Here is a 243,793-nt window from a genome sequence, read left to right as displayed (position 1 = left end):
ACGCTGGGCCGATTTCGAAAGTTCGGGTGCGGACCAAAACATGGCAGCAGAGTCCAGACCCTGAGCTCATGGACGCGTCAGGGCCCGGGTCCTAGTGCGAGGAACAACTGATGTTTGGACAATGTAAACACTGGGCCAGATGGATTGATAAGGCAGGGTATCTGGAGCAGAGGCAAGGGTCAGGCTGGTTCTGCTCGCTGCCCTTACACATTCACTCTGCCCTTTGCTGAACTGAGGCTGAGGCCGTGGGCCTGCCCCGGGCTTTGTGTCTGAGGACTCACTTTCATTCTAAATGCTATTTGTTTCCACAATTTGTGTTTTCTCTCTCTCTCTCTGCACATTGGGTGTTTGTCTTTTTTTTCAATGCGTTCTTTTGGGTTTCTTGTTTTGTGGCTACCTATAAGAATACAAATCTCAAGGTTGTATATGGTATACATTGATAATAAATGCACTTTTAACTTTGTGTGCTCTGCTGAGAATTTGAAGCCTGTACTTTGTCAGATTTACTGGTTTATTTCCTACCACAGTAGGAAGTGAAATTCTTTCATCTGCATCACGTTTGGTGTTATTCGGCTCCTCGCATTGGGACACACGTTGTACATAAACCACACACACTGAGGTGCAAAGGAACTTGGGAATCCTTGTTCAGGATTCCCTAAAGGTTAATTTGCAGGTTGAGTCGGTGATGAGGAAGGCAAATACAATATTAGCATTAATTTCAAGACGACTAGAATATAAAAGCAAGGATGTAATATTGAGGCTTTATGAGGCATTGGTGAGGCCTCACTTGGAGTATTGTGAGCAGTTTTGGGCCCCTTATGTGCTGACATTGCAGAGGGTCCAGAGGAGTTCATAAAAATAATTCTGGGATTGAAAAGCTCATCATATGAGGAGTGTCTGAATGCTCTGGGCCTGCACTCACTGGAATTCAGAAGAGTGAGGGGTGATCTCATTGAAACCTATCGAATGTTGAAAGGCCTCGATAGAATGGATGTGGAGAGAATGTTTCATATGGTGGGAGAGTCTAAGACCAGTGGATCCAGCCTCAGAACAGAATCACAAGAGATACTGCAGGTGCTGGAAATCTAGAGCAAAACACACTATATGCTGGAGAAGCACTGTTGACAATCAGCCAGAATGATCAGCTGTCTAAAAAATACACTTTATCAAGTTTTGGTGTCAATAATATTCCAATCAATGTCACACAGGAGAATCATCGCTGTTCTCCATGGTGTGTCCATATGATACATCCACCACTACCAAATGCTGAGCGCCAGTAACTGGTGATTAGATCCCCAAAAGCCTGGGCAACCTCCACAACAGCTGGGTCAGCCATCTGTCCATCCTGCCTTCAGACTTGATGGGCGATCTCTTGTATCCTGTTGAGTATCTCCTCAGATTCCAGTTGTTCAATTGAGAGCAGTGACAATCCTAACTGATCCTCCTAGGGTGCAAACAGGGGGAGAATAACGATTCAGCAAGTTGCAGTGATTGTCATTGAGTTAGACCATTTTACCTCTGCGGCCCCATTGCCCATGGGTAAATTGGTGGCTCTCTGTATCTTTCCAGACGGGAGAATGAGATAGGATTAAAGAAGCAGGAAGTGAGAGAGTGGAAGTGTGAGACAATGAGAAAGCAGAGAAGATAAGGAAAAATAAGGTGGTGAAATGATAATAAAGAAGCAACCAATGCAGAAGAGAATTTTGAAAGCCAGAAAGGGAATGACAGAGAGGTAGAGTGAGTGAATGTGAGTGTGAGAGAGAGAGAGAGAGTGAGAAAGAGTGAATGAGAGAGGAGATGAGGGGGAGAAAGAGCAAAAGCAAGGGTGAGTGAGAGAGAATGCGTGAGAGAAAGAAAGAGCATGAAAGATACAGACAGACAGAAACAGAATGGCAGAGCTGTAGTGCGAGATGGTGCACGTGGAAAGGTGCTGAGAGGTGGTGATGGTGAGAGCACTATTGCTGACAGACTGAGAGGCTGCCAGAGGGAAACGGGGCAAGGGCGATCAACAGTCAAGATACAAAGTCAGCTGGAGTATGAGTGACAGTGAGAACATGGGAGACCCCACAGTGAGAGCACAAGAGAAAGTCATTGGGTGATGGTGTGAAAGAGCGAGATGGCACAAAAACGCCAGTGAAATTGGACTTTAGAAGAATATGGGTGACATTATTGATCCTGAGGAGGTACAACAGAGTAGATACTGAGATGTTTCCACTAATAGGAGCCCCAAAGTGAGGTTACAAGATGAGGAGATGGTCATTTATAATGAAGGTGATTAGAAAATGCTGTTTGAAGAGGGAAACGAGTCTCTGAAATTGCTATCCCATAGGCTGGTGGTACCAGATCATTGGTACTTAAGGTGGACATAGATAACTTTTTGAAAGGTTAGAGTCAGAATGATGGGGAACTGGTACAAAGTTCAGGGTTGAGAGTGAGTGAGTAAGAATGTACAAGAGAAGGTGAACCATTTCGGGAACATGGTGGGGAGAAGTGGGGAGGGAGAGGGAGAGATATAATGGTACCAGAGTAAGTGAGACATTCAGGAACATCGAGAGGAGAAGGAAGTTAATGCTGACCTGTCGGAAAGGCTGTGCCATCTGCCGCAGGAAATGCTTGGCTATCTGCACAGACTCATCCACCGTCAGATTCAGGTTACTGTCAGTGATGTGTTCCTGGATCCAGCGAGGTAACTTCCCCCTTTTATCAGCCCGAGCGTAACGCTATCAGGAGAGAACAATTACTGAAAGGTTACTCAGTGCAGCCAGGATCCCCGTCCCACCAGCCATCCTCAGTGTGTAGCCCGAGTCTGTTGCATACACAAGTATCATCTGGTCCACACCTCTCTGTCCACCAGGACAGTCTCCACTACGTGCTGGGATTATGGGAACCTGGGCGGAACATGGGTTTGGTTTCATGAAGTATGCTAAGGGGGCTCACTGCCAATCCTATTTCCAACACTCAAATCACCTCATCACATGAACTAAACTTTTCCTAAAGTTATTCTCAGCATTCATCATCTTGTAACTGAATAACTACCTGCTTATTGCTGGTATTTACTCAGCCTGGGTTGGGAGCCCTTCATCTTTATGTCCTCAGCCAAGGAGTCAAGAGACAGCTGTACAGACCATTACACCAATCTATCTGTCTGCACTAGGCTTGTGACCTTCACTGGCTTGCCTAGTTAATTATCTGTCTGAATGCCTCTTTAACTTTGTGAGTGTTTCTGCTTCCACCACCTCCTCTGGCCGCAAGTTCCTGGGGATTTATCAACATCTAGATGTTCCATTACACTTTTGTAATCCTGCCCTGCTCCAGTTTACCCACACACTCTCTCTAAACTCACTATCCTTCACTTCTCTCTGCTTTGTGAATATGTATGAGGATTTTCCCTTCAATTCCTGGCTCCACATATACACCAAACCTTGGAATCTTTCCCTGGCTACCGTCTTGCTCCTTATATATGTAGAAGGTCCTGGGATTCTCCTTAATCTTCATAGTTAAAATTTCCCATACTAATTTCTTAAAATTCCTCCCACGTTAGTTTCCTCAACAACAGCTATCCCTTAATCCCATTAGTTCATCAGATGATTCAACACAGAAACAGTGATGCCTGCCACTGATAATCCTATTTGTCCATATTAGACACAGATCCCTCTATACTATTCCAATCCAAGTACCTGTCCACATTCCTCTCGGCCTCCCTCGTAAATGCCTACCGTGATGCACACCAATGATAATCCTGTTTGTCCATATTAGACACACATCCTCCCACAAAATTCCTATTCGAGTACTTGTTTATGTGCTTTGTGTTTCTTTTTTGTTCTGATTGTACTTTATTGTATCCATCATCAGAGATCCCCATCATCCAGACCATAGCCTCTTCTCGCTGCTGCCATTGGGTAGAAGGTACAAGAGCCTCAGGACTCGCAACACCAGGTTCAGGAATCATCAGGCTCTTCAACACAGGGGATAACTACACTCACTTGCCCATCCATTGAAATATTCCTACAACCAATGATCTCAAATTAAGGACTCTTTATCTCTTTCTCTCATGTTCTTGTTATTTATTGCTATTTATTTATATTTGCATTTGCACAGTTTGTTGTCTTCTGCACTCTGGTTGATCGCTCATTGATCCTGTTATAGTCACTACTATATAGATTTACTGTGTATGCCCACGGGAAAATGAATCTCAGGGTTGTAAATGGTGATATATATGCGCTTTGAAAATAAAATTTACTTTGAACTTTTCTTGTAAGAACTGTATGATTTATGTTTGTTTGTAATTGCTGCATCCTCCAAGAGGACCACCTCGTCACAAACGAGAAAATCTGCAGATGCTGGAAATCCAAGCAACACACATAAAATGCTGGAGGAATTCAGCAGGCCAGGCAGCATCTAGGGGAAAAAGTACAGTCGACATTTTGGGCCAAACTATTTCACCACCTCGTCGTTGGGTTTGGAGGCTTGCGTGCCTCAACGACCCAGACAGCTATGCTGGTAGGAGTCAGGACTTTGTACTTTGACGCTTGGTTGGGTCATCCATGCCAAACAGGTCAAAGGGTAGAGGCCAGACTAAGAGTGGTCCACTGGTCCTCTAGGTTCAGGGGTTCAGCTCAGGGCTGACAAACTTGATTGGTCAATCAGAAATGTTACGGAAACAGCAATGAAGAATTCTTCTACATCTAAGTGCAACAACATCCCCGAGTCTCCATCTGGGACTTGCATGGCCGACAGCAGTGAAACTGAGAGGAAGCTACCTACACAATGAAGGAAGCCCTGAACAGTGCCAGAGATGGAGGTCTATGAGAACGGCTGAGAGGACCATCTGGGACATTTATCAGGAGCACCACATACGCAGGGCTCTTATAATTATCAAGGCATCCTCTTTGGCTTTCTACAATCAGGCAGGAGACTCCGATGCATAAAGACAAGAGCAGTAGGGATGGCAAACAGCTTCTTCCCACAGGTCATCCGGCTGCTGAACTCCCTCCTGCATCGCATTCAAAGTGTCACCGGAAAATTTGTACTGTACCCTAAAAGAGTTAATTTATGCACTCTATTTATCTATGCGCAATTCATTTGTAGATTTAATTCTTCCTGGAACATCGTCTCACTTGGTGGTATACGTGTATATAGTTAAATAACGATAAGCTTGACTTGACTTGATAAACCAGGTTTACCGCTCTGTCTTCATCCATTTTCTTCCTGATGAAATCTTCACTAACCTTTGCCACCCAAGGTCCTCTAATCTTGCTGTCTTTGGTTGTTACCCTTATTGGAACATGCTGGTCCTGATCTCTAACTCCAAGTACTCCCTCTTGTCAGCTGTTGTTTTACTTAAAAGCATCATTTCCCTATCTACTTTTGCCCTGTCCGTTAAGAAATCAGCCTTTCCCCATTTCAAGATATTATGGACCAACCCGATCCCTTTCCATAAATACCTTGAAGGTTACAGGATTGTTTTATTTTAATTAATAATCTGATTGATTGATTGATTGAGATGCAGCACAGAATAGACCCAACCGGCCCTTCGAGCTGCACTGCCCAGCAACCTCCGATTTAATGCTAGCCTAATCAAGGGACGATTTACAATGACCAATTACTGGTAGGACTTTCGACTGTGGGAGGAAACCAGAGCACCCGGAGGAAACCCACGCAGTCACGGGGAGAATTTACAAACTCCTTACAGGCAGCGGCAGGAATTGAACCCGGGTCGTCTGTACTGTAAAGTGTTGTGTTAACCACTGCACTAAAACGCCACCCCAATTGTGCTCACTGTTTCCAACATATTCATACTTACAGCACCTTTCGCAGTTTCTCCCTCCTCTTTCAGAACGTTCTGCACTCGGAGGGGGCTCAAGGGAGAAGACTGATTGATTGCTGACCCAGTCCTCAGAATGACAGCAGCAACAGATAAATGGGATGCCTCCATGTTGGAGCAATACCGTAGCTACACAGATATTGATTACCATTCTTTCCATGTCATCTGGCTACAACCTAGCTTAAAGACATAATGCCAGCATCCCTGCTACATGGTTTGTGATGTCTTCTCAAAGGATGAGCAGTAATTGCTGGGCTTGTCAGCAAAGTTTCCATCCCACTCACATGAAGGGATGGTAGTTAGCACAATAGTTTACAGCAGCACCTCCAGGAGGACCACAACCTTGCCATGGTTTGGAGGCTTGCGTGCCTCAGTGACCTGGAGAGCTATGTTGACTGGAGTGAGTGCCTTGGGTTTTGGCTCTTCATAGGGCTATCCATGCCCAACAGGTCAAAGGGTTGAGGCCAGACTAAGAGTGGTCCACCAGTCCCCCAGGTTCGAGGATTCAACTCGGGGCTAACAACCCTGACTAGTTAAAAAAACAATTGTTATGGAAACAGCAAGTGCTCCGGTTTCTTCCCACTGTCCAAAAATTTACTGGTTGGTAGGTTAATTGTTAGGTAAGGATTAAATCGAAGGATTTCTATGTGGCATGGCTTGAAGGGGTGGGGGTGGTGGAGGGAGGGATGGATAGATAGATAGATAGATAACCCAGCTGTGATCTCGCCACATACATCACAGAAATTAATCCCTTGGAGCTGAATGGACACTTCTGTGTGTAACACACACTTTGTGTACAAGTTGATCCTCTCTCACTGACTCAGACAAATTCTTTATTGACAGATGTTACAAATTACCTTGTCTGCAAAAATCATTAATCCATAATCAGTTTTCCCTCGAATGGCTCGTCCCACGCACTGAGCTGCATGTCTCATAGCATCAAAGGTCAGGAAATCGTTCTCGCGAATTTGGAACTGGTCCCGTGCATATTCCAACCGAGCCTGTACAAAGGAAACACAACTTTCAGAGAGAGGAAGATAGAGGAGAAATTTTTGATCTGGCTTTGAAGAAAAAGATATCCTCCCACATTGGCAATAATTATCTCTACAATTGGCTTCTCTCCGAGACATTCTCTGCAGAAGCTCTTCCCTCATTGTAACCTTCTTTAGATCAACACTCTAAGACTAAAAGATATAGGAGCAAATTAGGCCATTCGACCCATCGGGTCTGCTCTGCCATTTCATCATGGCTGATCCATTTTCTTCTCAGCCCCAATATCCTGTCTTCTCCCCATAATCTTTGACACCCTGATTAATCAAGAACCTATCAACCTCCACTTTAGATATGCCCAATGACTTGGTCTCCACATCCGCCTGTGGCAATGAATTCCACAGATTCACCACTCTTTGCTACCTCTGTAACATCCAATGCTCCAGTGATGCAAAGAAGGGTCAGATACAGTAGTTTGGGCTGAGGTAATAGCTGGACTTTACTCTGTATCTAACCTAGTTGTTTCTATTCTGAGCCTGAGTCCATAGACCTCTTGCTTAATGGTATTGGTCCATGGCATATAAAAGGTTGGGAAGCCCTGGTCCTGAGCATGTTTGATGACACCGTGTGAAGAGCTTTTGCCTATATCTAATCCCCCCAAGAGGGGCACAACCTGGTTTGGAGGCTTGCATGCCTCCATGACCAGGAGTCACGGTCACCTACACCAAATAAGATTAAAGGTTTGAGGCCAGACTAAGAGTGGTCCACCGGTCCTCCAAGTTGAGAGATTCAGCTCAGGGCTAACAACCCTGATTAGTCAAACAATATTGTTATGGAAACGGTAATGAAGAAACCTTCTACGTCTGAGTACGATGGTATTCCTGAGTCCCCACCCGGGACTTTCATGACTGACGGTAGTGAAGACAGAGATGAAGCTACTGCCGTGATGTAAGAAGCTCTGAGTACCACCAGAGACGGAGGACCTTCAATGCTGCCCTATACCCGAACTGTTTAAGGTGACAAATTTTGCTCCTCACCTAATCATGCTAAGTTGCTGTTTGAAAAGAAAAATTGCCAATGCTGAACCGATAAATAAAGCCAGCAAAGTCTGCAGATCAGCAGGTCATTTGGCATGTGTGGAGAGAGAAATGGTGTTAATGTTGCCCTTAACCTGGACCGAAAAGCGAGAAGACAAGTGAGTCATAGAACCATAGAAAAGTACAACCCAGAACAGGCCCTTTGGCCCATTTGGTCCATGCCAAAACCATTTAAACTGCCTAGTCCACTCGACCTGCCCCGGGACCATAACCCTCCATATCCCTACCATCCATATACCTATCCAAACTTCCATTAAACGTTGAAATTGAGCTCACATACACCACTTGTGCTGGCAACTCATTCCCCACTTTCACAACCCTCTGAGTGAAGAAGTTTCCCTCATGTTCCCCTTAAACTTTTTACCTTTCACCCTTAACCTATTAACTCTAGTTGTAGTCCCACCCAACCTCAGTGGAAAAAGCCTGCTTGCATTTACGCTATCTAAACACAAGATAATTTTGTATACCTCTATCAAATCTCCCTTCAATCTTCTACATTCCAAGGAATAAAGTCTTAATCTATTCTATCTTTCCCTATAACTCAGGCCCTCCAGATCTGATGTGGTTTGAATTGTAAAAAAAGAAAGACCACAAGATAGAGGAACAGAATTAGGCCATTTGGTTCATCGAGTCTGCTCCGCTATTTCATCACAGCTGATCCTGCCTTCTCCCTGTATCACCTCATGCCCTGATTAATCAAGAATCTATCAACCTCTGCCTTAAATATACCCAATGACTTGTTCTCCACAACCTCCTGTAGTAATGAATTCCACAGATTCACCATTCTGTGACTGAGCAAATTCCACCTCATCTCCGTTCTAAATGGAATTTCCTCTGGAAGTAATTTGTTGAAACTATTAGGCTGAATATTCATGCCTCTATTCTGAGGTTGTGTCCTCTGAAAGGGTGGAGAGAGAAAAAGACTGCGTTAGGATGGCAATCGGGGTTGTTCCAGTGACACACGTGCAGCTGAAGGTTGCAAGTGCTTGTTACATCATAGCTGATCCCTCTGGAGGAGTGCACATCGAGGGAGATGAACTGGGTATTAGCGAAGCAGAACACAAAGAGGCTGAAAATCTGAAATTAATGAGAATTCTGGGGATACTCAGCAGGTCAAGCATCGTTGGTGGAGAGAAAAGTACCGTTACTTCCAGGTGGCTGACATTGTCTCAGAACTGGCTGGTTCACATACGTACTGGAATTGTTTAAATTCAGCATTGGGTCACAAGGGCCTGGGTGGAAGAGCTTTTTTAAGGCAGAGGTTGATACATTCTTCATTAGTCAGGGCATGAAGGGATACAGGAAAAAGGCAGGAGATTGGGGTTGAGAGGAAAATGGATCAGCCATGATGAAATGGTGAAGCAGACTCAATGGGCCAGATGGCCTAATTCCGCTCCTATATTATTGATAGAGGTATACAAAATTATAAGGGGTAAATGCAAGCAGGCTTTTTCCACTGAGGTTGAGTGGGACTACGACTGGAGGTCACTGGTTCAGGGTGAATGGTGAAAAGTTTAAGGGGAACATGAGGGTAAACTTATTCACTCAGGGGGCTCTGAGATTGTGAAAAGAGATTCCAGTGCAAGTGGTGCATGTGAGCTTCATTCCAATGTTTAAGAGAAGTCTGGATAGGTACATGGATGGTAGGGATATGGAGGGCCATGGTCTGGCTGCAGGGTGATGAGAATAGGCAGTTGAAGTGGTTCGACGCAGACTAGATGGGCTGAAGGGCCTGTTTCTGTGCTGTACATTTCTATGACTCTATTTTGGGACAGCAAAGGCAGAGAGCAAGAATTGGTGCAGAGTTAAAGTGACAGGCAGTTGGAAATCCAGGGTCACTCTTGCAGACTGGACACAAATGCTCTGCAGTCACCCCAATCTGTGTCTGGTTCCTCCATTGCTCAGGACATGATAAACTGAGCAAACACACTAACTAGAAGTACAATTAATTAGTGTAGTGCTTCATCTGAAAAATGCACTTGTGTTACTGAATGACGGGAAGAAGAGATAGAAGGTAATAAGCAAGGATGTAAAACTGAGGCTTTATAAGGCACTAGTGAGGCCTCACTTGGGAGTATTGTGAGCAGTTTTAGGCCCCTTATCTAAGAAAGGATGTGCTTACGTTGAAGAGTGTTCAAAGAAGGCTCACAAAAATAATCCTGGGATTGAAAGGCTTATCATATGAAGATCATTTAATGGGTCTGAGCCATCAGAAGAATGACGGGTGATCTCATCGAAACCTATCGAATGTTGAAAGCCTCGATAGAATGGATGTGGAGAAGATGTTTCCCGTGGTGGGGAAGTCTAAGACCAGAGGGGACAGCCTCAGAATAGCAGAATAGAGGGATGTCCATTTACAATGGAGGAGCAAAGGAATTTCTATAGCCAAAGTGGTGAATTGGTGGAATTCGTTGCCACAGGCGGATGTGGTGGCCCAGTCACTGGGTATATTTAAGGCAGAGGTAGGTAGATTCTTGATTAGTCAGGACATGAAGGGATACAGGGGGAGAACACAGGAGATTGGGGCTGAGAGGGAAATGGATCAGCCATGATGAAATAGCAGAGCAAACCCAATGAGCCAAATGGGCTAATTCTGCTCCTGTATATTATGGTTTTATGTTGTGTCTCCCGCTGCTGAATTGAAAAGTGCTGTGAGAATGGGCATGAGAAACTGAACCCAGAAATCACTGAACAGAGTGCTGGAAATCTTAAACACAATCCACTCCCCACCACCCACACACAGACATTACGTACTGAACAGACGTACATCCATGGAAAATCACCTACAGAACAAAACATTAAAATTGTTGCCATGGCATCATTATGAGTCAGCAGAATACTTTTACTTATTGAAGTTCAAGTTGAAGTGTAATTGTCAGTCAACCAAACACATGTATACAGCGGAAAGAACAGTGTTCCTCCGGGGCCAGGGTCCAGGACACAGTTACGCACAGACCTGAGCGTGGCCTCCCTGTGGCAGATGAGGAGAACACGGACCAACACACCAGTTCACTTTGAGCTGCCGGTGTCACAGCAAATGGAATGGGTGCAACCTGGGTTAGGTATGGAGTAATATCTCCATCCTACACCCTGAGGACAAACAAGTACCTTCTATGTCTCCAGTTCAACATTTAACCATTTGCAACGAGATTTTCCCATCAGGTATCTCGCCTCCTCCCCACCCCACTTGGCAATGCAAAGCAACTGATTCCTCCCTGGTTTGCTCCTTCATGCCCAGTGCTCACTCTTCCTCTAATCACAGTTTTCAATGTGATTTTACATGGACGTATGTTCAATACAGAATCCTAACCACATCACGAACCTAGCCAACAGCATGAGGAGTGGAGTACTCACCTTCAGAATCCTGCTCTGAGTGTAGACGTAGGGAACACCAAACATAATGACAGCTCTCCCATAGTGATGGACTGTCGGTAAACATACAGAATAAACATCAATAACGGTAAGTTCAGTGCAAACTCAAACATTTTTCCATGAGCATGCTTACAGCTCACCCTCCTCCTTCATCCCATACTCTCCCCCTTCCATCGCCTAATGGCTTCCATCCCCTCTGCCTAAACACCACCTTCTCCACATTCCTCAACAATGTCACCTGCTAGGTCAACCCTACGCTCTTCTCTGGAATCTATCTTTTCCCACCCTAGCCCAAAACCGGTCTCATCTCCCCCACCCCTATCTGGAACTTAACTCCTTTAGACATCTGCAATGGGGTTATAAATCATAGAGTCTGGTTAAATGGGTGGGGTGTGATATTGTGAAATCAGGGCTTGTGAGCATATTTCATGTTCCCAAGATTTATCCTGCCGGTGAGGTGAGCAATATCCAATTAAATCCAACAGTCATAAAGTGGAGGGGTGGAGATTTGTCTCTACCAAAGGAGGTGTAAGGTGCTCCTTCCCTGCTTAGCCCCCGATTAGAGTTACATGAAGCCATGGGAGCAGGTCGTATGAGCAACTGGTGCAAATGACAGGTTCTGGTTATGCGATCACTGTCGCCAGACAATCTCTGAAGAGTACTGATAACTAGTAGGGTTTTGCGTCTTGTAAAAACACTCCCCAGAAGAAGGCAACGGCAAACCACTTCTGTAGAAAAAATTGCCAAGACCAATCATGGTCATGGAACGACCACGATCACCGATGCCATACAAGACGGCACATAATGATGATGATGGTGACTCATAAAACAGTAAAGGTTTTTTTCTGGCACTGACCAAAATCTATTCCCTCGGAGACTTTCCCTCTTGCGACAGACAGCAGAATAGCCCCTCGCCCATTCTCACATGCCTGAAATAAGAACACAAAAATTTCTGAGCAACAGCTACGGACTGCAGAATGAAAAGGCACCAGGAACATACACAAGCAATGTTTTCACCTGTCAATCACTACTTTGGCAGAAGTTGCAAAATCATTGGTAAGGTACAGGCACATTATGATCCAGCTTGCAATTTGCAGGAATAGAGGAAGCCTTTTCAGGTTGGCTGCTGGTGACCAGCGGTGTTCCAAAGGGGTCTGAGTTGAGACTGCTTCTTTTTATCTTTATATGTCAATGATTTGGATGATGGTGTTGATGGCTTTGTGGCCAAGCTTGTGGATGTAATAAAGACAGGTGGAGGGGCAGGTAGTTTAGAGGAAGTAGAGAAGCTACAGCAGGACTTAGACAAATTAGGAGAATGGGCAAAGAAGTGGCAGATAGAATACAGTGTCGGAAAGCGTATGGTCATGCACTTTGGTAACAGAGATAAAGACATTGACTATTTTGTAAATAGAGAGAAAATTCCAAACTCTGAGGTTTAAAGGGACTTGGGAGTCCTCGTGCAAGATTCCCTAAAGGTTAATTAGCAGGTTGAGTCAGTGGTAAGGAAGGCAAATACAATGTTACATTTACAAATTTACAAACACATTTCGAAAGGACTAGAATATAAAAGCAAGGATGTAACGTTGACGCTTTATAAAGCACTGGTGAGGCCTCACTTGGGAGTATTATGAGTAGTTTTGGGCCCCTTACCAAAGAAAGGATGCACTGACATTGGAGAGGGTTCAGAGGAGGTTTACAAAAATGATTCCAGGATTGAAAGGTTTATCATATGAGGAGCATTTAATGGCTCTGGGCCTGTACTCACTGGAATTCAGAAGAGTGAAGGGGGATCTCATTGAAACCTATTGAATGTTGAAAGGTCTCGACAGAGTGGATGCGGAGAGGATGTTTCCTATGGATTGGGGTCTAAGACCAGTGGACAGAACCTCAGAATAGAGGGATGTCCATTCAGAACAGAGATAAGGAGGAATTCCTTTAGCCAGAGAGTAGCCAAGTGAATCTGTGGAATTTATTACCACAGGCAGCTGTGGAGGCCAAGTCATTGGGTATAATTAAGGCAGAAGAACTGGCCCTTCGGATCACAGTGTTCTGCTGATCCAATAAAATTAGTAATCAAATGGCTAACTGCTAATCTCTTCTGCTTAAACATTGTCCATATCCTTCCATTTTCCTCAAATTCATGGACCTAGCTAAACATCCCCTAAAAGTCCCTAATGTATCTACCTCTACCACCACTCTAGGCAGTGCATTTAAGGCACCCACCATTCTCTGTGTAAAAAAAAACCTTCCCTCTCATATCTTCTTTGACATTACTCCCTCTCATCTTAGGTGCATGCCCTCCGGTATTAGATATTTTAATCCAGGGAAAAAGATACTGTCTGTTTATCTCTGACCCTCATAATCTTTATAAACCTCTATCCCAGATCTCTCAGCATCCGCCTCTCCAGGGAAAACAACCCAAGTTGATCCAACCTCTCATTTTAGCGCATGCCCTCTAAACCAGACAGCATCCTGGTAAACCTCTTCTGCACCCTCTCCAAAGCCTCAACATCCTTCCTGTAATGGGCCAACCAGAACTGTAGGCAACACTCCAGATGCAGATTATAAAACTAGGGTTTTTATAAAGCTGCAACATAACCTCCAGACTTTTGAACTGAATGTCACAACAAATAAAGGTGAGCATAGCATATGCCTTTTTAACCACCTTATCAACCTGTGTAGCAATGGCAGGGAGCTATGAACTTCGATCTCAAGATCCCTTTGCTCATCAACATTGAAAAGGGTCGTCTTTACAGTGTAGATATTTATCTTAACTAGGTGCAACACCTCACATTTGACTGGGTTAAACTCCATCTGCCATACTTCTGCCCATATCTGTAACTGATCTATAACCCGCTGTATTCTTTGCCAGTCTTCTACACTATCCACAACAACACCATCCTTGGTATCACCCATAAACTTACTAACCCACTCATCTACAATTTCATCCAGGTCATTTATATACATCATCAACAGCAAAGGTCTCGGTACAGATCCCTGCAGGACACCACTAATCACAGACCACCACCTAGAATAAGTCCCTTTGACCACCACTCTCTGTCTTCTATGGGCAAGCCAGTTCTGAATCCAAATGGCCAATTCACCATGGATCGCATGCATTTCAATCTTCTGGATTAGCCTCCCATGAGGGACCTTGTCAAAAACCTTACTAAAGACACGTTTCTCCATTGACAAACAGAATTCTGGACCATTTATTCTGAGACAAATTTCAAATTTCACCATTTAATTTAAATTTAAAATAATCTTGATTGTTATTATGTTTTTTTTAATAAATTTTAATTATGGAAGTGATCTGTATAACAGTATTCAAGACAAACTTTTCACTGTATCCTGGTAGACGTGCCAATAGACCAATACCAGTAGCAATACATTTGGAGCACCATGTGGAGTAACAGATGCCTTGTTGAAGGAAGGTGGAGGCTTCAGAGAGGTGATTAGACTTTACAGTCAGCATGTCATTGTGGAAGATGGAGGCTTCGGAGAGGTGATTAGACTTTTACAGTCAGCACGTCATTGTGGACTGAAGGGCCTGTTTCTGTCCTGCACGGTTCTATGTTCAGTGTCAGTGACACTGAGAGAACCCTGCACTCTCCATCAGATAGAACCTAGGCAGCGCTGCGCTGTCGGGGAAGTGTTTAGGGCAAGACTTTGGGAAGGGATGTCTTTCTGCTGAGACTTGGTCTGGGAATAAAAACAACGATGTAATCCAAGAAAGAACTGAGGTTATTTGTCAAGATCAGTTCAGCTCCCAACCACAGGTCAACAGACAGATGAGCCAGCCATTTACCATTGCTGTTTGTGGCAGGGCTTCTCATTCACAGCTCAGAGTGTCCCACCTCCCTTCCAATCCCTCCAGCTCCATCTCACTTACCTCCTGGTATTTCTCCAGAGCTACGCTGGTCTCAGCAGCGTCCTGCGTTTCGATGAAAATAAGTTTATTTCGTTGAATGTTTTCTAGAATGCCCTATTGAGAAAAGGAGAGAAATGTGGGCATTACAGCCGGAATGTGGAAAGATTGGAAAGATTTAGCTTTGAGGCATTTTGATTAGCTGAGAAAACAGGGATGTGCACTTAGCCCGCTGCCCTACTTCCGCTACACCCATGATGACAGCTCAAATGCCATCTATAAATTTGTTCATGACACAACTGTGTGTTGGCAGAATTTCAGTTGGTGATGAGAAGGCATATGGGAGCGAGATATATCAGCTAGTTGAGTGACTTGGATAGATGGGAAGAATGGGCAGAGAAGTGGCAAATGAAATACAATGTTGGAAAGTGTATGGTTATGCACCTTGGCAGAAGAAATAAACGGGCAGACTATTATTTAAATGGGGAAAGAATTCAAAGTTCTGAGATGCAACAGGACTTGGGAGTCCTCATGCAGGATACTCTTAAAGTTAACCTCCAGGTTGAGTCGGTGGTGAAGAAGGCAAATGCAATGTTGGCATTCATCTCTAGAGGAATAGAGTATAGGAGCAGGGATGTGATGTTGAGGCTCTATAAGGCGCTGGTGAGACCTCACTTGCAGTACTGTGGGCAGTTTTGGGCCCCTTATTTAAGAAAGGATGTGCTGACGTTGGAGAGGGTACAGAGAAGATTCACTAGAATGATTCCAGGAATGAGAGGGTTAACATATGAGGAACATTTGTCCGCTCTTGGACTGTATTCCTTGGAGTTTAGAAGAATGAGGGCGGCCCTCATAGAAACATTTTGAATGTTGAAAGGCATGGACAGAGTGGATGTGGCAAACTTGTTTCCCGTGATGGGGGAGTCTAGTACGAGAGGGCATGACTTAAAGATTGAAGGACGCCCATTCAGAACAGAAATGCGAAGAACTTTTTTTAGTCAGAGGGTGGAGAATCTATGGAATTTGTTGCCACGGGCAGCAGTGGAGGCCAAGTCATTGGGTGTATTTAAGGCAGAGATTGATAGGTATCTGAGTAGCCAGGATATCAAATGTTATGGTGAGAAGGCGGGGGAGTGGGACTAAATGGGAGAATGGATCAGCTCATGATAAAATGGTGGAGCAGACTCGATGGGCCGAGTGGCAGACTTCTGCTCCTTTGTCTTATGGTCTTATGAGCGGGGTGAACAGAAGCAAGTTAGTACAGATATCCGTCTGACAGCCTTACTCACAAACGATGTCAGCACAGGTCTGGTTGAGATCCATGTGGTACATCGGTGAGGCTGGGTAGTTCATGCATGGCACATTTAAGGTGATGGTTAAGAATACAAAGGCAGAGAAGGAACAGGAATCCACCCAGCAGATCAACAGGATCAGGCAAGGAGACCACCTTGCTTACCATTCGTATACATAGAACATGGAACAGTACAACACAGGAACACGCCCTTTGGCCCACAATATTGTGTCAAGTCAGCTAAAAGGTAAATTTAAAAAGCCAAAAACTAATCCTTCCTGCCTACACAATGCCCATATCCCTCCATCTTCCTCATATTCATCTGTCTATCTAAAAGTCTCTTAAAAGCCTCTAATGTGTTGCCTGTCGCACCATACCAGGCATCCACCACTCTCTGACTAAAAAAAACTTACTCCTCACATCCCTTTTGAACCTACCCCCTCTCACCTTCAATGCATGCCCTCTGGTATTAGACACTTCTACCTTGGGAAACAGATATTCCCTATGCCTCTCGTAACCTTATAAACCTCTATCAGATTTCCCCTCAGTCTCTGCCGCTCCAGAGCAAACAACCCAAGTTTATCCAGACGCTCATGATAGCAACGTCTCTAAACCAGGCAGCATCCTGGTAAAACTCTTCTGCACAGGCAAGAACATTGGTTGATGGGGGAGTGTAGCCAGAACCAGACACCATAATTGACAGCCACACAAGAAGGCAAGAACAAATGTCAGAGAGCAGTATTGATGGGTTTTCGATACCGTAAGCATTTCTGTGGCAGTAGATATTACCCCAAGATAGAATGTTTCTATTGGTACTTCAGGATCAAGGATATCAATGAAGAACATCATGAAAAGAGAGGTTGAAGAAATAGGAATTGTACCAAAAACAGAGATGGAGCAAGAGATTTTACGTATTTATTTATTTATTGAGATACTGTGCCGAATATGTCTTTCTGGCCATTTGAACCGCGCCACCTAGCAATTTTCCAATTTAATCTGAGCCTAATCACAGAACAATTTACAATGACCAATTAACCTACTAACCAGTATGTCTTTGGACTATGGGAGCAGAGACAGTGATGGAGGGAGAGATGGGATCCTGCAAGCAGCCTTATGAAGATGAAAGGTTGAAGATCAGGAATCACTGAACTACACCTTGTGCTGAACATTAATCAAGTGCAGAAATAGGATGACAGAACAGATGAATGCAGGACAGACAGCTTTAGATTTATGAGACTTTGGGGAGGTGGGTCCATAAGAGATGGATGGGTTACACCTAAAAAGGACTTTTAGTTTTAAGATACTCTTGGACAAAGATAGAACTGGTCTACTCGTCTTTCATTTGGGCAAGTTAACTGTGATGACATTTGACAGGATCTTGCGAAGATTGATTGGGAGAGGTAGGTCTGCAAGTGGGAGGCTTTCCACTCACGCACCGCCCTCTGAGTGAGGAAGTTCCCTTCAGGTTCCCCTTAAATATTTTACCTTTCACCCTAAACCTATGACCTCTAGTTTCAGACGCAACCAACCTGAGGGTAAAAATACTCCATACATTCACTCTATCCATACCTTTCATAATTTTGTACATCTGTATATGATCCCCTAGGCTTCAATGAATGAGGTCCTAACCTGTAACTCCGACCCTCAAGTCTCGGCAACAGTGCATTTTCTCTGCACCGTTTTAATCGTTTTGATATATTTCCTGTAGGTAAGTGATCAGATCTGCACACAATACTCTTGATTTGACCTCAAACAACATCCTCAACACAACATCCCATCTCCTGTACTCAGTGCCCTGACTTGTGAAGGCCGATTTGCCAACAGCTCTCTTTACAACCCTATCTACCATAATTCAAGGAATTATGGACCTGTATTGCCAGGTTTCTTTGTTCTTCTGCACACCTCAGCCCTACCATTCACCGCGCACACCTTACCCTGGTTTGTCCTCCTAAAGTGCAACGCCTCACACTTGTCTGCATTATACTCCATCTGCAATGTTTCAGCCCATTTCTTCAGCTGGCTCAGATCACTTTGCAAGCTCTGAGAGCCTCCCTCACTGTCCAGTACACCCCAAATCTTGGTCTCATCCACAAATTTGCTGATCCACATTATCATCTAAATCATTAATACCAATGATAAACAGCAATGAACTCAGCACTGAACCTTGTGGCACACTGCTTGTCACAGGCATCCAGTCAGAGAGAAAGCCAACACTCTGGCCAGCACTAAATCCAACTCACTATTCATCCTGAATACCAAGTGACTTAACCTTCTCGACTAGTGCCACCCTCAGGGGAGTGAGTGTTTAATAGACAGTAATAATTATATTTTAATTTGAATTTGTCCACTGTCTTGTGAATATTTGATGTTTTATTTTGTGCAAATAAACGTATGTAGCTTTGTAAAAAAAAACGGTGAAGTAGACCCTTCATACAATATAGGCGAAATGTGTGTCAGGTGAGCGTGCGGGGAGGAGAGCATTGAGGGTATGGGTTACCTCAAATTGGAAAATTCAATGTTCATACCGTTAGGTTCCTCCAACTTTGTCATGGGGTTTGGAGGCTTATGTGATTCAATGACTTGGAGAGCAATGTTGGCTGGAGTCAGGGCTTTTTGCTTGGCTCTTTGTAGGGGTACCCATGCCAAGGAGGTTAAAGGGTAGAGTGGTCCTCCTGTTCTGGGGTTCAGCTCAGGGCTATCATCCCTGATTGAAACAAAATCGTTACGGAAACATCAATGAAGAATCCTTCGACATCCAAGTGTGATGGTATTCCTGAATCTCCAGCCGAAACTTGCATGACTGACAGTAGTGAAAACTAAGATGCTGACACGATGAAGGAAGCCCTGAACACTGCCAGAGATGGAGGACATTCGTGCTGCCCTAAACTCCAGCAGTGAAACGGGCAGTAGGTGCTACCACTGGGTTATAAGGCATCCAAGCAAAATAAGGGATGTTCTTCTTTCACTCTGCTCTTACGATGGAGAAGACAATGAACAGACAGGTCAGTGTGAGATTGGGAAGGAGAATCAAAATTACATATACCCAGAAGCTTGAGATGGAAAGAGCACAGATATTCTGCAAAATGGTCTCCTGGTCTATGCTTCCACCAATGTGGAGGTGGCCGGAGCAGATTTGAAAAGGTTGTTTCTTTTGACTGGGGAACCTGGAACTAGGAGGTCAATCTCAAAGGGCAAACAAATATGAGACATTTCTTAACTCAGAGGGTGTTGAATCTGTATAATTCTCTACCATGTATTGCTGAGGAGATTCAGTTATTGACTGCACTGAAGACCCAGCACATCTTCAAGGAGCAATGCCTCAAAAAGGTGGCATCCACCATTAAGGACCCCCATCACCCAGGTCATGCCCTCTTCTCATTGTTACCATCAGGAAAGAGGTACAGAAGCCTGAAGGCACACACTCGATGATTCAGGGACAGCTTCTTCCCCTCTATTATCAGATTTCTGAATGGACACTGAACCCATGAACACTACCTCATTACTTTGCCTCCACAGTTGCCCGTAGCAAAGAATTCCACAGATTTACTACTCTGGCAAAAGAAATTCCTCTTCACCTCCATTCTAAAAGGACATCCCTCTATTCTGAGGCTGTGTCCTCTGGTCTTAAACTCTCCCACCACAGGAAACATCCTCTCCATTCACCATTCGGTAGGTTTCTATGAGGTCACCCCTCATTCTTCTGAATTACAGTGAATACAGACCCAGAGCCAAACACTCTTCAGATGACAAGCCATTCAAACGTGATATAATTTTCATGAATCTCATTTGAACCCTTTCCAGTTTCAGCATATCCTTTCTAAGACAATGAACCTAAAACTGCTCACAATTCTCCAAGTGAGGCCTCACTAGTGCTTCATAAAGTTTCAACATTGTATCCTTGCTTTTTATATTCTAGTCCTCTTGAAATGAATGCGAACATTGCATTTGGCTTCCTCACCACCGACCGAACCTGAAAATTAATCTTTAGAAAATCCAGCACAAGGACTCCCAAGTCCCACTGCACCCCAGTCTTTTGTATTTTCTCTCCACTTAGAAAACAGTCCAACCTTTCATGTCTTCTACTAATATGCATAACCATACACTTCATTACACTGTATTCCATCCACCAATTCTTTGTACATTCTCCTTATCTGTCTGTCCCTCCGCAGCCTCTCTACTTAATCAAAACTACCAGCCCATCTACCTACCTTCATATCATCTACAACCTTTGTAACAAAACCATCAATTCCATTATCCAAATCATTGACACAGAACGTAAAAAGCATTGATCCCAACACAGTCCCCTGTGGAACACCACCAATCACCGGCAGCCAACCAAAAAAGGCTCCCTTTATTCCCACTCTTTGCCTCCTGCGGATCACCACTGCTTTACCCATGCTGGAATCTTTCCTGTAATACTATGGGCATTTAACATGTTAAGCAGCCTCATGCGTGGCACCTTGTCAAAGGCCTTCTGAAAATCCACGTAGATTACATCAACTGATTCTTCTTTATCTGACCTGCTTGTTATTTCTTCAACGAATTCCAACAGATTTGTCAGGCAAGAACTTCCTTTGAAGAAACCATGCTGACCACGGCCTATGTTATCATGTGCCTCTAAGTACCCTGAAACATCATCCTTAATAATCGATTCCGACCTCTTCCCAACCACTGAGGTCAGACTATCTAGTCTATAGTTTCCTTTCTTTTGCCTCTCTCCCTTCTTGAAGAGTGGAGTGACATTTGCAATTTTCTAGTCTTCCGGAACCACTCCAGAATCTAGTAGCTCTTAAAGGATCATTACTAATGCCTCCACAATCTCTTCATCCGCCTCTTTCAGAACTCTGGGATGTACAACTACTAGTCCAGGTGATTCATATATCTCTAGACCTTCCAGTTTCCCAAAAACCTTCTTTCATGCTAACTTCATACACTTCATGATCCCTGACACCTGGAACTTGCACCATACTGTTAGCCTCTTCCACAGTGAAGACTGATGCAAAATACCTGTTCAGTTCATTCGCTATTTCATTCTCCCCTATTACTACTCTGCAGCATCATTTTCCAGTGGTCCAATATCCACTCTCACCTCTTTTGCACTTCATGTATCTGAAGAAACTTTTGGTGTCCTCTTTAATATTACTGGCTACCCTACTTTTGTATCCCATCTTTACCTTCTTAATGCCTTTTTAGTTGTCTTCTGTTGGTTTTTTAAAGTTTCCCAATTCTCTAACTTCCCACTATTTTGTTCTTTATTATATGCCCTCTCTTTGGCTTTTATGTTGGCTTTGACTTCTCTTGTTAGTCACGGTTGTGTCATTTTTCTTTTAAAATACTTCTTCCTCTTTGGGATGTATATATCCTGTTCCTCTGAATTGCTTCCAGAAATTCCAGCTATAGTTGCTCTGCCGTTAGTGTTCTTTTCCAATCACTTCTGGCTAAATCCTCTCTCATGTCTCTGTAATTCTCTTTACTCCACTGTAATACTGATACATCTGACCTTAGTTTCTCCTTCTCAAATTTCAGGGTGAATCCGAACATAGTCTGATCACTTTTCCCTCAGGATTCTTTTACCTGAAGCTCTCTCATCAATTCTGGTTCATTGCACAACACCCAATCCAGAGTAGCTGATCCCCTAGTTGATTCAACCATGAGCTGCTCTAAAAAGCCATCTCATAGGCACTCTTGAAATTCCCCCTCCTGGAAACCAGCACCAACCTGATTTTCCCAATCTACGTGCATATTGAAATCCCCTATGACTACTGTAAAATTGCCCTTTTGACATGCATTTTCTATCTCCTGTTTTAACTTATAGACCACATCCTTACTTCTGTTTGGGGGTCTGTATACAACTCCCAATAGGGTCTTTTTCCCTTGCAGTTCCACAATGATTCAACACCTTCTGACCCTATGTCACCTCTTTCTAATGATTTAAGTTCATTTTTTACTAACAGAGTAATGCCACCCCCTCTGCCTTCCTGTCTGTCCATTTGCTACAATGTGTATCCTTGAACATTAAGCTCCAAGGTATAATCTTCTTTCAGCCATGATTCAGTGATGTCTACATCATCATCATACATGCCAATCTGTAACAGTGCTATAAGTTCATCTACCTTTTTCCAAATACTACATGCATTCAAACATCACAACTTCAGTTCTGTATTCACCCTTCTCGATTTTGTCCGTCTTTTACGTTACAACTCATCCTGTTGACTGCAATTTTGCTCCATCAACAGTCTTTCCTCACTACACATTGCCTCTGTTTATAAACCAGTGACCTCATCTTCAGCATTATCATCCCCCTTCCCTACCATACTTTTTGCATTGAAATGTATGCAGCTCAGGACACTAATCGCACCATGCTCAAACTTTTGATTCCTAACTTTGTCTGAGGTCTTACCAGAATCTGCCTCCACAACCTCCCCACTATCTGTTCTGGCAATCCGGTTCCCAACTCCCTGCAACTCCATCTTTTGTCCTAAACACACACCATTTGTCCTGATCACTTGTTGATGGTAGGAGCATGCACTCTAACTCTCTTGTGCTCCTAAACAAAGCTCATCATTGCAATGCAACACACACAAATACTAGAGGAACTCGGTGGGTCAGGCGGCATCTATGGAAATGAATAAACAATCAACATTTCAGGTCCTGACCCTTCTTCAGGACTGAGAAGGAAGGGAGGAGACACCAGAACAAAAAGGTGGAATAGGGAAGGAGGATAGCTAGAAGGTGAAACCAAGTGCAGGGAGAGGTAAAGGGCTGGAGAGGAAGGAGCCTGATAGGAGAAAGGGAAGGAGGAGGGGACCCATGGCAAGGTGATAGACAGCTGAGAAGTGTAAGAGGCCAGAGTGGAGAATAAAAAAAGTGGGGAAAGGAAGGGAAAATTTTATTTTTTACTCTAAGGAGAAAGGAAAAGAAAAAGAGAAGATTGAATAGATTAGGACTTTATCCCTTGGAATGTAGATTGAGCAGTATACAAAATTATGAGGGGTATAGACAGGGTAAATGCAAGCAGGCTTTTTCCACTGAGGTTGGGTGGGACTACAACCAGAGGTCATGGGTTAAGGGTGAAAGGTGAAAAGTTAACGGGAACATGAGGGGAAACGTCTTCACTCAGAGGGTGGTGAAAGTGTGGAATGAGCTGCCAACACAAGTGGTGCTTGCGATCTCGATTTCAATGTTTAAGAGAGGTTTGGATAGGTACATGGATGGTAGTGGTACGGAGGGCTTTGATCCCGGTGCAGGTCGATGGGAGTAGGTAGTTTAAATGGTTTGGCATGGACTAGATGGGCTGAAGGGCCTGTTTCTGTGCTGTACTTTTCTCTGACTTCATGACTCCATCGACCAGTTGAGTAAATTCAGCTAATTCAGGGAATATGATAGATATTTGCCTGAACAAACACAGCACTCTAAAGCGGTATTAATGTCTTCCTCATCAGTGATTTTAGATGGATGAAAGAAAAGTGGAGGGCTAAGTAGGAGGGAGGGGTTAGAATGATCTGAAGAGTATCTTAAAAGGTCGGCACAACACTGTGGTCCGAAAGGCTTATGTGGTGTTGTACAGTTCCTTATTCTATGATGTGGCCTGCCTTCCCAGCCCAACATCCAACTGTCTTGCAAGTTGAGTGAGACCGAGGTGAAAGAGCAACCCTTTACCTGCTCATACCAGGAAGCCACAATGTTCTCCATGTAATGATAACTGGTGAAGAATGCCACAATTCCATCTGGGACAATAGCTGACATCTCCAGCAGGAGGTTACCATAGTTACGGATCACAGCTAGAGTCAGGAAAGAAAAACAATGACAGCTTTAAACAGCTAGACTGAGGGTACACTGAACAGCATGGTGCAGCAACTGGTTAACTAGCTCTGGGCCAAAATAAAGTCTAGAAGTTGAATAGCTTTACATGGAAGTGTCATAAAATAATAGAAGTTTAGAAGTTAAAGGTCTTCTGTCCTTTGGGCAATTCAGTTATGCTTTTCTCTGCGATTATGCACATTCAGCTTTTATTTTAATGAGTAGCTTCAGACCTGGTTTAGGTCACTTCCTGTGCAGGTAGGAATTAGAAAGTAGGAAAGCACATTGGCTGGCAGGAGGCCAGAAGTTAATGTTAGGAGCTAAAGAAATTACTTTCTGAAGCCATCCTGTTGTCTTCCCAGCAGAAGCATTGCTTGTAAGTAGATGCCATATTATTTAGAAGTTAGTCTAAATGTATCAACAAGATTTTGTTGAAATAGAATGTTATTTTTGAGTTTATTAGGCATTAACCTAAATGCTAATGGTTTATACATAGTATTTACTTGTCAGAATACTATAATATTTCCCTGCAGGAAACTTAATGAAGTTCTTACTTACCTGTGTATATTTCCTTGTGTGAATGGAACAACATGGTAATTGCTCTGTATTTGTTGTTTTTCAGTTTCTCTCCTTATTCACTATGTCAGGCCACTGAGTCTGCAATAAACCCCAGGAGCTCAGAGGCTACACCCTGACTCCCGTCATTTTTTAAATGGAGTTTGGCTGACTGTCTAGTTGATGTTACAACACCTCAGCGAGGGCAGTAGAGAAGGCAGAAATGGGGACCATTCAGCCCATTTAACACAGTGGCATCCAGTCAAAGCACATTTCCCAACATTTTGTAACCTTGTGAAACTGTGAAATGAGTTTCGATTACAATACTGAAAGTGTGCAGTGTGGCTCAAAGAAGTTAAATAGCTTTTCACTATTCTAATCACAACAGGAGAAAGGTCAAACAAACAGTAACGTCAGAGAACAAGAAGGCGATGGAATTAAAAAGTCAGCTAAATGCAAAGCAAATTGTAAACACAAGCAAGTCTGTGGATGCTGGAAATCCAGAGCAACGCACACAAAATGCTGGAGGAAGGAATTTAAACAGCTACTGAAGCCAGTAGCAATCCCTTGCCTCATTGGGGAGTTAATAGGAAATTGGCAAAAAGCTGACGCCGAGTGAGCTAAGTTAGAAGACGAAAACAAAAGAGTCCAAAAGGAGTTAGAAGATGAAACAGAATGCTCCAAAAGGAGTTAGGAATCTTCAAGGGAAATGTTACAGATTTACAGGGACAAAGAAGTATGGATTTGGTGCATATGAATCAATTTCAGCTGAAATGCGAGAAATTGGTTAGAGAATAAAGTAAATGGGAAGAAGCAGCTAATTTAGCCAAGAACCAGGCAGAGGAATTAAAGAATTTCTTTAAAAACAGCTATAAATGTGATACAGAAATCAGTTTCTGTAAAAAGAAGTAATACTAGTGATCATACAAAGTGTTTAAAGCAGATACAACAGCTGCAGGACTAACTTGCTGCACAGAGAGGAATAATATGTACTTTTGGATCTGAAAGAGGGAAGGAGAGTGAATATGCAGATACAGATTGGAACGATTTAGCAGATGATGCAACTAGATATGGTTGTGATAATGACAAAGCGCTTTTTCCTGAGGATCCTCTGCCCGCATACAATGCTAAAGAATCGTTGGTGCCAGCGGTAACCCAGTTACTATTAGACAGGGAGGAGCTGGGGCAGGAAATCAAAACCAGAATATTACATACACTACTCCGTTTGGAGAACAGCAGCTGAGAGATATTGCTGAAGATTTTGGGATTTGTGGGTTTGGAGATGATCCTCGGGAACTGTTTCAAGCAACTAGTCATCAGAGAATAATGCATGGCCCAGATGACGCCAAGGAAAGGAAATTGATTATAATGTGTTTACATCCAAATATACACTTGGCTTTGCCAGATATACAGTAACAAGGTGGGGGAACAAATGAGGAATTAAAGACAGCAATACTGTCTGTTATGGGTATTAACAGAGGGGACCCGGTAGAGGCGCTAGCCAAACGTTACTAGAGCAGAGGTGAACCTCCCACTGTGTTTGCATCCTGTTTATGGACAGTGTTCCAAGGAGTATATGGAATAGCATTAGATTGAGACCATTTAGGACCAGAGCCCTCAAATAGATGGTTAAGGACACTGGTGTCTCACCCTACCGACGAATCTAAAAAGATATTAGAAATGTTTGATCCCCTGAATCTACACATACTGAGGCATCGATACTGAGGAAAATGAGTAGAGCATGGGAAAAGGAGACACAAGGGCCAAATAAACCCGCTAATGGAAAAGTGCTGCCTGTTGGAGGCAAGGTAACTGCCTGGAGTACTGAGGGGAGGGGGACCCACCCCAAATGTCACCCCACTACACTATCAAGTGACCAGGAAAACCAGAGGAAATGATACAGTGTAAAGAACAGGGAGACTTGGAGTTGGAGTATTTAAATGCTATATCTGTGGTCAAAAGGGACACATCAAGAGAGAATATCCAAACCTGAGAAGTGGGAGAGTAGGGCAAGGAGGTTTGACCTTGGAGGGGCCAGATAAAACAAGTCCTCAAGACAATGTGGTGGAGATATCGCCATCTAGGGGATTGTACTCTGAGCTTCGATGATGTCAGGCATCACCAACATGTGTGTGTGACTGGGAGAAATTCAGAGTTCAGCAGAGGAGGACAAAGGGCTTAATTAGGAAGGGGAAAAAAGATTATGAGAGAAAACTGGCAGGGAACATAAAAACTGACTGTAAAGCTTTTATAGATATGTAAAAAGGAAAAGACTGGTAAAGACAAATGTAGGTCTCCTACAGACAGAAACAGGTGAATTGATTATGGGGAGCAAGGACATGGCAGACCAATTGAATAATTACTTTGGTTCTGTCTTCACTAAGGAGGACATAAATAATCTTCCAGAAATAGTATGGGACAGAGGGTCCAGTGAGATGGAGGAACTGAGGGAAATACATGTTAGTAGAGAAGTGGTGTTAGGTAAATTGAAGGGATTAAAGGCAGATAAATCCCCAGGGCCAGATGGTTTGCATCCCAGAGTGCTTAAGGAAGTAGCCCAAGAAATAGTGGATGCACTAGTGATAATTTTTCAAAACTCTTTAGATTCTGGACTAGTTCCTGAGGATTGGAGGGTGGCTAATGTAACCCCACTTTTTAAAAAAGGAGGGAGAGAGAAACCGGGGAATTATAGACTGGTTAGCCTAACATCGGTGGTGGGGAAAATGCTAGTTAGCAAAGATGTGATAACAGCACATATGGAAAGCGGTGAAATCATCGGACAAAGTCAGCATGGATTCGTGAAAGGAAAATCATGTCTGACGAATCTCACAGAATTTTTTGAGGATGTAACTAGTAGAGTGGATAGGGGAGAACCAGTGGATGTGGTATATTTGGATTTTCAAAAGGCTTTTGTCAAGGTCCCACACAGGAGATTAGTGTGCAAACTTAAAGCACACGGTATTGGGGATAAGGTATTGATGTGGATAGAGAATTGGTTGGCAGACAGGAAGCAAAGAGTGGGAATAAATGGGACCTTTTCAGAATGGCAGGCAGTGACTAGTGGGGTACCGCAAGGCTCAGTGCTGGGACCCCAGTTGTTTACAATTTATATTAATGACTTGGATGAGGGAATTAAATGCAGCATCTCAAAGTTTGCGGATGACACGAAGCTGGGCGGTAGTGTTAGCTGTGAGGAGGATGCTAAGAGGATGCAGGGTGACTTGGATAGGTTAGGTGAGTGGGCAAATTCATGGCAGATGCAATTTAATGTGGATAAATGTGAAGTTATCCACTTTGGTGGCAAAAACAGGAAAACAGATTATTATCTGAATGGTGGCCGATTAGGAAAAGGGGAGGTGCAACGAGACCTGGGTGTCATTATACACCAGTCATTGAAAGTGGGCATGCAGGTACAGCAGGCGGTGAAAAAGGCGAATGGTATGCTGGCATTTATAGCAAGAGGATTCGAGTACGGGAGCAGGGAGGTACACATGCAGTTGTACAAGGCCTTGGTGAGACCACACCTGGAGTATTGTGTGCAGTTTTGGTCTCCTAATCTGAGGAAAGACATCCTTGCCACAGAGGGAGTACAAAGAAGGTTCACCAGATTGATTCCTGGGATGGCAGGACTTTCATATGATGAAAGACTGGATGAGCTAGGCTTATACTCGTTGGAATTTAGAAGATTGAGGGGGGATCTGATTGAAACGTATAAAATCCTAAAGGGATTGGACAGGCTAGATGCAGGAAGATTGTTCCCGATGTTGGGGAAGTCCAGAACGAGGGGTCACAGTTTGAGGATAAAGGGGAAGCCTTTTAGGACCGAGATTAGGAAAAACTTCTTCAGACAGAGAGTGGTGAATCTGTGGAATTCTCTGCCACAGGAAACAGTTGAGGCCAGTTCACTGTCTATATTTAAGAGGGAGTTAGATATGGCCCTTGTGGCTAAACGGATCAGGGAGTATGGAGGGAAGGCTGGTACAGGGTTCTGAGTTGGATGATCAACCATGATCATACTGAATGGCGGTGCAGGCTTGAAGGGCCAAATGGCCTACTCCTGCACCTATTTTCTATGTTTCTAAAGACCTCTAGTAACTCATCACTACTGATGTAACTAACACAAATTGGGAAATACAAGGTAAAATTATCTTAAGTGGATTGACAGGATATTCACAAGTGGGACACATGAGTGCATCCTTGGAAGCTAGAATAGGAGACATGGCATTAGAACATTCTATAGTGCAAGTTGAATTACCCTGGAAGCAGGAACATATACTGGGGAGTGATTACATGGCCAAAGTGGGGCTTTGTTTTGACCAAGTTAACTGTATGATTTGGCGAATGCCAACTGGTGTGAATGACATATGCCATAGACAGATTCCAGTAGGTGAATATCAGGATAGAATATGCACAATGGGTGAAGTGTGGATAAAACTGGAGGAGATGAGCGATGATCACACAGTACAGCAAATCATTGCACAGAACTCAGGGGTATTTGCATGGTACAAGCATGACTGCAAGAAGATGGTTGGCAGTGTATGCATAAGAGGTCCAGACCCCAAACAACAGAAGCAATATGGGTTTCCAAAATAGAAAAGTCAAGGGCTATGGGTAAGCCTAGGTAATTTCTAGCATAGCATTGTGGGCCGAAGAACCTGTATTGTGCTGCAGGTTTTTCTCAGCAGGTCAGGCAGCATCTATGGAAATGAATAGACAGTCAAATGTTTTGGGCCGAGATCTTTCTTCAGGAATGAGAAAGAACAGGGAAGACGCTAGAATAAAAAGGGGGGGGGGGGGAGGAGAAGGAGGCTCATTCCAACATGTCGGTCCATGGACTCCCCTGTGCCAAGATGAGGCCACCCACACCTTTTATTCCGTCTGGGTAGCCTCCAACCTGATGGCATGAATATCAATTTCTCCTTCTAGCAAACAAATCCCACCCCTCCCCACTTCCTCTATTTCACACTCTGCCCTTTTCACCTCTTGTCACCTGACTATTATTTGTCCCTGGGCCCCCTCCTTCTTTCCCTCCCCCCAATTTTTCATTCTGGCATCTTCCTCCCTTCCTTCTCAGTCCTGAAGAAGGGTCTTGGCCTGAAACGTTGGCTATGGACTCATTTCCATTGATGTTGCATGACCTGCTGAGTTCCTCCTCACCATTTTGTGTATGTTGTTTCCAATACAAATCAAACAATCCATCGTTTTGTCTTCCAACACAGTTTAACGGTCCTGAAATTGACCAAGGCTGAAGACGGGAAGAAGTATGCAAAGAATGAGCCTCTCTTGGGACAGGTTATTCTCTGTCCAGCTGTTCCGCGGGAATGGTGTGGACAACTACTCACAGATGTATGCACAAACAAACACAATGGCAGTCACTAATTCTTCAGGCAGTAGTTTCACAGATGTAAACACTAACAATAACGCTATACTTTTTGACTGACAGATAAAGAACTACTCACCAATCTCTTCCCTGGTTTCAAATTTTGAGCTTATTGTCACCTGATCATTGCCTCGACCTACAATCTGGAAAAGTAACACAAAGAAACGCTCAGAGATCTTTACACTGGGAGGGAGAGCACACACTGAACAAACAGAGAAGGAGTCTGGAGGCCAGAGCTAGTCTATTTATCATGATGCGCAACTTGCAGAGGTTCGGCTAGACATCTAAATTTTGAAAAACTTCTATAGATGTGTGTTGGAGAGTTCATTGACTGGCTGCACCACAGCCTGGTACGGAAACAACAATGTCCTTCCATGGAAAATCCTACACAAAGTAATGGCTAAAACCCTCCGCACCATTGAGCACATACACACAAAGCCTTGTTGCAGGAAAACAGTGTCATTATCACAGACCCCCTTCAGCCAGGCTAGGAGCTCTTCTCAATGCTGCCATCCGGAAGAAGGTACGAGAGCTTCAGGATTCACACCACCAGATTCCGGAACAGTTACCACCCCTCCAACATAAGGCTTTTGATCAAAAGGGAATAACTATACTCAACTTCATTGAAATGTTCCCACAGCCAATGGACTCACTTTCAAGAGCTCTTCATCTCATGTTCTCAATATTTATTGCTTATTTATTTATATTGTTGTTTCTCGTTGTACAGTTTGTTGTCCTCTCCACTCTGACTGAACACTCAAGTTGAGTGGTCTTTCATTGATTCTGTTATGGTTATTATTCTACATATTTGTTGAGTATGCCCACAAGAAAATGAATCTCAGGGTTGCATATGGTAACGTATATGTACTTTGAAAATAAAATTTACTTTGAACTTTTATCACACGTATTTTCTATCGTACGAAGATAGCCAGATAAGAGGACACAAGTTCAGGTTGTGAAGGGCAAATGCTGTTAACCTTTTCAGATAAGGGAAATTTGTTCTAGGTTATAAGAGGTCGGCAGGTGAGTACGCTGGACACTGGATTTACTTAGCAAATAACCAGATGGGAACGTCAGAGAGGAGGTCTGGCAGAATGGACTTCACTGGATCACAAGGCAGAACAACCGAAATAGTTGGCAGTGTATGCTGGTGAATGCGATAGCACTCTAACAGAACAGACCAGCAGACATTCACTTCCTCAGCACCTTCCACATTCCTTTCAAAGTGCCTCCGACTGCTTTACAGCAGACCAGCAGACGTTCACTTCCTCAACTCCTTTAACATTCCTTTCAAAGTGCTCCCGACTGCTTTACTGCAGACCAGCAGACATTCACTTCCTCAGCACCTTTAACAGACCTTTCAAAATGCCTTGGATTGCTTTACAGCAGACCAACAGACATTGATTTCCACAGCACCTTCCACATTCCTTTCGAAATGTCCCTGAGTGCTTTACAGCAGACCAGCAGACCATCAGATCTTCAGCTTTCAAAATGCCCGGGTGCATTACAAGCAAATGATGTGTGCACAAGAAGATCCCACAACAGTAAACTGTGACCAATCTATTTCAGAAAGGTTTGAGGAATAAACATTGGCCTCGGGACAGCCGGCAGAATGCCTCTTAGAGCCATAGAAAAGTACAGCACAGAAAAAGGTCCTTTAGCCCATCAAGTCCATGCTGTTACCATTTAAACTGTCTACACCCATCAACCTGTACTAATACCATAACCCTCCATACACATACCGTCCAGGTACCTATCCAAAAACTTCTCATAAACGCTGAAATCGAGCTCACTGGCAGCTCATTCCACACTCTTATGACCCTCTAAGTGAAGAAGTTTCCCATCATGTTCCCCTTAAACTTCACACCTTTCACCTTGAACCTATGACCTCAGCTTGTAGTACCACTCAAGCTCAGTGGAAAAATCCTGCTTGCATCTACCCTATCTATATCCCAAATAATTTTCTATATCTATCAAATTTCCTTTCAGTCTTCTAAATTCCAAGAAAAAAAGTCTGAACCCATTCACTCTCTCCTTATAAATTTGAAATTTGAGAAGGAGAGGCTAAAGTATCAGTATTATGATTATGAAGACACGTAGTCCTCTTTTATTGTCATTTAGTAATGCATGCAGACATGCATTACAGTGGAGTAAAGGGGATTCCAGAGGCATGAAAGAGGAGTTGGCCAGAATTGACTGGAAAAAAAAACACTGGCAGTGATATTGGTAGGGCAGCAATGGCTAGAATTTCTGGAAGAAATTCGAAAGGCAGAGGTTATACACTGTACATCCCAAAGAGGAAGACGTATTCTAAAGAAAAGATGTCACAACTGTGGCTAACAAGAGAAATCAAAGCCAAAAAGAGGGCATAAAATAGAGCAAAAAGTAGTAGGAAGTTACAGGATTGGGGAGTTTTTAAAAACCAATAGAAAACAACTAAGTCATTAAGGTAAAAATGGAATACGAAAGTAAACCAGCCAATAATATTAAATAGGATGCCACAAGTTTCTTCAGATACACAAGTATAAAAGAGAGGCGAGAGTGGATATCGGACCACTAGAAGACAATGCTGGAGAGGTAGTAATGGGGGAGATTGAAATGGCGAATGAACTGAACAAGCATTTTTCATCAGTCTTCACTCTGGAAGACACTAGCAGTAAGTTGGAAGATCCAGGTGTCAGGGGCCATGAAATGTGTGAAATTACCATGACTAGAGAGAAGGTTCTTCAGAAACTGAAAGGTCTGAAGCTTGATGTCACCTGGACCAAATGGTGAACACCCCAAGGTTCTGAAAGAGATGGCTGAAGAGACTATGGAGCATTAGTAATGAACTTTCTGGAAGACTGGAAAATTGCAAATGCACTCCACTCTTCAAGAAAGGAGAGAGGCAGAAGAAAGGAAACTATATCCCAGTTAGTCTGACCCAGTGGTTGGGAAGATGTTGGAATCGATTATGAAAGATGAGGTGTCAGGGTACTTGGAGGCACATGATAAAATAGGCCATAGTCAGCATGGTTTCCTCAAGGGAAAATCTTGCCTGATATATCTGTGGAATTTGAAGAAATCACAAGCAGGATAGACAAAGGAGAATTGGTTGATGTTGTGTACTTGGATTTTCAGAAGGCCTTTGACAAGGTGCTATTCATGAAGCTGTTCAATAAGCTACGAGCCCACGGTATTACAGGAGTTATTCTGTAATGCAGTGGCTGATTGGCAGGAGGCAAAGAGTTGGGATAAAGGGAGCCTTTTCTGGTTGGCTGCCAGTAACTAGTGGTGTTCCACAGGGATCTATGTTGGGACTGATTCTTTTTACGTTATCTGTCAATAATTTGGATGATGGAATTGATGGCTTTTTTGCAAAGTTTGCAGCTGATATGATAAAAAGGGGGTGGAGCTTAGGCGACGATGGCACCTGACGGCATCCTTAGCTTGCATCTTCGGAAACAGCTCTATTTCTACCTTTAATATCTCTATTTTCCCTTTCAGGGTTCTTTTGAAGACCTTGACCTGGAGTTACACATTGACTTTGGTTATTTGTGGGAATGGGACCCGCTTTCAGGGTCTCATGACTGGCCGCTATTCAATATACCAAGGATGCAGCCTAGAAGACTAACACACGTTCAGTTTTTCAGGATTTCATGACTCTGGAGGCAGGCGGACTGGAGGTCGGTGCCTCCACAGGAATCTGGTGTGTCGTGGAAGTAGACGGAAGATCAAAAGCAGCTAGCTGTGTGCTCAGAGACCCGAGTTCTTTGGGCAGAGCTCGGAAAAAGCAATGCGACAGACTTTTAACATCGTAAATCAGAGAGTTGTTTGTTGTGTCTTCCTTCTTGCTGGAACACCTCTTTTTCATTTATGAGAGAGAGAGAGAGAGATAGAGAGAGAGAGAGAAATAGAGAGAGAGAGATAGAGAAAGATAGAGAGATAGAGAGAGAGACAGAGAGACAGAGACAGACTACAGTATGTCAAATTGCCGGGTGAACAAGTAGTCTTTGGGGTATTGCAAATCTGTGTCTTTATTGCCGCAACACTTGAGTGCTCGGTGGTGGGTGCGATGCTTTTGTTTTGCTGGTGGAAGAGGGGGGGATTGTTGCTTTGCTGTTGCTTACGCGTGGGAGGGGGGAGCCGGGCGGGCTTTGGGATTCTAACATTTAACTGTCATTCATTTGTTGGGGGCACTCCTCTGTTTTCATGGATGTTTGCAAAGAAAAAGAATTTCAGGATGTATATTGTATACATTTCTCTGACATTAAATGTACCTTTGAAACTTTGAAATAGGTGGAGGGGCAAATAGCTTTGAGAAAGTAGAGAGGCTACAGAAGGACATAGACGGATTAGGAGAATGGGCAAAAAAAATGGTAGGTGGGATACAGTGTCAGGAAGTGTATGGTCACGCACTTTGGTGGAAGAAATTAAAGGGTTAACTATTTTCTAAATGGAGAGAAGATACAAAAACTGAGGTGCAAAGGGACTTGGGAGTGAGTTCCTGTGCAGAGTTCCCTAATATGCATATTGAGTCTGTGGTGAAGGCGGCAAATGCACTGTCAGCAATCCTTTCAAGAGGACTAGAACATAAAAGCAAAGATGTAATGTTGAGACTTTATAAAGCACTAGTGAGGCCTCACTTGGAGTATTTTGAGCAGTTTGGGGCATCTTATCTTAGAAAGGATGTGCTGAAACAGGAGAGAGTTCAAAGGAGGTGCACAAAAATGATTCCAGGATTGAATGGCTTGTCATATGAAGAGCATTGATGGCTCTGGGCCTGTGTGAACTAGTATTCAAAAGAATGAAGTGTGACCTCATTGAAACCTATGTAAAAGTGAAAGGCCTTGGTAGAGTGGATGTGGGAAGGATGTGGGAGAGTCTAAGGCTGAAATACACAGCCTCAGAATAGAGGGGCGTCCTTTTAGAACAGAGAAGGGGAGGAATTTCTTTCACCAGAGAGTGGTGAATCTGTGGAATTCTTTGCCACAGACTGACAAAGGGTCTCGGCCCGAAATGTCGACTGTACCTCTTCCTGGAGATGGTGCCTGGCCTGCTGTGTTCACCAGCAACTTTTATGTGTGTTGCTTGAAATTCCAGCATCTGCAGATTTCCTTGTGATAGAGTCCTTAAAGTGAGATCATTAGTTGTGGGATTATCTCAAAGGATGGGCAAGTGAGTGTGGTTATCCCTATATTCAAGAGCCTGATGGTTGAGGGATAGTAACTGTTCCTGAACCTGGTGGTGTGAATCTTTAAGCTCTTGTACCTTCTACTTGATGGCAGCAGCGAGAAAAGAGCATGACCTGGGTGGTGAGGATCTCTGATGATGGATGCTACTTTCCTACAACTGCATTTCATATAGATCTGCTCAATGGCTGGGAGGGCTTTACCCGTGATGTACTGAGATGAATCCATCATCTTTTGTAGGATTTTCCGCTCAAAGATATTGGTGTTCCAATACCAGGCCACGATGCAGCCAGTCAATACACTCTCGACTACACATCTAGAGAAGTCTGTGATATTTTCTGTGAATCTCTGCAGACTTCTAAAGGAAGTAGAGGCGCTGCTGTGTTTTCTTTGTGATTGTATTTACATGCACGATCAAGGCAGCGCCTGCATACAACGGTCAACGTCTTCTACACAGATCACAAAACTGTTTATTTCATCTCTTTTATGTCTGTTTTCATCTTAAATGTGTTTCTGGAACTGTTGGAACCTGCAACTTGCAGTCGAAGATAAATTGTGTGATTCAGCTCTTTGATATGTCTGAGAAGGTTCCAGGAAGCTTGAGGCATTGAGGCAAAGAAACTTCAAGAAGGGGAGCAAGCTGATGTTTGACTCCATTTCACCGATTAAAGCATCGAGGAAGATTGAAACATCGAAGCATCAAAGTGGAAGATGAGCGAAGGTTCAGTGCCTGGCTTTTGATTACTGGTGGGATCATCTGCTCCCGGAGAAGGAATGTAAGGCTTGTCACTCTGCCTGGAGGGTAGGCCTCTGCGTTCAAGTGGTATCTGTCCCTTTCGATGATGTCAGAGGATGTTACCGAGGTTCTGCGTTTATAGATTTGGACTATGGACTGTGGACTTCTGCAGTCTTATGGTTTTTATATTCTGTGTTTTTGCCTGTTTTCCTCATTGTTTTTTGTGTGGGGGAGGGTGTTGGTGGGGATTTGATGATAATGTTGCCATTCTTTTTTGTGCGGGGGTGTGGGTTTGCTGTTTCTCTTTGAACGACTTCCATTGTTTTCTTTGTTTTGTGGCTATCTGGAGAAGATGAAATTCAGAGTACACTGCACACATATTTAGATAATAAACATACCTTTGAACCTTTGACAGATCCTCTGCAATAGTAACACCCTGTAATTTAAAGTTGCTAACCCTCTCTACCTCTAATGAGGACAAACTCATCTCCTGAAGTCTAGTCAGTTCCTTGGTCTTGCTGACATCGAGTGAGAGGTTGTTGTTATGACAGCACTCAGCCCTAAGTTTTCAATCTCCCTCCTGTATATTCATCACCACCTTTGATCAGTCCACAAGAGTGGTGTCATCAGCAAACAGCATTCTGATATGTAGAGTGTTTGGGAAATAGTGAGATAACGAAATAATAATGTAGCAGTCAGCAGAAAAGTCTGACAAAGAGGAAGAAAATCAGTCCAGCTCTTGTAATCAGTGCAAACCAGTTCACTAGGTGCTTCACAACACTCCAGTTTAGCTATACTTACCATGGGGCACAGGCAGGTCCTTGCCAAGGTCATCGTAAACGTTGCCAGAATGACCGGCCGGAAATCGAGGATTTTTGGATACATGTCCAGGGGGGACAAGGTCTGGCAAAGACACAATGAAAAAACAAATGGCATTACTACAGAATAGAAGAAAATCTCAGGGAGCTGGGATCTGCGCCAGTTAATAGGAGGAGGTGTGGTAGACAGTGATTCTGAGAATGACAGTGCAACTAGAATATTGGGATTGGCTTCTCATGTGCAATTGTCAGATTAAATAATCCAGAGCTGGACGGTGAACGTGACAGGAAAATGCTCTGAAAGGACCAACTCAATTGTAGACCATAAAATATAGGAGCAGGATAAGTCCATTCAGCCCATCGAGTCTGTTCTGCCATTTCACCATGGCTGATCCATTTTCCTGATCTCCTGCCTTCTCCATGTGTTCCTTCATGCCCTGACCAATCAAGAATCATCACCTTCTGCCTTAAATATACCCAATGACTTGGCCTTCATAGCCGCCTGTAGCAATGAATTCCACAGATTCACTACTCTGTGCCTAAAGAAATTCCTCCTCATCTTTATTCTAAAGGGATGCCCCTCTATTCTGAGGCTGTGTCCTCAGGTCTTAGACACTCCCATCATAGGAAATATCCTCTCCACATCCTCTCTATCGATTCCATTCAACATTTGTTCGGTTTCAATGAGGTCCTTAAGACATAAGAGCAGAATTAGGCCATCTGGCCCATCAACTCCGTTCCGCCATTCAATCATGGCTGATCCTTTTTTCTATCTTCTCCACAACCCCAGTTCCCAGCCTTCTCCCCGTAACCTTTGATGCCATGTCCAATCGAGAACCTATCAATCTCTGCCTTAAATATGCCCAATGACCTGGCCTCCACAGCTGCATGTGGCAACAAATTCCATAAATTCACCACCCTTTGGCTAAAGAAATTTCTCCACATCTCTGTTCTGAAAGGGCACCCCTCTACCCTGAGGCTGTGCTCTCTTGTCCTAGACTCTCCCACCCTGGGAAACATACTTGCCACATTTACTCTGTCTAGACCTTTCAACGTTCCAAAGGTTACAATGATATCCCCCTCATTCTTCTGAATTCCAGTGAGTACAGGCCCAAAGCCATTAAATGCTCCTCATATGATAAACCTTTCAATCCAGGAATCACTTCTGTGAACCTCCTTTGAACCCTCTCCATTGTCAGCACATCCTTTCATAGATAAGGGGCCCAAAACTGCTTACAATACTCCAAGTTGAGGCCTCACCAGTGTTTTATAAAGTCTCAATATTAAATTCTTGCTTTTATATTCTAGTCCTCTTGCAATGAATGCAAACATTACATGTGCCTTCCTCACCACTGACTCAGACTGCAAGTTAACCTTTAGGGAATCCTATATGAGAATTCCCAAGTCCCTTTGCATCTCAGATTTTTGGATTTTTTTCTCCACTTAGAAAATAGTCTATACTTTTATTTATTCAAATGCATGATCATACACTTCCTGACACTCTATTCCATCTGCTATTTCTTTGCCCATTCTCCTAATCTGCCTAAGTCCTTCTATAACTTCTCTACATTGTCAGAACATCCTGCCCCTCCACCTATTCTGGTATTGTCTGCAAGCTTAGCCACAACACCATCAATTCCGTCATCCATATCAAAGCATCATTAGGCCATTCAGCCCATGGACTCTGCTGCACTATTCAATCATGGCTGATTTATTTTTTTTTTAATTAACCCTATTCTCCTATCTTCTCCCAACAGCCCAATCAACAATCCATCAATCTCTGCCTTTGATACACTGAATGACTTAGCCTCCACAGCCCTATGTGGCAACAGAATTCAATACCTTCTAGCTGACTCCTCATCTGAGTTTTAAAGGGATACTCCTTTATTCTGAGGCTGTTGGGAGTCTTAGACTGCCCCTCTAATGACCACTCAATCCTCTCCATGTCCACTCAATCCAGGGCTTGCAGTATTTGGTAGGTTGGAATGAAAATCTGAGGTTATGTACTGGGGTATTGATCCCTCAGGGAGTTGCACCAGAACTTCTGCAACATATATGCTTGCAAGTAGACTTAATTGGTCCCATTAGGCACATAAGAGAGATGGTAGAGGAGCAGATGTGAGTGAGTGCCAGCATGTTGTCGCAAAAGGCTGAATAGTTTGTTTCTGGGCTGTTATTTAAAACACCCAGCAGCATTATTACAGATTATTCCTGCCTACCCTGAGTAGATTGTGACCTGTATATACAAGTCTGGTATTGGCAGAAGTGAAAACAGCATTGTCCAAGAAAATTTCAGCCCATCCTAGTACATTGTGACCTGTATATACCAGTATGGTATTGGCAGGAGTGAAAGCAGTGGGAAGTATGGAGTTAACACCATAGGAAGTAGCACACAGCAGTGAAGTTGATCATAACTTAATCTGACAAACATTATGCACAAAGCATGCTTAATGAAAGAATGAGTAACACAAAGTACAAACATAAACAGGTTTTTAGCTTCAAAACTACAGTTTGATTATATAAATAAATTGTGAAACTCACCCCTGAGGTGATAATCACTGACTGAAACCTTTCAAAGACTGGCTTTATGGCGATGGATGGGTCCATGCAGCTGAGACAGAGATTTTAAAAGCAGAGAATCTTAAAGAGGTTTATTCCAGATAAGATTAAAGTTTATTTGTAGTTTTCAAGATGGTATTACTTCTCATTCAACCGATCATACAACCACCACCAGACAGATTAATGCACTGCTTTATATGGCGTAAAGGTCATAAAATCAAATTGGTCCTCCTAGTTGTGGCAATGGGAGACACTCATACTTTTATCAGTCTATTTATAAATATTTCAGGATGTGAATGTCACTGGCATTTATTACCATCACCACTGCCCTTGAGAAGGTAGTGGAGAGATAGCTTCCTGAAACAGTGTCATCCTTTTGAATGCTATCAGAAGGTACAATGAAATATTTATGACACGCTTTTCATTATCCCTGGTCACAATACGCTAATAAAAAAGCCTAGATAGCAAGAAGGCAAGAAGGAACCAGAATGTTAAACCCAAGCTGGGTCCACATAAAACAAGCCACACAGAGCCCCAAATCTATCATCTGCAATAACCCCATCACTGCCACAAACCCCAAGACAGTTGTAAGGAGGAAGGTCCCATTAAAGTTAATTGTTGAACCAGGTTAATGAAGGGGAGGGGCAGATTAAAGTGGCAGGATCGAGTGACACTGAATCTCCAGAAACACAAGATGGACAATTTCCCACTGCCCCCATGCGAATACCCTAATATTCAAACTAATACCCCCACATCCTAACTCTTGACTGCCATTTGGAATTGCCTGTCATTTAGGGGAGGGTAATCATTTTTTTTTGGCTCAGGCTTTCACATCCATAAATACCTGAATAAACCTTCAACTTCATCACCGCATAACAACACCTAAATCTCCGCAGGTGATCAATGTAGACTCAGACCTACCTGAAGTGAAGGATTGGATTAATAACAGTTGGAGTTCTATCATCAAAGGGTTCCATAATGATGGTAAAACCTTGGGCAATAAATAGAAACACTGTGAAACTGAATGCCAAGCTCTGCCAACACCACAACATCAATCGCCACCACTCCCTGAGGATGACAGTCTCAACACTCGTCTCATCCACAGTGAGCATTCCCTTATTTTTAAACAGTTACCCTGGTTCCAAGTTCTTCCAAATCAAGTCATGTCAAGTTTATTGTCATTTAACTATATACATGTATACCACCAAAAGAGACAATGCTTCTCCTGACAAAGATGTAAAGCACAGTAGTACACATAACACACAATAATTTAGGAGATTAAGAGTTAGATCTACAAATGCATTACGCATAGATCAACAAAGTAAAGTGCATAAATTAAATATTGATGGGTACAGTACAAATTATCTGGTGACACTTCAAATGCAATGTGACAGAGAGTTCCGAAGCCTAATGGCCTGAGGGAAGAAGCTGTTTCACATCCTGACCGTTCTTGTGTTTATGCATTGGAGTTTCCTGCCTGATGGTAGAATGTCAAAGAGGATGCTGAATGGAAGGGTGTGATCCTTGATAATACTAAGTCCCCGTGTATGTAGCGCTCCTGATAAATGTCCCCAGTGGATGGTAGGAAGACCCCTATGATCCTCTCCCTTTGGTAAATTAGGAAGCTATTGAAATCTCCATTGAGCTGGGCAATGGAGCTGCTGAGAGTTGTGTAATCCCAGATGAATGGTTATTGCCCTCCATCTGACATTTGACAAGATTGAAACATCAGTACCGAAACTACACAGCCATAGATTAACTAAGCTGTGACTTTCATAAATCAAAGTATTGAGTACGGGAGATGGGATGTTAAGTTGAAGTTTTATAAAACATTAGTGAGGCCTAATTTGGAGTATGGTGTGCAGTTTTAGCCACCAAACTTCAGAAAAGATGTAAATAAGGTTGAAAGAGTATAAAGAAAATTTACAAAAATGTTGCCAGGACTGGAGAACCTGAGTTATAAGGAAAGATTAAACAGGTTAGGACCTTATTCCTTGAAATGTAGAAGATTAGGAAGAGATTTGATAAGAGGTATATGGAAATATGAGGGGTACAGATAGGGTAAATGCAAGAAGACTTTTTCTACTGAAGTTCGGCAGGAAACAAGAGGTCATGGGTTAAGGGTGAAAGGTGAAGAGTTTAAGGGGAACATGAGGGGAAACTTCTTCACTCAGAGGGTCATGAGAGTGTGGAATGAGCTGCCAGTGCAAGTTGTGCATGCAAGCTTGACTTCAACATTTAAGAGAAGTTTGGTGCAGGTACATGGATGGCAGGGATATGGAGAGCTATGGTCCTGGTGCAGGTGGATGGGAGTAGGCAGTTTAAATGGTTCGGCACAGACTAGATGGGTCAAAGGGCCTGTTTCTGTGCTGTACTTTCCTATAACGAGAAGCTGTGGGCCAACAAGCTCAGTCACATCTCTTTAGCTTTGTGTGTGTGGCCCATGCAATGGAGACACCCACTTTCCCTGAGATGCTACTGTACTGCCTCCGGAGGGAGGACCACTGTCTAGGATTCCGGAGAAAAATTCCATTCCTGAGCGGTGATTCCAACAGCTTCCTATTGTGTAAGTCAGAAGGCTATCAGGATTTCTAACAAATTGCTAGTACCTTTGGTGTAGGTGCTGACCAACGTAGCGAAGTTAGAGACAAGCGTGATGGCTGAAAAGTCAGTGAGGTCTGCAATTTCCAATGTCCGCAGCAGGGACCGTAATCGCTCAGCACAAAACCTGCAAACAAGGGGAAAGGGAACATTAGAGCAGCAGCAGAACCACAGAAACCCGAGGAGGCTGACCCAGGACCCTCAACAGAAGATTCCCCAATTTCCTGCAGGGAACCATGGCTCTTCAGAACAAAGATGAGAAGAAATTTCTCCCCCTGTGGTTTTTTTTGGAATTCTCCACTCATGGGAGTTTAGTCTTTAGAGGGTGTTTCCAGGTCTGGAAGATCTGAATTATAAGGAAAGATTGAATAGGTTAGGACTTTATTCCTTGGAATGTAGAAGACTGAGAGGAAAGTTAATAGAAGTATACGAAATTATGAGGGCTATAGATCGGGTAAATACAAGTAGGCTTTTTCCACTGAGGTTGGGTGGGACTACAACTGGAGGCCATGGGTTAAAGGTGAAAGGAAAAAAGTTTAAGGGAAACATGAGGTGAAACTTCTTCATTCAGAAGGTTGTGAGAGTGTGGAATGAGCTGTCAAGATTAAGTGATACATGCGAGCTCGATTTCATTGTTTAAGAGAAGTTTGGATTGATACATGGATGGTAGGGGTTGGACCATAAGACCATAAGATATAGGAACAGAATGAGGCCATTTGGCCCATCAAAGTCTACTCCACCATTTCATCATGGTTGATCCAATTTTCTTCTCAGCCTCAATCTCCTGCCTTCTCTCATATCCCTTCATGTCCTGACCAATCAACAATCTATGAACCTCTGCCTTAAATATACATAAAGGCTTAGCCTCTGCAACCGCCTGTGGCAAAGAATTCCACAGATTAACCACTCTCTAGCTAAAGAAATTCCTCCTCATCTCTGATCTAAAAGGATACCCTTTTATTCTGAGGCTGTGTCCTGTGGTCTAGGACTCTCCCACCATAGGAAACATCCTCTCCATATCCACTCTATCAAGGCCTTTCACCATTCAATAGCTATCAATCAGGTCATCCCTCATTCTTCTGAATTCTAGTGAATACAGGCCCAGAGCCATCAAATGCTCTTCATATGACAAGCCATTCAATCCCGGAATCATTTTTGTGAACCTCCTTTGAACCCTCTCTAGTTTCAGCACATCCTTTCTAAGGGGCCCAAACCTGCTCACAATAATCCAATGAGGCCTCACCAGTGCTTTAATCAGTTTCAACATTACATCCTTGCTTTTATATTTTAGTCCTATCGAAGGGAATGCTACCAGTGCATTTGCCTTCCTCATCACAGACTTAATCTGCAAATTAACCTTCAGGGAATCCTGCACAAGGGCTCTCAAGTCCCTTGGCACCATAATTTTTTATATTTTCTCTCCATTTTAAAAGTAGTCAAACCTTTCATTTCTTCTACTAAAGTGCATTATCATACATTTACCGACACTGTATTCCATCTGCCATTTCTTTGCACATTCTCTTAATCTGTCTAAGTCCTTCTGTAGCCTTTCTACTTTCTCAACACTAGCTGCCCCTCCACCTGTCTTCATATTGTCTGCAATTTGGCCACAAAGCCATCACTTCCATCATCCGAATTATGGACATATAACGTAGAGAATCACAGACCCCTGTGGAACACCACTAGTCACCAGCAGCCAGTCAGAAAACATGCTCTTTACTCCCACTCTTTGCCTCCTGTCAATCAGCCACTGCTTTATCCATGCTAGAATATTTCCTGTAATACCACGGGCTCATAACTCGTTAAACAGCCTCATGTGTGGCATCTTGTCAAAGGCCTTCTGAAAATCCAAGTACAAAACATCAACCGATTCTCTCTTGTCTATCTTCTTTGTTACTTCTTCAAATAATTCCAACAAATAAGTCAGGCAAGATTTTCCCTTGAAGAAAATATGAAGGGCTATGGTCCCGGTGCGGGTCGATGGGATGGCTCAGCACAGACTATATAGCCCAAAGGGCTTGTTTCTGTGCTGTACTCTTCTATAACTCTAGGAAAGGAAAACTTTCCAGACTAACTTAGAACATACAAGGAAAAAAGGTTGATATTTTCTGTATATTATAAGAACCTAGTGACATGGAGTCAGTGCAAGAAATTGGAGGAGGTAAAAGATTCATTATAACATTGAGGGGCTGCAAGGGGCCAGACAGCCTGCTCCTTCCATGCAGACCTCAGGGCCAAGAAAGCTCACCAACATCCCTGCTTCTACAGGAGGCTAAAGAAATTTGGCACGACCATGTCAACCCTTACCAGCTTTTATCGATGCACCATCTAGATCGATAACAGCTTGGTATGGCAATCAGATTCAAAATCGGAATCAGAATCAGGTTTAATATCACCGGCATCTGACATGAAATTTATTGTCCTTGCAGCAGCAGTATATGCCAATACGTAATAATAGAGAAAACTAGCGTGAATTACAGTAAATATATATGAGGCTTTGCTTCTTGAAGACCGTAAGGTATAGGAGAAGAATTAGGCCACTTGTCCCATAGAGTCTGCTCCACCAGTTTCTCACGGCTGCTCCATTTTCCCTCTCAGCCCCAATCTCCTGCCTTTTCCCCATATCCTTTCATACCCTGACTAATCAAGATGCCCTGCATACTACGGAGGCTAGTGTTCTTGATGGAGCTGATAAAATTTACTTCTCTCTGCAGCTTATTTCAATCCTGTGCAGTAGCCACCACCACCCCCCCATACCAGACAGCGAAGCAGCCAGTTAGAATGCTCTCCACAATACATCTGTAGAAATTTCCAAGTGTCTTTGGTGACATACCAATCTCAAACTGCTGATTACTCAATTACTCTGCATGTGATCGCAAGAAACTGGAGAGGTGTGAACACAGCTTAGCCTGTCACGGAAACCTGTATCCCCTTCATGGACTCTGTCTACACTTCTTGCTGCCTCAGTAGAGAAACAAGCATAATCAAAGACCCACGCACCCCAGACATTCTCTCTTCTCCCGTCTCCCATCAGGCAGAATATACAAAAGCCTGAAAGCACATTCCACCAGGCTCAAGGACAGCTTCAATCCTGCTGTTGTGAGATTGGATAGTTCCCAAGTACAATAAGATGGTCTTTTGATCTCTCAATATACCTTGGGTCTGGACTATAAAGTATAAAGTATATTTTTTGTGTGGCTCTATCTTACTGATACCTTTATATGCTTGCTGTCTTGTATGTGCCATGTGTACTTTGTGCTGTGTGTGACTGTTGGTATTGTGTCTTGTGTCTCGGCCCCAGAGTAACGCTGTCTCAATTGGCTGTATTCGTCGGTATTCACGTCAGAACCAGAATCAGGTTTTAATATCACTGGCATACATTGTGAAATTTGTTGTCTTTGCAGCAGCAGTACATAATAATTGAAAACAACCTGTGAATTACAGTAAATATGTATATATAAAATAATTAAATTAAATTAAATAAGCAGTGCAAAATAGAAATAAAAAAGTAGTGAGGTAGTGTTCATGGGTTCATTGTCCATTCAGAAATCGTTTGGCAGAGGGGAAGAAACTGTTCCTGATTTGTTGAGTGTGTGCCTTCAGACTCCTGTACCTCCCTCCTGATGGTAGCAATGAGAAGAGGGCATGACCTGGGTGATGGGGGTCCTTATGGTTAAATGGCAATTAATCTTGAATTGAGTTGTTATGATCTTGCACCTTATTGTCGTTTGCACTGCACTTTCTCTGCAGCTGTTACACTTTATTCTGTATTCTTATTGTTTTAGCTTGTTCTAGCTCAATGTGCTGTGTAATGAATTGATCTGTATGAACAGTATGCAAGACAAGCTTTTCACCATACCTCAGTATATATGACAATAAGCCAATTCCAGTCTTCAGTTCAGCCTCCTAATATGAATGAGACCTGGCAGCAATTTGATCAGCTTTATTTTCTCTTACCCTCTCCCCTTCTTCTGTTCCCCACTCTGGCCATTTACCTCTTCTCCTCAACTGCATATCACTTCCCCCTGGACCCCCTCCCCTTCCCTTTTGCCTCTACTATCCGCTTCTCCAACCCTTGGCCTTTCCCACCTACCCGACGTCACCTATCACCTTCAGCTAGCCCCTTTCCTTTCCTCCAACCTTTTAATTCTGGCTTATTTCCTCTTGCTTCGTAGTCCTGAAGAAGGGTCTTGCCCCAAAACGCCGACTGCCGTTGCGGGCAGAGCAGCTGCTGTGCCAAGCCGTGATGTATCTAATTTGGATTGTTTCTGTAGTGTATTGAGGGGTACAGCACTCAGCAACATCCCACTTTCTCCAGAAGTACCAAAATACTTCTAGTTAGCCTCTACCTGCAGCAAACAGTGATGGCTGGTCTCGTTCACAGTGCTCACACCCTGTGTATGAGCCATTAGCGTAGGGGTTAGCACAACGCTTTACAAAGCAGGTGACCCAGATTCATGTCCCGCCGCAGCCTGTAAGGAGTTCGTATGTTCTCCCTGTGACCTGGTTTCTGAACGAGTGGGCCTTTGCTTCAACTGAGGAGCAGATCTGGACAGCACAGGAGGAGAAAGGGCAGAGTGCGGTCTGGTTACTCCACAATTCTTGTACCTGAGGGGTTTTCTTTCAATGCAGACTTTGTCAAAGACGTCCTTCAAGAATGAGGAAGGATTCTCTGCCACCACGTGGTGTACCCTCAGGCGAGACTTTAGATACTCCAAAAACCGCTTCATAAACCCAACAAAATGCTCGGCAGTGCGGATACTACCCGGGACAGCCTCTGGAGCCAAAGAAATAGAAACACTTGATCAGTTAAACACATCCTCCCTGATATCAATACTCACACTTTCAACAAAGAGTTGCCTAGACTTCTGAGGGGTGGGACAGGTAAAACTCAAAACACCGAGAGGAGGGGCTACTGGAGAGTTATGTGGGAAGGGAGAGAAAATGAGAAGACAGATGGAGAGTGGGAGGAGGGCAAGGATTGGGGGAAATACTAGGAAGTGAGGAAAGGGGGGCAAAGAGGGTAGGTAGAGGAGAGGAGGTGGTGCAGTGGTGGGGCTGAGGTTCTAGCATACAGGAGGGAGGAGGGGGGAGGGGAGTTGTGCGTGAACCCAGTAATGGGTGACAGAAGGTCACGGCATCAGGAGAAAGAGAAGCAGATGTTGATCCTCTGGCCCCTCCTGCCTGCTCCTCCATTCAACCAGATCTTGGCAGATCTTCTCCTTCATAACGACTTTCTGGCTAAATTCATTTCCTTCAACTCCCTGAACATCTAAAAATCTATTGGTCTTTTTTTTATATATAATTTTTATTGAATTTTCAAAAAGAATACATGAAAAAAAAAATCTACCCTCCCCCCCCATATATAGTCCTACCTAAAAAAGAAGAAAAAGAAAAAAAAGAAAGAAAAAAAAAGAACCGCCTGGTTATTGGAAGGTTTCCACATGCTCCATGGGATTCAAAATGAATTTGGTATAATTATTCGTTACTTTCCCCAAGTGACCAAAGTCTTTATCGGAGCACTTAAATATGCCATCCTATCTTTTGTAAATAAGGGCGCCAAATATTCAAAAATATTACATATTTATCTCTTAAATTATAAGTAATTTTTTCAAGAACTAGCCATTTCATTATTCCAACAATCCATACTTAAATACGAATCAGATTTCCAAGTAACTGCTATAGTCTTCTTAGCTACTGCCAATGCAATTTTTATAAATTCTTTCTGATATTTATTCAACTTAAGTTTCGGTTTTATCCCTTCAATATCACCTAATAAAAATAATACAGGGTTATGTGGAAGTTGAATTGCAGTAATTTGTTCCAATAAGATTCTTAAATTTATCCAAAAGGGTTGAATTTTAAAACAAGACCAAGTAGAATGTAAAAAAGTACCAATTTCTTGATTACACCGAAAACATTTATCAGAAAAATTTGAATTTAATCTATTTATTTTTTGCGGTGTAACATATAATTGATGTAAAAAATTATAATGTACTAATCTAAGTTGAACATTTATTGTATTTGTCATACTGTCAAGACAAAGTCTTGACCAATTTGTTTCATCAATAATAATATTCAGATCTATTTCCCATTTTTGCTTTGACTTGTTTAATTGTCTGTTCTTGAATCAAATTATACATACAAGAAATAAATTTTTTAATTTTCCCTTTTTGAATTAAAATTTCAATTTCATTAGGTTTTGGCAAAAACATTGTTTGACCCAGCTTACCTTTTAAGTAAGCCCTTAATTGAAAGCAACAGAAGAAAGTATTATTAGATATTTTATATTTATCCTTTAATTGTTCAAATGACATCAATATACCTCGTTCAAAACAGTCTCCTATAAATTTAATCCCTTTTTGGTACCAATTATATAAAAGTTGATTGTCCATTGTAAAAGGAATAAGTCTGTTTTGGAACAAAGGTCTCCTTGCTAATAGAGATTTCTGTGTTTCATTATCAACATTTATCTTACTCCATAGATCAATCAAATGTGTTAATATAGGAGATTCTTTCTCTTCCCGTATCAATTTAGATTCCCATTTATATATAAAATCTTCAGGTCTATTTTCTCCTATCTTGTCTAGTTCTATTTTAATCCATGCTGGTTTTCGATCATCGAAGAAAGATGCAATAAATCTAAGTTGATTTGCTTTATAATAGTTTTTAAAGTTTGGAAGTTGTAACCCTCCTAACCCAAATTTACATGTCAATTTTTCCAATGATATTCTTGACATTTTACCTTTCCAAAGAAATTTTCTCACACATTTATTTAACTCTTGAAAAAATTTCTGTGGCAATTGTATTGGTAATGTTTGAAACAGATACTGTAATCTAGGAAATATATTCATTTTTACAACATTGACTCTACCTACTAATGTTATTGGTAATATCATCCATTTGTCAAGATCTTCTTGAATTTTTTTTCAATAGTGGTAAATAATTAAATTTATATAAATTCTTTAGATCATTATCAAGTCTTATACCTAAATATTTTATACCATTTACCGGCCATCTAAATTGGGTTACTAATCGACATTGACTATAGTCTCCTTTAGTAAGAGGTAAAATTTCACTTTTATCCCAATTTATTTTGTAACCTGATACCTTCCCATATTCATCCAATCTAGAAGATAATTTATGTAACGAATATTGTGGATTTGTTAAATAGATCAAAACATCATCGGCAAAAAGATTAATTTTATATTCCTCCTGATTAACTCTAAAACCCATAATATCTGGATCAATTCTCATTAGTTCTGCTAATGGCTCTTTCGCCAATACAAATAAAGCAGGTGATAGTGGACAATCTTGTCTAGTTGACCTTTTTAACTGGAATGGTGTTGAAATTTGAGAGTTTTTTTAATAAATCCTGTTTGATCCATATGTATTAATTTTGGTAAATATTTAGATAATCTATTCGATAAAATTTTTGCTATTATTTTATAATCCGTTTTCAATAAAGAAATAGGCCTATATGATACTGGTTTCATAGGATCTCTGTCTTTTTTTGGCAATACTATTACAATCGCTGTTGAAAAAGATTCTGGAAGTTTATGTATTTTTTCTGCTTGACGTATTAGTTCCATAAAAAGAGGAAATAATAAATCTTTAAATTTTTTTTATAAAATTCAGGTGGAAAACCATCTTCTCCTGGAGATTTATTACTTTGGAGTGATCCTAAAGCTTCTTCAACTTCTTTTAATGTAAAAGGCATATCTAATCCCTTCTGTTCTTCCAAATTCAATTTTGGAAGAGAAACTTGTGATAAAAACCCTTCTATCATTTTGGGATTCTGATTGATATAATTCAGAATAGAAATTTTTAAAAGTTTCATTTATTTCAAGAGGTTTATAAGATATTTTATTTGCCCTTGTTCTAATTGCATTTATTATTTTGGAAGCTTGTTCTGTTTTCAACTGCCAGGCAAGAATTTTATGTGCTCTCTCACCTAACTCATAATACCTTTGTTTAGTTCTTATAATTGCTTTTTCCGTTCTATATGTCTGAAGCGTATTGTATTGTAACTTCTTATTGACAAGTTGTTTTCGTTTTTCTTCTGACATATATCTTTGAGATTCTTTTTCTATTTTTGTAATCTCTTTTTCCAATTGATCTAGTTCTGCCATATATTCTTTCTTAATTTTAGATGTATAACTTATTATCTGGCCCCTAAGATATGCTTTCATCGCATCCCATAATATAAATTTATCATCCACTGAATGAAAATTTGTATCCAAAAAAAATTGAATCTGCTTTTTCATAAAATCACAAAAATCTTGACGTTTTAATAATATTGAATTAAATCTCCATCTATAAGCCACTTCTTCCTTATCAGCCATTATTATTGTCATTAATAAAGGGGAATGATCTGATAATATTCTTGCTTTATATTCCATATTTTTCACTCTGTGTTGAATATGCATTGATAATAGAAACAAATCTATCCTTGAGAAAGTTTTATGTCTATGGGAGTAAAACGAATAGTCTCTTTCTTTAGGATTGATTCTTCTCCATATATCAATCAGATTTAAATCCTTCATCAATGATAAAGTTAAATTTACTACCTTCGATTTTATAACAGCCTTGGTTGATCTATCTAAGACTGGGTCTAAGCAAAAATTAAAGTCTCCTCCAATTAATATTTTTTCATGCGCATCCGCCAAATTCAGAAAAGCTTCTTGTATGAATTTTGCATCATTTTCATTTGGTGCATAAATGTTCATAAAAGTCCATAATTCAGAGAAAAGTTGACAATGTATAATCACATATCTCCCCGCAGAATCAATTATTACATTTTGTATTCTAATTGGTAACGTTTTATTGATCAAAATTGCTACTCCCCTCGCTTTTGAATTAAATGAAGCCGCAACAACACTACCCACCCAATCTCTCTTTAGTTTCTGATGTTCTGTTTCCGTTAGGTGCGTTTCCTGTAAAAAAGCTAAATCTATCTTCATTTTTTTAATATGTGTTAAGATTCTTTTTCTTTTCACTGGTCCATTAAGCCCATTAACATTAAAACTCAAAAAATTCAATAAATTAGTCATTATTCTTCACAAAGTTACTCCAATCCAAAACATTATTTATCTTCTCAACTTTCATAGTTCCTTGGGGAATCTCTTTAAACTTCACCATGTTGCTATGTGTCTCCCTCACAACCTTCCAGGCAGAAAGAAAAAAGAAGAAAGAAAAAGTACAAAAAAAGAAAAAACAAAATACCCCCCCACTAATGTTGTGAACGAAAGGATACACAACACTACCCCCCTCCATTTTGCGGGTCGTGGCAAAAGCCACGCTTGCACACATGACTAGCGTAGCAATCGATCAGTGCTTCTTCCAGCTCCCCCGCAACAAAAAAAACATTATATATATATAGACAAAATTAGTATTACTATTCCCAGCTAATATTCCTCCAGTTTTAACCTTTCTTACCCCCCCATATAATTAATAATATATTTATACATTCATCCAGCTTCAAAAATCCATCAAGTCCATTCTCTAACCCAATCTTCATCTTCAATCTATCTCGCTCTCTTGGGTTTGTTCTTGTGTCTGGTGAGTTTTCAGAGAATCTCGCACAAACTGCTCTGCTTTCTGATAGTCATCAAAAAATCTTTTTTCTCCACCAGACAAAAAAATCTTCAAAGTTGCAGGATAATGCAGTGTAAATTGATAACCATGCTCCCATAGGGTTTTTTTCACTGGATTAAATTTCTTCCTTCTCTTCAAAAGTTCGTAACTTATATCAGGATAGAAAAAAACTTTGTTCTCTCCAATTATCAATGGCCCTTTTCTATCTTTGGCAGCTCGAGTAGCTGCCTGTAGAATCCTTTCCTTGTCTTGAAATCTTAAGAATTTTATTAAAATCGATCGTGGATATTGGTCATCTTTTGGTTTTGGTCTTAAAGCTCTATGTGCCCGCTCAATTTCAGTTGTTCGAACCTCCTCTTCCATTTGCAAAACATCCGGGATCCATCTTTGAAAAAATTCTATTGGTTTATCTCCCTCCATACCTTCTTTAAGACCAACAATTTTAATATTATTACGTCTACTAAAATTTTCCAACGTGTCCACTTTCTCCAAGAGTCGGTTTCTTTCCGAATTCCAGACAAGCAAATCATTTTCTTTTTTTTCCACTCTATCATTCATATGCCCCATTGCTCTTTCCATCTTCTGAAGCTTCTTATCCATTTTGTCCTGTCTTGCCATAACTTTATCATAGCACATCTTCGTATCTCTAAGTTCTTCTCTTACTTTTCTTAATTCAGCCGTTAATTGCAATATAGCTTCTCTCATATCACTATCATCTCCTTTACTTCCAATCGCTTCCAGTTCTTCCTCCTCTTCTTCATCCATGTTCTCTGCGGAATCCGATTCTGACTCTGAGTCATTTTCAATTGCAGTGGCTGTCAGTTCTTGTAGTTTGTGTTGTGTCGGTTTGCGCATGCGCTCTTCTTTGCGCATGCGCATTACTGGTGTCTTCTTCGAAGAAACCGTTGCCACGGCCGTTGCTCCCTGTTCTACCGAAGGAGATCCAACCTGAGTCCGAGGCTCCATCGTTGCAGTAGGCCCTTTTTTCTTCCTGTCTCGCGGCTGCTTCGCAACAGCAGACTTCTTTTGTTGCGGTTTAGGAGGCATATCGTAAAGTAATCTTACAAAGTTTATAAATAGTTTTCAGAAAATATTTACTAACTTTGTTTTGTTTAAATGGTACTTTACTGACTTGTTTCGGGAGAGCTGGATTTACACTTCTCAATCCCACGTCATCACGTGATGCCCCCCAATCTATTGGTCTTTGTCCTGAATCTACTCAGTGACAGAATCTCCAGGGTAAACAATTTCAAACATTCACAGGTGAAGAAATTTCTTCTCATCTGTTCTGAGTAACCATCCCTTCCCCCTTCCCTTGAAATGATGGTCGGTGATCTAGACTACCCCGAGCAAAGGTCTGTAAACATTTTGTTGCTTCACTCAGATCGTTGCTGATTCCGTGAGATAGAGGTCCCTGATTTAAACACCCCACCCCAGGCAAAGGTCTATAAACACATTGGAGCTTCAATCAGATCGTTGCTGCTTCCATGAGACGGAGGTCCCTGATTTAAACACCCCACCCAACTCCTCCCCAAGCAAAGGTTCAATCAGATGGTTGCTCGTTTTTCTGAATTCATGAGAGTATATTGAATTTCTCTTCAAAAAATAAACCTATCACCCCAGGGAACATTCTGCAATCCCTCAAGCTCAAGAATATTTGTCCTTGTATAAGGAGACCTATAGTTGATAGCTCAGAAATAGACCATTAGCACTACTCAGTGACTCTGACAAAGGCACCAGCTAAGTTTCCATACAGACACTAAATCAACAGCTGGAGAGATCCTCCAAGGTAGTGAATCAACTCTTGGCACAATTGGATGGTGGAACCAGAAGCTTGGTGCCCCTGAAAGATGTTCAATAGCTTTCAGGATCTTCCCTCAATCAGAGTGCTTAGATTGAGAGATGCCAGGGCAAAAATCAGAACCTTTTCAAGGGCAGGGTACAGGAGTTGGGATGGGGTCGATAGGAAGGTTGTGATGGTTTTAGATAAACATTTTCTAGATAATGCTCTCGAGTAAATATATTTGTTGAAATACAGTGCAAAGTAGGCCCTTAGAGCCACGCTGCCCAGTAATCCTTCAATTTAATGCTAGCCTAATCACGGGACAATTTACAATCACCAATTAACATACCAATGTGGACATCTTTGCACTGTGGGAGGACCTGGAAGAAACCTACGAGGTCACAGGGAGAATATACAAACTCCTTACAGGCAGTGACGGGAATTGAACCTGGGTCACCTGTATTGTGAGACATTGTGTTAACTACTATGCTACTGTGCTGCCCCCAGGTAACGGTCTCAGGTAAACATCTCCCAGATAACAGTCTCAAGTAAACATCTCCCAGATAATGCTCTCAAGTAAACATCTCCCGGATAATGCTCTCAGGTAAACATCTCCCAGATAATGCTCTCAGGTAAACAAATTGCACTTTAACCAAGTATGCACAGCAAGTGAAAGTAGCTCCCACTGCACCTTGTAGTATTTCATCTGGTAATACTGGATTGGCTAAATAGACATCCGTTTCCCTGGCAACATGAGCTTCCTTCAGACCCTCCACCAATTGCCGGTATTCTTCCTTCAGCTTGGCAGCATCTGTTTCCTTTAAGCTGGAAAGAAAAATCACAGTTGTTCCGGACGAATATCAAAATTCAGTGCTACAGAATTGTCAAATGCATGGGGAAAGGCCAACTCCATATTTAATCATCTCAAGACAAACATGTAGAGAATGCCTTGATTTGAATCACACACTCTGACTGTAAGCTACACCTTGTGAAAATTGGAATCATTCAGCATGACACAGGCCTTTGGGTCCACCGAGTCTGCATTGACTCATTCACTATCCATTTACACTAATCTAACATTCAAAGACCATTTATTATCAAAGTATGTATGCAGTATACAACAGGATTTGTCTTTCCCACAGACAGCCATGAAACAAAGAAAACCCATGGAATTCGTCCAAAGTAAAATATCAAACCCCTACTGCACCCCTATGTGCAAAAAAAAATTGCACAACTGACACCCAAAAAAAACCGAGCTAAAAACACAGAATATAAAAGACAAAGTCAAAGGAATCCAGGCATATTCAGTTCAGCTCAGTCTTTGTGCCCTTTTCTCGCTGCTGCCATCAGGTGGATGATTCAAGGGCCTCGGGACTCACACCACCAGGTTCAAGAAAAGTTACTTCCCCTCAACCATCAGGCTCTTGAACAAAAGGGACAATGACACTCACTTGCCTATCCTTTGAGATAATCCCACAACCAATGATCTCACTTTAAGGACTCTATCTTGTTATTTCATGTTCTTGTTATTTATTGCTATTTATTTATATTTACAGAGTTTGTTGTTTTCTGCACCCTGGTTGATCTTTCATTGATCCTTTTATAGTTACGATTCTATAGATTTGCTGAGTATGATCGCAGAAAAGTGAATCTCAGGGTTATATGTGCTGACATACCTCTGGTAATAAAATATACTTTGAACTTTTATTTTAAGCTCTGAAATATATAGAGCAACTCCTGCAGTCCCAACTCAATTGACACCTAAAACCAAAATTATGGTCCTGTTATAGTTGCTGTTTCACAGATTTGCTGACTGTGTCCACAGGAAAATGAATCTTGGGGTTGTATATGGTGTCATATGTATACTTAGATAATAAAATTTACTTTAACTGCAGGCTGTCTCAGTCCAAAGACGCCCAAAAGAGCAACCAAAAAATCTCTTTTTTTATGCTCTCCACATTGTCATCAGTTCCTCTGTGATTTGATCACTCAGTTGCAAATCCATCTTATCTTTGGAATGAGGGAGGAAGCCAGGACGCCTGGAGGAAATCTACGTAGTTCCAGGGAGAATGAACAAACTCCACACAGTGAGCATCTGAGGTCAGGATAGAATCCAGATCTCTGGTGCTGCAAGGCAGTGGCTCAACCAGCTGTTGCATTGTGACATTTTGTTTAACCCTACCTTCATGTCTTGGGTGAGGATATTCGGCTACTCATTAGAAGTAGCAACAATCTGCTGCGGGAATTTGGAAGGCTGAGCGGCAAAGTCCTGATGAAGGGTCTCGGCCCGATACGTCGACTGTTTACTCTTTTCCCATAGGTACGGCCTGGCCTGCGGAGTTCCTCCCGTGTTTTGTGTGGGGGCTGAGCATCAGCTGTGTGAGGACAGGAACTGTCCACTTTTCTGGTCGAAACTCTTGATAATCCTTACAGGATTAGTGCTCTCCTGTCCTAACCATATCTATACTATATTTTACTTTGTTTCCCAATCAGTATAACATTCTAAACACAAGTTAAGTCTACAGATGCTAGGAATCCAAAACAAAACACAGTAAATGCCCTAGAAACTCGGCAGGTCAGGCAAATTCTATGGAAATGAATAAACAGTTGACATTTCAGGCTGAGACACTTAGTCAGCACTGAGAAGGAAGGGGAAAGATGCCAAAATAAGAAGGTGGGGAGGGGATGAAGGCTAGCTGGAAGGTGATGAATGAAGCCAGATGGGTGGGAAAGGACAAGGGCTGGAGAAAAAGGAATCTGATGAAAGAGGAGAGTGGACCATATGAGAAAGGGGAGGAGGAGGGGACCCAGGGGGAAGTAATAGGCATGTGGGAATAAGTGAAAGGTCAGAATTCAGAATACAGGAAGAGGGAAGGGGGAGGAAATTAGTTTACTGGAAGGAAAAATCAATATTCATGGCCATCAGGGTGGAGGCTATTCAGACAGCAGGTGTTGCTCCTTCACCCTGAGGGTGGCCTCTTCTTGGCACAAGAGGCGGCCATGGACCAACATGTCGGAATGGCAACAGGAATTGGAATTAAAATCTTTAACCACCGGGATGTCCAGCTTGTGGCGGATGAAGCAGAGGGGCTCGATAAAGCAGTCCCCCAATTTACGTTGGGTCTCAAGAGGTTGCATCAGTAGTAATGGACAGAATAGACGACCCCAGCAAATTCGCAGGTGAAGTGCTGCCTCACCTGGAAGGACTGTTTGGGGCCCTGAATGGAGATGTGTGGGCAGGTGTAGCACTTCTGCCGCTTGCAGGAATAAGTGGTGGGAGGGAGATTAGTGGGGAGGGACGAATGGACAACGGAGGGAACAAAACCTGTGGACAGTGGAGGGAAGGGGAGGTAAAGATATGTTTAGTGGTCTTCAGTTTTGTAGCATTTTCCCTTTCTTGTGCTGAGCTAGCTTCACCCCATATAAGTATCTACAACTCAGTTCAGCGCTCCCTACAGAGCACTTCCACATTCTCACATTTTACACTGATCCTATATTTCAGCTTTGCCCCAGACCCTGTGCCGTTTGCCCTCGTTAACCTCTCAGCACTGTTTCCCGACACTGCCTTGTTATATGGTGCCTAATGCCAGGACCTACCTGCCGTTGAATCCAACTGGGATAATAGCAACAGCTTTACCTAGATTCCTCCAATAGGACCACCACCTTGTCATTGGGTTTGGAGGCTTGCGTGCCTCGATGACCTGAAGAGCCATGTTGGCTGGGGTCAAGGCTCTTAGTAGGGTCACCCGTGCCAAACTGATGAAGGGATAGAGGGCAGACTAAGAGTGGTCCACCAGTTTTGGTGGTTCTCCTTAGGGCTAACAACCCTGACTGGTAAAACAAAACTGTTACAGAAACAGCAAAGAAGAATCCTCTACATCTGAATGTGATGGTACTCCTGAGTCTCCATCCGGGATTTGCGTGACTGACAGTAGCGGCAACTGAGAGGAAGCTACTGTCATGACAAAGGAAGCCCTGAACAGTGCCAGAGATGGAGGACCTTCAATGCTGCCCCAAACGCCAGTGGCGTAATGGGCAGTAAGCTGCGTAGACCAGCCACATCCATAGTTGGCTGATTTTTTCTCTATAGCACAGGCTGCCTCAGCCAGGATGAGAAGATAGGAAGAAGTTGATTTAGAAGTGGGATTAGTGACTCACTGCTGAATGGTCCTTTGCAGCGTTTCAATGTTGTTCTGACATTGATCCAAAGTGCGGCGGGAAATATTGACACTCATTGAATCGATGCACACGTTATCTGTTAAGGGAACAGACAAAGAGCATGTTAAAAAGTATTGGAATTTTCCTTTACTTCCTTGTCCATTTGTCTCTCTCCACTAATCTCCCTTCTGACACTTCACCCTGGAAGCAGCCAAAGTGGTACACCTGGCCATTCACCTCCTCCCTCACCTGCATTCAGAGCACCAAACAGCCCTTCCAGGTGATCCAGCACTTCACTTGTAAATTTGCTGGGGTCATCTATTGTGTCTGGTGCTCCCAATGCGGCCTCCCCTACATCAGTGAGACCTGTTGTAAATTGGGAGACCGCTTCATTGAGCATCTCTGCACCACCTGCTGTAAGCGGGATATCCTCGTGGCCAAACATTTTAATTCTGATTCCCATTCCCATTCTGATGTGTCAATCCTCTTCTGCCAAGTTGAGGCCACCCTGAGGGTGGAGGAGCAACACCTTATATTCCATCTGGGTACCTTTCAACCTGATGTCATGAATATCAATTTCTCCCTCCGGTGAACAAAATTTCGCCCATCCTCTTCCTTTATTCTCCATTCTGACCTTTTACCCCTTTTCACCTGCCTATTACTTCCCGTTGGGTCCCCTCCTCCTTCCCTTTCTCCTACTGTCCACTCTCCTATCAGATTCCTTCCTCTCCAGCCCTTGACCTTTCCCATCCACCTGGCTTTACCTATCATCTTCCAGCTAGCCTCCTTTCCCTCCTCCCACCTTTCAATTCAGGCACCTCCTCCCCTAACCTCTTAGCCTTGATTAAGGGTCTTTGTCAGAAACGTCGACTGTTTACTTTTTTTCCCCATAGATGCTGCCTTGACCTATAGAGTTCCTCCAGCACTTTGTGTGTGCTGCTTAGGACTTGCGTCTTTAAACTTGGAGGTAAATCAAAGATTAAGGAGAATGAGAAAATCAGAGGATGGATACTCCAGCTCGAGGACTGGAATCTCACCTCAGGGGCTGAACTCTTCCTTATTTGTTGCCAGCGAGAGGCCACTTCAAACAAGAATCCAACTCCACACTGGAAAAGTACCTCAGAGAATCCACCTTACTCAGGCAAGGTGAGGGACACTGAGAATACTTCTGAATTTGGGCCTTTGAGGCATATGATCTGCTACAGAAGAAGGCAGCTATATTCCAAAATTCATTGGCCTGGTTCCTGTTCCAGGGCGGCGGGGTGGAAACAAGTCTCTACCAAAGGAGGCATAAGGTGCTTCTTCCCTCCGCTAGCCTACAGATCACCTTTGGGCAAGGTGTAGCACCTGCCCAGCCATCACCACCCTCCCTCCGTTCAGGGTCATGTGAATCCATGGGAGCAGGTGGTGGATGGTCGTATGAGCAGCTGGTGCATGTCACAAGTCCTGGTAACGCGACCACTGACGCCATCTCTGAAGAGTACAGATAATGACTGGGGTTGGGGGGGGGAGGGGTCACCCATCTTATAAAGAAACTGCCCAGAAGAAGATAATGGCAAACCACTTCTGTAGAAAAATTTGCCAAGAACAATCATGGTCCAGACCATGATCACCCATATTATATGACGCAGCACATAATGAATGAAGTTGCTGTCCCTATACCTCTGATTCTGATGCTGAGTACAAACTGGAAAAGGCACCATTCAGGAATACACTAAATATCATAAACACAGGAAAGTCTGCAGGTGCTAGAAATCCAAAGCAACACAAACAAAATACTGGAGGAACTCCGCAGGTCAGGCAGCCTCTATAGAAATAAAGGCCGACCCTTCATCAGAACTGAGAAGGGAGGGGGGAGGTACCAAAGTGAAAAAGTGGGAGGAGGGGTAGGAGGCTAGCTGGCAGGTGATGAATGTGTGTTCCAGAATGTTGCCTTTACAAAATGTAATCTTATATAAAGTAAACTTACACAGAGACACAATAGATGGTGTACACCTGGAAAAAATAAACGAGTTGCTTTAGGAACTCAGCGGCTCAGGTAGCACCTGTGGAGGGAAGCGTATAGACGATAAAAGGGCCTTGACCCAAAATGTTGTCCGTCAGCTCCCCCTCACTTGGCTCACTGAGTTCCTGCAGCAGCTCGACTTTTGATGCTGCATTGGTTAATATATTTCGGAGATGATCCTAGAACTGCCACATACCAATGTTGTGAGCTTCATCGAACACCACTACCGATTTCCGTGACAGCTCCTTGGAAACCATGTCTGCGATCTTGGGATCCAGCAGGTAGTGGTAGCTGTAGACAATTATGTTTGCGTGCAGGATCTGACATGAGGGTCACAGAGCAGATGTATTAGTGATGTAGAAACAGGAAAGGAAGTTGACAGATTAATTCCATCATCTCAAACAGCACCTCAGGTGAACGACCAGATGTTTGAAGTTTAAATTCCTCGATGTTATTATTTCAGAGGACCGGCCCTCGGTCCAGCACATTAAGTGCAATTACTAAGAAAGCACAACAACGCTTCTATTTCTTTAGGGGTTTGTGGAGATTCAGCATGACATCTAAAACTTTTAACAAACTTCTATAGATGTGTGGTGGAGAGCATAATGACCGGCTGCATCACAGTCTGGTATGGAAAAAACCAATGCCCTTGAGTAGAAGATCCGACAAGAAGTAGTGGATACAGCCCAGTCCATCACTGGGAAAGGCCTCCCCATAATCTACACAAAATGTTGTCACAGGAAAGCAGCATCCATCATCAGGGACCCCCACTGCCCAGGTCATGCTTTCTTCTTGCTGCTGCCATCAGGAAGAAGGTACTCACACCACCAGGTTCAGGAACAGTTACTACCCCTTAACCATCGGGCTCTTGAACCAAAGGGAATAACTTCACTCACCCCAACACTGAAATGTTCCCATAACCAATGGACTCACTTTCAAGGACTCTTCATCTCATACTCTCCATATTTATTGCTTATTTACTAATTATTATTATTTCTTTGTTTTTATATTTGTACAGTTTGTTGTCTTCTGCACTCTGGTTGATCACCCAAGTTGGTGCAGTCTTTCATTGATTCTGTTATAGTTATTATTCTTTGAATTTATTAAGTATGCCCACAAGAAAATGTATCTCAGGGTTGTACAGTGTGATGGGGTCCTGAATTACCCCCATGAACTGTGCTTTTGAAGAGAGAGAGAGAGAGAGAGAGAGAGAAGGGGGGGGGACAGAGGGAGGGGAGGAGGGGCGAAGACTGCTCACAGCATGTTTATACTTTCTACAAGGACGCTGCCTGCTTGGAAATTCTTCGAGAGGGAAGGGAGGAGCTGTTTGAGAGACAACTGGTATTCAGCATGGGGAGATAAATAGAAGGTCAGATGATAGACCTGGAGACACATGGTTTTGGACGCTGAATGAGCTTCGCTGTGCCCACAGAAAAAGTGGGTTTTGGAGGATCGATCAGTGGCTCTCGCAGTGTGAAAAGGGTGGGACCGGTGGGGAGTTATTTATGTGTCCAACCCTCACCTGGGTTGATAATTCCACCACAGAAGAACGGTCCCCTTTGTTGTGGTCACAGTCGGTGACTTCTAAAGAATTTCGGAGGACTACGGGAAGATCAACGGCATCAGCTCACCTGAAGACTCAAATCTCTTTCTCTCTCTCCATCACCACTCAGCTCAATACCACAAACTGAACTGAACTTTACTCATCATCGTGAGACTGTATCTATTTACCCCTAGACTTGAAGAAGCTTGATTTTCATATATTTCCACACACACATATATATATAGTCATTGCTAACCTGTTTTATATATTTGACTTTATATTACTGTATTGCGTAGTTACTAATAAATAATATTAGTTAATAGCAATACTGGACTCCAAAGTGTGTTCCATTTCTGCTGGTTCTTTAACCCGTCTCGGGGTACGTGACAACAGTATATGGTGACATACATGTATTTCCAATTACTTTGAACTTTTTTGAGACAAGAGCAACTTGTAAACTAGGGGATGAGTCCAGTTTAGCAGTGCAAACCTGTAAGGCTGGGATCATGCTTAGCAAACAATGTTTTAAGATACATATGTGAATACTTAGCCAGCAGAACAGTTCCCTTCAGCCTGACAGACACAGGATTTGTTAAAACTAGAATTTGCTTACGGAATATCGAGCCAGGAAATAGGGGCACCAGCCCTTCTGTCGCCCATAAACTTTCAGGTCATCTAGATTATAAACGCCAGAGGAAAGGGGCTCTTGTTTCCCGTGATCATCAAACTCCTGAAAGAAACCAAGTCCCCGTTACTCAATCTCAGACGCAGGAGGCCATTCAGCCCAGTGATCTCATTTCAGCTTCTGGAAAGGGATCTATTCACAGAAACAGACTCTTTGGCCCACCAGGACTGTGCCGATCATCAACCACCTATTCACATTACCCCTGCACTAACCTCTTTATTCCCCCACCACCCCCAGATTTCACATCACCCGCACACTAGAGCCAATTTACAGGGGCAAACACGAGGAATTCTGCAGATGCTGGAAATTCAAGCAACCCATATCAAAGTTGCTGGTGAATGCAGCAGGCCAGGCAGCATCTCTAGGAAGAGGTACAGTCCACGTTCCGGGCCGAGGAACATTTTTGGGATATGGGAGGAAATTGGGGCACCCGGGAGAACCAAAGAGAATGTGCAATCTACACACAGACAGTATCCCAGTACTCATGGTCAGGGTTAAATCTGGGCTTTACTAGCCACACCAGTGTACTGCCCAGAATCCCTACCCTTAACCCTGACCTTTACCCAGAGCCCTGCAGATGCACATCACATCCCCACCTGCTGAAAACACTGGTGGGAATAACCCCACTCTTCTCAGTTTTGACCCTCGGAGCTAAGGGGACAATGTGTCCTCAGTGGGAACGTCCCTCTAAATTCACCAATCCCGCTGTCACGGGGACAACACAGACCAGGACATAGGGTCACGTGGCAAAAATACACATTGTGTGTGAATGAGTTGGTGACTGCACCTCGTAGAAGCGGCAGATGGGCACGCTGGGGTTGCTGGAGTGCTGCACCCTGACATGTGATGCAGTCAGACTGTGACACTTCCCGTCCACTTCCTTCCCAAAGCGCTGGGCACTGGCCTGTGCAGAGCAGAGAAACAAAAGGCCAAAATAATTCAAATTCAAGACCAAAAAAGCAAACAACCACTTCCAGAAAACTTAGCTGACACCTTGTCCCTTGTCCATCTGTCACTGACCACCAGAGCTTGTCTGCCCGTCACTGACTGCCTTATCTTGTGTGTCCATCACTGACTGCCTAGCCCTGTCCACCCGTCACTGTCCGCATCGGCCTGTCCGCCCGTCATTGACCGCCTCGCCCAGTCCGCCTGTCACGGACCGCCTTGCCCTGCTGCCCGTCACTGACCGCCTCACCCTGTCCTCATGACACTGACCATCTAGCCCTGCTGCCCGTCACTGACCACTTCGCCCTGTCCGCCCATAACTGATCGTCTCGCCTTGTCCTCATGACACTGACCATCTCGCTCCGTCACTCGTCACTGACCGCCTCGCCCCATCCACCCATAACTGACCGCCTCGCCCCATCCACCCATAACTGACCGTCTCGCCCTGTCCACCCATAACTGACCGTCTCGCCCTGTCCACCCGTCACTGACAGCCTCGCCGTCCACCTGTCACTGACAGCCTCGCCCTGTCCACCCATCTCTGACTGCCTCGCCCTGTCCACCCGTCACTAACCGCCTCACCCTGTCCACCTGTCACTGACAGCCTCGCCCTGTCCACCCGTCACTGACCGCCTCGCCCTGTCCACCCATCACTAACCGCCTCGCCCTGTCCGCCCATAACTGACAGCCTCGCCCTGTCCACCCGTCACTGACCGCCTCGCCCTGTCCACCCATAACTGACCGCCTCGCCCTGTCCACCCGTCACTGACAGCCTCGCCCTGTCCACCCATAACTGACAGCCTCGCCCTGTCCACCTGTCACTGACAGCCTCGCCCTGTCCACCCGTCACTGACCGCCTCGCCCTGTCCACCCATAACTGACCGCCTCGCCCTGTCCACCCGTCACTGACCGCCTCGCCCTGTCCACCCATAACTGACCGCCTCGCCCTGTCCACCCATAACTGACCGCCTCGCCCTGTCCACCCGTCACTGACCGTCTCGCCCTGTCCACCCGTCACTGACAGCCTCGCCCTGTCCACCCGTCACTGACCGACTCGCCCTGTCCACCCGTCACTGACAGCCTCGCCCTGTCCACCCGTCACTGACCGTCTCGCCCTGTCCACCCGTCACTGACCGCCTCGCCCTGTCCACCCGTCACTGACCGTCTCGCCCTGTCCACCCGTCACTGACAGCCTCGCCCTGTCCACCCGTCACTGACAGCCTCGCCCTGTCCACCCGTCACTGACCGTCTCGCCCTGTCCACCCGTCACTGACAGCCTCGCCCTGTCCACCCGTCACTGACAGCCTCGCCCTGTCCACCTGTCACTGACAGCCTCGCCCTGTCCACCTGTCACTGACAGCCTCGCCCTGTCCACCTGTCACTGACCGTCTCGCCCTGTCCACCTGTCACTGACAGCCTCGCCCAGTCCGCCTGTCACGGACCGCCTTGCCCTGCTGCCCGTCACTGACCGCCTCACCCTGTCCTCATGACACTGACCATCTAGCCCTGCTGCCCGTCACTGACCACTTCGCCCTGTCCGCCCATAACTGATCGTCTCGCCTTGTCCTCATGACACTGACCATCTCGCTCCGTCACTCGTCACTGACCGCCTCGCCCCATCCACCCATAACTGACCGCCTCGCCCCATCCACCCATAACTGACCGTCTCGCCCTGTCCACCCATAACTGACCGTCTCGCCCTGTCCACCCGTCACTGACAGCCTCGCCGTCCACCTGTCACTGACAGCCTCGCCCTGTCCACCCATCTCTGACTGCCTCGCCCTGTCCACCCGTCACTAACCGCCTCACCCTGTCCACCTGTCACTGACAGCCTCGCCCTGTCCACCCGTCACTGACCGCCTCGCCCTGTCCACCCATCACTAACCGCCTCGCCCTGTCCGCCCATAACTGACAGCCTCGCCCTGTCCACCCGTCACTGACCGCCTCGCCCTGTCCACCCATAACTGACCGCCTCGCCCTGTCCACCCGTCACTGACAGCCTCGCCCTGTCCACCCATAACTGACAGCCTCGCCCTGTCCACCTGTCACTGACAGCCTCGCCCTGTCCACCCGTCACTGACCGCCTCGCCCTGTCCACCCATAACTGACCGCCTCGCCCTGTCCACCCGTCACTGACCGCCTCGCCCTGTCCACCCATAACTGACCGCCTCGCCCTGTCCACCCATAACTGACCGCCTCGCCCTGTCCACCCGTCACTGACCGTCTCGCCCTGTCCACCCGTCACTGACAGCCTCGCCCTGTCCACCCGTCACTGACCGTCTCGCCCTGTCCACCCGTCACTGACAGCCTCGCCCTGTCCACCCGTCACTGACCGTCTCGCCCTGTCCACCCGTCACTGACCGCCTCGCCCTGTCCACCCGTCACTGACCGACTCGCCCTGTCCACCCGTCACTGACAGCCTCGCCCTGTCCACCCGTCACTGACAGCCTCGCCCTGTCCACCCGTCACTGACCGTCTCGCCCTGTCCACCCGTCACTGACAGCCTCGCCCTGTCCACCCGTCACTGACAGCCTCGCCCTGTCCACCTGTCACTGACAGCCTCGCCCTGTCCACCTGTCACTGACAGCCTCGCCCTGTCCACCTGTCACTGACCGTCTCGCCCTGTCCACCTGTCACTGACAGCCTCGCCCTGTCCACCTGTCACTGACTGCCTTGTCCTGTCCTCATGACACTGACCGCCTTGCCCTGTCTGCCTGTAACTGACCACCTCGCCCTGTCCATCCGTAACTGATTGTCTTGCCCTGTCCACCCATCACTTACTGCCTCGCCCTGTCCATCCATAACTGACCGTCTCACCCTGTCCTCATGACACTAACCACCTCACCCTGTCCACCCGTAACTGACCACCTAGCCCAGCCTGTCCATCACTGACCACCTGAGACTGCCCATCTCTGACTGTGCTGGTCAATGGTCTCCTCCCCCCACAACCCAGCCCAGCCCCTTCTGACAGCCTCCTCTCCATGTGACTCTCCAAAGGAGCCAAAGCATCCTGGTGTAGAGCTCTGCACTGCTCTGAAAGACCCACCTCTGGATGGATACAAAGGTTCTTCCTGGAGCTGAGTGCCAGTGCCAGAAACTGTTTCTTTTCACCAGTTCGTTTCTCATAATACTCCAGCAACTTGCGAAGTTCCTCAATAACCTGACAGTGGGGAGGTACGGCCAACGACAGGGTAGAGAGAGAGGGACCAAGGAGGAAAGGATGGGAAAGGAAAAAAATGGACAAACTAGGTTAGAGCATTTAGAGTGGCAGTGGATATACTAGAGTGGATTCCGGACTGGTAATAGTTTCAATTTATCTATTGAGGTACAGAACAGAATAGGTCCTTCTGGCCCTTCGAGCCACGCCACCCAGCAGTCCCCTGATTTAACCTTAGCCTATTCACAGGGCAGTTTACAATGAACAATTAACCCACAAACCGGCACATCTTTGGACCGGACTGCCCAGAGGAAACCCATGCGGTCAAGGGTTGAAAGTACAAGCTTCTTCCAGGCAGTGGCGGGAATTGAACCTCTACGCTACTGTGCCGCCAGAAGTTTGCTGACGGTGGAAAACTGAGTGGGAATGATGATGAGATGTGATGAGGATGATACGGTACAAATTAATTAAGTGGGCAATGATGTGGCAAATTAAGTACAAGGTGGAAGATTATCCATTTTGTTAAAAAAACTGAAACACTGAATTTTTTTATAAATGATACAAGATTCAGAATGTCAATGTCCAAGGTGACAGGGAGTTCTTGTAAACACAGTCTGCAGATGCTGGAAATCCAGAGTAAGACACACAAATGCTGGAGGAACTCAGCAGGTCAGGCAGCATCTGTGGAAATGAATAGATCGACGTTTTGGGCCGAGACCTTTCTTGCTCAATGATGTACTTGTTAAAATCCAAGAATTTTACTATTTTCTTACCTTTTCGATCTCAGGAACTGTCCGTGAACAATAGATCAGCTTTGTCACTTCAGCAGGATACATCTGGAGAGACAAAGTGGGGAACAGCCCAAGTGAGAAGGAGAGGTATTACAGACTCAGGTTACAAGGGTGGGATATGACAAGTAGAGCAGGCTACCCGAGAGCACTCTGAGGCTACAGGGGCAGTTGTGAAGTCAAACCAGGTGCAGAGCCAGTGGAGTACGTGCATTCAAACTGGACATTCCCCATAAGGGATCAGAAACTGGACATGGGATCAATAGTATCTCAAAAATCTATGAATCTGTATTTATATGTACGATGCATATCCTTTGCATACTACACACAGACAGCGTCCACACATATTGTGCGTGCAACTATTTATTTACTCATTGACATACAATGCAGATTAGTCCCTTCCGAGCCTTTGAGCCACAACACTCAGCAATCCCCTGATTTAATCCTAGCCTAATCACAGGACAATTTACAGTGACCAGTTAACCTACCAACTGGTATGTCTTTGGACTGTGGGAAGAAACCCGAACACCCTGTTGTATCAAACCTGTTATATCAGTCAGTAAGGCACGTGCTGATCCTGCCTTGACCTCAAGCTCTCTACTCTGTTCTCCCCATATTTGTTGTTCAAATACCTGCCAGTCAATGTTTGCAACAAACCTGATTTTCCAGCTTTCTGAGGGGAAGGAATTGCAAACATTTGTGTGAGACGGGACATTCCTCCTCACTTCTTTCTGAAATTGGTGACTCCTTATACTGGAATGATACTGCTACTTCTAGGTAACCCCAACTAGAGAAACCATTTTCGCAGCAACCACCCTATTTATCTCTCTTAGAATCTTGCATGCACCTTATCAAATGAATTCTGGAAATGGTTGCCATTATCACCTTCCTTACTTCTGGTTTAAGATGGCACTGGTGAATCTTGGCTACCTCTGCCTGGTGGCCAATGAAACAAGGAAAACAACTAAATACTTTGTTAATCACTCTTTTTTTCTGCTAAATGTTGATTGCATGCCTGTAACTTCCCATTTGACTTGGAGGCAATTCAATGTGGCAGAACCGAGGCGAGGCAGTGGGCCTGTCACCAAGATTGAGCAAGAACCTGAGCTTTGATCGATTTAAGTGCCGGACCAAATCATGGCGGCAGGTTCCAGGCCCCAGACCCAGAGTATACCTCAGTGACTAAACCCGATGCCTGGGTGATTTAGGCGCTGGGCCAGATTGAAAAGGTCAGAATTTCAGGGCCCAAGGTGAGAGAAGGGGCGGATCAGCTCGCTGCTTGGCTCTGTGCTGAACTAAGTGTCTGGGGACATACTTTCTGTGGACTTCAGTTCAGAATACTATTTGCATGTGTTTATTGTTTGCATGATTTGTTATTTTTTCTGCGCACTGTCTGTTTGACGATCTTTTTTATGGGTGCTTTTGGGTTCCTTTGTTTCGAGGCTGCCTGTGGGAGAAGAATCTCAAGGTTGTATAACGTATACATTCATTGATAATAAATATACTTTGAACTTTGAACATATTCCAGCACTCCTAACCTTTCTGTTCTCGCTTATCACTCTCTGGTCTCCAGCTGCACCTTTACCTTCCCTCTCCCCACCAGCCTTCACCAGCCCTGGATAAACCTTTACCCCTCTCCAGTCCATAATTCACCTACCAGCCCTGCCAGATATTGTAATGAGAGATGCAGAGATGGCAAAGGAACTGAGTGCGTGTTTTGCATCAGTCTTCACAGTTGAAGACATCTGCAGTATACCAGACACTCAAGAGTGTCATGGAAGTGAAGTAGGTGTAGTGAAAATTACTACTGAGAAGGTGCTCAGAAAGCTTAATGGTCTGAGGATGAATAAATCTCCTGGACCTGATGGAATGCACCCTCTGGCTCTGAAGGAAGTAGCTGGAGAGATTGCACAGGCATTAACAATGATCTTTCAAGAATTGATAGATTCTGGCATTGTACTGGATGACTGGAAAGTTGCAAATGTTACTCCGCTATTTAAAAGGGTGGGAGGCAGCAGAAAGGAAACTATAGACCTGTTAACCTCATTGGGAAGTTGTTGGAATCAATTGTTAGGGATGAGATTACGGAGTACCTGGAGCCACATGACAAGATAGGCCCAAGCCAGCATGGTTTCCTGAAAGACAAATTCTGCCTGACTAACCTACTGCAATTTTTTTGAGGAAATTTCAAGCAGGGTAGATAAAAGAGATGCAGTAGATGTGCTGTACTAGGATTTTCAAAAGTCCTTTGACAAGGTGCCGCACATGAGGCTGCTTAGCAAGATAAGAGCGCATGGAATTACAGGGAAGTTACTTGCATGGGTGGAGCATTGGCTGACCGGCAGAAAACAGAGAGTGGGAATAAAGGGATACTAGCAACACACATAAAAGTTGCTGGTGAACGCAGCAGGCCAGGCAGCATCTCTAGGAAGAGGTGCAGTCGACGTTTCAGGCCGAGACCCTTCGTCAGGACTAACTGAAGGAAGAGTGAGTAAGGGATTTGGAAGTTGGAGGGGGAGGGGGAGATCCAAAATGATAGGAGAAGACAGGAGGGGGAGGGATGGAGCCAAGAGCTGGACAGGTGATAGGCAAAAGGGGATACGAGAGGATCATGGGACAGGAGGTCCGGGAAGAAAGACAAGGGGGGGGGGACCCAGAGGATGGGCAAGAGGTATATTCAGAGGGACAGAGGGAGAAAAAGGAGAGTGAGAGAAAGAATGTGTGTATAAAAATAAGTAACAGATGGGGTACGAGGGGGAGGTGGGGCCTTAGCGGAAGTTAGAGAAGTCGATGTTCATGCCATCAGGTTGGAGGCTACCCAGACGGAATATAAGGTGTTGTTCCTCCAACCTGAGTGTGGCTTCATCTTTACAGTAGAGGAGGCTGTGGATAGACATGTCAGAATGGGAATGGGATGTGGAATTAAAATGTGTGGCCACTGGGAGATCCTGCTTTCTCTGGCGGACAGAGGGTAGATGTTCAGCAAAGCAGTCTCCCAGTCTGCGTCGGGTCTCGCCAATATATAAAAGGTCACATCGGGAGCACCGGACGCAGTATATCACCCCAGCCGACTCACAGGTGAAATGTTGCATCACCTGGAAGGACTGTTTGGGGCCCTGAATGGTGGTAAGGGAGGAAGTGTAAGGGCATGTGTAGCACTTGTTCCGCTTACACGGATAAGTGCCAGGAGGGAGATCAGTGGGGAGGGATGGGGGGGACGAATGGACAAGAGAGTTGCATAGGGAGCAATCCCTGCGGAATGCAGAGTGGGGGGGAGGGAAAGATGTGCTTAGTGGTGGGATCCCGTTGGAGGTGGCAGAAGTTACGGAGAATAATATGTTGGACCCGGAGGCTGGTGGGGTGGTAGGTGAGGACCAGGGGAACCCTATTCCTAGTGGGGTGGCGGGAGGATGGAGTGAGAGCAGATGTGCATGAAATGGGGGAGATGCGTTTAAGAGCAGAGTTGATAGTGGAGGAAGGGAAGCCCCTTTCTTTAAAAAAGGAAGACATCTCCCTCGTCCTAGAATGAAAAGCCTCATCCTGAGAGCAGATGCGGTGGAGACGGAGGAATTACTAAAGGGATCCTACTCTGGCTGCCTGCCAGTTACCAGTGGAGCTCCACAGGGGTCAGTATTGGAACCGCTGCTTTTTACGACGTATGTCAATGATTTGGACTATGGGATTAATGGATTTGTGCCTAAATTTGCTGATGATACAAAGATAGGTGGAGGAGCGGGTAGTGTTGAGGAAACAGGTAGCCTGCAGGGAGACTTGAATAATTTAGGGGAATTGGCAAAGAAGTGGTAAATGAAATACAATGTTGGAAAGTGTATGGTCATGCACTTTGGTGGAAGAAATAAATGGGCAGACTATTATTTAGATGGGGAGAGAATTCAAAATGCAGAGATGCAAAGGAACTTGAGAGTCCTTGTGCAGGATACCCTAAATATTAACCTCTGGGTTGCATCAGTGGTGAAGAAGGCGAATGCAATGTTGGCATTCATTTCTAGAGGTATAGAATGTAAGAGCAGGGATGTGATGTTGAGGCTCTATGAGGCACTCATGAGACCACACTTGGGAGTATTATGTGCAGTTATGGGCTCCTTATTTTAGAAACAATATACTGACATTACAGAGGGCTCAGAGAAGATTCACGAGAATAATTCCAGGAATGAAAGGGTTACCATATGAGGAACGTCTGGCAGCTCTTGGGCTGTATTCCCTGGAGTACAGGAGAATAAGGGGGGGATCTCATAGAAACATTCCAAATGTTAAAAGGCCTGAACAGATTAGATATGGCAAAGTTATTTCCCATGGTAGGGGAGTCTCTGACAAGAGGGCACGACCTCAGGATTGAAGGACACCCATTTAGAACAGAGATGTGGAGAAATTACTTTAGTCAGAAGGTGGTAAATCTGTGGAATTTGTTGCCATGAGCAGCTGTGGAGGCCAAATCATTGGGTGCATTTAAGGCAGAGATAGATAGGCTCTTGATTAGCCAGGGCATCAAAGGGTATGGGGTGAAAGCAGGAGAGTGGGGATGACTGGAAGAATTGAATCAGCCCATGATTGAATGTGGGGAGCAGACTCAATGGGCCGAATGGCCCACTTCTGCTCCTATATCTGATGGTCTTATGTCTCAGCCCTCCCACTCTCCTCTTTGTATTGGCCATCTTCCCTTTCCATTCCTAGTCCTGATGTCTCAGGTGCTACGGTAGCGAGGCATTTAATGCGACACTATTTCAGTTAGGGACTCCGTGGTTCAATTCTGACATCATTTGTAAGGAGCCTCTGTACATCCTCCCTATGGAAATGCGTGGGTTTCCTCCAGGTACTCCGGTTTCCGCCCGCAGTCCAATGACGTACTGCTTAGTAGGTTCAAAAGTTCGTTTAATATCAGAGAATGTATACAGTATACAACCTGAAATTCGTACACTTCACAGGCATCCACAAAACAGGAAACCCCATGGAATGAATGATAGAAACATTGAAGCCCCGAAATCTCCCCACCCCCCCAACCTTCACATAAGCAGCAGCGAAAGCATAACCCCCCCCAACTTGCACCAGTAGAGCACTGACTGCCCCCACTCCGCTCACTATGTAAGCAATAACAAAAGCCCCCAAAGGAACCTAGATCCAGAATCCATCAAAACTACAGTCTATAACCCAGACAGTCTCGCTTTCTCCATCGAGGGAGAGTAAGGTCACTCCTGCAACGACAAAAGCGGAGACCAGCAACTCACTGATCTGATGTTACAGTCTACCGTGTCAGTTAATTGGTCATTGTATATAGTCCCGTGATTAGGGGGTTGCATGGTGGCACAGTTGAAGGGCTGGACAGGCCTATTCTGGCTGCACTACAATAAATAAATGTTGGGTCTTGACCCGAAACATGAACAACTACTCCTCCCCAAACAAATGCTGCTTGACCTGCCACCCACAGCAGTTTAAGTCCTTGTTCTGGAATCCAGTTGCTCTACCTCTTGAGCCAATATCATTCCTTGGCTGTGCAATGATCACATATTCTATTACTGGACTGGTCCCACCTCATCATCCTTCCTGCCCATCATCTGAAAATATCAAATACTTCTAAACTTAGTCAGCTTCATCATGGGTACTGGCCTCCCCAGCATCCAGCACATCTTCAAGGAGCGATGTCTCACCACAGCGGTGTCCACCATTAAGGACCCCTATCTCCCAGGACATGCCCTTTTCTCACTGCTACCATCAGGAAGGAGGTACAGGAGCCTGAAGACACACACTCAATGTTTCATGAACAGCTTCTTTCCCTCCACCATCAGATTTCTGAATGGACATTGAACCTAAGAACACTAATTCACTATTCTTTTTACTTACTGTAATTCACATTTTTTCTCTCTATTATTATGTATTGCAGTGTACTGCAGCCATAAAGACAACAAATTTCATGACATATGTCGGTGATATTAAACCTGATTCTGATTCTTATTCCACAAGACCATTACATATGGAAGCAGAATTAGGCTATTTGGTCCATCAAGTCTTCCACCGTTTCGTCATGGCTGATTCATTTTCCCTCTCAGCCCCAATCTCCTGCCTTCTCTCCATATCCGTTCGTGCCCTGATTAATCAAGAACCTATCAACCTCTGCCTTAAATATACCCAAATGACATGGCCTCCACAGCTGTCCATGGCAACAAGTTCCACAGAATCACTATGCTCTCTAGTTAAAAAAATTCATCTTCGTTCTAAAAGGACAACCCTCTATTTTGAGGCTGTGAGCTCTGATCTCAGACTCTTCCACCACAGGAAACATCCTCTCCACATCCACTCTATTTAGAGCTTTCAACATTTGATAGGTTTCAATGAGGTCACCCCCCCGCCCCCATTCTTCTGAATTCTACTAAGTACAGGCCCAGAGCCATCAAATGCGCTTCATATGATAAGCCTTTCAATCCCAGAATCATTTTTGTGTACCTCCTTTGAACCTTCTCCTTTCTTAGATGGGGGAGCCAAAACTGCTTACAATACTCCAAGTGAGGCCTCACCAGTGTTTTATAAAGCTTCAGATTCCGATTCTGATACCCTTTCAGTTCTCGGCCTTGGTCACCTTGTACCTACTGTTCATTCCCATCTATTTCTATTTCTGCTGTCAAATTGCCTAACCCGAGATGAATGTTGCAATCATTCAATAGAAAGAGTCTTCAATTTTTCAATTTTCTGGTGTACTCTTATATATTCTGCCTCTTTCTGATGCGCTCCTGTTCTTGTCACCCCTGCCAATGTTGTTTCTGTTCATTATGCTTTCTAAGTACCTGCCCTCCTGAAATCCTGTCTCGTATTTTCAACTTATTTTTGACTAGGTGCCCAAGTCCCTGTCAAATTAGCTGCAGTGCACACAATCTGCGCCCACACAAACCACCCATGGATGCCTTTGCACGCGGTATTTCCAAGCACGCACTCTAATCTCTAAATCCACTAAATTTCTCTATTAACCCTCTATACACTAAATTCAACAGTTATGTTCACCACAGGAAAATGCTTCTGTCCAAGAAGAGATTTGCTGTTACGTGAAGCATTCAGATATGCGGCCTGGTTATATTTAACAGGAGAATTGGTTGAAATGGCTTGCCCGCCACCCCCACAGATCACTGGAACCCTCCTCCCTCTCCCCTCTGTGAAATTAAATAAAACCAGTGTCTCACCATCTGATAAGCTACAATCAGTGAAAGCAGTGATATGGTCTTCCCTGTGCCCGACGGCATTTCCAAAACACCATGACCCTAAACACAGGAAAGAACAGAGAGCTTTGAACGTCAGTGGACACAGAGCAAACATCAGCACAAGCCCTTCAAATGTTACAAATCCCACCCTGCAATAACCTGCTGTTGGAAACCACTGTTATTTTTTAAATATTACTTTTTATAAGATTTGTACTTTTTAACAAACTCATGTTTTTGACACACTGGCAGAAAGCAAAGTAACAGCTAAACTAATGGTTTATTACTTTTCTCATTTTTCATTGCCTAAATATTAGCACATTACCTGCATGATGTAATTATTATAATTATGTAGTCCATTAACTAATTAATTCCTATCTAAGGAATTTTCTTTATCTTATCTATAAAAGTAATGGATTTTTCAGAGGTGCCATCTTTTATTTATACCTTTGTCTTGCGCCCTTCAGCGTTAATTCCCCTCTCAGCATTGTTTCTCAGCTGTTTATTTAGTTTGTGTGTTTGTACTCGAAAATAAACTGAATTATTGGAATTAAGCCTGCTTGCCATTTTTAACTCCCGGAAGAACCCTAAGGATCAGAAATTAAACAGAGATTTTAACAGTGGTTTTAAAACTCGTCTGTGTGCAAAATTCATTTCAACGCTCTGCAAGTAAATTTTAATTGAAATAAACATGGTGTCTAAGGACCTATCATCAGTGAATTTAACATATTCTGCTAATATGCAGATACTGAAGACACACCACTGGTGTCAAAATGGCTGTTGTGACGCATCTAGTGTGGTAGTACAGAGAGTAGTGCTTCCAGCATTGGCTAGCAGTCTTGCGAAAAGGAGAGTTGAATGTGTAAGTCTCTCCCTGTGAGTACATTGTCTCCCCATCAGCAAGCCTCATGTAGTGCCTCCTCGCTGGCGACACACGGAAACCGAACTCCTTTCGGACTCAGGCTGAACTACAGAGGACGGGAAGGAGGTCTGGCCCCTACACGTAGTACGCTAGCCCCTGGTGCTCGTGAACCAGGCCCCCAGCTATGAGTAAATAGCCCCACTGCCCTGTGGGTAGCCTCGGGAGAGATGAAGGCTGTGGAGTAAACCCAGACAGAAAATCCAGAGCGGAGCCCTCACGGCAACTGGATGTCATTGAACATCCTTTCAGAGGCTCCTGCAGCCAAGCTGGTGCCAAACGTACTGTTTCATAAGCTTTCCTTTGGACTACACTGGTGAGGCCGAGAGGGGGATCTTGACAACTGGGCATCTCAGAATCTCCATACCTTCCTCCCAGGCTTGTGATGATGATCATCATCACTCATTGTCCTTTGATGGAAGCCAACCACCAATGGATTAGGCTTAATTGAGCTGGACTGAACATTCCTGGATACTTTTGATAACTGTGTGGTTTGGTGTTCTATATTGTGTGTTTTTTGCTCATTTTTTTTGCCATTTGCGCTATTTTTTCTCTTCTTTGCGTGTTGGGGGTTTGAATGGGTCTCATGGTTTTCATTGTTTCAGGGCTGTCTGTGAGGAAGGCGAACCTCAGGATTGTATATTGCACACATATGTTGATAATAAATGTACTTTGAATCTTTTTAATTTGTTAATGTCGGGAAGGATCTATCACCAGATGGATGCCTAGCTTACAGGGTTAGATCCCAAAGGAAAAAAAATCCAAACTCTGTGATTACATTCAAAGGTGCATTGATATGCAAGGGCATTCTAAGGTAAGGAAGGAGGTAGTGTTGGGTTGCTTAAAGGGCATTAAGGCAGATAAGACCGCAGGGACTCAGAGAATATACCCCAGGTTATTGAGAGAGGCAAGAGAATCCAGTATCCAGGACACCTCAGGGAGCGATGCCTCAAAATGGTGACATCCATCATTAAGGACCCCCATCACCCGGGGATATGCTCACTTCCCATTGTTACCATCAGGGAGGAGGTACAGGCACACATTTAACGATTCAGGAATAGCTTCTTCCCCCCTGCCATCAGTTTTCTGAAGATAGAATTCTGGTTTGGGGTCTTTTGGCGGGAGCCATGGAGCGGGACAGAAGGGAAAATGCCACAGAATGTCGTTGGAGGGAAAGTCCCTGTTGCAGAAAATGCTATGTGTAGGTGAATGGCTCCAAGGAGGAAGGACAATACTCCTGAGAGAGCTGTTTGCTCGAGATGGTCTCAGAGGGGAGTTTGAAAATGTGGCAGGTGTTTTCATGCAGACCACAGGTCCAGCATGCGAGTTAAGAGGTACACGCTAAATACACCAGCATGAGCTCCAACGGTTGTGCTCACATTGGACTGCTTCAACTGTAATGGGTCCTTTTATTTTCTTTTCTTTTTTTTTCTATTAACCATTTGATAAAGCTGAAGTTGATAAATATACTTACTTTATAATTTTATGTGGTATACCATCTGTTATTTCTTACTGACAGATAGTTGTGCAAGGGCAGTATTTACACAGCATTCGCTCAAATCGAGGTTTCTTTCATCGGAACATCATGACGCTCCTGTTTGGTTGAACCCCAAATCTTGTATACCTGTATCAAATTTCCTTTCAGTCTTCTATGTTCCAAGAAATAAAGTCTTAACCTATTCAATCTTTCCTTATAAATTTGAAATTTGAGAAGGAGAGGCTAAGGCCAGATATATCAGTATTCCAGTGGAGTAACGGGATTTACAGAGGCATGAGAGAGGAGCTGGCCAGAACTGATTGGAAGAGAACACTGGCAGGGATGACAGCACAGCAGCAATGACTGGAATTTCTGGAAACAATTCGGAAGGCACAGGATATATATATCTCAAAAAGGAAGAGGTATTCTAAAGGAAAGATGACACAGCCATGGCTAACAAGAGAAGCCAAAGCCAACATAAAAGTCAAAGGGAGGGCATAAAATAGAGCAAAAATTAGTGGGAAGTTAGAGGATTAGGAAGCTTTCAAATACCAACAGAACGCAACTTAAAGTCATTAAGAAGGTGATGGAATAAGATGCAATACGAAAGTAAGCTAGCCAATAATATTAAAGAGGCTACCAAAAGCTTCTTCAGATACATAAAATGAAAAAGAGAGCCAGGAGTGGATATCAGACCACTGGAAAATTATACTGTTGAGGTAATAATGGGGGACAAGGAAACGGCGGACAAATTGAATAAGTATTTTGCATCAGTCTTTACTGTGGAAGACACTAGCAGTATGATGGAAGTTCCAGGTGTCAGGGGTCATCAAGTGTGTGAAGTTACTATTACTAGGGAGAAGGTTCTTGGGAAACTGAAAGACCTGAAGGTAGATAAGTCACCTGGACCAGATGGTGAACACTCCAGGGTTCTGAAAGAGATGGCTGAAGAGACAATGGAGGCATTAGTAATGATCTTTCAAGAATCACTAAATTCTGGAATGGTTCCAGAAGATTGGAAAGTTGCAAATGTCACTCCACTCTTCAAGAGAGAAAGGCAGAAGAGAGGAAATTATGGGTCAGTTAGTCTGACCTCAGTGGTTGAGAAGAAGTTAGAGTCGATTGTTAAGGATGTGGTTTCAGGGTACTTGGTAGCACATGATAAAATAGGTCGTGGTCATCATGGTTTCCTCAAGGGAAAATCTTGCCTGACAAATCTGTTGGAATTCTTTGAAGAAATAACAAGCACGACAGACAAAGGAAAATTGTTTCATGTCGTGTGTTTGGATTTTCAGAAGGCACTTGACAAGGTGCCACACATGAGGCTGCTTATCAAGCTATGGGCCCACAGTATTACAGGGATAAAAGAGTGGCTGACTGGCAGGAGGCAGAGTGGAGATAAAGGGAGCCTTTTCTGATTGGTTGCTGGTGACTAGTGGTGCTCCATGGGGTTCTGTGCTGGGACCGATCTTTTTATGTTTTATTTTAATGAGTTGGATGATGGAATTGATGGCTTTGTTACAAAGTTTCCAGGTGATACGAAGATAGGTAGGAGGGGCAGGTAGTTTTGAGGAAGCAGAGAGGCTACAGAAAGATTTAGACAGATTAGCAGAATGGGCAAAGAAGTGACAGATGGAAGACAGTGTCGGGAAGTGTATGGTCATGCACTCTGGCAGAAGAAATAAAAGATTTGACTATTTTCTAAATGGAAAGAAAATACCAAAAACTGAGATCTAAAGGGACTTGGGAGTCCTTGTGCAGGATTCCCTAAAGGTTGATTTTTAGGGCGAGACTGTGGTGAGGAAGGCAAATGTGATGTTAGCATTCATTTCAAGAGGACTAGAATATAAAAGCAAGGATGTAATGTTGAGACTCTATAAAGCACTGGTGAGGCCTCACTTGGAGGATTGTGAGCAGTTCTGGCCCCCTTATCTTAGAAAGGATGTACTGAAACTTGAGAGGGTTCAAAAGATGTTCACAAAAATAATTCCAGGTTTGAACGGCTTGTCATATGAACAGTGCTTGACGGCTCTGGGCCTGTGTTCACTGGAATTTAGAAGAATGACGGGTGCCCTCATTGAAAGCAATCGAATGGTGAAAGGCCTTGATAGAATGGAGGTGGGGAGGATGTTTCCTATGGTGGGAGAGTCTAACTCCAGAGGATACAGTCTTAGAATAGAGGGACATCCTTTTAGAACAGAGATGAGGAGGAGTTTCTTTAGCCAGAGAGTGGTGAGTCTGTGGAATTTGTTTCCACAGGCAGCTGGGGAGGCCAAGTCACTGGGTATATTTAAGGCAGAGGTTGATAGATTCTCGATTGGTCAGGACATGAAGGAATACGGGAAGAAGGCAGTGAGGGAGAATGGATCAGCTGTGATGAAATGGCTGAGCTGACTCGATGGGCCAAATGCCTCATTCTGCTCTTATACCATATACAACCATGAGATTCATTTTCTAGTGTGCATTCACAGTAAATACAGAGAAACACAATAAAGTCAATGAAAGACCACACAAGATGGACAAACAACCGTGCAAGAGACAACAAACTGTGCAAGTACCAAAAGAATAATAATAGTAATAATAAATAAGCAAAACATATCAAGAATATGAGATGAAGAGTCCTTGAAAGTGAGTCTATACATTCCATTGAGTTCAGCGTTGGAGTGAAGTTGAGGAGAAATGGCAGGTGGAGTTTAACTCGGCCCAATGTGAAGTGTTGCACCTTGTTAGGTCAAATATAAAGAGACAGAACACTGATAAGGGCAAAACCCCTGAAAGGTTTCTGAAAGTGACTACACTGGTTGATAGGGTGGTTAAGAAGGCATATGGCATACTTGCCTTTATTAATTGAGACACTGAGTTTGAAACTCAGCCAGTTATGTTGCAAGTTTATAAAACTCTAGTTAGGCCGTATCTGGAGTATTGTTTAAAAATGCAAACACGAGGAAATCTGCAAATGCTGGAAATTCAAGCAACACACACAAAATGCTGGTGGAACGCACCACCAAGCACATCTTTGCCTCCGCCACACTTTCTGCTTTCCGCAGGGGTCGCTCACTACGTGACTACATTGTTGATTCGCTCCCTCCCATTCCTCGCAACCGATCTACCTCCTGGCACTTATTCTTGTAAGCGGAACAAGTGCTACACCTGCCCTTACATTTCCTCCCTCACCACCATTCAGGGCTCCAGACAGTCCTTCCAGGTGAGGCGACACTTCACCTGTGAGTCTGCTGGTGTGATATACTGTGTCCGGTGCTCCCGGTGTGGCCTTCTATATATTGGTGAGACCCGATGCAGGCTGGGAGACCGTTTCGCTGAACACCTACACTCTGTCCACCAGAGAAAGCAGGATCTCCCAGTGGCCACACATTTTAATTCCACATCCCATTCCCATTCTGATATGTCTATTCACGGCCTCCTCTACTGTAAAGATGAAGCCACACTCAGGTTGGAGGAACAACACCTTATATTCCGTCTGGATAGCCTCCAACCTGATGGCATGAATATTGATTTCTCTGACTTCCGTTAATGCCCCTCCTTCCCTTCTTACCCTATCCCTAATTTATTTATTTATTTTTTCTCTCTTTCCCTCTCACAATAACTCCTTGCCTGTTCTCCATCTTCCTCTGGTGCTCCCCTCCCCCTTTCTTTCTTCCAAGGCCTCCTGTCCCATGATACTCCCCCTTCTCCAGCCTTGTATCCCTTTTGCCAATCAACTTCCCAGCTCTTAGCTCTCCTGTTTCCTCTAATCATTTCGGGTCTCCCCCTCCCCCTCCCACTTTCAAATCTCTTACTATCTCTTTTTCCCATTGGTCCTGACGAAGGGTCTCAACCCGAAACGTCGACTGTACTCCTTCCTAGAGGCTGCCTGGCCTGCTGCATTCCACTAGCATTTTGTGTGTGTTGTCTGGAGTACTGTGTACATTACTGATCACCTCACTATATGAAGGATGCAGAAGAGGTTTACCAGGATGCTGCTTGGATTAGGTGGCATGTGAAGTCACAAGAGGCTGGATAAACTTTGGTTGTTTTCTCTAGAGCAATGGAGGGTGAGGAGAGATCTGATAGAGGTTAATAAGATTATGAGAGGCATAGATAGAGTAGCCAACAGTATCTTCCTCCAAGGGTTGAAATGTCTAATACCAGAGGGCATGCACGTAAGGTGAGGGGCAAGACTTTTACACAGAGAGTGGTGAGTGCCTGGAATGCCCTGACTAAGGTGGTGTTAGAGGCAAGTACATTTGAGACTTTTAAGAGATGTTTACATAGGCACACAAATACTTTATATTTTATTGTCGCCAAACAATTGGTACTAGAACGTACAATCATCACAGTGATATCTGCGCTTCACTCTCCCTGGATTACAAATTTTAAATATTAAAAGTAGTTACAATTAGTAAATATTAAAAATTTAAATTATAGATCATAAATAGAAAATAGAAAAATGGGAAGTAAGGTAGTGCAAAAAAACCGAGAGGCAGGTCCGGATATTTCGAGGGTATGGCCGAGATCCGGGTCAGGATCCATTCAGCAGTCTTATCACAGTTGGAAAGAGTCTTCAAGCTCCTGAACCTTCTCCCAGAGGGAAGAGGGACGAAAAGTGCGTTGGCTGAGTGGGTCGTGTCCTTGATGAGGAAAATGGAAGGATATAGACATTGCGTAGGCAGAAGAGTTTAGTTGGCTATTTGATTACTAGATGAATTAGTTTGGCACAACATTGTGGGCCAAAGGGTCTTTTCCTGTGCTGTTCTGTTCTACATACACTCTCGAAGTTTAGAAGGCTGAGATGATCTGTTTCAATCATCGATGGATCAACAGAAAAAGACAAGTTTGCTCTGGTGGGGAAAGCTGGAAAAAGATGACAGGTTCCTAAAATAGGGTATAGTTCATGACAGAGAGTGAAGGAGATCTGGGACTCTTCCCCACCCGGAATTAAATAGCTTTTCAAGATGGAGTTTGAAGGACGACTGAACAGAAGTGAGTGAATGGGTGAGGGAGATACGAACTCCAATCAGGCTGACGAATGGAACAGGTTTCTGAATTATAGGCTTTAGGGAATCAAATGCCACATTCTGTTAGTGACAGGAGCCAGCCTATAAACCAGATATTAAATAGATCCCTAGAAGCAGGAAGTGGCAGTGTGTGTAACAGTTCCTCCACCACCTCAATACTCCCCCTCAAATCTCACCTTCTTTAACACCATCTTCATTTACCCCCCCTGCCAACCCTCAACCCACCCACCTCCTCACCTTGGCATCGAGGATTCTCTTCAGCTCCAGCATGTAGGAGTATTGCTCAGGGTAGATGTAATCATAGGGGAAGTACACCAACAATCCGTCAATGTTCAGCCTAAACAAATACAACAGAGCAAAAAAAAATTGTCAGACAGCTGCTGAAAACCATCCTTGAGCCTCGTGAAATGTCAAACCCTCAAAAGACCTAATCCCTCACTTCCAGTCCACCACAAAGTCTCGGAGCACCAGCCTATCACTCAATAGTTGCTGGAATACAGTCAGTGTCTCAGACTCTGCACCAATGATTAACATGTTCTTGGGGTCGCTCTTTAACGTTTTCACTGCTTGTGTGGTGACTTTTGTAGCCACACCATTAGCTGTACTGTTCATCCCTCCATTGGGACCTCTCTCTTTTATGTGCAGAGAAACTATGTTGCTACCTCCCATCAGCTGAAGAGGTTGAAATCGGCTAGCTGATCTTCTGTCTTTACAAATTTTAACGAGTCTCTGCATAGTCATAGAAAAGTACAGCACAACAACGGGCCCTTTGGCCCAGCTAGTCCATGCCAAAATCATGTAAGGAACCCCCATCACCTAGGTTAAGTTGTCTTCTCATTGCTACCATCAGGAAGGAGGCACATACTCATTGATTCAGGAACAACTTCTTGCCCTCTAATATCAGATTTCTGAATGAACATTGAATCCATGAACACTACCTCACTACTTTGTTATTTCTATTTTTGAACTACTTCTTTAATTTAACCGTTAACACTTTTTTTTCTCTCTAATACCATGTATTGCATTGTACTATCACCACAAAGTATTAAACCTGATTTTGATAACGTCCTCAAATCCTAGCAACATCCTTGTAAATGTTGTTACCAGGAGATGGCTTTTGGATTCCGTTAGTCCATTTTCTCTGGAGCTTGTGCTCTATCAGAACGATGAGGCAATAGCAGACATGACTTACTCGTTCTGTCCTCTCTTAATTTAACAATATCAAAGCAAGCGGTTGCGCTATGAACCCGCAGTGAGAGAAATGTTAAAAACACACAAGAGTTATTTTATCAAATATAAAGTCGAAGCAAGAAGCTGAAGAAGTGAGCGGAAGAATTCGGGTCGAAAAAGTTGTTTTTTTTTTAAAAAACTGCTCGGGGAGAAGGGTCTGCATTGCGCAGGCGCGTGACGTAGCGCGCCAAGGTTTAAAAAGCAGACCACCATATACAGCAGCCATCGTTGGAGTGGACTGAGTCAGAGTGGGGCGGCTTTGGCTCAAACAGGCTTCGGCGAGAACAGGCAGAGGCCGGGGTAGGTTCCGGTAAGTTTTTTGTTCAGATTGTCTAGCGTAGTGAGAATGCCAGGCAGGATGTTGGAATGCTCCTCTTGCAGGATGTGGGAAGTCAGGGAGCCCCTCCGGTGTCCCTGACAACGACACCTGCAAGAAGTGCATCCAGCTGCAGCTCCTGACAAACCGCGTTAGGGAACTGGAGCAGGAGCTGGATGACCTGCGGATCATTCGGGAGAATGAGGAGATTATAGATAGTAGCTACAGGGAGGTAGTTACGCCAAAGGAGCAGAGGACAGGAAATTGGGTCACTGTCAGGCGAGGGAAGAGGAAAGGGCAGGCAGAGCAGGGTTCACCTGTGGCCATTCCCCTCAACAACAAGTGTACCGCATTGGATACTGTTGGGGGGATGACTTACCTGGGACTAGCTGCAGTAGCCGGATCTCTGGCACTGAGTCTGGCTCTGCAGTGCAGAAGGGAGGGGGGAAAAAGAGGAGAGCGATAGTGATAGGGGACTTGATAGTTAGAGGTGCAGATAGAAGGTTCTGTGGTCGTGACAGAGAATCCAGGCTGGTTTGTTGCCTCCCAGGTGCCAGGGTCAAGGATGTCTCTGATCCATTGCATGACATTCTGAAGTGGGAGGGTGACCAGCCTGATGTCGTGGTGCACATCGGTACCAATGACGTAGCAAGGAAGAGTGAAGAGGTCCTGGACAGTGAGTATAGAGAGCTTGGTAGGAAGTTGAAAAGCAGGACCTCAAGGGTGGTAATCTCAGGATTGCTACCTGTGCTAGGTGCCAGTGAGGGTAGGAATAGGATGCTCTGGAGGAGGAACACGTGGCTGAGGAACTGGTGTAGGGGGCAGGGTTTCAGATTTCAGGATCATTGGGACCTCTTCTGGGGCAGGTGGGACCTGTACAAGAGAGACGGGTTACACTTGAACCACAGGGGGACCAATATCCTTTCAGGGAGGTTTGTTAGTGCTATTGGGGAGGCTTTAAACTAGATTTGCAGGGGGATGGGAACCAGAGTGCCAGAGCTGACAGTGTGGCTGGGGTGAAAATAAATGATGTTGAAAGTTTAAGCAAATCCGCTGATAGAAAGGTTGTGAGTGGTGGTAAAAATCTTCTGAGGTGTATATATTTCAATGCTAGGAGTATTGCGGGGAAGGCGGATGAGTTGAGGGCGTGGATTGACACGTGGAATTACGATGTTGTAGCAATTAGTGAAACTTGGCTACAGGAGGGGCAGGACTGGCAGCTTAATATTCCAGGGTTCCGATGTTTCAGATGTGATCGAGGCAGAGGAATGAAAGGTGGGGGAGCAGCATTGCTTGTTAGGGAAAATATTACAGCAGTGCTCAGGCAGGACAGATTAGAGGGCTTGTCTACTGAGTCCTTATGGGTGGAGCTGAGAAACAGGAAAGGTATGGCCACATTAGTGGGATTGTATTACAGACCACTCAATAGTCAACAAGACTTGGAAGAGCAAATCTACAGAGAGATAGCAGGCAACTGCAGGAAACATAAAGTTGTGGTGGTAGGGGATTTTAATTTTCCATACATTGATTGGGACTCCCATACTGTTAGGGGTCTAGATGGTTTAGAGTTTGTAAAATGTGTTCAGGAAAGTTTTCTAAATCAGTATATAGAGGGACCAACTAGAGGGGATGCAATATTGGATCTCCTGTTAGGAAACGAATTAGGGCAAGTGACAGAAGTCTGTGTAGGGGAGCACTTTGGTTCCAGTGATCATAACACTATTAGTTTCAATTTGATCATGGACAAGGATAGATCTGGTCCTAGGGTTGAGGTTCTGAACTGGAAGAAGGCCAAATTTGAAGAAATGAGAAAGGATCTAAAAAGCGTGGATTGGGACAGGTTGTTCTCTGGCAAAGATGTGATTGGTAGGTGGGAAGCCTTCAAAGGGGAAATTTTGAGAGTGCAGAGTTTGTATGTTCCTGTCAGGATTAAAGGCAAATTGAATAGGAATAAGGAACCTTGGTTCTCAAGGGATATTGCAACTCTGATAAAGAAGAAGAGGGAGTTGTATGAAATGTAAGGGAAACGGGGTAAATCAGGTGCTTGAGGAGTATAAGAAGTGCAAGAAAATACTTAAGAAAGAAATCAGGAGGGCAAAAAGAAGACATGAGGTTGCCTTGGCAGTCAAAGTGAAGGATAATCCAAAGAGCTTTTACAAGTATATTAAGAGCAAAAGGATTGTAAGGGATAAAATTGGTCCTCTTGAAGATCAGAGTGGTCGGCTTTGTGCGGAACCAAAGGAAATAGGGGAGATCTTAAATAGGTTTTTTGCGTCTGTATTTACTAAGGAAGCTGGCATGAAATCTATGGAATTGAGGGAATCAAGTAGTGAGACCATGGAAACTGTACAGATTGAAAAGGAGGAGGTGCTTGCTGTCTTGAGGAAAATTAAAGTGGATAAATCCCCGGGACCTGACAGAGTGTTCCCTCAGACCTTGAAGGAGACTAGTGTTGAAATTGCAGGGGCCCTGGCAGAAATATTTAAAATGTCGCTGTCTACGGGTGAAGTGCCGGAGGATTGGAGAGTGGCTCATGTTGTTCCGTTGTTTAAAAAAGGATCGAAAAGTAATCCGGGAAATTATAGGCCGGTGAGTTTAACGTCAGTAGTAGGTAAGGTATTGGAGGGAGTACTAAGAGACAGAATCTACAAGCATTTGGATAGACAGGGGCTTATTAGGGAGAGTCAACATGGCTTTGTGCGTGGTAGGTCATATTTGACCAATCTGTTGGAGTTTTTCGAGGAGGTTACCAGGAAAGTGGATGAAGGGAAGGCAGTGGATATAGTCTACATGGACTTCAGTAAGGCCTTTGACAAGGTCCCGCATGGGAGGTTAGTTAGGAAAATTCAGTCGCTAGGTATACATGGAGAGGTGGTAAATTGGATTAGACATTGGCTCGATGGAAGAAGCCAGAGAGTGGTGGTAGAGAATTGCTTCTCTGAGTGGAGGCCTGTGACTAGTGGTGTGCCACAGGGATGGGTCCATTGTTATTTGTCATCTATATCAATGATCTGGATGATAATGTGGTAAATTGGATCAGCAAGTTTGCTGATGATACAAAGATTGGAGGTGTAGTAGACAGTGAGGAAGGTTTTCAGAGCCTGCAGAGGGACTTGGACCAGCTAGAAAAATGGGCTGAAAAATGGCAGATGGAGTTTAATACTGACAAGTGTGAGGTATTGCACGTTGGAAGGACAAACCAACGTAGAACATACAGGGTTAATGGTAAGGCACTGAGGAGTGCAGTGGAACAGAGGGATCTGGGAATACAGATACAAAATTCCCTAAAAGTGTTGTCACAGGTAGATAGGGTCGTAAAGAGAGCTTTTGGTACATTGGCCTTTATTAATCAAAGTATTGAGTATAAGAGCTGGAATGTTATGATGAGGTTGTATAAGGCATTGGTGAGGCCAAATCTGGAGTATTGTGTTCAGTTTTGCTCACCAAATTACAGGAAGGATATAAATAAGGTTGAAAGAGTGCAGAGAAGGTTTACAAGGATGTTGCCGGGACTTGAGAAACTCAGTTACAGATAAAGGCTGAATAGGTTAGGACTTTATTCCCTGGAGCGTAGAAGAATGAGGGGAGATTTGATAGAGGTATATAAAATTATGATGGGTATAGATAGAGTGAATGCAAGCAGGCTTTTTCCACTGAGGCAAGGGGAGAAAAAAACCAGAGGACATGGGTTAAGGGTGAGGGGGGAAAAGTTTAAAGGGAACATTGGGGGGGGCTTCTTCACACAGAGAGTGGTGGGAGTATGGAATGAGCTGCCAGACGAGGTGGTAAATGCGGGTTCTTTTTTAACATTTAAGAATAAATTGGACAGATACATGGATGGGAGGTGTATGGAGGGATATGGTCCGTGTGCAAGTCAGTGGGACTAGGCAGAAAATGGTTCGGCACAGCCAAGAAGGGCCAAAGGGCCTGTTTCTGTGCTGTAGTTTCTATGGTTCTATGGTTCTATCCCGTGCATGTAGTTCCCCTCCAGTACAGGTGAGGATGGGGATCATGCACTCCACCCGATTGAGAATGTCCTCGAACACATCTTCTCCTCCCATCACCAGGCCATGGGTTAAGGGGAAGGAACATCGACTCAGACCATGAGAGGCCTGTGTCGGGCATTTTCATGCCTTACAAGGCGCAGATTGGAAGTCTGTGTGGGGCGCCACTCCTTGCACAGACACTAGAGCAATGTATGATTAAGTGCCTTGCTCAAGGACACAAATACGCTGCCACAGCTGAGGCTCAAACTAGCGACCTTCAGATAACTAGACGAACACCTTAACCACTTGGCCACGTAAAAAGTAAAAAGTTTCAGGGGAACATGAGGGTAAACTTCTTCACCCAGAGGAGTGTGGAATGAGTTGCCAGCACAAGTGGTGCATGTGAACTCGATTTCACCATTTAAGAAAAGTTTGGATAGGGTTAGGGTAGGGGTACGGTCCCAATCCAGGTCGATGGGAGCAGGCAGTTTAAATGGTTTGTCGCGAACTAGATGGGCTGAAATGTTTCTGTGCTGTACTTTTCTATGACTCTATGACTATTCATACAGCTGGTGCAGGAGAGGACAGAGAGAGAGATACCATCAGAGGGACACAGTCCTGGGGACTGCCTGCCTTGATGTCTGGACCTCAGATGGAGTAGTGACATGAAAGTTGACAGGATATACTCAAAACAGCTCTTGCAAGCTTGAAGATGTCAATAGACCTTAGTAAATGGAATGTTGGGGTTTCGGGAGTGTGGGATGGAGGGATTTAGGGTCTCAGGGGAGGTGGGATAGTGGGGGATGGAGGGGAATGAGGGTTACTGGAGGAATTTGGGAATTAGTTGGGGTGGAGGAGGGATTGGAGGGAGTTGGGGTCTCAGGTGGGTGGGATAGAGTGGAATGAGGGGGATTGGGGGTGTGGAAGAATTTGGGAATGAGTTGGGGTCTCATGTGTGTGGGATAGAGGGGAATTGGGTGTCGAGGAATTTATGAATAGGTTGGGGTCTCGAGGGATGAGGCTGTCAGGGCGAATTGGGAATGAGTTGGGGTCTCGGGACGTGAGAGAGGGGATGAGGGGGATTGGAGGGATTTGCAGTATCAGGGTGTAAAGCAGTGGGGGAATGAGAGGGGTTGGGGGGATTTGGGAATAACTTGGGATTCCAGCTGCCGACAGCCCATAATACTCCGCACTCACCTCATCCTCGCCGCTCTGCAACTGTATCGGCCCCTGCAGGGCATAAAAACCAATCATTGGCAGACATCTACAAACCTCGTATCGCATTGGTTAAACGAACTGTCCGTCAATCCGAGCCGCCTTCACTCTCCAGCCTGTAGCAATCGAGTGCCGCGACACGGAGCCAGGTACTGTTAATGGACCGTCGAGAGCCTGATTGAAATCCCAGCTTCGGGGAGATGGGTAAGATCGTGCTGTGCAGTTCGTGCAGCCCCCAGCCCAGCTCCACCAGCAGTGACCCTGGCGTTGCTACACCGGCAGGCGGTGTAAGAAGTAGTTAATGTGGAGCCAATGAGCAGAGCAGATGGGTGGATATTGGAGTAATAGCGGCAGGTTGCTATGCCCAAAGAGCTCAATGTAAAGCATCCCAGTCTCTCCATTTAACTCAGGTCCTCCAGTCCTGGCAACATCCATATGCATCTTTTCTGCATTCTCTCAAACTTAATACCACCCTTCCTACAGCTGGGCGACTCGAACTGCACATAACAGTCCAGGTGTGGTCTCACCAAAGACTTGATATCCCATCTTTTGTACTCAGTGAGGGCAAATGTGACAAACGCTTTTTTCCCAACAGAGACAACTGATGAAAGGGCTCGGCCTGAAACATCGACTGCGTATTTCCCTCCACAGGTGCTAACTGACCCACTAGGTTCCTCCAGCAGCTTGAGTCCGTTGCTTTTTTCACCATGTTGAACATTTCAAGGAATCCTGACCTTGTGCATTACTTCTCAGCTTTCATATCTACTGTGAAGAAGTGCTTTGAAAGGTCGTACGTGGATAGTGTGGGCTGAATCAAGGGTAGTAATGAATTTGCATACAGAAGGGATGTTGAAAATTTGGCTGATTGGTGTCTCATTCAGTGTCAACAAGAGAAAGGAACTGATTGTAGGCTTCAGGAGAGGGAAATCAGTGGTCCATGAACCAGTCATCATTGGATCATCAGAAGTGAAGAGGGTTAGCAACTTTAAATTCCTGGGTGGTACTATTTCAGAGGACCTGTCCTGGATTGTGGAAAGCACAATCAGTGTGGATCCGGAATAATATCTCCCCCTCATTGACAATCAAGACATCTCAAGGTGCAATCTGACATTAGTGGAAGCCAAATTTCTAGGAAAGATATTGACATCACTAAGCCACAGTTCATCCAAAGGTGCTAGATTTGCTAAGCCATTATCTAACTAACAATTAAATATTTCAAGGAGGATAGCTAAAGGAATAACAGTTCTTTGCAATATAATGAAAGAAGGAACACTGTTCAGTTTTGAAATGCTTAAAGAGAAACACATTAGAAAAACAAGACTTTTATCGGTATTTACAGATGCGACAGAATGTTAATAGGATGGTTAAAAATGTAGCCAAGGCAAGTACATGTTTGATAAAGCTATCTAGAAAAGCATATCATTCAGATAACGGTAGTAGAATCATTTCAAGCGTGTATAAGGGTTTGTCAAATCTTAAAACATTTTCGACTTCATACATTAAAACAAAATGGGAGAAAGAAGGAGGGATAATTATATCTGAGGAAGACTAGACAATAATACGGAGGTATCAATGGAAGTGTACCAGTTCACAGAAATGGGGGGAGTTCGGATGGAAAAACTTGATAAGATATTTTATTACACCCTCTCAGAAATCCCATTATGATAGTAACCTCCCTGTTTGCTGAAGAAATTGTGGAAATCAAAATGCAAACAATTATCATATTTTCTGGGAATGCTCCATTATCAAAGACTATTGGAGTGGGATACATAATGCCCAACAAGACATCTTTAAATGTGGAATACCCTTAGAAAGTAAGACCATATATTTTGGTTACATACCTCAAGAATGGTAGAAAAGAGATAAATATTTAATGAATGTACTGCTGGTGGCTGGTAAAAAGACTCTTACCAGGAAATGGTTATCACAGGAGAGCCCAACTTTAAACACGTGAATGGAAATTACAATGGACATTTACAAAATGGAGAAGATAACAGCATCTGTTAATCATAAGTTGGAACAATTTGATTCATACTGGGAAAAATGGTTTAACTACATAACACATCATAGGCCTGATTTTATTCTCACAAATCAATGAATAGTTTTCTCCTTTTGCTTGTTCTTTCTTTCCTCCCTTTTCTATAAGTTTATACCTCAGATAAATATTATGTGGAGAGTTGTGGCATATATGACTATATGATATGTATGTACAATATCTGAAATACATCTTATGGAAATGTTTGTTTGATGATGAACTTCAATAAAAAATAAATTACAAAAAAAATTCAAGGAGGTAACAAGGAGATTTGAGGAGGCCAAGGCATTTGGTATGGTCTGTGTAGATTTTGGCAAGACCTTTCCTGAGATCCAAGCGGAATATTGATTAGGATAATTCAATCCACTGGAACCAATGCAGACTAGCAGATCAATGGCTCAGTGGCTGATGGTAAAGACAGTTGGATCTGCAAGGTTCAGTATTAGATCCAGCAGTTTTCATAGTGTTTAAATACAATATTTATGTATCTAATTGATGTATGTTTATTGACAATAATAAACAAGATTTATACTGAGGAAGGAAGTTCCAGCTTTGGGAAGATATCCATTGACTCGTTAATGATGACAGAAAACTGGCAAATCAGCTTCAGAGAATTCAAAGTTCAAAGCAAATGTTATTATCAAAGTCCATATGTCACCATATACAACCTTGAGATTCATTTTCTTATGGGCATATTCAACCAATCTATAGAATAATAACTATAACAGGATCAATGAAAGATCTACCAGAGTGCAGAAGGCAACAAACTGTGCAAATGAAAATATAAATAAATAGCAATTAATAACGAGAACATGAGATAAAGTGTCCTTAAAGTGAGATCATCGGTTGTGGGAACACCAAAAATAGAAATGAGTTTATGCCTTTTGCTCAAGAGCCTGATGGTTGAGGGGTGATAATTGTCCTTGAACCTGGTGGTCTGAGTCCTGAGGCGCTTGTACCTTCCACCTGATAGCAGCAGCGAGAAGAGAGCACGACGTGGGTGGTGGGTGATCCCTGATGATAGATGCTGCTTTGCTAAGACAGCGTTTCATGTAGATGTGCTCAACGATTGACTGGGACTGGTGGATCAGCCCCAGACTGAGCACCAGCCCCAAACCACACAATCTCAGTACTGACCCAGCCCATTATAAATACCCAGACCCTGAACACTGATCCCAATGATTCAGGACACTGACCAGCAGACCCAGACCCTGACCACTGACTCCAGACCCTGCCGGCCTGCCCACTGACCCTCAGACCCTGCCCACCATCTCCAGACACTGACCATCAGACCTCCCGACCACAGAATCTCAGTACCAACCCCAGCCCGTTATAAACACCCAGACCCTGAACACTGATCCCATTGATTCGGGACACTGACCAGCAGACCCAGACACTGAGCACCAGATCCATACCCTGACCACTGACCCCAGACTCCAGATCCTGCCTGCCTGCCCACTGACCCTCAGACCCTGCCGGCCATCCTGCCCACTAACCCTCAGACCCTGCCAGCTGGCCTGCCCACTGACCCTCAGACCCTGCCGGCCTGCCCACTGACCCCAGACTCCAGATCCTGCCTGCCTGCCCACTGACCCTCAGACCCTGCCCACCATCTCCAGACACTGACCACAGACTTCCCGACCACAGAATCTCAGTACCGACCCCAGCCCATTATAAACACCAGGAAACGGACCATCTCCCGCCCCAGATCACGGTGACACCGCCCAGATTCCGGGTCCCGACTCCGCGCCCAAGTGGCCGACTACAGGCTCCCCAGGGGTTGGCGACTCCGGGAGAGTCAGCGGGCGGCCACCGGGCAGGGGAAGCGGAGGGAAGGAGCCGGTGCCATGACCGAGGTGCTGTTCGAGCTGCTGCACCTGGAGCTGGTGTCGCGACTGCAGAGCGAGGCTGAGCCCGAGGACCCGGTAACTGAGGCTGAGGACTGGGGAGGAAGCAGGAAGCAGGCCGCGAACGCAGCGCAGCGCAGACCGACCGACCGACCGCAGGCCCCTAATCCTCAACCCCCTCTTCCCTCAAAGACACTCACCCTCACTCCCTCCAAAACTCTGACCCTCACTCCCTACAAAATTCTCACCCTCCTCTTCCCTCAAAAACACTGACCCTCACTCTCCAAAATTCTCACCATCCTCTTCCCTCAAAAACACTCACCCTCACTCCCTCCAAAACTCTTACCCTCCTCTTCCCTCAAAAACACTCACCATTACTCCCTCCAAAACTCTTACCCTCCTCTTCCCTCAAAAACACTTACCCTCACTCCAAAACTCTCATCCTCCTCTTCCCTCAAAAACCTCACTCCCACTTCCTCCAAATCTTCAAACTATACCCTAAATCCTTACCCTCACCTTTCCTCCGAACCCTCACCCTCTCTCCAAATTCTTCTTTTTCCATCCTAAACCCTCACCCACCCATTTAAACCCACATCTTGTTTACCCCTCACCACCACTAACCCCCTTCTTTTCTCCAGACCCTCAACCTCCGAACCTTTCCCCAAACCACTCACACCCTATCTCCAACCCTCATCATCTGTAACCCTCTGCTGCCCAATCCCCGCCTCGGTAATCCCTCATCATCCCTAACCCCTTCCTGAACCCAACAGCCCACCTCTTAACCACCAGCTCTCTCACCCCAAATCTTTCCCCTCCCCTTCCTCTCCAACCCACTCCTATACAATCCTAGTCTACCCCTCTTGCCCTCCGTCTCCCCCTTGTGCACTTCCATCTGTTACTTCGTACTACCCGATTGCAACCCCTCAGCTTCATGTCCCTCCCTCATTCCTACCCTGGGCAGTTGGTGGGGTGGGGTTTGTCAGTGTTCTAGACCGGTTTGTTGGTGGTGTGTGGTTGTTAGGTAAGTCAGCAGGTGTGGATAGCCAGAGGGAGGGTCATTGGTGCGCCAGAAGTGATCAGTTCACCGAGAGAGGTAGTTCACAGATTCAGGCATTCAGTTTATGGGGTAGTTGGGCTATTGCCTCATAAACATAGGTCTAGGTCTTTCTGGACCTCTGTGGCATGCCATAGAGGTCCAGAGAGACCTATACCAGTGTTTCATCGATTATTCCAAAGCTTTTGATAAGTTGAGACATGAAGAGCTTGGAAAAATCCTTCAGCACTTGAACGTTGATGGGAAGGATATCAGAATGATTTGAAACTTGTATTGGGCACAAAGAGCGGGAATGGGAGTTAAAAATGAGACAAGTGATTTTATCCAGATTGAGAGGGGAGTCAGACAGGGTTGCGTTCTCTCACCCAACATTTTCAACATTTATAGTGAGAAGATTCTGAGAGAATTAGCAGTATTCCAGATATGATAATAGGTGGATGCCCCGCGATACGCAGATGACACAGTGCTGATGGCTACAACTAAAGAGAAGCTCCAAGAAATACTAGATAAAGTTGTCGAAGAAAATGCAAAGAGAGGATTGACCATCAACTGCAAAAAGACCAAATGTGTGGGTTGTCACAAAGAAGAAAGAAATACAGGAATGCAAACTGAAACTGGGCAGCAAAACAATTAAACAAACATGGAATTCCAATCAGGGAGCATGATAACATCTGACAGTAGGGCTGATGTTGAGGATTGGGATTGCTGAATGAGCATTCGAGCATTTGAGCAAGATACTAAATAACAAAATTTCAATGGGTGCGAAATTCAGTGTTGCGGAACTACATTAATTCCACACTAACATATGGAAGTGAATGCTGGACAAAGCAAAATGAAGGAAGACTTGAAGCTGCAGAAACGTGGATTTTGAGAAGAATGATAAAAATATCGTGTAAGGACAGAGTAACAAATGAGGAAGTTTTGCAAAAAGCCAGAATAAGATGAGTGCTGATATCATCAATCAAGAAGCGGCAGCTGAAATTTCTGAGTCATGTACCAAGGAAAGTGGAGCTCGGAGATCTTGCAGTGATGGAAAAAATGGATGGAAGAAAAAATTGTGATCAACAGCACATGACATTCATGAGTTACATCAAGGGATGGGCAGGCAGAATTTTTGAAGAACTTCTCAGATTAAAAATAGATGGAAGACCATGATCACCCATGTCACGATGGTGATGATGGTCTTTTGTCTCACTGGTCACCAGTGCCCATTGGCTGGCCTGCGGACAAGTTGCTCTTGTCTGGGAGAGAGGCTGATCTTGTGGTGGAGAGGACTGCCCAGAAGGATTACACGGCTAAGCTAATTTGTGGAGTTGTGCAGGTTAGATTTGTTCTTTGATCTGCAGATTTGAGGCATTTCAAAATATGTTTTCAAAGCCCGCAGGAAGTGGTATGAAAGCGTTTGATTGCTATTTTAATGTTGATCTCTGAATGATTCTGGGGTTATCTGTTAATGTTCGTGTTTCTCTGTAGGGCCATGGGAAGTGCATTTCCACATTGGAACGAATGGGCTTCCGTGCAGGACAAGGTCTGATTGAAAGGTTAGCCTTTGACAAACATCTGAGATTTTCTACATGTTCCTTACCGTACACACTGGCTACTTTCCCTCTTGCGTCTCGAGCCAAAATGACAACAGTTCTTACCTTCCTTCCCCCTCTCCCCACCACCAACAAATGCTGCGCGACCTGCTGAGTTCCTCCTGTTCCACAAGAGAATCCCTTTGGATCATACAATGTAAGCACATCTGGCTTTGAAGATTATTGTGTGCCCAGCACCCAAATCAGAGCTCCCTGAGTCCAAACACAGAATGTCTAAACTTGTACTGAGTGGCAGTGGGAGGGCAGATAGTTTAGTTAGTAAGTGACTGAGGAACAAGCCCCCCTCACTGATAATCAACAGTGGCACACCTCGGAGGTTTGTGCTTAGCCTGCTGCTCTACTCTCTCTATTCTCATGACTGTGTGGCAGCTTAAACACTGTCTATAAATTTCCTGACGACACCACTGTTGTTAGCAGAATCTCAGATGGTGAACAGGAGTGAGATATATTGGCTGGTTGAGCAGAGTCACAGCGACAACCTTGCACTCAACGTCAGCAAGACCGTGGAATTGATTGTGGACTTCAGGAAGGGGTCATTGGGAGAACACACACCAGTCCTCATCGAAGGGTCAGCTGTGGAAACGGTGAGCAGTTTCAAGTTCCGAAGTGTCAACATGTCAGGGCCCAACATAATGATGCAGTCAAGAAAAAAGGCACGTACTTCATTAGGAGTTTGGGATTGCAAATTTCCACAGATGTACTATGGAGAGTATTCTGACTGATGGCAGCACAGTCTGGCGTGGAGGGTCAGAAGAGGCTGCGGAGAGTTGTGGAATCAGCCAGCTTCATCATGCCACTAAGCCCCTCCAGCCTTGAGGACATCTTCAAACGGTGGTGCTTCAAGAAGGCAGCATCCATCTAGAGATACCTTCCTCTCATTACTACTGGCAGGGAGGATGAACAGGAGCCCAAAGATGCACAGACAACATTTTAGGAACAATCTCCGCCATCTGATCTCTGAACAGTCCATGAATCCGACATTTTTCCTCTTTTGCAATACTTATTTATTTTTCTTGTAACTTAGAATACTTTTTTATTTCTTGCAATGTACTGCAACTACAAAACAACAAATTTTACGGCAAACGTCAGTGATAATAGATCTGATTCAGTTCTGATAATGATTTTGTGTGTTAACCCTCAGATGCATAGAGACAATCGATCACTTGGTAAATTGCAATAAAGCTCCCAAAATTCATTCAAAAACAGAACACTACACCTGCTGGAGTTTGGAGTAATTATGAAGTGTATATAGATAGGGTAAATGGGCACGTGACCAAGTGGTTAAGGTGTTTGTCTAGTGAATTAGTGAAGGTTACTAGTTCAAGCCTCAGCTGTGGCAGCGTGTTTGTGTCCTTGAGCAAGGCACTTAACCACACGTTGCTCTAGTGTCTGTGAGAGGAGCGGCGTCCCACACAGACTTCCAATCTGCACCTTGTAAGGCATGAAAATGCCCGACGCAGGCCTCTCATGGTCTGAGTCGATGTTCCCTCCCTTCCCTCCCTCCAAGCAGGCTTCTTCCACCGAGGTTGGGTGGGACTACAGTGAGAGGTTGAGGGCGGAAGATTTAAGGGGAATATGAGGGGAAACATCTTCACTCAGAGGGTCATAAGAGTGTGGAATGAGCTGCCAGCGCAAGTGGTGCATGTAAGCTCGATTGCAAAGTTTAAGAGAAGTTTGGATAGGTACATGGATGGTAAGGTCCTGGTGCAGGTTGATGGGAGTAGGAAGTTTAAATGACTCGGCACAGACTAGATGGGCCGAAGGGCCTGTTTCTGTGCTGTACTCTTCTATGACTCTATAGCAGAGAATGCCAGAAATTTTCCTGTTTGTTTATTTATTTATTGAAAAACCTTCTGTCCCTTTGAGTCGCGTCACCTACCAAACCCCCAATTTAATCCCAGCCTAATCACAGGACAGATTACAACGACCAATTAACCTACTACCTGATACATCTTTAGACTGTGAGAGGAAACCGGAGGACCTGGAGGAAACCCACGTGGTTATGTGGAAAGCGTACAAACTCCTTGCAGGGAGATCGGAAATTGAACCTGCGTCGCTGGAGCTGCAAAGCGATGTGCTAACCACCATTCTTTGTGCTGCCATCTGATCTCTGCTGGTTTCTGCCCTTTCGCAAATCTTCCCCCTTTCCCTGCATCCTAAAACTCATTTAAAGCATTCGTGGTTCTAATGTAAATTCATTGACTGGAAATGTTAATGCTTTGCCTTTTATTGGACCATTTCCAGAGTTCTTTCTTTTTATGTTTCTTGGACAGAGTGTATGAGGGCCATCTTGTTGGCATTCTTCTGTTCGAAAAGCGGTGTGTAGCACACAGGAAAAGTCAGCTTGTGGTGGTTCACTTCCTAGAGTGGCCGAGGAGTCCCACTCCAGAGTGATTGTCTCTTCCTCACTGGCTGCAGGAGAAGGAAGACGAGCATCTGGTTGAAGCGGCCCTCTGCTTCTGTTGAGCTCTCTGGACAGCCAGCTCGTTGATGTGGGTCCTCTGTTCTCCTTTTATGCCTTTTTGAACTGCGAGATTCCAGGCGGCCGGGTCGTCTGCTATGTCTTTCCAGTTATTCACATCAGTGTCGGCCAGCTTCAGATCCTTTTTGCAGACTTCTTTGAAGCGAAGCTGTGGGTGACCAACTCAGAATCAGAATCAGGTTTAATATCACCGACATACGTTGTTTAATTTGTTGCCTTTGCAGCAGCAGTTCAATGCAACACATAATAATAGAAAAAAACATAACTTGCAGGAAGAAAAAAATAAATAAGATAGTTAAATCAGTAGTGCAAAAAATAGAGATAAAAAAGTAGTGAGGCAGTGTTCATGGGTTCACCATCCATTTTGAATTTGGATGGCAGAGGGGAAGAAGCTGTTCCTGATTTGTTGAATGTGTTTCTTCAGGCTTCTGTACCTCCTTCCTGATTGTAGTGATGAAAAGAGAGCATGTCCTGGGTGGTAGGGATGATTATGAAGACATGTAGTCCTCTTTTATTGTCATTTAGTAATGCGTGCATTAAGAAATGATACATTATTTCCTCCGGTGTGGTAACACAAAACACAAGACAGACCAAGACCGAAAAAACTGACAAAACCACATAATTATAACATATAGTTACAACAGTACAACAATAGCATAACTTGATGAAGAAGTTCTGAACTTAAAGAGGGGTAAAAACTTAAAGGTTCTGAACTTAAAGAGGGGTAACTTTGAAGGTATGAGACGTGAATTAGCTAAGATAGACTGGCAAATGACACTTAAACGATTGACGGTGGATATGCAATGGCAAGCATTTAAAGGTTGCATGGATGAACTACAACAATTGTTCATCCCAGTTTGGCAAAAGAATAAATCAAGGAAGGTAGTGCACCCGTGGCTGACAAGGGAAATTAGGGATAGTATCAATTCCAAAGAAGAAGCATACAAATTAGCCAGAGAAAGTGGCTCACCTGAGGACTGGGAGAAATTCAGAGTTCAGCAGAGGAGGACAAAGGGCTTAATTAGGAAGGGGAAAAAAGATTATGAGAGAAAACTGGCAGGGAACATAAAAACGGACTGTAAAAGCTTTTATAGATATGTAAAAAGGAAAAGACTGGTAAAGACAAATGTAGGTCCCCTACAGACAGAAACAGGTGAATTGATTATGGGGAGCAAGGACATGGCAGACCAATTGAATAATTACTTTGGTTCTGTCTTCACTAAGGAGGACATAAATAATCTTCCAGAAATAGTAAGGGACAGAGGGTCCAGTGAGATGGAGGAACTGAGCGAAATACTTGTTAGTAGGGAAGTGGTGTTAGGTAGATTGAAGGGATTGAAGGCAGATAAATCCCCAGGGCCAGATGGTCTGCATCCTAGAGTGCTTAAGGAAGTAGCCCAAGAAATAGTGGATGCATTAGTGATAATTTTTCAAAACTCGTTAGATTCTGGACTAGTTCCTGAGGATTGGAGGGTGGCTAATGTAACCCCACTGTTTAAAAAAGGAGGGAGAGAGAAACCGGGGAATTATAGACCGGTTAGCCTAACGTAGGTGGTGGGGAAACTGCTGGAGTCAGTTATCAAAGATGTGATAACAGCACGTTTGGAAAGCGGTGAAATCATCGGACAAAGTCAGCATGGATTTGTGAAAGGAAAATCATGTCTGACGAATCTTATAGAATTTTTTGAGGATGTAACCAGTAGAGTGGATAGGGGAGAACGAGTGGATGTGGTATATTTGGATTTTCAAAAGGCTTTTGACAAGGTCCCACACAGGAGATTAGTGTGCAAACTTAAAGCACACGGTATTGGGGGTAAGGTATTGATGTGGATGGAGAATTGGTTAGCAGTCAGGAAGCAAAGAGTGGGAGTAAACGGGACCTTTTCAGAATGGTAGGCGGTGACCAGTGGGGTACCGCAAGGCTCAGTGCTGGGACCCCAGTTGTTTACGATATATATTAATGACTTGGATGAGGGAATTAAATGGAGCATCTCCAAGTTTGCGGATGACACGAAGCTGGGTGGCAGTGTTAGCTGTGAGGAGGATGCTAAGAGGATGCAGGGTGACTTGGATAGGTTGGGTGAGTGGGCAAATTCATGGCAGATGCAATTTAATGTGGATAAATGTGAAGTTATCCACTTTGGTGGCAAAAATAGGAAAACAGATTATTATCTGAATGGTGGCCGATTAGGAAAAGGGGAGGTGCAACGAGACCTGGGTGTCATTATACACCAGTCATTGAAAGTGGGCATGCAGGTACAGCAGGCGGTGAAAAAGGCGAATGGTATGCTGGCAATTATAGCGAGAGGATTCGAGTACAGGAGCAGGGAGGTACTACTGCAGTTGTACAAGGCCTTGGTGAGACCACACCTGGAGTATTGTGTGCAGTTTTGGTCCCCTAATCTGAGGAAAGACATCCTTGCCATAGAGGGAGTACAAAGAAGGTTCACCAGATTGATTCCTGGGATGGCAGGTCTTTCATATGAAGAAAGACTGGATGAACTGGGCTTGTACTCGTTGGAATTTAGAAGATTGAGGGGGGATCTGATTGAAACGTATAAAATCCTAAAGGGATTGGACGGGCTAAATGCAGGAAGATTGTTCCCGATGTTGGGGAAGTCCAGAACAAGGGGTCACAGTTTGAGGATAGAGGGGAAGCCTTTTAGGACCGAGATTAGGAAAAACTTCTTCACACAGAGAGTGGTGAATCTGTGGAATTCTCTGCCACAGGAAACGGTTGAGGCCAGTTCATTGGCTATATTTAAGAGGGAGTTAGATATGGCCCTTGTGGCTACGGGGATCAGGGGGTATGGAGGGAAGGCTGGGGCGGGGTTCTGAGGTGGATGATCAGCCATGATCATAATAAATGGCGGTGCAGGCTCGAAGGGCCGAATGGCCTACTCCTGCACCTATTTTCTATGTTTCTATGTTTCTAAGTCCATGAGCACAGTAAAGTTCAAGGTTTGTCAAATGTCCCACATCGGACAAAAGTTTTTTTTGAAAATTAGAAATTATAGCCTTTCTAAGACTTGTCTTGCACTGCCTAAGCACTCCCATGCGTGCCTAGACAAGATAGAAAATGTTTCAGCTTGTATTGCGGGCAACATTGTTATTCACTTGAATTATGAATTGAAATAACGTATATCGGCAATTTTAAAAAGTGGTGGTTTTCATAATCAGCAGCCCAAAATCCATAAAATATACCAAAAGTATTCAGGAAGCAAACTCTTTGTTGTCCAGTATCATCTGCCTGAGTGTTTTCCAAGTCCAGTTTTTGTTTGATGACTGCTTTGAAGTTAATCAATGCTCAAGGTATTTTATAAATGTGAACTGTGATTGTTGTTGCAGATTCACTAAGGAAACTCCTTCGTTCAAAGATGAGCTGGACATCATGAAGTTTATCTGCAAGGAATTCTGGACAAACCTCTATCGGAAACAGATTGACAACCTGCGAACAAATCATCAGGTAGTCAGTGGTTCACACAAATTGCCATTGTAGGTGAACTGGAGGGAGGGTTTAACTCAGAGGTTCCAAGCCTGTTTTATACTCTGGACCCCTACCATTAACTGTGGGGTCCATGGACCTCAAAATGAGAATCCCTGGTTTAAACAGTAGTACCGTTTTATTCTTTGGTCACCCTGTGTACAGGTTGGTGACCATATTACATGAACAGTGTCATTAAACTGGAAAGAGTTTACACTTTTGGATTTACAGGAATGTTGCCCAGATTTGAGGGCCTGAGTAATAGGGAGAGTTTAGGCAGGCTAGGACTTTATGCATTGTACAGGAGACTGGAGTGACATTATAGATGTGTATAAAAATCCATGCCAGCCACAGCGAGGGTCTTTCCCCAGAGAACAGGGACCCTGTCTTTATTCAAAGGTTCTTAGGAGTCCTCATGCAGGATTCCCTAAAAAAAAAAGTTCATTGAGGCGGTGAGGAAAGCAAATGCAACGTTAGCATTCATTTCAAGAGGACTAGAATATAAAAGCAAGGATGGAATATTGAGGCTTTATGAAGCATTGGTGAGGCCTCAGTTGGAGTATTGTGAGTTTTGGGCTCCGTATCTAAAAAAGGATGCGCTGACATTCAGGGCCCCAAACAGTCCTTCCAGGTGAGGCAACACTTCACCTGTGAGTCGGCTGGGGTGATATACCGCGTCCGGTGCTCCCGATGTGGCCTTTTATATATTGGCGAGACCAGACGCAGACTGGGAGACCGCTTTGATGAACACTTACGCTCTGTCCGCCAGAGAAAGCAGGATCTCCCAGTGGCCACACATTTTAATTCCACATCCCATTCCCATTCTGACGTGTCTATCCATGGCCTCCTCTACTGTAAATATGAAGCCGCACTCAGGTTGGAGGAACAACACCTTATATTCTGTCTGGGTAGCCTCCAACCTGATGGCATGAACATCGACTTCTCTAACTTCCGCTAATGCCCCACCTCCCCCTCGTACCCCATCTGTTACTTATTTTTATACACACATTCTTTCTCTCACTCTCCTTTTCCTCCCTCTGTCCCTCTGAATATACCCCTTGCCCATCCTCTGGGTCACCCCCCCCCCGCTTGTCTTTCTTCCCGGACCTCCTGTCCCATGATCCTCTCATATCCCTTTTGCCAATCACCTGTCCAGCTCTTGGCTCCATCCCTCCCCCTCCTGTCTTCTCCTGTCATTTTGGATCTCCCCCTCCCCCTCCAACTTTCAAATCCCTTACTCACTCTTCCTTCAGTTAGTCCTGACGAAGGGTCTCGGCCTGAAACGTCGACTGCACCTCTTCCTAGAGATGCTGCCTGGCCTGCTGCGTTCACCAGCAAATTTTATGTGTGTTGCTTGAATTTCCAGCATCTGCAGAATTCCTGTTGTTTGCGCTGACATTGGAGAAGGTTCAAAGAAATTTCACGAAAATGATTCCGAGATTGAAAGGTTTGTCATACGAGGAGTATTTGATGGCTCTGGGTCTGTACTCACAAGAATTGAGAAGAATGAGGGGTGACCTCATTGAAGCTTACTGAATGTTGAAAGGCCTCGATAGAGTGGACGTGGAGAGGATGTTTCCTATGGTGGGGGGGGGCGGAGGCGTCTAAGACCAGAGGTCACAGCCTCAGAATAGATGGACATCCACTTGGAACGTTGATGAGGAATTTCTTCAGCCAGAGTGTAGTGAATCTGTGGAACTAGTTACCATAGGTGGCTGCGGAGACCAAGTCTGTATGTATATTTAAGGCAAAGATTGATAGATTCTTGATTGTTCAGGGCATGAAAGGATGCGGGACGAAGGCAGGAGATTGGAGCTGAGAGGGAAAATGGATCAGTCATGATGAAATAGCAGAGCAGACTCGATGGGCCAAATGGCTTAATTCTATTTCTTTATCTTATGGTCTTAAGGTCTCTGGTCAAAATCTAGAATTTAAGGTGATAGAGAACCTGAGGAGAAACTTCTTCACGCAGAGGGTGGTGCACATATGGAGTGGGCCTCCGGAGAGGTGTAGTTGAGGCAGGTACAATAACAAAATTTTAGAAGATGTTTGGTTAGGAAAGGTCAAGTGCTGGCTATTAGGACTAGATTAGGTGGGCATCTTGGTGAGTATGAACAAATAGGCTGAAGAGCCTGTCGCCATGCTGTTTTACTTTCCTAGTTGTGTTGGATATTTATAGAGATGTGTTTGGTCATTTTTCACAATTTTGTAAGACCATAACATACGGCAGCAGAATTAGGCCATTTGGCCCATCAAGTCTGCTCCACCATTCATCATGGCTGATCCATTTTCCCTTTCAGCCCCAATCTTCTGCTTTCTCTCCGTTTCCCTTCATGCCTAAACTAATCAAGAAACATTAATCTCTGCCTTAAAGATACCCAATAACTGGGCCTCCACTGGTGCCTATGGCAACAAATTACACAGAATTATCACTCTCTGGTGAAGAACTTCCTCCTCATCTCCTTTCTAAAAGGACATCCCTCTATTCTGAAGCTGTGTTTTCTGGTCTTAGACTCCCCCACCACAGGAAACATCCTCTCCACTTCCACTCTATTGGGAGCTTTCAACATTCAATAGGCTTCAATGAGGTCCTCCCCATTCTTCTGAATTGTAGTGAGTAGAGGCCCAGAGCCATCAGATGTTCCTCATATTTCAAGCCTTTCAATCCTGGAATCATCTCAAATGGGGAAGTCTCTGTGAAGTAAGGCCAGTGATGTTGTGGGGATGGAACTGGACTCTCTCACGGTGGTGTCTGAAAAGAGGATGCTGTCCAAGTTGCATGCCATCTTGGACAATGTCTCCCATCCACTACATAATGTACTGGTTGGGCACAGGAGTACATTCAGCCAGAGACTCATTCCACCGAGATGCAATACAGAGCGTCATAGGAAGTCATTCCTGCCTGTGGCCATCAAACTTTACAACTCCTTCCTTGGAGGCTCAGACACCCTGAGCCAATAGGCTGGTTCTGGACTTATTTCCAGGCATAATTTACATATTACTATTTAATTATTTATGGTTTATTACTATTTAATTATTTATGACGCAACTGTAACGAAAACCAATTTCCCCCGGGATCAATAAAGTATGACTATGACTATAAGTGAATATTTCAGAAAAAAGTTGGAATGGGAGGCCATTTATGGAGTGAGTCGTTATTTGGACTGTTAACTATTACCTCACATTTCTGTCAGGGAACCTACGTGCTTCAGGACAACCGATTCCGTCTCCTCACACCGATCTCCAATGGGAAGCAATACCTGGAGGAAGCACCAAAGGTAACTGTTCCTTCATTCTGGATATGTCATTCCTGTTGCTACAGTAAAACATGGAACATAGAACAGTTCAGCACAGGAACTGCCCCTTCGGCCCATAATGTTGTGCTGAACCAGCTAAAAATCAAATCAAAGCACCCAAACGCTATTCTCTCCTACCTACACAATGTCCATATCCCTTCATCTTCCTCATATTCATATGCTTATCTAAACATCTCTTAAAAGCTTCTAATGTATTTACTTCTACCACCATACCAGGCAGCGCATTCCAGCCATCCACGGCTCTCTGAATAAAATACTTATTCCTCACATCTCCTTCGAACCTACCCTCTCTCACCTTCAATGCACACCCTTTTATCTTAGATATTTCTAGCCTGGGGAGAAAGATATTCCCTGTCTACTCTATGTTTCTCATAATCTTTTACACCTTATATAAAATAACTGTTGCAGGAAAAACCAGGTCAGCCAATAATTCATTGGTAGTGTACTCATTTTGATCTCTAACCAAATGGGAGTTGAGGGACGTGGGAGGAAATAGGTTGACTGGGATGGGACTGATAGGATTGTTTTACTGGGAGCCAACTGGTCTCAATGGGCTGAATGGCCTCCTAGCTGGTTACATGCAGGCCCACCTCTAATGAAGACCTGCTCCAAGCTTTGGAGGCCTTTGGGTCGGCGGAGACATAGAGTGAAGCAGTAGGCTATGTGATCAAGAAGAGTTTTTTCTGTTTGCACTCTGTCGTCAGTGTTTGTTCAAACCCTGCTGGAAAACACTGTGGGCAGAAGCAGTTTCCACGAGCAGAGAATGGGTGAGGCCAGGAAGCAGCCAGGTAGCCACTGAAGGTACCAACCCCACTCTTAAAACGTTGGCTGAGTCCCTTGACCCAACACCTCATCCTTTATGCCCGAGTAATTGTCTCCAGCACAGTGTCTGATCATGCTACTTCCCCTATTGTGCAGTTGCCCCGCTCGGTTTTTATCAGCTATCATACTCCTGTGATCCTTTGTCCTAATTCATTGCCGACTTCCAGCTGCCTTGGGCCTCTGCCTACAACTGAGCCACTGTATTCCCTACTGTTGTCAAATTTTCACATCAGTGTGTAGATGCAAACTGGTGCTGAGAGGAAGATTGCTTGAGTTTAAAATCTCAGCAACTCTGAAAAACTACTGCTCAGGCTGGGCTTGTACTTTATTACCGAACTGTGGGAGCCCGACTGTCAGGACAATGCTGACCGACGTCTGCACCATGAACTGTGGGAGTTCTGACTGTCAGGGCAGTGCTGACCGAGATCTGCACCATGGACTGTGGGAGTTCTGACTGTCAGGGCAGTGCTGACCGAGGTCTGCACCATGGACTGTGGGAGTTCTGACTGTCAGGGCAGTGCTGACCGAGGTCTGCACCATGGACTGTGGGAGTTCTGACTGTCAGGGCAATGCTGACTGGGGGTTGAAATATGGCACGGCTGTGGTGTTGAAGGAGAACAAAAAGTATACTGAAGGAAAGGCAGTACAACGAGAGTACTGGATGTTTGAAGTGCTGTGCTGAGGATGCGCTGGATGGTGAGGAACAGAAACAAGGGGCCGTGCTGAGGAAGAACTAGATTTTACAGGGGCAGTGCAGTGTCAGAGGGGCAGTACTGAGGGGTTACTGAATATCAGAGGGACAGTACTGAGGGATACAGGATGTCAGAGTTGTACTGTGGGAACACTATCAGGGAGCTGTGCTGAAGGAGCACTGGATGTTGGAGTAGCCACTGGGGAGGCACTAGACACCAGAATGGCTATAATTAGGGAACACTGGATGTCGGGGCTTTATTGTGGGAGTACTGGATGCTCGAGGAACTGTACTGAGGCAGCACTGGATGATAAGAGGGGCAGTACTGAGAGAGCACTGGATGTTAAAGGGGCTGTACTGAGGGAACACTTGATGCTCGAGCTGTATTGAGGAAGCACTGGATGTGTGCAGGCTGTACTGAGGGAACGCTGGATGTTTGCAGGCTGTACTGAGGGAACTGGATGTTAGAGGGGCTGCATTGAGGAAGCACTGTATGTTAAAGGGGCTGTACTGAGGGAGCACTTGTTGCTCAAGGAGCTGTATTGAGGAAGCACTGGATGTTAGTGTGCAATACTGAGGGAACTGGATGTTAGGTGGGTGGTGCTGAGAAGGATGCTCCATTGTGTGACTGTTGCACCGTCCCATGGCTCGATGGGAGGCTGCATTTACCTTGCAGGCCCATCCGAACTCTAATTCCCCGAGCTGTAATAGCATCGTGCTAACTGCTACTATGACTGACCCTCTTGACCCCAATCTTTGTTGACTAAGGTGAGGTAACAGATGGCTGAAGACAGCAAATATGGAAACCATTAATAAAGAAAGGTAGCAGAGATATAACTTAGAGGGAAAGGTACATTGATTAGTCAGGGCATGAAGGGATATGGGGAGAAGGCAGGAGATTGGGGCTGAGAGGGAAATGAATCAGCCATGTTGAAATGGCTAATCAGACACAATGGCCTAATTCTGCTTCTGTACCTTACTTTGCCTGCACCTAAAGGGCAAGAAGTGAGTGTGTTCATTTCCCTCATCTCTTGCAGAGATATGTACAGAACCACAGAGAGTGCACCTTATTAATTATTGTACTGTTCTATTGACTTGCACTGTCAGAATGTATTCAGCATGTTGGCTTTTACTTTACAGTTCTTGGCATTCACCTGTGGGCTGTTGAGAGGTGCCTTGTCCAACCTGGGAATTGACTGCACAGTCACGGCGGAGGTTTCTGCGATGCCAGCGTGTAAGTGATTTGGGACCGAGGAAAAGATCCACTGTATTACAGTCCACAGCCAGTTAATGGAAAGGTTAACGTAAACTTGAGAAAGAAGTCCTGCCTGCCCACCATTCCTTCATCTTCGTGTTGCCCTAGAGCTGACTGTGCAGTCGTAGAAAAGTACAGTACAGAAACGGGCCCTTTGGCACATCTAGTCCAATGTCAAACTATTTAAACAGCCTTCTCCCATCAACCTACACCAGGACCATAGCCCTTCATAACCCCTACCATCCATGTACCTATCCAGACCCTTAAGCATTGAAATCAAGCTCGCAGAGTTCGTTCCACACTCTTGCAACACTTTATGTGAAGAAATTTCCCCTCATATTTCATAGAAACATAGAAAATCTACCGCACAATACAGGCCCTTATCTTAGAACTACCTAGGCTTACCCATAGCCCTCTATTTTCCAAGCTCCATGTATCCATCCAGGAGTCTCTTAAAAGACCCTATCATTTTCGCGTCTGCCGCCGCCGCCAGCAGCCCATTCCACGCACTCACCACTCTGCGTAAAAAAACTTAACCCTGGCATCTCCTCTGTACCTGCTTCCAAGCACCTTAAAACTATGCCCTCTTGTGCTAGCCATTTCAGCCCTGGGAAAAAGCCTCTGACTATCCACATGATCAATGCCTCTCATTATCTTGTATACCTCTATCAGGTCACCTCTCATCCTCTGTCGCTCCAAGGAGAAAAGGCCAAGTTCACTCAACTTATTCTCATAAGGCATGCTTCCCAATCCAGGCAACATCCTTGTAAATTTCCTCTGCACCCTTTCTATGGTTTCCACGTCCTTCCTGTAGTGAGGCGACCAGAATTGAGCACAGTACTCCAAGTGGGGTCTGACCAGGGTCCTATATAGCTCATCAGATGCCTTGCTAAAATCCATATACACTACATCTACCGCTCTACCTTCATCAATGTGTTTAGTCACATCCTCAAAAAATTAAATCAGGCTTGTAAGGCACGACCTGCCTTTCACAAAGCCATGCTGACTATTCCTCTCCAAATGTTCATAAATCCTGCCTCTCAGGATCTTCTCCATCAACTTACCAACCAATGAAGTAAGGCTCACTGAAAAGTTTCCCTTAAACTTTTCACCTTTCACCCTTAACCAATGACCTCTGGTTGTAGTCCCACCCAACCTCAATGGAACAAGTCTGCTTGCATTTACCCCTCATAATTTTGTATTATGCTATCAAATCTCCTCACAATCTTCTATGTTCCAAGGAAAAGAATCCTAAGCTATTGAACCTTTCCATATAACTCAGGTTGTCCAGACCTGGCAACATCCTTGTAAATTTTCTCTGTACTCATTCTACCTTATTTACATCTTTCCTGTATGTAGGTAACTAAAACTGCAGATAATACTCTAAACTAGACCTCACCAGCATCTTAAACAACTTCAACTATAACATCCTATCTTCTGTACTCAAATGTTTGATTTCTAAAGGCCAATGTGCCAAAATCTTTCTTTAAGATCCTTTCCTTCTGTGATTGGACCTGCATTGGTCATGCTGACACTCAAAGTGAGCTGTGGCCAGAGCAGATTCCGCATTCGCCCTCTGTCTGAGTCTGGCTTGCTTCCTCTCGTTACTTTCCAGAACAGATCAATTATTTGAAGAGGCATATGAGAAAAGCAGAGGGGAGAGGTTAATGGGTTGAATGGCCTCTCGCCTGATGGAATATCTGTAATCTGATCTGCCGTGTAGTGTTGGAATCCTGGGGCTGTATGTTACAATAGTAACACAAGGTGGCGCTCTCAACACACAGAGGGCTTCCTGCTCCCAATAAACAACTGTTGGTCTTGCTGAATTGAAATTCTACTTAGGTCCTGTCTTAATTTAATACCCCTTTCATTAAAAAAAGTCAAAAAATATACAATATGGAGATAAGCATTCTCATCACAGTTAATGATATGTATATAGATAAAATTAACACACCAGTATCAGTGCCCCTTATCTTCGAAAGGATGTGCTGACACGGAGAAGGTTCAAAGGAAGTTCATGAAAATGATTCCAGGATGGAGCCATTTGTCATATGAGAAGCGTTTGATGGCTCTGGGCCTGTATTCACTGGAATTCAGAAGAATGAGGAGAAACCTAATTGAAACCTATCAGTTAGGTGAAAGGTCCTGATAGAGTGGATATGGAGAGGGTCTTTCCTATGGTGGAAGATTCTAAGGCCAGAGGACTCAGCCTCAGAATAGAGGGATGTCCATTTAGAACAGAGGTAAGAAGGAATTTCTTTAGCTGGAGAGTGATGAATCTGTGGAATTTGTTGCCGCAGATGGCTATGGAGGCCAAGTCATATTTAAGGCAGAGGTTGATAGATTCTTAATTAGTCAGGGCATGAAAGGATACAGGGAGAAGGCAGAAGACTGGGGTTGAGAGGGAAATGGATCACCCATGACTAAATGGCGGAGCAGACTCAATTGGCCAAATGGCATAATTCTGCTCCTATATCTTATAATCTTGTGGTCTTATCATTCTTTGAGGAAAACTTAAAAGTAAATGCTTCCTGAGTTTTTAACACAAATTTTCCAAATTAAGTGTATTATCAGGATGACCATACTGTCCCCCTTACATCAAGGCTTGGCTTTTTTCTTTTAAAACGGTGACTTGATTTACTCATTGACATTGTCACAGCAATTTTAGAGTGCACCCCTTGTTTAAGAGTGCTTTTCAATCCTGTCTCTCTTGTTCTGTCTGGACTCAGAAGATCTCTAGGCAGCCAGTGGGTCAATCACCAATGGTCCCTCTTCATAGACATCTGAAAGCAACCATCCTGTGCTGCAGAGGGGCAGGCATTGGGCTCAGACAGATTCCTTAGTAGTAGACTGCCTCGACCTGCGAATGGCTCCCATGCAGGAACTGTATACTCCCTACTCATTCTCTTCGTTGTTCCCCAAATTCCCGCTGCCCTTCAGCTTGCTGACATTCAACTATACATGAATACCCATGAATACAGCTAAATGAGATTGCATTACTACAGGGTCAAGGTGCAAAACACAGTTGTTGTTGTTGTTGTTGTTGTTGTTCGTCCTTCGTAGTCGAAGATTACCATGGCTTCAAAGTCAAATGGGAGATTGGTGGTTGTGGGTCTGGAGGTGACTGATGAGGCCAATCCGGGCCCTGAAGGCTCGCCCACATGTGGGACACAAGTGGGTGGGTGCTGTCGTGGCAGTGGATGCTGCTCGGGCCTTGCGCACAGCACGCTTTCGTTGCGCCTCAATGATGCGCCTGACTTCAGCTGCACGGGCTCCTGTGGTGATCTTGCTGCGCCAAGCTGGACGATCGAGGGCAAGCGTCTCCCACGTGTTGATGTTGACACCCAGGCCTTTGAGGGACGCTTTAAGGCAGACTTTGTAACGTTTCTTCTGCCCCCCAACTGAGCGCTTGCCCTGACACAGTTCTCCATACAGCAGCTGCTTAGGCAATCGGCTGTCTGGCATTCTGACCACATGTCCAGCCCACCTGGCTTGGGCTTTCAGCAGGAGGGTGTAGACGCTGCAGAGCCCAGCTCGTTCCAGGATTTCCGTGTCGGGGACTTTGTCCTGCCACCTGATGTGGAGGAGTCTGCGGAGACAGCTCAGGTGAAAGTGGTTGAGCTGTTTGGCGTGTCTGCTGTAGACAGTCCAGGTCTTGCTGGCATAAAGGAGGGTGGTAAGGACCACTGCACAGTAGACCTTCAGCCTGGTGATAAGGCTGAGTCCTCTCTGCTCCCAGACGTTCTCACGGAGTCTCCCAAAGGCGGCGCTGGCTTTGGCAATCCTGTTGTTGACCTCAGCGTCTATGTTCACTGTGCGAGAGAGTATGCTGCCCAGGTAGGTGAAGTTGTCGACTGCCTGGGGGTTCTGGCCCTTCACTGTGATGCGCGGCTCCTGGTATGGCTTTCCTGGGGCAGGCTGGTACATAACTTCGGTCTTTTTGGTGCTGATAGTGAGACCGAAGTTGTCGCAGGCTTGTGAGAAGCAGTCTATTTCACGCTGCATCTCCTCTGTGCTGGCGTTGAGTGCACAGTCATCAGCAAACAAGAAATCTCTGATGACAATTTCTGGCACCTTTGTAACTGCCTGCAGGCGCCTAAGGTTGAACAACCTGCCGTCAGTCCTCTACCTGACGTGAATTCCTTCTTCGTAGTTACGGAAGGCATCTGTCAGCATGGCAGAGAATACCATACTGAACAGAGTCGGGGCAAGAACGCAGCCTTGTTTGACACCATTTGTCACTGGGAAGGTCTCCGACTCGTCGCCATCATCCAGAACTTTTACCATCATACCGTCGTGGAACTGCCGGACGATTGTGATGAACTTGCTGGGGCAGCCAAACTTCTCCATGATCTTCCACAAGCCTTCTCTGCTGACCGTATCGAAAGCCTTGGTTAGATCGACAAAGGTCACGAAGAGGTCACTGTGTTACTCCTGGCATTTTTCCTGGAGTTGGCGCGCAGCAAAAATCATGTCCGCAGTCTCACGTTCAGCACGGAAGCCGCACTGGCTTTCTGGGAGCAGACCTTGCTCAAGATGTTGGAGAAGGCGGTTGAGCAGGACACGGGCCAGAATCTTCCCCGCAATGGACAAGAGGGAGATGCCTCGGTGGTTGTCCCGAGACTGGCGGTTGCCTTTCCTCTTGTAGATGTGGACTATGCTGGCATCTTTCAGCTGTTGCGGGACCTGTCCCTTTTTCCACATGGACTGGAAGAGTACAGTCAGCTTTTGCATCATGACAGGGCCTCCTGCTTTGTATACCTCAGCAGGGATTGCATCGGGTCCTGGCGCTTTGCCACAGGAGAGTTGCTTCACTGCCTTCCTGACTTCATCTACTGTGGGGAGGGTGTTGAGGTTCTTGTTGATCTCTACCTGGGGCAGGCGGGCAATGGCCTCGTTGTTGACGTCAGCAGGGCGGTTAAGGACGATGTTAAAGTGCTCAGCCCACCGATCCAGAATCTGCTTCTTCTCTGTCAGCAGCTGCATCTCATCTGCGTTGAGGAGGGGTGAAGAGCCAGAGGACTGGGGTCTGTATACAGCCTTAAGCGCATCGTAGAAGCGCTTTATGTCGTGGCTGTCTGCATAACCCTGGATTTCATCGGCCTTCTTGCTGAACCAGCTGTCCTGCATCTCGCGAAGTTTTTTCTGCACCTTTCTTCTTGCGTTGGTAAAGGCATCTTTCTCGGCTAGCGACGTGGGGTCATTCTGATGCGCTCTGTAATGTTGATGTTTCTCCGTTAGTAGTGCCTGTATTTCTTCATCATTCTCATCGAATCAGTCTTGGTTTCTTTGGGCTGCTGGTCCGAGATGTTCAAGGGCGGTAGTGTAGACAGCGTCTCTGAAGGCTGTCCACTGTTCCTCAACGCTGGTCCCGTCTTCCTGTGGTGTGTCTGGCAGTCTGCCTTCAAGGTCATCGACGAATTCTTCTGCAACCCTGCTGCTTTTCAACTTGGAGACATTCAGCCTCTTTGCAGTCTTCTGCCCTTGGGGTCTTCTCATGGGCAGAATGCGAAGCCTGAACTTGGACACAATGAGGCGGTGGTCGGTCCAGCAGTCGGCACCACACATGGCTCTCGTCACTCTGACATCCATCCTGTCCCTCTTCCTGGTGATGATGTAGTCAATCAGATGCCAGTGCTTCGAGCGTGGGTGCATCCATGATGTCTTCTTACGGGTGGGTAGGCGGAACAGGGTGTTGGTGATGACAAGGTCGTGTGTGGCACATGTCTTGAGGAGCAGAAGGCCGTTGTTGTTACACTTGCCAGTGCCGTGTCTTCCAATGATCCCTTCCCAGGTTTGGTAGTCTGTCCCTACTCTGGCATTGAAGTCCCCGAGAATGATGAGCTTCTCTGACTGTGGGATTGCTGAGATGAGGGCGTCGAGTTCTTCATAGAACTTGTCTTTAATGTCATCTGGGTTGGTCATGGTGGGAGCGTCGCCACTAGTCAGCGTAGCGCTCTTCTTGTTTGCAAGTGGGAGCTGAAGTGTCATCAGGCGGTCGTTGATGCTCTCTGGGTGCTTGGTGAGTTTACGGGCGAGGTTAGAATTGATGGCAAATCCCACGCCTGCTTCTCGTTGTTCAGCGCTGCTGCGACCACTCCAGAAGAACGTGAATCCACCACTACGTTCTGTCAGCTGGCCCTTGTCTGCTAGGCGCGTTTCACTGAGAGCTGCTATGTCCACGTTGTAGCGAGCTAGCTCTTTTACAACCAGTGCTGTTCTTCTCTCTGGTCTGTCTGCCTTGATGTTATCTCGCGGAGTTCTCACGTTCCATGTGCCAAGGTTGAGCACCATCACTTTCTTCTTCACTGTTGTAGGTCGACCGCTATGAGGGATCCCCACCAGCCGCGGTAAGCTGGCCAGGGTGAAGTGAAGCAGACTATGTTTGAGGCACCTTTTCCAGCCCCTTCCTCCATGGAGGTGAGCAGAGCGACCCTGAAGAGGGCTGCTCAGACACCCAGGGGGCTGCCGAACTCAACTGCTGCTTCGGTCCAGTAGAGAGCGACCCTATGCCCTGGGCCGCCTCTGTGCAGGTTTGTGACTACAGCTTCCAGTGTATCCGTACCTGCTGCTTCGCCACTCCCCCATCGCCACAGGACTTTAGGTTGCGCTTTGGGTTTGAAGTCATGACTTGCGCTTGACTTGGATTAAAGTGAGGGAGAGTTGCGCAGGTCGTCAGCCTCACCGTCTCGTCCCGGCCTATCTGGACCCAGTGGCAAGACATAGTCGAGACGGCTGGAGATAGGTCAGGATGCAGTGGATGGCCAGCAGTGTTCTGTGTGTCTCACTGTGCCCTCTTAGCACTCCATGACGCATTGCTGAGAATCGCCTTTCTGCCCGTTGAACCAGTGATGGTTTCTTCCGCGCAGTCCGCCGAATCCAGGCTTCACACGCTAGGTAGACAAGCCCTGAGTGTTGTGGGTCTACGGCGGTTCTTGCGGCGTGCTCGCAAGCCTCCCTACCCATTGTTGGACATCCTCATCCGCCTTTGCAGCCGTTGGGAGATGTCTCCTCTTCCGCCTGCTCCGCCGTTGGGATGATCACCTCGTGGTGTAGTAATGACACCACCCCCTCACTTGTTTTCGCCCGCTAGCTGAAGCGGTTTCCAGGGTATGGCACGAGGAGCCAACAAGTGAGAGAATTAGGAGATGAGTGAGGTCCAGTGATGCCTACCATCCCCACCTTAGTGAGGCGCAGCTATCAGCACCAAAGGTACTCCCTCTCCTCAGAGCTCCCTACACAGAGATAAGGAGGGGTTTGAACAGGAGGGGCAAGTGTAGGGGTTACAGAGATAGGGAGGGGGTGAGGGAGGGTTTGAACAGGAGGACAGGGAGTGTGGGATTACAGAGATGGAGGCGAGAGAGGGATTTGAACAGGAGGATGGGGAGTGTAGGGGTTACAGAGACGGGGGGGGGTGGGGAGATGAGCCGAGTGTAGCAGACCTGTGTGCGGAGAGAAAGGGGGAGGGGGAGGAGGAGGAGGAAAGGGTCTTTCTCTCTGCCGGACCTCTCTCCTACCCGGTGGGGTCCCGGTGCGATGACTGCGGCCGCGGCTGCCTGACACGGGCTGCGCTGGCACGCCACCGGCTGCGCAAGCACGGCGCCATCGACGGCTGGCCACCGCCCTTCGCGTGCCCGTGCTGCCCGCGCTCCTTCCTCGATTCCACGGCGCTGCTCGGCCACCTGCGCTGTGCAAAACACAGTAGCAACAACCACACACAGCATGTACAAGATAGCAAGCACGTAAAAATATCAATAGGATGTAGCCATACAAAACAAATAGTCCAGACCTGAGCCATGAATGCCACAAGATGTCAAAAACCCAGAAGATCAAAGAGGAAGATTATGCTGATCAAATATCAAATAGCTACAAAAATGGAAAATCTGAAATAAAAACAGAAAATGTTAGAAATACTCAGTGGAGAGAGAAAATAATTGAACCATTCAGGATTAAAAACCTCGTATCAAATGCTTATTTTGATGAAACAACAATATCTGGAAAATTACACCTGCTCCTTTCTCCACAAATGCTGCCTGACCTGCTCAGTATTTGCAACATTATCTGACTGGCAGTGGAAATTGCAGCTAGTTCCTGATTTACCTTCATTATTCATTAATGTCTCATGAGTAGGCACCACACTGTTTTCTAGTCATTCATCAATATCACTCTCTTTTTTAATTTATTTATGTATATCATTTATTTATTAAATATGTGTATGTGTGTGTGAGTGTCTCTTTCTTACATATACACGCATGTGTATATGCATTTTATTTATACACACGGTGGCATGCAGAAGTTTGGGCAACCCGGTCAAAATTTCTGTTACTGTGAATAGCTCAGCAAGTAAAAGATGACCTGATTTCCAAAAGGCATAAAGTTAAAGATGACACATTTCTTTAATATTTTAAGCAAGATTACTTTTTTATTTCCACCTTTTACAGTCTCAAAATAACAAAAAAGGAAAAGGGCTCGAAGCAAAAGTTTGGACACCCTGCATGGTCAGTACTTAGTAACACACCTTTGGCAAGTATCACAGCTTGTAAACGCTTTCTGTAGTCAGCTAAGAGTCTTTCAATTCTTATTTGGGGGATCTTCACCCATTCTTCCTTGGAAAAAGCTTCTAGTTCTGCGAGATCCTTGGGCCATCTTGCATGCACTGCTCTTTTGAGGTCTATCCACAGATTTGCGATGATATTTAGTTCGGGGAACTGTGAGGGCCATGGTAAAAGCTTCAGTTTGAGCCTCTTGAGGTCGTCCATTGAGGATTTTGAGGTGTGTTTAGGATCATTATCCTGTTGTAGAAGCCATCCTCTTTTCATCTTTGACTTTTTTACAGAGGGTGTGATGTTTGCTTCCAGAACTTGCTGGTATTTAATTGAATTAATTCTTCCCTCTACCACTGAAATATTCCCTGCGCCACTGGCTGCAACACAAGCCCAAAGCATGATCAATCCACCCCCGTGCTTAATAGTTGGAGAGGGGTTCTTTTCATGAAATTCTGCACCCTCTTTTCTCCAAACATACCTTTGCTCATTGCAGCCAAAAAATTCTATTTTAACTTCATCAGTCCACGGGACTTGTTTCCAAAATGCATCAGGCTTGTTTAGATGTTCCTTTACAAACTTCTGACACTAAATTTTGTGGTGAGGACGCAGGAAAGGTTTTCTTCTGATGACTCTTCCATGAAGGTCATATTTGTGCAGGTGTTGCTTCACAGTAGAACAGTGCACCACCACTCCAGAGTCTGCTAAATCTTCCTGAAGGTCTTTTGCAGTGAAACGGTGGTTTTGATTTGCCTTTCTAGCAATCCTACTAGCAGTTCTCTTGTAAAGTTTTCTTGGTCTTCCAGACCCCAACATGACCTCCACTGTTCCTGTTAACTGCCATTTTTTAATAACGTTATGAACTGAGGCAACGGCTACCTGAAAACACTTTGCTATCTTCTTATAGCCTTCTCCTCCTTTGTGGGCATCATTTATTTTAATTTTCAGAGTGCTAGGCAGCTGCTTAGAGGACCCCATGGTTGCTGATTGTTGGGACAAGGTTTGAGGAGTCAGGGTATTTATAAAGCTTTGAAATTTGCATCACCTGGGCTTTCCTAACGGTGACTGTGAACAAGCCATAACCCTAACAAGCTAATTAAGGTCTGAGACCTTAGTAAAAGTTATCTGAAAACTCAAATCTCTTGGGGTACCCAAACTTTTGCATGGTGCTCCTTTCCTTTTTTTCACTCTAAAATTGTACAAAACAACAATAATACACTAATCTTGCTTAAAGTGTTGAAAAGAATGTTTCATCTTTAACTTCATGACTTTTGGAGATCAGTTCATCTTCTACTCCCTTAACTATTCACAGTAACAGAAATTTTGACCAGGGGTGCCCAAACTTTTGCATGCCACTGTGTGTGTGTGTGTGTGTGTATATATGTATATGTGTGTGTGTATGTATATATAGACACACACACACACACACACACACACATATTTGAAACTCCCTGCATTGTGTCTCAGTGAAACTCCTGTAACTGTATTTGTTTCCCATTTCAGGTAAATTTCACATTGTGATCCAGGCGTCGTAGGACTCTGTGTGGCTGGACGAGAACCAGCGAGGAAGCATAGAGCTCAACTGTAGCTGCAGACAGATTTGTGCCTTATCATTTCCTGTATAGCTGCTGTACTTTGAAGTTGTTAGTTGGTTCTGTGATGAGGATAGAAGTGAATCAAAGCCTGTTTTATAGTGAGTTATGGCTGCTGATAAAAGGAACCCTTGCTGGGAAGTCAGTGACAAAAATTATTCTTGAATTACCAATAAGTGTCCCTTTGCTATGGGCCAGTCTCAGGACAAAAATCATCCTGCTGTTACTGACCATTAACATTATGACTATCTCCTGAGCAGCCGTTCTTGGTTTCTTACTCTTAACTGTTCTCTCCCCTCCCGTTTTCCTCCATCTTCCATCTGAGAAAACACAATGTGATCCCGAGAATGCCCTGTCAACAGGCTTCAGCACCTGTGGTACTGCTTTGTGTACAGAATCCAGATGTAATGACAGCAGGCTGAAGTGGTTCTTAGCCTGTCCAAAGGACATTGAGAGATAATCCACGGCTTCTTTGTCCCTCTCACCTGCAGATCCCAGTCTCAATCTGCCTGCCCTATATTAGTAACGGGGGGATTTAGCACAAACCCATCCCCATGTGTCCTTGTGGTACTTGTTGACCGGAGCAAGGAGTAGTCAGTCTGAATTGTTCAAAGTCTCTGAGTGCCTGACTAGGGTCACCCCCAGAGAAAATTCCCCTTGTGCCTAAGCTATATTTGGCTTCGTGTACTAAGACTACTGATGTTCAGAGCTGTTGAGTCGGGAGAGTGGGAGGGTCATAACCGGCAGGTTCGCGCTCTACACCACAAATCGCGATCTGCATTGCGGGTTGTGGTCTACACTGCAGTTTATAATATTCACTGTGAGACATGACCTCAACTGTGGTTTATACTCTCCACTGCAGGTGATGGAGCCCAGGCTGTTTCTTTATGTAATAATACCAACCCCTGAGATCAGAAGCACCTTGGGGTTCAGAGCCTTGCCCCATTTTCACATTCACTTACTGCCCACAGTTTTGACTGCTCATTTTCACGGAATAGAGTTGCTGTATTAGACTGTATTGGGCTCGGATTTAAATGATTAAAGTGATTAAGAGATTCTGCAGAGTAATTTATTCTGAGGTAAATAAAGTTCATAAGTGATTTGGAAATGTTAATTTATAACTAAGTACAGTTATGTAAGCTGTTCAAAGAAATGTTTGCTTAGCTGCTACAGAGACATGTCCTGAAGCTATTTTGGTAAAGAGGAAGATCCCACTATCAGCCGTAAAAGAAGTGAATTATTTATGTAACATAATTTTTTAATAGATTTGCCAATGGTGCTTGAACATGGAATATTTTCCCAACACAACAGGAGAAGTCCCAGATCTTTGATATTATCATCAGATCTGCATGAAAATGAACAAGTAATCTGAGAGTTGACAATGCACCTTCAACCTCCCTGTCTGGTTCTCCCTTGGTACTGCCCCTCTAAAAGTGCGGGGATCGCTCAGTACTGTCCAACTCACAGCATGGGGCTCCCTGAGTACTGCCCCTCTGGCAGTGCGACACTCCCTCGGTACTGCCCTCTGACAGTCCGGCACTCCCTCGGTACTGCCCTCTGACAGTGAGACACTCCCTCGGTACTGCCCCTCTGACAGACACTCCCTCGGTACTGCCCTCTGACAGTGAGACACTCCCTCGGTACTGCCCCTCTGACAGACACTCCCTCGGTACTGCCCTCTGACAGTGAGACACTCCCTCGGTACTGCCCTCTGACAGTGAGACACTCCCTCGGTACTGCCCCTCTGACAGACACTCCCTCGGTACTGCCCTCTGACAGTGAGACACTCCCTCGGTACTGCCCCTCTGACAGACACTCCCTCGGTACTGCCCTCTGACAGTGAGACACTCCCTCAGTACTGCCCCTCTGACAGACACTCCCTCGGTACTGTCCCTCTGACAGTGAGACACTCCCTCGGTACTGCCCTCTGACAGTGAGACACTCCCTCGGTACAGCCCCTCTGACAGACACTCCCTCGGTACTGCCCTTCTGACAGTGAGACACTCCCTCAGTGCAGCCCCTCTGATAGACACTCCCTCGGTACTGTCCCTCTGACAGTGAGACACTCCCTCGGTACTGCCCCTCTGACAGTGAGACACTCCCTCAGTACAGCCCCTCTGACAGTGAGACACTCCCTCAGTACAGCCCCTCTGACAGACACTCCCTCGGTACTGCCCTCTGACAGTGAGACACTCCCTCAGTACTGCCCCTCTGACAGACACTCCCTCGGTACTGCCCTTCTGACAGTGAGACACTCCCTCAGTGCAGCCCCTCTGATAGACACTCCCTCGGTAGTGTCCCTTTGACAGTGAGCCACTCCCTCAGTACAGCCCATCTGACAGACACTCCCTTGGTACTGTCCCTCTGACATTGAGACACTCCATCAGTACCGCCCGTCTGACAGTGAGACACTCCCTCAGTACAGCCCCTCTGACAGACACTCCCTCGGTATCGCCCCTCTGACAGTGAGATACTTCCTCTGAGAGCACGGGGCCCCCTCAGTATTGCTCTCTGATGGTGATGTGCTTCATCAGATCTACCCCTCTGACTGTGTGGCACTCCCTCAATACTGTCCCTTTGACAGTGTTGCACTCCCTCAGTAACATCACTCTCATAGGGTATACTCCCTCAGCGCTTCATTCAGATCCTGGGGCTCCCTCATTACTGCTTCTGAGATGGTGTTGCACATCCTCTGCAGTCAATGTGGAGCTCCCTCAGTACTGCACCTCTGACCATGTCACACTCATTCGGTACTGCCCCTCTGACCATGTGGATTCCTTCAGTACTGCCCCTTTGACAGTGTTGGTCTCCCTCAGTACTGCTCCTCTGACAGTATTGGTCTCCCTCAGTACTGCCCCTCTGACAGTGAGGGTCTCCCTCACTACTGCCCCTCTGACCATGTGGATTCCTTCAGTACTGCCCCTTTGACGGTGTTGGTCTCCCTCAGTACTGCCCCTCTGACAGTGAGGGTCTCCCTCAGTACTGCCCCTCTGAAAGTGTTGGTCTCCCTCAGTACTGCCCCTCTGACAGTGAGGGTCTCCCTCAGTACTGCCCCTCTGACCATGTGTATTCCTTCTGTACTGCCCCTCTGACAGTGTTGGTCTCCCTCAGTACTGCCCCTCTGACAGTGAGGGTCTCCGTCACTACTCTTCCTCTGAAAGTGAGGGTCTACCTCACTACTGCCCCTCTGACAGTGTTGGTCTCCTCAGTACTGCCGCTCTGACAGTGTTGGTCTCCCTCAGTACTGCCCCTCTGACAGTGAGGGTCTCCCTCAGTACTGCCCCTCTGAAAGTGTTGGTCTCCCTCAGTACTGCCCCTCTGACAGTGAGGGTCTCCCTCAGTACTGCCCCTCTGACCATGTGTATTCCTTCTGTACTGCCCCTCTGACAGTGTTGGTCTCCCTCAGTACTGCCCCTCTGACAGTGAGGGTCTCCGTCACTACTCTTCCTCTGAAAGTGAGGGTCTACCTCACTACTGCCCCTCTGACAGTGTTGGTCTCCTCAGTACTGCCGCTCTGACAGTGTGGGTCGCCCTCAGTACTGCCCCTCTGACAGTGAGGCTCTCCCTCACTACTGCCCCTCTGACAGTGTTGGTCTCCCTCATTACTGCCCCTCTGATAGTGTGGGTCTCCCTCACTACTGCCCCTCTGACATTGAGGGTCTCCCTCAGTACTGCCCCTCTGACACTGAGGGTCTCCCTCAGTACCGCCCCTCTGACAGTGCGACACTCCTTCAGTATGCCCCTCTGACAGTGTGGGGCTTCATTTTGTCCTGACTCTGTGATGCGTGGGGCTCCCGTAGTTCTACCTCTCTGACAGTGTGGGTTCCCTTCATACTTTCCCTCTGACAAAGCATGTATATCGTCCAAGACCCTGTGCAACAAGGTCCAGCAATCGATAGGACAGTCTTCCGGCAGTGTACAGACACACGCAATCCAGTCTGTCATTCTACCACTCGAACGCTGCTGGGCAATACCAACAGGTCAGGCCAGGCCCCAGCTGAGCTCAGATGCCACGCTGTATAACACTTCCATATTTCTCATCTGGTCTGCAGCAGCAGGCGAGCACAAGGCTTGAGGCCGAGAGCTCGCTATATCCAAGACTACTCGGCTCCCATATCATCCGTCCTGCCTGTGGCAACTTACATTATCACCGTCCAACAGAGTGCTGCAATCACAAGAGGCAATGTCTGAGACAATCTCCCATGGTTATGCTGCACCAACTTCAATGCTTCTGAGCAACGGACGTCAACATGGCCTGCACCCAAGTCAGTTCCTCCACACCCAGAGCAGCTCTTCCGACACACTGGCGGGCCAGCTCCTTCCATAATGCGTCTGTCTCTCTCTCTCTCTCTCTCTCCATCCCAGCCAACACCAGTCCATCCAATCTGATTAGTGAGATGCTGACTGATGGAATAGTACCTGATGTTCTTGGAGTAGAATTGTTAGAGCGTAAAAAAACAAATTTTACAAAGAGAAAAGCACCTTTGTTTGGCCCCCGAGAAGTGGCTGCATTCACGCATGCTGCCACCTTACCGGAAGATCAATGCAGTTTCTGAATGTTGCAGTTGCTGAGAAAGGCAGACCATGATGAGGTAGATTGCGAGGTCAGGAGTCTATCTTATCATAATCCGGGACCTAGTAGGCTTTTGTATGTTTCCACCCATTGATGTCACCTCCAAGAAAGCTCACGAATGTCTCGATTTGCTCAGGAGCCTAAAGAACTTCCACGTGACCCTTTGACTCTTAACAACTTTAATGATGCACCTCAGGGAGCATCCTATCTGATCCTTCACAGCTCAGTAAGGCAACTGCTCTGCAAGTGATCAAAATAAGGAGCTGAGAGTTGTGGATCCAGCCTCCCCTCCATGGACTCTGTCCACACTCCTCACTGCCTCACTATAGCAGCCAGCAGAATCGAAGATCCCGCCCACCCCGGACAGACTCTCTTCTCCCTTCTCCCATCGCGTAGAAGATACAAAAGCCTGAAATCACATCCCACTAGGCTCTGCTCCACTGTTATCAGACTCTTCAATTGAATTCTTGTACTATAAGGTGGACTCCTGGCTTCACAATCTACCTTGCTATGATACCTGCAGTGCACGTTTTCCAGACTGGATGGGTCGAATGGCCTGAATCAGCTCCTCTGCCTTATGGTCTACGTCAATGGTGTTGAGGTTAAGGTGGTTGAAAGTTTCAGGTTCCTCGGTGTGAACATTACCGATAGCTTTTCCTGGTCCACGTTATCACTACCAAGAAAGCTCACTAACATCTCTACTTCCTCAGGAGACTAAAGCAATTTGTCATGTCCTTGTCACATCTTACAAATATTTATCAATGTACCACAGAAAATATTCTGTCTGGATATGTAACAGCATGGAATAACAACTGCTCCGCATATGACCGCAAGAAACTGCAGATTTGTGGATGCAGTCCAGCATGTCATGGGAACCAGGAACCAGTCTCGCCTCTCTGGACTCTGTCTACACTTCTCGCTGCCTCAGTAAAGCAGCCAGCATAATCAAAGACCCCACCTACCCTGAACATTCTCTCTTCTCCCTTCTCCCACCGGGCAGAAGGTACAAGAGCCTGAAACCACGTTTCACCAGGCTCAAGGACAGCTTCCACTCCACTGTTATCAGATTCTTCAGTTTGTATGTTGAGGTGGACTCTTCACCTCACAATCTACCTCATTATGATCTTGTACCTTATGACTTACCTGCACTGCACTTTTTCAATAGCTTTTAAACTTTATTCTGCATTGTTATTGTTTTACCTGATGCCCTGTGTAATGATCTGATCTGTACGAATAATATGCAAGACAAGCTTTTCACTGCATCTTGGTACATGTAACAACAATAAACCGATGCGAGTGGAGGGCGGAGGGGAGACTCTGCCAGGATGCGTGTAGGCTCTGATTATATTGCTTTCTACACTGAGGCAGTGTGAAGTGTGGATGGAGTGAGTAGCAAGTCTGATAACGTAGAGCTTGTCCAGTGGTATCTTCCAACAGTGCAGTACCCTTCAGCATTATATCTTTTGTTTCTTACCTCTTAAACTTGGTTTATGTGATTTGACCTCACTCCTCCGTGTGGTGAGAAGATTACATATGGGATATCTATTCTGTGCAACATACACACGCAAAGAAAAAGCATTTCAGGATGTATATTGTATATATTTCTCTGACATTAAATGTTCCTTTGAAACATGCACACACAGCTGGAGGAGCCCAGCAGGTCAGCCAGCATCTACAGTGTGGAAATGAACAAACAGTTGACCTTTTGGGCTGATGCCCTTCTTCAGGACTGAGAAGGAAGGGAGAAGATACCAGAATAAAAAGGTGGAAGGAGGGGAGGGAGGCTTGCTGGAAGGGGATAGTGAAGCCAGGTGGGTGGAAAAGGTTAAGGGCTGAGAAGAAGGATCTGTTAAAAAAGGAGAGTGGAGCATAGGAGAAAGGGAAAGAGAAGGGGACCCAGAAGGAGGGCAGATGCCAGATCTGTCCTGTGTACTGGAAGTGTGTGAAACACCGTACTTGGAACTGCACTAGGATTTCATCCACAGCCACAAAATTTGTGGAAACTGTATTCTTGTATAATCTGGAAGTAGTTCTTAAATCATTGTTTTACTCATTCGGGTACCTTGGATGTGGATAACTGAGACTCCACTTGGCACTCACCATCAACAACCCATTTACGCTAATCCTGCATTCATCTCATTTTTCATTCTCCCTGAAGTCCCATTAAATTCACACCCCCACCACCACCCTATTTCTAAACCTTGCCTGTACTCTTAAGTGTAATACAGTGACCAATGAAGCTCCTGACCTGCACGTCTTTGAGTTTCTACATTTCCTTTGCATTCTGCTTTCCAGTTCTTTATCAGTTTCTTGGTCAGGATTTTGTTCTGAAATTGAATGCTTTCAATCCTCAGGCTTTTTGCTCTACTTGGCAACTTCATAAGCCTTTTTCCTTTGATCTAATATTATTCTTAACTTCTCTTGATAGCTGTGGGCGCACCACTTATCCTGTTGGTTTTATTGTGCCTTAAACTGATGTATATGATAAAACCATTAGATATAAGAGCAGAATCAGGCCATTTTGCCCATCGACTCTGCTCCACCATTTCATCATGACTGATCCTCTTTTCCTCAAACCCAGTCTCCTGCTTACGCCCATATCCCTTCATGCCCTTACAAATCAAGAATCTATCAACCTCTGCCTTAAATATACCCAATGACTTGGCCTCCATAGCCACCTGTGGCGACAAATTCCACAAATTCCCCACTCTCTAGCTAAAGAAATTCCTCCTCATCTCTGTTCTAAATGGACGTTCCTCTATTCAGAGGCTGTGTCCTCTGATACTAGACTCCTCCACCATGGGAAACATCCACTCCAAATCTATTCTGTTGAGCCCTTTCAACAGTTGATGAGTTTCAATAAGATCCTCCATCATTTTTCTGAATTCCAGTGAGCAGAGGCCCAGAGCCATCAAACACTCCTCATATGACAGCCATTCAAGCCCAGAATCATTTTTGTGAGCCTCCTTTGAACCCTCTCCATAAGTATATTCTTTAAGCATTAGCGATTGCTAGTTACTACTGTTTGCTAGTCTGCCAACATGCATACCAAACCTTCATAGTTTTGTGTATTAAAATTTAAAATCCTGGTTTCACTTTTAACTAAATTAATTTCAATTTTTATCTAAAATTCTATTGCGTTTGATCTAATTTCTTCTCCGACCTTGTTAACATGGAATATAGCATGACATATAGCATATAAGCAGGCTCTTTGGCCCATAAAGTTGTGCTGAACTAGTGAAGCTAATAACATATAATATGTTCTTCCAGCACATGATCCCTCCATTCTCTGCATGTTCTAACATTGAGCTGCTGGTCCCTGCTCTCCGTGTCGCAGGAGTAACCTCTCTCTCCCTCATTGGATAGAGGGAGGGAGGGGGAGAGGGAGAGAGGGAGAGACAGACTGTCTGAGATACCAAAGCACTGGGTTATGAACTGTAGTTTTGATGGACTCCGGATCAAGGTCTCTTTGGGGGCTTTTTGCTGTTGCTTGCATGGTGGGCGGGTGGGGTGATCGGTACTTTTGCTAGTGCAGTTGGAGGGGGGAGGGGGTTGATGCGCTTGCTGATGCTTCTGTGAAGGGTCTGGGGAGAAGAGTTCCGGGGCTTGGATGTTCTATCTTTCATTCTACGGGGTCTCTTGTTTTCAGAATGTTTGTGAAGAGTACGAATTTCAGGTTGTATACTGAATACTTTCTCTGATACGAAAGGAACTAATCTCTTTAAAAAAAATCTAGATATACATGTGCCCGACTAAGAACCACTTGACTATCTCAATCCAATCTACCTCCACCATCACCCCTGCATCCACATTCCATTCCCTCACCCCACTCTCTGCATAAAAAAAACTTGCTCCACACATCTTTGAAATTACCCCCCTCACCTTAAAGCCACATTCTCTAGAACCTGCTGAGTCAGTGTGGGTGGAAGTCTGAAACGGGAAGGGAGTTATCACCCTATTGGAGTATTCTGTAGACCCCCTACCCTTCCAATAGCAGCAGAGACATTGAGGAACTGATTGGGGATGGATTTTGGAAAAGTTCCAAAATACCATTGTTGTTGTCATGGGTAATTTCAATTTCCCTAATATTGATTGGCACCTCCTTAGTACAAAAGATTTAGACTGGGCAGAATTTATTAGATGTGTCCAGCAAGGATTCCTGATGCAGTATTTCAACAGGGCGACTAGAGGAGAGGCCATACTGGCTCTAGTCAGTCAGTCAGTGGGTGCCATCCCGAATCCGGGGTTGGCGGCTATGCACCTCCATCTTCTTCGATCTTGTCCTCTTTTTCTGGCCTCAGCATAACTCAACCCAGTCCATTGCCTCACATTATCCTATCAAGTGGTTCGCTGCTTTCCTCTTTCCTTCTATCGTCCCTTCCAATAACAATGTCTGCAGTCCACCACCTCTTAACAAGTGCCCGGCATATTCCAGCTTCTTTTTCTGCACATTCTGCAGCAGCTCCTTTTCTCTCTTCGCTCTCTTCAACACTTCCATATTACTGACCTTCATCACCCATCTGATTTTCTGCATTCTCCTTAAACACCACATTTCAAATGCCTCCAGTTGTCGTTGCGCTTCCTTGCATAAGGTCCACGATTCGACTGGCTCTAGTACTAGTTAATAAAACCCAGTCAAGTGACAGGTCTCTTGCTCGGTGAGCATTTTGGAAACAGTGACCACAACTTACTGACCTTTACCATAGTCTTGGAGAAGGATAGGAGTAGACAGTATGGGAAAGTATTTAATTAAAGCCGGAGTCATAGAAAAGTACAGCACAGAAAAAGGCCTTTTGGCCCATCTAGTCTGTGCCGAACCATTTAAACTGCCTTCTCCCATCAACCTGCACTGGAACCATAGCCTTCTATACCCCTACCATTCATGTACCAACCCAAATGTCTCTTGAACATTTATGAAGGCCAATGTACCAAAAGATTTCCTTCCAACCCTAATTGGAAGGGGAGGTGCAATCACAGTGCTATTAGGTGCATAAATTGAGAACAGATGTACTCAGAGAAATGTACAACAGAAATATGGAAGTTGCCTAGGAGCACTCGCAAGGGGTTCTGGATAGATTTGTCCCATTGAGGCAGGGAAAGGATGGCAAGATGGAGGAAGCATGATTAACAAAAGGAATGGAACATCTAAAGAAAGAAAGAACCATACTTAAGGTGCAGAAAGTAAGGATAAGTCAGGGCTCTTGAAGGTAGAGCAGTGGATGTGGTGTATATGGCAGTTAATGGTTGGCTGATTCAGAAGGTCTAGAAGCATGGGATCCAGGTAAACGGCACTGTGGAGTCAGAATTGGCTCACCCACAGAAGTCAGAGGGTGGTAATATATGAGGCCTAGAAGTCCATGACTGGTTATGTTCTGTGACCCCTGGTCTTTGTGTTTTTTTTTATTAATGACAGATAAGTTTAGGGGTAACGCAAAGGTTGATGCTGTTGTGGAGAGTGTAGAAAGACCATAGGATATAGGAGCAGAATTAGGCCATTTGGCCCAGATTTTGCTCCACCATTCAATCACAGCTGATTCATTTTCCCTCTCCGCCCCAATTTTCTGCCTTTTCCTCATCTCATATCCCTTCATGCTCTAATTAATCAAGAATCTTATCAACCTCTGCCTTAAATGTACCCAGTGGCTTGGCTTGAAAGTTGCCGTACATTACAATGGGACATTCAGAGGATGCAGAACTGGGCTGAGAAGTGACATATGGAGTTCAATCCAGAAAAGGACAAATGAATTCACTTTGGAAGGACAAACTGAAGGAAGAGTACATGTGGAGAAACTGAGAAATCTCAGGATCCATGCCCATAAGTCCCTCAAAGTTGCCACACAATTTGATAAGGTGCTTCAGAAAGTGTATGGTGGGCTGGCCTTCATTAGTCAAGGGATTGAGTTCAAGGGGTGTGAGCTGTATAAAACGCTAGTCAGTCCACGTTTGTAGTATTGTGTTCAGTTCTGGTCACCTCATTATAAGAAGGATGTGGAAGCTTTAGAGGCGGTGCAGAGGAGATTTACCAGGGTGTTGCCAGGATTAGAGAACATGCCTTAAGAAGATGGGTTAGAGCAAGCTAGGCCTTTCTCTTTGAAGTGAAGGAGGATGAGAGGTGATTTGATGGAGATAGTAGAAGTTTATCAGAGGTGTAGACTGAGTAGACAGACAGCATTGTTTTTGCCCCCAGGGTAGCAATGGTTAATACAAGAGAGATAATTTAAAGTGATTGGAGGAAAGTATAGGGAGGGGGTCAGAAGTAGTATTTTTGTTTACACAGAGAGTGGTATGTGCATGAAACGCTCTGCCAGGAGTGGTGGTAGAGGCAGATACATTAGAGACATTTAAGACACCCTTAGATAATCACATGGATGAAAGAACGAGTGATTGCTATGTGGGAGGGAAGTGTTAGATTGATCATTAAAGTAAGTCAAATGGTTGGCGCAACATTATGGACCGAAAGGCCTATACTGTTTGATGTTCTATATTCTATTTTGCATGTGTCCAGATCTGTCTCCTGATAGTGACCTGTTTCTGTGGGAACTTGGTAAGCCTTTCACCCTAGACCTTGCTGTGTCATTGGAGAGGTTGTGATCAAAGTGAACATGAAAGCAGCTAAATTAAAAGATCACGGGATTTATAAACTTTAATCTCGGTTTCCTCATCGTTTTGGCTTTTAAACAAGTACACAGCTGCTTTTGTGTTTCCTGCATTATTTAGCTGTGTTCCCTGTACTTTCTGTTGCCTCAACCAGTTCTTTGATCTGTGCGTTCACCCCCTGGGATCAGCAGCCCAGCTGGAATCCCAATAGAGTAGTAACTCTGACACAGTTTAACCATCTCTCTTCCACCAACTGAATCCCAACAGAGCAGCCAACTACAACACAGTTTAACCATCTCTCTCCCACCAACTGAATCCCAACAGAGCAGCCAACTCTGACACCCATTAACCATCTCTCTACCATCAACTGAATCACAACGGAGTAGCAACTGTGGACCAACTTTAACCATTTCTTTCCCTGCAACTGAATAACAATAGAGAAGACAACTCTGTCACACTTTAACCATCTCTCTCCGACCGACTGAATCCCAGCAGCTTAGCAACTCCGCACCAACTTCAAACCTCTCTGTCCATCCAATGGAGTAGCCAACTCTGAAACACTTTAACCATTTATCTCCCACCACCTTAATCCCAACGTAGTAGTAACTCTGACACATTTTAACTATTTCTCTCCCACTAACTGAATCCCACTTTATCCATCTCTCCCACTAACTGAATTGCAAAGGAGTATCAACTTTGAACCAACTTTAAATAGACAACAGACAATAGTTGCAGGAGTAGGCTATTCAGCCCTTCGAGCCAGCACTGCCATTCACTGTGATCATGGCTGATCATCCACAATCAGTACCCTTTTCCTGCCTTCTCCCCATATCCCTCGACTCCGCTATCTTTAAGAGCTCTATCTAACTCTTTCTTGAAAGAATCCAGAGAATTGGCCTCCACTGCCTTCTGAGGCAGAGCATTCCACAGAACCACAACCCTCTGTGTGAAAAAGTTTTTCCTCAACTCCATTCTAAATGGTCTACCCCTTATTCTTAAACTGTGGCCTCTGGTTCTGGACTCCCCCAACATCCGGAACATGTTTCCTGCCTCTAGTGTGTCCAATCCCTTAATAATCTCATATGTTTCAATCAGATCCCCTCTCATCCTTCTAAATTCCAGTGTATACAACCCCAGTCGCTCCAATCTTTCAACATGACAGTCCCGTCATCCCGGGAATTAACCTTGTGAACCTACGCTGCACTCCCTCAATAGCTGGAATGTCCTTCCTCAAATTTGGAGACCAAAACTGTACACAATACTCCAGGTGTGGTCTCACCAGGGCCCTGTACGACTGCAGAAGGACCTCTTTGCTCCTATTCTCAACTCCCCTTGTTATGAACGCCAACATGCCATTAGCTTTCTTCACTGCCTGCTGTACCTGCATGCTTACTTTCAGTGACACCTAGATCTCCTCGTACTTCCCCTTTTCCTAACTTGACACCATTCAGATAGTAATCTGCCTTCCTGTTCTTGCCACCAAAGTGGATAGCCTCACATTTATCCACATTAAACTGCATCTGCGATGCATCTGCCCACTCACCCAACCTGTCCAAGTCACCCTGCATTCCCATAACATCCTCCTCACATTTCACACTGCCATCCAGTTTTGTGTCATCTGCAAATTTGCTAATGTTACTTTTAATCCCTTCATCTAAATCGTTAATGTATATTGTAAATAGCTGCGGTCCCAGCACTGAGCCTTGCGGTACCCCACTAGTCACTGCCTGCCATTCTGAAAAGGACCCAATAATCCCTACTCTTTGTTTCCTGTCTGCCAACCAATTTTCTATCCATGTCAGTACCCTACCCCCAATACCATTTGCTCTAATTTTGCCCACTAACCTCCTATGTGGGACCTTATTAAAGGCTTTCTGAAAGTCCAGGCACATTGCATTGAATCCCAATGGAGTGGCAACTCAAACGACACTTTAATCACCTCTCTCCTAGCATCTGAATCCCAATGGAACAGCAACTCTGGACCAACTTTATCATCTCTTCCCCATCAAAGGCTCATTCAATTTCTTTTGATAATGTCGATGAACCTTCATGTATTTCAGTTCAGTGAGGTCAGTAATTGAGTTGGAGGTAGCTCATCCTTTACCAAAGATGATTAACACTCGGCCTACAATAGTGACTGGCACAACAACAACATATAAAGTTCAAACCACAAAGTAAATTTATTATCAAAGTGCATATATGTCACCATATGTACCTTAAACCCAAGGCATCCTAAATGTTATGTCCAACCACCATCTTCAAGATCACCAGATGCATGCATCACTTGTTTGATGTGCACTGTTCATATCCACTCTTCATCTTCACCACATAGTTCCTCAATCCCATGGATCCATTTTTACAAATCCCTGTCCCCGGCAACCAGGGTATTCTCAGTACTCCCTGTCCTGCGAGTATACCTGGCCCCATCCCCAGGAGCGAGGAAAGACCCGAGGTTCAATCAATTTAAGCGCCAAGCCAGATTGGAAAGGTTGGGTACAGGATGAATTGAGGTGGTGGGGTCCAGACCCCCGAGTGTATCGAGGCAGCTGAGGCCAGGTCTGAGAAGAGGAGTGACCCAAAGTTTGGATGATTTAAGAGTTGGGCCAGATTGAAAAGGTCAGTGTGCAGCGGCCAGAGGCGAGGGATGGGCCAGGTCAGCTCGCTGCTCCACAACGGTTTACTCGGCTGTGCACTGAACTGATGCTGTGGCTTTGTGTCTGTGGTTAGACTCTCTTTCATTGACTGAAATGCTATTTGATTACTTTTATTGTTTGTACAGTTTGTTTTTTTCTTTCTCTCCCTGCAAATTCGGTGTTTGACGGTCTTTTTTTAAAATAGGCTCTTTTGTTTTGTGGCTGTCTATAAGGAGACAAATCTCAAGGTTGTATAATGTATACATACTTTGATAATAAATGTACTTTGAACTTTGAACTGAGTTGGTCTTCCTCCGGTCTCCTGTCCATCTGCTCAGCCTTCCAAGACTGGCTGCACCTAACTCTACCCTCAGCAGCTCTGACAGGGGGTGTTCTGTATGTAGATGACTCGTGCTCTATTTTGCCTTCTGAATGCTCTGTCAAGGTTTTCTCCGCTACGTAGACAGATCATTCAGTTCTCCATTAGCCATTGGTTGATTTAAGGATGAGAAGACCATATAAAATGAACAGATAACGTGCTGTCATATTTCATCCTTCAACACAATCACACACACCTTCCAATCTCACACTGATCTTACTGTACTAGAGGACAATGTAACCCACCAGTGTACACAGTTACTGTAACCCACCAGTGTACGCAGACACTGTAACCCAGCAGTGTACACAGTCACTGTAACCCAGCAGTGTACACAGTCACTGTAACCCAGCAGTGTACACAGTTACTGTAACCCACCAGTGTACACAGTTACTGTAACCCACCAGTGTACGCAGACACTGTAACCCAGCAGTGTACACAGTCACTGTAACCCACCAGTGTGCACAGTTACTGTAATCCACCAGTGTGCACAGTTACTGTAATCCACCAGTGTACACAGTCACTGTAACCCAGCAGTGTACACAGTTACTGTAACCCACCAGTGTACACAGTCACTGTAACCCAGCAGTGTACACAGTTACTGTAATCCACCAGTGTGCACAGTTACTGTAACCCAGCAGTGTACACAGTCACTGTAACCCACCAGTGTACACAGTCACTGTAACCCAGCAGTGTACACAGTTACTGTAACCCACCAGTGTGCACAGTTACTGTAACCCAGCAGTGTACACAGTCACTGTAACCCAGCAGTGTACACAGTTACTGTAACCCACCAGTGTACACAGTTACTGTAACCCACCAGTGTACGCAGACACTGTAACCCAGCAGTGTACACAGTTACTGTAATCCACCAGTGTGCACAGTTACTGTAATCCACCAGTGTACGCAGACACTGTAACCCAGCAGTGTACACAGTCACTGTAACCCACCAGTGTACACAGTTACTGTAATCCACCAGTGTGCACAGTTACTGTAATCCACCAGTGTACGCAGACACTGTAACCCACCAGTGTACACAGTTACTGTAACCCACCAGTGTACACAGTTACTGTAACCCAGCAGTGTACACAGTTACTGTAACCCACCAGTGTACACAGTTACTGTAACCCACCAGTGTACACAGTCACTGTAATCCACCAGTGTACGCAGACACTGTAACCCACCAGTGTACACAGTTACTGTAATCCACCAGTGTGCACAGTTACTGTAATCCACCAGTGTACACAGTCACTGTAATCCACCAGTGTGCACAGTTACTGTAATCCACCAGTGTACACAGTCACTGTAATCCACCAGTGTGCACAGTTACTGTAATCCACCAGTGTACACAGTTACTGTAACCCACCAGTGTACGCAGACACTGTAACCCAGCAGTGTACACAGTCACTGTACCCCACCAGTGTGCACAGTCACTGTAACCCACCAGAGTACACAGTTACTGTAACCCACCAGTGTACACAGTCACTGTAATCCACCAGTGTACGCAGACACTGTAACCCACCAGTGTACACAGTCACTGTAACCCAGCAGTGTGCACAGTTACTGTAACCCACCAGTGTGCACAGTTACTGTAATATACCAGTGTGCACAGGCACTGTAACCCACCAGTGTACACAGTCACTGTAACCCAGCAGTGTACACAGTCACTGTAACCCACCAGTGTACACAGTCACTGTAACCCACCAGTGTACACAGTTACTGTAATCCACCAGTGTGCACAGTTACTGTAACCCACCAGTGTGCACAGTCACTGTAACCCACCAGTGTACACAGTCACTGTAACCCACCAGTGTACACAGTCACTGTAATCCACCAGTGTACACAGTTACTGTAATCCACCAGTGTACACAGTTACTGTAACCCACCAGTGTACACAGTCACTGTAACCCAGCAGTGTACACAGTCACTGTAACCCACCAGTGTACACAGTTACTGTAATCCACCAGTGTACACAGTTACTGTAACCCACCAGTGTACACAGTCACTGTAACCCACCAGTGTACACAGGCACTGTAACCCAGCAGTGTACACAGTCACTGTAATCCACCAGTGTACACAGTTACTGTAACCCACCAGTGTACACAGTCACTGTAACCCAGCAGTGTACACAGTCACTGTAACCCCCCAGTGTACACAGGCACTGTAACCCAGCAGTGTACACAGTCACTGTAACCCACCAGTGTACACAGTCACTGTAACCCACCAGTGTACACAGTTACTGTAACCCACCAGTGTACACAGGCACTGTAACCCACCAGTGTACACAGTCACTGTAACCCACCAGTGTGCACAGTTACTGTAACCCACCAGTGTACACAGTCACTGTAACCCACCAGTGTACACAGTCACTGTAACCCACCAGTGTACACAGTTACTGTAACCCAGCAGTGTACACAGGCACTGTAACCCACCAGTGTACACAGGCACTGTAACCCACCAGTGTACACAGTTACTGTAACCCACCAGTGTGCACAGTCACTGTAACCCACCAGTGTACACAGTCACTGTAACCCACCAGTGTACACAGTTACTGTAACCCACCAGTGTACGCAGTCACTGTAACCCACCAGTGTACACAGTTACTGTAACCCACCAGTGTGCACAGTTACTGTAATCCACCAGTGTACGCAGACACTGTAACCCAGCAGTGTACACAGTCACTGTAACCCACCAGTGTACACAGTCACTGTAACCCACCAGTGTACACAGTCACTGTAACCCAGCAGTGTACACAGGCACTGTAACCCACCAGTGTACACAGTTACTGTAACCCAGCAGTGTGCACAGGCACTGTAACCCCCCAGTGTACACAGTCACTGTAATCCACCAGTGTACACAGTTACTGTAATCCACCAGTGTGCACAGTTACTGTAACCCACCAGTGTGCACAGTTACTGTAACCCACCAGTGTACACAGTTACTGTAATCCAGCAGTGTGCACAGTTACTGTAACCCCACTGGAGTACACAGACACTGTAACCCCCCAGTGTACACAGTCACTGCAACCCACCTGTGTACACAGTCACTGCAACCCCACTGGAGTACACAGACTCTGTAACCCACCAGCGTGCACAGACACTGAAACTCACCGGTATACACGAGACAGTGCAAACCCACTGGTGTACACGGACCCTGTAACCCCACCATAGTACATAGAAACTGAAACCCTCCTGTGTACACCGTGTATTCCTCCCATGTACACAGACATTGTAACCCCACCGGTGTACGTAGACACTGTAACTCAAGACTGTACCCAGCCTTAGAAAGCTCAAGCACCTTGGCTCTGTGACGAACCCAGACAAGATAAATTTACACGATTTTACCTCTCAGTCACCTTGTCCCACAACATTATTCATGATTCCAATCACTTCTTTCTGGTGAGATGTTAGTGCATTAGTTCTAAGTTTCTGCTTTTCTGTTAATTATGGTTTGAGGACCTTGCTTTACTGGAAACCCATTGTGACCATGTGCTTCCTTGAACCTCTCTAATGTCTTCAGTAGCCCTCATTGAAGCTCGAGGAAGCTGCCCTGTGAGTGGGCACTGGGCGATGACTACCCTGCTTCACTTAGCTCCCCACAATGTCTCTGTCTGGCCAGCACTTCAGTGAGAAGTTTATCCAGCAAGTCTGATAAGAGAGCAAATTATGTGTTTAGGGTATTATGGGTTGATAATTACTCAAAAATGACAAAATACTTGATTGAAAATATTAGTCAAAGCACGTTAAAGGCAGGCTCTGACTCAGCTACAGAGTGGTTCCGTTAGCCCCCAGCCGGTGTGAAGTGAATCCATCTCCAAATTCCACCTTCTTATTCTGTAATGAGCCAGCAAGAGAAAAAGCAAAGACTTGGTTGAGGACAAACACAAAAAAATTCTGCAGATGCTGGAAATCTGAAGCAACAAAAACAAAATGCTGGAGGAACTCAGCAGGTCAGCCAGCATCTATGGAAATGAATATTCAACGTTTCAGGCCACAACCCTTCTTCAGGACTGAGAAGGAAGGGGAAAGATGCCAGAATAAAAAGATGGAGGGAGGGGAAAGGGGCTAGCTGGAAGGTGAAAGGTGAAGCTAGGTCAGTGGGGAAGGTCAAGGGCTTGAGAAGAAAGTATCTGATAGGGAAGGAGAGGGAACCATATGAGAAAGGGAAAGAAGACGGAACTCAGGAGGAAGTAATAGGCAGGTGAGAAGAAGTGAAAGGTCAGAGTGGGGAATGGAGGGGTGGTGGTGAAGGTAGATTTGTTCACCGGAAGGAGAAATCGGTATTCACGCCATCAGCTAGGAGGCTACCCAGACGGAATATAAGTTGTTGCACTTCCACCCTGATGGTGGCCTCATCGTGACACAAGAGGAGACCACGGACCAATGTGTTGGAACAGGAATGGGAATCAGGATTAAAATGTTTGGCCCCCGAGAAGTCCCACTTGTGGTGGATGGTGTGGAGGTGCGCGACAAAGTGGCCCCCCCCCAGGTTACAACGGGTCTCACCAACGTAGAGGTGGCAGCATCGGAAGTACCAGACACAACAGGTGATCCCAGCAGATGTGCAGGTGAAGAGTTGCCTCACCTGGAAGGACTGTCTGGCATCCTGAATGGGGATGAGAGTGGTGGTGTAAGAAGGGTTTCGGCTTGAAATGTTGACTATTTATTCTTTTGCATGGATGCTGTCTGACGTGCTGAGTTCATCCATCATTTTGTGTGCATTGCTTTGGACTTTGTAGAGAATACTTTGGACGATTATAGACATTGAAGAGTTCAGCACAGGAACTGGCCATTCAGACCACAAAGTTTTGCTGAACCAGCTAAAAAGCAAATCAAAACACCCAAACACTAATCCGTCCTACCTACACCATGTCTATATCCTTCCATCTCCATATCCATGTGCCTATCCATATGTCTGTGATGTATTTGCCTCTACCCCCATACCAGGCAGCCAACACTCTCTGAGTAAAAAACGTAACCCTCACATCCCCCTTGAACCTACCCCCCCCTCACCTTCAATGTATGCTCTCTGGTGTTAGACATTTCTAACCTGGGAAACCGATACTCTCTGTCCACTCTGTCTATGCCTCCCATAATCTTGTACATGTCTATCAGATCTCCCCTCAACCTCTGGTGCTTCAGAGAAGACAGCCCAACTTTATCCCACTGTTCGTGGTAGTACATGACTTTTAAACCAAGCAGCATCCTGGTCGTGATACAAAGGAACGTGTTAAAAGATCAGAGACCTTGCTGCTGAATAGTGATTAACGTTTCACTTCATTGAACGTCGGCACTTTGGCCAATCTCTTCATTTCGCAGTGAATTCAACTCCAACCCTTTAAGACTCCTGGTATTTCTGCCTCTTACAGTGCTGAGTTTAATCTACATGCATTTATGGATCAAATCAGCAGCATCTCAGAGTACTTCAATCAAATGAATTATTTGAAAACTGGAGTGACCTGTTCTCTGGGAATAGACTGAGACTAATTCGGTTTGTCTGTTGTCTGTTATTACTCCCCACGTGTGATGTGCCGATGAAGCACTTAGAGAACGAACAAGGAGCACGGTGATTGCTGTTGTTCACAATCTACAAGAAAGGCTGATGAATATTTATTTATTTGCGATGAATTGAAGAGTGAATAATCAAGTCTTTTACAAGATACAGTCTCTCCCCTTGACCTAGCAAAAGCATTTTCTCAGTGGGTTGCTGCTGAGGCACGAAACTGAGTGATACCAGTTCCAGGTCACAGACTGAGCAGCAGTTTTCAACCACTGCTTTGAGGTAGTGCTGCAGTTTGGATGAGGCTGTCCGGGTTTTATGATTATGCATTTTTCAAAGCTGGGAAAATTGAAACTTATATTTATTTATTCATCGAGATGCAGGGCCCTTCCAGCCCTTCAAGTCGTGCTGCCCAGCAGTTTCCTGATTTAATCCCAGCCTAATCATGGGACAATTCACAATGATCAATTAACTTTCTACTGGTACATACATTGCAGAATAGACCCATCCGGCCCTTTGAGTTGTACCTACTAGCATTCCTCTAATTTAAACCTAGCTTATTTCATGGGACAATTTACAATGGCCAATTAACCTACCAACTGGTACACCTTTGGACTGTGGGAGGAGACCAGAGCACCAGAGGAAGCGCACTTGGTCGGGAGGAGAACGTACAAACTCCTTACAGGCAGCAGTGGGAATTGAAGCCACGTCGCTGGTACTGTAAAGCATTGCATTGTTGTGGTATGAACAAAGTCACCAGAGAGACATTGAAGCTAATGGATATATAGTGGTGTGAGAAAGTTTGAGAACCTTGTAGAATTTTCTCTATTTCTACATAAGCATGACCTAAAATGTGATCAGATCTTCACATAAGTCCTAAAACTAGATAAAGAGAACGCAATTAAATAAATAACACAAAAACATTATATTTGTTCATTTATTTATTGAGAAATAAAGATCCAATGTATTGGCAAAAGGAGTTGGGATGTAATGTTAAAATTGTATAAGGCATTGGTAAGGCCAAATTTGGAGTATTGAGTACAGTTCTGGTCACCGAATTATAGGAAAGATGTCAATAAAATTGAGAGAGCATAGAGGAGATTTACTAAAATGTTGCCTAGGTTTCATCTCCTAAGTTACAGAGAAAGGTTGAACAAGTTAGGTCTTTATTCTTTGGAGTGTAGAAGGTTGAGGGAGGACTTGATAGAGGTGTTTAAAATTATGAGGGGGGATTGATAGAGTTGACGTGGATAGGCTTTTTCCATTGAGAATGGGGGAGATTCAAACAAGAGGACACGAGTTGAGAGTTAAAGGCCAAAACTTTAGGGGTAACATGAGGGGAACTTCTTTACTCAGAGAGTGGTGGCTGTGTGGAACGAGTTTCCAGCAGAAGTGGTTGAGGCAGGTTAGGTGTTGTTGTTTAAAGTTAAATTGGATAGATATATGGACAGGAAGGGAATGCAGGGTTACAGGCTGAGTGCAGGTCAGTGGGATTAGGTGAGAGTATGAGTTCGGCACGGACTAGAAGAGCCGAGATGGCCTGTTTCTGTGCTGTAATTGTTATATGGTTATATGGTTATAAAAGTATGTGAACCTTTGCTTTCAGTAACTGGTGTGACCACCTTCTGTAGTAAAAATCTTCAGCTATCCATTTCCAGCCCTGCACATTGGCTTGGGGGGAATTTTAGGCTATTCCTCCTTACAAAACTGCTTCAGCTCTGGGATGTTGGTGGGCTTCCTTGCATGAGCTGCTTGCTTCAGGTCCTTCCACAACATTTCTATAGGATAAGGTCAGGGCTTTGACTCAGCCATTCTAAAACATGCACTTTCTTCTTTTTAACCCATTCTGTTGTTGATTTACTCTTGTCTTTTGGGCTACTATCGTTGCATTATCCAACTTCTATTAAGCTTCAGGCGACAGACTGCTGCTCTGACAATCTCCTGTTCTATTTCTTGATGCATTCTGAATTCATTGTTTCCTTGACGATTGAAAGCTGTCCAGGCCCTGAGGCAGCAAAGCAGCCCCAAACCACGATGCTCCTCCCACCATGCTTCGCAGTTGGGATGAGGTTTTAGTGTTGGTGTGCAGTGCCCTTTTTCCTTCAAACATAGCAATGTACATTCCTGCCAAAATGTTCATCTTCTGTCTCATCTGTCCACAGAACATTGTCCCAGAAGTGTTGTAGAACATCCAGGTAGTATTTTGCAAATTGGAGATATACAGCAAAGTTTTTTTGGAGGGCAGTGGTTTCCTCCATGGTGACCTTCCATGAACACCAGTCTTGCTCAGTGTTTTTCTTATAGTGGACAAGTCAACAGAGACTTCAGCAAGTTCTAGAGATTTCTACAGATCTTTTGGGTTCTTTTTCACCTCCTTTAGCATTGCATGTTGTGCTCTTGGTGTGATCTTTGCAGGATGCCAACTCCTGGGGAGAGTAGCAACAGCACTGAGTTTCCTCCATTTGTAGACAATTTCTCTTACTGTGGACTGATAAACATTCAGGTCTTTGGAAGTGCCTTTTCCAGCTTTATGCATCTCTACAATTCTTCTAAGGTCCTTAAAAAGTTGTTTTGATCAAGGCATGGTGCACATAAACAGATCTGTTTCAGTAACACCTCCAATCTCATCTGATTGATTGGAACACCTGACACCAAATACCTTTTGTAAAAAGCGTTACCCCAGCGATTCACATACTTTTTCCAACAAATGCATGTAATATTGTGTTATTTATTTAATTGGGTTCTCTTTATCTAGTTTTAGGTCATATGTGAAGATTTGATCACATTTTAGGTCATATTTATGCAGAAATAGAGAAAATTCTACAGGGTTCACAAACTTTCTAGCACTTTATTCCAACGATCATTGGTAAGAGCAGTACAACTCTATAGTTACAATGTATCTACAATGCTTCCTTTCAATTGCATATAGTTTTCAAACTATATCCTTCTTCATACTCACACTCCAGACACCCAAAATAAATGCTAATCACCTCTCTCTCTCTCTCCTTGTATTCATGCATATGGAGAAATCAAATGAATGAGTGTTTCCTGGTTTGCAATCAATTCTAACCTGCAGCTTCAGGGAGACGTTTGTACAGAGCTGCATTTTAAATACAATCTACAATCCACATTCAAATTTGAAGATTGGTTGCTGGTGAAATTAATATTTGCTATATACTCTAACTCCACAGTACATCCTATCATCACCAGCTGTGTCAGGAATATCAGATCAATCCACCCAAATTGCTAGAGGAACTCAGCAGGTCAGACAGCATTGATGGAAATTAATGAACAGTCGATATTTTGGGCCGAGACTCTTCTTCAGGACTGGGAAGGGAGGGGGAAGATGCCAGAATGAAAAGGTAGGGGGAGGGGAAGGAGGATAGCTTGAAGGTGAGGTATGACGCTGGGAGGATGGGGAGAGTGGGAAAGGTAAAGGGCTGGAGAGAAAGGAATCTGATAGGAGAGGAGAGTGGGCCATATGAGAAAGGAAAGTAGGAATGGACCCAGGGAGAGGTGATAAGCAGGTGAGAAGAAGTAAGAGGCCAGAGTGGGGAATAGAGGAAGAGGGGAAGGTGAAGGGTAAAAATATTTTCCTTACCGGAATGAGAAATCGATATTCATGTCATCAGGTTGGAGGCTACCCAGACGGAATATAAGGTGTTGCTCCTCCACCCTGAGCGTGGACTCATTGTGGCACAAGAGGAGGCCGTGGACCGACATGTCAGAACAGGACTGAGAATTAGAATTAAAATTTTTGACCACCAGGAAGTTCAACTTTTGGCAGATGGAGCAGAAATGCTGGACGAAGTGGTTCTCCCAGTTTACGATAGGTCTCACCAATGTGGAGGAGGCCGCATTGGGAGCATCAGGCACACTATGGACGACCCCAGCAGATTCACAGGTGAATCATTGCCTCACCTGGAAGGACTGTTTGGGGCCCTGAATGGAAGTGAATTGACAGGTGTTATGTAACCCAAAGATGACTCCTCTGTTTTCGTGGATGGTTGCGAAGAAAAAGCATTTCAGGAGGCATATTGTATACATTTCTCTGACATTAAATGTACCTTTGAAACCTTTGAGATGTAACATTAGAAAGCTCCACCTGTGGAGGAATGAAAATGAGGTTTACCGAATTTTTTAAAAAGTGAACTTGGGGGAGCGGGGGTGAACGTAGAGCAGTAGATGTAGTGTATATGGATTTCAGCAAGGCATTTGATAAGGTACCCCATGTAAGACTTATTGAGAAAGTAAGGAGGCATGGGATCCAAGGAGACATTGCTTTGTGGATCCAGAACTGGCTTGCCCACAGAAGGCAAAGGCTGATTGTAGACGGGTCATATTCTGCATGGAGATCGGGGACCAGTGGAGTGCCTCAGGGATCGGTTCTGGGACCCTTACTCTTTGTGATTTTTATAAATGACCTGGATGAAGAAGTGGAGGGATGGGAGAGTAAATTTGATGATGACACACAGGTTGGAGGTGTTGTGGATAGAGTGGAGGGCTGTCAGAGGTAATGGTGGGATATTGATAGGATGCAAAACTGGGCTGAGAAGTGGAAGATGGAGTTCAACCCAGATAAGTGTGAGGTGGTTCATTTTGTTAGGTCAAATATGATGGCAGAATATAGTATTAATGGTAAGACTCTTGGCAGTGTGGAGGATCAGAGGGATCTTGGGGCCCGAGACCATAGGACGCTCAAAGCAGCTGCTCAGGTTGACTGTGTGGTTAAGAAGGCATACAGTGCATTGGCCTTCATCAATCCTGGGATGAGTTTAGGAACTGAGAGGTAATGTTGCAGCTATATAGGACCCTGGTCAGACCCCACTTGGAGTACTGTGCTCAGTTCTGGTTGCCTCACTACAGGAAGGACGTGGAAACCATGAAAGGGGTGCAGAAGAGATTTACAAGGATGTTGCCTGGATTGGGGAGTATGCCTTATGAGAATAGGTTGAGTGCACTCGGCCTTTTCTCCTTGGAGCGACGGAGGATGAGAGGTGACCTGATAGAGGTGTACAAGGTGATGAGAGGCATTGATCGTGTGGTTAGTCAGAGGCTTTTTCCCAGGGTTGAAATAGTTAGCACAAGAGGACACAGTTTTGGGGTGCTTGGAAGTAGGTACACAGGAGATGTCAAGGGTAAGTTTTTTAAGCAGAGAGTGGTGAGTGCATGGAATGGGCTGGCGGCAATGGTGGTGGAGGTGGATGCGATAGGGTCTTTTAAGAGACTCCTGGATAGGTATACGGAGCTTAGAAAAACAGAAGGCTACGGATAACCTGAGGTAATTTCTAAGGTAAGGACATGTTTGGCACAGCTTTGTGGGTTGAAGGGCCTGTATTGTGCTGTGGGTTTTCTATGTTTCTATGAGACACTATTGGCAGAAACAACTGTCCAAGATCTCTACCGTGTAACCAGGAATTAGTTCTGTTAAGTCATACCAATGGATTTTGTCAGGTTTTTTGTTGTGTAAGTATTGTGAACAACTTTACGTGGAGGATCAACCATTTCATCCAACGAATGAAGAACAAAATGGCGAATCACCCAAGATTGAAGATCCAGCACAGGAACGAAATGTTTAATGATGTAGAGGATTTAATACGGTTGGATGTATAAGTTTATTTTCATTCAAAGGATCCAAATTTCATTTTCTGCAAGAACTGATTATTTTAGCAAAGCCTTTGATAAGTTTCTGAACGAGATTTCCTTTGTTTAAAAGTTGTGATGTAGAATTGTCGTGAAAGGAGTTAAGCTGTATAGAATTTGAATTTGTAGACATACTAACTTGAACTGAAACTGAAGTTAACCACAATACTTAAGTGTAGAAATTCTAAGAGTAGAAATTCAATTAGTTTTGTAACTCACCAGGGATAAATAAAAAGGGAAATGTTAGTCTGTAACCTTTAAATAGGGAATAACACTGGATTTAATTAGTTAGAGAAAATGAAGTAATAAAAGCTTATTCTAATGAATCTCACTGATTCTAACTAAAAAGGAATTTGGTTTTTGTTTGCTATCTGAAATTTGGAACCTAAACAGAATATTAGAATTATGAATTGTTCTTACTCATGTAATTATTTTGTATATATTGTTTTTTTTTATAAACAAAACTTACTTCCTGAAGGCCAGGTAGCATATCTAGGAAGAGGTACAGTTGACGTTTCGGGCTGAGACCCTTCGTCAGGACCTCTTCCTAGAGATGCTGCCTGGCCTGCTGCGGTCACCAGCAACTTTGATGTGTGTTGCTTGAATTTCCAGCATCTGCAGAATTCCTCGTGTTTACTTCCTGGAGTGTGTGTTTTCTATTCACTGCCTCCTCCCAATATCCAAAGCTTCTGATGACTGACTAGCACCTAATGTAGTACTATGTAATTTGATTTTGTCATAAAGAGTGCAGTGACCAGTCACACGAGATGAGACCAGACACCAGTCACACGAGATGAGACCAGAGACCAGTCACACGAGATGAGACTGGACACCAGTCACACGAGATTTAGACTGGTGACCAGTCACACGAGATGAGACCGGAGACCAGTCACACGAGATGAGCTGGTGACCAGTCACATGAGATGAGACCGGACACCAGTCACACGAGATGAGACCGTTGACCAGTCACACGAGATGAGACCAGACACCAGTCACAGGAGATGAGACCGGAGACCAGTCACACGAGATGAGCCGGTGACCAGTCACACGAGATGAGCCGGTGACCAGTCACACGAGATGAGACCAGACACCAGTCACACAAGATGAGACCAGACACCAGTCACACGAGATGAGATCGGACACCAGTCACAGAGATGAGACCGGACACCAGTCACATGAGATGAGACCGGTGACCAGTCACACGAGATGAGACCGTTGACCAGTCACACTCGAGATGAGCCGGTGACCAGTCACACGAGATGAGACCGGTGACCAGTCACACGAGATGAGACCAGACACCAGTCACACGAGATGAGACCGTTGACCAGTCACACGAGATGAGACCAGACACCAGTCACACGAGATGAGACCGGACACCAGTCACATGAGATGAGACCGGTGACCAGTCACACGAGATGAGACCGTTGACCAGTCACACGAGATGAGACCAGACACCAGTCACACGAGATGAGATCGGACACCAGTCACACTAGATGAGACCGGAGACCAGTCACACGAGATGAGACCGGAGACCAGTCACACGAGATGAGACCGGTGACCAGTCACACGAGGTGAGACCGGTGACCAGTCACACGACATGAGACTGGACATCAGTCACACGAGATGAGACCGGACACCAGTCACATGAGAGGAGATCGGACCCCAGTCACGCGAGGGGAGATCAGCGCTACATACATGTTATAGTTGTCCTTAGGCTGCTTGCAGGGCTAGGTGCTGGGAGGGAGTTTAATAAGGAGGGACGAATTGAGAAGGGAGTCGTGGAGGGAGTTTGTCGAGATGGGAGAGAGGTAGGTAAGGACATGTTTAGTAATAATGGATTGGTATAAATTATCGACCTTTCGGATTGAGACCCTCAGGAGTATCAGCTTGGCTTCATGAACTGCAGCTGCCATCTTTTGGACCTTGAGTACATGTCCATCTCCCGTGGGACCCCATGGCTGAGGACAAAGTTCATTTGGTTGAGACGCCTGGTTTGGATACAGTACGACACACATGGACGGTTTCCAAGCAAACTCCTCATCCACTTAACCTGATCTTGCTTTCATATATATACTTCAATAATCCTGTAAAATTAATTTGTCAGAATGATTTTCATTATAATAAAAAAAACGAAGCACTTTCCTGAGGCAGCAACATGTTCTAATTAATTAGCTAGGTGGTGATTAAGATTACCAGGTGACTGAGTGCCAAAGCTGATATTTAAATGCTGAAATCTTTATTAAGGATAATGGAATCATTTTGCACAAGAGATCATGGCTGAGAATTTTATCTTTTGAAGACATTGCAGGGGAGTGGTGGAAACTGTTTACTGACTGTCACAGAACTGGCTGAGAGCAGTTCTTGAGTGGAAAAGCTGGGCCCAGGGGATTACAGGATGTAAGCAAGAGATTAAAGCAAGGGTGTAATGTTGAGGCTTAATAAAGCACTACTGAAGCCTCATTTGGAGTAGTGTGAGCAGTTTTGGGCCCCTTATCTAAGAAAGGATGTGTTGACATTGAAGAGAGTACAAAGGGAATTCAAGAAAATGATTTTGGGATTGAATGGCTTGTCATATGAAGAGCGTTTGATGGCTTTAGGCCTCTACTCACTGGAATTCAGAAGAATGAGGGGGGAATCTCATTGAATGTTGAAAGGCCTCGATAGAATGGATGTGGAGAGGACGTTTCCTTAGGTAGGGGAGTCTAAGACCAGAGAACACAGTCTCAGAATAGAGGGTTGATCTCTGAGAACAGAGATGGGGAGGAATTTCTTTAGCCAGAGAGGGGTGAATCTGTGGAATTTATGGCCGCAGGGGTCTGTGGAGGCCAAGTCATTGGGTATATGTAACCGGGTGACCGTCGGATCTTATTCAGTATCGTTAAAAATGTACTTAGGCATCCATCCGGGTAATGCTAGAATAGTTGTCTGTGCCTTTAAGGGAGACGGTGATGTCTTTATGTACGCGTGGGATAGTGGGGAGACCATTTTTTTTTCTGCTGAAGATGCTGCTGGGGCGTTGGAATTGAGTTCCTCCCAGAATGTGCTGGGCATGGTGAGGAAAGGCGAAAATTAATTGACGATATCCATGTGAATTTGTTTATTCTTGTTGGCAAATTGAGAATATCGGTAATTTGACATGTTTTATATGTGGATGCTTTAGATTTTTTCGAGTAAATGACTCAACGCAGGATCGCATGGCTTGCGCAAAGTTCCTCACCAACCAAGTAGGTCAGTCTTCTTGTAATTTAACTACCAGGCAATACCTTGTAAAAGTTGTGCCAAAGTGTACCTTTTGTCTAACTTTATTGTATCAGGACTGATTGTTCATGTAACCGCATAGCGTGAATGTTTAGTCTCTGTTCGGAAGTTCAGCACGTGTGTACGTCTTAGATGAGATGTATTCGCTTACAGTTTCCTTGTTATGTATAAGATGCAGAGTGGGGTGGGATTCTAATGTTGTTTGTATTGTGTTCCTTCAGGATTGCCAGTACCGTATTTGTACCGTATTAGTTCTGTTATTTTTATACTGCATACACAATTCTGTTCATACACGAGGGTGTGGATCAAAAGTTAAACTGAGATTGTAACGGCAATAACTGATTGTAAGTTCGTTCATTTTGTTTTGCAACCCTCTTCTGGCACTTAAACATCTAAAACAGATAAAGGAATTAAAACCCAAAAAAGTATTTGATGTCCTGAGTGTGTACTTTTCCCCAGGCTACATATATTTAAGGCAGAGGTTAATAGATTTTGGATTAGCCAGGGCATGAAGGGATATGGGGAGAAGGCAGGAGATTGGGGTTGAGAGGAAAAATAGATCAGCCATGATGAAATAGAGCAGATTCGATGGGCCAAGTGGCCTAATTCTGCTCCTATATCTTGTGGTTGTAATCACAGGACAACTTACAATGACCATTTAACCTATTAGTATCTTTGGATTGTGGGAGGAAACCGGAGCATCCAGAGGGTGCCCACACGCGTACGGGAAGGAACATACAGGCTTGCTTACAGAGGCAGGCACTCCACCTTAAAATGCCATTGTTGGTGATAGCAGCTGATCACCGCTCTGTGATTCGAGTGCTCATTCAGATACTGTACGAGTTCCTGCCTCCACCATCTGCTCAGAGAGACTGTTGCGGATCCCATCCTTCCTCACAACAGCTCTAAATCTTCTACTCCTTACCCTAAATCTCTATCTATGCTCTCTGGCTCTATACACATCTGCTGTAGGTAGGGTTATCCATATATACTGTATACCTTTTTCAGATTCCCCATTCCCTCTGCTCCAATGAAAAATAGTCCAGTCTTTCCTCACACTTCACCTGCAAATCTGCTGGAGTTGCTTATTATGTCTGGTGCTCCCCATATGGACTCCTCCTCTACGTTGGTGGGACCCATCGTAAACTGAAGGGCTGCTTTGATGAGCACCTCTGCACCATCCACCACAAACACAACTTCCTGGCTGCCGAACATTTTGATTCTGATTCTCAGTCCCACTTAAATGTGTCGGTCCATGGCTTCCTCTTGTACCAAGAGCAAGCCACAGTCAGAGTGGAGGAGCAACACCTTGTATTCTGCCTGGGTAGCCTCCAACCTGATGGCATGAGTATAGATTTCCCCTTCTGGTCAAAATATTTATTCCCCCTCCTTCCTCTGTTCCTCACTCTGACCTTTTACCTCTTCTCATCTACCTATCACTTCCCCCTGTGTCCCCTCCCCCTTCCCTTTCTCCTGTAGTCCAATCTCCTCTCCTACCAGATTCCTCCTTCTCTAGTCCTTGACCTTTCCCACACACCTGGCTTTACCTATCACCTTCTAGCTAACCCCCTTCCACTCTCCACCCCCCCCCACCTTTTTATTTTGGTTTCTTCCCCCTTCCTTTCTAGTCCTGATGAAGGGTCTTGGTTCAAAGCATCGACTGTTTATTCATTTCCATAGACGCTGCCTGGCCTGCTAAGTTCTTCCAGCATTTTGTGTGTGTTACTCCTTCAGAGACTGTCTGCCTAGTGTCAGTGGAGGGAAAGAGTGCCTTACATCTTTGGTAGAGACGTAGCTCCACCCTGCTACCCAATGTAAGAACATGTACAATATATCCACTACCTCTACAACAGGGGTTACCAGCCTGGGTCCACAGTTAATGGTATGGGCCCATGGCACTGCTCTACAGACTTTTCTGTTAAATACTGTGTTGTGGACTTCCAGGTGTAGGGAACTTGCTGAATCTTAGTCACATTAATATTACCTGATGGTTACCTTTTCATGATACCAAGCTCGTGCACTTCCTCATCCTCAATGGTCCTTTGTTCACCACACATGATCTGACCTCTACTACTATATATCTGGCTGAGATTATTCCATTTCTCCTCCTCATTAAGATCTCTCCCATCCCAGTCACCAAGGTCTTTCTTCATTGCTTTTTCCCTTTTCTCAAACCGCATGAACTCTTACAATCAGTCTATGTCTCGCATTATATTTCTCCATCATAAGACCAGAAGATATAGGAGCAGAATTAGGCCATTCAGTCCATCAAGTCTGCTCAACTATTTCATCATGGCTGATCCATTTCACTCTCAGCCCCAGTCTCCTGCCTTCTCCCACCGTATCCCTTGCTAATCCAGACGTATCAACCTCTGCCTTAAATATACCTAATGATATAGCCTCTACAACCACCTATGACAATGAATTCCACAGGTTCACCACTCCTTGGCTAAAGAAATTCCTCCTCATCTCCACTCTAAATGGACGTCCCTCTATTCTGAGGCTATATCTCAGAATTATTATCCTTATTACTGTCTTGGCTACCATTCCCAAAGACCTCAAACTCTCCCAAATCTTGCTTTATTTAACTTATTTAAAACTAATTTTGCCCTTTAATTTAAAACAATAAATTGCTTATCACCAGGGAGTAAAGTTAAAGAGAATTTAATCAGTTTCAGCCTCTTGTTAAAAGCCCATAAATGTTGCTCTAATCTTGGTGTTAAGTATTGTGTCTTCAGGAATCCACAGATTTCCTCTTAAGGGAATACAACAAATAACACTAACTGAAATTGTCTATAGGAGCCATATATCTGTTCTCTGTCTGCATTGTATTCCGTGTTGTGCGTTTATTATGTTTATTATGGTAACTAGTTACATGAGTGGAACGTGGTAAAAGCAAAGGGGTAAGTTTCGTATTCATGCTATGTTCAGGACAGTTTGTATCTGGGTCTGGCAGATGTCATATCTCTTGCTGAGCACTCAATAACTCTCAATTACGCTTAGCATACACTTGGGTATGCCCAAGTTTCATCGCTTCAAGATTGTATGTTTGCTATTTGCTAATAAAGGCTTGAATAAAGGAGTTGACTTTGGAACAAACATTATTGGAGTAAAGTTCACCAGCAGCAGCAATTGTCTTGGCTTTGGTTTTGGTTTGGTCACAACATTGCCTTTAAAATATCTTCACTGGAGCATTATCAAGTTTAAAAACAACAAGAGGCCATGTAGAGGGTTGTAGGCAATGGTGACCAGAACTAGGCTAAAGAGGGAGCTGTTAGCGAGTATCTTAAAGGAGGGAAGATAGGTACACTGTTAGGGCACATTCTGGAGTTATGGAAATATTAATTTCAACAGCGACAAGTCTTCAGATCTGAATGTGGATTGTAGATCGAATTTAATATGCAGTTTAGAACAATGGTCTTCCTGGAGCTGCAGACTGAGGTTGATCATGAGCCAGGAAACACTCCATTGACCTGAAATGTCTGCATATGCATGAATGCATCTCAGAGACAGTGGTGATTAACATTCAATCTAGGGTGTCTGGAGTGTTGGTATGAAGATCTGGTGTTTGAAAATTATATGTAACTCAACAAAAGCATTGTCAACCCAAAGTATTGAAGTAAACAATATCATTCTAACTATTGAATCTATATTGAGTTACCATTGATTTTAAGGGCATAAAAATCTGATGTACTTTGAGTTTATGAGCCTCTTCATCCAAGAGAGTCTCTAGTATGATGCCTGCTTGTTTTGCTGAATAAAGAGTTCCATAACCACCAGCTTCAGTGCCTCCCGGTGATGTCGTTCACAGTCACAACAGAGGCAATCCCAAAGCATGGAACCAAAGCTGTTGCAAGCATGGTTGCCCCTGCTGGGATGATTAATAAACTCACGAGATTCTACAGATGCTGGAAATCCAGGGCAACACACGCAAAATGCTGGAGGAGCTCAGCAGATCAGGCAGCATCTACAGAGAGGAATAAAGAGACAGCATTTTGAGTCAAGACCCTTTATCAGGAATGATTAATTTCAGTGCTGTTCAAGAGGCTGGAACTAGAGGAACACAGCGATCTCAGAGGATGAAGATGGCTGGAACAATAGGCTGGAGGGAAAATTTGGTGAGATTTAAAACTGATGCTGAGAATTTGAAATGATAGAGATTTATCTGCCTCAGTGTGGTGTAAGATTCAGAACCACTGTACTCCTCGTCCTTGCTTCTTTTATCAGCTTTCAGAAATGCAAACACCTCAAAGCTTCCTTTTGTCGGATCTAGTGACATTTTGATCCGCAGATTCTTTTAGGAGTCCAAGAATGAGTTGAAAACTTATTGCTTCTTCACGACCATTTATTGAAAGTTTAAAATAGGATACAGGAATAGAACACATGAAACTAAAGAAAAGAACTGAGAACAAAGACAAAGACAAGATCAAAGATGGTCATTTTTGCATAAACTGACACTTGTATTTTGAGTTAAGGCCACATTCCTGAGATATGCAAGGACCTATAGAAGGACGTACAGGTATAGCATGTTTAGCACTTAGCCAATGAAAAATGAAAGATGAAAAATGGTTATGTAACTGTTATTTTGCTTTGCCACCAGTAGGTGGAGTCTAACACCATATCTAGTGAAAAATACAAATTATATATTAGTTAAACTACAAGTTCAGACTTGCTAAAAACCTTATTAAAACATAAAGAACAACCAATTCCAACACTCTGTTATCATGTACCCTTCCAATGTTCTATTTTCTATGCTCTATGTCCAATATTTCACAAACTTTCTCTGTAACCACACCCTCAGCATCATCGCCTTTTGGTAAAGGGAACTGTAAAGAGTTCCTGAGGAATTAACCCACATCTTCTCCTTCCACAGCCAGGTTAACTCTTTGGTCCCTAACTTTCCTTTCCTAGTTATGCTCGCTGACCCCATACCAATAAAACTTCCTTGGATTTCCCTTGACTTTTTGACTTGCTGGTGTTTTCTCCAGTCCTGTCTTCACTTTCCTAGTTTAACTTTTAATTTCATTTCCATGCTTTCTATACACTGCTGGGGTTTCTGCTCTGTTAGGTTTAGTGTCTGGCATGTTTCGCTTCTATGCCTAACATAAAGTTAATGACTATATTTCATTAGGAGTTTGAGGAGATTTGGGATCTCACAGACACTCACAGATTTCTACAGATAGTCATAGTCATAGTCATACTTTATTGATCCTGGGGGAAATTGGTTTTCTTTACAGTTGCACCATAAATAATTAAATAGTAATAAAACCATAAATAGTTAAATAGTAATATTTTATGCCAGGAAATAAGTCCATGACCAGCCTATTGGCTCAGGGTGTCTGACCCTCCAAGGGAGGAGTTGTAAAGTTTGATGGCCACAGGCAGGAATGACTTCCTATGACGCTCTGTGTTGCATCTCGGTGGAATGAGTCTCTGGCTGAATGTACTCCTGTGCCCACCCAGTACATTATGTACTGGATGGGAGACATTGTCCAAGGTGGCATGCAACTTAGACAGCATCCTCTTTTCAGACACCACCGTGAGAGAGTCCAGTTCCATCCCCACAACATCACTGGCCTTACGAATGAGTTTGTTGATTCTGTTGGTGTCTGCTACCCTCAGCCTGCTCCCCCAGCACACAACAGCAAACATGATAGCACTGGCCACCACAGACTCGTAGAACATCCTCAGCATCGTCCGACAGATGTTAAAGGACCTTAGTCTCCTCAGGAAATGGAGACGGCTCTGACCCTTCTTGTAGACAGCCTCAGTGTTCTTTAACCAGTCCAGTTTATTGTCAATTCATATCCCCAGGTATTTGTAATCCTCCACCATTCTACACTGACCCCCTGGATGGAAACAGGGGTCACCAGTGCCTTAGCTCTCCTCAGGTCTACCACCAGCTCCTTAGTCTTTTTCACATTAAGCTGCAGATAATTCTGCTCACACCATGTGACAAAGCAACACTCACAACACGCTGGAGGAACTCAGCAGGTCGGGCAGCATCCATGGAAACAATGAGTCGACATTTCGGGCCAGAACCCTTCGTCAGGACTGAAGGGGGAAAGGGCAGAGGCCCTATAAAGAAGGTCGGGGGAGGGTGGGAAGGAGAAGGCTGGTGGGTTCCAGGTGAAAAACCAGTAAGGGGAAAGATAAAGGGGTGGGGGAGGGGAAGCAGGGAGGTGATAGGCAGGAAAGGTGAAGAAGGAATAGGGGAAAACACAATGGGTAGTAGAAGGAGGCGGGACCATGAGGGAGGTGACAGGCAGCTGGGGGAGGGGGCAGAGTGACATAGGGATAGGGGAAGGGAGGGGGAGGGAATTAACCAGAAGTTGGAGAATTCTATGTTCATACCAAGGGGCTGGAGACTACCTAGACGGTATATAAGGTGTTGCTCCTCCAACCTGAGTTTAGTCTCATCATGGCAGTTGAGGAGGCCATGTATGGACATATCCGAATGGGAATGTGAAGCAGAGTTGAAGTGGGTGGCAACCGGGAGATCCTGTCTGTTGTGGCAGAGGGAGCGGAGGTGCTCGACGAAGCGGTTCCCCAATCTGCGTCGGGTTTCACCGATGTAGAGGAGGCTGCACCAGGAGCACCGGATGCAATAGATGACCCCAACAGACTCACAAGTGAAGTGTTGCCTCACCTGGAAGGACTGTTTGTGGCCCTGAATGGTGGTAAGAGAAGAGGTGTAGGGACAGGTGTAGTACTTGCGCTTACAGGGATAAGTGCCAGGTGGGAGATCCGTGGGGAGGGACGTGTGGACCAAGGAGTCGTGGAGGGACCGATCCCTGCGGAAGGTGGAGAGGGGTGGAGAGGGGAAGATGTGCCTGTTGAAGGTGGTGGAAGTTGCGGAGGATAATGTGTTGGATCTGGAGGGTAATGGGGTGGTAGGTAAGGACAAGGGGAACTCTGTCCCTGTTGTGGTGGCGGGAGGATGGGGTGAGGGCCGAAGTGCGGGAAATGGAGGAGATGCGGGTGAGGGCATCATTGATGACAGCAGAAGGGACACCACGATCCTTAAAGAAAGAGGTCATCTGAGATGTCCTGGAACGGAAAACCTCATCCTGGGAGCAGATGCTGCGGAGACAGAGGAACTGGGAATAGGGAATGGCATTTTTGCATGTGGCGGGGTGGGAAGAGGTATAGTTGAGGTAGTTATGAGAGTCATTGGGCTTGTAGAAGATGTCAGTGGACAGTCTGTCTCCAGAGATGGAGACCGAGAGATTGAGAAAGGGGAGAGAAGTGTCCGAGATAGACCAAGTGAATTTGAGGGCTGGGTGGAAGTTAGAAGTAAGATCGATGAAATTGACGAGCTCAGCATGGGTGCAGGAAGCAGCACCAATGTAGTCCTCAATGTACCGAAGGAAAAGTTGGGGAGCAGTACCAGAATAGGTTTGGAGCACAGACTGTTCCACATAACCAACAAAGAGGCAGGCATAGCTAGGGCCCATGCGAGTTCCCATAGCTACACCTTTGGTCTGGAGAAGGTGGGAAGAGCCAAAAGAGAAGTTATTGAGTGTGAGAACCAGTTCTGCCAACTGGAGGAGGGTAGTGGTGGTGGGGAACTGGTGAGGTCTATTATCCAGGAAGTAGCAACGGGCTTTGAGGCCTTCTTGATAGGGAATGGAGGTGTATAGGGATTGGACATCCATAGTGAAAATGAAGTGGTTGGGACCGGGGAACTGGAAGTTATTGAAGAGGTGGAGGGCATGGGATGTATCACGGATGTATGTGGGAGAGACTGAACTAGGGGTGACAAAATGGAGTCCAGGTAGGCAGATACAAGTTCGGTGGGACAGGAGCAGGCAGAAACTATGGGTCTACCGGGACAGTCAGCCTTGTGGATCTTGGGGAGGAGGTAAAACCGAGTGGTACAGGGTGTGGGAATTATGAGTTTAGCGGCTGAGGATGGAAGATCTCCGGAGTTGATAAGGGCGGTGATGGTGCGGGAGACAATGGTTTGATGTTTTTCGGTGGGGTCCTGTTCCAGGGGTAAGTAAGAGGAGGTGTCAGAGAGGTAGAGGTCCGTCCGCCAGACTACTACGGCACCACCTCTGTCAGCGGGTTTGATGGTGAGGTTGGGATTAGTGCAGAGAGAGTGGAGGGCAGTGCATTCAGAGGAAGTGAGGTTGGAACAGGAGAGAGGAATGGTGAAGTGCCAAAGAAGCAGGCTCGGAGACGTAGGCGACGGAAGAAGAGTTCAGCATCATGGTGGGCATGGAACTCACTGAGCTGTGGACGGAGGGGGACAAAAGTGAGGTCCTTGCCAAGGACAGAAAGTTCTGCCTCAGAGAGGGGAAGGTCAGAGGGGATGGTGAAGACCCGGCAAGGGTTGGGGCTGGAGTCGGAGGAGGGTGAAGAGTGGGAGGTCTCAGGAGGGATAGGGGGGTTGGGATGTTCAGGGAGAGTGGGGTTAGGGGAGGGATGAGGGATCAGAGGAATGGAGGAGTGATGAGGGGTAGAGGGAGAGTTGGGAGTCGCGGGGAGGAAAGAAGGTAGTGGGGGAATCAGACGGGCGGTAGGACCCAGCGCCACTACCCTCCTCTGATTAGCGGAAATGGTTCTCACACTCAATAACTTCTCTTTTGGCTCTTCCCACCTTCTCCAGACCAAAGGTGTAGCTATGGGAACTCGCATGGGCCCTAGCTATGCCTGCCTCTTTGTTGGTTATGTGGAACAGTCTGTGCTCCAAACCTATTCTGGTACTGCTCCCCAACTTTTCCTTCGGTACATTGAGGACTACATTGGTGCTGCTTCCTGCACCCATGCTGAGCTCGTCAATTTCATCACTTTACTTCTAACTTCCACCCAGCCCTCAAATTCACTTGGTCTATCTCGGACACTTCTCTCCCCTTTCTCAATCTCTCGGTCTCCATCTCTGGAGACAGACTGTCCATTGACATCTTCTACAAGCCCACTGACTCTCATAACTACCTCGACTATACCTCTTCCCACCCCGCCACATGCAAAAATGCCATTCCCTATTCCCAGTTCCTCCGTCTCTGCAGCATCTGCTCCCAGGATAAGACTTTCCATTCCAGGACATTTCAAATGTCTTCTTTCTTTAAGGATCGTGGTTTCCCTTCTGCTGTCATCAATGATGCCCTCACCCGCATCTCCTCCATTTCCCGCACTTCAGCCCTCACCCCATCCTCCCGCCACCACAACAGGGACAGAGTTCCCCTTGTCCTCACCTACCACCCCACTAGCCTTTGGATCCAGCACATTATCCTCTGCAACTTCCGCCACCTTCAACAGGATCCCACCACTAAGCACATCTTTCCCTCTCCACCCCTCTCCACCTTCCGCAGGGATCGGTCCCTCCCCACGGATCTCCCACCTGGCACTTACCCCTGTAAGCGCAAGTGCTACACCTGTCCCTACACCTCCTCTCTTGCCACCATTCAGGGCCCCAAACAGTACTTCCAAGTGAGGCAACACTTCACTTGTGAGTCTGTTGGGGTCATCTATTGCATCCGGTGCTCCCGGTGCGGCCTCCTCTACATTGGTGAAACCCAACGCAGATTGGGGGACCGCTTCGTCGAGCACCTCCGCTCCGTCCGCCAAGACAGACAGGATCTCCCAGTAGCCACTCACTTCAACTCTGCTTCACATTCCCATTCAGATATGTCCATTCATGGCCTCCTCCACTACCATGATGAGGCTAAACTCAGGTTGGAGGAGCAACACCTCAAATACCGTCCAGGTAGTCTCCAGCCCCTTTGTATGAACATAGAATTCTCCAACTTCCGGTAATTCCCTCCCCCTCCCTTCCCCTATCCCTATGTCACTCTGCCCCCTCTCCCAGCTGCCTATCACCTCCCTCATGGTCCCGCCTCCTTCTACCACCCATTGTGTTTTCCCCTATTCCTTCTTCACTTTTCCTGCCTATCACCTCCCTGCCTCTCTTCCCCTACCCCTTTATCTTTCCCCTTACTGGTTTTTCACCTGGAACCCACCTGCCTTCTCCTTCCCACCCTCCCCCTACCTTCTTTATGGGGCCTCTGCCCCTTCCCCCTTCAGTCCTGACAAAGGGTTCTGGCCTGAAACGTCGACTCATTGTTTCCACGGATGCTGCCCGACCTGCTGAGTCCCTCCAGTGTGTTGTGAGTGTTGCTTTGACCCCAGTATCTGCAGATTATTTTGTGTTTACCATGTGAACAAAGCTTCCTACCGTAGCCCTGTACTCAGCCTCATCTCCCTTGCTGATGCATCCAACTATGGCAGAGTCATCAGAAAACTCCTGAAGATGACAAGACTCTGTGCAGTAGTTGAAGTTCGAGGTGTAAATGGTGAAGAGAAAGGGAGACAAGACAGTCCCCTGTGGAGCCCCAGTGCTGCTGATCACTCTGTCGGACACACAGTGTTGCAAGCACACGTACTGTGGTCTGTCAGTCAGGTAATCAAGAATCTATGACACCAGGGAAGCATCCACCTGCATCACTGTCAGCTTCTCCCCCAGCAGAGCAGGGCAGATGGTGTTGAACGCATTGGAGAAGTCAAAAAACATGACCCTCACAGTGCTCGCTGGCTTGTCCAGGTGGGCATAGACACGGTTCAGCAGGTAGACGATGGCATCCTCAACTCCTAGTCGGGGCTGGTAGGCGAACTGGAGGGGATATAAGTGTGGCCTAACCATAGGCCGGAGCAGCTCCAGAACAAGTCTCTCTAGGGTCTTCATGATGTGGGAGGTCAATGCCACCGATCTGTAGTCATTGAGGCCGCTGGGGTGCGGCGTCTTCGGCACAGGGACGAGGCCGGATGTCTTCCACAGCACAGGAGCCCTCTGGAGCCTCAGGGATGTAGCATAGAGAGCAGTTTAACTGACGGCATCACCATCTGGTATGGCAGGGAGGACAGGGCAGGGGAGCTACTGTACAGGATCAAAATAAGCTGCAGAGAGTTGTAAACTCAGGCAGCTGCATCATGGGCACTAGCCTTCCCAGCACCCAGGACATCTTCAAGGAGTGATCCCTCAAAATGGCGGCAACCATCATTAAGGACCCCCATCACCCATGCTGTGTCCCGCTCTCATTGCTATCATCAGGAAGGAGGTACAGGAGCCTGAAGGCTCACATTCAATGATTCAGGAACAGATTCTTCCCCTCTGCCAACAGATTTCTGAATGAAAGTTGAACCCATGAACACTACCCCACTACATTTTTTGCAGTACTTATTTAATTTAACTATTAAAACACACACACACACCATGCCTAACTAATGTTCTGCCTGCATTCCTCCTGTTGACCCACACCAGAGCCATACCCTACCTATCCATCTACCTATCCAAACTTAAACGTTGTAATCTATTGTAATATATACATTTAGAGAAATTCCTGTTTTTTTTTTATTAGCACGTATTGCATTGCACTGCTGCCACAAAGCCAACAAATTTCATGACATGTGCCAGTGATATTAAACCTGATTGTGATTTTGATAACCTTACCCCCATTCACCTTCTCAACGCAGAAGAGACGGCCTTAGATCTGGTAGTCCCACCCTTTCCAGTTGTAGAATGTGATTACCTCAAACCCCCTGAATGTGATTGACCCAAACTCCTCAAATCTCTTTAGATGTGTGCTCTAAATCACCTCCCAATTGTTCATCTGCCAATTTAGAATGTTTACTGCTATTTTATCCTAATTCTTTTCCATGGCAAAGGGTCTAGATAGAATAAGTGTAAGCAGGCTTTTTCTGCTGAGGTTGGGTGAGCCTAGAACTCGAGGTTGTGGGTTAAGTGTGAAAGGTGAAATATTTAAGGGGAATCTGAGGGGGATCTTCTTCACTCAGAGCATGGGAAGAGTGTGGAATGAGCTGCCAGCATAAGTGGATGTGGTGTTGGTTACAAAATTTGTTTGGGGAGGTAGCTGGATGGGAGGGGTTTGGAGGGCTATGGTCCTGGTGGGGGTCAGTAGGAGGAATACAGGCAGAACAACAGTTCGGCATGGACTAAGTAGGCCGGAGGGCCTGTTTCTGTGCTGTAGTGACTCCAAAACTAATTGAATAATATCTGACTACACTTCAACCTGCCCCGTTCCTTTCCCAAAAACCAAACGTAGACTTGGCCCATCCTGGTCCAGTGATACCAACAAGCGTCACAAACTGGGATCCTTCTTGGTTGCAGTGGATGTCTTCTGTGCCTCGTCATCCCCCTCACTGTCCATGGAGCGTTGCAGTCCTGCCTCCCTAGCCATCAGATCTCGTCCACCCAGTCCAGCAGAACTGACTTGGCGTGCCAGGACAGGCATGTCCCTTCCCCACTAGGGAATGAGGCCCGCCTGTACCCCCAGCTGGTTTACCCTGCCTGCCAAAGCAGTATACCGGGGTGTGGTTGCTGTCGCATGCAGACATAATGACGAAGAAAACTTCTCTTCAATGTCATTTGGGAATTCTTTGTCCTCTATCTTTTACACTGTGTTAATATTAGAGTAATTAAAGTTTCCCACTCTTCCTGCTCTCACTGAAATATTTTCTTCTACCTTTGGTGGTGTGATTGCCGGTCCACAGTACACTCCCAGCGGTGTGACTGCTCCATTTTAGTTCCTTAACTGAAGCCTTATGGCCTCATGACAGGATCCTTCTAATAAGGCTCTTCTGACTAGGAACTGAGCTGCCGTGCCTGCTGGGGGTAATTTATAGCTAAAATGGACAGGGGAGCTCGAGATCAGCACCTTCAGCTTATAACCTGGAGGTACCAGTAAGCAAAGACTGCTTCCTTTCCTGACAGTCTTGGTTCTTGTTTCTCTCTTTCTCTTTTGCCTTTCATTTCCATTTCCGTCTATTTTTCTTCCTTCCTCTCCAGTTCCAACTTATCAGTTTAGCAACCTGCCATAATGTTGAGAAAATCTGCAGATACTGGAAATCCAAAGCAACACACACAAAATGCTGGAGGAACTCAGCAAGCTAGGCAGCATTTATGGAAATGAGTAAACAATCCTGATGAAGGGTCTTGTCCAGAAACGTTAACTATTTACTCTGCCTGGCCTGCTGGGTTTATCCAGCATTTTGTGTGTGCTACCACAATATTATTGCACTGAGGTGTTTCAGGCCTGAAGCAATTTCCGTGGAACTGGCCCCATAGACACTGGAATTGGAATCCAACTCTTCATCCACACATTATCTGAAGTCTCCTCTTCTTCCTCTTCTTATGTGCTAAATCTGAGCCACATGGCAGCTTTAACTGGGATCCAACAGCTCATCTGGAGAGTACAAATGTAAAATACCAAATCCAATATGGAGACTGCCCCAAACAAGATGTAGGACAGATGGGAAGAAATCTGCTCATGAGACTACATGAACATCAGCTAGCCATAAGAAGACACGATCCTCTGGCACACCCAGAAGGACACAAGTTCGTTTGGGAAACTACAAAAATCCTGGATGAAACATAAGACAGGAAATCAAGAGAATTCCTAGAAGCTTGATTCTCAAGGGAAAACTGTTAACAAGGATATTGAACTGGATGCAATTTATGAACACTTTGTGTCTGCGGGATCAGGGCAGTGCAGTGAGCTGTGGCCACCCGAAGAACCAATGCCCATGTAAGGGGTTTCGTCTTTTATGTTACTGCGTAGGCTAATCAAAATGGCTTCTTTGTTATGTTATAATTAAAATGGCTTTTCTGAAATAACTGCGATGTAAAGAGTTTTCTCTCTCTCTGCTTGTTTGGGTTATGTTATTGATAAGAGAGAGAACGAACCAATTGGGATAGATGTTATTCTTTCTTGTGTGTCTGTAAGCTATTGTGTTGCACGGGCTTTGGGGGACAAGGCGCGATGGGGACAGAGAGAGGAGACACGATGCTGCAAGCTGGCCGACGGGACAGAACCCGAGCGGGAGTCCAAGGCCCAGGGTCTTCAGCAAGGAGAGGAGATGAAGACAGACTCGTGTGGAGCGTCTGGTCGACCACCGTGGTTGGTCCCAGGCGGCGGGTCGAGGGGGTCGGAGGGGATCAAATGGTGGAAAGAAGACTCCGTTACTTGAGCTCCAATGGTTGTGCACCAAGTGGTTGAACTTTGATAAGCTTGGCGTCTTTTACTTTCCCTTTATATTTTATCTCTATTAATTACATATTTCCAGTAATATCTATAAGTTCTAATCATTTAATCATACATGGTGTACTGTCTGATATTTGGCGTGGTGGGGTACATCATACAGTGTCCACACAAACTTGATTACCCAGTTTGGTGGGACCGAAGGCTGCTCCCCCTAGACAAAAGCGAGCTGAGTGAGCCTGGGGCTTACCAGGGGTCTACATTTGGCGGCTCGTCCAGGACTGGATTCAGTGGGGTGCTGTGTGATTGCCCTGTTTAAATCAGTGCTGCTGTGTCTCTGTGGGATTGCAGTTAGTGATGCGTGTCTCTGTGGGATTGCTGGTTATTACTGCATGCGTGTTGGTGGGACCAGGGGCTGTCCATACTGTTAGGAAAGAGAGGAAAAAGTGGTCTGATTCGGAGGTAGTGTCTGCGGATAAATGTTCCAGCTATGGCAGGCTCCACCTGGCTTTTGGGATATTGTCCACCCCTAAAGGGGTGGAGGCGTACAAGACGTGGGTGGAACGGATTGCTCAGTTGTTAGATGAGTGGCTGTGCTCAGTTCAGGGAGAGCGACAGGGATTGGTTGAAAGTTTGAGTAGGCAGGCTGTTGATGGTGTTAGAACTGTCAGGTTCAATTACCCCATAATGACAGCTGCCAGTTATTTGGAAGTGGGGGAAAATGCGTCTGGTTCGACTGGAAGTAAAATGCAGTGCCCGGGGGGCTTTCCATACCTGTGTCAGGAGATTGGGAAAAAGCTTTCAGTGCATCTTCTCTGGCTAGGAGGGTGGCTAAATTGCTTGCGGTGCCAGGGGGATCATTTCAGGGGATCAGCCACTCCCTCAGTTGTTCAGCTGATCAGAGAGGTGTTGGGAAACTTAGAGGAGGCCCAGTGGGAGAACGGCTTGGGGTCTCTGGGGAGCACATTCCCAGCAATGTACCAAGGAACTTCTGAAAGGAAAAGACCCTATTCCTGAAGGCTTGGAGGGACTACGCCCCCGTGTGTCGTTACAGATAGATGGAAGCTATGCTAAAGCCATCCTCGACACTGGGGCGCAGGTCAAGTTGTTGTACAGTTCGTTTTACAACCGGTGTCTGAAGCATTTACCCTTGACAATATTAAGGGCAACTGGAGATTTGGAGTACCAGTGCCAGTGATTATCCAGAAGACGATATTGGTTAGTGACACTGGAGTTCATGGGGCATTGTCTATGCACCCAGTGTTTCGAGCTGCTTGTGAGGACGTGTGTAGCAGCCTCGGGCCGGTACCGAATTAAACGAGAGCCGATTGTGGTACGGCCTGGGGGAGGTATCTGAGGGTGAGACCCTCTTAGTAGACGCTCTGAAATACCACGAGGGAGGGGAATTGACCACTGAAGACACCTCGGTGACAGAGAGGTCACGGCGACTGGACCCTGTAGCTGTGGAAGACGTAGGCAGTGTGTGTGTGCCTACGTCTTCCACAGCTACAGAGTCCAGTCGCCGTAATCCACACAATTATAGGACTCTGAACAGGTGCACTGTCATTGAACAGAATACAGCCCTGAGGGCCGAAGATGCTATGGTCTGTTTGTATGGTGCGACGTGGTTTAATGTGCTGGATCTGAGGAGTGGATGTTGCCAGATCCCGAAGAGTGAGGCTGACAGGGAGAAGACGGCTGTTATAGGTTCCCTAGGACTCTTCTGATCCAAAAGGATGCCACAGGGCCTATCCAGAGCCCCTGCAACCTTCCCGTGGGGCATGAGGAAGACCATGGGGGATGTGGAGGTGTTTGGAGTTTTGGCGTATGTGGATGATTGCCTAGGGTTTGGATTTGCCTTGGGGGACAATGATGTGAGGCGAGTGCCGGAGTCCGGGACAACCACTGAAGACCTAGAGTTCACGCTTGTCAAAGTGGAGACGGGGAAATGGAATTCCGAGCCGAGACTGTGGTCATGTACTGATGAATTAATCCAGAGAGACGAAACAATGACCAACCTTCGAAAGGATCAGCAGAAACTCAAGACATCGATCCAGAACAGATTGGAAGAAGCTGGTGGTGCAATTGCATCCCAGATGGAGATGGACATGAAGCGTGGGTCAGAACTGCTGAGACTAGGGTGAGGGTTGGAGGAGTCAGAGAAGAAGCTGACATTTCGATCACAGGAGGCTGGAGAGGCTGCAGAGGCAGCCCAGGCTAAGTGCTTCAGTTTGGAGAAAATCAAACAGCAGCTACCGATCGAGGAAATGAGGAAGAATACGGATTCGAAGGATGATGTGCTAGATGTGTGGTACATGCTGCCTTTCGCTAACTTCCTCTTGATTGAGAAAGAGACTTTTGACCCTTCTCCCACTGAGTCAGAGGTAGTGGGAAGGGCTAGGTGTGGGCAGCTTGGGTTACTGCAGGACCCTGAAGGAAAAGAAGCGGGGCCCCGGACATGGGACGGGGGCTCCGAAGTGCTGTGGGGGCATGAGTGAGAGATTGAGAGAGGAGTTGGCAAGCAGACCCGAGGTATCCCCAGTAGTGTCTAAGCCTTCAGGGTTTAGGTGAGGGGATACGGAGGTCTCGGAGGATTAGGAAACTACAAGATAGGTTGGCCTATGTAGTGCTCATGGAACAGGGCGTAAGGTCTACTGTTTGGGGAGCCATGTGACTGTACCTGGATTGGGTTTTTGTGTCTGCAGGAAGGGTGGGCGAGTTATTTAGAAGTCTTGAGGACATGACTTTATTTGGTGGGGGGAGAGTGTGAGGGGTTTCTTCTTTTATGTTACTGCGTAGGCTAATCAAAATGGCTTCTTTGTTATGTCATAATTAAAATGGCTTTTCTGAAATAACTGCGATGTAAAGAGTTCTCTCTCTCTCTCTGCTTGTTTGGGTTATGTTATTGATAAGAGAGAGAATGAACCAATTGGGATAAATGTTATTCTTTCTTGTGTGTTTGTAAACAATTGTGTTGCGCGGGCTTTGGGGGAGAAGGTGCGATGGGGACAGAGAGAGGAGACACGATGCTGTAAGCTGGCCAACGAGACGGACCCCGAGCGGGAGTCTGAGGCCCAGAGTCTTCGGCGAGGAGAGGAGACGCAAAGACTGACTCGTGTGGAGCGTCTGGTCGACCACCATGGTTGATCCCAGGCGGCGGGTTGAGGGGGTCGGAGGGGATCGAATGGTGGAAAGAAGACTCCGTTACTTGAACTCCAACTGTTGTACATGAAGTGGTTGAACTTTGGTAAGTTTGGCGCCTTTTACTTTCCCTTTATATTTTATCTCTATTAATTACATAGTTCCAGTAATATCTATAAATTGTAATCATTCAATCGCATATGGTGTATTGTCTGTTATTGTGGGGGAGGGGTACATCACACAGCATCCACACAAAGTTGATTACCCAGTTTGGCGGGACTGAAGGCTGCTCCCCCTAGACGAAAGCGATTTGAGTGAGCCTAAGGCTTACTAGGGGGCTACACTCACAACGACCAATAACCAGGGATACAGGCCAGCAGAGAACAATCAGCTGTCTGGTTGGCTGGGACCAGGCAGAGACAAGTGGCCAACATGACAGCCAACCAATCACAACAATGAGTCAGTCGGGCCAATAGAAATGCGAGCACTCAGCAAGAAACAACACTCAATTGCGATGATGTCACCTCAATTTGTGACAAAGTGTTTGTGACCTAACACACAAACCAATATAAATGTCTTTATTCACACAGCAAGGCTCCAGGAGAGATTGAGTCCACAAAAATTCAAGAGAATTTCACTTGTGTGGCAGAATGATTTATACTTCAACACCAATATGATTAACTAAGTTTCAATTTCTATAATCACCTACTGAACTTAACATTTTGAATATAGTCAGGTAAATAGATGAAGTTGCATATTTTGCAATGGTAGCACATCCCAACTAGTCGAAACCTTTTGAATATTCAGTGCTGGTATTTGTTCCAAAAGGCTAACACTGGGAAAATTTACCTCATTTTTTTACAGTGTTGAGACAGTTCTGTCCTGAACTGTGCATGAATTGACAGGGGTGCTCTTTTAACATCTGGCTGTCTGGTACCCAATCTCGCCTGCTTTCTCTTCATCACCTCCTGCTCGCCATGAAATTCAGCCCCATCACTGGACTGGAGTGACATCAAATTCCAAAACCTGGAGCTCAGACTGGCAATCTTCACACCTATGGTTGTCCAGAGCACAGAAAGAGTGGTGTCACAGGAACAACCTTGTACTCTACATCAATAAGACCAAAGGATTGATTGTGGACTTCAGAAAGGATAAGACGAGGGAACACACACCAGTCCTCACAGAGGGATCAGAAGTGGAAAGAGTGAACAATTTCAAGTTCCTGGGTGTCAATGTCTCTGAGGATCTGTCCTATGTCCAGCATAATGACAAAGTCACAAAGAAGGCACAACAGTGAATATATTTCACTAGGAGCTTGAGGAGATTTAGTATGTCACCAAAGACACTCGCAAATTTTTACAGATGTACCATGGAGAGCATTCTAACTGGCTGCATCTCTGTCTGGTATGGTGGGGGGGGCGGGTCTACTGCACAGGATCAAAATCAGCTGCAGAGTTGTTAACTCAGTCAGCTCAGTCACGGGCACTAGCCTCTGTAGTATCCAGAACATCTTCAAGGAGCAATGCCTCAAAAAAGCAGCATCCATTATGAAGGACCCCCACCACCCGGGAAATGCCTTCTTCTCATTGCTGCCATCAAGGAGGAGGTACAGGAGCATGAAGGCACACACTTAAGAATTCAGGAACAGCTGTCTCTCCTCTGCCATCCAATTTTGGAATGGACAATGGACCCATGAATTCTACCTCACTACTTTTTTTGCACTACTTATTTAACAACCTGATTCTGATTCTTATTCCAATTCTGATTGTATTTATTACATAAATTACTGCAAGTTAAAATGTCTTCTGCAAATGCCTCTGTCACTAAAACCCCAGGTTTCCCTCACTTCAGGAATCCAGGCAATGGCTGAGCTTGGAGACATTATGAATTACGCATTATCACTGGACTACAGGAGGAATGGAGACAGGCTAACCCCTATTGACATCAATGGATCTGGGGTTGAGAGGGTGAATAGCTTTAAATTCCTTGGCATACTCACATGGTCTGTACATACTGATTGTGTGGTGAAAAAGGCACAACAGCGCCGCTTTTCCCTCAGAAGTTTGAAGAGGTTTGATATGGTCCCCCAAATCCTAAGAACTTTCTACAGGGGCACAATTGAGAGCATCCTGACTGGCTGCATCACTGCCTGGTATGGGAACTGTACCCCCTTAATTGCAGGACTCTGCAGAGAGTGGTGTGGACAGCCCAGCGCATCTGCGGATGTGAACTTCCCATGATTCAGGACATTTACAAAGACAGGTGTGTAAAAAGGGCCTGAAGGATCCTTGGGGGCCTGAGTCACCCCAACCACAAACTGTTCCAGCTGCTTCCATCTGGGAAATGGCACCACAGCACAAGAGCCAGGACCAACAGGCTCCAGGACAGCTTCTTCCACCAGGCTATCAGACTGATTAATTCATGCTGACAAAACTGTATTTCTATGTTATATTGTTGTACATACTATTTATTATAAATTTCAGATTGCACATATAGATGGAGACATAATGTAAAGGTTTTTACTCCTCGTGTATATGAAGGATGTAAGTAATAAAGTCAATTCAAATGAACTTGTTGTGAATTGTTCAACCAATGACTAATGTACCTGCGTTGTTAAAATATTTGAAATGTTAAACAGAAACACGGAATGCTGTAAGATCTGAGCAGGTCAGGTGGCATTTGTGGAGGTAAGGAGTGGCACAATGGTTAGCACAATGCTTTCCACCTCCTTTGGTAGAGATGTGACTCCAACCCACCATCCAGTCCCTTAATTCCGCTCGGTTTGCTGGGCAGCACAGCTCAAAGGGTCAGAAGGGCCTATTCAGCACTGTATCGCAATAAATAAATAATCAAGATAAGGGTAGGAGTAGGTCACTTGGCCCCTCAAGTCCATCCCACCATTCAGTATGATCATGGTTGATCTTCCCCAGACTTCATCTCCTGGTTTAGAGTGCATGTGCTATCATGGAAGTCAGGATAAACTTGGGTTGTTTTTCATGGAGTGCTGGAGGCTGAGGGGGATCTGATAGATTATGAGAGGCAGAGATAGAGTGGACAGGGAGTATCTGTTTCCCAGGGTAGAAATATCTAATACCAGAGGGCATGCATTGACGGTGAGAGGGGTAGGTTCAAGGGGGATGTGAGTGTTAAGTTTTTTTACTCAGAGTCGTGGATGCCTGGAATGCGTTGCCTACTATGGGGGTAGAGGCAAAAGCATTAGAGGCTTTTAAGAGATGTTTGGATAGGCACATGGATGTGAGGAGGATGGAGGGATATGGACATGGTGTAGGTAGGAGGGATTAGTGTTTGGGTGTTTTTTTTTATTTGTCTTTTAGCTGGTTCTGTTCTTGAGCTGTAGTCTTCTGTCCTAAGTTCTAAATCACAAAATACTTCATTGAAGGTTTTAATATCAGTTGGAAAAGGAAGCTAGACTAGATCCCTTCAAAATGCCTCTCCATTGACTCAGAGGGCTTTCTTTGATGGCACAAGGTATTAAAACTGGAATCTTCAACACTTCAGTCAACGTCATCCTCAGCTTTTTGTTCTTCTGCCCATGCTCAGAGAGTCACCACAGATGGACATAGTCAAAGAAGTTAGTGCTGCCAAGCCATCCGATCACACTGGACAACAAACTCTTTCATGGGTGTTACTTCCACAGAACTTATCTTTGTTTATGATAGACTGCTTGAAGATGAACACAAATATAATTTCAAACTACTTGTATCACGTAAGAATTTGGAGAAACAAGAAATTAACTTTCGTTGAGTATAATGTAATTAATTGCATATTGATGCCTTGATGCCTTGTGAAAGTTCAGCTAAGCTAAAATTTTTGTTGATGATTTTCATTTGTGTTCAGTGTCCAATAATAATCAGCCAGCATTGGCAGATCCTGTTTCTCCATAACTGCAATTAATCCGTGAGCCAGGACCCCAAATTTAGGCCACGGTACCATCTGGGGGGAATAATTCTTAGAGTGATTTTTGGCAAGGTATACACCCCTAGTGCTAGAAAATACGTGATAGCATTGCAGCGGTGGTAGCTTTCTGTGAGGGGGACTGGGAGATGCACCTCCACGCTGTAAGAACCATGATCCCATGGTGCTTTGCCTATGATAAGATGAATTATGCCAGGTACCGGTGGAGGTAAGGGGTGGCACGACTCTGTGGTGGCCAGTGCGATCATGTTTGCTGTTGTGTGCTGGGGCAGCAGGCTGAGGGTAGCAGACACCAACAGAATCAACAAACTCATTCGTAAGGCCAGTGATGTTGTGGGGATGGAACTGGACTCTGTCACGGTGGTGTCTGAAAAGAGGATGCTGTCCAAGTTGCATGCCATCTTGGACAATGTCTCCCATCCACTACATAATGTACTGGTTGGGCACAGGAGTACATTCAGCCAGAGACTCATTCCTCCGAGATGCAGCACAGAGCGTCATAGGAAGTCATTCCTGCCTGTGGCCATCAAACTTTACAACTCCTCCCTTGGAGGGTCAGACACCCTGAGCCAATAGGCTGGTCCTGGACTTATTTCACAATTTACTGGTATAATTTACATATTACTATTTAACTATTTATGGTTTTATTACTATTTATTATTTATGGTGCAACTGTAACGAAAACCAATTTCCCCCGGGATCAATAAAGTATGACTATGACTATGACCTGTCCCCTTACTTTGCTCAGATGATGAACCTCCCAGAGAAGAATCCTTCTGTGTATGGGGCCTTCAAGACAGGCCAATTCTCAGTGCAGCTGCCAAGTAACAACCCCTCTGGGCAGATCCCAGTGGACCAGGCTGTTGAAGCCACAGTGAACAAAGACACATAGACTCCTGGAGGCACATCAGAGTTCAGCCTGAATGCTGGAGCTATCAAGCATTACTACATAACAGCTGAGCATCGCAGTGCATTCCTGGGACAGTTGAGGGAGATGGTGCAAGGCAACAAATCAGAGCTTTGTCATGTGGAGTTACAGCGGCAAAGAATCCAGAAAGATGAGGAGGCAGTTTCAGCAGTGGTTACATGAATGGGTCAACCCATTTGCAGAGAATCGGGACCTCATTAGCATCTCTACGGCAAAGGCAGCCCCCAAGGACATTGCCTCCGACCTGATGAAGGCATATGAGATTGGTGAGCAATGCTATGCGACCTTCAAGGATGAGAGACTAGAGGAAGACCCACCAGCAAAGAAATTCCATGACCCAGTGAAAACCAACAAGCTGAAAACATTCAGTGATATGTGTAAGAAGAGAGAAGTGAAATCAAATGGGAGGGCAATCATCTTGAAAGCAGACTGGTCCTTGTTTGGAAGCATCATAGTGATAGCACAAGGGGGCAGTCTACATATGGAGGATATCCTTTCTCATCCTCTTGGACCATTGCCTTGGGCCCTGTCCACATCAGAAGGGTTGCCGAGAAAGACAAATAAAGCTACTTTAGCTACAACCTTGCAGAAAAATGTAGCAGTAGAAGAGCAACTCCCAGGAAACTCTGCTACAGTGGTTGATGGAATGAACTTGGTCCAAAGAGTGAAAGGTGATCAAGTTACTTTCAGGGGTGTTGCCACAACAATCCTGGGTATGGCTGTGAGGGAAGTCAGTCAGAGTAGCAGAATAGATGTTGTGTTTGACTCATACAAGGAGAACTCTATCAAGAATAATGAAGGATCTCTACGGGGTGAAGAGACTGGTCATGAATTGTAAGGTATCACAGGCACACAGATGGTGAAGCAGTGGAGGAGCTTCCTGACCAAAGTCAGTAACAAAAATACTCTCATTAGCTTCATAGTCCATGAATGGAGGAAGGCGGAGTACAGAGCAAGGCTACAGGAGAAGATTCTGTATGTAACTGTGAATGACAAATGTTACAGAATCACATCCCAAGACAGTGAGGAGGTGTCAGCTCTTCAGTGTCAACAAAAAGAAGCAGGTGGCCGCCTACTTCTCCATGCTGCCTATGCCACAAGAGAGGGATACCAATCTGAGTTGATCTGCTCAGAAGTCACAGATGTCGTTATCATGTCTTTAGCATTTTGTGACAAGATTGAGGCCCTATTGTTCCGGAAGTGTGGCACTAGAACCCGTACACATATTTTCTAACTCTAGAGATGTATACCTTGCCAAAAATCACTATGAGCATTATTCCCCGCAGAAGGTACCAACCCTACTGGCTCACGGACTAAATGTCCTAGTGAAACCTGTCAGCACCAGGATTTTCAGGGAATAAGTCTAAATGAGAATGCAGACAATTAATCTTCAGTGACATGTTGTGCTTCATGGTTTTGTACGCTTGAAGTATGTTATCAACTAGCTGCATGTAGTTTGGTGCTCTGTGGTTGCCAAGAAAATTTTCGGCAACATCCTCGAGTGCCTTCCATTTGATTTTCTCCGGTCCCAGTAGAAGTTCTTTGAATTGCCTGTCATTGATGACCTGTTTGATTTGTGAACCAACAAAAATGCCTTTCTTAATCTTTGCATCTGTTATTCCAACTTGAATAATGAATTGAAATAACAAATATAGGTGATTTTAAAAAAATGGTGTGTGATAGGGAAATTTCATGGTGATTTTCATGATCAGCAGCCCAAAATCCACAAGGTACACCTATGAGTATTCAGGAAGCATTATCTCTGTGGTCCAATGTTATAGAAGGAAAGTGACTGAAGAAGGAGTGAGAGGAGAAGATAAAGGTCCAGGGAAAGTATAGAGTAGACATGATACCATCTTCTGTAAGGAGCATCCTGTCTCTGCTGATGAGCTGCACCTGTGGCTTCATATTCTTCAATAAAGGGAGTGTTGGCTGTGTTTGGCAAGGTCAAACCTTGAACACCTTTAGCCGAGTCTTGCTGTGTCATTTTGGACTGGAGTTACTGCTGTGGCTCTGTAGTGCACGTGGGCTGGACTGGGAAGAATAACCTAAAGGTTACATGACAATCGACTAGTTTGAAGTCCTGGGCCACAAGGGAGCAGCAGATGTGATGCAGATCAGGATTTTGAAGTTATGACCTCTTGACATTGTTAGTCTTGCACCTGAAGAAGTAAGTTCAAAGTTCAAAGTAAGTTTGAAATTCATATATGTCACCATATACAACCCTGAGATTCATTTTCCTGTGGGCATATGCAGAAGACAACAAACTGTGCAGGTGCAGGTACAAATAAATAGCAATAAATAACGAGAGCATGAGATAATGAGATAAGGAGTCCTTAAAGTGAGATTATTGGTTGTGGGAATATTTCAATGATGGGGCAAGTGAGAGTAGTTATCCCCATTTGTTCAAGAGCCTGATGATTGAGGGGTAGTAACTGTTCCAGAGCCTCATGATGTGAGTCCTGAGACTCCTGTACCTTCTACCTGATGGCTACAGTGAGAAAAGAGCCTGACCTGGCTGGTGGGGACCTCGGTTGATGGATGCTGCTTTCCGATGACAACGTTTCATATAGATGTGCTCAATGGTGGGGAGGGCTTTACCCATGATGTCCTGGGCCGAATCCACTACCTTTTGTAGGGTTTTCTGTTCAAAGGCATTGCTTTTCCCATACCAGGCCGTGATGCTGCCAGTCAGTACACTCTCACACATCTATAGAAGTCTGTCAAAGTTTTAGATGTCATGCCAAATCTCTGCAGTCAAAGATGTACTAATTCATAGATGTGAAGGCACATTTCACTGTGCTTGACCATGCCCAAGAAAGGGGTGAGGGAGCTACAAAGAGAAAGAATCCCAGGACAGAAAGATGACCAAGATGACCAAATTGTGTAGGTTCACACCAAGAAACTAATTCTGCTGGGGTGGGGGTGGGGAGACTAGAGGAGGGACTTTGTTTTCTTAAAGTTAATTTGAACCCTTATTTTGAGTTTGACGAGCGTCATTTAATTCATCCTATACTTGGCCAAAGAAAATTATATCAAAAGGTGAGAGAGGAACAGGGAGCAATGAACCACTCCCATTCATGATTCCCTAAGTGTGCCCAGGGAGGGATAATAGGAAAGACAGAGACTGCAGATGCTGGAATCTGGAGAAAAGAAAGTTTTGCTGGTGGAATTCAAGTTGAGCCACATCTGTGGAAGGAAAGGAATCATTTTTCTTTCAGGGCAGAAGTGAAGTGACACGTTCAAGGCAAAGTCGAGGCGAGGTTGAGGCATATTTGAGGCAAAGTTGGGTCGAGCGGAGCAGAGCAACGTCATAGTGGATGAGAAGCAGATTCGTGGCCCAGCCACCTAAATGGAGAGAGAGGTTTGATCAAGCTGAGGAGTGTGGTAGAACTAAGCGATCTGGGAATACAGGTACATATTTCATTGAAGGTGGTATCACAGGTAGATAGTCATATCTCTCCCCTCCTACCCCTCTTCACAGTCCCCCACACTGCTCTCATGACTATACCCCTTCCCCACACGAAACCACCACGGTGGGCTTCACAGCTGAACAGGTGAGAAGACAGCTGAAACGTCTCAACCCAAGCAACGCTGCAGGACCGGATAGTGTCAGTACCAGGGTGCTCAAAGCCTGTGCCCCTCAGCTATGTGGAGTACTTCGCCATATCTTCAACCTGAGCCTGAGACTCCGGAGGGTTCCTGTACTGTGGAAGATGTCCTGCCTCGTCCCTGTGCCGAAGACGCTGCGCCCCAGCGGCTTCAATGACTACAGACCTGTGGCATTGACCTCTTACATCATGAAGACCCTGGAGAGACTTGTTCTGGAACTGCTCCGGCCTATGGTCAGGCCACACTTAGATCCCCTCCAGTTCGCCGACTAGGAGTTGAAGATGCCATCATCTACCTGCTGAACCGTGTCTATGCCCACCTGGACAAGCCAGCGAGCACTGTGAGGGTCATGTTTTTTGACTTCTCCAGTGCGTTCAACACCATCCACCCTGCTCTGCTGGGGGAGAAGCTGACAGCAATGCAGGTGGATGCTTTCCTGGTATCATGGATTCTTGATTACCTGACTGGCAGACCACAGTACGTGTGCTTGCAACACTGTGTGTCCGACAGAGTGATCAGCAGCACTGGGGCTCCACAGGGGACTGTCTTGTCTCCCTTTCTCTTCACCATTTACACCTCGGACTTCAACTACTGCACAGAGTCTTGTCATCTTCAGAAGTTTTCTGATGACTCTCCCATAGTTGGATGCATCAGCAAGGGAGATGAGGCTGAGTACAGGGCTATGGTAGGAAACTTTGTCACATGGTGTGAGCAGAATTATCTGCAGCTTAATGTGAAAAAGACTAAGGAGCTGGTGATAGACCTGAGGAGAGCTAAGGGTTTCCATCCAGGGGGTCAGTGTGGACATGGTGGAGGATTACAAATACCTGGGGATACGAATTGACAATAAACTGGACTGGTCAAAGAACACTGAAGCTGTCTACAAGAAGGGTCAGAGCCGTCTCTATTTCCTGAGGAGACTGAGGTCCTTTAACATCTGCCAGATGATGCTGAGGACGTTCTATGAGTCTGCGATGGCCAGTGCGATCATGTTTGCTGTTGTGTGCTGGGGCAGCAGGCTGAGGGTAGCAGACACCAACAGAATCAACAAACTCATTCATAAGGCCAGTGATATTGTGGGGATGGAACTGGACTCTCTCACGGTGGTGTCTGAAAAGAGGATGCTGTCCAAGTTGCATGCCATCTTGGACAACATCTCCCATCTGCTACATAATGTACTGGTTGGGCACAGGAGTACATTCAGCCAGAGACTCATTCCACCGAGATGCAACACAGAGCGTCATAGGAAGTCATTCCTGCCTGTGGCCAACAAACTTTACAATTCCTCCCTTGGAGGGTCAGACACCCTGAGCCAATAGGCTGGTCCTGGACTTATTTCACAATTTACTGGCATAATTTACATATTACTATTTAACTATTTATGGTTTTATTACTATTTAATTATTTATGGTGCAACTGTAACGAAAACCAATTTCCCCAGGATCAATAAAGTATGACTATAACTATGACATAACAAAAGCTTTCAGCACACTGGCCTTCATAAATCAAAGTACTGAGGACAGAAGGTGCCATGTTATGTTGAAGTTGTATAAGGCGTTGGTGAGGCTTAATTTGGAGTATCGTGTGTAGTTTTGGTCACCAACCTGCAGGAAAGATGTAAACAAGGTTGAAAGAGTACAGAGAAAATTTACAAGAATGTTGCCAAGTCTAGAGGACCTGAATTATAAGGAAAGATTGAACAGATTAGGACTTTTACTTGGAAAGTAGAAGATAAGAGGGGAGATTTGATAGGGGTATACAAAATTATAAGAGGTATAGATAGGGTAAATGTAAGCAGCTTTTTTCCACTGGGGTTGTGTGGGTCTACAACGAGAGGTCATATGTTAAGAGTGAAAGGTGAAAAGTTTAAGAGGAACATGAGGGGAAATTTCTTCACTCAGAGGGTGGTGAGAGTGTGGAATGAGCTCGATTTCAATGTTTAAGAGTAGTTTTGATAGGGACACGGATGGAAGGGATATAGTCTGGGTGTAGGTCGATGGGAGTAGGCAGTTTACATGCCTTGGCATAGACTAGATGGGCTGAATGGCCTGTTTCTGTGATATACTTTTCTACGACTGAAAGATTCAATCCCATCTAAGCAGCAGGCTGATTTGGAAAGGTCAGTTACAGGCCGAAGCCTGCCAGTGGCGTCCAGGCCCAGAGTGTATCGATGCGACAGGACCTGTGTCCTTGTGCGAGGATTGAACTGATGGTTGGGGCAGATGGATTGTAAGGGCAGGGTGTCAGGACAGGAGGTGATAGTTGACCCAGTTCTGCTCACTGCACCGTGATGTTTGCTCAGCTCTCTGCTGAACTGAGCCTGAGGCCAAGGCCTGCTCTGTTCTTCGAGTCTGTGGGCTCGCTTTTGTTCTGAATGCTATTTGCTTACGAGGGGAGATTAATAAGTTCATGGCCTAAGGTAGAAGGAGATGAGTTATTAACTTCAAACTTTCTGCATAATCACTCAAAGATTTCAGCAGAAAGCCGTTGATTAGACAATCAAGATTTGAATAGCTCACACTCAGCAGAAAGCAGCTGATTGGGCAGTCGAGGTCAGGTGACCAAACATTTTGAAAAGCTCAAACAGATAAATAGAGGGATAGCTCAAGTGAAGTGGCCTGTGGAAAGCGGCCAGTGCGTGAGTGGGCCAGTGAAGGAGTGGAGCTTTGAGGCTTTGACTTGAGAGGCTTCAACGAGAAGAGGCGGAGGACGAGCTTGCTCGCAGTTAGTCTTTACAATGTCTCCTGAGATGGTGATGTGCCTCTCATGTGATATGTGGCAGTCTTGGGGGAATGCCCCTCTCCCGCAGAGTCACATCTGCCAGAAGTACATACGACTGGGCGATCTGGGAGATCATGTAAGGAATCTGGAGCAGCAGCTGGATGACCTTCGACTCATAAGGGAGAATGAGGCAGTCATAGATGAGAGCTACAGAGAGATAGTCACACCTAGGCTGTCAGAAGCAGGTCGTTGGGTGACAGTCAGAGGGGGAAAGCGAAGGTGAGCAGACAGGTAGTGCAGAGCACCCCTGTAGCCATTCCCCTGAATAATAAGTTTACCGTCCTGGATACTGTTGGCGGGGACGACCGACCAGTTGTGAGCCACGGTGGCAGGGCCTCTGGCACTGAGTCTGACCCTGTGGTGCAGAAGGGTGGGACGGAGAAGAGGAGAGCTGTCGTCATTGGAGACTCTATAGTCAGGGAAGCAGACAGGAGATTTTGTGGACGTGAGAAGGACACCCTCATGGTTTGTTGCCTCCCAGGTGCCGGGGTCCGGGATGTCTCTGACCGGGTGCACGACATCCTGGTACGAGAGGGAAAGCAACCAGAAGTCGTGATAATATTTTGGGACTAACGACATAGGCAGGAAGAGGCATGAGGTCCTGAAGTGTGAGTTTTGGGAACTAGGCAGAAGGCTGAAGAACAGGACCTCGAGGGTGGCGTTCTCAGGATTGCTGCCAGTGCTACGTGACAGTGATTGGAGGAGATGGCAGTTGAATGCGTGGCTGAGGAGTTGGTGCAGGGAGCAGGGTTTTAGATTTTCAGATCATTGGGATCTCTTCTGGGGAAGGTGGGACCTGTACAGATTGGATGGGTTGCACCTGAACTCGAGGGGGAGCAATATCCTTGCAGGTAGGTTTGCTAGCATGGTTCAGGAGGGTTTAAACTAATTTGCAAGGGGGACGGGACCCAGAGCGATAGAGCAGTGAAAGAAGTGCATGGAGTAAAGCCAGATCTAACATATAGACAGGCTTTGAGGAAAAAGAAGCAGAATAAAGGGTGTAAAGGTAGTAAGGTAGAAGGGCTGAAATGTGTGTACCTCAATGCAAGAAGCATCAGGAACAAAGGTGATGAACTGAGAGCTTGGATACATACATGGAATTATGATGTAGTGGCCATTACAGAGACTTGGCTGGCACCAGGGCAGGAATGGATTCTCAATATTCCTGGATTTCAGTGCTTTAAAAGCGATACAGAGGGCAGAAAAAAGGGGAGGAGGGGTGGCATTACTGGTCAGGGATACTATTACAGCTACAGAAAGGGTGGGTAATGTAGCAAGATCCTCTTTTGAGTTAGTATGGGTGGAAGTCAGGAAGAGGAAGGGAGCAGTTACTCTATTGGGGGTATTCTTTCGGCCCCCAGATTGGGAGGCAGATTTTGGAAAGGTGCAGAAATAACAGGGTTGTTGTGGGTGACTTTAACTTCCCTAATATTGATTGGCACCTGATTAATTCCAAGGTTTTAGATGGGGCAGAGTTTGTTAAGTGTGTCCAGGACGGATTCCTGTCACAGTATGTGGACAGGCTGACTAGGGGGAATGCCATACTAGATCTAGTACTAGGTAATGAACCGGGTCAGGTCACAGATCTCTCAGTGGCTGAGCATCTGGGCGACAGTGACCACCGCTCCCTGGCCTTTAGCATTAACATGGAAAAGGATAGAATCAGAGAGGACAGGAAAACTTTTAAGTGGGGAAGGGCAAATTATGAGGCTATAAGGCTAGAACTTGTGGGTGTGAATTGGGATGATGTTTTTGCAGGGAAATGTACTATGGACATGTGGTCGATGTTTAGAGATCTTTTGCAGGACTTAAGGGATAAATTTGTCCTGGTGAGGAAGATAAAGAATGGTAGGGTGAAGGAACCATGGGTGACAAGTGAGGTGGAAAATTTAGTCAGGTGGAAGAAGGCAGCATACATGAGGTTAAGGAAGCAAGGATCAGATGGGTCTATTGAGGAATATAGGGAAGCAAGAAAGGAGCTTAAGAAGGGGCTGAGAAGAGCAAGAAGGGGGCATGAGAAGGCCTTGGCGAGTAGGGTAAAGGAAAACCCCAAGGCATTCTTCAATTATGTGAAAAACAAAAGGATGTCAGGAGTGAAGGTAGGACCAATTAGAGATAAAGGTGGGAAGATGTGCCTGGAGGCTGTGGAAGTGAGCGAGGCCCTCAATGAATACTTCTCTTCGGTATTCACCAATGAGAGGGAACTTGATGGTGAGGACAATATGAGTGAGGTTGATGTTCTGGAGCATGTTGATATGAAGGGAGAGGAGGTGTTGGAGTTGTTAAAATACATTAGGACGGATAAGTCCCCGGGGCCTGACGGAATATTCCCCAGGCTGCTCCACAAGGCGAGGGAAGAGATTGCTGAGCCTCTGGCTAGGATCTTTATGTCCTCGTTGTCCACGGGAATGGTACCGGAGGATTGGAGGGAGGCGAATGTTGTCCCCTTGTTCAAAAAAGGTAATAGGGATAGTCCGGGTAATTATAGAACAGTGAGCCTTGCGTCTGTGGTGGGAAAGCTGTTGGAGAAGATTCTTAGAGATAGGATCTGTGGGCATTTAGAGAATCATGGTCTGATCAGGGACAGTCAGCATGGCTTTGTGAAGGGCAGATTGTGTCTAACAAGCCTGATAGAGTTCTTTGAGGAGGTGACCAGGCATATAGATGAGGGTAGTGCAGTGGATGTGATCTATATGGATTTTAGTAGGGCATTTGACAAGGTTCCACACGGTAGGCTTATTCAGAAAGTCAGAAGGCACGGGATCCAGGGAAGTTTGGCCAGGTGGATTCAGAATTGGCTTGCCTGCAGAAGGCAGAGGGTGGTGGTGGAGGGAGTATATTCAGATTGGAGGATTGTGACTAGTGGTGTCCCACAAGGATCTGTTCTGGGACCTCTACTTTTCGCGATTTTTATTAACGACCTGGATGTGGGGGTAGAAGGGTGGGTTGGCAAGTTTGCAGACAACACAAAGGTTGGTGGTGTTGTGGATAATGTAGAGGATTGTCAAAGATTGCAGAGAGACATTGATAGGATGCAGAAGTGGGCTGAGAAGTGGCAGATGGAATTCAACCTGGAGAAGTGTGAGGTGGTACACTTTGGAAGGACAAACTCCAAGGCAGAGTACAAAGTAAATGGCAGGATACTTGGTAGTGTGGAGGAGTAGAGGGATCTGGGGGTACATGTCCACAGATCCCTGAAAGTTGCCTCACAGGTGGATAGGGTAGTTAAGAAAGCTTCTGGGGTGTTAGCTTTCATAAGCTGAGGGATAGAGTTTAAGAGTCGCGATGTAATGATGCAGCTCGATAAAACTCTGGTTAGGCCACACTTGGAGTACTGTGTCCAGTTCTGGTCGCCTCACTATAGGAAGGATGTGGAAGCATTGGAAAGGGTACAGAGGAGATTTACCAGGATGCTGCCTGGTTTAAATGGCTTTAAGGTAAGGGGTGGGAAGTTCAAGGCAGATATTAGAGGAAGGTTTTTTACTCAGAGAGTGGTTGGTGCGTGGAATGCACTGCCTGAGTCAGTGATGGAGGCAGATACACTAGTGAAATTTAAGAGACTACTAGACAGGTATATGGAGGAATTTAAGGTGGGGGGTTATGTGGGAGGCAGGTTTGAGGGTCAGCATAACATTGTGGGCCAAAGGGCCTGTACTGTGGTGTACTATTCTATGTTCTATGAGTTGAACTGCATGTGCATGTAACGAGAGCTGTATAACTCATCTCCTTCTACCTTAGGCCACAAACTTATCAATCACCCCTGCTGTGGATACTTTCTGGAGGTCCAAGATCTGTATGCTCCACAACCACTGCACTAAGTGTGTAAATGTAGGAGGGGACTACGTTGAAAAATAAATGTGTTAGGTTTTCTAAAATTGACTCCTCCTACCTTAAGCCACGAACTTATCAATCACCCCTCGTACTTTTGTTGCTTCCCTGATTTGGTTTATCTCTCTCTGCATATTGGGTGCTTGTCGGTCTTCATTTTTTTTTAAAATGGGTTCTATTGGGATTCTTTGTTTTGTGGCTGCCTGCTAGGAAACGAATCTCAAGGTTGTATAGAAACATAAAAATATAGAAAATAGGTGCAGGAGTACGCCATTCGGCCCTTCGAGCCTGCACCGCCATTTATTATGATCATGCCTGATCATCCAACTCAGAACCCCGCCCCAGCCTTCCCTCCATACCCCCTGATCCCCGTAACCACAAGGGCCATATCTAACTCCCTCTTAAATATAGCCAATGAACTGGCCTCAACAGTTTCCTGTGGCAGAGAATTCCACAGATTCACCACTCTCTGTGTGAAGAAGTTTTTCCTAATCTCGGTCCTAAAAGGCTTCCCCTCTATCCTCAAACTGTGACCCCTTGTTCTGGACTTCCCCAACATCGGGAACAATCTTTCTGCATCTAGCCTGTCCAATCCCTTTAGGATCTTATACGTTTCAATCAGATCCCCCCTCAATCTCTCTAAATTCCAACGAGTACAAGCCCAATTCATCCAGTCTTTCTTCATATGAAAGTCCCGCCATCCCAGGAATCAATATGGTGAACCTTCTTTGTACTCCCTCTATGGCAAAGATGTCTTTCCTCAGATTAGGGGACCAAAACTGCACACAATACTCCAGGTGTGGTCTCACCAAGGCCTTGTACAACTGCAGTAGTACGTCCCTGCTCCTGTACTCGAATTCTCTCGCTATAAATGCCAGCATACCATTCGCCTTTTTCACCGCCTGCTGTACCTGCATGCCCACTTTCAATGACTGGTGTATAATGACACCCAGGTCTCGTTGCACTTCCCCTTTTCCTAATCGGCCACCATTCAGATAATAATCTGTTTTCCTATTTTTGCCACCAAAGTGGATAACTTCACATTTATCCAGATTAAATTGCATCTGCCATGAATTTGCCCACTCACCCAACCTATTCAAGTCACCCTGCATCCTCTTAGCATCCTCCTCACAGCTAACACTGCCGCCCAGCTTCGTGTCATCCGCAAACTTGGAGATGCTGCATTTAATTCCCTCATCCAAGTCATTAATATATATTGTAAACAACTGGGGTCCCAGCACTGAGCATACTTTGATAACACATTTACTTTGAACTTTGACATATTCAGGAGAAGTGTTGATGAATCTGAAGGAACAGCCCAGTTGACACCCAGAGGATGCTAATGTTACAATGGCATTGTTGTGGTGGCTGAGAGGGAGAATATGGTTAGATCTGTGACTTTGTAGCACATATACATATACGGAGTCCTGAAGAAGGGCGTTGGCCCGAAACCTATCATGTTTATTCATTTCCATAGAAGCAGCCTGGCCTGCTGAGTTCCTGCAGCATTTTGCATGTGCTGTTCTGGATTTCCAGCATCTGCAGATTTTCATATGTACATATAAACATCTTTTTTGTTCCTAAAAGGGGATGGAGTTTGAGCAGTAAAAGGGTAAGTGCTGCTTTAAATTACTTACTGATCTTGTTAGATGCAGATACTCCTGATTGACTGCTCCCTGGGTCAGTAGTGGATCTCAGGAACCACCTGAGCCAGCCACAGGAGGCTCTGGAAATAACGACCACTCTGCACTCAGTTCCTCACACACATTTTACACAATAGCTCACATACTGACCCTTTGTACTTCCAAGCATCACCCCTCTGGATTTTCAATTCCCTTTTGTTGCTGACCGTTTAATCGCAGCGTGGACAGGCAGACCATCACCATTGGAGTGCGCTGACTTCTTTCTCCATTACTCGCCATCACTCAACATATAATAAGTATTTTTTGGAATTTTTCAAAGGAAAGCTGCCAAAGGTCAACTATCACTGAACACTTAATAGGTATTTTAAAGAAATTTTTCAAAGGACAGCTGTCTGCGAAAGAAATACATTAATATCTGTGTCTTTGCTTTCTAGACACTCGCAGGAGAGATGCAATATATTATTGCAACATGTTATTCAAGTTTAAGTGGCGGAAATGGATCTCTGAGTCTTGATCTGTTTGAGATTATAATACCATTACAGAAATACAACATATTGGCAGCAACAATGAGATATATTCACATATAAAATTCTATATAATATTCAATAGACTATAAACCTTTGAATGATGGCCTTTTTTCAGCTGTCTTGAACAATAAATGTGATGTGTGTCCTTGATGATCAGTGAAGTGATTTGAAATGGAAAGAAGTCTGAGGATTACCAGCTCTGCGAGTGGCTCAGACACTACTCGTATTAGTGAGGAAATGGGAAACGACACCATCAAGGGCTTATATTTTCCTGGGTTGTGGGCAAAATTTATATTACAGATTCTCGCTCTCAGGATCACAATCACTTCAATGAGTATCAGGATCAGAATCCGCTTCAATTTCGCCACCATATGTCGTAAAATTTGTTATCTTTGTGGCAGCAGTACATTGCAATACATGATAATAGGGAGAAAAAGGAAACTGAAATACTGTAAATATATCTCCCTCTATAACTATAAAATAGTTAAATTAAGTAAGTAGTGCAAAAAAATAGGAAATAAAAAGAGTTGTGGGATAGTGTTCATAGGTTCAATGTCCATTCAGAAACCGGATGTTGGGGGGGGGGACGGGGGGGGGTGAGGGGAAGAAGCTGTTCCTGAATCGATGAGTGTGGCCTTCAGGCTCCTGTACCTCCTACCTGATGGTAACAATGAGAAGAGGACATGTCCTGGGTGGTGGGGGGTCCTTAATAATGGATGCCACCTTTTTGAGGCATCGCTTCTTGAAGATGTCTTGAATACTACAGAGGCTCGCACCCATGATGGAGCTGACTAATTTTACAACTCTTCGCAGCTTACTTTGATCCCGTGCAGTAGCCCCTCCCTCACATACCAGATGGGAATGTGGTCAGTTTGAACGTTCTCCACTGTACATCTGTAAAAACTTGTGAATATTTGTGGTGACATACCAAATCTCTTCACACTCTGAGTGAAATATAGCCACTGAGATGACTTCTTTGTAACTACATCGTGTTATGTTGAGACCAGGTTAGATCCTCAGAGGTATTGACACTCAGGAACTTGAAATTGCTCATTTTTTTCTACTGCTAATTCCTCAATGAAGACTGATGTGTTTTCCCTCATCCTACCCTTTCTGATGTCCACAACCAGTTATTTGGTCTTACTGACGTTGAGAACAGTGTAGCAGCTGTAAATGCAGTCACCAAAGTACCAGTAGATTTAACTGAGGCGGTGATGAGATGCCAAAGTGGAATATTCAATAAAACTTGGACTTCTCCATCCACTCTGGTTCCATTATTGAGTAGAGGAGTTGGAACTTTATGTTGAAGTTGTACAAGATGTTGTTGAGGCCTGATTTGGAGTATTGTGTGCAGTTTTGGTCACCTATCTGGAGAAAAGTTGTAAATAAGTTTGAAAAAGTACAGAGAAAATTGACAAGGCTGTGACCACGACATGAGAATCTGAGTTATAGAGAGAAGTTGAATAGGTTAGGTCTTTATTCCCAAGAGCGTATGAAACTCCTTTTTACAGGGTATCTCTAGAGACTTCGCTCGTTAGCAGTCATTGGACTAGCAGTGAGAAAACTACCTTTCTCAAACTTCGTACGTCTAGGTCCGTGTGACTTGGGTCACAACAACACCAGGAAGTTGGGATGTCTTGACCACCCAAAGTCCGACCTATGTGAATACTGTGTAAGTACTGCCCCCATGCAATTAGCTGTCGGCAAGAAATAACAGATTGTACATTGCATACAATTATAAAGAAAGCATATTTACAAATTTCAGCTTTATCAAACAGTAGAAAAAAAAACAGGGCCCATCACAGTTAATCCAGTCTAAATGTGCACATAGGTTGGAGCTCATCTTGAAGTTGTCTTTGACTCATGCTCTGGACCCACAGTCTGTGTGAAAGCACACACCACTTTCCGAATGTCGTTCAAAATCTACCTCGAGGAAAATGGGATCCCCCACGTCCATCCTCCTCGAAGCTATTCATCTGCACAAAGCACCTTGTACAGCAGGGACAGCATCCTCAGCCATCTTTCCTCCTGTCTTCTCCTAGCTCCCACCAACAAAGACCTTGATTTACGCCAGTGTCTACCACAAAAACCTTTCTGCTCAGCGTTCTCTAGACCCGTCTCCTAATTCCACTATTCTGATTGGCTGACATAGCATTCCTAAATTGAACAACATAGCCCCTTATCTTTAGCTCAAACAGACTACTCTTACAGAACTGCTAAAGTGAAATACCTACAGCATAGCAGTAAAAATCTTAACCAGGATGTTACAAGTAGAAGATTGAGAAATTTGACAGAGGTATACAAAATTGAGGGATATAGATTGGGTAAATGCAAGTAGGCTTTTTCCGATGCAGTTGGGTGAGACTAGAACTAGAGGTCATTGCTTAAGGGTGAAAGATGAAAAGTTTAAGGGGAACATGAGGGGGAACTTTTTCCCACTCAAAGGGTGGTGAGAGTGTGGAAGGAGCTGTTAGCAAAAGTGGTGGATATGCATTCAATTTCAACGTTTAAGAGAAGTTTGGATAGGTACATGGAGGGTAGGAGTATGGAGGGCTAAGGTCCCTGTGCAGGCTGATGGTTCTAGTCAGATTAAATGATCAAGCATGGATTAGATGGGCCAAAGGGCCTGCACCTGTGGGCTGTAGTGGTCTATGACTATCACAAAGGTGTGAATGTTGGTCGGTTGCCCTAGTGTTGAGGTGAGTAGTAGACTCTGGGGGCTAGGGGTGAGTTAATGGAAATGTGAGGAGAATGAAATGCAGGTTGTGTGGACTATGGACCAAAGGCTCTGATTCTGTACTGTGTGACTGTGACTTTTGATAAGGTCCAATGTTCGAAGTACATTTTATTATCAAAGTGCATGTACATCACCACATACAACCCTGAGATTCATTTTCTTATGGGCCTAATCAGCAAATTTATAGAATAGTAACCACAGCAGGATCAATGAAAGATCAATCAGAGTACAGAAGACAATGAACTGTGCAATTGCAAATATAAATAAGTAACAATAAATAATGAGAACATGAGATAAAGAGTCTTTGAAAGTGAGTTATCCCCTTTTGTTGAAGAGCCTGATGGTTGAGGGGAAGTAACTGTTCTGGAACAGAACCTGAGGCTCTTGTATCTTCCACCTGATGGCAGCAATGAGAAGAAAGCATAACCTAGGTGGTGGGGATCTCTGATGATGGATGGGTACAGCAGACAGGATTACAGTATGAGCAAAGTTTAACCAAATGGCATAAAATGGATATTGATGATAGGAATAGAAAGTTGGCCAAGGAGCAGACCACAGAGAGTTGGCAAACATGAGAAAATCTGCAGTTGCTAGAAATCCAAAGCAACATACAAAATGCCAGAAGAACTCAGCAGGTCAGGCAGCATCCATGCAAAAGATGCCACCTTGTACTTCTTCCTCTCCTCCCCTCCCCCACCTTCTTACTCCAACTTCTCCCTTTCCTTTCCAGTTCTGAGGAAGGGTCTTGGCCCATAACTGTTTATTCATTCCTATGGATGCTGCCTGGCCTGCTGAGTCCCTCCAGCATTATGTGTGTGCTGCCACAGAGGGTTGAGGTGAATGCAGGTTTAATGATCTTGACAGTTTCCTTAACTGTGGGGAGGAGAAGGATAGATTGCAAAGGGATATAAACAGACTGGAGGAATGTGCAGAGGGATATTATTATGGAACACTGTTTTTTGTAATTAATTTACTTACTTATTTTTTTCTTTCCATATTATCATGTATTGCTGAGTTAACAAACTGCATGACACATGCTGTTGATAATAAACCTGGTTCTGATTCTGTTATAAGCAGGCTGGTGGAATGGGCAGACACATAGCAGATGCAGTTTTGTCAGGTGAAGCATTTTCTCTGGAAGATTGATCTGGGCCAGGACAGAAACAAGGGAACCGTTCAAAACAGGGTGTGAGAGGAGAGAGTATGTGTGGGGTATGGTCAGACAGGTGAGAGCATACACTGTTCTATAAGACCATAAAACCATGAGACTAGGATCAGGAGTAGGCCATATGGCCCATTGAGTTGTGGTCTTATAAGATACTGAGTATAAAAGGCAGCAGAGATTAAAACTTAATTAATAATTGCTTAAAATACCCATGGAACATCCTGGGGATGTGAAAAATCTGAAGATACTTCAGGAGTAACCTGGAGTGATAACGCATGGTTTGGGATGGATTGATGGTTTAATCTCTCCCCCTCCTAATACCTGATCTATCAGAGTGTCATTGTTGAAGTCGATGGCCGGTAATTAACAACTCTATTGTTCATTCTAACTGGCTTTATCACCGTCTGGTATGGGGGTGGGGGTGGGGCACTGCACAGGATCAAAGTAAACTGCAGGAAGTTATAAACTCCTCTTCATCATGGGCACTAGCCTCCATAGTATCCAGGACATCTTCAAGGAGCAATGCCTCAAAAAGGCAGCATCCATCATTAAGGACCCCCACCACTCTGGACATGCCCTCTTCTCATTGCTACCATCAAGGAGGAGGTACAGGAGCATGAAGGCACACACTTAAGAATTCAGGAACAGCTGTCTCTCCTCTGCCAGCCGATTTCTGAATGGACATTGAATCCATAAACACTACCCCCCTAATTTTTTTTGCACTACTTCTTTAAATGTATATGAATTTTACAACATTTACTGGTGATATTACACCTGATTCTTATGCATCAACTGGTACCTGAAAGGGAGTGAACAATCCCTAGCTTTTTCCTCCTCTAGCTAATCTCCACCACTGAATATTTTCATGAATCTTCTATCTGTGATGTCTCACTGATGTTTCCAAGAAATATTTGTTTTCAAAGCTGCAATGCACTCTGAATAGAACCATAGAAACTACAGCACAGAAAACAAAATGATTTTGATTTCAATGTTGGTATTTTAGCCCCTAATCAGAATGAAGTCAAAAAGATCAGAGTGAGTCTTTCTGATGAATTCAGATTGATTAGAATTTATAATCTCCTCCATTCCAATTAATTCTTATTGACTTGTTCCTTTGCTGGATTTAGCCACAGATAGCAAAATGCAGGTTGAGAAAAAAAAACAACAGCAGTATTAACCCATGTGCTGCTGGTGTGCTTGTGTTGTTGGCACTGAGGAGTGTTGCCCATTGTCACATGTTGTTGTGCCCCGTCCATGTTCTCACCAACTCTTTTAAGTCTCAATCTTCAGAAAGAACTTCTGCCTTGAATTGGGGGACCATTTTGTTGAACTCCTCTGCACCATCTGCTACAAGTGGGACTTCCCAGTGACCAAACATTTTAATTTTGATTCCCATTCCGACGTGTCAATCCATTGCTAAGATGAGGCCATCCTCCAGGTGGAGGAGCAACGCCTTATATTCTGTCTGGGCAACCTCCAACCTGTTGGCATGAATATCAATTTCTCCTTCCAGTGAGGAAATAACTCTCCCCCTCCCTTCATCTATTCACCACTGACATTTTTCTTCTCATCTGCCTATTACTTCCCCTGCACCCCTCCTCCCTTCTCTATCCTGAAGGGTCTTAGCCCAAAACTTTGACTGTTTATTCATTTCCATAGATGCTACCTGAGCTGCTGAGTTCCTCCAGTATTTTGTGTGTTGCTTTGGATTTCCTGCATCTGCAGACTTTGCCTTGAATGCAGCCACCACTTTGATTGCATCTGCCACCTGCTTCTATCTCATTCCATAAGTTTGAACCATCAGTGTGAAAAGTGATGGAAACAAAAGCCAGGAGGTTAGGGTGGAGGTCCCGGAGCACTATGAGAAAAAAGAAACTTCAACTATGTTAGAGATATTTGGCCAGATACATGAACAGTCAGGGATTGATGGATATGGACCAAGTGCAGGCAGATAGGATTACGATTCAAAGTCCATTTATTATCAAGTATGTAGTATATAACCCTGAGATTTGTCTTCTCACAGACAGCCACAAAACAAAGAAACTCATGAAATTTGTTCAATGAGAAAACATCAAACCCCCAACACAAAGAACAAATTGCACAAACAGCAAAGAAAAACTAAGGAAAAAAAACCAAGTCACGAAGCTATCAAAAAAAAATCCAAGCAGTCTCAGTGCAGCTCATTTCAGCCTAACCCAGTGCTTTTGTGTCTGTTATCTGCAGGTCCAGTCTGCTCCAATCAAAATTGCACAAACATAGCAACAACAAAAAACAAAGGGCAACCAGAAACATATCATAATGTGGATTACAGAGTCCAAACCACAAATTGCATCGATCAAAGATCCAGGACTCCCACACCATGAGGTGGGGTGGGGGGGGGGGGGGAGACTGGTCACACAGACACCTTCCTCCATGAGCAGTGAGCAAGAGGGAGAGAGACAGAGAGACTGGTCACACTCAGGCACCTTCCTCTGGCCGTATTGAGCAAGAAAGGGACACACACACACAATGCCCCCCCCCCTCACAGGTAGTCAGAGAGAGAGCAGTCACCCACAGGTAGTTGGTGCTGAATACCTGCTCTCACCCTCATTGGTTTCACCCTTCCTCGGTGCTTTAATCGGCTAGATAAGAGGGAAATGGAGTTGATCATGGGCTCACATCCCATCCCCAGACCCTGCACTTCACTCAATACCTCAAAGCACTAGATTGCTCAATTGGCCCAAAAACACACCATCAAGATATGGATTAGTGCATCATGATTAGCACAGATGTACAGTTCTATGTCCTGTTTCCTGTGCCCTGCCGCAGGGAAGGCGACCTGACCCTTTGCATCAAATCTACCACTCGCTGTGACCTTGGCTCACCTCCCCCCGCAGCACCCCTTGTTCGCCGCTACTGCCAAGGTGGATTGTAAGGTTCAGCACAGGTTTAATAGGCAAACCAGACTGGGCAAAGAGGCTGATAAAGATCTCTCCTCATGTCTACCAGCTGTACCATGTGACCTTGCTCCTCCTATTTCCTACTTCAACTCCTCCCCAATCCTTCATCCCTTCTCTTTCCATCCCTGCCTCCTCTGGAGCACCCCAATGCAGATTGGAAGGTGACTACGTTCCTCTGAAGTATTTTAAATTATGAGGCATTATGAGGTCAGATGCACTTAGATTGTGAGCAGATTGGACCTCATCTAAAAAAGGTGTGCTGCCTTTGGAAAGGGTCAAGAGGTTCATGAGACTAATCCTGGAATGAAAGGGTTTATGTATAGGGAGCATTTGATGGCTCTGGGTCAGAACTGGTTGGAGTTTTGATGAATAAGGGGGGGGAGATCTCATTGAAATCCACTGAAAGGCCTAACTAGTGGACATGGCGAGGATGTTTCCAATAGTGGGAGAGTCTAGGACCAGAGGACATAACTTTAGAACAGAGATGAGGATGGATTTCTTTAGCCATAGAAATGCCTGAGCCTTTCTTTAGTTATAGAAATAAGGAGGAGTTGCTTTAGCCAGAGTAGTGAATCTGTGGTATTCTTTGCTGCAGGTGGCTGTGGGATATGTTTAAAGAGAGGGTTGATAGGTATTTGATTAGTCAGGTTGTCAAAGGTTATGGGGAGAAGGCAAGAAATAAGGTTGAGAGGGATAATAATGGTGGCATAGACTTAATAGGCCCAAATAGTCTAATTCTGCTCCTGTGCCTAATGGTCTTGTGTGTAAATCCCGTACAATACCTCCAATGATAGGAATGCAAAAAGATATCTGGATGGATTTATTGAAGGTTGAGGTTCAGTGATGGGATGTTGCTGGAGTTTTGCTGAGGGGATCAGTGGAGGTTAACTGGATGAGGTCATACACCGTTGATTGGAACAGCAACTCCACAGAGAAAGATTATCAAGTCTGCAGAATGCCAACAAGGGATAAGGTCACCTCAGGAAATCAAGAAAAGTGGACAATTCTGATTTGATGGAGAATGGATGTTCCTCTGCTTTCACATCTGGAGAAATTTCTGAAACGCTCATCTGCTGCTGTCGTTACTGCATGGTCAGGAATCTTTCGGCGGGTAGGCCTCAAAATCCCCGGCCTTGCCTGCTTTTGGCAACCGAGAAGGAGGTTGAATCGTTCCGACAGAGATGGCGCTCAGTGCTTGGTGTCAGAGAGCTGATCAGAGCTCAAAGTTTTCGGATGACTCACAGTCGGATTGTGGTCGGCATGGCAGGGAGTTTTTCTTCCTTCTCCTGTCTGTGTGAGATGTGGGACATTTGAGAAACTGAACTTTTATTGTGCTCATGGACTTCATCAAGTTATGGTATTGTTGCACTGTTGTAACTATATGTTATAATTATGTGGTTTTGTCAGATTTTTCAGTCTTGGTCTGTCCTGTGTTTTGTGATATCACACCAGCAGAAATATTGTATCATTTCTTAATGCATGCATTACTAAATGACAATAAAAGAGGACTGTGTCTTCAAAATCTAAAAAGTTTATCTAAAGCAGTGGATATCTTTGAAACTCCTGCACAAAGAGTTTAACACAAACTCCCATGCACAATGAGTTTTTGACACACACCAACCACTCATGAGGGACAGAAACTGAACTTGTAAATCAGGAGGAACACTCATCATCGCTCCATCCATTCCTCACTCAGCCCCTTTCACTCCTTCTGAGTGTCTCTTCACTCTTAATCCCACCCTTGCCACTCTTCTTCCACACTCTGTCCCAATCTCTTCCTCAGTCTACCTCCCTCCCCCCTTTATATCATCCTTGTTCTCCACCTCCTCTCCCTCTTGCCCATTCACCCCTCTCCACTTCTGCCTTCCTCACTCCCTGTTCACAACAAACCCTCAGTGCTGCTATTGACCTCCGAACGTCAAATGCCCTGAGGTCTAATAGCGTCACACTAACCACTACATTATCTGACCAACCCACCTCCCCCCTTCAGTTTCTTCTGTTAAACTGTTACTTAAAGATGGGACTGATGCTGGAGGAGCTTGAGGGAATAAACAGTTGGGATGCTTTGGGCCAAGACCCTTCATCATATCTCAATGGTTTACTTCCTCCACAGATGCTGCCTGACCTGCTGAGTTCCTCTAGCATTTTGTGTGTGTTGCTCAACATTTCCAGCATCTACAGAATCATTTCTGTTGATAGTGTTGGAAACTGGTTGCCATGCTTAGGGTTCAGGGGAGGAAGTGGGATTTTCCAGACTTTGTAGCTAGGAAAGGAAAGTTCAGAAGCAAGTGATGCAGGAACTGGAATCTTTGAAGAAAGAAGCAGTTAGAAATGGTATGTTAAAATATCACAGGAGTTGACCACAGGGTTTACTGGTATTGTTCAGGTAAACAAGGGGTTAATGATTAACAGCAAGATGATTAATAAAGTAGCTTACCTGCTGAAAGGCCGTGCAGAAGGAAAGCCCAGGCTTTACTGAAGGAGGAAATGATATCATTTCCAAGTGCTAAGGCTTAAGTACCACACCTGCCCATTCACCTCCATTCAGGTCCCCAAATAGTCCTTCCAGGTGAGGCAACACTTCACCTGCGAATCTGCTGGGGGTCATCCTTTGTGTCCAGTGTTCTTGATGCAGCCTCCTCCACATTGAGGAGACTTGTCGTAAATTGGGGGACCATGTCATTGACAACTTCTGCACCATCTGCCAGAAGTGGAAATTCCTACTGGCTAATCATTTCAATTCTGATTCCCGTGCCCATTCTGACATGCCAGTCCATGGCCTCCTCTTGTGCCAAGATGAGGCCACCCTTGGGGTAGAGAAGCAACACCTTATATTCCATCTGGATAGCTTCCAACCTAATGGTATGAATTTCAATATCTCCTCATTAAAAATATCCCTCACCCTCCCATTCTTCTATTCCCCTCTCTTGCCTCTTCTCATCTGCCTATCATGGGTCCCCTCCTCCTTCCCTTTCTCCAATGGTCCACTCTCCTCTTCCATCAGATTCCTTCCTCTCCAGCCCTTTACCTTTCCCACCCTCCTTGTTTCACCAATCACCTTCCAGCTAGCCTCCTTCCCCTCCTCCACCTTTTTATTCAGGCATCTTCCTCATTCCTTCTCAGTCCTGATGAAGGGTTTCAGCATGAAACATTGACTCTGTTCATTTCTATAGATGCTGCCTGACCTGCTGAGCTCCTCCAGCATTTTGTGTGATAGGCATTTTATTAAACGTATCATCTTTCCTATTAAAGATGTCTTGATTTAAAAAGGCATGGAGCCATTTGAAACAGAATTTGACCTTGTGACAGCCTCAGCTGGGAACTGAACAGAGGGTCTGATCTACTCCCTCTGTCTAATGTACTGGCAGAGACATTGAGAGAGTGGCAATGGTGTTCTGGCAATACTTTGAGGTTTCCACATACACGAGGCAAAGAAAGTTAATCTCTCATTTACAATAAAGTGAGCTGCTGTACTTTATGAAAATATATCTGTAACTCTGAAGAAATCACTTTTGTATAATGTAAATTGACCAAACAGAACCTGTAGGGATCCCAGAGTGTTTTCCTGGTTGGGATGAAGGCTTACAAGAAATTTGTCAGTATTGTAGCCGGGGGTGCATTTGTAAGACAAGAGATAGGAGCAGAATTGGGCCATTTGGCCCATCAAATCTGCTCTGCCATTCAATCATAGCTGATTTTTTTTTTCCACCTCCTCAGCCCCACTCCCTGGACTTCTTCCCATAACCTTTGATACTGTGGCCAATCAGGAACCTATCACTTTCCACCTTAAATACACACAAAAACCTGGCCTACACAGCTGCCTGTGGTAACAAATTCACCACCATCTGGCTAAAGAAATTTCTCCATGTTTTGAAAGGGCTCCCCTCTACCCTGAAGCTTTGCTCTCTTGTTGTAGACTCCCCCACCATGGGAAACATCCCTTCCACATCTACTCTGTCTAGGCCTTTCAACAAGATCCCCCCCTCATCCTTCTGTATTCCGGTGAATGTAGACAGAGCCAAATGTTCCTCGTATGATAACCCTTTTATTCCTGGAATCATCCTCATCTGAACCCTCTCCAATGCTAGCACATCTTTTGTTAGATCAGGAGCCCAAAACTGTTCACGATACTTAAAGTGAGGCCTCACCAGTGCCTTATGAAGCCTCAACGTCACATCCTGTCAGGGTACTGGCACAGGGATCTAATCGCAGACCCAGTACTGTGCACACAGTGACATTAATTGAGTAACAAATCCCAAGGTGCAAACAAAGCCAATGTCAAAGTTCAGGCAGAGATCAAAATATCCAGAGAAATCCAAAAACCAGAATCAGGAAACAGGCAGAGCCAATATTCAAACAGAGAGTACAGATACAAATGCTCGGAAGGCTCAGGAAAATTCCGTGGCACAATCTAGCAACAAACAGGTGAAAACACAGGACTGAAATACACTGAGCAATAAACAGAGAGGCAGATGATAGGTGGAGCACAATGAGACCCAGGTGGCAGCAAAACAGGTAATAATGAGAAACAGAAGATAGACAGAGTAATCAGTGATACAGGGGCTGGAGCAGAGCAGGAGTGGGGATGGGAGCACGTGGCAATACAAAACCACAGACTGACAGCTAGGGGGAAAACACAAAAAGACAGTTCATCTGGAGATATTGACAGTACCTCCCCCAACCCCCCATGGACACCTCCTGGCATCACGACAGGTAGAGCTGGGTGCTGGTGATGAAAGTCCCTGATGGGAGAGGGGTCCAAGATGTTATGAAGATTGGTGAGGGGCGGATAGTGTTGAGGGAACAGGAAGGCTGCAGAAGGACTTAGACAGATTAGGAGAATGGGCAAGAAATTTGGCAAATCAAATACAATGTTCTAAAATGCATGGTCATGCACTTTTGTAGGAAAAATAAATGTGCAGATGATTTTCTAAAAGAGGAGAAAATCCAAAAATCCCCCAACTCAAGAGAAGCAGGTATGAGAGTGAGTGTCATCGAGGAGGGCCGGACAGGGGTTACACTCACCAGTACTCCTTGTCCTACTGGTAAGTGCCGGCTTTTACAGGGCAGGTGGAGATGAAGTAGTCTGGTTAGCCACAGTCAGACAGGAGTGGGTGCTGACTCGCCATTGTCTTTCAGTCAGTGTTAGGCAGGTACGGTCAACATGCGTAGCCTCAGGCTCTGGAACGGGAATTGTAGGTGGAGGCAAATGGCAGGGCAATGTAGATTGACGAGGAACTTGGAACTCACCCAGTGCCCCCAGGGACCCTCTGGAACCCCTCCCTCTGCAGCGCTGCTGAAGGTGAACATCAATAAGGAGGGCCAAATCCACCAGGGCTTCAAAGGTGGCAGGAAGGTCCTGGGTGACCAGCTCATCTTCAATGTCTTTGAGAGACCGTTCAGGAAGGTGTCATACTGCACCTCCAAGTTCTAGCCGCTGGAGATGGCTAGGGTCCAGAACTCTATGGCGTAATCTGACAGATCTGTGCCCCTGGTGCATGTGCAGTATTTCACAGGCTGCCTCTTTCCTATGTTTGGAGCAATCAAACACTTTTCTCATCTCCTCAGAAAATAACTGAAAACTACTGCAGAAAGGTGAGCCTGCCTGCCAGACAGCTGTGCCCCATTCTCTCGCCCAACTGGACAGCTGGGTGATGACATAGGCTGCCTTGGCTCGATCAGTCAGAAATGTTGTTGGTTGCAGTACTGGGAAAGGAAAGAAAGGAGCAGCAGGTACCGGGCTCACCTGAGTACTTTTCTTGAGGAGGCAGCTGGGGCTGTTGGACAGGAGGAGCATGTGAGGACACAGAGGGCGGGGTGGAAGATGCAGTCGCAGAATGTTGATGGGCGCTCTGGGACAGCTGGAGTGACTGAGTCTGGGTCACAAAATCAGTTACATTGGCAGAAAGCAACTTCACTGCCCTGAACACAGAGTCCAGCTGGTTCTGGTGTCTCGCCAGCATCACTCCCTGTTGTTCCAGGGCAGCTCTCAGACAATCAGGGCCTGCTGGATCTATGCTGGCCAGATTGTACTGTCAGGGCACTGGAGCAGGGATCTAATCGCAGACCCAGTACTGTGCACACAGTAATATTAACTGGGTAACAAATCCCAAGGTGCAAACAAAGTCAACATCAAAGTTCAGGAAGAGATCAAAACATCCAGAGAAATCCAAAAACCAGAATTAGGCAGTCAATATTCAGACAGACAAAGTTCAGATACAAATGCTGGAAAGGCTCAGAAAACTCACTGGCACAATCTGGCAACAAATAGGTGAAAACACAGGACTGAAATACACTGAGCAATAAACAGGGAGGCAGATGATAGGTGGAGCACAATGAGACACAGGTGGCAGCAAAACAGGTAATAATGAGAAACAGGTGAGAGATGGAGTACTCAGTAATACAGGGGCTGGAGCAGAGCAGGAGTGGGGACAGGAGAACGTGGCAATACAAAACCACAGACTGACAGCTAGGGGGAAAACACACAAAAGACAAAGTTCAACTGGAGGTACTGATACATCCCTGCTCTTATATTCTAGACCTCTTGAAATGAATGCTAATGTTGTATTTGCCTTCCTCATCACTGACTCACCCTGTAAGGGTGTTATACACGAAAACTCCCAAGTCCCTTTGCATCTCAGATTTTTGGATCTTCTCCTCTTTTAGAAAATCATCTGCACATTTATTTTTCCTACAAAAGTGCATGACCATGCATTTTAGAACATTGTATTTGATTTGCCAACTTCTTGCCCATTCTCCTAATCTGTCTAAGTCCTTCTGCAGCCTTCCTGTTCCGTCAACACTATCCGCCCCTCACCAATCTTCATAACATCTGCAAACTTGGCAACAGAGACATCTATTCCATCAACTAAATCATTTATAAAAAGAAGTGGTTCCAACACCGACCCCTGCGGAACACCACTAGTCACTGGCAGCCAACCAGAAAAGAATCCTTTTATTCCCACTCGCTGCCTCCTACCAATCAGCCAATGCTCTAACCATATTAGTAAATTTCCTGTAATACCACGGACTATTAACTTGATAAGCAGCCTCAAGTGTGGCACCTTGTCAAAGACCTTTTGAAAGTCCAGATATACAACATCCATTGCATCCCCTTTATCTACCTTACTTGTAATCTCCTCAAAGAATTCCCACAGGTTTGTCAGGCAAGATTTTCCCTTAAGGGACTTATTCTGACTTCATCCTATCTTGACCTGTGTCACTAAGTATACCATAACCTCATCCATAACAACTGAATTGGTTGCTAGCATACTTTCATATTTCATCTTTTCCCTCCTAGTGACTCTTTTAGATGCTTTCTGCAGGTTTTTAAAAGCTTCCCAATCCTGTATCTTCCCAATAATTTTTGCTTTGTTGTATGCCCTTTCTTTGGCTTTTACTTTAGCTTTCACTTCCCTTGTCAGCCACAGTTGTACTATTTTGCTATTTGACTATTTCTTTTTTGGAATACATCTATTCTGCATCTTCTTCATTTTTCTTCAGAAACTCAAGCCATTGCTGTTCTGCTGTCATCCTTGCCAGCATCTCCTTCCAATTTACTTTGCCAGCTCCTCTCTATACCACTGCAATTTTCTTTAATCCATTGAAATACTGCTACGTCAGACTTTGCTTTCTCTCTATCAAATTTCAAGTTGAACTCAGTCATATTGTGCTTATGATAAGAAGTGTATTGACAACAAAGAAAAACAGGGCACAGCTGTCATGGGGGAAGAAGCCTCAAGAGACAAATACACAGATTAAAGAACAGATACGATGGATGCAGATAAGGGTGGATTGTCATGGGATGAAACAACCTCAAAGCCATTAATTTGATGAATTGTTGGACTTTGTAAAAGAATAAAAATGTAACATTGAAGCTTCCTTCCAATGATTTAATATATGGAGGCAGATCTTCCCTTGCAGGTAATAAACATAGAAACATAGAAAATAGGTGCAGGAGTAGGCCATTCAGCCCTTCGAGCCTGCACCGTCATTCAGTATGATCATGGCTGATATTCCAACTCAGAACCCTGTGCCTGCCTTCTCTCCTTATCCCCGATCCCTTTAACCACAAGGGCCACGTCTAACTCCCTCTTAAATATAGCCAATGAACTAGCCTCAACTGTTTCCTGTGGCAGAGAATTCCACAGATTCACCACTCTCTGTGTGAAGAAGTTTTTCCTCATCTCAGTCCTAAAAGGCTTCCCCTTTATCCTCAAACTGTGACCCCTCGTTCTGGACTTCCCCAACATGGGGAACAATCTTCCTGCATCTAGCCTGTCCAATCCCTTTAGAATTTTATGTGTTTCAATAAGATCCCCCCTCAATCTTCTAAATTCCAGAGAGTATAAGCCTAGTTGATCCAGTCTTTCATCATATGAAAGTCCTGCCATCCCAGGAGTCGATCTGGTGAACCTTCTTTGTACTCCCTCTATGGCAAGAATGTCTTTCCTCAGATTAGGGGACCAAAACTGCACACAATACTCCAGGCGTGGTCTCACTAAGGCCTTGTACAACTACAGTAGTACCTCCCTACTCCTGTGCTTGAATCTTCTTGCTGTGAATGCCAGCATACCATTCACCTTTTTCACTGCCTGCTGTACCTGCATGCCCACTTTCAATGACTGGTGTACAATGACACCCAGGTCTCGTTGCACTTCCCCTTTTCCTAATTGGCCACCATTCAGATAATAATCTGTTCTCCTGTTCTTGCCACCAAAGTGGATAACCTCACATTTATTCACATTAAATTGCATCTGCCATGAATTTGCCCACTCACCCAACCTATCCAAGTCACCCTGCATCCTCTTAGCATCCTCCTCACAGCTAACACTCCCGCCCAGCTTCGTGTCATCCGCAAACTTGGAGATGCTGCATTTAATTCCCTCGTCTAAGTCATTAATATATATTGTAAACAACTGGGGTCCCAGCACTGAGCCTTGCGGTACCCCACTAGTCACTGCCTGCCGTTCTGAAAAGGTCCCGTTTATTCCCACTTTTTGCTTCCTGTCTGCCAACCAGTTCTCTATCCACATCAATACCATACCCACAATACCGTGTGCTTTAAGTTTGCACACTAATCTCCTGTGTGGGACCTTCTCAAAAGCCTTTTGAAAATCCAAATATACCACATCCACTGGTTCTCCCCTATCCACTCTACTAGTTACATCCTCAAAAAATTCTATGAAATTCGTCAGACATGATTTTCCTTTCACAAATCCATGCTGACTTTGTCCGATGATTTCACTGCTTTCCAAATGTGCTGTTATCACATCTTTGATAACTGACTCTAGCATTTTCCCCACCACCGATATTAGGCTAACCGGTCTATAATTCCCCGGTTTCTCTCTCCCTCCTTTTTTAAAAAACGGGGTTACATTAGCCACCCTCCAATCCTCAGGAACTAATCCAGAATCTAAAGAGTTTTGAAAAATGGTCACTAATGCATCCACTATTTCTTGGGCTACTTCCTTAAATTGCATCCGCTATGAATTTGGCCATCTGACCCTGGGGATTTATCTGCCTTTAATCCCTTCAATTTACCCAACACCACTTCCCTACTAACATGTATTTCCCTCAGTTCCTCCATCTCACTGGACCCTCTGTCCCCTACTATTTCCAGAAGACTATTTATGTCCTCGTTAGTGAAGACAGAACCAAAGTAGTTATTCAATTGGTCTGCTATGTCCTTGTTCCCCATGATCAATTCACCTGTTTCTGACTGTAAGGGACCTACATTTGTCTTAACCAATCTTTTTCTTTTCACATATCTTTGAAAGCTTTTACAGTCAGTTTTTATGTTCCCTGCCAGTTTTCTCTCATAATCTTTTTTCCCCTTCCTAATTAAGCCCTTTGTCCTCCTCTGCTGGACTCTGAATTTCTCCCAGTCCTCAGGTGTGCTGCTTTTTCTGGCTAATTTGTATGTTTCTTCTCTGAAATATGCTTATAATTTGATGGACTCTGAATTTGTTGTTATTTTTCACAGTTTATTAGAAAACCTAGCTGAATCGTACCTAACAACTCTGAGTGAAGACTGTGTGGCAGAGGAACAGAAGGCTAACACCATGGGATGGGTGCGGACTGGGGTTCTCACTACGGGCTGTTCATATATACACAATGATACTGGCTTCAGTTTTTCCCTTTATTTCAAAGAGAGGCAGGACATCTCCAGCAGCGCTTCAATGCCTGAAGGATAGTTGCAGACTATTAGATTTGTTAACATGTTTACAGAGAATCACATTATTAGCTCAAGTGCTCTCCCTTCCCAGCTCATTTCAGTCAATGAAAGATGGTGCTGTCTAAATGTTGATCACTGCCTTACAACTCGCCCTTAAACCACCTTTATCACAAGCATCGGGCTGTCAGTCACACTGTTTAACGAGCAGGAGGAGACAACATAATCACACATCTGCAAGATAAACTGTCAAGCCAAGGGAGTTTATGAGGACACTACATTGTTGGTGGCGAAGGGCATATCTGTGGGCAGTCTCTGTGAGATCTCCATGGACAGTCACTGTGAATCCTCTGTGGACAGTCTCTGTGAGTCCTCTGTGGACAGTCACTGTGGGGTCTATGTGGACAGTCACTCTAAGGTAACTGTGGACAGTCACTGTGGGGTCTATGTGGTGTGACGACAGACCAAATTATCAGAAGGTTGATGCCGATAAGAGGACAATGGGGGAACATTCAGAAATGTTAATGAGAGATGAGGGGGATTAACGAAAAGGAGACACAGTTCCGAGTATTGTCAGAGACCGGTGGCTTTGAACCCTGAACTGTTTGAAGTTTGATGGACAGGCGATACCCCAGCAGGGGGATAAAAAGGGACAGGTTCGCTAAGGCAACAGACACACGACACCACGAGGTGACGAGACCCTGGAAGCGGTGTGCCCCCAGAAGTTGGTGGGAGTTTTGGAGGTCTGGTCGTGAGACCAGCCATAGACGCACAGGGTGGAAAGATACGGTCGGGCAGGAACCTGGTGTGTGTGTCCGCCCTTGCCTGGGTGCCGGGTTCACCGCAGAAGAACGATCGTATCTGGAACAGGGGGGGTCACAGTCGGTGACCTCAGAAGACATTACAAAGGGCTCGCCCGAAAGCTAACTGCGAGGAATATCGAAGGTCTGTTTGGAATCCGATTTGCATATTCATTCGTTCTCTCTCTTCTCCCCTCCCCAATGGCACAACAGCGATTACTGCGAACTGAACTGAACTAAATTGAACTGAACTTTGCGTCACTTGAAACTGATCATTTACCCCTAGACTGCGATAGAGCTTGATTGATCCTATTATCATAGTTCTGTGTACATGTGTGTTTATTCATTGCTAACCTGTTGCATTTATATCCTTACTATTAGAGTATTGTGTTGCTTATTTCTTTAATAAAACTTTCTTAGTTCCAGTAATCCAGACTCCAACTAAGTGGTCCATTTCTGCTGGTTTGGCAACCCAGTTACGGGGTACGTAACAGTGGATAGTCGCTGAGGACAATCACTGTGGGGTCTATGTGGACAGATACTCTAAGGTAACTGTGGACAGTCACTGTGAGGTCTCTGTGGTCAATCACTGGGAGATTTCTGTGGATAGTTTCTGTGAGGTCTCTATGGACATACATTCTGAAGTCACTGTGGATGGTCACAGTGAGATCGTTGGGTGTAGTCTTGCGATGTTTTTGTGGACAGTTGCTGCGAGATCAGCCTGGAGATCCATCGTGAGGTCTCCCTGGAGATTTATTGTGAGGTCTCTGTTGACAGTCACTGTTAGATCTCTGTGGTCGGTCACTGTGTGGTCTCTGTGTACAGAGACTCTGAGGTCACTGTGGACGGTGTTTGTAGGTATCAATGGACAGTGACTGTGAAGTCTCTATGGACAGCCACTGGGAGATATCTGTGGACAGGCACCGTAAGTTATCTGTGGAGAGTCATTGTGATGTCTCTGTGGTCGGTCACTGTGAGGTTTCTGTGTACAGAGACTCTAAGGTCACTGTGGACGGTCTCTGTAGGGTATTTATGGACAGTCATCTTGAAGGCTCATTGGACAATCATTGTGAGTTCTCTTTGGATAGTCACTGTGGGATCTCTGTGGACAGTCACTGTGAAGTTTCTGCTGAGTGTCAGTTTGAGGTCTCTGTGGACAGTCACTGAGAGCTCTCTGTGTAAAATCACTGTGAGGTCTCTGTGTAAAGTCACCATGAGGATTCTGTGGACAGTCACTGTGAGGTCTCTGTAGACAGTCACTGTGTGATCTGTGTGGACAGTCACTGTGAGATCTCCATGGACAGTCTCTGTGCGATCTGTGAGGATAGTCACTGTGCGATCTGTGTGGACAGTCACTGTGAGATCTCCATGGACAGTCTCTGTGCGATCTGTGTGGACAGTCACTGTGCGATCTGTGTGGACAGTCACTGTGAGATCAGTGTGGACAGTCACTGTGAGATCAGTGTGGACAGTCACTGTGTGATCTGTGTGGACAGTCACTGTGAGATCAGTGTGGACAGTCACTGTGAGATCTCCATGGACAGTCACTGTGAGATCTCCATGGACAGTCACTGTGAGATCAGTGTAGACAGTCTCTGTGTGATCTGTGTGGACCGTCACTGTGCGATCTGTGTGGACAGTCACTGTGAGATCTCCATGGGCAGTCACTATGAGATCTCCATTGACAGTCACTGTGAGATCAGTGTGGACAGTCTCTGTGTGATCTGTGTGGACCGTCACTGTGTGATCTCCATGGACAGTCACTGTGCGATCTGTGTGGACCGTCACTGTGAGATCTCCATGGGCAGTCACTGTGAGATCTCCATGGACAGTCACTGTGAGATCAGTGTAGACAGTCTCTGTGTGATCTGTGTGGACCGTCACTGTGCGATCTGTGTGGACAGTCACTGTGAGATCTCCATGGGCAGTCACTATGAGATCTCCATGGACAGTCACTGTGAGATCCGTGTGTACAGTCACTGTGAGATTTCCATGGGCAGTCACAGTGAGATCTCCATGGGCAGTCACTGTGAGATCTGTGTGGACAGTCACTGTGAGATCTCCATGGGTAGTCACTGTGAGATCTGTGTGGACAGTCACTGTGAGATCAGTGTGGACAGTCACTGTGAGATCTCCATGGGCAGTCACTGTGAGATCCGTGTGGGCAGTCACTGTGCGATCTGTGTGGACAGCCACTGTGAGATCTTCATGGACATTCACTATGAGATCTGTGTGGACAGTCACTGTGAGATCTCTATGGGCAGTCACTGTGAGGTCTGTGTGGACAGTCACTGTGAGGTCTGTGTGGACGGTCACTGTGTGCTCTGTGTGGACAGTCACTGTGAGATCCGTATGGACAGTCACTGTGAGATCTCCATGGACAGTCACGGTGAGATCTGTGTGGACAGTCACTGTACCATCTGTGTGGACAGTCACTGTGAGATCTTCATGGGCAGTCACTGTGAGATCTGTGTGGACAGTCACTGTGTGATCTCCATGGACATTCACTGTGAGATCTGTGTGGACAGTCACTGTGAGATCCGTGTGGACAGTCACTGTGAGATCTGTGTGGACAGTCACTGTGAGGTCTGTGTGGACAGTCACTGTGAGATCCGTGTGGACAGTCACTGCGCGATCTGTGTGGACCGTCACTGTACCGTCTGTGTGGACAGTCACTGTGAGATCTCCATGGACAGTCACTGTGAGATCTCCATGGGCAGTCACTGTGAGATCCGTGTGGACAGTCACTGTGAGATCTGTGTGGACAGTCACCATGAGATCTCCATGGGCAGTCACTATGAGATCTGTGTGGACAGTCACTGTGAGATCTCCATGGACAGTCACGGTGAGATCTGTGTGGACAGTCACTGTACCATCTGTGTGGACAGTCACTGTGAGATCTTCATGGGCAGTCACTGTGAGATCTGTGTGGACAGTCACTGTGAGATCTTCATGGGCAGTCACTGTGAGATCTGTGTGGACAGTCACTGTGAGATCTTCATGGGCAGTCACTGTGAGATCTGTGTGGACAGTCACTGTGAGATCCGTGTGGACAGTCACTGTGAGATCTGTGTGGACAGCCACTGTAAGATCTTCATGGACAGTCACTGTGAGATCTGTGTGGACAGTGACTGCGCGATCTGTGTGGACCGTCACTGTACCGTCTGTGTGGACAGTCACTGTGAGATCTCCATGGACAGTCACTGTGAGATCTCCATGGGCAGTCACTGTGAGATCCGTGTGGACAGTCACTGTGAGATCTGTGTGGACAGTCACCATGAGATCTCCATGGGCAGTCACTATGAGATCTGTGTGGACAGTCACTGTGAAATCTCCATGGGCAGTCATATATAACCATATAACAATTACAGCATGGAAACAGGCCGTCTCAGCCCTTCTAGTCCATGCTGAACTCTTACCCTATCCTAATCCCATCGACCTGCACTCAGCCCATAACCCTCCATTCCTTTCCTGTCCATATATCTATCCAATTTAACTTTAAACAACAACATAGAACCTGCCTCAACCACTTCTGCTGGAAGCTCGTTCCACACAGCCACCACTCTCTGAGTAAAGAAGTTCCCCCTCATGTTACCCCTAAACTTTTGTCCTCTAACTCTCAACCCATGTCCTCTTGTTTGAATCTTCCCCACTCTCAATGGAAAAAGGCTAACCACATCAACTCTATCAATCCCCCTCATAATTTTAAACACCTCTATCAAGTCCCCCCTCAACCTTCTACGCTCCAAAGAATAAAGACCTAACTTGTTCAACCTTTCTCTGTAACTTAGGAGATGAAACCCAGGCAACGTTTTAGTAAACCTCCTCTGTACTCTCTCAATTTTATTGACATCTTTCCTATAATTCGGTGACCAGAACTGTACACAATACTCCAGATTTGGCCTTACCAATGCCTTATACAAATTCAACATTACATCCTAACTCCTATACTCAATGCTCTGATTAATAAAGGCCAGCATACCAAAAGCTTTCTTCACCACCCTAACCACATGAGATTCCACCTTCAGGGAACTATGCACCATTATTCCTAGATCTCTCTGTTCTAAAGCATTCTTTAATGTCCTACCATTTACCATGTATGTCCTATTTTGATTAGTTCTACCAAAATGTAATACCTCACATTTTTCAGCATTAAACTCCATCTGCCATCTTTCAGCCCACTCTTCTAACTGGCCCAAATCTCCCTGCAAGCTTTGAAAACCTACTTCATTATCCACAACGCCACCTATCTTAGTATCATCTGCATACTTACTTATCCAATTTACCACCCCATCATCCAGATCATTAATATATATGACAAACAACATTGGACCCAGTACAGATCCCTGAGGCACACCGCTACACACCGTCCTCCAATCTGACACACAGTTATCTACCACTACTCTCTGGCGTCTCCCATCTAGCCACTGCTGAATCCATTTTACTACTTCCATATTAATGCCTAACGATTGAACCTTCCTAACTAACCTTCTGTGTGGAACCTTGTCAAAGGCCTTACTGAAGTCCATATAGACAACATCCACCATTTTACCCTCATCAACTTTCCTAGTAACCTCATCAAAAAATTCAGTAAGGTTTGTCAAACATGATCTTCCATGCACAAATCCATGTTGACTGTTCCTAATCAGACCCTGTCTATCCAGAAAATTATATATACCATCTTTAAGAATACTTTCCATCAATTTACCCACCATTGCCGTCAAACTCACAGGCCGATAATTGCCAGGTTTACTCTTAGAACCCTTTTTAAACAATGGAACCACATGAGCAATACGCCAATCCTCCGGCACCATCCCCGTTTCTAATGACATTTGAAATATTTCTGTCAGAGCCCCTGCTATTTCTACACTAACTTCCCTCAAAGTCCTAGGGAATATCTTGTCTGGACCCGGAGACTTATCCACTTTTATATTTATTAAAAGTGTCAGTACTTCCTTTTCTTTAATTGTCATAGTTGTCATAACTACCCTACTTGTTCCCTTTACCTTACACAATTCAATATCCTTCTTCTTAGTGAATACGGAAGAAAAGAAATTGTTCAAAATCTCCCCCATCTCTTTTGACTCCACACATAGCCATCCACTCTGATTCTCTAAGGGACCAACTTTATCCCTCATTATCCTTTTGCCACTAACATAACTGTAGAAACCCTTTGGATTTATTTTCACCTTACTTGCCAAAGCAGCCTCGTTTTTTCTTTTAGCTTTTCTAATTTCTTTCTTAGGATTCTTTTTACATTCTTCATTTTCCTCGAGTTCCTCATTAACTCCAAGCTGCCTATATTTATAGAAGATCCCTCTCTTTTTCTGAACCAAGTTTCTAATATCTCTTGAAGACCATGGCTCTCTCAAACTTTTAACCTTTCCTTTCAACCTAACAGGAACATAAAGATTCCGAACCCTCAAAATTTCACCTTTAAATGACCTCCATTTCTCTGTTACATCCTTCCCATAAAACAAATTGTCCCAATCCACTGCTTCTAAATCCTTTTGCATGTCCTCAAAGTTAGCCTTTCTCCAATCAAAAATCTCAATCCTAGGTCCAGTCCTATCCTTCTCCATAATTACACAGAAACTAATGGTATTGTGATCACTGGACCCGAACTTCTCCCCAACAAATACCTCCATCACCTGCCTTGTCTCATTCCCTAACAGGAGATCTAACACTGCCCCTTCTCTAGTTGGTACCTCTATGTATTGTTTCAAAAAAACTATCCTGCACACATTTTGCAAACTCCAAACCATCGAGCCCTTTTACAGAATGGGCTTCCCAGTCTATGTGTGGAAAATTAAAATCTCCCACAATCACAACCTTGTGCTTACTACAAATATCTGCTATCTCCTTACAAATTTGCTCCTCCAGTTCTCGCTCCCCATTAGGTGGTCTATAATACACCCCTATAAGCGTCACAACACCTTTCCTATTCCTCAATTCCACCCAAATAGCCTCCCTGGACGAGTCCACTAATCTATCCTGCCAGAGCACCGCTGTTATATAATCTCTGACAAGCAATGCAACCCCTCCCCCTCTTGTCCCTCCTATTCTATCACACCTGAAACAATGAAATCCTGGAATATTTAGTTGCCAATCACACCCCTCCTGTAACTGCGTTTCACTAATAGCTACAACATCATATTTCCAGGTATCAATCCATGCGCTAAGCTCATCCACCTTTCTTACAATGCTCCTAGAATTAAAATAGATGCATTTAAGAAACTCTCCACCTCCCACTCTCTGTTTATCCTTAATTGAGCAGACAACTTTATTATCTTCTTCTTCTTTTTCCCCTACATCAACCTCCCCTCTCCTAGTCTCCTTAATTTGATTCCCTCCCCCCAACCGTTCTAGTTTAAAGTCACCTCAATAGCCCTCGCAAATCTCCCCACCAAGATATTGGTCCCCCTATGATTCCAGTGCAACCTGTACCCTTTGTACAGGTCACACCTGCGCCAATAGTGGTCCCAATGATCCAAAAAACTGAATCCCTGCCCCTTGCTCCAATCCCTCAGCCACGCATTTATCCTACATCTCATTGCGTTCCTACCCTCACTGTCGTGTAGCACAGGCAGTAATCCCGAGATTACTACCTTTTTTGTCCTTTTTGTCAATTCCCTTCCTAACTCCCTCTATTCTTCTTTCAGGACCTCTCCCCTTTTTTTCTCTCTCCCTTCACAGTCACTGTGAGATCTGTGTGGACAGTCACTGTGAGATCTCCATGGACAGTCACTGTGAGATCTGTGTGGACAGTCACTGTGAGATCTCCATGGGCAGTCACTGTGAGATCTGTGTGGACAGTTACTGTGAGATCTCCCATGGACAGTCACTGTGAGATCTGTGTGGACAGTCACTGTGAGATCTCCATGGACAGTCACTGTGAGATCTGTGTGCACAGTCACGGTGAGCTCTGTGTGCACAGTCACGGTGATATCTCCGTGGACAGTCACGGTGAGATCTGTGTGGACAGTCATTGTGCGATCTGTGTGGACAGTCACTGTGAGATCTGTGTGGACAGTCACTGTGAGATCTCCATGGACAGTCACTGTGAGATCTGTGTGGACAGTCAATGTGAGATCTGTGTGGACAGTCATTGTGCGATCTGTGTGCACAGTCACTGTGAGGTATCCATGGAGAGTCACTGTGAGGTATCCATGGAGAGTCACTGTAAGGTCTCTGTTGTCAATCACTGTGAGGTCTCTATGGACATGCACTGTGAGGTCACTGTGGATGGTGACAGTGATATCTCTGTGGGCAGTCTTGCGATGCTTCTGTGGACAATCGGTGTGAGGTCTCTGTGGTCAGTCACTGTGATGTCTCAGTGGACAGCCAATTGTGAAGATTCCATTGACAGTCAGTTTGAGGTTTCCATAGAGGTTTCTGTGGTCAATCACTGTGAGGTTTCTGTTGTCAGTCACTGTGAGTTCTTTGTGGATGGACACTGAGGGGTTTCTTTTGATGGTCACTGTGAGGTCTCAGTGGACAGTCACTGTGAGGTCTCTGTGGACTGTCACCATGAGGTCTCTGTGGACTGTCACCATGAGGTCTCAGTGGACATTCACCATGAGGTCTCAGTGGACGGTAACCGTGAGGTCTCCGTGGATGGTAACTGTGAGGTCTCTATGGACTGTCACCATGAGGTCTCTGTGGACATTCACCATGAGGTCTCAGTGGACGGTAACCGTGAGGTCTCTGTGGACTGTCGCCGTGAGGTCTCTGTGGACTGTCACCGTGAGGTCTCAGTGGATGGTAACCGTGAGGTCTCTGTGGACTGTCACCATGAGGTCTCAGTGGATGGTAATCGTGAGGTCTCAGTGGACAGTCACCATGAGGTCTCAGTGGACATTCACCATGAGGTCTCAGTGGATGGTAACCATGAGGTCTCAGTGGACATTCACCATGAGGTCTCAGTGGACGGTAACCATGAGGTCTCTGTGGACAGTCACCATGAGGTCTCAGTGGACGGTAACCGTGAGGTCTCTGTGGACAGTCACCGTGAGTTCTCAGTGGATGGTAACCGTGAGGTCTCTGTGGACAGTCACTGTGAGGACTCTGTGAGAAATACCTCAGTTCAGTTCCCCCTTTTGTTCCAAAGTCATTTGCAGTAATCTGTATGAAGATCTGAATATTCTAAACTGATGGGATGCTAATATTAATTCATGGGAATAATGTGACACATCAGGAAATTCTGCTATTAACATTTATTGTACATGTGAATATTTTATGACAGCTTAGTATTCTGGTTTAAAGAAGTTTCCAGCATGACAAGGGGATGAAGGGAATGACAAAGAGAGGTTGAGGATTCATGCTACTTATTAGTATTAGAGCTGTTTGTAAAGAGGATACCCTAGAGGGGCCCATTGGAGCATGAGATTTTGGGACCAAGTTAGGCCATTCAACCCATTGAGTCTGTTTGGCCATTTGTTCATGGCTAATCCATTACCCTCCTTTCCGTCTTATCCCCGTAACCTTTCATGCCCTGGAGTATGAAAATCTATCAAACTTTCACTTTAAATATATATTTAATGACCTGGCTATCACAGCCGCCTGGGGCAGCGAATTCCACAGATTCACTTCCTTCTGGCTGAAGAAATTCTTCCACTTCTCCATTCTAAATGACATCCCTGTATTCTAAATTTGTGTCCTTTGGTCCTAAACTCTGCCACCATAGGAAACATCTTTTCCACATCCACTCTATTGAGACCTTTAGATTTGGGTAGGTTTCAATGAAATCCCCCCTCATTCTTCTGAATTGCAGTGAATACAGGCACAGAGCCATCAAATGCTTGTCATATGATAAGCCTTTCAATCCCGGAGTTGCATTTAAAGCCTCTGCATTACATCTTTGCTTTTATACTCGAAAGGAATGCCGACAGTATATTTGCCTTCCTCAGCACAGACTCAACCTGCAAGTTAGCCTTAAGGGAATCCTGCACAAGGACTCTCAAATCTCTTTGTAACTCAGATTTTTGAATTTTTCCCCATTTAGAAAATAGTCTTTGGATTTATTCCCTCTAATGCAATATGTTTCCAGAGGAGGTAAGTTCAATTTCTACTTGTGAAAGGTATTTGGACAAATACTGTAGGTGTATAGGAAAGGCACTGAGCAATACTGACCTAATGCAGACAAATGAGAAAAGAGCAGATGGGAGTTATGGTCAGCATGGATAAGGTGGGCTGCTTGGGCTTGGTTTTTTTGCTGTACAATTCTCTGATGTATGAACCTAAAGTGGGCAAATGTGATTTACATAGATGATAAAGTGACTGGAATAGTCAAGGTTGGCTTGTTAGAGTGTAAACTGGAGTTAGGGCATTAGATTAGAGTATGAGGACACACAGTCCTCTTTTATTGTCATTTAGTAATGCATGCATTAAGAAATGATACAATGTTCCTCCAGAATGATATCACAGAAACACAAGACAAACCAAGACTAAAAAAACTGACAAAAACCACATAATTATAACATATAGTTACAACAGTGCAAAGCAATACCATAATTTGATAAAGAACAGACCATGGGCATGGTAAAAAAAGAAAAGTCTCAAAGTCTCTCGAAAGTCCCATCATCTCATGCTGACGGTAGAAGGAAGGGAAACTCTCTTCCTGTCATGAACTTAAAGCGCTGCAAACTTGCCGATGCAGCATCCTGGAAGCATCCGACCACAGCCGACTCTTGAGTCCGTCTGAAAACTTCGAGCCACCAACCAGCCCTCTGACACCGAGCACCGAGCATCATTTCTACCGAGCGCTTCGACGCCAGTCCCGGCAACAGGCAGTAGGCAAAGCCAAGGATTTGGGGCCTTCCCCTCCGGAGATTCTCGATCGCACAGTAGCAACGGCAGTGAAGCATGCATTTCTGAAGTTTCTCCAGATGTTCCTCCATGCTTCTCACGTTTGTCTCCATCAAATCAGGATTGTGCATGGCCCCTACTTAACAAATACGATATCATTTCGGAGCGGCCGTGTGAGCTGTGTCGCATCGCCATCTTCTCCTCCCCACCTTATATAGCAAATAATAAATTTACCAGCAATCAATCTTCAAATTTGAATGTGGATTGCAGATTGGATTTAAAATGTAACTCAGAACAATTAGACTTTAGATACCTGCATATGCATGAATGCAGTCCAGAGACAGTGGAGATTAACATTCACTTTGGGTGTCTTACATGTGGGTGTGAAGATTAAGGTGTTTGAAAACTATATGTAATTCATAGGAAGCATTGTAGATACATTGTAACTATAGAATTGTCCACTGTTACCTTTGATCATTAGCATATAAAGTGTCAAGTAATATTGAGTTGAGTGGACCTCTTCTTCAAAGAGTGTTTTGCATTATGATGCCTGCTGCTTGTTTTTGTTGAATAAACCCTTTTATGTTCACTAGCTTCAGTGTCTCTCTGGTGATTTTGTTCATGTCACAACAGACTGAAGGTTCAACCTATCATCCGTCCAACTATGAATCTATGACTGTAAGCATTTTAACCTCTGTTGTTAAAGAAACTGAAATTCCCTGCCATTGATACCCTGGTATTTGAGAAATATGCCTGCAAATTTGCTGTTCTATTTCCCTTCAACTGATTAGAAGTCTCCAGCATAATTGTAAATATTCTCCATTTTGTTCTCTTAGCCTAACTTAATGTCCTCGAGGAGCACCTCCACTTCAAGAAATCTCTACAAAGAGCTATGAAAACAGCCAAGGAGATCACAGGGGTCTCCCTACCATCCACTGAGGACATTTATCTGGAGTGCGGCACACACAGGGCACTTAGTATTATCAAGGATCCCACCCATCCATCCAGCATCCTCTTTGACTTTCTATCATCAGGCAGGAGACTCTGACACATAAAAACAAGAACCGTCGGAATGGGAAACAGCTTCTTCCCACAGGCAATTAGGCTTCTGAACTCCCTGCTGCAATGCATTTGAAGATAACTTTTATTGTATCCTACAATAATTTAATTTATGCACTTTACTTTGTTGATCTGTGTGTAATTCATTTGTAGATTTAATTTCTACTTTCCTGAGTTATTGTGTGCTACAAACCTGGGAGCTAAGCTGCCAGTCATCTATTGTGTCTCGTGCTCTGAATGCAGCCTCTACATTGGTGAGACCTGACATAAATTGGGGGACCTATTCATCAAACACCTCCACTCCATCTGCCACAAGTAGAACTTCTCAGTGGTCAAACATTGAAATTTCCCTTTCTCATTCCCATTTGGACTCCCCGGTCCATAGCCTCCTCTTGGGCCAAGATGAGGTCACCCTCGAGGTGGAGGAGCACTATCTTATGTTTCATCTGGGTAGCTTCGAACCTGATGGCATGAATATCAATTTCTCCTCCGGTGAACAAATTTTACCCCACCCCTTCCTATTCCTCACTCTAACCTTTCACTTCTCACCTGCCTCCTCCCTCCTTTTCTCCTCTGGTCCACGCTCCTCTCCTGCCAAATCTTATCTTCTCCAGCACTTGACCCTTCCCATCCACTTGGCTTCACCTATCGCCTTCTAGCTAGCTTCTTTCCTCTCCTCTCACCTTTTTATTCAGGCATCTTCCCCTTCCTTCCAGTTCTGAAGAAGCGTCTTGGCCAGAGAAGTTGACTGTTTACTCTTTTCCGTAGATGCTGCCTGACCTGTCGAGTTCCTCCAGCATTTTGTGTGTTTTATACGGTATGTGTGTTATGTGTACTACTGATCTGGAGAAATGTCTTGTTTGATGGTATACGTCAGGGGTCCCCAACCTTTTTTGCACCACAAACTGGTTACCCCAGGAAAGACTACCATGACCATGAAGCTTTGCGCGGGCACCTGTGTGCGCATGCGTGACGTGCGTATATGCGCGTATGCGTCGATTTTTTTCCACAAATCGGTTTTGGCTTAATCTTCCCGACTATACTGTACATACATTATTTCTTCTTTATATAGGCTGTGTATTTATCATATCATTCCTGCTTTTACTATATGTTAGTATTATTTGGAATGATTTGGTAGGTTATTTTTTGGGTCTGGGAACGCTCAAAAAATTTTCCCATATAAACTAATAGTAATTGCTTCTTCGCTTTACGCCATTTCGGCATGAAAGGTTTCATAGGAACGCTCTACCTTAGCGGGAGAAATACAGGACAAGGGTGGTCCTATGTGGGGCAAACCAATTTAGCCCAATATGCAGAGTGTCCCGGCAAATAGAGGACAGTTGGCAACCCTATGTTCAAGTTCAACAGTGTGTGACAGGGAATGAGGAAAAGTGCAGCTGACTCATATCGGTTCCTCATGGCCCGGCGGCACATGCTTTGCGGCCCGGTACCAGTCCGCAGCCCAGTGGTTGGGGACCGCTGGTATACATTAGATTATTAGATTATGAGGACATGCAGTCCTCTTTTATTGTCATTTAGTAATGCATGCATTAAGAAATATAGAAACATAGAAACATAGAAAATAGGTGCAGGAGTAGGCCATTCGGCCCTTCGAGCCTGCACCGCCATTTATTATGATCATGGCTGATCATCCAACTCAGAACCCAGCCTTCCCTCCATACCCCCTGACCCCTGTAGCCACAAGGGCCATATCTAACTTCCTTTTAAACATAGCTAATGAACTGGCCTCAACAGTTTGCTGTGGCAGAGAATTCCACAGATTCACCACTCTCTGTGTGAAGAAGTTTTTCCTAATCTCGGTCCTAAAAGGCTTCCCTCTATCCTCAAACTGTGACCCCTCGTTCTGGACCTCCCCAACATCGGGAACAATCTTCCCGCATCTAGCCTGTCCAATCCCTTTAGGATCTTATACGTTTCAATCAGATCCCCTCTCAATCTTCTAAATTCCAACGAGTACAAGCCCAGTTCATCCAGTCTTTCTTCATATGAAAGACCTGCCATCCCAGGAATCAATCTGGTGAACCTTCTTTGTACTCCCTCTATGGCAAAGATGTCTTTCCTCAGATTAGGGGACCAAAACTGCACACAATACTCCAGGTGTGGTCTCACCAAGGCCTTGTACAACTGCAGTAGTACCTCCCTGCTCCTGTACTCGAATCCTCTCGCTATAAATGCCAGCATACCGTTCGCCTTTTTCACCGCCTGCTGTACCTGCATGCCCACTTTCAATGACTGGTGTATAATGACAGCCAGGTCTCGTTGCACCTCCCCTTTTCCTAATCGGCCACCATTCAGATAATAATCTGTTTTCCTATTTTTGCCACCAAAGTGGATAACTTCACATTTATCCACATTAAATTGCATCTGCCATGAGTTTGCCCACTCACCCAACCTATCCAAGTCACCCTGCATCCTCTTAGCATCCTCCTCACTGCTAACACTGCCACCCAGCTTCGTGTCATCCGCAAACTTGGAGATGCTGCATTTAATTCCCTCATCCAAGTCATTAATATATATTGTAAACAACTGGGGTCCCAGCACTGAGCCTTGCGGTACCCCACTAGTCACCGCCTGCCATTCTGAAAAGGTCCCGTTTATTCCCACTCTTTGCTTCCTGTCTGCTAACCAATTCTCCACCCACACCAATACCTTACCCCCAATACCGTGTGCTTTAAGTTTGCACACTAATCTCCTGTGTGGGACCTTGTCAAAAGCCTTTTGAAAATCCAAATATACCACATCCACTGGTTCTCCCCTATCCACTCTACTAGTTACATCCTCAAAAAATTCTATGAGATTCGTCAGACATGATTTTCCTTTCACAAATCCATGCTGACTTTGTCCGATGATTTCACCGCTTTCCAAATGTGCTGTTATCACATCCTTGATAACTGACTCCAGCAGTTTCCCCACCACCGACGTTAGGCTAACCGGCCTATAATTCCCCGGTTTCTCTCTCCCTCCTTTTTTAAAAAGTGGGGTTACATTAGCCACCCTCCAATCCTCAGGAACTAGTCCAGAATCTAACGAGTTTTGAAAAATTATCACTAATGCATCCACTATTTCTTGGGCTACTTCCTTAAGCACTCTAGGATGCAGACCATCTGGCCCTGGGGATTTATCTGCCTTCAATCCCTTCAATTTACCTAACACCACTTCCCTACTAACATGTATTTCGCTCAGTTCCTCCATCTCACTGGACCCTCTGTCCCTTACTATTTCTGGAAGATTATTTATGTCCTCCTTAGTGAAGACAGAACCAAAGTAATTATTCAATTGGTCTGCCATGTCCTTGCTCCCCATAATCAATTCACCTGTTTCTGTTTGCAGGGGACCTACATTTGTCTTTATCAGTCTTTTCCTTTTTACATATCTATAAAAGCTTTTACAGTCCGTTTTTATGTTCTCTGCCAGTTTTCTCTCATAATCTTTTTTCCCCTTCCTAATTAAGCCCTTTGTCCTCCTCTGCTGAACTCTGAATTTCTCCCAGTCCTCAGGTGAGCCACTTTCTCTGGCTAATTTGTATGCTACTTCTTTGGAATTGATACTATCCCTAATTTCTCTTGTCAGCCACGGGTGCACTACCTTCCTTGATTTATACAATGATACAATATTCCTCCGGTGTGATATCATAGAAACACAGGACAGACCAAGACTGAAATCTGACAAAAACCACATAATTATAACATATAGTTACAACAGTGCAAGCAATACCATAACTTGATGAAGAACAGGCCATGGGCACAGTAAAAAAAAGTTGAAAGTCTCTCGAAAGTCCCACATCTCACGCAGATGGGAGAAGGAAGAAAACTCTCCCTGCCATGCCCGACCGGAGTCCGACTCTGAGTCGTCCGAAAATTTCGAGCCTCCAACCAGCCCTCCGACACCGAGCACTGAGCACCATCTCTGCCGAGTGCTTTAACCCCAGCTCTGGCTGCCTGCAGCAGGCAAAGCCGAGGATTTTGGGGTCTTCCCTCCAGAGATTCTCGATTACACAGCAGCAGCGGCAGCGAACCGGGCATTTCAGAAGTTTCTTCAGATGTTCCTCTGTGCTTCTCACGTCTGTCTCCATCAAATCAGAATTGTGCACGGCATCCTACTTACAAATATGATATCATTTCACCGGAGAGCTGCGTGCGCTGTGTCGCGCCGCCATCTTCTCCTCCCGCCGATGTCTGATACAACTTCAACACAACATGTATATAATTAAATGACAATAAACTTAACTTGACTTGTCTTGACTTAAACTATCATTGAATCTCACACCCAATTCTGCTCCCCATCTCCCTTCTTTCCTATCATGCACTCTTATCGCTGGAACCATGAATGCTAAGCTGCCACTCTTGCCCTTACTTAAGACATACTCATTTTTATTTAAAATGTCATATTTCCATATGTCTATCTCAATGCAACTGCTTTACTCACCACTCTCAGATCACTTGGCACACATCAACAAGCACAGACTCTTTTATGGCAATCTTCCAAGATTTGTCTGCCTACTGTTACGAGAATACACATAAAATTAAGATGTTTGCTGGCCTGGGCTAGCATCAGTGGCATCAGCAGTTGGTCTGCCACCTGCCCTCAGGGGAAGGAGAGATAAGGAACAATGGAGCAGCGTCTGGAGATGTGTAATGAAGGGATGTGGGAGGAAGAGCTGTCTGGAGCGGCTCCCCCCTTTGAGCCCTGAACTGTTTGAAGTGATGGACAGGCGATACCCCAGCAGGGGGATAAAAAGGGACAGGTTCGCTAAGACAGACACACACGCCACCCGAGGTAACGAGACCCTGGAAGCGGTGCGCTTCTCACGAGTGGGTGAGAAGTCCCAGACAACGACAAGGGTGGAAAGGTACGATCAGCGGGAACCCGGTGTGTGTCCGCCCTTGCCTGGGTGCCGGGTTCACTGCAGAGGATCGACCGCATCTGGAGGAGGGGTCACAGTCGGTGACCTCAGGTGACATCACCAAGGACCTGCCCAAAAGCTGGTCTGTGAGCCATCCCGCTGGTCTGTGAGTGAAGCTGTGCTGAATGATGAGTTGTTCCTATTCTATGTCTCTCTTCCCCCACGTTGTCCACCGCCATGGCAACGATTACTGCGAACTGAACTACAAACTGGACTGAACTTTGAGTCATTTTGAAATTGGTCATTTAACCCCTAGACAACGATAGAGCTTGATTGATGCTGTTATCTTAATTCTGTGCACATGTGTGGTTATCATTGTTGAATTGTTGCATTTATTATCCTTTCGATTAATGTGTTGCTTGTTTCTTTAATAAAACTTTCTTAGTTCTAGTACTCCAGACTCCAACTGAGTGATCCATTTCTGCTGGTTTGGCAACCCAGTTACGGGGTACGTAACATAAGTGGGGGCTCGTCCGGGATTTTGAACGCTAAATTTGGGACGGAGTAAATTGATTGGGTTAAAATTCCCGAAAGAAAGAAAAGACAAACAGCAGAAATGGAGGTTGAGGAATTTATAAAGGCGCCGACCTTGGAGGCATTAGAGGATGCCAGGAAATCGGAATTGATAGCTGTGGCCAAACGGGTGAATCTTGCCAAGGTGAAGTCGACAATGAGGAGAGAGGAGATACACAGAGCTATTGTAGAGCACTATGTATCTAAAGGTGTGTTTCCCCAAGGTGAGCTGGGGGAGGTGTCTATTGAAAAACCTGCTGGAGACGCGGTACAGGTACAGCTTGAAAAACTGAGACTCGAGCACGAGTTCCGGGTACGAAAGTTAGAAAGGCAGGAGAAAGAGAGAGAGTTAGAAAGGCAGGAGAAAGAGAGAGAGTTAGAAAGGCGGGAGAGAGAGAAAGAGGTAGAAAGGCAAGAGAGAGAAAGACAGTTGGAGAGAGAAGAGAGAGAGAGAGAGGGACAGACAGTTGGAGAGAGAAGAGAGACAGAGGGAAAGGGAATTTGAGCTGGAGAAGTTAAAGATAAGGGCCGAGCAGGGGCTCGTGCCGAACCAAGGTGGAGGGTTCCGGGCGACCCAGGAGGTTAGGCTGGTTCCCCCATTTGACGATACCGATGTGGATCGGTACTTTCTCCACTTCGAAAAAGTAGCTATAAGTCAGGAATGGCCGAGGGATAAGTGGGTTGTCTTACTTCAGTGTGTACTGAAAGGGAAGGCCCAACAAGCTTACTCCGCCTTATCCGCGGAAGATGCCCAGAAGTATGAGGTGGTGAAGGAGGCCATCCTCAGGATTTATGAGTTGGTCCCGGAGGCATACCGGCAGAGGTTCCGGAATGCGAGGAAGCGGTGGGACCGCACGTATTTGGAGTTTGCTCGTGAGATGCAAACATATTGTGAGCGTTGGTGCGCCTCGAAAGGGGTAGAGGGGGATTATGACAGACTGCTGCAGCTGATTCTGATTGAGCAGTTTAAAGGTTGTGTCCCTGAGGGTATGAGACCCTACCTCGATGAGAAAGAGGCAGCCACGTTAGCCGCAACTGCTAAGTTAGCGGATGAGTATGCGTTGACGCATAAAATGAAGGTTGCCCCGAGTAAAGGCTACCAGAAGGGTAGTCAGGACGGCGGGGAGAGTCCGCCGGAAAAGTCAGAAAGTAAGCCGGGGACTAGTGAAAAGGATAAGGTAGACCGGGAGCAGCCTGGTAGGAGGTCTCCTGGGGTCGTCTGTTATAATTGTGGGAAAGTCGGACACTTTGCGTCCAGGTGCTTTGCCCCAAGAAAGGAGACGGGGAAAGGAAAAGCGGAAATTTGGAATGGCTGTATTGAGCTGTTAAGCGAACCGCTAGGGAAGGACAGGTCTGAAAAAGTCCAGGAAGGGCGCGAGAGGTTTATCTCGGCCGGACTGGTGTCAGTGAAAAAGAGGTTAAAACCAGTTCCAGTGCGGATCTGGAGAGACACGGGAGCGTGTCAGTCACTAATACTGAAGAGTGTATTAGAGTTTAGCTCAGAGACCCAGACTGGGGAGGTAGAGGTCAAAGGTGTTGGGGAAGGGACAGAGTCAGTCCCTTTGCACCAGATACATTTACAGAGCAACCTGGTCTCTGGACTAGTCACGATCGGGGTGAGGTCCGAATTACCGATGAAAGACGTGGAAGTCTTGCTCGGTAATGACATCGCCGGAGGAATCGTGTTCCCAGTCGTGAGATTGACGGGTCAGCCTGCCAGCATGGAGGCCCCGCCCGCGATGGTGAATTTGGCTGAAACATTTCTGCCAACCTTGTATGAGACAGGGTGTAGTGAGATAAGAGGTAGTGAGGGAGCTGGGACGGACGTAGCAGTAGCCAGGAAAGAATTTGTGCAGACGCAGGAGCGAGACGAGGGGCTGATGGTTTTGGCCGAGACAGCTCTCTCTGACACAGCCTTGACAAGGGAACTAGTAGGCTATTGTGCGGATGAGGAAGTGCTAAGGAAGAAAGGGAAATCAAGTACAGCATCCGCAGATGAGGAGTGGGGGGTGGTGCAAAAGAGTTATGGGGATGAGGTTTTTAACATGGCCCACGAGGTACCCCCCGGTGGACATTTTGCGGTGCTGGAGGAAACAGTTGGTGGAATCATGAAAGAGATTTACCGGCTGCCCAGGGGGAAGAATGTTATTGATCATGACCGACGCGAACTGAGACGGTCACCGGCTTTTGATATGCTAACGAACCTAGTCGGTGTTAGCGTGGAAATCAATGAAGCTAGGGGCCCCTTGATAAGAGGAAAAAACCATTTTGAAAAGATTAGGATGGGATCGGTCAGATGGGAGAAGGCTATTGTTTTGACCAGGTCTACTGATAAGGTCTCTCCCTTAATCCCCGAAGGAGTAATTAAACGACTCGCACCCATGTGTTTGATTGTCCCGAGGAAATGCAAAGAACTGGGACGTTGGGTTATGTCGGTTACAATAGGGCAGCCAAGCAAACAACACCCATATTTTTTGAGTAATTCAGTGACTAAAGGGCTGATGAACACAGAGGTGTGTATTGGCAATTTAACACGGCTGTCTGAAGCCAGCGTGATAGTGAGCCTTGGAAAAAATGAATTCGGCCACACGAGAGTCACTTACCTGGGAATTGTGGTGACACAGGGGCAGCTGGCAGTGATGCAAGCTGCAGTGCAGGCTATCGCTGACCTCCCAACCCCGACAGACAAGAGGGCCCTCAGAAGGCTCTTGGAGATGGTGGGGTACTGCAGGAAGTTTTGCAATAACTCTGCGGTCAATACCCGTCCCCCTCCTACTAAGCCCTTGCGAGAGAAAATTGAGTCGGAATGGGACGACCCTTGTTGTTGTGGTCCGGGACAAAACCAAATGAGAGGTTACATTGGTCGCAATTCATCAGTGTTTTTGGCCACTATGAAGTTTGCTGAGTTGGAGCCTGGTCTAAGGGATTATTAATAACACGTGTAAAAGGAACAGAAAATGTGATGACTGTCTGTCAAGGTGTTGACAATTTCAAATTCTCTGTATTAGCTAAATAACTGTTAAAGATGTATATTGTGTATGTATCAGATAATGTAGTCATGTTTGTAATTTTTACCTCCCGGTAAAAATCCTTAAAGGGGGGAAGTGTTACGAGAATACACATAAAATTAAGATGTTTGCTGGCCTGGGCTAGCATCAGTGGCATCAGCAGTTGGTCTGCCACCTGCCCTCAGGGGAAGGAGAGATAAGGAACAATGGAGCAGCGTCTGGAGATGTGTAATGAAGGGATGTGGGAGGAAGAGCTGTCTGGAGCGGCTCCCCCCTTTGAGCCCTGAACTGTTTGAAGTGATGGACAGGCGATACCCCAGCAGGGGGATAAAAAGGGACAGGTTCGCTAAGACAGACACACACGCCACCCGAGGTAACGAGACCCTGGAAGCGGTGCGCTTCTCACGAGTGGGTGAGAAGTCCCAGACAACGACAAGGGTGGAAAGGTACGATCAGCGGGAACCCGGTGTGTGTCCGCCCTTGCCTGGGTGCCGGGTTCACTGCAGAGGATCGACCGCATCTGGAGGAGGGGTCACAGTCGGTGACCTCAGGTGACATCACCAAGGACCTGCCCAAAAGCTGGTCTGTGAGCCATCCCGCTGGTCTGTGAGTGAAGCTGTGCTGAATGATGAGTTGTTCCTATTCTATGTCTCTCTTCCCCCACGTTGTCCACCGCCATGGCAACGATTACTGCGAACTGAACTACAAACTGGACTGAACTTTGAGTCATTTTGAAATTGGTCATTTAACCCCTAGACAACGATAGAGCTTGATTGATGCTGTTATCTTAATTCTGTGCACATGTGTGGTTATCATTGTTGAATTGTTGCATTTATTATCCTTTCGATTAATGTGTTGCTTGTTTCTTTAATAAAACTTTCTTAGTTCTAGTACTCCAGACTCCAACTGAGTGATCCATTTCTGCTGGTTTGGCAACCCAGTTACGGGGTACGTAACATAAGTGGGGGCTCGTCCGGGATTTTGAACGCTAAATTTGGGACGGAGTAAATTGATTGGGTTAAAATTCCCGAAAGAAAGAAAAGACAAACAGCAGAAATGGAGGTTGAGGAATTTATAAAGGCGCCGACCTTGGAGGCATTAGAGGATGCCAGGAAATCGGAATTGATAGCTGTGGCCAAACGGGTGAATCTTGCCAAGGTGAAGTCGACAATGAGGAGAGAGGAGATACACAGAGCTATTGTAGAGCACTATGTATCTAAAGGTGTGTTTCCCCAAGGTGAGCTGGGGGAGGTGTCTATTGAAAAACCTGCTGGAGACGCGGTACAGGTACAGCTTGAAAAACTGAGACTCGAGCACGAGTTCCGGGTACGAAAGTTAGAAAGGCAGGAGAAAGAGAGAGAGTTAGAAAGGCAGGAGAAAGAGAGAGAGTTAGAAAGGCGGGAGAGAGAGAAAGAGGTAGAAAGGCAAGAGAGAGAAAGACAGTTGGAGAGAGAAGAGAGAGAGAGGGACAGACAGTTGGAGAGAGAAGAGAGACAGAGGGAAAGGGAATTTGAGCTGGAGAAGTTAAAGATAAGGGCCGAGCAGGGGCTCGTGCCGAACCAAGGTGGAGGGTTCCGGGCGACCCAGGAGGTTAGGCTGGTTCCCCCATTTGACGATACCGATGTGGATCGGTACTTTCTCCACTTCGAAAAAGTAGCTATAAGTCAGGAATGGCCGAGGGATAAGTGGGTTGTCTTACTTCAGTGTGTACTGAAAGGGAAGGCCCAACAAGCTTACTCCGCCTTATCCGCGGAAGATGCCCAGAAGTATGAGGTGGTGAAGGAGGCCATCCTCAGGATTTATGAGTTGGTCCCGGAGGCATACCGGCAGAGGTTCCGGAATGCGAGGAAGCGGTGGGACCGCACGTATTTGGAGTTTGCTCGTGAGATGCAAACATATTGTGAGCGTTGGTGCGCCTCGAAAGGGGTAGAGGGGGATTATGACAGACTGCTGCAGCTGATTCTGATTGAGCAGTTTAAAGGTTGTGTCCCTGAGGGTATGAGACCCTACCTCGATGAGAAAGAGGCAGCCACGTTAGCCGCAACTGCTAAGTTAGCGGATGAGTATGCGTTGACGCATAAAATGAAGGTTGCCCCGAGTAAAGGCTACCAGAAGGGTAGTCAGGACGGCGGGGAGAGTCCGCCGGAAAAGTCAGAAAGTAAGCCGGGGACTAGTGAAAAGGATAAGGTAGACCGGGAGCAGCCTGGTAGGAGGTCTCCTGGGGTCGTCTGTTATAATTGTGGGAAAGTCGGACACTTTGCGTCCAGGTGCTTTGCCCCAAGAAAGGAGACGGGGAAAGGAAAAGCGGAAATTTGGAATGGCTGTATTGAGCTGTTAAGCGAACCGCTAGGGAAGGACAGGTCTGAAAAAGTCCAGGAAGGGCGCGAGAGGTTTATCTCGGCCGGACTGGTGTCAGTGAAAAAGAGGTTAAAACCAGTTCCAGTGCGGATCTGGAGAGACACGGGAGCGTGTCAGTCACTAATACTGAAGAGTGTATTAGAGTTTAGCTCAGAGACCCAGACTGGGGAGGTAGAGGTCAAAGGTGTTGGGGAAGGGACAGAGTCAGTCCCTTTGCACCAGATACATTTACAGAGCAACCTGGTCTCTGGACTAGTCACGATCGGGGTGAGGTCCGAATTACCGATGAAAGACGTGGAAGTCTTGCTCGGTAATGACATCGCCGGAGGAATAGTGTTCCCAGTCGTGAGATTGACGGGTCAGCCTGCCAGCATGGAGGCCCCGCCCGCGATGGTGAATTTGGCTGAAACATTTCTGCCAACCTTGTATGAGACAGGGTGTAGTGAGATAAGAGGTAGTGAGGGAGCTGGGACGGATGTAGCAGTAGCCAGGAAAGAATTTGTGCAGACGCAGGAGCGAGACGAGGGGCTGATGGTTTTGGCCGAGACAGCTCTCTCTGACACAGCCTTGACAAGGGAACTAGTAGGCTATTGTGCGGATGAGGAAGTGCTAAGGAAGAAAGGGAAATCAAGTACAGCATCCGCAGATGAGGAGTGGGGGGTGGTGCAAAAGAGTTATGGGGATGAGGTTTTTAACATGGCCCACGAGGTACCCCCCGGTGGACATTTTGCGGTGCTGGAGGAAACAGTTGGTGGAATCATGAAAGAGATTTACCGGCTGCCCAGGGGGAAGAATGTTATTGATCATGACCGACGCGAACTGAGACGGTCACCGGCTTTTGATATGCTAACGAACCTAGTCGGTGTTAGCGTGGAAATCAATGAAGCTAGGGGCCCCTTGATAAGAGGAAAAAACCATTTTGAAAAGATTAGGATGGGATCGGTCAGATGGGAGAAGGCTATTGTTTTGACCAGGTCTACTGATAAGGTCTCTCCCTTAATCCCCGAAGGAGTAATTAAACGACTCGCACCCATGTGTTTGATTGTCCCGAGGAAATGCAAAGAACTGGGACGTTGGGTTATGTCGGTTACAATAGGGCAGCCAAGCAAACAACACCCATATTTTTTGAGTAATTCAGTGACTAAAGGGCTGATGAACACAGAGGTGTGTATTGGCAATTTAACACGGCTGTCTGAAGCCAGCGTGATAGTGAGCCTTGGAAAAAATGAATTCGGCCACACGAGAGTCACATACCTGGGAATTGTGGTGACACAGGGGCAGCTGGCAGTGATGCAAGCTGCAGTGCAGGCTATCGCTGACCTCCCAACCCCGACAGACAAGAGGGCCCTCAGAAGGCTCTTGGAGATGGTGGGGTACTGCAGGAAGTTTTGCAATAACTCTGCGGTCAATACCCGTCCCCCTCCTACTAAGCCCTTGCGAGAGAAAATTGAGTCGGAATGGGACGACCCTTGTTGTTGTGGTCCGGGACAAAACCAAATGAGAGGTTACATTGGTCGCAATTCATCAGTGTTTTTGGCCACTATGAAGTTTGCTGAGTTGGAGCCTGGTCTAAGGGATTATTAATAACACGTGTAAAAGGAACAGAAAATGTGATGACTGTCTGTCAAGGTGTTGACAATTTCAAATTCTCTGTATTAGCTAAATAACTGTTAAAGATGTATATTGTGTATGTATCAGATAATGTAGTCATGTTTGTAATTTTTACCTCCCGGTAAAAATCCTTAAAGGGGGGAAGTGTTACGAGAATACACATAAAATTAAGATGTTTGCTGGCCTGGGCTAGCATCAGTGGCATCAGCAGTTGGTCTGCCACCTGCCCTCAGGGGAAGGAGAGATAAGGAACAATGGAGCAGCGTCTGGAGATGTGTAATGAAGGGATGTGGGAGGAAGAGCTGTCTGGAGCGGCTCCCCCCTTTGAGCCCTGAACTGTTTGAAGTGATGGACAGGCGATACCCCAGCAGGGGGATAAAAAGGGACAGGTTCGCTAAGACAGACACACACGCCACCCGAGGTAACGAGACCCTGGAAGCGGTGCGCTTCTCACGAGTGGGTGAGAAGTCCCAGACAACGACAAGGGTGGAAAGGTACGATCAGCGGGAACCCGGTGTGTGTCCGCCCTTGCCTGGGTGCCGGGTTCACTGCAGAGGATCGACCGCATCTGGAGGAGGGGTCACAGTCGGTGACCTCAGGTGACATCACCAAGGACCTGCCCAAAAGCTGGTCTGTGAGCCATCCCGCTGGTCTGTGAGTGAAGCTGTGCTGAATGATGAGTTGTTCCTATTCTATGTCTCTCTTCCCCCACGTTGTCCACCGCCATGGCAACGATTACTGCGAACTGAACTACAAACTGGACTGAACTTTGAGTCATTTTGAAATTGGTCATTTAACCCCTAGACAACGATAGAGCTTGATTGATGCTGTTATCTTAATTCTGTGCACATGTGTGGTTATCATTGTTGAATTGTTGCATTTATTATCCTTTCGATTAATGTGTTGCTTGTTTCTTTAATAAAACTTTCTTAGTTCTAGTACTCCAGACTCCAACTGAGTGATCCATTTCTGCTGGTTTGGCAACCCAGTTACGGGGTACGTAACATAAGTGGGGGCTCGTCCGGGATTTTGAACGCTAAATTTGGGACGGAGTAAATTGATTGGGTTAAAATTCCCGAAAGAAAGAAAAGACAAACAGCAGAAATGGAGGTTGAGGAATTTATAAAGGCGCCGACCTTGGAGGCATTAGAGGATGCCAGGAAATCGGAATTGATAGCTGTGGCCAAACGGGTGAATCTTGCCAAGGTGAAGTCGACAATGAGGAGAGAGGAGATACACAGAGCTATTGTAGAGCACTATGTATCTAAAGGTGTGTTTCCCCAAGGTGAGCTGGGGGAGGTGTCTATTGAAAAACCTGCTGGAGACGCGGTACAGGTACAGCTTGAAAAACTGAGACTCGAGCACGAGTTCCGGGTACGAAAGTTAGAAAGGCAGGAGAAAGAGAGAGAGTTAGAAAGGCAGGAGAAAGAGAGAGAGTTAGAAAGGCAGGAGAAAGAGAGAGAGTTAGAAAGGCGGGAGAGAGAGAAAGAGGTAGAAAGGCAAGAGAGAGAAAGACAGTTGGAGAGAGAAGAGAGAGAGAGGGACAGACAGTTGGAGAGAGAAGAGAGACAGAGGGAAAGGGAATTTGAGCTGGAGAAGTTAAAGATAAGGGCCGAGCAGGGGCTCGTGCCGAACCAAGGTGGAGGGTTCCGGGCGACCCAGGAGGTTAGGCTGGTTCCCCCATTTGACGATACCGATGTGGATCGGTACTTTCTCCACTTCGAAAAAGTAGCTATAAGTCAGGAATGGCCGAGGGATAAGTGGGTTGTCTTACTTCAGTGTGTACTGAAAGGGAAGGCCCAACAAGCTTACTCCGCCTTATCCGCGGAAGATGCCCAGAAGTATGAGGTGGTGAAGGAGGCCATCCTCAGGATTTATGAGTTGGTCCCGGAGGCATACCGGCAGAGGTTCCGGAATGCGAGGAAGCGGTGGGACCGCACGTATTTGGAGTTTGCTCGTGAGATGCAAACATATTGTGAGCGTTGGTGCGCCTCGAAAGGGGTAGAGGGGGATTATGACAGACTGCTGCAGCTGATTCTGATTGAGCAGTTTAAAGGTTGTGTCCCTGAGGGTATGAGACCCTACCTCGATGAGAAAGAGGCAGCCACGTTAGCCGCAACTGCTAAGTTAGCGGATGAGTATGCGTTGACGCATAAAATGAAGGTTGCCCCGAGTAAAGGCTACCAGAAGGGTAGTCAGGACGGCGGGGAGAGTCCGCCGGAAAAGTCAGAAAGTAAGCCGGGGACTAGTGAAAAGGATAAGGTAGACCGGGAGCAGCCTGGTAGGAGGTCTCCTGGGGTCGTCTGTTATAATTGTGGGAAAGTCGGACACTTTGCGTCCAGGTGCTTTGCCCCAAGAAAGGAGACGGGGAAAGGAAAAGCGGAAATTTGGAATGGCTGTATTGAGCTGTTAAGCGAACCGCTAGGGAAGGACAGGTCTGAAAAAGTCCAGGAAGGGCGCGAGAGGTTTATCTCGGCCGGACTGGTGTCAGTGAAAAAGAGGTTAAAACCAGTTCCAGTGCGGATCTGGAGAGACACGGGAGCGTGTCAGTCACTAATACTGAAGAGTGTATTAGAGTTTAGCTCAGAGACCCAGACTGGGGAGGTAGAGGTCAAAGGTGTTGGGGAAGGGACAGAGTCAGTCCCTTTGCACCAGATACATTTACAGAGCAACCTGGTCTCTGGACTAGTCACGATCGGGGTGAGGTCCGAATTACCGATGAAAGACGTGGAAGTCTTGCTCGGTAATGACATCGCCGGAGGAATCGTGTTCCCAGTCGTGAGATTGACGGGTCAGCCTGCCAGCATGGAGGCCCCGCCCGCGATGGTGAATTTGGCTGAAACATTTCTGCCAACCTTGTATGAGACAGGGTGTAGTGAGATAAGAGGTAGTGAGGGAGCTGGGACGGACGTAGCAGTAGCCAGGAAAGAATTTGTGCAGACGCAGGAGCGAGACGAGGGGCTGATGGTTTTGGCCGAGACAGCTCTCTCTGACACAGCCTTGACAAGGGAACTAGTAGGCTATTGTGCGGATGAGGAAGTGCTAAGGAAGAAAGGGAAATCAAGTACAGCATCCGCAGATGAGGAGTGGGGGGTGGTGCAAAAGAGTTATGGGGATGAGGTTTTTAACATGGCCCACGAGGTACCCCCCGGTGGACATTTTGCGGTGCTGGAGGAAACAGTTGGTGGAATCATGAAAGAGATTTACCGGCTGCCCAGGGGGAAGAATGTTATTGATCATGACCGACGCGAACTGAGACGGTCACCGGCTTTTGATATGCTAACGAACCTAGTCGGTGTTAGCGTGGAAATCAATGAAGCTAGGGGCCCCTTGATAAGAGGAAAAAACCATTTTGAAAAGATTAGGATGGGATCGGTCAGATGGGAGAAGGCTATTGTTTTGACCAGGTCTACTGATAAGGTCTCTCCCTTAATCCCCGAAGGAGTAATTAAACGACTCGCACCCATGTGTTTGATTGTCCCGAGGAAATGCAAAGAACTGGGACGTTGGGTTATGTCGGTTACAATAGGGCAGCCAAGCAAACAACACCCATATTTTTTGAGTAATTCAGTGACTAAAGGGCTGATGAACACAGAGGTGTGTATTGGCAATTTAACACGGCTGTCTGAAGCCAGCGTGATAGTGAGCCTTGGAAAAAATGAATTCGGCCACACGAGAGTCACTTACCTGGGAATTGTGGTGACACAGGGGCAGCTGGCAGTGATGCAAGCTGCAGTGCAGGCTATCGCTGACCTCCCAACCCCGACAGACAAGAGGGCCCTCAGAAGGCTCTTGGAGATGGTGGGGTACTGCAGGAAGTTTTGCAATAACTCTGCGGTCAATACCCGTCCCCCTCCTACTAAGCCCTTGCGAGAGAAAATTGAGTCGGAATGGGACGACCCTTGTTGTTGTGGTCCGGGACAAAACCAAATGAGAGGTTACATTGGTCGCAATTCATCAGTGTTTTTGGCCACTATGAAGTTTGCTGAGTTGGAGCCTGGTCTAAGGGATTATTAATAACACGTGTAAAAGGAACAGAAAATGTGATGACTGTCTGTCAAGGTGTTGACAATTTCAAATTCTCTGTATTAGCTAAATAACTGTTAAAGATGTATATTGTGTATGTATCAGATAATGTAGTCATGTTTGTAATTTTTACCTCCCGGTAAAAATCCTTAAAGGGGGGAAGTGTTACGAGAATACACATAAAATTAAGATGTTTGCTGGCCTGGGCTAGCATCAGTGGCATCAGCAGTTGGTCTGCCACCTGCCCTCAGGGGAAGGAGAGATAAGGAACAATGGAGCAGCGTCTGGAGATGTGTAATGAAGGGATGTGGGAGGAAGAGCTGTCTGGAGCGGCTCCCCCCTTTGAGCCCTGAACTGTTTGAAGTGATGGACAGGCGATACCCCAGCAGGGGGATAAAAAGGGACAGGTTCGCTAAGACAGACACACACGCCACCCGAGGTAACGAGACCCTGGAAGCGGTGCGCTTCTCACGAGTGGGTGAGAAGTCCCAGACAACGACAAGGGTGGAAAGGTACGATCAGCGGGAACCCGGTGTGTGTCCGCCCTTGCCTGGGTGCCGGGTTCACTGCAGAGGATCGACCGCATCTGGAGGAGGGGTCACAGTCGGTGACCTCAGGTGACATCACCAAGGACCTGCCCAAAAGCTGGTCTGTGAGCCATCCCGCTGGTCTGTGAGTGAAGCTGTGCTGAATGATGAGTTGTTCCTATTCTATGTCTCTCTTCCCCCACGTTGTCCACCGCCATGGCAACGATTACTGCGAACTGAACTACAAACTGGACTGAACTTTGAGTCATTTTGAAATTGGTCATTTAACCCCTAGACAACGATAGAGCTTGATTGATGCTGTTATCTTAATTCTGTGCACATGTGTGGTTATCATTGTTGAATTGTTGCATTTATTATCCTTTCGATTAATGTGTTGCTTGTTTCTTTAATAAAACTTTCTTAGTTCTAGTACTCCAGACTCCAACTGAGTGATCCATTTCTGCTGGTTTGGCAACCCAGTTACGGGGTACGTAACATAAGTGGGGGCTCATGTCCGGGATTTTGAACGCTAAATTTGGGACGGAGTAAATTGATTGGGTTAAAATTCCCGAAAGAAAGAAAAGACAAACAGCAGAAATGGAGGTTGAGGAATTTATAAAGGCGCCGACCTTGGAGGCATTAGAGGATGCCAGGAAATCGGAATTGATAGCTGTGGCCAAACGGGTGAATCTTGCCAAGGTGAAGTCGACAATGAGGAGAGAGGAGATACACAGAGCTATTGTAGAGCACTATGTATCTAAAGGTGTGTTTCCCCAAGGTGAGCTGGGGGAGGTGTCTATTGAAAAACCTGCTGGAGACGCGGTACAGGTACAGCTTGAAAAACTGAGACTCGAGCACGAGTTCCGGGTACGAAAGTTAGAAAGGCAGGAGAAAGAGAGAGAGTTAGAAAGGCAGGAGAAAGAGAGAGAGTTAGAAAGGCGGGAGAGAGAGAAAGAGGTAGAAAGGCAAGAGAGAGAAAGACAGTTGGAGAGAGAAGAGAGAGAGAGGGACAGACAGTTGGAGAGAGAAGAGAGACAGAGGGAAAGGGAATTTGAGCTGGAGAAGTTAAAGATAAGGGCCGAGCAGGGGCTCGTGCCGAACCAAGGTGGAGGGTTCCGGGCGACCCAGGAGGTTAGGCTGGTTCCCCCATTTGACGATACCGATGTGGATCGGTACTTTCTCCACTTCGAAAAAGTAGCTATAAGTCAGGAATGGCCGAGGGATAAGTGGGTTGTCTTACTTCAGTGTGTACTGAAAGGGAAGGCCCAACAAGCTTACTCCGCCTTATCCGCGGAAGATGCCCAGAAGTATGAGGTGGTGAAGGAGGCCATCCTCAGGATTTATGAGTTGGTCCCGGAGGCATACCGGCAGAGGTTCCGGAATGCGAGGAAGCGGTGGGACCGCACGTATTTGGAGTTTGCTCGTGAGATGCAAACATATTGTGAGCGTTGGTGCGCCTCGAAAGGGGTAGAGGGGGATTATGACAGACTGCTGCAGCTGATTCTGATTGAGCAGTTTAAAGGTTGTGTCCCTGAGGGTATGAGACCCTACCTCGATGAGAAAGAGGCAGCCACGTTAGCCGCAACTGCTAAGTTAGCGGATGAGTATGCGTTGACGCATAAAATGAAGGTTGCCCCGAGTAAAGGCTACCAGAAGGGTAGTCAGGACGGCGGGGAGAGTCCGCCGGAAAAGTCAGAAAGTAAGCCGGGGACTAGTGAAAAGGATAAGGTAGACCGGGAGCAGCCTGGTAGGAGGTCTCCTGGGGTCGTCTGTTATAATTGTGGGAAAGTCGGACACTTTGCGTCCAGGTGCTTTGCCCCAAGAAAGGAGACGGGGAAAGGAAAAGCGGAAATTTGGAATGGCTGTATTGAGCTGTTAAGCGAACCGCTAGGGAAGGACAGGTCTGAAAAAGTCCAGGAAGGGCGCGAGAGGTTTATCTCGGCCGGACTGGTGTCAGTGAAAAAGAGGTTAAAACCAGTTCCAGTGCGGATCTGGAGAGACACGGGAGCGTGTCAGTCACTAATACTGAAGAGTGTATTAGAGTTTAGCTCAGAGACCCAGACTGGGGAGGTAGAGGTCAAAGGTGTTGGGGAAGGGACAGAGTCAGTCCCTTTGCACCAGATACATTTACAGAGCAACCTGGTCTCTGGACTAGTCACGATCGGGGTGAGGTCCGAATTACCGATGAAAGACGTGGAAGTCTTGCTCGGTAATGACATCGCCGGAGGAATCGTGTTCCCAGTCGTGAGATTGACGGGTCAGCCTGCCAGCATGGAGGCCCCGCCCGCGATGGTGAATTTGGCTGAAACATTTCTGCCAACCTTGTATGAGACAGGGTGTAGTGAGATAAGAGGTAGTGAGGGAGCTGGGACGGACGTAGCAGTAGCCAGGAAAGAATTTGTGCAGACGCAGGAGCGAGACGAGGGGCTGATGGTTTTGGCCGAGACAGCTCTCTCTGACACAGCCTTGACAAGGGAACTAGTAGGCTATTGTGCGGATGAGGAAGTGCTAAGGAAGAAAGGGAAATCAAGTACAGCATCCGCAGATGAGGAGTGGGGGGTGGTGCAAAAGAGTTATGGGGATGAGGTTTTTAACATGGCCCACGAGGTACCCCCCGGTGGACATTTTGCGGTGCTGGAGGAAACAGTTGGTGGAATCATGAAAGAGATTTACCGGCTGCCCAGGGGGAAGAATGTTATTGATCATGACCGACGCGAACTGAGACGGTCACCGGCTTTTGATATGCTAACGAACCTAGTCGGTGTTAGCGTGGAAATCAATGAAGCTAGGGGCCCCTTGATAAGAGGAAAAAACCATTTTGAAAAGATTAGGATGGGATCGGTCAGATGGGAGAAGGCTATTGTTTTGACCAGGTCTACTGATAAGGTCTCTCCCTTAATCCCCGAAGGAGTAATTAAACGACTCGCACCCATGTGTTTGATTGTCCCGAGGAAATGCAAAGAACTGGGACGTTGGGTTATGTCGGTTACAATAGGGCAGCCAAGCAAACAACACCCATATTTTTTGAGTAATTCAGTGACTAAAGGGCTGATGAACACAGAGGTGTGTATTGGCAATTTAACACGGCTGTCTGAAGCCAGCGTGATAGTGAGCCTTGGAAAAAATGAATTCGGCCACACGAGAGTCACTTACCTGGGAATTGTGGTGACACAGGGGCAGCTGGCAGTGATGCAAGCTGCAGTGCAGGCTATCGCTGACCTCCCAACCCCGACAGACAAGAGGGCCCTCAGAAGGCTCTTGGAGATGGTGGGGTACTGCAGGAAGTTTTGCAATAACTCTGCGGTCAATACCCGTCCCCCTCCTACTAAGCCCTTGCGAGAGAAAATTGAGTCGGAATGGGACGACCCTTGTTGTTGTGGTCCGGGACAAAACCAAATGAGAGGTTACATTGGTCGCAATTCATCAGTGTTTTTGGCCACTATGAAGTTTGCTGAGTTGGAGCCTGGTCTAAGGGATTATTAATAACACGTGTAAAAGGAACAGAAAATGTGATGACTGTCTGTCAAGGTGTTGACAATTTCAAATTCTCTGTATTAGCTAAATAACTGTTAAAGATGTATATTGTGTATGTATCAGATAATGTAGTCATGTTTGTAATTTTTACCTCCCGGTAAAAATCCTTAAAGGGGGGAAGTGTTACGAGAATACACATAAAATTAAGATGTTTGCTGGCCTGGGCTAGCATCAGTGGCATCAGCAGTTGGTCTGCCACCTGCCCTCAGGGGAAGGAGAGATAAGGAACAATGGAGCAGCGTCTGGAGATGTGTAATGAAGGGATGTGGGAGGAAGAGCTGTCTGGAGCGGCTCCCCCCTTTGAGCCCTGAACTGTTTGAAGTGATGGACAGGCGATACCCCAGCAGGGGGATAAAAAGGGACAGGTTCGCTAAGACAGACACACACGCCACCCGAGGTAACGAGACCCTGGAAGCGGTGCGCTTCTCACGAGTGGGTGAGAAGTCCCAGACAACGACAAGGGTGGAAAGGTACGATCAGCGGGAACCCGGTGTGTGTCCGCCCTTGCCTGGGTGCCGGGTTCACTGCAGAGGATCGACCGCATCTGGAGGAGGGGTCACAGTCGGTGACCTCAGGTGACATCACCAAGGACCTGCCCAAAAGCTGGTCTGTGAGCCATCCCGCTGGTCTGTGAGTGAAGCTGTGCTGAATGATGAGTTGTTCCTATTCTATGTCTCTCTTCCCCCACGTTGTCCACCGCCATGGCAACGATTACTGCGAACTGAACTACAAACTGGACTGAACTTTGAGTCATTTTGAAATTGGTCATTTAACCCCTAGACAACGATAGAGCTTGATTGATGCTGTTATCTTAATTCTGTGCACATGTGTGGTTATCATTGTTGAATTGTTGCATTTATTATCCTTTCGATTAATGTGTTGCTTGTTTCTTTAATAAAACTTTCTTAGTTCTAGTACTCCAGACTCCAACTGAGTGATCCATTTCTGCTGGTTTGGCAACCCAGTTACGGGGTACGTAACATAAGTGGGGGCTCGTCCGGGATTTTGAACGCTAAATTTGGGACGGAGTAAATTGATTGGGTTAAAATTCCCGAAAGAAAGAAAAGACAAACAGCAGAAATGGAGGTTGAGGAATTTATAAAGGCGCCGACCTTGGAGGCATTAGAGGATGCCAGGAAATCGGAATTGATAGCTGTGGCCAAACGGGTGAATCTTGCCAAGGTGAAGTCGACAATGAGGAGAGAGGAGATACACAGAGCTATTGTAGAGCACTATGTATCTAAAGGTGTGTTTCCCCAAGGTGAGCTGGGGGAGGTGTCTATTGAAAAACCTGCTGGAGACGCGGTACAGGTACAGCTTGAAAAACTGAGACTCGAGCACGAGTTCCGGGTACGAAAGTTAGAAAGGCAGGAGAAAGAGAGAGAGTTAGAAAGGCAGGAGAAAGAGAGAGAGTTAGAAAGGCGGGAGAGAGAGAAAGAGGTAGAAAGGCAAGAGAGAGAAAGACAGTTGGAGAGAGAAGAGAGAGAGAGGGACAGACAGTTGGAGAGAGAAGAGAGACAGAGGGAAAGGGAATTTGAGCTGGAGAAGTTAAAGATAAGGGCCGAGCAGGGGCTCGTGCCGAACCAAGGTGGAGGGTTCCGGGCGACCCAGGAGGTTAGGCTGGTTCCCCCATTTGACGATACCGATGTGGATCGGTACTTTCTCCACTTCGAAAAAGTAGCTATAAGTCAGGAATGGCCGAGGGATAAGTGGGTTGTCTTACTTCAGTGTGTACTGAAAGGGAAGGCCCAACAAGCTTACTCCGCCTTATCCGCGGAAGATGCCCAGAAGTATGAGGTGGTGAAGGAGGCCATCCTCAGGATTTATGAGTTGGTCCCGGAGGCATACCGGCAGAGGTTCCGGAATGCGAGGAAGCGGTGGGACCGCACGTATTTGGAGTTTGCTCGTGAGATGCAAACATATTGTGAGCGTTGGTGCGCCTCGAAAGGGGTAGAGGGGGATTATGACAGACTGCTGCAGCTGATTCTGATTGAGCAGTTTAAAGGTTGTGTCCCTGAGGGTATGAGACCCTACCTCGATGAGAAAGAGGCAGCCACGTTAGCCGCAACTGCTAAGTTAGCGGATGAGTATGCGTTGACGCATAAAATGAAGGTTGCCCCGAGTAAAGGCTACCAGAAGGGTAGTCAGGACGGCGGGGAGAGTCCGCCGGAAAAGTCAGAAAGTAAGCCGGGGACTAGTGAAAAGGATAAGGTAGACCGGGAGCAGCCTGGTAGGAGGTCTCCTGGGGTCGTCTGTTATAATTGTGGGAAAGTCGGACACTTTGCGTCCAGGTGCTTTGCCCCAAGAAAGGAGACGGGGAAAGGAAAAGCGGAAATTTGGAATGGCTGTATTGAGCTGTTAAGCGAACCGCTAGGGAAGGACAGGTCTGAAAAAGTCCAGGAAGGGCGCGAGAGGTTTATCTCGGCCGGACTGGTGTCAGTGAAAAAGAGGTTAAAACCAGTTCCAGTGCGGATCTGGAGAGACACGGGAGCGTGTCAGTCACTAATACTGAAGAGTGTATTAGAGTTTAGCTCAGAGACCCAGACTGGGGAGGTAGAGGTCAAAGGTGTTGGGGAAGGGACAGAGTCAGTCCCTTTGCACCAGATACATTTACAGAGCAACCTGGTCTCTGGACTAGTCACGATCGGGGTGAGGTCCGAATTACCGATGAAAGACGTGGAAGTCTTGCTCGGTAATGACATCGCCGGAGGAATCGTGTTCCCAGTCGTGAGATTGACGGGTCAGCCTGCCAGCATGGAGGCCCCGCCCGCGATGGTGAATTTGGCTGAAACATTTCTGCCAACCTTGTATGAGACAGGGTGTAGTGAGATAAGAGGTAGTGAGGGAGCTGGGACGGACGTAGCAGTAGCCAGGAAAGAATTTGTGCAGACGCAGGAGCGAGACGAGGGGCTGATGGTTTTGGCCGAGACAGCTCTCTCTGACACAGCCTTGACAAGGGAACTAGTAGGCTATTGTGCGGATGAGGAAGTGCTAAGGAAGAAAGGGAAATCAAGTACAGCATCCGCAGATGAGGAGTGGGGGGTGGTGCAAAAGAGTTATGGGGATGAGGTTTTTAACATGGCCCACGAGGTACCCCCCGGTGGACATTTTGCGGTGCTGGAGGAAACAGTTGGTGGAATCATGAAAGAGATTTACCGGCTGCCCAGGGGGAAGAATGTTATTGATCATGACCGACGCGAACTGAGACGGTCACCGGCTTTTGATATGCTAACGAACCTAGTCGGTGTTAGCGTGGAAATCAATGAAGCTAGGGGCCCCTTGATAAGAGGAAAAAACCATTTTGAAAAGATTAGGATGGGATCGGTCAGATGGGAGAAGGCTATTGTTTTGACCAGGTCTACTGATAAGGTCTCTCCCTTAATCCCCGAAGGAGTAATTAAACGACTCGCACCCATGTGTTTGATTGTCCCGAGGAAATGCAAAGAACTGGGACGTTGGGTTATGTCGGTTACAATAGGGCAGCCAAGCAAACAACACCCATATTTTTTGAGTAATTCAGTGACTAAAGGGCTGATGAACACAGAGGTGTGTATTGGCAATTTAACACGGCTGTCTGAAGCCAGCGTGATAGTGAGCCTTGGAAAAAATGAATTCGGCCACACGAGAGTCACTTACCTGGGAATTGTGGTGACACAGGGGCAGCTGGCAGTGATGCAAGCTGCAGTGCAGGCTATCGCTGACCTCCCAACCCCGACAGACAAGAGGGCCCTCAGAAGGCTCTTGGAGATGGTGGGGTACTGCAGGAAGTTTTGCAATAACTCTGCGGTCAATACCCGTCCCCCTCCTACTAAGCCCTTGCGAGAGAAAATTGAGTCGGAATGGGACGACCCTTGTTGTTGTGGTCCGGGACAAAACCAAATGAGAGGTTACATTGGTCGCAATTCATCAGTGTTTTTGGCCACTATGAAGTTTGCTGAGTTGGAGCCTGGTCTAAGGGATTATTAATAACACGTGTAAAAGGAACAGAAAATGTGATGACTGTCTGTCAAGGTGTTGACAATTTCAAATTCTCTGTATTAGCTAAATAACTGTTAAAGATGTATATTGTGTATGTATCAGATAATGTAGTCATGTTTGTAATTTTTACCTCCCGGTAAAAATCCTTAAAGGGGGGAAGTGTTACGAGAATACACATAAAATTAAGATGTTTGCTGGCCTGGGCTAGCATCAGTGGCATCAGCAGTTGGTCTGCCACCTGCCCTCAGGGGAAGGAGAGATAAGGAACAATGGAGCAGCGTCTGGAGATGTGTAATGAAGGGATGTGGGAGGAAGAGCTGTCTGGAGCGGCTCCCCCCTTTGAGCCCTGAACTGTTTGAAGTGATGGACAGGCGATACCCCAGCAGGGGGATAAAAAGGGACAGGTTCGCTAAGACAGACACACACGCCACCCGAGGTAACGAGACCCTGGAAGCGGTGCGCTTCTCACGAGTGGGTGAGAAGTCCCAGACAACGACAAGGGTGGAAAGGTACGATCAGCGGGAACCCGGTGTGTGTCCGCCCTTGCCTGGGTGCCGGGTTCACTGCAGAGGATCGACCGCATCTGGAGGAGGGGTCACAGTCGGTGACCTCAGGTGACATCACCAAGGACCTGCCCAAAAGCTGGTCTGTGAGCCATCCCGCTGGTCTGTGAGTGAAGCTGTGCTGAATGATGAGTTGTTCCTATTCTATGTCTCTCTTCCCCCACGTTGTCCACCGCCATGGCAACGATTACTGCGAACTGAACTACAAACTGGACTGAACTTTGAGTCATTTTGAAATTGGTCATTTAACCCCTAGACAACGATAGAGCTTGATTGATGCTGTTATCTTAATTCTGTGCACATGTGTGGTTATCATTGTTGAATTGTTGCATTTATTATCCTTTCGATTAATGTGTTGCTTGTTTCTTTAATAAAACTTTCTTAGTTCTAGTACTCCAGACTCCAACTGAGTGATCCATTTCTGCTGGTTTGGCAACCCAGTTACGGGGTACGTAACATAAGTGGGGGCTCGTCCGGGATTTTGAACGCTAAATTTGGGACGGAGTAAATTGATTGGGTTAAAATTCCCGAAAGAAAGAAAAGACAAACAGCAGAAATGGAGGTTGAGGAATTTATAAAGGCGCCGACCTTGGAGGCATTAGAGGATGCCAGGAAATCGGAATTGATAGCTGTGGCCAAACGGGTGAATCTTGCCAAGGTGAAGTCGACAATGAGGAGAGAGGAGATACACAGAGCTATTGTAGAGCACTATGTATCTAAAGGTGTGTTTCCCCAAGGTGAGCTGGGGGAGGTGTCTATTGAAAAACCTGCTGGAGACGCGGTACAGGTACAGCTTGAAAAACTGAGACTCGAGCACGAGTTCCGGGTACGAAAGTTAGAAAGGCAGGAGAAAGAGAGAGAGTTAGAAAGGCAGGAGAAAGAGAGAGAGTTAGAAAGGCGGGAGAGAGAGAAAGAGGTAGAAAGGCAAGAGAGAGAAAGACAGTTGGAGAGAGAAGAGAGAGAGAGGGACAGACAGTTGGAGAGAGAAGAGAGACAGAGGGAAAGGGAATTTGAGCTGGAGAAGTTAAAGATAAGGGCCGAGCAGGGGCTCGTGCCGAACCAAGGTGGAGGGTTCCGGGCGACCCAGGAGGTTAGGCTGGTTCCCCCATTTGACGATACCGATGTGGATCGGTACTTTCTCCACTTCGAAAAAGTAGCTATAAGTCAGGAATGGCCGAGGGATAAGTGGGTTGTCTTACTTCAGTGTGTACTGAAAGGGAAGGCCCAACAAGCTTACTCCGCCTTATCCGCGGAAGATGCCCAGAAGTATGAGGTGGTGAAGGAGGCCATCCTCAGGATTTATGAGTTGGTCCCGGAGGCATACCGGCAGAGGTTCCGGAATGCGAGGAAGCGGTGGGACCGCACGTATTTGGAGTTTGCTCGTGAGATGCAAACATATTGTGAGCGTTGGTGCGCCTCGAAAGGGGTAGAGGGGGATTATGACAGACTGCTGCAGCTGATTCTGATTGAGCAGTTTAAAGGTTGTGTCCCTGAGGGTATGAGACCCTACCTCGATGAGAAAGAGGCAGCCACGTTAGCCGCAACTGCTAAGTTAGCGGATGAGTATGCGTTGACGCATAAAATGAAGGTTGCCCCGAGTAAAGGCTACCAGAAGGGTAGTCAGGACGGCGGGGAGAGTCCGCCGGAAAAGTCAGAAAGTAAGCCGGGGACTAGTGAAAAGGATAAGGTAGACCGGGAGCAGCCTGGTAGGAGGTCTCCTGGGGTCGTCTGTTATAATTGTGGGAAAGTCGAACACTTTGCGTCCAGGTGCTTTGCCCCAAGAAAGGAGACGGGGAAAGGAAAAGCGGAAATTTGGAATGGCTGTATTGAGCTGTTAAGCGAACCGCTAGGGAAGGACAGGTCTGAAAAAGTCCAGGAAGGGCGCGAGAGGTTTATCTCGGCCGGACTGGTGTCAGTGAAAAAGAGGTTAAAACCAGTTCCAGTGCGGATCTGGAGAGACACGGGAGCGTGTCAGTCACTAATACTGAAGAGTGTATTAGAGTTTAGCTCAGAGACCCAGACTGGGGAGGTAGAGGTCAAAGGTGTTGGGGAAGGGACAGAGTCAGTCCCTTTGCACCAGATACATTTACAGAGCAACCTGGTCTCTGGACTAGTCACGATCGGGGTGAGGTCCGAATTACCGATGAAAGACGTGGAAGTCTTGCTCGGTAATGACATCGCCGGAGGAATCGTGTTCCCAGTCGTGAGATTGACGGGTCAGCCTGCCAGCATGGAGGCCCCGCCCGCGATGGTGAATTTGGCTGAAACATTTCTGCCAACCTTGTATGAGACAGGGTGTAGTGAGATAAGAGGTAGTGAGGGAGCTGGGACGGACGTAGCAGTAGCCAGGAAAGAATTTGTGCAGACGCAGGAGCGAGACGAGGGGCTGATGGTTTTGGCCGAGACAGCTCTCTCTGACACAGCCTTGACAAGGGAACTAGTAGGCTATTGTGCGGATGAGGAAGTGCTAAGGAAGAAAGGGAAATCAAGTACAGCATCCGCAGATGAGGAGTGGGGGGTGGTGCAAAAGAGTTATGGGGATGAGGTTTTTAACATGGCCCACGAGGTACCCCCCGGTGGACATTTTGCGGTGCTGGAGGAAACAGTTGGTGGAATCATGAAAGAGATTTACCGGCTGCCCAGGGGGAAGAATGTTATTGATCATGACCGACGCGAACTGAGACGGTCACCGGCTTTTGATATGCTAACGAACCTAGTCGGTGTTAGCGTGGAAATCAATGAAGCTAGGGGCCCCTTGATAAGAGGAAAAAACCATTTTGAAAAGATTAGGATGGGATCGGTCAGATGGGAGAAGGCTATTGTTTTGACCAGGTCTACTGATAAGGTCTCTCCCTTAATCCCCGAAGGAGTAATTAAACGACTCGCACCCATGTGTTTGATTGTCCCGAGGAAATGCAAAGAACTGGGACGTTGGGTTATGTCGGTTACAATAGGGCAGCCAAGCAAACAACACCCATATTTTTTGAGTAATTCAGTGACTAAAGGGCTGATGAACACAGAGGTGTGTATTGGCAATTTAACACGGCTGTCTGAAGCCAGCGTGATAGTGAGCCTTGGAAAAAATGAATTCGGCCACACGAGAGTCACTTACCTGGGAATTGTGGTGACACAGGGGCAGCTGGCAGTGATGCAAGCTGCAGTGCAGGCTATCGCTGACCTCCCAACCCCGACAGACAAGAGGGCCCTCAGAAGGCTCTTGGAGATGGTGGGGTACTGCAGGAAGTTTTGCAATAACTCTGCGGTCAATACCCGTCCCCCTCCTACTAAGCCCTTGCGAGAGAAAATTGAGTCGGAATGGGACGACCCTTGTTGTTGTGGTCCGGGACAAAACCAAATGAGAGGTTACATTGGTCGCAATTCATCAGTGTTTTTGGCCACTATGAAGTTTGCTGAGTTGGAGCCTGGTCTAAGGGATTATTAATAACACGTGTAAAAGGAACAGAAAATGTGATGACTGTCTGTCAAGGTGTTGACAATTTCAAATTCTCTGTATTAGCTAAATAACTGTTAAAGATGTATATTGTGTATGTATCAGATAATGTAGTCATGTTTGTAATTTTTACCTCCCGGTAAAAATCCTTAAAGGGGGGAAGTGTTACGAGAATACACATAAAATTAAGATGTTTGCTGGCCTGGGCTAGCATCAGTGGCATCAGCAGTTGGTCTGCCACCTGCCCTCAGGGGAAGGAGAGATAAGGAACAATGGAGCAGCGTCTGGAGATGTGTAATGAAGGGATGTGGGAGGAAGAGCTGTCTGGAGCGGCTCCCCCCTTTGAGCCCTGAACTGTTTGAAGTGATGGACAGGCGATACCCCAGCAGGGGGATAAAAAGGGACAGGTTCGCTAAGACAGACACACACGCCACCCGAGGTAACGAGACCCTGGAAGCGGTGCGCTTCTCACGAGTGGGTGAGAAGTCCCAGACAACGACAAGGGTGGAAAGGTACGATCAGCGGGAACCCGGTGTGTGTCCGCCCTTGCCTGGGTGCCGGGTTCACTGCAGAGGATCGACCGCATCTGGAGGAGGGGTCACAGTCGGTGACCTCAGGTGACATCACCAAGGACCTGCCCAAAAGCTGGTCTGTGAGCCATCCCGCTGGTCTGTGAGTGAAGCTGTGCTGAATGATGAGTTGTTCCTATTCTATGTCTCTCTTCCCCCACGTTGTCCACCGCCATGGCAACGATTACTGCGAACTGAACTACAAACTGGACTGAACTTTGAGTCATTTTGAAATTGGTCATTTAACCCCTAGACAACGATAGAGCTTGATTGATGCTGTTATCTTAATTCTGTGCACATGTGTGGTTATCATTGTTGAATTGTTGCATTTATTATCCTTTCGATTAATGTGTTGCTTGTTTCTTTAATAAAACTTTCTTAGTTCTAGTACTCCAGACTCCAACTGAGTGATCCATTTCTGCTGGTTTGGCAACCCAGTTACGGGGTACGTAACACTACCAATCCCCCATAAACTTTCTACCATTTATTTCTCATTTTGCATTTCACCCCTTGATCTTTCTCAGGTTCTCAATCCCTCCTGAATTTGTTTAAAGTGCCCTTCAAAGCGATGACAAATCCACTGGCCAGTATCTATCCAACCCATTCATAGAGTCATAGAAAAGTACAGCACAGAAACAGGCCCTTTGGCCCATCTAGTCCGTACCAAACCATTAAAACTGCCTACTCCCGTTGACCTGCACTGGGACTACAGCCCTCCATACCCCTACCATCCATGTACCTATCCAAACTTCTCTTAAATATTGAAATGGAGCTCGCCTGCACCACCTGCACTGGCAGCTCATTCCACACTCTCACCACCCCGAGGGAAGAAGTTCCCCTCGTGTTCCCCTTAAACTTTTTACCTTTCACCCTTAACCAATGGCAGCTATGACCATTTGGATTCCAAACGGCCAAACTTGGCTGGTTGGATTCAGATGGGATTTATTCTGGCTGGAGATCTGTGACAAGTGGTGTTGCACAGGGATCTCTGCTGTTTGTGATATACAGTGGATTCTGGACAACTGGGACACATCAAGACCAATACATCTTGGACTAATTAAGCGGCTGCCGCTATTAGCTGAAATTTCCTGGAATTAGTTGAAAAAGTATAAAAAAGATGAGGCACCTGGCTGTTACGCTGCTGATGTTTAGTGCAGCAAAGAATGTCCTCTATCTCAGTCTGTGTAGAAGCATTGCTGTTTCCATAACAATTGCTTTTTGACCTGTCAGGGTTGTTAGCCCTAAGATCAACCCCCGAACCTGGAAGACTAGTGGACGACTCTTAGTTTGGCTTTTAACCTTTGGCTTGTTTCACATGAGTGACCCTACCAAGAGCCAAAGCATAAAGACCTGACTCCAGCCAGCATAGCTCTCTGGGTCATTAAGGCACAAACACCTCCAAACCACACTTCTTGGAGGATAAAAACGACAAACTTAGTAACAAATTATGTATTTATATGAAATACAGAACAAGATAGAACACTACCAATTGAACTACAGGTACTACGAAATTGTGTATCATAAACTGTGTTTTAGTTGTACTGTCATCCAACATCAGTGGAAAAAGCCTGCTTGTATTTATCCTACCTATAGCCCTCATAATTTTATACACCTATATCAAATCTCCCCTCAATATTCTACATTCCAAGGAATAAAGTCCTCGTCTACTCAATCTTTCCTCATAACTGAGGTCCTCCCATCCCAGCAACATTCTTGTAAATTTTCTCTGCACTCTTTTAACCTTATTTTCATCTTTCCTGTAGATAGGTGACCAAAACTGCACAGAATACTCCAAATTAGGCCTTACTGATGTCTGATACAACTTCAACATAACATCCCATCTCCTGTACTCAGTAGTTTGATTTATGAAGCTTTCTTTATGCCCTGATCTACCTGTGCTATCATTTTCAATAAATTGTGGACCTGTATTCCCAGATCCCTTTGTTCCACAGCACTCCTCAGTGCCCTACTGTACACTGTGTAAGATCTACCCTTGTTTGTCCTACTGAAGTGCAATGTCAATTGGCTCCATCTGCCAATTTTCAGCCCATTTTTCCAGCTGGTCCATATCCCGCTGCAAGCTCACTGTCTAATACACCTGAATCTTGATATCATCCACAAATCTGCTGATCTAGTTAGCCACATTGCCATCCAGATCATTGATATAGATGCCATATGAGGATTGATGAGGACGAGAAGTGACTTAATAGAGGTGTACACGATGGTAAGAGGCATAGATCAAATGGACAGCCAGAGACTTTTTCCCAGGGTGGAAATGCTTAATACCAGGGGGCATAATTTTAAGGTGGTTGTCAGGGGGGTGTCAGAGGTAAGTATTTTGCATAGTGGATGTGTGTAAAGCCATGGCAGGGGTGGTGGTAGAGGCAGATACATTAGGGGTATTTAAGAAGCTCTTAGATAGGTGCATAGATGATAGAAAAATGGAGGGCTATATAGGAGAGAAGGGTTAGATTGAACCTAGAGCTTATTAAAAGGTTGGCACAACATGGATGAACGCCTGCACTGTGCTGTAGTGTTCAAAGTAAGTTGTTCATCATGTACCTGCGTGGTAGAAACTGAGAGGAACGTGATGGGAATACGGGAACTCTCTAATGGGTTCAGGTCAGACTAGTCAAGTTCAAAGTAAATTTGATTATTTAAGTACGTATATGTTACTATATACAACTCTGAGTTTCATTTTCTTGTGGGCATATTCAGCAAATTTATAGAATAATTATTATAACAGGATGAATGAAAGATCAACCAGAGTGCAGAAGACAAGAAACTGTGCAAATACAAAAATAAATAAAAAGCAATAAATAATGAGAACATGAGATAATGAGATGAAGAGTCCTTAAAGTGAGAACATTGGTTGTGGGAACGTTTCAATGATGGGGCAAGTGAGTGTAGTTATCCCCTTCTGTTCAAGAACCTGATGGCTGAAGGATAGTAACTGTTCCTGAACCTGGTGGTGTGAGTCCTAAGGTTCAGGGTATGACTCAACCAGCAGGCTCTTGAATAAAAGGGGATAACTACACTCACTAAAAGTGTGGGTTCGATGGCTAGTACAGGCTTGATGGGTCAAAGAACTTTATGAGGGGAGATAAAGGAACAAGATTTAAGACAAAAGGTCAAAAAGAAATCAACATTGAAGTCATTATAGGCAGGACGTACAAGAGGAGGAACCATTTGGTTTTATGCTGGTAAGTGGTTTTGTTTTTAAACCATTATTTCTGTAAAGGAGTTAATCGTTTAACAGCTTCACTTCCCTCACTTCACCAAAGTCCCCCACTGATGAGGATTCTGACTTCATGCTGTGTAGATCTAGTCTCCCTGCAGAGCAGCAGAACTGATCCAACAATTCCTGGCAGTTTTTGGGTGAAGTCCCTGCTGTGCCCTCTCTGATTATAACTGGCAGAGCCTTTACTGATTGGCACAGATGAGTCAGGGTCTGGTTCTGGGAGCTCCGCCATGTAACAGCATTGGAAAGAATGGAGACTAATTTCACCGGAATGCTCCTCCTGCTGGAAGGTAGAATTTCATGGATTTAATCCTTCATTACGGAGATCAGAAATTTAATTTTTAGTATTTTGAAGTTAAACAATGAAGAAATTGATGTCAGATTCTTCCCACTAATTGATAGGAGAAATAACAAGGGTGGAAAAACAAGTTACTGAATGAATTTAAGGAAATCTTCCCATAAGGGGTGGTTAGAATATTGAATTCCCATCACTAATATTTCCCAAGATATTCCAAAGGAAAGCAGCATCCATCATCAGGGACTCCCATGACCCAGGACATGCTCTCTTCTCACTGTTACCATCACGTAGAAGGTACAAGAGCCTCAGGACCTGCCACCAGTTTCAAGAACAGTTACCACCCCTCAACTATCAGTCTCCTGAGTAAAAGGAGATAATTTCACTCAACTTCACTTGCCCCCTTGAGATGTTCCTACAACCCATGGACTCACTTTTAAGAACTCTTCACCTCATGTTCTTGATATTTGTTGCTTACTTATTTATTGTTATTTCCTTTTTTTGTGTGTTTACACAGTTTTTTCTCTTCTGCACTCTGGTTGAATGTCCTAGTTGGGTAGTCTTGCATTGGCACAGGAATATGAGGGAGATGGAGGTGAATGAATGTTGTGTAGGTAGGAGGGATTGGCTTTTGGGGGATTGTGATTCACTTTTTAGCTGGCTCGGCATAACGTTGTGGGCCGAATGGCCTGCTCCTGTGCTGTATTGTTCTATGTTCTGTTATGGTTATTATTCTATTGATTTAATAAGTATGCCCATAAGCAAATGGATCGCAGGGTTGTATAGTGGTGACATGTATGTACTTTGATAATAAATTTACTTTGAACTTTGAACAAAGAAATCCAGAGTAACACATACAAAATACTGGAGGAACTCAGCAGGACAGGCAGCATCTGTGGAGGGGAAAAAAGACAGCTGATCTTCTGGGCTGAGAGACTTCAATGGGATCTTTTCATCAGTCCTGATTAAGAGACTCAGCCTGAAACCTCATCTGTTTATTCCGTTCCACAGATGCTAACAGACCTACTGGGTTTTTCCAGCTTTTTAAGTGTGTTACTCTGGATTTCCAGCATCTGCAGAATCTCTTGTGTTTAGAGAAATCAGGAATTCTAAAAAAAACAGAGCAGCTGATTCTGAAAGAAATTTGAAAGTTGCATATCTGTGAGGCAGGTTGTGAGGAAGTGATGTGGGATGGGTCCAGTCAAGGTGGCTGAGATACTGATCGGCTGAGTTGTGAAACGGCTGAAGGAAAAGAATGGTTTCCTCCTGTTTTAGTTTATTCCCATTAAAAGGCCTGCAGATTGGAGAAAAAACAAAGAATAGTGGAGGGGAAGCAGTGCAACTGGCTCTGCCGGCGAGACAGAGAAACTACAAAGGCAGAGGGCGGATCCTAGCTGAACTCCGCCAACACTGAAGATAAAAAAAACTCCAGCTCTAATTATGCAAATTGCTAAGTCTGTCAATATTCTTGACACGTCAGGTTTTATAACTCTCTTATTCTTTGTTCAACTTTCAAGAAATTGACTGAATATATTTGAATTAATTTGCTTTTCTTCAAAGGACAATGAACTATTGTTTTGAAATGATTCTCATTGGGAGGAGTCTTCTTTAAAGAGCTTTAGGAAGTTCTGGGCCTGACAGTCTGACTAGAGACGCCAGCTGTTAATGAGGGGACTTTTGGACAGGTGGACATTGTGGTAACGTACAACATGAGGCTTTGCCTGGTGGCTGCCGAGGCAGTGTAATTCCGGTGCAGTTTGATACCACATTTAAAGGAATTCTGTCTCTGACCCAAGAGTGTGGAGGAGTTCTGTATCCAGCACATTATATCCTCAACTTCCACCATCTCCAAAGGGATCCTACTACTAAACAATTACCTCCCTCTTCTCTCCGCTTTCTACAGGGATCGCTCTGCGATTCCCTTGTCCATTCGTCCCTCCACGCACTTATCCCTGCAAGCGGCCTAAGTGCTACACCTGCCCACACACCTCCTCCCTCACCTCCATTCAGGGCCCCAAACAGTCCTTCCAGGTGAGGCAACACTTCACCTGAGAATCTATTGGGGTCATCTATTATGCCCGGTCCTCCCAATGTGGCCTCCTCTACACTGGTCAGACCTGATGTAAATTGCGGGGCCACATCATCAAGCCCCTCCACACCATCTGCCACAAGTGGGACTTCCCAGTGGCCAAACATTTTCATTCTGATTCCCATTCCTGTTTCTGGTGTGTTGGTTCCTGGCCTCCTCTTGAGCCAAGGTGAGGCCACCCTCAGGGTACTCTCCAGCCTGATAGCATGAATGTTGATCTCTCCTTCTAGTAAACAATTTCACCATCTCCACATTTTTCTATTCCCCACTCTGACCTTTTACCTCCTCCCACCTGCCCATCACTTCCCCTTTCTCCTATGGTTCACTCTCTTCTCCTACAAGATTCCTTCCGCTCCAGTCCTTTACCTTTCCCACCCACCTGGCTTCACCTATCTTCCTCCAGCTAGCCTCCTTCCCCTCCCCCAACCTTTTAATCCTTTTTATCCTGAAGAAGGGTCTCGGCCTGAAATGTCGACTGTTTATTCATTTCTATGGAATCTGCCTGACCTGCTGAATTCCTCCAGCATTTTGTATGTGTTGCATAGGAGGAATTTCCCTCCATTTCTCATCATCATCTTCAGCATCATCATCATCATCATTATTGTTATGTGCCATGTCGTATGACATGGGCGATTGTGGTCTTTGACCAT

General features: G+C 45.5%; 2 protein-coding genes across 4 annotated transcripts; one reads left to right on the top strand and one right to left on the bottom strand.

Annotated features, from left to right (window-relative positions):
* Positions 1–574: 574 nt before the first annotated feature.
* ercc2 (excision repair cross-complementation group 2) lies at positions 575–88,080 on the bottom strand. 3 transcript variants are annotated; one of them, XM_063064863.1, is made up of 23 exons: positions 81,571–81,665; positions 74,370–74,509; positions 73,908–73,985; positions 66,709–66,771; positions 65,825–65,938; positions 62,621–62,737; positions 61,762–61,878; positions 59,802–59,925; positions 57,601–57,697; positions 54,134–54,267; positions 46,671–46,839; positions 42,071–42,189; positions 40,383–40,452; positions 39,444–39,513; positions 36,886–36,987; positions 30,257–30,320; positions 24,102–24,223; positions 15,176–15,268; positions 12,140–12,212; positions 11,266–11,336; positions 6,682–6,825; positions 2,577–2,720; positions 575–1,444 (listed from the first exon to the last, which is right to left on the bottom strand). In XM_063064863.1, exons 2-23 carry the CDS (start codon positions 74,487–74,489, stop codon positions 1,352–1,354), a joined length of 2,298 nt encoding a protein of 765 aa, XP_062920933.1. In that variant the 5' UTR covers positions 74,490–74,509; positions 81,571–81,665; the 3' UTR covers positions 575–1,351. The 3 variants fall into 3 exon arrangements, with proteins under 3 accessions (XP_062920933.1, XP_062920934.1, XP_062920935.1); XM_063064864.1 differs by lacking the exon at positions 74,370–74,509 and adding an exon at positions 88,063–88,080 and having other exon boundaries at positions 577–1,444; positions 81,571–81,670; XM_063064865.1 differs by lacking the exon at positions 74,370–74,509 and adding an exon at positions 76,316–76,465 and having other exon boundaries at positions 577–1,444; positions 81,571–81,670.
* A 3,672-nt stretch (positions 88,081–91,752) lies between these two features.
* Positions 91,753–117,856, top strand: LOC134354612 (trafficking protein particle complex subunit 6b-like). The gene is made up of 6 exons (XM_063063619.1): positions 91,753–92,040; positions 94,490–94,557; positions 100,445–100,562; positions 103,775–103,858; positions 106,551–106,644; positions 116,712–117,856. Exons 1-6 carry the CDS (start codon positions 91,963–91,965, stop codon positions 116,741–116,743), a joined length of 474 nt encoding a protein of 157 aa, XP_062919689.1. The 5' UTR covers positions 91,753–91,962; the 3' UTR covers positions 116,744–117,856.
* The last annotated feature ends 125,937 nt before the right edge of the window (positions 117,857–243,793 follow it).

The sequence above is a fragment of the Mobula hypostoma genome, chromosome 12 (assembly GCF_963921235.1).
Source record: "Mobula hypostoma chromosome 12, sMobHyp1.1, whole genome shotgun sequence".
Lineage (NCBI taxonomy): Eukaryota > Metazoa > Chordata > Chondrichthyes > Myliobatiformes > Myliobatidae > Mobula > Mobula hypostoma.
Note: the sequence above shows the minus strand (reverse complement) of the source record. Positions and strands in the feature narration are given on the sequence as shown.

What these genes read in the sequence shown, in the direction of transcription:
- ercc2 (XM_063064863.1), bottom strand. Translation starts at nt 74,489, where the DNA reads ATGGCAAGCAGGCTTAATTCCAATAATTCAGTTTATTTTCGAGTACAA. An exon ending in CTGAAGGGCGCAAGACAAAG is followed by an intron (nt 73,986 to 74,369) that starts GTATAAATAAAA and finishes TCCTGTGTTTAG; the next exon opens with GGTCATGGTGTTTTGGAAAT. An exon ending in TGATTGTAGCTTATCAGATG is followed by an intron (nt 66,772 to 73,907) that starts GTGAGACACTGG and finishes TTGTCTCTCCAG; the next exon opens with ATGTATCCTGCTGAAGTGAC.
- LOC134354612 (XM_063063619.1), top strand. Translation starts at nt 91,963, where the DNA reads ATGACCGAGGTGCTGTTCGAGCTGCTGCACCTGGAGCTGGTGTCGCGA. An exon ending in GGACAAGGTCTGATTGAAAG is followed by an intron (nt 94,558 to 100,444) that starts GTTAGCCTTTGA and finishes TTGTTGTTGCAG; the next exon opens with ATTCACTAAGGAAACTCCTT. An exon ending in ACCTGCGAACAAATCATCAG is followed by an intron (nt 100,563 to 103,774) that starts GTAGTCAGTGGT and finishes CATTTCTGTCAG; the next exon opens with GGAACCTACGTGCTTCAGGA.